The sequence below is a fragment of the Hypomesus nipponensis genome, chromosome 1 (assembly GCF_054491055.1).
Source record: "Hypomesus nipponensis isolate SF chromosome 1, ASM5449105v1, whole genome shotgun sequence".
Taxonomy (NCBI): domain Eukaryota; kingdom Metazoa; phylum Chordata; class Actinopteri; order Osmeriformes; family Osmeridae; genus Hypomesus; species Hypomesus nipponensis.
In genome coordinates, this window is record NC_140361.1 from 9,373,212 (window position 1) to 9,661,569 (window position 288,358).

The following is a 288,358-nucleotide window of genomic DNA, read 5'->3' on the forward strand; positions in this document are numbered from 1 at the left end:
CTTATTTTGAGTCGTCCTATTTTATCTGTCTGATATGTAATAATTTTTCAAATTACGTAAATAACTAATTTACAAAAATGTAACTTTTTCTTATTTGATGTCCTCAAAAATGAGGACATTTACTATGAAGATAATTTAATTCGACCAAAACTTTCCATGTGACGTGAATGATGGGTGGCTGCATGAAAGGGGCAAAGGGGTGAAAAAACATGGGTGGTAACTGCACTTTCAATTTGCGGCAGAGAACCAAGCAGAGTGAAGCGTGGCAGAATGTCGTGGGCGGCGTCTGATCTGGCCACTGTGAAGTCGACGGCTCCGGGTCCTTTGCCGTGGCACCCAGGTCCACTCCCGCTGTGTCCAACAGGCAGATGTCTGCAGTATGGCCGCATGCTGGCTCTCCGCGGGACGTCTCACACACCGCACGTGGGCCACCTGAAGCAGGCCTGGGCTTGCCACACGGTCACCAGGCGCACACGGACACGAACACTCATACACGACCACATGGATAACCAGTCACACACACACGGACATGCTCACTCATACATGGATGCGTGGACACATAACACATACACACACTCGTAGGCAAAATGATCTATGCTCAAGTCGTTCACTCTCCACACACATGCCAAGCTTATACCATATAGGGTGTTTTCACGATTGTATAAGCATAGAGAGGATTTTTTTTTTAAGCACAATGACAGCGAGAAACATTCAATCTGGCCTTTGGTGCTGTGAAAATTGTGTATGCCAGCCAGCTGCTAGAAGGCCTGAACTGAATGAAGAAAGCCCTTGACTGGATTTCAGGACCGAATAGTATTTTGCCACCCTGGGTAGCCTAGCTTTACCTGTTGTGTAGAAGAGAGTAAAGGCAACTCTGTGCCTCTCGGTTTTCTGGTTCCGTGCTCAGAGTGGCAGGCTGTGTGGGATTGTATGCTGTGCTCTTTCAACAGCCGTCGTGTGCTCTCAATCTCTTTACACGATTCCCTGACATCCAGGCTCCACTTTAGCCGGCCTCCTCTAACTGTGTAATCAGCAGATGTCTTTATAGAGCAGCCCAGTGCCGTGCGCTATGCACACCCTGCCTGCTTTGCCAATTTCAGTTTGGTGATTGTATTGCCTCTCCTTTACATGATTATTCTTTGAGGCCCAGCAGCCCATGTCGATTTAGTTCTTAATGTGCCCTGAAGTCACAAAAACTGCTTCCCTCAGCACTACAAATTCACACACCCTAAAATTAGTGTCTATGTGTGTACTTCAGTTATGCCTGTTATTATTATTATTTTTCAAAACCGCCCTTTGACCTTCAATGAATAAAATAAAACGAGAGAAATGTTTACACTGTTTCACGATTGTGGGGCAATGATATCTATCATTTTAATCTGTAATAGCAGTTCAGGTTATCGTTTGTGAATGTTGACACCAACAAGACCGCAAATGACAACGACTAAAATTACAACTCTACTAGTAGTTGGCACACGTTAGTCATGGACATAGTGAACCGCACATCAATCAAATCCAAATATTTTATGATATAATAATAAATAAAACAACCATCATTTTAGGATATGCAAACGTAATATAGTCACACCTAAAAATATTTCATCGTTTTCAACCTTTCAGCAACACCTTATTTAAAAACGAATTCTCATTTAACACATGCATCCAGTTTAAATTACAAGTAAAACTGCTTCTAAAACCTGTCTAACAGAGTGCCACACAATGAAATAACACTGAATTATAGCACTATTTGACCACACAAAACCATACTACGCAAACATGAACACACAATTTTAATACACTAGGTACAGTAACAGTGGGCCTACTTGCCCTGGTTAGGATTCCAGTATTATTATTGCATCCAACACTGTTGCTTTTGCCTCACTTCTGTGCGTAAGAAAAACAACTTTAGCTTGGACTGGTTTACCCCGCTATGCCACAATGAGCCATGCCCACCTGGTAGCCTGTTACCAACCACCTGGGCACCATCAGGGCATCAACATGGCAATGTGTCCTGTCTGTCACCATTATCATGTCAATGATGGCGGCACAATAACAGCTTTGCCAGTGTTGACTACTCATGAAATGAGCTGTCATATGATCAATATTCCTAGTCTGATGGTAGTAAAATGGGTAAGGAGATAGGAAGAACAGGGACGCCCCTAGAGGGATTCAATAATGTCTTTTGTTGTAAATTGTTACTTTATCAGCTTGCAATGGTAAAATATTTTCATTTCATTCTCATTACAGGGTTGAAGTAACCCGACATGTCTATTGAGATACTAATTGCCTTTTACACCAGTGTTGATATTACTGTCACTTACACCTTAATGTCCCACCTAACCTTTATGGCAAAATTGCTTGCGGCAACATTTATGAAATCCCTTCTTATTAATTGTGTGATTGTGCTAATGTAATGACAAAGAGATGGATGTGAGTGTGTGATATTGTGTATTCGTGTACGGGTGTGTATCTGTATTTGTTGCATAAAGTGTTGTTTGAAGTGTTCGAAAAGCAAGAGTTTTTCACCCTGGCTGTGTGGTGACAGATTGGGTTTTAATAACATTATATCTTCACAGTTGTGACTCACAGGCTTGTGTGTTACTAAGTGAGACTGAGATTTAGCACTCCAGATGAGGAGTGATGAGGGAAAACAGGTCTATCTGCTTCGCTTTAACATATCACATCCTCCCAGGGCTAACCTGGGGTTCACTGAAACCAAACAATCTTCAAAACCCTATGTGTTTCTGTCGTCAAACCCCTGGGCGCTGCATATCTGGAGTTTCTAGCACAAATATAGACAGAGAAAAAACTTTGGGATTGGAATGACCTGAAACAGCATGCAACATTATGCTCAGGAGACTCTTAGCACAGATACAATCTTGTGAAAATATCAAACAAACATAAGATACATAAATGCAATCAAATGGATAACAATGGTGGTAGAAAAGAAGCATACACCATTTGAATTGCAAAGAGGATAGGGGATTACAGCGTTTGGAGAGACACAGAGATGTACCCTGTCATTATGTCTCAGTTTTACTACAACCGCAACTACACCTTGATTATCCCATGTTGCTTTGCGGTGTGTCGCACCACCAAAATTACACACACTTCTTTATGGCCATGTTGCTGTGGTTCTGCTGCTAGCCACACCACAACTTCTATCTCCTATGACTTTGAATGGGGAGCTGAGGTCAAAGCAGTCCTCTCTCTCTGTTGTAGAGCCCTCGGGTAGGAAGGGTGCAGGGGGTATCTCTTTAATACCTCTGCTTCAGGCTCACAAAAAAAGCTCATCCAATGTTAATGTAGCATTAACTTGCAGAGCCACTGGAAGGTACTTCCAACCCGGGCCACCCCCCCTCATCAGCCATGTTTGTTTTTGCTCACTTTGCGTTATCAAAAGGCTAACTGCTTTACAGCGCCTCCTGCTGCTCCCCGGGAGGAACATTTCCCGCCTGGAATTAAGGATTCAGCCCTCAGATTAAAAGGTAATCACAACAGTCTGTCTCAGCATGTTTTAAATTTTTATTATTTAGTGTTTTCTTATTTAGCAAAATAGGCTTTGGTATGGTCATCCCAGGATATCGCAGAAATAATTTAACGTTTCGTCATACAGCAAAACTGCTCTTTGAAAATCCAGTTGAGTGGGTTTCAAGTTGATGGGTCACTATGTTGTTTGTTTGCCAAGAAATCTGCTTTTGTATTCAAAACTCTTACTCACAGACAGACAAGTCAATTGACTACGAGGTGTGAGTAGGTGTCCATCCTCCACTTAGCAGTAGCTAAAGGTAAACAGTCATTAATTAAAACTGTAATAGCTAGTTACTATTTAGATATACTGCCTTTATGGTCCGATAGCTGAATATGAGGGACTGGGGCCTAAAGGTAAGAGTGAGGCAGTGGGTAAGCCCTGAGCAGCTTGTCCCACAGACCCCAGGACTGGGCCCGAGGTGGGGCACAAAGAAGGGGTCCAGGATAGAGACTTGGTGTGTGTGCTGGGGGGGAGGGGGGAAGGGGGAGGGGTGCTTCAGTGGCTGTCACCACCGCTGTCGGAGTGCCCATGCTAGCCGTGCCTGAAAACTAATAAAGACGCACCCTGGCAGGACCCTGTCACCCCAGCAACAAGATGTCACCATAAACAAGCTGCAGGACGTTGGCAGTCCACTTCCTGCTTATATAAAGGCAACCTGTTTTTTTCTGAAAGGAACATTACAGGCCTTCCTCAAGGGGACATGGGCAAATTCAAATTGCAGCCAAAAAACGATAAGTTATATAACTGCCTTTTGTTATCCTTGAAGGAAGATCTCCTAAAGATACGACATCCCTGTATTTCCTGCTCCCGTGATCGGTCTGACGTCACTTTTCGTCACTCTAGTCCACGTTTCACACAATTAATGTTGCTGTTAACCTTGTAGTACAGGTGTCAACACTGTTGTTTGCATTGATCCAAACAGTTCTGCGTTGTGAAAACATGTCCCCTTTACCTCAACATTATTGAATAGCCTTGCTTTGTCAGTTGCACCTGCCCTCTCTGGCTCCCCACTCAGAGGTGTTCAGATAAAAAAACCTGCTGAATTGGGCACGCATAAACAGGCCACCAGTCACATGCTTCAGACAACACAAAGTAACATGGAGCAGAAATATAGCATGTAACAGACACCATGGCGATTACTACCTCTTAGGAGGACCTTAGTATGACGCTGGGATGAAATGACTGATCATAGACATAATTTTCAGTTAAAGATTTTTCAGATTCAAAACTTATGGTATAACTGGAGGAAACAAATTTAAGTGCTACCAAAAAATAATACTACAAATGTATTTAGACTCTTCCTGAACTTAATTGTTAACATATGTACAGGATATGGTGTTTTGTGGGGTGTTTGCATGTCATTATGAGAAAAATAGGACCACAGAAATATCCTTCTGTTCGCGCCGCCATTTTTGCTTGCACTCCTTCCTTCGCTAAAACACTAAAGGCCCACAAAAATAGTTCACTTTCAAGAATTATTTGATTAGCTGGAGTTGATGTTTTACCGATTGATGATATCTGTATCTATTATGTTAGTAGAGATTACATTTTATATATATTTTCAATTTATATAGTAAGGACTTGTCCAGAATCGTTGGATTCTGTGTTTATGGTTATACCGTTTGTTATTAAATTGCTTCTGATGGATAAAAACTAATATTGTGTATTTCCATATGGATTAGTGAGTAAAAAAAAATTGACTGATTGTTGACTGAGTAATATTGAAATTATACACATGTTATAATGATTTGGCGATATCTATAGAATTATTATTAAAAATCCTGTTAACTTTTGGTAAAAATTAAACGGGTACACTGCAGTTGTATTGTTCTACATGATTGTATGCACGTTTACGTGTATTTATGTATACCAATACATATATTTTTCAAATATGTGACTGAAACGCATGCATCAATGTTGCTTCTGATCTTTTTCTTTGATACTTTTCTTTCTATTTCCATGTACACCATGTACATTGTTCTCCAAGTACATTTGATTTAAGTTTTATTTAAGCAAATAATATTCTCTTCATCAAATTATAAAAAAAACAGATGCCTTCAAACGTTCAAAATGGTTTTACATGTATGTTTTACCTCAAATAAACAATTCAACTTCTGATTTGACTTCTTACGTTAAAACATTTCAATATGAATATGCATTAAGGGAAAATAATCTTTCAAAAGTCAGTTTGTTTCAAGAGGAGATGGTATACAACGTGCGTAATGGCAATGCACTGAGTTGCGAATATAAAACGTAAATTCAATTAACCACAGAACTGCAATGTTTAAGTTACAAAATCAAGGAAGTGCCAAATTTATGAAAATAAATCACAAGTTGGCGCTACAATTATATAATTAATGTATTTCATTTGATTAATTGTAATCATATCTATGTAAAACAGACCATAATGAAGATGAACTAGGATGATTCTTTTAGTTACAGAATACTCGGTATAAATTGTTACAAATACAAACCAATACAAATATATTCAATTTCAAAATGCAATTGTACATTTATGTTAAGTAAAATACACTTGATTGAAAGGGTAAAAATACACAGTATACTGCTTATCTCCTAACAATATACATTGAGTTCTATTCAGCACTAACAGTGCTTACTGTTTGCTGAATTATATATAATCTAACCTATGAATCTTTGACAATAGCCAAAACAATTCTGAAAGTAGAGAATGAATGTAAACAAGCCCCTCTAATCATGTAGACTCAGGTTTTTAAAAACAACCACTAGCAAACTTAGGATGCACTTAATAATGTCTACATTATTCTGCAATACAGTTTATTAACCTTTAACGCAATATTGTTGTTTAACACTTTTAAATTCTAAATATTAAGAGTAAGGGATTCTGAAGTAGTAAGATGAAAATCATGAAATAATAAGGATCAACAAGCAATGTTTTCAAACTTTGTTAGTTTCCAAATGTTTATTATTCTGACCACATGTATTTTTTTGTTCGACTTTTTCCACTAACACAAACAAACAAACACTGGGCGTTGTTTAAAAACTTTATAGCTTCTGTCAGATCATTTGTCCTCTGAAAAATCTAGCAAACAAACAATGGAAAAGCAATCAAACATACTTCGCATGTGGTTGTTTGTATATTGCCATCTGTTTGTAAGTTTTCTTTCAATTCTTTCGATTACTTTTGTTCGGCAAACTTTATGTATAACATCAAAAGATAAATTCATTAGCCATTTCAAGTTGGGATCTAATTGGCAAGAGTTTCTTTTATTGTCAGTGAGTGTTTGTATTTCTTCAAGGGATATAGTCATGAATAGATGACTCTTGAGTCATAATTTTCATAATATTTCATGATATGAGAGAATCAGCTAAGGCTGAGACTTGATCAAAACTCGTCATCCAAGTCAGATGTTTCTCTCTATGAGACTGGAATGTGAAACATCCCAGAGTTTGAGAAATGAAAGCACACCATCTGTCTTTCATATGCTCATCTGTTGAGGGGACATTAAACTCTGCCATCAATGTCCCTCACACACTCATCAGGACCCTTTACAGAATTCTTTCAAGTAACAATGAGAAATCTTCATTCCTTTATTAAACTTTTGTATAATTCTGTTTGGGTTCTTTCTGCAAAGATCTAGAAGTTCAAGTAGATACTTGGTAACATGATAATGAAGATGAATACTTTTCTTTGGTTCTGTCTATTTTGCAACCTTATTTAAATATCTTATGTAACAATATTCTCGAATACAATATATAAAATCTCAATTAAAACGTACTTTTGCTTGATTAACGAAACAGTATTTTGTTTTATAATGTAAAAGGTAGTTTTGGGACTGGAGCAAAACTCATCATACATTTTTCTTAAATTTTCCTTCTTCATAAGACTGTACAATTACACGTTTAGAATGTAAAATAACTCTCAAACTGTGCGAAAGCTGACTGTAAATGTGTACAGTGAAAATCCCCCCTCTGTAATATTTCTTTCAGAACCTAAAAAAAGAGTTTAAAACGACTGGGGGATAAAGTTAGCAACCTCATCTTTTTCATTCGCAATTACAAAGAAAATCTTCTCTCACATGATTTCCTGAAGTTAACCTAACTCACAGGAAGAGAAAATGGAAAAGGAATTGGGAAGCTTCCCTTGCCTTATGCTATGAAAGCTTTCAACTGCAAGGGCTCAAAGAGAATTTCACATGAAGCAGTCATTTTTTTACAAATAAATAGAGTATAATGAAATAAATTCCTTTTAATATAACGTTACAATGTCCATATTCTTACTGCCCTTTTAAAGATAACAATGACTGCTCTGCCAAACATGTCAGGAAAGTTACATTTATAATAAAATTGCAAAATATGTGTCCATAATAGCCAATTTTGAAGATAATTGGCATAATTCTCCACCTTTGAGTACCTATTTATTTGTAACGAAAATGTAATTTCTACTTCGAAACGCTGTCAGACACATTGTAATGCTGGATATTATTAACGACTAGATATTGAATTTTTGCACAGAAATGGTAAAACTCCAATGTCTGTACACCGCAAGCTATCGTATGTTTCATAGAAACGTATCTTGCACAGCAGTTATGACACAAGCTAATTCCATTTAAGACTGAGGAATACGCTTTCAATACGCACCCATCATGCCACTAACAATGTTCCTACCCCACTTTTAGCTTAGCATCAGGCGGCCATTTTGTGTACATTCAGTTGAATTCAAAAGACTGTTTAATATCATACATACTCCACCCTTGCCAAAGGATGGTCCAACAGGATATTCATAGTATCATAAATGTACATTGCCCTTCATGACTACAGTGATTGAGTCATCCCTCCATATTTATAGTTTAAGAAATGGGTAGACTTTCTGTAGGATGGCGTACATGCCTCCCTTTCCTTTCTTGCTTAGAGTGTTCCAGAGGGTATTTAGTAATAGCCTGCCACATGGCTGTAACACACACACACACGTGCGCACACACACACAAAATGGGATGAGCTGATCCCCTCCACAGAGTCTGAGTCAACCACCCGCTGCCCCCACCTCCACTCTCTGCCTGCTACCGACCAAGCCACAGGATGTATAGCCCAAGCTGTCCAGAGGTGACCTTGGCTTGTTTACTTTAATAGAGATTCACTAAGCTGCGGAAGAGTGGACCGAGACCCTACATAACAGCTGATCAACCAATACGCGTAGAGTATTGCCATACGTTATGAAGGTGACACAAACCCCTTTATTTTGGTAAGTAGGACAGAAGGAAGTAAACTGCTCAAAACCCGTTTATTTTACACCGTAAGATGTCCCAAACTGATTTTTTCAACCACAAATGCATTCAGAGAACACTCTTTCTTATTAAATGTACTCTTGTGTCATTAAAGGCTTGGAATCCTTTGAAAATCAGTAATTTACATATACATGATCAATTAGTTATAGGTCCACCAATTAGGGTAACATCCCCAGAATATTTCACTGGAAATCAATACATTTTTAATACATTTTTTTTACAGTAGCACTTGGATTGAGGTATCAAGAGAGATAAAGAATATACTTTCTAGAAAGCCTGCTTTCTCATTAAAATCCTACATCTTTCAAATGAAAGTGAATACACATTCACAAGGCAGCGTAAACAATGCCAAATGAATGCAAAGAATGTTATGCAATGCACCCACAGCACTGACAAAACTAAGATTGCCTCAGCAGCCAAACCCACCCATCATGTCCCTAACAATCCACCAATGAAGCCATCAGGTTGTTTTCAGTGAGGGATATAGATGTAGGGCCCTTCCCCTGTCAGACCAGTTCTATGACTCTAAGCACCGAGGCAGATCTTTTTATCACAAAGGTTCCTTTGCAGACCCTGACTCTGAACTCCATACACACAAAAACACCCACACACCCAGAGAAAGTCACTTACCTTGGTGCTGCTAACACACACACTGCTACGTGGCCACTGGACCCAGGGCCGTGACTGGAGCCAGGGCCTGTAAAGGTACTGTCCAGCGTGCAATGGAACACAGGGGCGTGAGACTGGCTGAGAGGAGGCCCAACTTGGAGTTCTCTACTCCCCCAGAGATCTCACTGCTACTTCACTGACCCACCAGTAAAAGTACGAGAGCCAAATCCCTTTCAGGTTGAGAGTATGGCACCGGACTGCCACAAAAAATCAGAGCAGGCCTGGCCCAGCACAGGCAGGGCTCGCCATGGGAGTGGCAGGCGGCTCTCTGGTGAGATTCTTGGGGAAGGATTATGGATTGAGACGTACAGCTGGGAGGCTAAAGTTACACTTTTCATTGCCACTTCGAGGGGGTCTTGGCTGCCTGGAAGCCAGTCAGATTTGCAGAGACCTCTCTTTCTTTCCTTCCTAAATGGTTGAAATACCTCATGTACCATCTCTGGTTTCAGAACATAATTGCTTTTGATATGAAAAAAAAACAAAACAATTTGGCAAAATGCGATGAGAAATACCAGTAAAAAAATGGTTTTGTTTGTATTATTTCCTCCAACAGAAGAATGAGAAGAATAAAGAAGAAAGGGAGAGGGCACTGTGAAAAGTCTTCATTCACCAGAAGACCAGAGTAAAGAGAGAGCAGTATGCCCCCTTCTGGCTCTTTTCTTCTCTCTCCTCTTTTCTTCTCCTTTTTTCCCCAGCGTCTGTAGATGTGAGGAATTGTCTTTTGATCAGCTTTGACAGAGCCCAGGCGGAGTGTAGAGTTGCTGGTAGGACTCTGCCAAACCATGCATGGCAAAAATGTCCCTAATAAGAGAGTAATAAGCTAACGAGTGCTGGGTGTCCGTCTGATCAACATTCTGGGGGCTTGTTTGTGCCAGCACACCCAGCGACCCTTAACGTGTGTCTCTCCCTCTCTCCAACACTCTTTGGACTTTCTGCCAGGGTGTTAAGTTTCACCTGGTTTGTGCCATATGCTCACAGCCGTGCTGCAAAAGTCTCAAGTCCGAGCTTTTCAGTTTGAAACAACACAAGTGGAGTAGCTCCTCTGTCCGATTCATTTGATAGCAAAGTGGAACCTGTGGAAGTTCCGATTTTTCATTTCATCTTGGAATTGGCATGGCTGAAAGCTACGGCTGGTTGAACACAGGAAGTGGAGAGTTTGCGCATACAATGTGATTGTGTCCCACCTACAGGCCACACAGCTTCACCAGGGACCAATCCTACGACTGACTGGTCCCATTGTGTGTGGGGGTTTAGAGTGGTCAGATATCAAAGGACCCCCTCTCTGCAGGGTGGATTCAATGGAGCTTAATGGCAGGACGAGGATATAGCTAGCTACCTCGAAGAACCAGTTCCTCACTGAGGCATCTTTGCACCCCAAATAAACATATCACCTCCTTCACAGAGGGAAGAGGACAGCAGCAGCACCAGGGTTTGGCCAGTGCCTCTCTCTCTCTCTCTCTCTCTCTCTCTCTCTCTCTCTCTCTCTCTCTCTCTCTCTCTCTCTCTCTCTCTCTCTCTCTCTCTCTCTCTCTCTCTCTCTCTCTCTCTCTCTCTCTCTCTCTCTCTCTCTCTCTCTCTCTCTCTCTCTCTCTCTCTCTCTCTCTCTCTCTCTCTCTCTCTCTCTCTCTCTCTCTCTCTCTCTCTCTCTCTCTCTCTCTCTCTCTCTCTCTCTCTGTATATGTATATACAAATATATATATATATATATATATTTCTGACTCTAGCCAGGCCCACAATGCCACAGGGAAGCCCAGTTCTGAAGGCGCTGTCCAGGAGGAGCCAGGCTTGGGATTAGGGCCCGGTCCTGCCTGGTCCTGGGATGAGGCCTGAAAGAACGCCTGTGTTGGGGCCTGGTTGTGGCAGGAGGTGCCAAGCTGGGTTAGGGATAGGCAGCCAGGCAGGCCGGGGTGGTGTGGTGCTGAGTCCCAGGCTCAGCGCTGGTAATTATGGTGGGGAGAAGCCGATTAGGTAGCGCTGAGCAGCCCAGCAAGGGGGACGGGCCCACGCCCAGCAGGGAGGGGAGTCCTGCCACGGGAGGGACCAATCAAGTGTGAAGCAGAGCACAGACCCTGGGCCTCGATTCAGTGGGAAAAGGCTTGGCCACTGGTTCAGAGCGCCCCAACTTTCACGGATTAGTAGAGACACTATTCTGGAGACTGAAAGGGGAACACAGCACGGAGGCGGCATCTATGCATACGCGCGCACACATACACACACACACACACACACATACACACACACAAATCATCACAAAAAAACTCCCAACAGCTGGGAGGAGGGCTGCAGCCGTCACGTTGTCTCCATGGCAACGGCATATCTCACATTTGAGCCCAAATGAAGACACTTTGGGCTGGAATTGGGATATTTATTTCCCTGCTTAATGGAACTGTTTTAATAGCTTCTCTGCCTCTCTAGCAAAGTGCTTCCCCCTGACTGGGTAAATGAGCTGCAAATGGAGACGCGGGGAGGATCAGACAAGCATCTTGTCATTTAGTGAATTACTGGATACCTACACTGTGAATTACTTATTTAGTTGGGTGGCAAAGGATCTTCTATGTCTTCAATACCAAACGTAGAAATTTTGGATAAGCCTGATTACATCATTCTTTTGTCATTCACAATTGGACCAAATAGTGTATCTTCTGTAGCTTTTCTTATTGTCCGTAACATAAAAGTGTCCTATTGGCAAAAATATTGAGGCCAAATTTGCTAAGCTTTGTTTGCAGTGTTCATCAAAGTCGACAGGTATTGCAATTTAGCTGAATAGGCTAGCGTGCTGTGCTGTTGTACACTTGCAAAATGGCAATCTGTGTTACTGATTCTTGCAGTTAAATAATTATATTTAGTCTCAATTGTAGTCTGTGATAAAAACACAGAACTGTGTCTTTGTCAGTTTGTCACTATTATCAATTTTGACAGTTGATAATAGTGGAGGGAGTCAGACATTGAGATAACATTTTTATTTTCACATTAGATACTGTAATCATGACTATTTTAGCAGTTTTATTTTTTGTTTGAATAAATATCTTTTCATTTAATTTAAGCTAATTTTTAAACACATAAATTACCTCTTAAAATGACATCCACAATCAAATTGAGGTGTGCTCAAGTTATGTAAACTTTCATGAATTGGATGGAAAATGTCTCTGAAAATTACTTTGCAAAACTAAAAAGAGCATTATATTTCTATTTTATTTTGACATTTCATTCTCCCTTAACAATGGGAAAGGCAGACCATGTGACATAGGTAGTGTAAAATGATTTTCCCAGTCAAATCAGTCATATGATTTCATTAAAAAGATTTACTGGTGAGAAATGCTGTTCAAACACTGTATGAACTTCAGCATGGTCTTATCCTCTGTTAATGTTTCTAATGAACAGTTTTGTTCCCCTTTTAGAAATAAAACAAACAAATAAACCATGATAGTGGTGCCTTTATATGAGGGATGTAGGGGCTCAGGTCCCATTCTATTGGGTTTAATGGCTTCTCTTCCCCAGACAACCAGTGTGTGTGTGATTTAGCATTCTTTGAGATGAGGAGAGTATGCCTGTATCCAGGGGCCTCCCCTCTTCCCCTCTACCCTCTCTCCCCTTGCACGCATCATCTCTCTCTCTCTCTCTCTCTCTCTCTCTCTCTCTCTCTCTCTCTCTCTCTCTCTCTCTCTCTCTCTCTCTCTCTCTCTCTCTCTCTCTCTCTCTCTCTCTCTCTCTCTCTCTCTCTCTCTCTCTCTATCTCTCTCTCTCTCTCTCTCTCTCTCTCTCTCTCTCTCTCTCTCTCTGCAGTGCTCATCACGTCTGGACTTTGAAGTCACACAGCTTTCTCTCTCTCTCTTTTTTGTCTCTCGGCAGCTTTGATGCACTTACGTTCTGTGAATAGTTCCCTTAATGCTTGTATCCCTGTGTCTTACTCTGCATTGGCACTGCCGAAATACTCACTCTCATGCCTGGGAAACGACGTCCATAAATTACAAGTTGTCAAGTGTCATTTTCCTTGTTTACAGCCATTTTGGGCTCCCTCTCCCTCATGTTCCTCTCCTGTGTTTCACATTTAATTGCACCAATAATGTTAGCGGGGCTCACAAGCCCTGCACATGCAGCTCATTGCTGGTAAGGGGGTGCGGAAACTATTAAAATATTTTCCAGGCTTTGCGAGTTTTATGTGTGTAATTTGTGTGGATATGTCCCACTGTGTTACCACCAACTATGAGAACAGAATGAGATTGTGCTGTGGCCTGTGACACAATAGTGCGAAGGAGAGAGAGAGGGGAATGGGTAAGAGAGAAAGGGGAGGATAGAGAGAGGGAGAGGGAGGGAGGTTTTAGAGAGTGAACGGAGTGAGGTCTGTACAGGAAATCAGCCCCAAGAATACCTAAAGAGCCCATGTGTTCCCTTTACTACACAAACAGCGTAATTTATTGCATGTCTGCTGCAGTCAACAGCACTTTAGAACCCCACAATAATTTCCCATATGCTTCATCTATGACCACAGAGGGAACGAGGAGGACAAGGAAGGAAAGATCTTATAGACTCTAATTACACCCTATATCTACGTAAGTTGGAGAGTCATGTTAACAGAAGGCAGACTCCTTCATAATCAGCGTTCCATTTTGAACGCACAGCTGTACAGTATGTGGACTATAGGTAATTCCCAGCTCAGTGGGAGAGTTATTTCACTCAATAGTTCATCATCAATCAAATGTTAAACACTCATTCACACAGATTGTTTACTTTCACCAGGATGAGAGAGTACTTGATAGTAGTACCCCCTCCCCACCTGTTCTTTGCTCTGATTGACTGAGTTTCCTCCAAGGCTCCCCCAGGAGGTGTTTGTTCCCGTCTGGGCCGGGGTGCAGTGTGGGGCCAGCGTGTTGTGGGAGTCGTGGGAGACTGAGGGGGATGTGAGTCCGAGCGCCTCTCCTCAGGGTCTGTTAAGGGCTGACTGAGGGTATGGCGGGCCTCTGTGACCTCTACCTCTGCCCCCCTCAGAATGGCCTGTGTCTGCCTGTTCACCTGTGTTGGTGTTGGAGTTATCTCCACAGTGGGAGTCTGCTTGGCAAGGACGTCACCTTTCGCTAGAGCCAGGGGGATGTGGGGATAGGGAGCCCCCTGTGGCTGGTGAGGGGGAGGAATAGGAGGGGCGGGTGAGTGTGGGTGAGAGGGTGGGGGGAGGGGCTGTGTGTGTGGGGGGGGGAGCTGGGGGCTGGTAGCTTCACAGAGCTGATCGATTCCCCAGCGGCAGGTGGCCGGTCTGGAGAACAACGTTCAGCACTTCTAAACCTGCCTAGACTACTAAACACAGAGCAAAGCACACTCACACACACAACACCACATACCACACACATACTATACCTCACACCGCACACACACACACACACACACACACACACACACACACACACACACAGGGAGGGACAAGCCACTCTAATAATCATCAAATCAGACAGAAATATACTGACTTGAGAAAATAGTTTGAAATATGAGAGTTATTTGACTCAATAGTTTATTATTATCATCTCTCCCATAAGTCGATGACTTCATTTCATGTGACACATGAAGCCAGGCTGGGCGGTAAGTATCCTTCACTGAGAGGTGCAAAATCTAATGAATCAAAATATGTCATTTTTTATACGCATCCACAGCCCTCAGACCACATCTGAAACCCATTTTAGAAATTCATTTAAAAGTTCGACTTGGCACAATATTGCAAATATTGAGAGGTTAAAGTATTCAGGATTAATTTATCTGGTGTGAAAAAGGGGGCTCCATCAATTAGCCTTGCAGACATCTTATAGTGTTGCAGCTTGTTAACATGAGACCTCAGGGTTGCAGCATCTCTTCATTATGTGTGAATTTCCCTCACTGGAGATCCACCGTGTCTGTATGCAGGTCACACTGTCACACCAACATACATGGGAACGGACGTTTGATCAGATACAACACACAAATCTTCGGCTCATGAAACAACATCATTAACACAGTTTTCCCCAAACGCGCGAACGCACAGACCAATGGAGAAATGAGTGAATCATCAACTTATGCATTGCAGCATTGCTCAATTCCCTGTAACTCCTTATTCATAAGGAAATAGGTTAAGCCTTGATGTTTAAATCAGAGGCAGAGAGTAAATCTCCTTAAATCCTTTTATGCTTGTTAGACAAAAGGATCTTGGTTGGGAACATGTCTTTTAGTTTGTCGTGGCAGAAACTAAATTCCAATGTTTTGGTGTGTGTATTTGTGTGTGTATGTGTGTGTTTTTGTGTGTGTGTGTGTGTTTTTTTCTCCCTCTTTTTCTCTTCCCAAACTTGGGCTTCTGCTGTGAGACAGTTGGCAGTTGTATAAACGGTACCAGTTCCCGAAAATGAGAAAAAGGATTCTGTTAGGGCTCAGGGGATTGGAACTGTCTGGACAGGGTGTACACTCAATACCAGATCAATACTACTTGAGTATCAACTACACCCAGCTTGGCTCGCTCCTCCCACTACCTACAACACAAACAACTAGAAATGAAATAGCATTTGATGTTGTTGTTTTTTTCATGGACAAATGATTGAAGCGTGCCTCAGGCTAAAGGATCTTGAAGGAAGGAGGGAACGTTAAATAGGTCACCAGCGCTTAAGATTTTATGGTGATAGACAGCGTGTGGCTCTGTACACTCACAATCATTGCCGGTTTTGCGGAGAACTGGTGGAGAAGTGTTTACTACCAGTGGTACCAATCTTCATTCAGACCTATCGCCGTATGGTCTCTGTGCTGTATATTACTTCCTTATTGGTTCGCTTCAGCTCTGGGCCCTGTGCACTTAGGGCCGGGAGAGTAGACCAGGTCTGGACAGCAGCATGGGGGAATTTTACTGCTTCTCCAAAATGAAACAAACAGGCTTTATTTGCCCTTTCCTACTGAGACACAGGGAAATTATTATCCACAAAGTGCAGCAATAAAAAATTGATTTTTCAGCCATGATGAATCCAGTATGTTACAGCTGAGACTCGGGCCTCAAGCGTGTTTTATGGGCTTAGAAAGGAGCGGAGGAAGGAGAAATTCGATCCTGCAAGAAAAGCCCAGCTACTCAAGGAATAGTTGATGAAAGCTATATCCTCCGAAATTGATATTAAGCGCTTTCAAAGCGGGTATGAAGATTGCAGTAAGATATGTAGACCTACAGTAGCTTGAAATGACTGGCTGCAGCTGCATCTTGTCAGATAAGAGCCTTTATGTGGCTTTTTTTCCATAATGGTTGCATGTAAAGCAGCAAACAAAAGAGACGGTGTAAAATCCGGATGAAGATAAGGAAGTATCAGTGATATGTCAAGGACTATGTGTGCCTCCCACACACTGTAACACAGTCCTGAAAGCCTGGGTGCTAAAAGTGTTCTCGTCAAGAGGGCCTGGCTGCATTTACCCACCGCCCTATCCAAACAAGTTTGTTTCCAAGTACCACATTGTTTCAAAAGACCTTGGGACGCGCACAAAAAAATAAGAAAAAAAAACCTCTCTCAGCCTTTCACGCCCAAGCTAAACGTTTAGCCACCCCGGCTAATTAGCTGCTGTGAAAAGAGAGCACATCAAAGGGAGGCTGAGTTTGGAGTCTCCCTCGCCACCCCTCAGGTCCAGAGGTCAGAGCCTCTCCAAAAGGAGTAAGGACTTCTTAGACCGTTGGACGCTCACCCCCTCACCCCGGGCTGGAGCCAATCACAGAGCCCCCAGCAGAGGGATGCGCAGAACCCCCCCCCCCCAACAAAAACAGGAATACATCAAAGAGCCAGTTGGAAAAAGACAAGAGGGAAGAGAGCAACAAAAAAAAAGCCCAGGCGATATCAAATTCCCTCTTATTCTGTGCATATTCCAGCAGATGAATATAATGAATCTCTCCAAGTTGTCAGGGGTCTAAAGGGCCCTTGCTGTGCGGCAGTCTCCTCCGGCCACTTGAGAAGAATTATGTGATTAAACAGACCTGAGCATTCTGGACACAGGCAGAGAGAAGAAAGCGTCCTTCCCCCTCCATAATGCCCCTAATGAAGTGGCTGGTGGGTCCTTCAGTGCTGGCCGGGCCTTGTGCAGCCTGTTCACAATCTGTCTAATGACAGAGAGAGGGGGCTGGGGATGCCGAGTGCACTAGCGCTTCCCAATGAGCCACAAAGGGAGATCACAGGCCCCATTGTGGCCAGGCACAGGGGCTTAGCACTCATCAGCCCCAATAAACCTGTCCTCTAGTCAGGGCGGGACCCTCCCCTCCGAGAGCTCGCCAGCAGACCCACACACTCCCTCGCTCCCTGAATCCCCTCTCTCCCTCCATCCCCTCTCTCTCTCTCTCTCTCTCTCTCTCTCTCTCTCTCTCTCTCTCTCTCTCTCTCTCTCTCTCCCCTCTCTCTCTCTCTCTCTCTCTCTCTCTCTCTCTCTCACTCACTCACTCACTCATTATGACATCAGGGTGACATGGCCTTATTACCCGCTGCACTAGTCCTCACACTGCCTCTCTACACTGTTTGTATTTACATGTCTGCCTGGAATAACAGGCCTTTTTTCTCCCTTGGCTGCTGTTGGTGTGCACGGCGAAGAGCAGATAATGTAATACACTGGTTGTTTACTCGTCCGGCCTTTCGCCTCCATGTTTAAACGGTGGGCCGCTCCCCCTGGCCTGCACTGACGCCCGGAGTCCCTGCCAAACGTATGGAAATGAGTGCCGCCACAATGGCGCCCACAGCTGCACACAGACGGCCAAAGACAGAGGGCCAGGCGGCAGGGCCTTTCATCTGTAACCCCTGATCCCCTCACAGCGACACGTCATGTTCACCCCAACACTGGCCTCCGAATAGAAAACTTAACCCCGCCCCCCCTCATGCCCCCCAAATCCCCCGCCCCCCCCCACTGCGCTGTCTCTATGCACAGATGAGACTCTGGTCTAGGACCGCCGCAGCCTCATCCATAATGTCCAGTTTCATCCAGCCCTCTTCCCTCATCCCTGGCTGACCCACATACCTTGGCCCTGTCGATGGCCCTTAGCCTCCTTTGGGTCAAAGAGAAACAGGAAATGTGGAGGAAAAGCAAACAACCTCCTTTTTATTCCTTCCATTTCCTCTTCGCCCTTCCTTCTCCTCTGTGACGCCTCTCTACCCCTCTGTGGTGAGGCTAACATGACTGTGCGTAGGACTAAGGTGGTCGGATTGGGACGATGGGTATCCAAAAGAGAGAGAGATAGGGAGAGCTAGAGAGAGAGAGAGAGAAAGAGAGAGAGAGAGAGAGAGAGAGGGGGGGGTAAAGAACCTGATTGCTTTAATCTCAGTGCTGGCGGCGGCGGCGCAGGCCTTTCATAAAGCTCTCTGGCCGTGTGATTCAGACCCGGCCCCCGGCTCTCCGCAACGCGCCATTGTTCTCACATGAAAATCAATTCCCTTGAAGACCCTCCTTAATCCCGTCTTTGGCATCAACAATGGCCACTTGTGCACAGCCCTGATAGACTAAGAGCTGAGATGATGCGGCTGTCTGCTCTGATTCCAGATCCATTCAGGTAATGGCGGCCAGCATCACTTTGTAGTGCCAAGTGCAGGACTCGACAGGAAGACGTTTGCGATCATAATTTCCTGCAGAGCAGAGGCCTGGGCACCCCACGCCCCCGCCAGACTTTTAATTAGGGTCGACAACCACATAGACCCGAGATCAGCCCGCAACAATGACTGCCTCTTTGAACGTGCTCTGGCCTCTGTCCCCACTGAGCCCAGATGGACAGCACCGGGCCATGATCACGCTAATAACAATCACCCCAGCAACAGTCAGCAAACACAGCCTTAACACCAGCGGGCCATGGTCCGGAGCCTGACCTACAGGCTGAGGTTCATAGACAACTACCTTCTACAGGTGTGTTCGAAAACACACTCTTTCTCCGCACGTTGACGCAAAAACAAAACAACAGGGTTCTGATGAAATTACAAAGTTGAGTAGAGCACGTCGATCCACTTTGTAAGGGAGCTTGAGAAATGAAATGCGATCAAAGTGGATATTTGATGTGACAGGGAAGTCTCTGAGATCTCCGTGAGCCGCGGTAGTAGCAGCAGTGCTCGTCATGAGCCCGTGTGTGTTTCAGGTTAGCTTGTCTTCCCAGGGAGGAGAGACTTCTCCAACTGTCAGGTATCGCTTTTCAGCACAGCCTGACGGGTCGCTGATCTTTATATTGGATTCACACATCAAAACATGGGCAGGTTTCCTCAACTGCTGGACTCCAGAAACAAGCTTTGATGCAGCCTTCTACCTAAGTCTCTAAAGACATGGCAGGGGCATCGGAGAGCAACATCACAGCAACAATCCTCCTTAATTACAGTCAGAGCTATATCTAAAAAAGCTGATGAGGAACACAAAGGCCTTATTCTACAGAGGAGATTTCATTACCCGTCCCTCTTCTTACCTTTTCTGTGTTTGGCAAAGAAAAGGAACAAAGGCGGAACCCTACTGATTGAAAACTAGCAGAACAGTGAAACAACAGGACACAACTGATCGCTCATGCATGGCTGGGATTAGGAGAAAAGTAGAAAGAGCATGGAGAAGAAAGAGCACAACAAAAGAAACAGGGGACTGACAAACTTTTTTCTTTTTCTTTTGAGGTGAAAGGAATGGAAGAAAAGGTCTGGTCATATGAAAAGATAGAGAGAGAAAGATTACCAAACAGAGGCAGTTCTTCTTAGCCTCTGTACGCCTCCCCTCTTGCTCCTTTTAACCAACAACATGAAAGAAGAAGCTAAAGTCTCTGGTGACCAATATGAGACAAACACCCCACATAAAAACGAATTGTTTATCATCATATTAGTTTGAATTCATTCATTATTTGTTTTTGAGGCACGTTCACTAGTGCAGGGCCCTCTTCTTTGTTAATGTTTAATAGCAAAAGAATGGAACATTGTGATTTTGGGTTGACCAACTGGCTTGTGAAAGTCTTCAATGACACACCAAGCTAACAAGACAGCAGTCTTATCCTCCCCCGCTTTCACTTCGTGGAAATCATCCAGCAATACTTTGCACGCCTTGCCTGCTTTGGCCTCGGTCCAAATTTCTCTCTATTCCTTTATGCCTCATAAAAAGAAGGAAAAGGTGATTAGAATCTCCATGTCTCTCTCCTCAATTTAAGATTCAAGATCTGAACACAGAGAGGAAAAATGAACACCTCCTCCAGGCCTGGATTTATTCACACGGTACACCAGTCACCCCTTAGTCTGGAGCCGGGGGGAACTGTGTGTCTCTGTGTGTGTGCTTGAGTGTGTCCGAATTTTGGTGCTACACACTGATGGGCTACTGTGCAGGAGTTGTGAAACATTGGTCACACGCATCCATATGGACAAAAGTTGGGCTTTTCTGAACTTTTCCTTCTGTGTTATGGAGTGTTAGAAACCATCCGTGCCCATTTTGAAAATGTCGAGAGTGAGATGCAATCCTACATAAGGACTGCATTGAAAAGATATGCACAGTCCATGCAAATATGCAATAGTGTAAACCAGCGTTATAGTGTAAAGAAAAGGATTGTTCAAAATCATACGGCAAAACGACAACCAAAGGGCCATGAAAAAAACATCAGTCACTTAGCATAGAATACACAAGAGCTATTACCACTGTTCCCAAACACATCATGTGCTTGTTTGGACAATCACTCAGAGTTCATTCACGTCCCTTCTTATCCCCTTAAAAACAAAAACACACAAAACACTTGTTAAGTGCTTTTCTCTAAACAAAAGTGTTGGCTGTGACGCTCTGAAAAAGAATTCCGGTGGGGACTGTTGCCGTGCCACCCCTGATTCTCTCATGGCACGTCCGAGCCCTCTAATCGCCGTGACTGCCTGACCTTTGGGCCGGCCCCCTTCTGGGATTTACAGCTTTTCACTGGCTTGACCCCTGACCCCCCACCGACGCTCTCCACACATGAGCTCCGCTGAGAAGTCTGACTGGGTCTGCCCCGCGCTTACGCAGGGCCCCGGCTCCTTCAACACGTCAAAACCTCTCTAGGTGGCAAAATCCATCCAGCCGCTCATTAACCACTGCCTCTTCCCCTCCTCCGCCTCCTCCACCCCCCACCTCCTTAAAACACAGCTTCCCCTAGGGCCTGGAGCAAGAGGTAGCCCAGGTTGAATCCTAGGCCTAATGAAGTGTGCCAGGGTGTGTGTGTGTGTGCGTGTGTGGGGGGAGGTGGAGCTGGGGGTGGAGGGGGCTGAATACCACCACATGTGGGGATGATTGCAGGAAGTGGCGCAGAGTGGCAGGGGGACCCCAGGAGTTTGGGGAGGGGGCACAGTTGGGGACACTGGCAGTGCATTCCCAGGGGCCATTGTGCGGGGTCGCTCCATGGGGCGCAGGGCCCTGCTCAGCGAAAGCCCCCTTCCAGACCAGGTCATGCACGTTTGTGGCCCAATGAAACACAAGCCACTGGGGGTCACCCTCTCTTAATCTTCAATTAAAGAGCCCCTCTGGTCTTTGTCTCAGCACCACAGACAAAAAGACAGGCTACTAAGCAAACACCAGTTGCTTTAACTGAATGGACTCAGTTGTGTTTTTTTTTTATGTCAATATTGTTTTCTGTCGTTACATCATAGGTCGGTCTGCAAGGCACTGTAACATAACTAGTAACTATGATGTGGATAAGTAAGACTACAGTATGTTGTTTTTGTTTCTGGGGATTTTAGAATCTCCCTCGGTTGGCTCGTAAGGTCTAACCTCTTACCTTGCGATTACTGCCCCCCCGCCACCTCCACCCCCACTCCCCTCCCCACCACCAGCGCCACAGAAACACAGTAGCTAGAGTAATACAGTGCTTCCTCTTTGGGGGGCAGTTAATCACCACTGAGCAAACATGTGTGTGCTGGACCGTGAAGGCACCATTTCTCACACACTTCATAATGAACCGCGTTCTACACAGGGCTCTACCAGCCCACTGCTGCCTTTCTGGACCCAGTCACTCCTCAGATTGCTTTTTTCCCTATGATTGCCTGCAATCGTGGGAGAAAAAAGAGTTTCCAGAGTGAGCAAGAGATGAAACTATGAGAATAACTGGTTTGGTTGTTCGTTCATGCAAACAATTTCTGCAGTCTGAAGGAGCTTTTTTCTGCTCTCCTTTACTTTGCCTGAGTGAGGCCCACTTCTTCTCCAAGCTTACTCTTGGACTTCAAAGGTCAAAAGTTATTATTTATTGACTTGTTTGACCACAGCTAATGAAACCTCTAGAGCTGTCTTAAAGCAGTTTGGTAACCTCCTACCCAATGAAGAGGACTTGTCTCTCTATTTTCTCACAGACAAACAAAAACAAAACAACAAAGAGTGAGGGTTCATAAAGGAGTTTTGGGCAGATGGGTCACATGCTGTCCATTGAGAGTTCAGCCCATCAGGCGCATTCACTGGTCTGTATAAACCCGACAGGCTGCTTAAATACCTGACATTAGAAAAGAGGGAAAACAAAGAGCGAGAGAGAGAGGGAACAACAGATAAAATAAATAAGACCGCCTCTGTGACTGATGTGTATGGATGGTGCTGGAGAGTCAGTGACAATTAAAGAAATGTGGCTCCGGCCACAAAAGGAGGCTGGAAAACAATGAGTGTTGCCTCGAGGCCCAAATTCCCCAGCCTTTCTCCTGGGTCTGGAAGGAGCTGGCTGGGCACATTTTTTTATGCCGTTCCCACTTGGACCCCCTTTAGAGTCTTTGTCTGCTCTCTGGGTCCATGAGAAAAGTCAAACACATACACTTGGCTGTGGCTCACTGGTGCGGCCTCCTGCACTAGCAAATCCTAACGTGGGATTCCTAAAGGCTCTCCGCTGACATTATTACTAATAATTACACAAGCGGATCTCCATTCAAATGAAAGTAAGAGGGAAAGAAATGGAGGATTGTGCTCTCCCCCCATACTCAGAGTAAGATATTGCTCATATGTGGGCCAGAATATGTGGCAACATCAAAAGAGAAGAAGAAAGATAAATACCGGCCAGCGATTAAAATCCATATTTATGCAGCCCAATTTTCCTTGTGAGAAAATTCAGCACATTGGTTCGCTGACTTCATTTGATCTGAACTGAAAAGATGTGTGAACCTTGGGGGCCTGTGATCCCGGCCAATTGCGTTGGCAAAAACAATCAATTATATGGTAAATTGCAGGGAGAGGAGCATTGAAATGTTTGAACAACATCGGGTTTTTACAAATTAAAAAGGCAGTCAAACACCAAAAATGTGCAAATAAACTGGTTGGAACAGAGGCAGTCAGGAAACGTTGGGTCTGTCAACGCAGACATCCAATTAGAGGAAGCTAATCATGTCATCTGAGTTCAGCTCAAGCAGAAGAGGAACTGAACATGACCTGGAGCTAGCACTCCAACCCAACATGGTACACAACACTGGCACAGGCATCCAACAGAATAGAAAGCATCAAGTGTACATCGATGCCACTTCCCCCCCCCCAGCCTCCTCTCCACCCCACCACTCCCTCCTCTGTGGGTTTCAGCCTGTTCCTCTCTCCCCAAAACACTAGCAGCAGAACAGTTAGAGACTGTTGTGCTCTCTGCGTTCTAATGATCCCTGCAGCAGCCATATTCTTTTCTCCCTGGAGCATCCTAGAAGAATCTTCCAGTAACAAAATCTCAGAGGGAGAATTACAGTCTGCACATGAACAGTAGCTGCGAAGTTTGGCTTTACGTGCACAGAACGCATCTTAAAGTTCAAGTAGAAAAATACATGAAACATATCCCCCATGCACCTTTTTCTTAAAGTGTGTGTAATAAGTCAGTGTCAAAGAGCACTGTGGTTCTGTGCAGAGCATTTACACAGAGTTTCTGGCTAAAGTCCTTTTCAACCCATGACTGAAAGACTATCTATTCTGCTCCTGCAGATATCAAGGCTGTAAATCACAAACACTAACTTTCTGTGTCCAGGTCTACCGTGAAGAACGATCCAGGCCTCAGCACGGGCCGTTTGATCTCACTGCCTGGTTTTATGATCCATCAGGAGGACCATGTATCTTTTACAGGCAGCGCTACCATCTTTAACCTGCAGGTTGGACACAGCAAGGCATGATCAATGGATGTGAAGCAAATGCGATCACATTTGAGATGTTCCCGCATCATCACTGAACAGTGGGTACTGTTTCAATAAATAATGTTTGATATTTACTATCAGTATGTGTAGGCCTACCTGTCACAACACACACTGAGCTTTCATTATATCTGAAAATAACTCAATTACAAAATGACTGCAGGTTTTCAGTCATTACTTTGGATTGAAATGATTTCCAGTCATTTAGTAAAGCGTTTGTTCGCAAAAAGTTAATCAGAGTTAATTCTCCGCTTGAAATATCACATACATGAGTAATGATTGGTCCTAATCTGGGAGATGTTTTCTAGCAATGGAATACATTTCGTGTTATTCCATGCAAGAAGAAATGGTCGGCACTCTCTTTGATCTTGTGCACTCACCAAGAAGAAGTAGATTAAAAGGTTCATGAAATCTAAAATAAATCTCAAATTGGTTTTTAGTGGCGACGCTTAAGAAAATTAACTTTATGCAAAGCATCCACAAACGTATGCACACAGTTCTAATTTAAACAGCTGTACACAACCTATATAACTAATGTCCTCATCTCTGACACCTTACATGGTCCTGTGCAGTTCTATGAAGGTTCACATGTAACCTGAATATTTACACTCCTGGGCGATTCTTTTACATGTGCTGCGGGATCACAGCATATGAAATAATAAGCATGTCTTTGGTTGTATCCCTGCGTGGTCAGAAGGAGACTGCAAGCTCCTTTTAGTGAGGCAGGAGTCCGAGAGGCTCTCTATTTGAAGTGAACACAGACAGCCCGGTTTGATTGGATAAATCTAGAGCTTCACAGAGAGACTCCCCTGTTTGGGGGGGATCTGATGGGGGGGTTTCCCCCCTTCTTCTTCTTCTTCTTCTTCTTCTTCTTCTTTTTCCTGTGGCATTTTTCCCCAATGCAAGAAAAAAGATGGCCACTGAAGCTGGGCTGGAACGCGATCATAGGCCAGACCAGTGAGTCCCCCATTAAGGTTTTGGGTTATAAACAGCATCTGTTTCAAATGGGACTAGAAGAGTACTTTTTTCTTTCTCTCTTCCTTAGTATCTCTCTCACTCTCCATATATCTATATATCTATCCCCCTTTCTTCCTGTATCATAGACCTGACTCAAACCATCAAGAGAAGGAAAAATACTCTTTGCTCTCTCTTTTCTTCTGAGTTCTATATTCCTCTCGCTCATTATGGGCCAAAAGAAAGGGATTTATTTAGCGTCAAACATCCCAGCGCGGCACAAGCTTCCATATTGGTCGATTTAGATCTGTGACTTTCATGTGCAACAGTTCCTGTGCTCTGGGTTCTGAGTGACAAGCACACACAAGCACCCCCCACACACAGCTGCACCACTCCACACTGCTGAGATTCAGATGATGATTGCTTCCCATGAAAACATTTTTGTTTTAACATTTTGGAACATATCTACAGCCATAAACACAAGTATATCTTCACTGGATTGTATGAAGTTGGATGATGTTTGACACTGGGCCAACTCCTGGCTGCCATTTGCCAGCTTACTGTATGATCTGTCTGAAGTGTTAGGCTTGGTCTCTGAGCTTGGTACAGGAGGATGTTCAGTTTATGTCTCGCGATCGCTGTCAGCTCACTACAGACCTCCGCTCACTACAGACCTCAGCTCACTCTACAGACCTCAGCTCACTCTACAGACCTCAGCTCATTCTACAGACCTCAGCTCATTCTACAGACCTCAGCTCACTCTACAGACCTCAGCTCACTCTACAGACCTCAGCTCACTCTACAGACTTTAGCTCAGTACAGACCTCAGCTCACTACCGTCATCAGCTCACTACAAACTTAAGCTCACTACAGACCTTAGCTCACTACAGACTTCAGCTCACTACAGATTTCAGCTCACTCTACGGAGCTCAGCCACTTCACTAAGAGTCTGGTGCTGCCCTCTACTGGCTGAAACACAGTCATCAGCCCTTAATCTTAAGTATTCACATACGGGAAATACGCCTTTTGCATGTGGACAATTATGTGTGGAATATGATTATTATTATTATTACAACAATTAGTTTAAATTAGTTTACTAGCTTAAGTTTTACTTCAGTGTACATAAACCAAACAAATTGACTGAGCTTCAGTCTGCAAGAATAACTATTGTTAATAATGGTGATTAAAGTAAGGATACATTACATCTGAAGAACAATAGAGCAGCATTACAATTTCCCAGGTGATGTGCCTCCGGCTTATGGGTCTTTAAGATTGTGTGATGTGCTCAGTATAAAACCTGTGACACGAACAGTGCTCTTTCTGATAGCGTGCACGCTAGGGAAGTAAACAGGAAGTGTGTTATTTTAGCACCAAAAGCCCACTTATCCTCTCATTGGTAGCGGACTGGTGTCACTAAGATTTGGCATATGGGTGTTGAGACCTGCTGGCAACCTGCCTTTTAAGACTAAAATAGCGACAACCAACAGTTACAATAGACTTTCTTTTTGTGCTCCCAGTACAGACATTTTGGTAGTAGTCATTACATTTATGGGCTGTGTGATTTCAGCTTAGCTGTATTGCCTTGTATTTTAAATACAAACATTTAAATCAAATTCACTGCCTCTTTTTCCAGACATTATAATATGGCTGATTTCCAGTTGACATGATGTAGAGAAGGTGGAGGTTGGCCTTTGTTCCCTGCTTCCTGGGTGTGTGCAGAGCTCTCTAAGCTGCACCTATTTGAACACGCAATGTCTTAAAGCTGAGAACAGCATGGGGTCCCAGATTGAAGGAGATGAGAGAAAGAGACGAACGGGGGGGGTAGAGAGAGAAAGAGAAAGAGAGAGGAAGGGGGTTGAGTAAGTTAGGGTAGACCAAGAGAGAGAGAGAGAGAGAGAGAGAGAGAAAATAATAGAAAGAAAGTAAGAGTGAGAGAGAGAGAGAGAGAGAGAGAGAGAGAGAGAGAGAGAGAGAGAGAGAGAGAGAGAGAGAGAGAGGGAAGGAAGGAAAAAGAGAGTCACAGTTTTATTTATTCAAAAATGACATGACACCAAGTTGCTGCCATGTAGCTTTCCTATCACGGTAATGACAGCAGAGATGAGACAGCAGGTTGATGTGGGGGAGTATGTACTACCAGAGAGCCAATCTCACTCTGACATCCACGTCAAAACACCTCGCAGCAAACATATGTTGTCTTTTCCAAGGTGCCTTTTTAAACCAACATGCTTAAAGACACCCGAGTGAAAGATCACGCACCTTACTCGGAATGGAATGATTTGATTGGTGCACAAGGTGCCTAGACTCTTGTCCTTCAGCAGGCTGTATGTTGGATGAGAGAGGGCCTTTGACGACACGCAAGACAAAGGGGGGCTAGGAGGAGGGGCAGGCTGCCAGTGCCATACTGCAGGAGTCTGTCTCCTGGCTGGCTTGGGAACAGATGGCCACCTGGATTAATTGAGTTGATTAATTCATCCCATTATGTAATTACTGTAAGAGTGGAGTCCGGTGCAGTGGACGGGGCAGGGTGGGGCAGAGAGGGGGGGGGGGTTGCCTTCCCTTAGAAGACCTGGATGTGATTTATCTCCAGACAGAGCAGAGTTGACCAGACCAATGACATATCCATTTCTCACACTGTGTTACAGCACTGTGTTACAGCACTGTGTTACAGCACTGTGTTACAGCACTGTGTCCTGCACCGGCCATGTTGTCAACTGGACAGTTTGATTGTCTGACTGTTTCTGTCACAAAAGGAGTTCTACATAGTGTAGATTGAATCAACATTTATTTTGAATAAAACAAAGTATTTATATTTTCCAGACAAATATTTGTTTGCTTTGTATCGGATGCCGACTTGGAATATTGGATGCAAAAATGAAATGTTATGTTGGAATGTCTTTCTGCAGTTTCTCCTTTTCTGTCACCAGATGACGCTCTAACGCAACGTGAGCTTGGTCTGAGGCCCAGAACTGATGCTCACACACAGAAGGGATCTGAGGTGATCCATGTTTCCAGGTCGTGGTTGCTGATGAAACATAAGATTACAGCAGAGACAGTCGGAGATGAAAGGTGTTGTTGTAAGTTTCCTCTCTCCGTCTTCCCTTGGGTGTGTGTCTGTCTGTGTACACTGAACGCATCTGGAGTGAAAGCAACAACTCTGTCAAGGAGGTGGCTTCCTGTGTGAAGTTCCCGGCTTTTCCAAGTGTGTGTGTGCGTGTGTGTGTTTGCATACATGTGTGCTTGACAGATGTCGATGGATGTGTATGTGTTTGGCCACCAGAGGCCTGTAAAGGATTTCTGTCGATGCTAATGGAACAGAGCCTTGGTTTTCATCTTCCTGTTCACGTTTTAATTGGGAGTTTTCTGTGAGGTTACTGAGTTGCTGACTTTTTATCAAGGGCTCAGTTTTGGAGAGAGCAAAAGAACAGGGGGAAGAGAGAGAGACATAGAGAGATAAACAGAAGATTGGTTTGTGAGCATACACTGTCTAGCCACAGACCCCCCATGATCATGGGGCCACGCCCCCTGATACACAGGCATGCCGTAATCTCAGTCACTATTATGAATTAGGCTTGTCTTTCTAAACCTCCAGGTTCGGTTACATTGCTGGGGCTGCCGGCGCACTCCTTTAATTGAATGTATAGCAGGTTCATGGGATGAGATCACAGACAGGACAGCTAAGCTGATCCCTGTAGCCCCTTCCCCTGACGCCTGACAAGCCCTGAGCCCTGCCCAGCCAGTAAAGAGGATACCCAGCTCTGTTTAAGACTTGTCTAGTCTGCACCCACGTTGTTAGACGTCTGAGAACATGAGTCGTCTGATACAACATGCTATATTCCCACCCCAAAATGAATGCCAGTAGTGTTGTTCTTGATTAAGTGTGCCAAAAAATCCAGGATATTGAATGCCAGTCTCGGGGAGTGGGGGAGCTAGAAGAGGATATCCGGGCCATCGGTTTGGTCATAGGAGGGCATCTCCCTGGTCTGCAGCCACCGGATTCCACTGACTGAACACCAGAGAACATCCAGGCTCTCCACGAGAGGAGATCCCAATGCTAGCATGTATTTACATTGTCATTTTGTAACGAGTAACATAACCATATATCATGCAAAGAAGTTATACAACTTATGGGATTATGACAATATGAAACACCAATAAAATCATCATGTCAAAGTCAGGAGCTAGTCCTCAGTTTATCCCACAGGTGGCAGTGTTGTACTCGGAATGTTGTGATAAGTATTACTGGTATCCATAAGGTGTCAGCTGAGCCATAATTACATCTGTCTCTTCTGTGTATTTATATCTAGTGTGATTTTCTGTGTCTGCACCTGAGAGATGGGCTAGCTTCTTCTAAGGACTGCCAAAGAATCCTTTGTGCTAGCATAACAATGATCCAGCTCATGTTTAGACTGGAGCCTCAAGGGACTTGAAGCGTGATCCTCGCTCCCCTTGTCATCCTATTAATATCTCTGAGTAATGGCTGCGAGAAGACAGGCCAAAAACTAAAAAAATAAAGTTTCAAATCACAAAAGGAGGATGGACATTCATAGGCTACATTGAAAACAACTTGTTCTGGTGGTTTAACAGCCCTGTTTCACAAACAAGATCATGACTCAGGACCATGTGAACACGCACAGACGGACAGCAGGATCTGCGTTTTCTAGCTGGAGTTTTGTCTCTTCCTGAGAACCACACAGAACACAACTCGTCACTCCCAAACATGGGTAAATACCAAGAGCAGGCAGGTGATTGAGTTCTTCTGCTTATTTTGGGAGACTTTGAAGGTGAAACAAGTGAATTGCGAGTCCCTCTGATCCTCCCTGGAGACAATCTTCCCAAAGGCTAAAGCAGCTCCTCAAAGCCCTGCTGACATTAGCATAAATCCATCAGCCACAGACACCACAACAGCACTGACTCCAGGGTTGCTCGCTTTTTGACAGGAGAGGAGACAGACTCACTGATGGCAGGTTATCAGTAGCTTTGGTGGAGAAGTTTGTAAAGTATGTTAATTTTGTTATTTCTTTCCTCTCTTTATGAGACCAATGTGTGTCACGTGCATGTTGGTGTGTGGATGGATTTGTTAATGCCTTTGGGTGTATGTGTGTCCGTCCATCTGTCTGTCTGTGTTTGTGTGTGTGCCAGGTGAGTTTATCACAGTGGACAAAGGTTCCAGTATCATCTGCCTGTCACTGGTCTCCATTTTTCCTCCATCATACTTCAGCTAGCCCTGGGCTGAGACCAGGAGGAGATCAACATTAACCTGATTTCTCCTCTCCCACTCCCCAAATAGACCACTCAGAGACAGCTTAGTCTCGCAGCCATTTAAAATAAACCCAATTCCTCACTGAATGCCCGAACTTCTATAGCATTTCTAGTATCATAAAAAAACAAAAAAGTATTTTCTCCTGTTTTCTCTCAGCCACTCATTTGGTTATAAGCTATATAAGTTCCCATTTATATACAGGCGTGTGGAAGAGAAGGTTTGACCACCAGTTTCCTCTCTCGACCACAGAAATACATTCACCCATCCATTTTACTACTCCTTTCTTGTCTCCTGTCAGTGCTCACTTCCTCATTCTCAGCCATTTCTGACAGGCTGCTCTCTTTGCTTTCAATCAAGTGTCACAGTGGTACACCAGCCTGGACATGGCACGGGGGCAAAACTACAACTCCCATAGCTCAACTATTCCACTTTGCTGATTGGCCAATAGAGCCAAAAAGCCAATCCACTAGAGACAGGGGCAGACTGGGGGAAAAAAGTGGCCCGGGAGTTATATTGTCAGACTGGCCCACTCAGTAATCGGCACGCGGCCCACACAATACACGGCGCGTTGCCCACTCAATGCATCGCACGTATCGTCCAGTCATTGGCCTACTTGGAAAAATACCCATACACTCAACATTATTTTGGATAATTATAAAGGAATTACATTATATATGTTACATTTCTTATGTTGAACTTCCATAAGAACACATTTCCGAAGACACTTCAGGACATTTTTGAAAAATAGGCACCATGAGTGTAAATACAGATTGTGAGAAAGAGTATAAAACTCAGTCAGTAATTCTGGCCTACTGAAAGTCTTGGAGCAATTTAGATGTGTTCAAGCTGTGTAGTAAGGAATAGTATGAGATGCTAGTGATGTCAGAGGGAGGGCCGGTTAGTGATGGAAGTGGGCCGGTATTTTGGACCATCCCAACCCCGTCGGCCCACCGGGGATTCCCCCGGTATCCCCGGTGGCCAGTCCGCCCCTGACTGGAGAGGTAGAATCTGAGGAAGATGACCTCATCAGCAGACCTCCGTATATAACAGCCACGGCACATTTGCATAACCACGGTCTGAAAACTGAGATGAGAGGGAGAGAGGAAAATTATTATAAAGAGAGCACCCTTTCTACTCCATGGAATACATGCCTGACAACAGAGTAAATCTGAAAACATACTTCAGAATATGTCCAAAAAAGTTTTTAATCCAACACTTTTGCTTCACTTTTGTATGATGTGAAATAGGGATGTTATGGTCTGCTAGCATCTATTGATATCAGAACGCCTCAAAGGCAGTCTGAAAGCTTTAAAAAACTGAAGCCTGTTATCGATCGACATTTTCTCATTTATTTAGGAAGCGCCAGCGCAATTTTGTTTACTCTCTATTGATTGATGGCAATAACTTTCCTATTCAGCTGAGGAGGCTGTCATCTCGCTGAAGAAAAATATGAGCTTTCCTCAACTTTGATTTCCTGTTTGCTAAAATGCCAAATATGTATTCTTCTACATCAAATGTAAATATAAGCCACTTCGATTCTGCATTAAACCCCCACAGTAAATGCTCTGAGGCAAAGCCCCGAGGGGACAAACTTTCTATCTGCTTGCAGGCTTTACGCAGCAGGGACTTTCCTTGTCTTCATCTTCTCCTGCTGGAGTTGTGTTTACGGGGCGGGCTTGGGTGGAAAACGATGTTGTACGGCCCCAGGGAAAGGTGGGGACGGGGTTAAGTACTGGCAAAGGTCAGGTTAAGGTTAAGGCCACGGGTCACATGACTGGCCTCTGTAAATAAGTGAGAGTAAGCAGTGAAGAGGAGACAGAGAAAGGGATAGAGAAAGGGAGAGGAGCGAGAGAGATAGAAAGGTAGAGTTGTTCAAATAAATTCCTATCTTGCAGTAGGAAGGAAGTTAAGATGTTTCAGAGTAAAACACTGTGACTAAGCGCTTCTCAGAGGAGCTCTCTGGGCCTGAGGGAGGAAGGCTAACAGTTAGCTCTTGTGCTTCTGCCACCACGCAATGCAGGGCCCCTCTGGAATCCCCATGGGCCCACCAACCTTCCCCTCTGGATCTCCCTAAACCTCCCCTTGAACCTCTCCTCTGAAAATCCCCCCTTGAACCTCCCTCTGAACCTCCCCCTGAACCTCCCCCTGAACCTCCCCTTGAACCTCCCCCTGAACCTCCCCCTGAACCTCCCCCTGAACCTCCCCTTGAACCTCCCCCCTGAACCTCCCCCTTGGACCTCCCCCTGGCCCTCCACCCTCGCCCCCAAAGTCAACTCCAGCCACTAATCTCCTTCCCGACACTGACAACATATGTCAAGTCTACGCTCAAGGATCACCATGATGAGACAAGGCCGAAGTCAAGACAGTGCTAACTGGTAATAATTCTCACTCATGAAACCTGTTCATTTCTGTGTTCCAATTCTCAGGGAAGGAGGAAACATAGGAAATGCAAGTACAATATTCACTCCCCCACTGGTTGGGAGGCCCATTGCCAGCTTACCTTTTGAGGAAGTCCTGAGACAAGCTCAGATGGTCTAACAGTTTAGAAAGTCACCAAGGATGATTTTGTAAGACTTTTTCCCTCTGATTTTGTTTGCACTTTGTGTCCATTTAGCTCTCAATGCTCTCTTTATAGATTTTTTTCGCCAAATGTCGGACATTCCACAGTTTGTGAAACAATCTCATTAGCGGTCACTATCTTTAGTGCTCACAGTCCACATCTGGGTGTGTAACCATGTGTTTGTGTGTGTATGTGTAAGATGGGGGAGTAGGGTCTTGCCATCATCCCACCAGTTGACAGGGACGTTAAACGGTCAGAGCACATTACTGGTGATTTCCCCCCCCCCCCCCCCCCCCCTCCCTTCTCTTGTCATCAGCTCTGTGGGTCGGGGAAGTAATATAATGAGAAATGCAGTTGCAGAGGAAAAAAAAACGCTCACACAAATTGTCCCTGGAAGTCAGTCAAATTGATGGTGAAGCACATTCTGTAGTGGAGCAGAAAGAACAGAATGTCTCAGGCCTGTTTCCAATGATGTCATCTCATTACTTAAAACAAGAGTATTTATAATGGTCACAGGATCAGAGGTGGGTTTGTGTCAATGTATCACTCAGTCACTTACAGGAGTGCTGAAACACATACCTTTCCAACCATTCTTTCAGTGTAAAGTTAATCCTCACAGCACTACATGTACTGTCTGGTGTGAGGGACAGTGTGTTTGCATATCTGTCAGTGTATCCGAGTATTTTGTGAAGATCTGAGAATGTAGTCCTCAACTTGACCTCTGATAGCTGTGCCCTATTTTGGTACCTCTGAACCCTTTGCCATTCCATCCCTTCAGTCCTCCATCCCTCCATTTCTCTCATCCTTCCAACCCTCCCTGCTCTGTGATCGTCCCACAGGATTGGCCTCCTTCTCCGTGTCTCCTGTAGAGCTTCCTCAGCTCCAGTGAATGTTACCCTGGTTGACATGAATTAATGATGGGAGAGGCTTCAGAGGCTGACGCTCCGCTCAGCTCTTGCGTAACCGGGTCTGCAGCCCACACCTCACACCCTTTTGCAACTTACTGCTCACCCTCCCTCCCTCATCCTCCTCGCCTTGCATCCTTGTATATCTGACCCTTCTCCCTCCTCTGGAGCTACAGCACAACATATGGCCCACAGAATGGACGGGAGCAGCCATATGGCACATGTCAGAAGGACTTACAGTTTACTTCCTGAAAGAGGAGCGCAGGAGAGAAAGCGAGAGTGTGCGGGGCGAAAATACATTGCTGTGTCAGAAACAGCCAACCTGATTCAATAGAAGGTTTTTTTGGGACTGGACACTGACAACCTACTTAGAGTAGCTGGAGTGAGGATCAAAACAAGTGTTAGTGATGTTAGCAGTGTTAAGACATCAGGGGAAGCATTGCAATGATACCGGCACACGAAAGAGGCCCACTTTGGGACAGTCATCAGAGAAATCACAATGTGTTCATCTTTCTCAGTGGAGAGGGCGTTCTCAGTCATTAGGCAGCACAGGGTTGCCGCTGCTTGGATCATTAACATTCACTCGTCTGGCTGTCAGACAGATTCCTCCTCCCTGTATCCTCCTACCGTCCTTACCTGTACCTGGACCCTCCTCATTCCGCTCGGCGTACCAGGTCATTGGCTGCAGCCCCAGCCTCCACATCCTTGGAGACAGCTGAGAGATTAGGGAGTGTCTTCTCTCTAATATCACATGTCATTACTGCAGCTCTCTCCAGAGTCTCTCCCTGCACGGGCCCAGGATGTTTGTTACACTAATGCCTCCAGAGTAGACACCAGAGAGCCTACGGTCGATGCAGCCATCGAATGTTTGCACAATGAAAGAACCCTTGTTGGCTTCACAGTCACGTTGGCTGCATTGATAGGACTGGTTTGTACCTCCTCGAATTTGAAAACAACGGTACGGTTACAAAAGCACATTAGGTAATGCAGATGTTTTTTTTATCGAGGTGGTTGAACAGTTTTACTTTGTTTTGCTGCAAGTGAAGCATTCTTGGAGTTTTTCTAGTGAGGCAACCCAGACTAGTTCCTCTCATGGATATTCTGCATGACAGGCCTAATGCAATATTGAGTGGATCCTGGCAGAACAACAGGCCTAAATGCAAGGCCTGGCTCACATGGCTGCTCCAGGACCCCAGGCAGACACCACTGGGAATGAGCAGGCACCATGGCCATCAACAGCCTTGCAGTACAGAAGTTTACAGTACACCTCGAACAACCCTGCTTTATCATAAACTCAGCCTCAACAGGACTTCGGGAAGGGACCGAGGTGGAAACACAATTGGGTTCTGTGGATTTCATAATTGCATATTCATGAATTAAAGACCCAAATATTCCATGAACTGAATACAGTACAGACTAAATTCATTGCAATGTCAGCAGTCTATGTGTGTCTGCATCCAGTAACTTCTCCTGCAAGAGGGAAATCAGTGCTGTACCACACAAGGAAGGTGGACCAGAGGAGCAGTAACCCAGCCTCTGCCTCTCTCTCTGGGGCCACAGGCATGCAGCCAGCCTGCCTAGGACCTCAGGAGGAACCAAATGACACGCTCTCCGTTCCTTCGTTTTTCAAAACTAGTTCATGACTTGTTAACTCCCTTATCAGTCGCTTATCAGACCCTGTAAACAGAGGTTTGTGGCATGAGCTCTGTGGTGTCTGTTTCCTGCGAGGTGATCTCACTGCTGCGTCTCTTTCCATCACTGTGTTCATACTCCAATGCTGAAAGGTTCATGGTGGAACTGTGACACCCTTTCATCCCCCAAGTCAGTCATTGCAAACATGACGAGTGGAATATTTTATATTGCGGGTGGGCATCCATCAAGAATACTGTGGAGTGAAATACATACAGTTAAGGCAGAATTTAACTGATGAGTTTGTTTTGCATTTGCTGTTGTGTCTCTGAATGTGGACAGAAACCACATGTATTGATGTGCTAGAAACCTCAGGTTTAAGTTGATGTTAATCATTTCTGACCCCCTCAGACAAAGGCGTTTTGCAGACCCCTCTGAAAAATAAGTGGGCAAAAAAGAAGGGGAGTGAAGCAGCTATAATGGAACTGTCATAAATAGTTCATAGCCGTTTCTGGTGAAGTCAGTCTGCAGTCGCTGGTTCTGAACACTGAGTACTGGGTTATGAGCCAAGTCTGACATTACATAATGCAATGCAAGTGTGACCCATTTACTTCTATATAGGAACTGCAGGGTAGCACTCACTTTACATTACATTCACTCATACACGTTGTGTCTAGGCTGAGGTGACAGGGGGGGCAATGGCTTGGCACCCTGCCCTCTTGTGGCGACTCGTCTCCCTGCCTGGCAGTCTCCACCAGGCTTATGCGATTTATCTTTTGCTGTGTGTGTGGTTGGTTGTGCATGTGTTTGTGTATGTGTGATTAAGACAATCTTGGTAAACTTGCTGAATCGTAGTCCTGACAAAAAACACGTCCCATTGTGTCAGAGTAGGACACTTTCTATCTCAGTGGGGAAAAACTCGCTCCTCAAGCAAGAAGACACAGCCTCAATTAGTGGGCAGTCTGAATAGATGCTGAGCACACAGAACAGGATGAAAAACCAGTCAACTTGAACACCCACACCCCCCGTCCAAATGTTCCCATTAAACCGTATTTCCACATAAATGAGGTCAAGCCTTTGAATGTTTGCCTTCACGCTTCTGTTGGAGTTGCGTCCTAGCTGAGCGTGAAAGAAGATAATTGAAAAGGAGTGTGTGTTGTGAGGAAAGCGACAACATGGCCTCTGTCACGACTCACTGGCCTGACAGGAGCTGGAAGAGAAGACCTTGTGAGGGAGGGAGGGAGAGGGAGGGATACAATCGATTGCATTTTAATCCATTACTGCAGTGACTTTGTGGCTTGGAATCAGCCCTTGTGTTCAAGACATGGATCTCTTTGGCAGACTGAGAGATGTGCCTACTGAGAAGATTCACAAAGTCTCAGTTAGATGATGCGATAATGAAAATAAAGTTTTTTTCATTTTGATGTAGTGAACTGGTTTTATCCCTTGATTTTGTCTGGATATGTGTTAAATCACTCACAGCAACTTCCTACAGCCAAACAGACTCCCCAGAACATTAGCGAAAAGGATCGAGTTTCAGGATGAGGGACAACATGCATTATCCTTCGAAAAATAAAATGAGGATTGCTTATAGATGTGAGTTGGACAAGCGGGACATAATGACACTATCAGGGACACCTCCTATGCCTGAGACTATAGGAATACTCTACTGGGAAATAGAAAAATGTCTTGGCTAGGAAGACTAAACAGTCTTTACTTTTATCTGCATGTTTTCTAAAACTACAGAAAGATACTTTCTAAGAGATTTTGGATTACATGATTCTTGTTGCCAAGGGAAGAATGAAATGCAAACAAATTGTTTTTAGGTGAGGATTGAAAATGTTTTCCTTTTTCTTTGTCCCATTCTCTCTCTCTCTCTTTCTTTCACACAAACACACACAGTCTTCACTACTAGAAGTAATTTGCCTCATGCCAGGCCGGCCTTGTAAACAACTAACCTGCCCAGTTAAGGTTCAGTACAATAACCCTGCCCGCACACACACACACACACACACACACACACACACACAAACACTCCCTAATACAGACACACGCACACAATTTATACGTACACAAACACAAGCAGAGACTCCCATGGGAAGGCAGAGGTGCTGGAGAAGGTTGAGCCTGTTGTATGGATGATGCAGGCACACCAGCCTTCATAAAAGTCAGGGCCACACCCCCTGATCAATGCATCCATACCCAGGTTCAAGGACAAGGCCAAGTCAGCCATCAGTACTCAGCTCGCAAAGCAATTGCTGTACTTTGTCTCAAGTTTCAGAGCCTGGCCATGTCACCATGCAGGGTCACTGAACTGGGCATGCCTAGAGAAGAGAACAAATTGCCTTCGAGAAGAAAAGGTGAGATATTAGAACAAATGAAAAAACAACACAACAACCCGTTTTCATGTCAGCATTTTCTTGTTTAGCGTCTGGGCCCATTGATCTTCACATTAAGCAGACCTGTAAACGAACGCTGTTCCCGTTCAAGACTCCGAGAGGTCCATCGATTGTGGTGGACATGCAGACAATCAGAGGCTGTGAGAACCTGATGACAGTCGGCCCACTTGACACCAGGCCCCCTTAGCTCAGGGCCACAGGGAGGACAGGAGGACTGCAGTCTATAGTTCTGTACGACCCCTCTCCATTCTATCAGGACAACATCCCCATCAAAGTTATCTGTGTGTTTTAACTTCCCAGCTGTAATTGGCCCTCTCCTCAAAAATAATGAACGGTGTGATGGATGGAAAGCGAAAACAAGACAGAGCTAGAGAGATGGCACGCGCTAGAGAGAGAGAGACATCAAAAGAGCTGTAGTTGGCCGCAGTGTCCGTCTCCGTAGGAGGAAAACAAAGAGGTAGGTGGGAGATCAACCCTTCGCCGGGGCTGTGTTTCGAGGACGTGGCCCATCCCATCTGACCTGGGGTGATGGGAACAAAAGAGAGGAGGAACAACCCCCGCCCCCTCCTGAAGCCACTACCCTCTTTACAGACCCCACAGCCCTGCCAGCCCCTGAACCAAACACTGGGCAGCTCCACACTGTTCTGGGGGATTGTCTTGAACTGAGTGGGATCTGATTGTGTGTGTGTGTGTGTGTGGAGTCTGGTGTTGTTCTAAATCTGTTACGGTATTATTTCAAAGTTAAGTAGAACAGTACAAAAGAGGAGGCTTGTTGCTGTTAAAATGACCATACATCCTGGAAAGTTACTAAATCTACTTGAGTCCACACATCGGAGCTGTCAGGTGTTTTGAGGCGCACGTGAATCAACATGGCGCGCACCCCCTTCTCGTCTTCCAGGGCGCGTTTCTTTTCTTCTTGTTCCAGAGGCGAGGAAGCTGGCGCGGCAGCCTTGCTCCGCGTGTCTGAGAGCTCCGGGTGATTGACGGAGGTGCAGAGCATGGCGGCCCCCTGCTGTGGCACTCTAGGAGGGGATGTAAAGGTGAGGCTGGAGGGCCTGCGGGCCCACAATGAAGACCCCCCGGGGGGGTAATCACCATGGGGCCAGCACCAGTCACAGCAGCCCTGGCCTCACTACAAAGACCCCCTGCTCTAAGAGGCACGGCAGAGCCTTTGTGCTCCCTCACACTCTGAGTGGCCCCCACTCCGGGGGGCTGCAGAGACACCGCAGGGAGCCCATTAAACTATTAGGAGCCGGGTACCGGGGGGTCTGACAGGGGTGATATGCACACACACACACACACAGACAGACACACAGAGAGAGCATAAAAACACAGTAGTTCAGCTGGAGTAAGGAATTACTCCCATAGGTTCTTTGACTGTCAGACTCACAGACACATTTATCTCTGAAAAGGGCCCCTTTCACACGCAGATACACAAACAAACACACACACACACACATACATCTACACACAGGCACACCTACACACAGGCACACACACTGACTCACAAACACATATACTCTCTCATTCAACTAAGTCAACTCACTCACTTCATTGTGCTGTTGGCTCTGTCATAGCTATCCTCCCCATGCCTTCGGAGAAAGCTTCAGCGTTCTGGCGGAGTCGGTACAGGAACAAAACAACATGTTGAGATGTAATGAATAAATAACAGCACTCTTGTTGGCTCACAGGGGAGCTGCCATGCAAGGAGCAAGCTGAAACTTATTGTAACAAGCATTACTGTCAGAAAGTGCAGCATGAGTATTATCCAGTCATGCAGTTATGGCATTATTCAAATTGTGTCACTCTTTATTTGTGCTATAAGGGGGAGATGTTTGACAATTCCATCATGCCTTTGTATCGCGAGTAAAGGATTGGAGCAACACAATATGTCATACAATTTTGATGTAGGCATGAGGAATCTGCTCAATTACTACATGAAATGACATGAATGCCATTGGGAATACATGGGAATCACAATTTGGGAAAGGATGTATCAAGACAAAGTAGAGAGAATGTGTATTATTTCAATGCCTTGAAAGTTCTTCAAAATTCCAAAAGACAAAAAATATGTACATTCACTAAAGAAACCGGTTTGTAAACCATCCATAGACAGTGGATGTATTCTTTTGACTGGACTCGGGCAAAGCCATGAGCTCTGTTGGCAAATTGTGTCAGTGTGAAGCATCCTTGCATGGAACCAAACACCCAAGGCCACATCCACATCAAACAGGTCGTAGGAAGTGAAACAACAGGAAGTTGGCCCACTCAGTCCAGAGTAAAAGCCTTCGCCGTCAGCCTTGTGTAAACAGCTAGGAAGGAAGAGAAAAAAGGAAAACATGAGGAGAGATAGAGGAGGAGCACCAAGAGAGAGTATTTAATTAAAAATTAATGCACCTAAAATTCAGTGGCCCTTCCACTGAATTTTTCATCAGCAGGTCTCATTGAAAGCACGGGGCATCTTCTCCAGCAGCTTCATTCACATCTCCGAGCACGCCGCCGCTTCATTACAAGTGGAAACCTCTGGATTTATATATACTTGCCCTCAGACTTCTCCAAAGGCATTGCATTGAAATGCTCGTCGGTGCACACCTGACCAGCCTGTCATGCCAGGATGACCTAGGAGAGGGAGGGCGATGGTGACAGTGGTGGTGACAGTGGGCCTTGAGGCTGGAGAGGAGGGAGGAGGAGGGAGGAGGAGGGAAGAGGAGGGAGGAGGAGGGTGAAGGCTGATCTCAGCAGCAGAGCAGTGAGAGAAACAAAGAAAGAGGCAAAAGTCAGGAAAGTGCCAAGGTGGCTTCCCTTAGGTCATTAATAATGGAGGTTGAGGCAGAGGGTGGTCTGGAAGGGGTTCATGTGTCCAGACAAGTGCTGACAGACACACATGCACGCTCACACACTCACTAACTGGGTGAAAGTGAAAAAGCCTTGGGTAGGAGAGGGAATGTAGGGCAATGGACACTTTAGCATGGTGAAATGGTGAACTAACAGTCAGTGCCCTGGGCTGGTGCTGTGCTCTGGCTGTTCACACACAGGAATATCTGGTACCAACTCTGCAACTGGTGCTGACCTTACACACACATACACACACTCACAAAAGCACACACATGAACAAACATATGTAAACTTTTTGGCCCTGTTGTGACTAACAGCTTTGTAGGGGACAAAGTGAGGACTCCACAGTGTACAGTTATTCCAGAATCCATCTAAGACTCTGGCTAACATACAGACATGCACAGAATACTGTTCTCTGGTCTATCAACAGATATCACTGGCATTAGAGGTCTTTTGCTTTAAAGAGCAAACAACAACATGCTGTTGTTACAATGATACATGGCACACAGTCTTTATGACACTTTCAGAACAAATGTGTAATGCCAGGGTTGGTAACAAATAGCAATGATGCAAAGCCAATGTCATCCTACACCATTAGGATTGTGCTGCATATGAGTACTTCTGATCCAGCAAAATCAGTTGTATCTTGTGGGCAATTAACTTAAGTGATTTATGACTGTGTAGAAATTGCACACTGCTCTATAGAAATGATGAATCGCTAGCCAAAGCTTTACTGTCGGAATCAATGCATTGAGTATATGCACTGGGACCAGAGTTCCATGCACGCGTTCGATAAGTGTATGTGGAAATTAACATTTAGGTCTGTGAGCATGTGTGAGTGAGTGTGGATGTGTGTCTTTGTGCATATGACCATTTGTGTGTACGTGTCAATGAGTGTGTGTGTGTGTGTGCATGTGTGTGTTTGTGTGCATGTATATTTCTTTGTGTGTATGTGTTAGTGTGTGCAGGTGTGTGTGTGCCCAGGTACCGGCCACACACATTCCCAGCAGGTTCAGCACCTTCAGAGGGCTCAGTGTGACTGTGCTCCTCCATCTCTGCCACAACACGCCTCCTTTTCTAAGACCTGACTGCCACATCATTCATAACCCTGATCCTCTCCAACCTCCCGAGAGGAAATGAAGGATTCTAATTGGAATATTTCCATTGTCTGTCTGATCTGCCTTCCTTCCTGTGCAGAAGAAGATGGATGGGGAGGGAGACTTGGTACAACACTGACAAGGGTGTAGATATCAAAGTCTGTTAGGGAGAGCTGTGCTACAGATTCACTCACCCAAGTCCACACAAACACTGCAGGGTATGCATATTCATCAGGGTCAGATTTGTTTATGGTTTATGCACAAACGTGCAGATAGTGAGTGGTTGGGAGGGGGATGGTGGTGTGTGAAGGAGTGAAGTGTGTGTGAGTGCACGTGTCTGTGTCTGACAGAGATGTGATGTGTGGCTGCGTATGAGTCAGTGACAGCCCACTCTCCCTGTGTACATGGTCCTACACAACATCACAACAAGCTGCTTTAGCCAGGGCACAGCATTTTCAGTGGTGAGAACTCTGCAGACAGATTGCATCCAGTACACTGTGCCTAATCTGTAATGATACCACACAATGCTGCAGAGTTTAGAGCCCCGGTGAGAACAAGGTCGGTATTGGTTAACCCAATTACCGTTCCCATAGTAACCCAGCAAAAATCCCATGTATGATACATTGATCTTTTCAGAGCTTTAAGGGAGGAATGTTCAATTAGAGCAATGGATTTGCAGTGGAAATGCTGCATTGCTTATCAATGTTGTACCTGTTGGCAGAATATTCTTTTTGAATTTACTCTTACATCAGCAGAATGACAATTCCCTTATTTGTCCAGATACAGTCTAATCCGATGCTTATGAATATGGTGCGATGGCATCTGGAGTGGAAGGTTAGAGAGAGAGAGCTACCTCTGTATCTCATCGCTCCCAGCTATGTTTAAAGTTATTTTAGGCAGGGTGAGTGCACATGTCAGCCAAGTAAATTCAAGTTCAGTCCGGCAATCCTCCTCTGGTTATTGCTCTGTGCTGACCTCTGCTTCTCCACCTCTCTCGTGTCATCTTTTTCTCTACCTCCCTCCCTCCCTCTCCCCGACTTTCTCAGTTTAGCTCACTTTCTCAACTCTAAACAACATTTCAGACACTCAAAAGAAGGAAAACAGCAGAAACTCTGCTCCTGTTACTGTCAGTGTACTTCAAAGCCCACGCGCACGAGTAACTCTTTGTATAATGTGTGTGTGCGCATGTGAGTGCAACTACTGTATGTGTGTCTGTAAAGTGTGTGTCTGGGGTGTACAGTATGTGTGTATGCTTGTGTTTGCCTTCACGCAAATCCACAAAGATTATTGCCTATTCAAAAATAGCTTCAATTCTCAGTTGTTATGAGGATGCTCAGCTCCAGGAATAAAACTAATGAATTATGGTACAGCATAATTATACTCGAGATGTCTTTTTCTCCAGCAAACAATGTCCAACAAAATCAACAGAATATGTTCTCAATTAGCTGTGTCTGGAGAGTGCATATGGTAACTTCCCTACCCGGTAGACATGGGTGCTGATCCTGACTTAACTCAGCAGTATGGTTCTCTGTTCTAACATGCTATCAGGGGAATGGCCCTGAGAACAAGACTGCTCCCCAGACTGACTCAAGGTATGTGTGTGTTTGTGTGCTTGTGTGTGGGTGAGAGTTTGTGTGCTTGTGTGTGTGTGTGTGTTTGTGTATGTGTGTGTGTGTTTGTGTATATGTGTGTGTTTGTGTGCGTGTGTGTGTGTATATCAACAGGGACATCACGACCAGGGACTCAGCTATGTTTTCCAAGAAAATTAAATCTGCTCCATCTGTCGGTGTGTTAGACAGGCAGCTGTCTCACTCCAGTCGGCCCAGCAACACCATTCCAGTGCTAACACACCAACACCATGGCAACTAGCAACCTCCCCACACTGCCCATGACGACCACCTCCCACTCCTCCAGCCCCTCTTCACTTCATCTTTCAGATCTTCTATTTCTTCCGCAGCGTTCTGGGCCCTTCAGATCACTATTTGCTTTAGAGGCTGGGCTGCCTAATGCAGTAAATAATACAATACAGTTGAGGCAATCAGTGAAGCACAGTCAACACTTGATCATTCTCTTAGAATGTTGTTGACCAACACATGCACGTGGCCTCCCACTCACACAAACTAGAACACACAGTCGCCCCCCCCCCACCCCCCCCCCACCCCCCCATCAGTCTCGCCCACTGATGCCTTGCTAGCGTTTTTACATACGTGCATAAATACACACTGACACCACTGTTTTGTCTTAGCTCTGGCTGATTGTGAAGCCCATTGTAGACATACATATGAACACACTCTCACCTCACTGTCCATTCTCTCCCTTCACAACAGGCTGTAGACAGCCCACCCCCAGCCCCCCTCTCCTAGGGTAGAAAGAATTGATGTTGTGCCCATTAGGCCATGACAGGAGGTAACCTGCCTCTCCACCATCCACCCTCCCTCAATTATCCCCCCACCCCCATAGCTAAACCCTCTCTCCTGGACCGGTGCCTGATCGATGGCTAGCTGACAAACAATGAGGCCCTCCCCCTTCTAATATACCCCACAACCCCTCATCCTAACCTCTCACACCCCCCCCCATCCAAAATAGGTTGGCAGGATGAAGGCACGATCACCTCCAGCTGGCCCCCCTGGTTGGGCCCCCGTGCTGTCAACGGTAGAGGTGCCATTGCCCACCTCCTGAGACTGCTGCTGTGTGTCTGCCTCACTCCTTCTCCACAGCTGCTTCTGCACTGACAGAGCCTGGGAGCCTTCATTAGGTTTTCAGAACACACAGGGGGCAAACAGGACGTTTCTCTAAGTAAGTAGGACGCACAGAACAGAAGGTGTATCCGTAACTGGAAGAAGATAGCAGTTATGACATTCCCTCAGTATAGATGGAAGCTAGGGAGGCATTGGGTTTGTTCGAGTTTGGAGACAGCCTCCCAGTGTAGGCTGGATGCATGTATTTGGAAGTGTGCTTGCCTTTCCTCTATGAAGTCGGTATGTTATGTTATTGTTGGGGTGGATGACGATTTTTAGTGTGTATGTTTGTGTGTGTGTGATACAGTACAGTGGCTGGCTGCTGCTAGCTGCTCACCCAGAGCCTGGCAGACATGTCTCAGTGCCACCGTCTTTAAGCCCACAGTGTAAACACTCTTCATGAATATGCTAATGAAAGATCAGATGATTCGCTGGCTCCTCTGGCTGCACCTCTAGCTTGCTGCCCTCACTGTACATGGCTTATTCAACTCTGTTAGCAGTGTTTACAGGGGATCCTTATTCAGTGAATGTATAAACTCGCTGCAGTCTTGGTCTCTGTAGGTAGGACTGTGTATAATGCGTTCGTCTTGTGAACCACAGCCTTCCTATGTTCCTCCACTTCATCAATAATTCTGACACTTTTGAATCTGAGTCAATATTTTGTCACAACTCTATATTGAAGGGATTCAGGCTGTGAAGGTAATGAAGGGTAAGTAAGAGAAGATAAAGGTCATGGATAAGAGATGCGTCCCAATGGCCTTCTTGGTGATCGGTGTTGGTTGCCCAGCATTATGATGATCATGATCCCAAAGCCAGTGACAGTGACATTGTGTAAGGGGATGCCAACGTCAATGCCAAATATTGTTGCTCTGACAATAGTGGTGACAAGGGATGATGACTGCACTGTCTGTACTCAGTCCATGCTGAAGGTAGACTGTGCACAGTCCATGCTGAAGGTAGACTGTGCACACAGTCCATGCTGAAAGTAGACTGTGCACAGTCCATGCTGAAAGTAGACTGTGCACAGTCCATGCTGAAGGTAGACTTTGCACACAGTCCATGCTGAAAGTAGACTGTGCACAGTCCATGCTGAAGGTAGACTTTGCACACAGTCCATGCTGGAAGTAGACTGTGCACAGTCCATGCTGAAGGTAGACTGCACAGTCCATGCTGAAAGTAGACTGTGCACAGTCCATGCTGAAGGTAGACTGTGCACAGTCCATGCTGAAGGTAGACTGTGCACAGTCCATGCTGAAGGTAGACTGTGCACAGTCCATGCTGAAGGTAGACTGTGCACAGTCCATGCTGAAGGTAGACTGTGCACAGTCCATGCTGAAGGTAGACTGTGCACAGTCCATGCTGAAAGTAGACTGTGCACAGTCCATGCTGAAGGTAGACTGTGCACAGTCCATGCTGAAGGTAGACTGTGCACAGTCCATGCTGAAGGTAGACTGTGCACAGTCCATGCTGAAGGTAGACTGTGCACAGTCCATGCTGAAGGTAGACTGTGCACAGTCCATGCTGAAGGTAGACTGTGCACAGTCCATGCTGAAGGTATGCCGTGCACACAGTCCATGCTGAAGGTAGACTGTGCACAGTCCATGCTGAAGGTATGCCGTGCACACAGTCCATGCTGAAGGTAGACTGTGCACAGTCCATGCTGAAGGTATGCTGTGCATCTGTGAATGTTGACAAGCTGTCTCCAGCTGGCAGATTCTGAGGGGAGCCTGTCTCCCAGGGGAGCCTATGTCTCCACCACTTAGGAAGCCGATAGACAGCTATTGACAGGCAGCTTCATTGCGCCTCTCTATATGCATTATTGGCCCTTAACACCACACTCCTATTGACCGACTGCCTCAACACGGAATGACTGGGTCTGAGGTAAGGGTTGGGAGGAGAGGAAAGGAAAAGAAAGGAGGAGGGGTGGGGGAAAAAGGTTGAAGAAAGGGAGAAGGAGAAGGGGGAGGAAGGGAGAAGAACGCGAAAGGGAGGCGGAGACCAGGGGAGAGGAGAGTATAGGGAAGAGGGGGGGTTGGGGAGGGGAGTGTGGGGGCTGAAGCAATTACTGCTCCAATGAGCTGTCTGTGTGAGCAACCTTGACAACAATCAAAGAGATTCAGACAAGAGATGGAGGATGAAGTAGGATGAGGGAAAGGAGAGACAGAGCCTGAGGGAAGACGGGCGAGAAGAGACACCGAGATAACATAGAGGCAGAATCGAAAAGAAAACTCGAGAGGGAAAGTGATGGGGGAAAAAGATGGACAGAATGATATGGAGAGATAAAGATAGAGGAGAGGGAAATGGAGAGGGGCCAAGGGAGTTCCCTGCACAACGTGAGTTTGAGTGTGTGTCTGTGTGTGTGTGCGTCTGTGTGGTTGTGTGTGGGTGTGAGTGAGGATGGGGGTGAACACATTTGACAAATAGAGGGCTCGGTGTGCTTCATCCCAGAGAGCTAGAGAGCTCCCTCATCCGTCACTAGGAACACGATGCCCCCTCCGGATCCTTATGAAGAGTTCAATTATTGGAAACAGCCTGCGATTGATCAAGTGGAGAAAGTCACGGCCTTTGATTCTGTCCGCCGTTTATCTTCTGTCCTCAATTTTTATTTTCCATGCCTTCCATTTATATAATGCTGTCACTCCATTTTTTGTCCCCTTGTTTTTTTGTCCTGCGCTTCACTCCTCTCCCCACACCCAGTGTTCCTCCCCTCTTCTCTCATCTCGGGTTGTGAGTCAGGTTGTTTTATTTGTGTGTGTGTGTGTGTGTGTGTGTGTGTATTAGTGTGTGTGGAAATACGTTTAGCACACCATAGTTTTATTGTTGAATAGAGAATGGCTCTATACAAATACCAGATCTGTAAATCATGTCAGAGAAGACATCTGATAGGGTAACAATATTGATGCTTGGGGACCTTGGTTGCTGACAGACCATTTCACAGGATATTAAAGCTGCTTTTGTTGCATATTTTGTGGTCTGTTTTGATTACATTGTTTATGAACAAGATCAGTCAAACCCAACATCACAAAACGTTTGACGTGTTTCATGCTACCAACTCAACTGTGAGCTCCATGAACAATGAATGGAGTTGTGAGATAGGAGTACACATGCCTTCCACTCCCCCTCTCCTCCCTTTCCTCCCTCTCTCAATTCCCCGATCCTTTCTTCTCCTCCACTGTATATGTTGTGTGTGTTGGAGGTTGCAGGGGGTGGAATGAGATCTGTTACCAGACCAGCTTTGGAGAGACCGGCTGAAATGCGGCTGTACTGGTCTTCCTACTCTAAACAGGGTGGAAGAATTCATTTTTGATGCTGCAGAGGCCTCATGAATATTCGATAATACTATCCCACCCGTCTCTGTGCCTGGCTGCCTGCCTGGTTGCATGGTTAGAGCCCCCTGTCTGCCTCCCTGTTACATAATCCTTCTCCTAACCCACTGCATTGAGACTAAAGTTGGGATTCCCTCATGCACTGAGAACAGGAGGGAGGGACGGACATAGGGGTGGAGACAGGGACAAAGAAAAAGATGGATGAGCATGGAGACTGAAAAAGAGAGTGAGGGAGGTGGAGAACCATCTTTTTTTTATCATTTTAACTACCACAAATGCAAAACAATGTTCCAACTAAGAATGTGCAGAACACTGTATATTGAGAGCAGCTGTAGAAGTGGATAGATTGAGCGGGTAAAAAAAAAAAATCCTAATCAATGCCAGGCAGGGGAAGAAGGGATAACTGTTCCTTGGTGGATTGCCCAGCTGTTTATGCTAAATAGAAAAATACTATTCATATCACTGGTGACAGACCCTGAGCATGTGCAGTGCAGGTGAGTGTGGAAATGGCAGTGTTCATCAGGTTCTCTCTCCTCCAGGCCAGAAGACTTAGCTTGGCTGTGTTTGAAACAGAAAGATGAACAATATCAGTGTATGCAGTAAAATAGAATGAGCATTTTACATTGCCATAGGCAAGTCTCATCTAATACGAGACCAAAGACAATTTCCCAGCCTGGATGACGATAAGGTGACACTCTAGTCTGCCCTTCTAGAGGCCACTGCACACTTCTTCCCTCATTAAGGCTGGCTGATGGTTTTTCCTCACAGCCTTCCAAGGTTAGATTCCATCGACGTTTTGGCGGAAAAAACACTTATTGGTGATGGATGGATTCAATGTTCTGCCCCTCTCCATTCATTATAATCAATGATGCTGTAAGTACACTACGGTAAATCTGATGATACAGGTTTTTGACGTAGCAATTAAATACTTTCAGTCATTTTGCATTGGTTGTTTTAAAAGAAAATCAGATGTCATACTGAAAGGACGTTCCTATAATGAATCAATTGCACAAGAGAAAACACCCCTAAGTCCAAAATAGTCAACAGCAGCAGATTCATATTCCATTGAATTTGCTAACTGCCATGACACTGAGGCCCACCCCAGGTGTCTCAGATCACCATTTGATGTAGTAGCAAAATCCACAAGTCAAGTAAAATCAACTATCTATTTGTTCGCGACATAGTGAATCCTAAAAGGGTGTGGTTCTGTGTGTAAACAAACAAGCTTTAACAAGGTGAACAGTGAGGGGCCTGAGAGAGGTTGAATAACAGCTGTCAGTGGTGTAGTGCTTCTCAGGCCAGAGGTCACTACTTTTTGAGAGCCCTACTGTGACGAGCACTGGGTGGCATCTATTATACTATCTACATTTACCATCATGCAGGATTTAAAGCCCTTAAATCCATTGTCCCAGATTATTAGCTAGGGTTTATTTATTTACTGAGTGGATTGTATTTCCTGCCTGGATTACATTAATCCCACTTTTTTTGGCAGGAGAATGAGTACATATCATAATTTTCCGGCAGACAGAACCTTTTAGGATTTCCGTGCTGTGTATTACGGAAGCAATCATGTTTTGTGTGTAGTCTAGATGTTGGCGCATGTTACCTGCAAAGGTACATGTTTTCATCTTGTCTTAACTAAAACCAGTGTGAAAATGTCACATTAGTAAATATATGAAATGTTCTCACCAAGCTGTCACTGTGCAGACAGGAGCCCGTGTGCAAAATATGTATTTTCTCTTGACAAGGGAATAATTGTCACCTGATGCAGACAGAAAAAGATTTATAATGGGTATTTATGGAACAGCATAGCTTTCAGAATTCCACCCTATTCAACAGGGATGTACGTTCACTGCCATAATAAAATAAGGTATATATTATTTGATATTCTGAAATGACCATCTAGGGTTTGCATCTATGTGGTTGGACCATAGAATAAACTAAACTGTAAACCTATGAGTATCCAGACCCTTTCTTAACTGATCAAAATTCACACTATCATAATCCCACACTGTGGTGTGAAAGAACCTGTTACAGTATTCTTGGGTCAGGCCATCCACAGTGCAGAATGTGTATAAGGACAATGTTAACCATCAGCACCTTGTATTTCCAATGAGCGTCCTCCCCCTCTGAGGGGTTGACCAGCAGGTGGCTGTCATCATCCTCCACCTCTGTACCAGTAAATAATGGTTACTCCATAACTCGTAGGCTGAAAGTGCTACTCCCCGTGTACTATGTTAACTTGTCCTCCAGTGAACTCACTCGTAGCACTGCACTCTGAATACACAAGCACTTAGCTTGCATAAGCCTCTCTGTGAACACCATGCTACGTACCAATGTCATTTCACTTAAGATTAGGTGGTGAGGGAGCTCATCACACATGTATTAACTCTTAACTCGCAGTGATTGAAAGTGGACCATTGGGAATGCGTACCGCCTCAAAGTAAGCCATGTGTTTGTCCTCAATGCAATACTTTTACCCTCCACTTTGGGTTGAACAGGAAGAAGGAGAGACCGGGCCCCCTCCTTCACCCTTTCATCCAGACCGTCTTGTTCTGCTCTCATGGACTCGGACAGTTTCACCCTCAGGACTGACTCTGCCAGCTGTTGTGTCCCCCTGATGGGAAACGCTGTGGCGTGGTACTATTCGTGGCTGCTGTTATCAGCGGCTGTGTGGGCCTTATCAGGCTCTCTTCTCTTCCTCACTGCAGTCCTGGGAGCTCTGATGTTCCAGGAAGACAGATAAGGGTGGGGACCATGAGTCGCTGATGATGAAACCAGCTTGCTGGTGCATGAGGAGGGGTTTACCAAGCGGGGTGGCAGAGGGGGGGGCACCAGAGGGGCAAGACAGGGTGGTGGATGATGGGGTATAGACCTAGACCCAGATTCCCAGGCTGTACTAGTCCTGTGAAAAGCTTGAAACATCTACAACACCCAAGGCTAACTTTTATTCTTGAGAGTGGGGCATTTCATTGAATTTCATCAGTCCTGTGGAGAGCAGAAGTGCTCCACACTTGATCTGAGGGATCGGGCAAGCTAGGATTCGCAGTAGGACTGTTTTGTCACCATGTTCTATCAACGGCTAGGCACTTTTTTGTTATTGCAGAAAACAGAGATGCCTGCTGGGTTTCACATTCTTTTCTACAGTGATCAAACTGGAATGCCACTCATCTCTTGTTTCTTCTCTCGAGTGGTTTTGAAGAACTGTTTTCTGCTGCATCGTGTGATTCATTGTTTATTCTAATATTACTGTAAGTTTTTGGTTTTGGTTTGTTCCACATTTATTTCTCTCTCCGTCCAGTCTCCAGGGTCTTGGCATCCAAACAGATTGGTTATTTGACATTAGATGGACTTTTTGAACATATCGTTCTTCTTTTTTTTCTGAACATTTTGGGTTCCCAAACAGACAGCGGCGCCAGCAATAAGATTCACAAGATGTCCCCATTCAAACTGTATGAATGGAAACTGTCTGACACTTCTCTCTAGATCAGCCACTGCTCAATCACCACTGGAAGACAAAAACCCAGCGATCACTGAGAACACTGGACCCAGAATTACCATTCACAGGCAGTACTAGGATGTGTGTGTGTACTTTTTGAAGTTTGTACTCATTCAAGGTGCAGTACGCATGTCAGTCAGTTTCATTTGTCCAGCTGAAGCACAAAAACATACCAATACTTCCGGTGACTGCATGGTGTTGAATACACAGAACACCAACGCCCATACAGAGATCAAAGTGGCACCACATGAGAACATTTTGCAATTACAGCAATTTCATGCACTGATTACTTGACTGGCAGCTAGGAAATTGTAATCTTTTAAACATAACTGTTGTGGATAGTGGGAGGGGCTACCTGCAACCAGGCACATCATCTGTAAGCATAGCTAGTTACTTAGATAGGTTATATCACATCTTTGTGAAAAATACAAAAAAAAACTCCACATCACTATTAAATATTAAGTCTCATGAAAAATAGATAAGCGAGGAAATGGAGGGTGAAGACGCCCCTGGCTCAGGCACTGTGTTAATGCTGACTCTACACAACATGGAAAACCCACACACATATGTGCAAACACACCTATTATGGGTTATTATAAGGTCACAATTATGTATTTACTCAGCATGGCACTGGAAAGCAGGTGACTGATGATACATTTCTAGGAGGGGGAGAAAGAGAAAGGGAAGAGAAGCCGTGTAAGGAAGAGAGAAATGGAGGGTGAGAGGAAGGGGGAGTTCATGTGAGGGATGGAGCTGCTGGGCCCTATCTGAGTGTGTTGGCGGAGATAGGAGATGAGCTTTCACAGGTACACAGCCCTCTGTGAATCATGCTTCCTCCCGTCTCTTCCTGATAGCAGACAGATGATCACTGACTGCTAGATAGCCAGCCAGATCTCACAGCCTTTGAAATCTGATATGTGCATCACCTGTGTCTGTTTGAAGGGCATTAAAAGTGCATTGAAATCCAATTAAAATGGAACAGCAGTTTTCTAACAAATCAACTTTTGTGCCAGGGTAGATTGTATGACATGGATTCGAATTATGTTGCACCTTGTGCTTTCTAAGTTCAAATGCTTGTCTTATGAGTGCTTTCACATGCCTTTATGTTTTCTCAAGTGTGAATCTCAGGTGAGTCTGTGTGTGCTTATGTGTGTGCATTCCGTGATATACCCTCAGGGCAGACATCTGTTCTTCAGTCAGATCCCACACAGAGAAATGTCTCATTAGCCTAGCATAGCCCCAAACTTGCAGCGGGGGCTGAAAGAGGGGGAGAGAGAGATAGAACTACAGTATACTATAGCCAAGAGAGAGAGAGAGCTTTGTCTCTTCCTCCCTCTCATGGCTGAACAAGAAAACTCTTCCCCCTGTTAATGAATTGGACTGTCTGGCTAATGAATGTAGCACACGGAGGAAGGAGAGAGAAGAGGATGAGGGAGAGTGAAAGGGATCTGTCAGCCTATATGAAGGGTGAAGTAGCTCATATCTCAGGCTATATTAGCTCAGCCTATTAGAGCTCCTGTCTGTACTGCCCATAGCCACTAATGAGGCTGACATGGTTTAATTGGAGAGTGTGCCTGCTGTATCTCCCTCCACTTTAGATTAAAGATCCCTGAGATGAAGGGATCGGATTCCCTCTACACACACACACACACACACACACAGACAAGACTGCGTGTAGAAACACTATGTCATAGTAGTATGTACTGTACAACCCCCTGGGTGCAACCACGTTGTGTTGTGGCGCTCAGTTCACTAATGATTCTTGTGTGAGAAAGTGTTCATCAGTGTCTAACTGTATTGTATGTCTGCAGATTGAAAGCCACTGGCTACAGCCACCTTGCATTGGTTGGCAAACAGCTTTGCTGTCCTCCAGCACTCTTCATGTACGGTGGGTTTGGATGTGTGTGATGGAGAGGGACTATAAAAGAGTGGCCATGGGGTCCAGGGGAGCAAGTAGGTGGGTTGGGGGTGGGGGGATGTTGGTGGAAGTAAGGGGGCCTGTTCTGTTCCACACAAGTCAATGTCAGAGGAATGTAACAAAGAAGTAGAACCCCTCCTATACAGCATGGGCTGGCCGGGCCACATCCTCTATCTCTTCTGGATATCTACTGTAAGTCCAATATTTGACCAGTAAATCTGCCAACTGCATGCTTGCACTGTCAAGGTGACACAGGATGTGATTTGATCCTAATGGTAATAAGAGAGTAAAACCATACAGGCAGGTGTAATATCATATTAACACATAGTGCTTTGTGTGAGCATACAGTTCCCTTGTCAATCCAGTAATTACAAGTCATTTTACCCATTCACATGCAAGTGACATTTCGCCATCATTCATTCTCATAATTCCCTGCATGCTCGGCAGGTGAAGCCCAATCAGAAAGGGCGATAAGGGACAAGAACCCCTCGTTAGCGCTATGAGTCCTTTCTGAAGTGATGGAGGGGCTGAGGAGCTGTGCCCTTATTAGCACTCAGTGTCATTCACTTTCCCATTCAAATCAGCCTGTACGGGCTCTGGGTTAGCTAACCAATTAGCATTACCGCCTTATTCGCCATCCTGGCCCACAGGGGGGATCGAATTGCGTAACCGGAGTGTTCCGCGAGACATTAGGCCAATCAGAAGGGGGCGTGCAGCCTTTGTAGAGCTAATTACATCAAGTGTCGTGACAGCGTGCTCCACATGCAGGCCACTTCTTTGGGAGGGAACACAGAGGTCCTCTGGTCAGTTGCACTGATACCTTCTCTCTAATCTCAGGTCTTCTCACTCTCCAGAACCTCACAAAGTAGGAAGTCATGCTAAACCAGGCTTTGGTTCACTGTCTCTGGGGGAGCTTGCACCACTGAAGGCCATAAGCCCCTCCTAGATCCTTTAGTCCACAGGCAATTAAAGGCCAATCATGGCTCCCGTGGGTGATTCATAGGAGGCTAGAAACAGGAAGGGTCCAGCCTGGTTCTCTGCTTCCCCAGAGACATGGGTGGCTTCCTCGTCCTGTCTCCAGATCCTACACCACTAACCCCCTCTCTACCATGTCAGCACCATAACCATACCCCCACACATTCACCCATACAAGCACACGCCATCAATAAACAGCACTTTGATTTTTGACTTTTCAGCTTTTGAGGAGACAAGTTTTGCATATGCAAGACATGATGCTACTGTAGATTCATTTGGGTTTGTGGAAGTGAGAATGTGTGTCAGCATTGTCATTACTTTCACTTCTATGAAAACATTCAAATGTAGTTTTATTATGGTAGTGTGGCTGAGAGAAGACAACTATGAATATGAACTTAAAAGAAACAAACAAAAAAGCAGTAAAAGGGCTGAAAAACGTTGATGGTAAGGTCTACCTTAGCCCAGCTACTCATCCTCCCTTATGGTTAGACACCAGCCGTCTACAGTGTGTTCAGTAGGTCTATCTTAATGCTGCACCAACACTATCTCATGTCCTGTTATACAGTTGGAGTGTGTACAGTGGCTGCCAGTGTGACCAACAGAACCCGCTGGATCATTTCCCATGAATGTATTCCTTATCCACCGTATCCCTGATCGCAGATTACGGAGCATAGGTTTGAAAAAAAAAGAGAGTCCAAATGAAGGAAAGATAGGACACCTTTTAAAAGTATATCTTAATATAAACATTTTATTCAGTGCATTTTGTGTATACAACAAATAACAAACAACTGGAAAGTATCAGGCAGAACACTGTCTGCCTGTACGTGTTGTTTTTCAGTTTTATCCTGGTAGATTGGAACACATGATCCAACATGGGTTAATACACATAGCCTACATCATGCAGCTCTAGTCCAGAAGTCCCAGCTGTCTCCATGCAACAGATAGGTTCACCTACAAACCCCCCAAAAGAAACCAACAAACAAAAGCCTCCCAAAAGCATGTACCATATGAAGAAGTTATGCAGCTCAAGGGAAAGAGTACTTCGCCCACAAAAAAAGGGGTCCTCTTTGTACACAACCGTGTTCATACATGCCCTGTGCAAGAAACGGAAGATGTTCACCTTTTTTTTTTTGTACAATTTCTTATATCCACTTTTACAAATATGACATATCCTATAAAATGTTTAAGCCACCTAAAAGTCCACAGTATTCTTTTTTTTTTCTTCTTTATAATTTTTTTTTTAGATAGAAAATTGTCACCACGATAAGTTACTCAAACACGAAACAAGAGTCCTGGGTGGGGACCTTAGCATGTCTGTATGGAGTACAGACTCGGCCAATAAAGGTTGGGGGAGGCGGTGAGGGCAGGGGGGCAAGGCATGACACAAGCACAGGGGGGAGAAACAGATCACAGGGACAAAAGACAGAGACAAAGTGACACAATAGAAACAGAGGGATGGGGACACTGAACAGTCAAATCATACCTCTCTCTCACTTTCTTTCTCTACCTCTCTTTCTGAGAGTGCGCTTTCTAGAACACTGAACTAGTCTACAACTCCCATGGGTTGTGAAAATCGCTTTGTCCATTTCTTTTTCTCTCAAGCCTAAAACACTTTGCCTTGTCAAAAACGTACAAAACCCCAAAAATAGTGTTTCCTAGCATTTCCAGTTGTGCCTCTATATTGGCATGGTTTATACAGCTTAAAGGGACACTCTGTCAGCTCTATCTTTGGTGTTCTGGAACCTTGGAATCAGCAACAAAACACAAGTTCTGAGAGGGGGTGGTGAGGATTGGGGAACGGGGAGCAACACCAACAACAGGGAGATAAAAAAAGAAACAAAGAAAAAACAACATCTAAAGAAAAAGCTCTCAGCGAATTCAGAACATTTGCAAAGGTGCATCCACGACGTCTCTCAAACCAAAAAAGTTTCAGAGCCATGCTTTCCACACCAGGTTTCAGGGCAGCTGAGTGTAGGCTTTGTTTTCCGATGCTAGAAGCTCAGTCTCTGAGCGTGTGCACTAGAACGCAGGAGAGCTACCTTCTGGTTGGCTGACTGCAGCTCCGGCAGGGTTGGCCTGCCCACACCACCAGGGGGATGTAGCTTTGTATTCACAGAAGCATCGGTGATGCAGAAGACAGGGGCGTTTCTCAACCTGGGCAGGCCAAATGTAGTTGCCCTGATCGCGTCACTGACCTAGCCAACAGATGCAAGGGTTGTGGGTTGTCTAAATGAACAGAACCTAGGAAAACTGGTCACTGTCATCTGGTAAGAGAAAAAGAAAACCTTAAAAGATGCTCCGACTGCTTAGTCAGTCGTTACACCCATGGAGTGATATACAGAAAAATAAACATTGTGCAAGTGTCTTCTTTTATATATAAGTCAAGTGGGGTTGATGTGTAACGTGGTTTGCTGTTGATGCTACAATGAGTAGATAAAAGAAAGATTGACCAAATGGAGTGTATTCTAGTGTGGTCTGTGGTGTTGTTTGTGGTGGTGGTTGCCGTGGCAGTAGTCCTGAACTGCCGATGGTTTTGGAGAGAGAAGTCTGCTTGGAGTTACGCTCTTCTGGAGGTAAGACGTCTTCGTCTGGCCCGGGGGGCGGCGTTAAGGTCAGGCCCCGCCAGGCTACGTGGACTCGTGCTGGCTCACGGCCTTGCCCCCGTTCAGCACGGCCGAGGCGCTTCGGCTCTTGGTGGGCGTGCCGCTACCGGAGCGGGAGAACTCCGTCAGGTCGTGGAGAGAGGGCTCCCTGTACATGGCCACTGGAGAGACAGACAGACAGACAGACAGGACAGGGCAGTGAGTCATCGCAGTATGGAGCTGAATGAATGTTCAATACACTGCCACCGTAGGGACAAACAGAACGGACAAAACTACAGAGGAGAACACAGTCATGGACTTGGAAAAATGATATGAAAAACAGTTTTAGGATGAACCTAATGATGGGGTGTGCTTTGGGGGAATAAATATCCAACTTAATACTAACATATTAGGATAGGATACAATGTAATAGAAGTAATTGTCAATGTAAACCGTTCACTTCAATTCCATTGCTTAAAATGTTTACAAGTAAGCAAGGAGCTCTGATGTGGATCACTCAAGACTGTAACACTACACCATGCACACTGCAGCAGGGAGAGCAAAAACCTACAACATTTCTTTGAGGACAGAAAGTGTTCTTATAACTACTGCAAGACATAAGTAATTCAAGATGCTTTTCGTGCTTTTTCCTTGCGTGCACGCTGCATACAGGGTGGACTGGCAATGTACGATGCTCTTGCTAACTTTCCAGGAGAGACTGCCATCATCTGAAGTGGAAATTCTTGGGTTCCAGCATGAAGGCTTTGGGATCATGTCTCCCACAATGCTCTTTGACGCCCTGGTCCTGAGGGAGAGGGGGTGAAGGCTGCAAGCTGACGCTACGAAGACACTTTCCTTTAGCCTTGACTTTCTGGTGACAGCAGCTGTGCACAAAGCATCTTCTGCTTCTACAAGCAAATCAATAGAGGACCACAAAGAAAAGCAGCAGGGATCGATTTGGGACATATTAGCAGTGGCGTTAATGCGACTGCATAGCTGAACACCTGACCCTGGGCTTGCGGTCCACCTCCAACCTCGTCTTTTCTACGATCATCCATCCACTCTTCTATGCTTCGATTCTTCTACTTCTCTCTCTCCGTCATTTTCTTTTCCCGACCCAGTGTTACAAAGAGATCTGGTGATGTGTGTGTGTCATCACAGGAAGTCTGCAAGGATCTGTCAAACCGCCTCTGAATTGACGCAGATCAAACACTCCCTCTCACCCACCACACAAGATCTGGAGCAAGAGAAGGAGAGCGAGTGTGAAAGAGAAATTGAAAAAGAGAGCGAAAGTGTGTGTGTGTGTGTGAGAGAGAGAGAGAGAGAGAGAGAGAGAGAGAGAGAGAGAGAGAGAGAGAGAGAGAGAGAGAGAGAGAGAGAGAGAGAGAAAGAGAGAGAGAGAGAGAGAGACAGAGTCAGAGAGAGATAGAGAGAGAGAGAGAGAGAGAGAGAGAGAGAGAGAGAGAGAGAGAGAGAGAGAGAGAGAGAGAGAGAGAGAGAGAGAGAGAGAGAGAGAGAGAGAGAGAGAGAGAGAGAGAGAGAGAGAAGAAAAAGGGAGGTGAGGATGAGTAGGGAGCGAAGCTATGGGGGCTGGGGCTGGTGATCTGGAACCGGCGGGGGTACAAGGAGCGGCTGGAGGAGAAGGCGCTGCCAGTGCAGAGACGGCTCCTTTAATTGGTCTTCTGTAATGCTGTGACTGGAACGCTGCGGCTGCCTCCCAATGTTTATGAGCTGATGGAACAAATGCCTCTGTCTTTCGCTCACACTCATGTTCTCTCCTTCTCTAAGGCTCTGCAAGCTACATCTGGAATTCTAGATAAGAGATACATTTAGAGAAGGAATGTTTGTTTTTGGTATAATCTGGACTTGTTGGTAAATACTGAATATTTTACATGTGTGGGCATGAAAGTGATTCTCGTAGCCAGCACATTCTATTTTTGATAATTCTGCCTGTCTGCATACAATGACTCTTTGTCTTTTAAATATATAAAAATACTCCAGTTGCGCACTACATCTTTGTATCTTCTCACACATAACTGTTGATGCATGCCCTTTACTTATTATTTTCTACTTGTGTCCCTCCATTTCTCTCTGCTTCTCTCTTTATCTCTATCTGTGAGGACGGCAAGGCAATCGTTCTGTGGGTGGTGCTGTGTGCTGGGCCCCCTGTATGGGTAGTTGAGTGAAAGTGTAAAGCTATCGCAGAGATTTCAGAGGGCAGATGAGGGTTCCTAACGAGGTGCTGGCCAGACGATGAAAGGAGCAGATCCCAAAGGGCACGTCTGGTGAAAACCAGCAGCCGCTCCTCTCCTCCTCGGCCATAGGGAAACGTTTTTCCATTCTCTATGAACTTACGCCCTTATTGTAGGGAAAAGCTAGTCTTAAAGCTTGCGATTTCTTTTTAACGATGCGTCAATACAAACGTCTCTGTCATAATGAATCCAGCACAGTCTGCATTCTCTGTGTACTAGAATCCGAGCGGCACGTAAGCACCAAGCTCTGACAGATCCCAATCATGGCAACAACTTAACAATTGATCAGCCCCTCAAAAGAAATTTCTCTGCGCTCTTTCCTCATCGGGTGAGTAATTTGCATTGCCAGCGATTATTTTTCTCGCAGAGGCTGAATCTCATCTGAAAGCTCCTTTTTTCATCTAGTGCTTTTCTTTCTCCCTCTCCCCTCTCCCTTCTCTCTCTCTCTCTCTCTCTCTTTTTCTTTCTTTCTCACTCTGTTGACAGGTAAGTCTGCGTCTTGTTCTCGATGAAAGGACCCGTGGCCTTTTCACAAGCGCGAGCTGTATCTGCCCCTACCACCCCTCTCCTTCCCTACTCATCTACTACCACTATCCCCACAGGATGTCTGGCCGGAATGGGTGGAGCACCATCTTCACGTGTCTGGAATACAACAGGACCTAGTCATCTCTATTGAAAGTGAGGGAACTTTATTGTTCCAAACAGCTTCCAGCCACAGACACTGCCTCTGCCTTTCGTCTGTGTGGCTTCAGTGGAGTGTGAACAGCAGCTGGATCACCTCAATGGTTCTGTCCACACACCATCACCCCGACACACCATCACCCCGATGCAGGTCGAGTGGGGGGGTGGGGGGACTAGGAGAGGGAGAGGAACCACAAGGATATCAGCAGGTAGAGAGAGAGGCGGAGAAAAGGTTATAGCGAACAAAGGAGGTAAAGACAAAGCATAGGTATGGGGAATTGGAAACATGTAATCAAAGAGAGGCCCACTTTCCTTTCCGGAATGAACCCCACAGAAACAAAAAACCACTGCCAAAGCATTGTGTTCCACGCCACACTGAATAACCAACACACTTGTCCATGACAGAACTCTCCTGACACAGTGCTCTGCAGAACACCACAGATCAAGAGAACATGTGCAACAACAACCACATATGGAAGCCTGGAAGCAAGAGTCTGCATTGGGAGAACAATAACTGACCTTTCAAAGGCTTGGGAAGGAAGTGGGCTGCTGGTTTGTTCTTCTTGACGTGGTTCCCCTTCATGATCTCCCCCTCCTTGTTGAGGCCAAGGTACCAGCCTCGACCCGACTGTTGCTGCCTATAGATCATGGACGAATACGTCACGTAGTAGTTCTCGAACACCGACTCTTTGAACTTACACTCTGGGGTGAAGTGTTCCTGGGAGGAGACAGAGGGGTGGGGAGGGGAAAGAAAGAGCGGGGGGAATCGGGAGAGAGAGAGAGGAGACAGGATGAAACACTGCTGAGGGATGGACAAGGTGGACACTGCTCAGAGCGACATTCAAGGTCTTCAAGGTCCACTTCATTAATGTGAAATGGACATTCGTGTGAAACCTCATTACGACAACTAAGGGCTGAAACAACAAGCATTCCAACATGCACACACACACACACCAAAGCAGAATGTCTTTCTAGAGCCTCTGATTCAAGACTGCCACATCTCAAATTAAAAGCTCTCAAAAGCTATTATGTTCATCATGTTGAATAATTTAGTCCTATATGACAAAGATATAGAGGATCATTAATTAAAGATCTGCTATGATTAAACATTCATCCTTTAAATATTAAATTATGTATGGAGCAATTAATAAGCAGGAGGAGGATGTGGTCATGTTGAGCATTGTTCTGGAATAAGTTGATTTATATCTACAGTATCATTATATCTACACATAATGACTACCTGTCTCTCTCTCTTCTATGAATAAATAAACAAATGAATCTATAAATTCCACCAATAGGTTCAAGCGCTACAGTGTGTATGGGTGTATGTGCTTCAGATGTTGCATAACGTCCAGGCTCCCCTGTCTCTCATTTACTAATGAATTGGCGGTTGCGTGGGGCACTGAGCTAGATCCACTGGAAGCCTCAGGGACTCTTTAGAGATATTTGTCAGATTTTGTCATATCTCTCCCTCTCTTCCACCCTCTCTCTCCAGCTCTCTCCAAATTACCTCATTTTGCTTCCCTACACCAAACTGCAGTTTGTGTGATCCTTTCCCCTCTGCTGTCCACATTTGTCTCAAGTCTCAGTTCCCCAGAACTAGATCATTACTGCCACTCCCCTGGCTTGTAAAACATGATGCTGCTGTTCTTCTCCCAGCACATTATCGACAGGTGTGAGTGTGTGCGCACAAAAGTGGATGTTGGCGTGTCTGTGTATTTGCATATGTGGATATACAGTATTTGTGTGTGTGTGCACACGTGTGCATGCGCAAATGTGTCAGAATGTGACCATCACCTCAAATATTTGGTTACATTTCTGGAATTTTCTTAAATATGTCTATATAGAACATAATTGGACTTATCTGGTCAGACAACACAAGTCACAGCTCAGGACACGGCTGTTTCTCCTGCTTTCTCTTGTCTGCTAATTACTTTCCAACTGCTTTCTGATTCATTAGCTTCCCTGGGACCAATCTGTGCCCCAAGAAAAACGACAAAATGACACTTGAAATGTCAGGGGGGAATATCAAGTATTGTGGGATGTAGCAAGAGCGTAAAGAGAGTTAATTAGAGAACAGAATGGATATGACTTTCATCGTGGGAAAGGTTAAACTGGAAGTGGGGGAGGATGCGTTGGTGGATGTCCGTGATAAGACAGATGACGTGTCCCTCCAGCGAGAGTGTGAATATCTGCCGTGCGATCATGACTAACACTGTCTGTGACACTGTCACACAGCAGCTCGTCAATAAACGGCGTCAGTGGACATGGATTCGCTGGCACAGGAGATCCAAAGGGAGCACTTAGAATGATTAAACGGGTGTCCAAACTTGTATCTACTCTGGGTTATATGGCTATGATACGGTACAATGCACAGTCATCACAATGATCTTAAATTGGATTAACGATGAAACCCTCAGAGAAAAAGAATATCATGCTCGGAATACAAATCTGTATTTACTATGAAGCAAAATTGTCCTATTCTAACCCATCCAGATTGCCCAGTCATCTCTCAGTCCCTACCCCAGTTTACCTCAGTCATGAACACCTTGGCTCTCAGCCTCACACAGAAGGGACCAGTGACCCTCTCCTCTCGCCCCTCGAGGTTGTCACCAGCAGACACATTGCCAGCCCAGACAAGGTGATAAGAACACAGGCATGTTGTCACATGGAACAGATGCCATGACACCACCACAGAGACTTCCTCTGAAGACAGACCTCGGTCTACTCTAGGACCCTGGTTAACCTTGTTCAAATTGGTCTAAATGCTCAAGATACCTAGAATTATAAAGACCTGAGTACTGCAACCAACCAGAACAAGCCGATTGCTACTGACTACTCGGGGGACAGAGTATATTCTTACAGCCAGGGGCATGAAGGGAACGTTTCTGTACAAGTGTTTGTATTTGGCCTTAGCCTACAGACTTCCAAGTCTGTCAAAAAGTCTGAGTCTTAGACCAGTGGGATACCTGTCTGTCTGTGGTTCATGACTGTTCACCAGGTCATCAATAGTCTGCTTTGAGGAGACGCAAAATAAATCAATGTCTGTAAAAAGCAACTTGTCTGCTAGTAGCTCTGCCTCTGATCTCCTCTCAGACAGCCTAAGAGAGACACAGTCCCAAAGCAGGAAACACCCTCCATTTGTCTGAGATCATCCCTGTTTCTCCTGTCCTGCTGGGGTGTTTCTGGGATCATCCCTGCCTGTCCTGTCCTGCTGGGGTGATTCTGGGTTCATCCCTGCCTCTCCTGTCCTTCTGGGGTGATTCTGGGTTCATCCCTGCTTCTCCGGTCCTGCTGGGGTGTTTCTGGGATCATCCCTGCCTCTCCTGTCCTTCTGGGGTGTTTCTGGGTTCATCCCTGCCTCTCCTGTCCTTCTGGGGTGTTTCTGGGATCATCCCTGCCTCTCCTGTCCTTCTGGGGTGTTTCTGGGATCATCCCTGCCTCTCCTGTCCTTCTGGGGTGTTTCTGGGATCATCCCTGCCTCTCCTATCCTTCTGGGGTGTTTCTGGGATCATCCCTGCCTCTCTGGTCCTGCTGGGGTGTTTCTGGGATCATCCCTGCCTCTCCTGTCCTGCTGGGGTGTTTGTATGGCTTGTCTGTGTCTGTCCACATCTGTATGTGTAAGTGTGGGTGTCTGTGCCTGTGCCTGTATCTCCATGTACTGTATGTGCCTCTCACTGGGTCTGTAGTATCTGTGTTTCTGTATATTCCTGATCCTGTAACTACAGCTAAATGTGTCCAGACAGGTAAAGCAGCAGGTTTGTGTCAGGATAGATAAACAACACAATCCCCATGACAACAGCAGGTGCTCCACCCACCTACCGGCATATCCTCTTTACAGTTAAAAAATATTTCCCAAAAGGCTGTGGCACTTACGTAAACGCTCCGCTGGCACCGAGGCGAGCTAATGCCTCCGTTTGAAGGTCAGATTAATTTAAATCAATTGAACCCCTCGTGCCTAAATGCTAATCTACTTTTGGAGAGAGCATTCGGATTAAAGCGAAAAATCTGGTGAAAGGTAATTAATTATAATTATGATAATTGCATAAACAACAACAATGTCTACAGTAAGGCTGAGGCAGGGAGGCTGAATCTGATGTGGTGGAACTCGCCCCAAAACAGAAATAGCTGCCGGAAGGTTCTACACCTTCACACGGATGGCTGTGAAACACTTTCTGAACATAATGGTCGGTAGTGTAAAGAGGCAGTAATAGGGGTGTTTTTCCACTAATGCTCTGTGCTTTGTTTCTTCTGTGGCCCAACAATGCATCACCCAGCCTTCTGGAGCCAGACATGCCGTTTGTCTAGCCTGTGTGGAGACATGGCCACTTGATTAAAGCAACTAAAAATGCACACAATACATCATCAACACTTTCTCACTCCAGCACAGTACACTCTGGCTGGTTCTGTTCCTCTGGTTCTCTGGCACCTCTTGTCCTCTATGACTCTCCTTCTTCTTCCTGTTACACACTATGAGCATCGATGCTAATCTGGCTAGCCAGTATCCGTCACAGAGCTGTGTCGTGCTTGCTGAGTCTTTAGCTATGCTAGCCAGCAGCTCTGTGGGAAAGCGCTCAGCCTTTGAGCCAGGATTCCTGTTTTACCTCCATGAATGAGCTTATGTGGATTTGGCTCGCCGCAGTCACCGTGGAGTGGAGTGAAAGTCGATGGACGACAGACACGTACACAAATGCATACACTCTTTGCACCAAGACGGAGAGGATTGCCAGATTTGGGGGGGATGCCCCACCCCATCAATAAGGGTGCATACTTGATCAGGCATGTGACTGACAGATACATTCAGATGCCTCTCTATAGGCTCCAGTGGTTTTCCTAGAGTCAATGGTAAATGCCTCATATCCCATCTTTTTAATCACCCTTCCGTCCCAGCTAGAAGCAGCACTGCATATTGGAGTGAGGGAACATCATTTTGAAAAAATAGAGATGGAGAGGGAAAAGCTATCTGCATGGAAATGATCTCAGTCGTGCCCTCACCCACGCCAACGGACCCTCGAACACACACACACACACACACACACAACATGCCTGTCTATGGTGAAATAGTGTGCGTAAATGGCCTTTAAATGATCCCATTAGAAAAGATGGGCTTTTTCCCAAGAGCAGCGCATAGAGAGTTGATGATCTGAGTCCTGGCCCTGACGCTACCCAGCTGGAGGCTCTCCCTCCCGCCTCCCATTCAGGTCTCCGTCACCACAGGGTAGTGCTGTAAATACGCGATGAACAACAATGTATTCTACGCTAACATAATTAGCGAGCCAGCTAATTAGGCTAACAAAGAACCAAGGGATAAAAGAGAGAGAGATTCCAGGGGTAGTCTATGATGCAATTGTGGATGGAGCCTGTGTAGAAATATACTGCAGATAAACCATGTGTGTGAAAAGAGCATTCATAAACACACACACACACGTAGGCATGCAATCTGTGCTTGTGTACTGCAGTCACGTTGCTTAGAGCCCTGTGACCTACCATCCTTTCCACGCTGGCACTGCATGGGGAAACCCTGCCAGCCCCCAAAACCACCACCACCACCACCACCACCACCACCACCACCACCCCCCCTCCCCCACTCAAACCAGAAGGCAATTCCTGCCACCTCCCCCTACCAACATAGTCTCCCTACCTTGACACGTGGCTCCCTTGTACGTCAGTATTTTTGCATCTGTACATTTAGACTCCTACACAAAGACAACCAAAGGGTTTGGATGTGTGCGCGGGCGTGAGTGTGTGACAGAAGGGCGAGGGAAGGCGGATGGGGTCTGTGCATTACTGCGAGTGTGTGGGTGTGTTTGTGTATGAGTGTGCACATGTGTGTAAGATGTATGTGACTGAGGCACTGCGCTAGTTCATTGCGGCCTTTCACTTCTTTGAGTTTGTACTTATTTGCTTATTCTCTTTTTTTTCACATCTCTCCCCCTTTTTTAAAAATCTTTACTCTGTCCATCTTCAAAAGCCTTCGTCTTTGTCTCCGGAGCGCCTTATTCTCCACGTCTCTCCATTTCCTTTCTGTTTTTCCTCTCACAGCACCCACACTTTCCTTTCTATCTCTCGCTCCCATTTCAAGACGTTTGGCAGTCATTGACCACTATTCCTCTCTCCTTTAATCTCAGAAATCACTCATTCTCTCTCTCCCTCCCCTCTCTCCACCTCTTTCTCTATATCACTGAAAAGGGGGACGTCAGAGGGGGGCTGACAGATCCTATTGGTTTAGAGAGCGGGCTCCAACGCTCCAGAGCACTTCTCTCTCCGCAGGTGTCTCTCACAATAATGCTCCCTGCGGAGGGTAGACACACACACACACACACTTAGAACTACACTCACTCACAGAACTACACACACACACAGAACTACACACACACAGAGAGGAAAGAGGTACACATATATAGAAAAACATGCACACACAAGACTCTCCGGGCTAGTCGTAGAGCCTCAGATCCATATAATTTAACTACTGGGGGGGTTCAAAGGCTGACGCCAGCACTGAGTGTGACATAGTACAGGATGGTTCCCCTGCACATCTATAACATCCCTCCACACAGACTCACTCTCCCTCTCTCCCTCTCTCCCTCTCTCCCTCTCTCCCTCTCTCCCTCTCTCCCTCTCTCCCTCTCTCTCTCTCTCTCTCTCTCTCTCACCAAACGTGCACACTCACATGAATATTCAACTGATGTAGGAGCTTAGGAAACACAATCCATTACCATTCACTCTGAAGCTGAAATCAAAGGTTGGCACAAGGGGAATTAAAACCCATTAACACTCCCCATTCAAAAGGCAAAATGAGAAATACTACCATCATGGATTTGATTAAAAAAGTTATTGGCTGGATTCTTCTATCGAGGAGCCCAGATCAATAGACGTGGCTATCTCATGCAAATCTGGCTGCAGCCATATTCTACCTCTAATCACACCAATTATGCCAATACAATTAAGGAGGAGCAGTTTGCTAGCTTTTCTTCCACAACACCAGAACCCAGGAGCCTCACAAAACGAATGGCGCCGAGTCTCGGGCAAACTAAATCTGCTCGACACAGCTTAACAGCCTCCCAGCCTGTTCACCGAGTGCCAGCGGGCTGAGAAAGCATGCATCCACGATCCCGAACAATAACACTTTTACTATGTTGGTTTGTTTTAGGATAGAAGTGGGCCCTTTTTAAGCTGCTGGATAAGACCCTTGGCAAATAGAAGTGAGCACACAAACAAACACACACACACACACACCCTGGCTGGTTAATGACGCAGTTCAGTGGAGAGAAACCTGATGAGGGTGAGGCTATTTAGCAAAGGGATTGTGCTTGCTTACTCTATAGTTGTAAAAGCTTGAGTGTCAACGAGAGGACATATTAAACAACGGCTTACCAGCACAGGCACATACATTAACTTAAACACACACGATACTCTCTCACACACACACACGCTCACTCACTAGGCTTCAGTAGAATTAAAAACTGTGTCTATCTTCTCACGTTATGTCGATTTTGTACAAGCCTTTTGCCAAGCATGGTTTAAAACTCCTCCGTGGCCGTGTGAATAGTATAGTGCTTATGCACGTGATGCAAGTATCTCCAGAGCTTCCAAGCCTGTACAGGACGAGTCTGACACTCTGATGCTCCAGGGTCTAATCCCACAGACCCACCAAAGACAACGAATGGCTCCGCATCAAAGGCACCTCCAGAGAAATCCCAGACAGAGTATTGAGTGTTGTCCTCTGCCTCAAACCCACCCAGTCCATCCTCCTCAGCTGCCACTGATCCCAGGGCAATAACTAAAACAGAATACATGACAAAGGTTTTCTAGAGGTGCCCGACTCGATTAGAAAAAAAAAAACATTGAACTGAGAAGGGTTTTGTAAACAAAAAAATCTGTTTAATTAATTGAATTTCTTAGACAGTGTAGCACGTATGGTGTGGCGAAGTCGACTCTTCTATGTCAGAAGAGAGTGCAGAGGACGAGAACATGGAGTGAAAAACGCATGTTTAATTGATTCCCTTTTCTCCCACACACTGTGACACCGCTGAATGAACCCATCTCTGCTGGTCCCTCACCCACACACGTGCACTCCTTCTCTCACTCCTCTCTCCCGTGCTCTGTCTTCCAACATGCAGAACATACAGTACACACACACACACACACAAGAAGCATCTCAGAAGGGGATCAAATACTTCAAGCATAGATATTTGCAAAATAGTAGAATATGAGATGACATTCATGCACATGAAGAAATGTCTACACTGTATATGAGATGAGACAACACACACCATCCAAAAGGGGACTTCTCTGTAGGGAGCTCACAGCAGTGGCTCCCCCTCCCCAGATAACCTGCGTCATCCACTGCGTCGCCACCATTGATTGGGGATCTCCGTGCAAAGCTGGCGTGCCATTGGCTGGATTCAGTGCATGGCTTACAGGCAACTGTTAGTCTACCATAGCAGCACTCACAACCAGCAATCATCCAATAAACATGGCTAGATGCATTATTCCTGCTCCAGGAACAATACCATCTTAGCTCAAATCACCAGCTGTAAAGAGCTTTAGTAAAAATTCTAGACATGATGTGTTACTGTAATTGAGCCAGGTAATCACTGCTTTAACCTCTTCAAAGGAGCGTGATCAAAGGTTAAGGTAACACAACATATGAATACAATTGTTTTTAAGTGTAATATGGAACACGACCTTGAAGTTGATTTAAAACAAACATCCAAATGGAAATGAGTGAGACATAGCTAATGAAACAGCCAGGGGGCTTCAAAGCCTTGAATACATATGGAAAACACCCCTACCCCCACACACACTGACTCTCTCTCTCTCTCTCTAACCTCTCTCTCTCTCTAACCAGAGGATTAACCCGAGGATGTTATGTAGCCTAGTCCGGGAAGTCTTGCCATATCAATTTGTATTCAATTAAAGTAGCGAGTTGGCATATACATAGATTTTAATCACCGACTGCCTAGCTCGTATCATTAAAGCCACTCACCAGGAACGCAGCACTGTTGGACAGGAGTGTTGTTAAATACAGTGTTGGGGGAGGGGGGCGGGGGGGCGTAACGTTTTCTTTAGTATTATTTCTCTGTTTGGCCTCTGAGGCTTGTTGAGCAGCGAGGTTCCTCATAGATGTGTTTGTGAGCCTGGTTGTGTTGATCAGATAATTACACAGGGAACCCTAAAGATTACTGCTGTTAGACCAGGCCTGGGAGGCTAGCAGACAAACTCGTTTTGTGATGGTGAAGTTTCACTTCAGTAAGAAAAGATGTTTATCAGATTGCTAACTGCCACTTGTATATGTGTCTAGTGTAGGTTTGCTGTTTGTAGTGCTCGGGTCGGGCTAGGTGGGAAGGGTTCCACTTGTTGCCGCAGCACGTTTCTATCATCAGGATGCTCTCTCTCTGATTAAACCTTTGGAAATTGACGGCTCATCTGGTATAACTCTGGGGGCTAGGTGTGTGTTTTCCTGCTAGTCACGCCCGCACACACTGTGCAATGGTGACATTTTGCGGGGTAGATAAAAAGGATGAATTTTTTGACTGGCAACTTGAATTATTTATGAATTTTTACACATTTCATCAAAGATGAAGATCCAGCTGCCATTACTGGACATTGTAATTTACTTTTGTTTATTTTTTGGCTCTTTAATGATTTGATCTGAAACCCAGTTTGTCAGTCTGGCTCCAACCTGGGGAGTCTCAGACAGAGAATGAAAGGTTTAGTCTACTCCATCAAAAGGTGAGCAACAGCAGGTATTAAGGACTGAAATGAAATGCATTGGAGATGGCCGCTTCACAAGGAGCCTACTTCCTATTTGAATTGTACTTATCACAGAGATGATATAAGAGAACTGTGTTGACTCTTTCCCCTTTGTCTCCTGCCCATTTCTCTCTCTCTCTGTCTCTCTGCTTCTCTGCCTCTATGCCTCTCTGCCTCTCTGTCTCTCTGCCTCTCTGCCTCTCTGCCTCTCTGCCTCTCTGCCTCTCTGCCTCTCTGCCTCTCTGCCTCTCTGCCTCTCTGTCTCTCTGTCTCTCTGTCTCGCTCTCTCTTTCTCTCTGGTAGGAGTAATGGAGATAGCGTACTAGAGCTTCATTCAGCCCACTTACTGCATCAGCTTCAAGCTGCTCATGTCGCCATAGAAACCCGGACCACTGCCAGAACACCGGCATTTCATCTCCCTACAACTCCCCAAAGGTTAGCCATGGGGCGTGAGGTTGTGTACAAATACACACAAACACACACTAAGATAAAGTTAATTAGATAAATATAAGCTTGGAAGCACGAGCGAACACAGGGATGATCGTGCCAACACACACACACACACACACACAAACGCACACTTGTCAATGCCTCCCACAGCATATCAGGGAGCCAGGCCTTCCACTAACACCCCCTCTGGCCACCTGCAGGAAGGAGGTGTTCTCATACACCACATGGTCAACTACTGGGAGCACCCGTCCCAACGCATGACAGGGGGCGGGGGGGAGCAGCACGGACGGCACTGTGGAACTGGGGGACAGGTCTGTTATGTGAGTATGGACTGCTCTTCTGCATGTGGATTGTTGTGTGCAGCTAAGATGGGAGATGAAGATACGTTTTTCCTAATGTGGCTGTACCATTTAGACTGGACACGTTGGTCCTCAGGAGTAAATGAGTCTGTAGCAGCTCGTAGTGTTGGTCGTGTGTGTGTGTGTGTGTGTGTGAGGAGTGTGTGTGTGTGTGACAAGTGATCAAGTAAAGGGTGACTACTTCTAAGCATAGACAAATGGCTGGTAAGAGTATTACAATTTCTCCTCGGCACACAGAGAATAAACAAGTCCTGAGTGAGACTCTGACTCACGACAAACACACACACACACACACACACACACACACACACACACACACACACACACACACACAGCAAAAAGGGATGAACAATAGACTTACTGATGTGTACAGATAGCCCTCGCTGTTCATAGCTAGGTAGAGCTTGGTCTGAACCCCCTGGATGGCCACCACTCGAAGCCCAACTGGAATGAGGTTGAACACGGCTGAGGAGAGAAGACAGGGAGAGAAGGAGGAAGAGAGAGAGAGGGGGGGGCAGGGAGGGAAAGAGATGAAGAGAAGCGAACAGACAGAAGAAGGGAAAAACGCAATAACAAAGAGGTTAGTCAGAGGTGAAAACTGCATTACACCTCCAGTCTAAAAAGTATTTGATTAGGAATTGTTCCAAGGAGACAGCTTGAGGGAGGAAACATCGTTAAATGAGGTGAGACAATTCAGGGTACCAGAGGTAGGCTCAGGTTCATACACAGCCTGCACTCCTGTCTCCACTGCCAGGCACACTCCCAACGCTCTGAACCCACTGAACCGTGAGCTAGTGCTAGCTAGCGCTTAGCGGCTAAACAAAGATCTTCCTCAGCCCAGAGCTCCTCCTGGACACCTTTTTTCCCTACTGTCACCTTGTGAGCCAGGAAGCTGACAATCTCCCTTCGCCACACCCCAGCTTTTTAGCCAAGGATGAGTGAGAGGGTGTCAACCACAGAGGACTGCAGGAACACAGAGAAGGGAGAGCCAGGGAGATGGAGAGAAAGAGAGAGAATAAGAGAGAGAGACATAGAGAGAGAAAGAGAGAGAGAGAGAGAGAGAGAGAGAGAGACCAAGAGAAAGAGGCAGGAAAGAGAGCAAGCGAATATAGAGCCAGTCACCTTAACTTTTTAGACATTACGTAACAGACACTTTTCTCCTCTCTTACTCTCCATTCCCCGAGAACAGGCAGACAGAGCAAGCCATCTGTGGTCTGAAAACTGCACTTTCAATACACAGCCAAAAGCACTGTGTGACATATTGTAGGCTTTGCTGCCCTGGCTTCCTGGCTGGCTGGTATTGTCTCCCCCACATCTTCTACCACTGGCCTGGGTCAATGACACTATGGGATGAAGAGTCACATCTGGCAGTGTGGAGGGATTAAGGCCTGCTCAAACGCTATACTTCTCACAGCGCACACCCACACACACACACACACACAAACACACAATGTGATAAGAGAGCTGTCTAGTGAAAGGTTGCCTTTGTTGTCCTTTCACATTCTGTCTCTAATGCTATGTCAGTCAACTCGCTCCAGGATAGATCACCTTCCATCTTTGATCTTCCAAACTGGTTGCCTTAAAAGATGCTCTAAGTCTACATTGTTTCTCCAGAGATAAAGACAGACTGCTAGACCTCCCCACCATATATTGTAATGTAGTTACCCTCTCTCTCCTTCTGTCTCACTCTCTCTTTGTGTCCCTCTGTGCTCCATCTCTATCTCTGTTACTGTCACTCTTCCTTAGGCTTTCATCCCAACCAACCGAGCACTATGGGGATGAATATTTCATCCCCACTGGTAAACAGCTGTACCCGCTGCAGGGCTGGGTGACTGTTTCAAGTTGGCTTCAAAACCCCAGAAATACAGAGGGGGCCCTCCTACACCTCTCCAGCCTCTTAAACCAATCCACATCAAGACCCGGCCAACCTTCCTAAAACCGCTGCCCCCCCCCCCCCCATACCCTCCGCCTCCCCTGATTTTCAATCCCCAAGGAGCCCCTTCACTCCCCCCCCCCTCTCCCCCTTCAACCCAACCCATCTGCTGCCTCCTCCACTCAGCGCTGACACGGGAGCAGTTATTTCCAGAAGCCATATCTCTCCAGTCCTTCCTAGATGCACTGGGCAAGGGAGGGCCCAGGCACTTTGTGGGTCACATTCTGTGTGTTTACTCTCGTGTTAAGTGGTGTGGCATCCCACCGCAGTGGTCCTACCACCGCTGCGTTGACCGGTTACACGGCCTCTGGAAGCTCTCCTAATGATGTCCTCTTCGTACGTGTCTGATGCAGCAGCCTTTCCCTACATCAGGGGATCTCAGCATAATATTGCACTTCTTCCTTCTATTTCGCCATGTTACTCCCTCTTTATACACCCTGTCCTTCATGCTTATATCCATACCTGCCACGACACATGCATATCCACACCCACGCACAACGCTGCAGACCACTTCATTTCCAAGGGATTACCAGGTATTGCTGGCAGGGATGATGAAGAGGGGAAGCTCATTTATTTCCTCCGAGACCACCTGGGCACTCAGTGAGGAGGGTGAGACCTCCACCCACTCTGCCACCTCTCTCTCCTGGCGGGAGGGGAAGGGCTGGGGGGTTGCAAGGCTCGGGGGGAGGTCATCACGACCGCTGGCTCTCTCACACTCTCTCCGTCTACCTAATTGTGTGTGTGGATGTGTGTGAGATTATTCAACAGTGGTCTACAGCATACTGACACTGACTGACACGTTCAGACCGACAGTATGACTCATGACAGGGAGATTTAGTGAACTTCTCCTGTCTCCTGTCTCTTCTCCTGTCTCCTGTCTCCTGTCTCTTCTCCTGTCTCCTGTCTCTTCTCATGTCTCCTGTCTGGCCCCCCAGTGGTGGAATCAACTCCCCACCTCCATCAGAGGCACTGACTGTCTCCCCACCTTCAAGAAAAGGATCAAGACCCACTTGTTCCAGGAGTACAATGATACTTCGGAATGGTTTGCTGGTCCCGATGTTAGTTTCCTCAAGGATCACAATGACTCTTGCTTAGAGACTTGTTGCTCTTGTTGGTTAGTGGTCTAAATTGTTGTACTCGCTGTGAATTTTTTTTCTGTTGCTTGCTTTTCTACAGGTACACTTGCACTTATAGCAATTCATAATGTTTAATTGTAACTTGTTTAACAACATGCTCTAATGGTTCTTCCCTTTGGCAATTATTTTGGTTGTTCACAATGTGCTTCATGTTTTGGCTACCCGCAATGTTTTTGGGGCTATCTTGTTGTTATTATCAGTGACCTATTAAAGCTCTCTCTTGGAAGTCTCGTTGGATAAAAGCGTCTGCTAAATGAATAAATGTAACTTAGTGGACATCTTCTCAGTAGAACCGTTCTAAACTGGAGATACCTGGGGAGGGTAGCAGAGATTGGTACTACCTCTGAGCCTGACTGAGGAACCCATCAACATAGATTAGAATCTGGAACATAACAACAGATTAGGTACCAAACCTCCAAAGTGTGTGAAGTATGGCTGAGGAATTGATCCCTGGACTACTGAAGAACAGGGCTCTCAGAGCTTTATGTACAGTTACAAAGATTATGGAACTTTTTTTCTATTACCTACCTTTTATGAAAAGGTGTGAAATACTGAACCTCTCATGTTAGCAAAGCCAGTCTGCCCTGGGGAAATTGTATTAAAATCCCTTTAGTGAGATGAGCTAAAATGAGAAGTTGAGTCAATGCATACCTTTGTATATCTTGTGTTGTGAAACGCTAGAGTGAATGATGTAAGTCTTGTTTTGAGAGACAGAAAACCAGAGCGTGAGAGCGGAATATAGTGTGTGTGAGTTTATGCATACATTTGAGTAGGTCTTCTTCCCACCATCACAAGACACCAGGACCTCCAAGAGGGCTGCGCTGCTGTCACCATGGAGACAGGAGCACCCAGCGCCTAACAACGCTATTTTTGGACCGGTGCAAAGAGCTTCACTTGTTCTGTAGTTCTTATTCTGCAGCTCTTTTAATTTTCTCTTCAAAATGTTTTGGGGCGTGTGTGGGGGTGTGTGTTTGTGTGTGTGTGTGTGTGTGGGGGGGGGGGCGGGGAGACAAGCCAGTAGTTATGTAAGTGATCTCGACAGGACACAGACTTGAGCTGCAGATTCGTGGAGCTTTGAGACAAGGTTGCGAGGAGGAGTGGGTTGGCTGGTTGGTTAATTGGCTGGTTTGCTAGTTGGTTGGCAGCATGTGATGTGCATCCAATCCGTGTCCTCAATCTCATTCCAGTACGTAGGCTGCTTTCTATAGCTTTGCCATCTACATCCCTTTCCCTTTTTTCATCTTAGAGAAACAAACATAATCAAATCAGCAGATTACCAAGTGTCCTATTTCTCATGACTGACAAGAAACATCTGTGTTAATTTCTGAGATACAAGTGTCACATATGTAAAGCGACTAACTGACTAAAGTCACTCTAACTTAGTTGCCGACATGCCATTTCTATGTATTGTCTCGCTAATTGTCTGGGATGGTGTATAAGGTATCATGAATCCAATGTCCCTTAATCACATTGCGTGGTCGAGCCCAGGAGGGCTGTGTGAAGTGGCTTGGTGCTGGCAGACAGGTAAAAGCATGTGACAAAAAAAGTACATACCTATGCAAATCTAAAAGACCCAATCTTGTTACAAATCTCATACGAATACTATGAGACCTAGCCTAGCCTTGTGTATTTAGCATTCACCATAGGCAGTAAAATAACATGAAAATAATTTATTTTTATTGCTTTAATAGCTGTCCAGTTGAAACTCAGCAGGATACTTATGCCAGTCTGGGAGGACTCTGTCTTTTCTGAAATAAGTGTGTAACACCCTCAAAAATGTATTTGTCTCAGTATGTAGGTCCAATCTCTTGTCGGCGTATCTACAAGTTTGTATTTAAATCCATCTGTCTGCCTGTCCAATTGTTGGGTCATCCATCTCTCTGATGTTGTTTGATCCCATTGATCCCTTCTTTAATCAGCCTATTGGAAAGCAAAGTGTTGTGTGTTGAGGGAGTAATGTTAGCCAGAGCGGACTGTCAATATGGGACAGATTACCAGAGGCTGTCCGTTACCACGGCAGCTCTGGGTCAGATTAAAAAAAACAATCAGCTACTGCAGCGAAGCGAACGAGAATGAAAAACAGGAAGTAATGCTGCGTGGTTTTGCTAAAGAGGACGATTTCTCATCCATTTCCAAAAGAACTCTACTATAATGGAGAGTCTAGAGGAGCGGTCTGGGTGTAAAACTGCATCCATACCAGTGGCTGAATACATCTGAACTAAACCAATCTGTGTAAGGAAGTACATAGGGTAAACTGTAAATATACTTCAAAAGACAAGAGAGGGCTGGCACCGACTTCCTCCAGCAAGCAAAGCTTGTCAGATCAAAGCCTTCATGCTCCACCACATCAACCGAAGAGCATGCAGACACCATGCTTACGGTGGTGCTATAGAGTTAGAGGACCTGGTTCAAGTACGAGTGTGGGGAAAGTCAAGGAAGCAAACTCCCCCCCCCTACCCCCCCACCCTTGTTACACTAGCTTAGCATAAACTGGATGGGAAACTTGAGTGGGATGTTAAACTCCCTTACAGGACTACCACTGAGAACTAGCCTTTATTAATTATTACCATAAGACCTAGAGTAATTAGCTATCAAGACATAAGGATAATTGATTAAAAATAAAGTGCTCCAAATGCTGAACGTAGTGAGCATTTGGAGCAGGGCTGGCCAGAAAGGCAGCATGGACACTTACTGTAGCCATTGTCCTCCTCCTTCGTGCCGTCGATGGTTCCATCAGCCTGCAGCTGCAGGTGGAAGCCCTGCCGACTGTACAGCTTCGTCACAATCCCCTTCAACTGGGGCTCTGTGGGCGGAGGGAGGGAGGTGGGGGGGGTGAGACAGGAGAGAGGGGGGAGAGATAGAAAATCAGACTGACGGCACCAAAGCTCTGAGCAGGTTGGTCTCGTTTATCACGGTGTGTCATGACAGGGAGGCACAATGAGATACTATCAATTAAGCAGAGGACGTTGGAGACATCAATCATCTTCTCAAGTGCAGACCACCTTATCGTGGGTTATATTCAAACCTGAAAACCTGGGTCTAGCAGCTTTGGTATACAGACTTTCACTATGGTGGTCCAACTGTCAGACTGCTGTCAGACTATGGGGGTCTGGAGTGTAAACACAGCCCTGCCACAGGCTCCAGAGGCCAGGCCGGAACCTGTGAACATGAAGAAACATGTTCCTTCTGTTAGGCTGTCCGGCATCCAGCTCTGTGGAGGCAATCTGGGTGGACAACACAGGGCCCTGTCGCACTGCCGCTGAGAGCCGTGAATTCAGGAACATGAGCTCATAACCAAGAGCAAATGTTTTTCAAAGATAAAAGATTATCTGATTTTTTTTTTTTTTAATGTCAACTGTCGTTGGTGCACCCAGGAAAAAATCCCCTGTTTTAAGGAACAAGTTTAATACAGCTAGGGATACTTTTGTGTGGTAGATAAACACTCCTTTGCTCTGTTGTTCCTCTAAAGATTCTATAAATACAACCAAATTGTTTTTCTAAAACTCAGTACGATAAAAGGGTAATATACAGAAGTGTTTGTATTAGCAGAGTCATCTGAAGAATGCAAATGTTCCCTTTTCAGCACAATAATGTGCCATTAGCCTTTTTTCTGACACAAAAAGGGTTCCAAATGGAAACTTTTATCCGTAAAATGGTTCTACAGTAAATCATTTCAATTTTTGCTTCAGTTAAAAATTACTCTTTTTTTCAAGCTGTAAAGAGAGTGGGAGCCTTGTTGGTTGCACTGAGAATGCTGGTTGTGTCATAAGTGTCATGTTCGTTTAAGTGCTGTCCTTTCCCCTGTCTTGAGTACAGCTTTACTGTGGCTAACGGAACCTTTCATCTCCTCTCATCTCCCCAATCTTCAGTACTTCCCTTTCTGCCCCTGCAAAACTAGACCTAGCTACAATATGAACTTATTCTTGCTTCAACCATTTGAAGACAGAGGTCCATGGTTCTTCAACACAGACTTAGACACACTTCCAGAACTTCTAAGCAGCTGGCTACACGGGCTTTAGATACATGTTACGTCAGCCTCAAACCAGGAGTGTCCCTTCACTCTGTTTTGGCTTTGGGATTTAGAGCTGGGAGAAGGTGAAGGAACACACCCCGCCCCCCAACCCCCCACCAAGCACAGCCAGTTACACTGTGGAAGCACCGTGACTTTCACCTGCATAATACACTTTACTAAAGCCAACAATCACTTATGTGGAGTGGAATTAAGTCATGCTCAGCAAGCCTCCATGATCTTCATTAACCCACAGCCTGGCTCAAGCAGCTTTGTAAACCTCAATGAGAGAGAGGAAGGGCAGAGCAACACAAGGTGGGAGGCAGACTGATAAAGAACAAGCCAAATAGCTTAAAAGAGAGATGGACAGAGAGAGCAGGGCGGAGCTGGTGGAATTGAGGACAGATCATATTAGGTTATGGTCAGAAGCAATGTGATAGCCCTGGCTCTGACTGGAGGTTGAAGGTTGGAGCCGGGGTACGAGGGGGCAGAGCCTCCCCTTATCCATAACTTCATTAAAGACCCTTTAGAGTAGCTCAGAGAGAGAAAGAGAGAGAGAGAGAGAGAGAGAGAGAGAGAGAGAGCTCTTTATAAACCCCAACCTCCACTGGGACAGGTTGCCTTGGAACTACAAGTTGATAACAATGATATCAAAGATTTGATTAAACAAAACAGTTGTTGTGTTGGGCATTTCATGCTTGCACTTTAATTACGGTACAGTCACAGGCTCTGTGTTTTTTCGAGTTGTGTTTTAAGTCAAATTGTAAAGCCTTTTTACAGTCTTTTCAATTCTGATTACATCATGGTGCTGGGGATCCAATGTGAATGTCATACAATTCTCTGTATTGTTATCGGTTTAACTCCTGGTTTAAGGTTTTCATTTCATAACTATACAAAGACAGTTTACACCTTCTACCGTGAACTTCTTCCAGCTATTCGTCTTTTATTAAACAAGAACCTCCTTAGCCGGCTTTCCTTTGTAGTCCACCTGGGATTTAATAAACAGACTTAGAATGATGATGTTAGTTCTGTAGCAAATGCACTCTGAATCGTTTCCTGTCACCCTTACTGTCGATCAACTACAAGTGTTATCCACGTGGGAAAGGACTCAGTTCACTTGGGTTCAGACAGGCTGTTCATCTTGCATAGCTATCAACCAAAAATACGACAAAGGCTATATTAAACGCACTAAATAATGTTCAATTTCAGATTGTTTAAGCAGAAGAGTAAAAAGTTGGTTAAGTGAGGATGCAACAATTTAATGATAACATTGTGAATAGTATGAAAAAAGCACTCATCAGACCTGGTCGCCTTCTTCGCCTCTTCTTGGAACCAAATAGTTTAACCCGAGAAAAGACGCTCAGTCGGCTGGGCTTCTCGCAAGTCCCCTTGGTTTTATTTGGGCTGCTAACGCAGCGGCAGGCATTGGATTTCTCCCGCTCCCTCGCCTGTCTTTTCTGCCTAATAAGGGAGCTGGCTATTGCTGCAGCCATTGCCAGTTTGACGGTTTTCTTGAGAAAACCTCCAGGTTCTATAAATAACGATCTGCCCCCTTTTCTTTTCTTCTTGCAGTGGATAAAGAGAATGTGACAATAAGTTGAAATGCAAATTGTCCTTATTACCAAAATGCCATCATGCTCTGTTAACCATAAGTAGCCTATGCAATTCAGAAGAAATTCGTATTCAATATGTAATATTGAATATTTATGTAGTACCTATTGCTAGAGCGGCAAAGTGATATACTAGATGATCATTGTCTGGGCGTCGCTCCGCAATGGTGCATTTTTATGTCCTGGAAAAAAGTGGTCTTCCGGAAAAATAATGTGAGACACACGTTCCACTCTTGAAGCACAAAGAGTTTCAGCACGCACGCATCCTCCAACTATGTCTTTTTTCAGCACCATAACTAACACGCACAAACCTGATCCATGAAGCCGTTCAACACGGTTCCACACAGCACGAGTCCATGCATTCACATAAAGAGAAGTGGAGCTTAAGTGAGGGCAGGTGGTCGGGAACAGCGCTCAATGCGCAGCCAGAGGAAGAAAAAAAAACACCTGTTTGCAAACGCAGAGAAAACGAATCCAATGCTGTTTTGGAGGGTTGATCTTCTGGATAAGCTATCTGCAGAGCCACATGGTGGGGCTGAACAAATCTCTTAAGAGATCCCAATCCATGTTAAAGCATGTTAATGCATTCAACTCAATATCAAGCAAGCAAGTAAAGGGCTATATTTCAGATGCAGAAAGAGCTCCGTGGAAGCATCCCACACAAACGCAGAACTAAGGGGGGGGGGGCAGTAGGGGTGGAGTGAGGTGAGGAAGACAGAGTCGGGAATCGTTTACACCCAATTCCTTCAGATATTTGATTCACTCCTTATAGTCACCCTCTAGTCTGAAAACTCATTACATTTATGACGTAAAAACTGTTTGGTTAAATGTGTCATAACTTATAGTAATCACACTAGCCTGCCACCTTACCCGAACATTGTGTTCGGACAGGGCTGTGTACGTGTGGCTGACACCTAAACAAACGTGATCGTGTTTTCAAGTGGGAATCTCTGTAACCATATAGCTCGGAGATGGAGATGATTTGGACTCGGTCTGCGGCTCCGGGTTAAGACAAACTAGCAAACGTCTGAAAAGCAACAACAACAACAGGCAGTTTCGTACAGGAACATGCTAAATTAGATAAACTATCAGCTTGTTCGACAAACAGAGAGATGAGCACGTGGAAACAACAGAGAAGGTTCGCCCACATTTCTAGCCGAGCGTTGTCATGGCACTGAGGGCTCATGCTTTCAATGAAAGCAAATCAAAACTTAGTGACCATTTGTTTTGATTTTAAACTTTAAGTTTTCTTTCTTTAAATGGAGGCTTTAGTTGTATTCCATACAAATTATATTTCAGCGCGCACGCACAATGGATTCAAAAAGAAAAACAAATAGCGCACTGCACTGTCTTGCGTAAAATCACTGAGAGCGCGAGTAACTCACGTTCGTTATTCGTATTCGTTTTTTGTGAATCGCCGTATAACTGCGAGAAAATGCATACAAGATAAACTGACGAGTGGTGATACAGGATCCTTCACCCCACCATGTCTTGCTGTGTTTTCTGTGCAGAGTACATGTTTAACAAGAGGTCCTCCCAATCAATGGTGCCATCTAGAGCCCAAACCTGAAGCTACGGGGAGGGACACGTATATACTGTACATTGTGCTATCTACAAGCTACTTTAGTGTCTACACGGAACTTTATTTCTGTCCTCAATTTATGACACAAGGAACTTGATAATAAGCTTAATAAAAGGCAAGGAAGTCTCTCAAACAATTATCACAGTCAAAATATAACATTTTGAATCATAGCCTAAGCCTACTTGATAAAACGTAGACTGAGAAAAGTGCAAAGTGAATGCAAAAAGTGACCATATCCGTGAGGCCGATGCTACTTCAGAACCAAGGACAGCGCCTTTGTGAGGAAACAGGCAGAATGAAGCGTAAAATATTTCTCCTTACACTTTCAATACCTTCCAAGGGCCTACGGACAAATTCTAAAAACACGAAATCACAGGATTGAAGTCACGGACACCTATATACATATTTTAAAGAAATAGAACAATTTGAATATAAGTAGAAACCTACCTGAAGTTGATTTTCTCAAGGGGAAAGTCATAATTTCTCTACAGAGAAATGTGTCTTTACTACAAGCAGTCCTCTGGTAGGCTATTCCAGTGAAAGCGAGAATATGCAACAAAGTTTTGCAAAATCAAAGACTGTCAAAGGCGTAGACGAGACAGCATCGAGGCGGGGCCAGTATAGGAAGATCATTAACGGACATTTGCCATTGTGACTGCTAAAATGGTCATTAAACATTAATTTGGAGGTCTTGATGTTCCGGCAAATGCGGGTGTATGCTCTAAACTGCAGTGCTCTGGATCAGTCTGGAGAAAAGTAATGGAAAATAAAGCCTGGAATAGTACTTCCTTCTCAAGCAGAGAATAGTTTCCTCTCATATTACAAAAAATTGATGTAAAGCGATACGATAATGCGCCCGGTAAACGGGTTATGCAGGCCTTTCCACTTTCGACTTAATGCATCGACCTACATCAACGGGGATGACAACAAGCATCCGTCGAGCGTTTTTACACACATTCTCTCTCTCTTCTTTTCTTGACATTTTGAGTAGTTAATTTTTATTTTATCTTATTTTTTACAAACTGCACAGTTGCTTTGGTTCTGACCTTAGACAACCGGTGCACGGATAATAACGTTAGTGTAAAGTGCACAGTTAGTTATGACCCTCTGTGATTCTCGTTTACGTCTATAGGAAGATAGACTATAAAGCCATAGCCGTGGATACCCTGTGATACAAATATCCACAAAGTTGTCACATTGGGTACAATTAAGTGAGGTTGTATGTTGCAGAACGTTACATATAACATGACATACACCATGTAATTACTTACAGTACTGTAACAACGCACTAATCTATATTCATTATCAAACCAAAACTAGATGTTGATGCTCTGACAGCAAATAAAATGTTGCCTTTGAGGGTGTCTCAGCAAGGCCAACTAATTGCTATACACAGGAGTGAACACTAGGTGGAGCAAGTGACTAGCTGTAGATAATTGTTAGAACATATACCTAAACTAATCGAAAACGTTATCTTGGCTTAAATGACCCACCACATTGCTTGACCCAAAAAGAAGCTAGCAAATCAATAAAATGCACTAAAAGATGAGATACTTCATTGATGGTTATCGAGAATGGCTCCTCTTTTGGAACCAAAACCATACAACGAGATGGGAAGTGCTTCTGTTTCTTTCAGCAGATAGTCATTTATCATTTAGCATGAGGTGAAGGTCAAAAATATCACATAGGGTCATTTGTTCCAGGGGGGGTTCAATATGTCAGAATATTGATCTACAGCGGATGTGGAGTGAATAAGCCATGTTATTGAAGAAAGCCTTTGGTTTCTTCTCTTCTGTCATGATTGGGTCCGCATCATAATGAGCATGGGCTCTCCAGGGAAAGCAGAGCTCCACAGCTAATGTGAGAGCCTGGAACACAGCCCCCCGAGCCCCACACCCCTGACCCCGACACCCCTTCTCCAGCACTGTCACCTCCCAGCTTCGTTGTATCTCACTCACAGAGAGGCTGGGCATCTGTGAACGAGAACCTTGTGCTTTCTCCCTACAGGACCATTAGGTCCCCTTGTCCCCAGCCCTGCCCTCCACCTCTCAGTCTTGTATATGTGATAAGGCCTCCATTCACAGGCAGGACAGCTAGGTTTCAGGTTTTACTTCAGCAGGCCCCTGCTCTCCACTCCTTTCCAGATAAGCTGAGGCTATCCATCATGGTGACAAGGAAGCTCTGTGGGCTGATGGCTGGCTTTATCACTCACAATGTGGTAGAGGGAGGCGGGAGGAGGAGTGGGGGAGGATGTGGGAGGAAGAGGGCTGCATTAAACAACAGCCGCAGTAATGGATTCACTGAGGAGAGACTGGGGGTGGGGGGTTGCATGCGTGTGTGTGTGTGTGTGTGTGTGTGTGTGTGGAAGCGTTCGATCATGCCTGCTGAGCCTCTGCTCATGTGTTTGGGCAGGTTGGAGATGCGCCTGTGTCTGCTGGAGCTCTGATAGCACTGACGGCTCTGATACGGCTCTGATACGGCTCTGATACTCGGTTGTGTCTTGGAGAGTTAGGACATGGGGAGATAAGGACACAGGAGGCCCAGCTGGGTACAAGGAGCATGGATAGGGGAAAAACAGACTGTGAGAGAGTAATAAAGACCACGTGAACTCGGGTGCGAGATGGAGAGATTGGGACGAGTAGAAAACACTGGAAAGGAAAACACCGAGGCGTGTTTCACGCGTGTATCTGTGTGTGTGTATCTGTGTGTGTGTGTATATGTGTGTGTGTGTGTGTACACGGGCTCCCAGTGTGCTCAGGGCATGTTAATTACAGTAGTGCCCTAGAATATCAGGCTACGGTGGCCTCGTCTGTGTTTCCACTGCGCCACAGGTACTCCAACTCACAAGTAAACAATATTAGAAATATTCAAACCAGCAACACCACCCAGCAATGTAGTGTGGGTTAAAGAGGGCTGTGCCAGGTTCTACCAGGTCCACTGAGTGCCAGCCAGGGTAATATTGTACAGCCTGTTGCCATACAAAGGCACACAGATGGCGTTTACTGATCCCAGGACTGTGTGCTGTTCAAACTGTGAACATGGTCACAGAGCTCCCGCACAACACAGCCTGCCTCCGTCCTGTCCTCCGCTGCCAGCACGAATGACATCACCTCTGATGTAGGCTGAGTGAGGCCAGGCTGCAATTTTGTCCTCTGGACACTAGGGGGCAGCCCCGCTGAGCCACCCAGGCCAGGGGGAATGAGCGCTCCCAAGGTTGAGGACCACTGACCTCTGCATTAGATATAGCCAAACAATTAGTACCATCTTATTGTATTCATTGTTTAAGTCTATCAAGGTAGATCAGAGAGCCAGTATTTTAATGGATTTCTGAGAAAGTGACTTGGAGGACAGACAGAAGGATATCCAAGATAGCTCTGAGTACCTACTATAGCATTACTGAACAGAAGACAAAACCATGAACATTTAGAGGGAAGAGTAATTGTAATAACAAACTGAAAGTCAATTTCAATCAGTCATTCAGTCTTTCAATCATGTCTTGACAAATCAATTAGCTTATAAATGTATTAGGCAGGAATTGAATAAGGTTTTTGCCGTGCAAATTTGGCATTGATTTGGCATTGCAGTCCCACAACATGCTGTACCATGTGTGTGTGTGTGTGTGTGTGTGTGTGTGAGTAAGAGAGAGAAAGAAAGAGATGGTAAACAGCAGCCATACTAGCATCCCTACTGCAGCACTCCAGACCACCAATACCATGGTGATGGCAAGCGTTGCCATGGAGACTGTCCATACGTAAGAGGGTGTGTGAGTGAGAGAGCAGCAGTGTGCAGGGGGTGGGGGAATAACTAGGAAGGCAAGACCCTTCCTCCAGCCTCCAGTAGCAGTGGCCAGGGAGGACTGGAAAGGCCTTAGGCTGAAAGTCCAGACCTAGAACTCTACACTGACCCCCTGGGTCTGGTGGACTAACAAATAAATACAGCCAGGATCACAGGAGGGGAAGTGAGGATGTTGTTATTGTCTCCTCTGGGTTTCCCTCCAACTCAGAGGAGCTCCACCGTGGGGACCATCAGCCACACAAGAGAGCTGCTTCCAGCTCCACCGTGGGACCATCAGCCACCCAAGAGAGCTGCTTCCAGCTCCACCGTGGGACCATCAGCCATATAAGAGAGCTGCTTCCAGCTCCACCGTGGGACCATCAGCCATACAAGAGAGCTGCTTCCAGCTCCACCGTGGGACCATCAGCCATATAAGAGAGCTGCTTCCAGCTCCACCGTGGGGACCATCAGCCGCACAAGAGAGCTGCTTCCAGCTCCACCGTGGGACCATCAGCCATATAAGAGAGCTGCTTCCAGCTCCACCGTGGGGACCATCAGCCACACAAGAGAGCTGCTTCCAGCTCCACCGTTGGGACCATCAGCCACACAAGAGAGCTGCTTCCAGCTCCACCGTTGGGACCATCAGCCACACAAGAGAGCTGCTTCCCGCTCCACTGTGGGGACCATCAGACATGCAGGGAAGCAAATGCATGTCTTAACCCTGTCACACATCCCTGCTTGTCCACTAAATACAGCTATTGGATTAAAGCTGTTCTTTATGGCTCTCCAGTCCTACGTTATGTAGATGTCTTTGGTGACAGTGACACTCTTCTGTTTTGGAAATGAGGTAACTAAGCAGTAAACAGATGGACAATGTTAAAGTCTCTTTCTCACTCTCCACATTATGTTCCTCTCCTGTCAATCCCAACAGGAAGGACCCAGGATACGAAGCAGAGCGGATAACCTGGCTTCTCCCATGGTGACGCCCAGCTTCTATAGAGCCCATCTTCACCGCTGTAAAGGCTTTGTCTCACGACCAGCACTGTGCTGCACATCCTTCCCACAAGAATAATTGCAGGGCTTTTTGTCACAAAGAGAATGGAGACTGTCCATCTATGGCCTTTCATATGTCAATGGAAAGTAATTATAGAGAAAAGTGCTTGGGGTTTCTTGTGCCTGGCTGGATATCTGTGACCGCCGGCTCTTCTGAAGCAGAATGGCTCTTGGTGAGAAACTGTGAATCACTCCAAAGTCACAATTAGATTAATGTCCCAGTGTTTTAGAAGGGATTTCTATAATCACACGGCGAGGTGTGCCATGTCATACTGTAGAGAATGTTTTCATTATGTTATTGTATACAAACACAAGAGCTCTACCACTTTAGATTAGTCCTTTCTCACGTCTCCACCATGCCTTTCTCACACGCCTCTGACAATAAAACCCATACACGGACGATGTCACTGTACACTCACGTGAGCCTAGTCACGTCAATCAGGATCTCACTCACCCGGGTGCAGAGCTGACCCTTCACTGTCGGCGGAGCCTGCCAGTGTGCATGTCTGAGTCACACACACACACACACACACTCAGAGATGGGCGCTTGCCCTTTAACGACATGGAGAAATCTCAATCAGAGCGACAAACGGTGTGTGAAATGGCTGGGCCAGGAGAGTGGCCCTGATGTGAATGAACAATGGCTGGCCGACACAGCTCTCTCATTAGTATGACACACACACAGACGGGTGAACGGCGGGCCTCCGGTTCGCCCCAATTACTCGGCTTCCTCCGACCCACGTCTCCCGGTGGTACAGCCGGGCGCTGGCCAACATGGATAGGAGGGGCCACTCGTCTTAAAAGCTGCACGCCAGAGAACTAGAGGACCCCAGCTAACCTAAGAGCTAGTAAAAGTCTAATTAACCATGTCTGACATGCCCTTTCTGTCTTCTGGCGCACCCGGGAACAGGAGAAAAGAAGAGAAGACCGGTTTATTTGACGTTCGATATTGCTTATGAAACATTTATGAGAGGATGTCAAAGTACTGGACTGACTTTGTCCATGTTCATTGATGTTCATCTAAGGTCATTGCATCGATGTACATTGACAGGGAACATTGTCGTGTGTTTGTATTTGTCTGTTTGTGTGTGTGTGTATGTGTGCAATGACGAGACGACCGTGTCCCTGGCTTCCCCAGGGGTTTGTGGGTAAACCATAATCAAGGTGAACCTGGTTGAGAGGAGGGGGGCGTTTAAAAGCCTCTGTGAACGACAGCTGAGTAGGGGGTCATGGAGAGCATAAATACCAGATTAAAAACCTGTCGACACTTTTGAAGGGCGATACGTCAACATGGACGCCCACCACATGAAACAGAAAGAGGTGGGCCAAACTGCATAAGTCAGTGGTTCTCAAACCTGTCCTCAGGGACCCCCTGTCCTGCATGTTTTAGATGTTTCCCTGCTCCAACACACCTGATTCAAATGAATGGGTCGTTATCGAGCTCTGTTGAAGCCTGGTAACAAACATGCATTTGAATCAGGTGTGTTGGAGCAGGGAAACATCTAAAACAAGCAGGACAGGGGGTCCCTGAGGACAGGGTTGAGAACCACTGGCATAAGTGAACTAAGGCTGGCCTATGTCCTTCGACTTGATCTAGATCTAGATGGCATAGAACAGAGTGATCTAATGACCCTTTCTATAGATATATCCTGCATATTGTGTGCTGCCAAAAGGTCAGGCCAAGAGCAAGTTCCTGAGTCCAGAAGCAGGCCATACAGACAGTACTGGATCAACCCGGCACAGCTGGCTTCTCTTTCTGGGTTAACTACAGTATAAGTTCCTGCTAACACCCTAGTTCTCAATCCCTTAACAGAGAGATGAGAGAATGGGATCACAGCATCACTGGCAAAACACCCATCCAGACGCACGCATAGTAAACACATGCAGACACAGGCAGAACAGAGTGCACTCACACACTTTTCCTTTATCTTTCTTTCTTTTCAAACTTTCACCCTCTCTCTGATTTCTTCCGTTCTCCAAATTGTGGAGACACCAACACACGGGCACCTGGACGCCCTCGCTGACACACTGCCTCAGCCTGCCTTCCAAATCTGATCATGAGTCTCCAAATGACAGTTATCAAGACAGCAAATGGCTTCATCAGAGCCCGCCAACACAAAGGAGGGACAGAAGGCAGAGCCTGCAAACGTTATGCCCACCAACCCAGACCACAGAACAGAACAGTCCCAGTGTTAGGACTCAGTAAGCCCTGTGTGAAATAACATACATCACTGCAGGCCAAGGGTGACACGACTCTCTGGGGATTAAAGAGGTCAGCGACACGTCATGGAAATAACACTTGTGGCTTTTAATTTCCGTCTCAATAATCTTCACCGTCTCATTGGCCCAAAGCCCCTGATATCCTAGGCTGGGGCTCGCACCCTTATGGATAATCTTTACAGTGGGTGACAGGCATATGATGGTAAAGGCAAAAACACACACAGACACACATCGATACACACATAGAAAGCGTTGAGGGAAGTAGTTACTGCAAAAGAAAGAACACAGGTCTCTCTCACTGTCTGATCCAACAGTCTTTATTAATAACATGTCTAATTTTACCCTTTCCAACAGGAACATCTCTGAGACCGGTAGAGTCTTACTTGAAGTGATGCTGGCCTACATTGCTGCCCTGCCTGTGCTGAGACGAGGCTCTGGCTCTGGCTCTGGGGATGAGATGGGGAAGCAAAGGGGATCCATCACAGAGACTAGAGACAGGACTTGTCAAGTCAAGGCTGTGTCTCAATACATGGAGGGTGACACCTCAGCCTCACTGTGCTCCCTCACTTCCCCTCAGAGACCAAACAGGCAGCACCATATGAACCACGGTTGGGGTGGAGTTAACCAGCTGTTGTTCCCACCCCTACCTACCTGTGGGGAAGTGTGAAAAAGTAAAACTCAAATTTGATGCATTATTTGAAAGCTCCACACAAAGCTTTACAAAGATAACATCAGCAATGTCATGATCTGTAAAACACTACCAAAATACCAGCACCTGTTACATACGAAAGAAGCATGAAAAGGACTTTAGTTTATGGTCCAACCCAGCTTGGACACGTCATCCGAGTACCCTGAAGGGATGTCAAGAAGAAGAATGAGGTGCGAGTCAGAGGAGGCAGGATTCTGGGTTCATATGACACCGCCAAGTGCTTGCTCTCTAAATAGTATGCAGCAGCTCCAGTGTTAGCCCCCTACCTTGCTATGCACTAATCTTAGCATCAACCAAAATATCAACCTAGATCGTATCAAATCCTGCTGCCAACATAGCTGTGAAGGTTTTCGTAAGATTGTCGAATTAACAGATGGTAGTCCATCATAAACCAAATATAAAACGGTAGGGGGGCGGGGTTCATGGGGGGTTCAGGGGTGGGGGTTGGGGGGAGGTAAGGATGTGTAGTCTGGTGAACCCACATTCCTAAGATATAACCTCCAGGAAGGTGTCTGATTTCTTTTGACGAGACACTTGGCATGGATGCTTGGCATTCCGGCAGCCCTGGTGCCCCTGCCAACTGATCAAGGGGGTGGGTGTGGAGGACGGGCTGAGGGTGGGTGGCTGGAGGGGGCTGAGTTCTCTGATCCACATACAGTGCAGTATGTGGTGATTGGCTGGATCAACTGGATCTCTGTAGGGTTTAAATGTACGGCTCTGCAGAGGATGATAATAAGATTAGACGTGTTCAGCAACAGATCCCTCTACTGGGGAATGGCGCACTGTGATTAGGTCAATCTGCACGATGCGCTGCGTGTATGTGCAGAGTTTAAACCACCCCCAACCCCCCACCTGAGGTAAAACCATTCATCTCAGATGAAAATGACACAGGAAGGAGGGTGACTCAGATGACAAGAGTGTGCAGGTAAATATTCGCTCCCCCTCTTAAACGTGCCTACATTTGACAGCCATTTTCTGAAATGGTGTCTGTCGCATTATGGAATCAACACAAGATTCCTGTAAACAAACAATGGAGTATTTAAGTTACCTGAGACAAATCCCAGAAATGCTTGGTAGCTTTAATCTAAACATACAAAACAAACAGCTATTTACTATGTTGTGGGCGTATACAGAGCGCAGCGTATACAGAGCACACTGCTTACTACAGATGCATAGGCTCAGTCCCTGTTTGGACTGCTGGATATAAGACCAAGAGAGCTTGCAATGAGTCAGGCTCAAAGTCAAAAGAGGACCAAAGACTTCAGCAGTACTGAAAGCTGTGTGACGTTGTCAACAGGAAAGCAACCTTCTCTAACAAGCAGGAGAACTGCAGTGCACTTTGATTGGGCTCTGAACCACCTCAAGCAGAGCGGGCAACAGACCTTGTTGAAATATTCATGCAACTTTTTATAAACGTTTTAAAAAGGCGGTCCTGCGAGGTGGGTCTAAAACATCCACAGACAAGCCCGCCAGTCTAGCTCTTTAACTTGCAGCACATCCTGTGTGTGTGTGTTTGTGTGTTTGACATACTTGTGGAGATTCGAGGGACTACACAGGGGAAGGAAGGTATATTTGCCTTCATCTCAGCAGTGATTCACCGACAGGCTCACAGCCCCACCTGTTTGCAGACTTGTCAGGAGTTTCAAAATGTGTGTGTGTGTGTGTGTCTGACATTGCTGCAGTAAAAGAGCCCCTCCTCTCCTCCGGTATCTCCCTCATCTCCTCTGTCTTCCACTCTCTCTTCCATCTCCTTCACATTGATCCCACTGTAGCATGAAGCAGGTCCAAAGTCAAAAGAAGATGCCCTCAGAGATGTCTCTCTCCATTCTGGAGACACAGTCGCTTTCACAAACGAAACATCACAAGCAAGCCAATATATGTACGATTTTGTCAAGTTTGGGGGAGTGAAATCATTCCTTCTCTGTCGTGTTTCAGTTTCCCTGTTCTGGCTCCTGTCTCTCATGTGAGAGCTGAGAGCAGAGCTAGTACCCAGTCTGCTGTCCCCGCTCCCTCACAGACATCACCCCACCAGTGACACTGCCCATGATGCTGGCTGTACATCACCCCACCAGTAACACTGCCCGTGATGCTGGCTGTACATCACCCCACCAGTGACACAGCCCGTGATGCTGGCTGTACATCACCCCACCAGTGACACTGCCCATGATGCTGGCTGTACATCACCCCACCAGTGACACAGCCCGTGATGCTGGCTGTACATCACCCCACCAGTAACACTGCCCGTGATGCTGGCTGTACATCACCCCACCAGTGACACTGCCCGTGATGCTGGCTGTACATCACCCCACCAGTGACACTGCCCGTGATGCTGGCTGTACATCACCCCACCAGTAACACTGCCCGTGATGCTGGCTGTACATCACCCCACCAGTAACACTGCCCGTGATGCTGGCTGTACATCACCCCACCAGTAACACTGCCCGTGATGCTGTCTGTACATCACCCCACCAGTGACACTGCCCGTGATGCTGGCTGTACATCACCCCACCAGTGACACTGCCCGTGATGCTGGCTATAAATCACCCCACCAGTAACACTGCCCGTGATGCTGGCTGTACATCACCCCACCAGTGACACTGCCCGTGATGCTGGCTGAACATAACCCCACCAGTGACACTGCCCGTGATGCTGGCTGTACATCACCCCACCAGTAACACTGCCCGTGATGCTGGCTGTACATCACCCCACCAGTAACACTGCCCGTGATGCTGGCTGTACATCACCCCACCAGTGACACTGCCCGTGATGCTGGCTGAACATAACCCCACCAGTGACACTGCCCGTGATGCTGGCTGTACATCACCCCACCAGTAACACTGCCCGTGATGCTGGCTGTACATCACCCCACCAGTGACACAGCCCGTGATGCTGGCTGTACATCACCCCACCAGTGACACTGCCCGTGATGCTGGCTGTACATCACCCCACCAGTGACACTGCCCATGATGCTGGCTGTACATCACCCCACCAGTGACACTGCCTGTGATGCTGGCTGTACATCACCCCACCAGTGACACTGCCCGTGATGCTGGCTGTACAGGAGAGTTCAGCAAATAGAAAATTCCTTGCATTTGTCTTTTCTATGGTTCACTTGTTTTTCTCACTCTGTTTATCTCTAGGTTTGTTGGACATGTGTCTTAACTGCAGAAGAGTATTATTTCAAACATAATGATTGAACAATAGGCTTTCTGAAAGTATCGGCATTTGAACAGTCTAAATGAAAAGACCAAACTGTTCTTCACTATAGAACGTTTCTAGCATGGGAATAGGGGGGGGCTAGAAGGGGATAGGAGGGGCTATTGGGGTTAGGAAGGGTTAAGAGTGACTAAGAGGACTTCTCTTCCCTCATTAGACCACCAGGCCAGCCTTCTCCCAGTGGCATGCCTGTGGTCAGGGGTCATACTCTAATATGAGTGGTTTTTCTTTGAGCCAACCCCCCAGGATGATTGCAGATCAGTTGATGTGATTGGGGGCACGCATTACCACGATTTATCCTCTCTAACCACCATGGCCAGATTGGGTCTCACCAGGGATGGGAAGCAGGCCATTCCATCCCATAAAAACACAGCTGTTTTAACATGTCTCACACAGAGGAGTGAACAGGCCACCGGGGGCAGCAGATGACACTGGGCCACATCCAGAGGGACCAGGTCTGAAGGAGACAGACACCTGGAGGAAGAGAGGAACAGATGAGAGAGGCAGAGAGGGAAGGAGAGAGGAAGGGTGGAAGCCAATGAAAGAGGAAGGGAGGGAGGAAGGATACAGAAGGGAGGAATATATGCAGTGGGAAGGAAGGAGGGAGTGAAGGAGGAAGGAAGGGAGGGAGGGAAAGAGGGAGGGAGGGGATAAGTGAGGGAGGCTGTGACAGAGAGAGAGAGAGAGCGATGTTGATTGGATGACCGGACCACCAGTAATCTGCAGCCTGGTTGGGCGGATGGTAGGTCAGAGCATGCACAAGAGGTAAACAGTGCTCTGACGCTAGGTCAGATAGACGCGGCCAACACTGGTCTGCTCTGATTGGCGTATGATCAATACTTCTTGCCTGTTTGCTGGTCTGCCTGCCTGCCTGCCTGATTGCCTGATTGCCTGATTGCTGTTCATTACATCATCTGGAACATATAAGCGAGGCCTCCCTCCTTCACACGCCTACAGAGCAGAGGCAAGAACACCCGCCCGGGGTCTGACAGACCGCTGCTTCACCACGCTGTGCTAACAGCCCAGTCAGCACTGCCGGGGGAAACACACAAGCAGGCTTTTTACAAAAACCTGCTTGTGTGTTAAAGTCAACTTGTTTGAATACCGGGGTTGTGTGTGCTGTGTTCATGGGTGTGCCTGTTTTTTGCACGTGCTGTGCAATATGCATATGCAAGCTGTGTAATGTAAGTAATACACAGTAAGTGCCTCTTTCCGTTTGCTTGAGTGTCTGTACTTCATGTCTGCTAGTGTGTGTGTGTGTGTGTGTGTGTGTGTGTGAATTGGAGTGTGTGTGAATTGGAGTGTGTGTGTGTGCACATGATGTGCTGTGTTTAAACGCATGTGTGTGTATCATGTGAAGCTGCCAGTACTGGTGCCACAGTTCTAATGGATATACATTAAAGTGTGTACAATTATCTGAACAGCTGCTAGATTAAGGTGCTCATACAAATGCCCATGATGTACAATGCACAAGCACACAGGCTGGCCAGGCCTGGAGGTTTGGGGCCAACTGGCCCTGGATGGTATGTGAGTACGCATCCCTACATATGTGTGTGTGTTTGTTTGTACTCTGCTCTGTCCCTCACTGGCAGCTGGCAGCTGTGCTACAGCTCAAAACCACGCGAGTTACACCCCCGCGTTGCTTATTCATCCTTCCCCCTTGTTCATTCGCAAGCCGCAAAATTAGATTTGGGTCTCCGGTGATGACTGGAGGCCTTCCTGTGGCCTGCATACTGATGTGGGATGCCCGGGCAGGGATGACGGGTGTCGGATAGGAACCGGGCGCTACTAGTGAGGTGGTACACAGTCTTCCACAGGCCACAGGCTGTTGAGTAAGAAGGACACGGCATGGGGGAAAAATGAGTTACTAAATCACCGCTTTGATAAACACCCACATAGGGTAATGGAGTGGCATGTTGTATCGAGGAACACAGCAGAGCATGCTGGGAGGAGAGGAGAGGAGGGAGAGAAGAAGAGAAAGAGGAGAGCAGAGAGACGAGGTGAGAGAGGAGATGAGATAGGAGAGGAGAGGAAGAGAGAAAACAGAGGGGTGGAGAGGAGGAGAGAAGAAAGAAGAGAAGAGCAAGGAGAGGACAAGGGAAGAAGAGGAAAGAAAAGGAGGAGACCAAAATCAACTTTATATCAGACTGATTTTCTTCTATAAAGCTGGTCCTGACATTGTGACAACCTTGAGAATAAACATTTCTTTTGTTTACCAAGGACTGAGTGCACTTGTAAATTCTTGTACAAAACTTTCACTGTTGAAAAATAACAGTTAATGTCAGGAACGAGAGCTTCTTGGATCAGTTCTGTTGTTCCAGCCAGGCAGACACACACACGCACTCACACAGTCAGACACACACACAAACGACAATGCCATCTTGATCAAATATGCACACTGGTGACGATGGGGCCAGGCCTAACCAAACACATCGGAAATGGCCGTGACAGCCGTCTACAGTAGGAGCAGACCAGCACCCTGTTAACACACACACAGTATGTGAGAGAAAACTCCCACATCCGTTCCATAATTCCGCAGTCCAGAATGACCTTGGGTTATATTGTGCACAAGCAAAAAGAAGACTTTGACTCCTTGGCAAATACGTGTTCCCCAAACTATAACACATGATGTGTCTGTCTTTAACACATGTTTACATTGAACCAACCTAGAAATTGGAAATGTACTGTAAGGTGTTGTGTGCCTAGCTGATTTTGGAGCGAGTTGTTGGCTGATGCAATAACGTTGTCGACTTAAAGCAGCTTTAAAAATCCCTGGACCCAGTCCAGACAACTAACAGTTGAGAAGCAAGTAAACAAATGAGCCTTTTTTTTTTCTCTGAAGTAGAGCGGGGGAAAAGAATAACATAGATGTCTGGCGCACTGTGTTACAGACTGAGTCTAGGCTTCCACTGCCTTCACATCTAACAGCTGTGCGTTCAACTTCACTGCAGTCAGTTAGTTACTGGATCAACATCTCTTCCATACCAGACTACATTACTACTGTACTTGATGTGTATTTGTTTATGTGTGTGTGTGTTTGTTTGTGTGTGTCTGTTCAATGTAGAATGGAGTTAAGGAGGACTCCCAGTGGCATCCAGAGTGCCTCGTCACACCCCTCACTTAGACTCCTTTCCTCTCTTCCTCTCCCCTCCTTCCCCCAGCCTCTTCTCCCCTCCCCTCTTCTCTTCACCCACGCCCTTGTCTCCTCTCCTCTCTGCCGTGCTTCTTAGCCCAGTAGCTGGCAAGAGACATGATGGGAGAAATTGGGTGTCTAAGTGAATCCTAGTGGAGTGGAGGCCCAGACTGGCATGCTGGCAGGCTGCCAGGTGAGCCCCTTGGGACGAGACACGCCAGGGCCTTACATAACCCTCCCCGGCACCCAGTGTGACCCTCCTGTCTGTGTGTGTCAGAGCAACTGTCTCTCTCCCTCTCTCTTTCTCTCGCGCTCTCTTTCCCTCTCTCTCGGTCTCTGTTTCTGTCTCTCTCTCAAGCTCTCTCTCTCTTTCTTGGTCTCTGTTTCTCTCACTCTGTGTTTTTTCTGTCTCTGTCTGTCTCTGTCTGTCTCTCTTCCTTGGTCTCTCTCTTTTGCATTTTCTTTCTCTCTCAGGGTAGAGACTTCAGGAGCTCCCAGGACGAGGCGGGGCATTGAGGTGGTGGGAGTCACACTATCATAACAACCATTGTTCAACCCTTACCTGCACAGTAAGTGCCAAAAAGTTCTAGAAGGACTCTTTACCGCTCTTTAAGGTCTTTAACGCTCTCTAGTATATATTTCGCTATGGCAAAAGGCTGAGATTGAGGCTCATAAAGAGAAGTTGATTTGTCTCAGTCCCGCTGCCGCACTTTCGGAAACATCTGACAGGAAATGAGAGCGTTGCTGGGTGAAAGTGAGAGGGGGAAAAGTGACAGAGTCGAGACAAAAGCACAAATGACTTTGAAATGGATCTGTGGAGAGGAAGGGTATTGATCGTGGCTGAAATGGCTTTTCCACACAGTGGAGTAGGACATGATCGTCAGATAAAGGGCTGCAACTGCTCTAGACAGCAAGGCTCTTTAAGAGATGACACTTGCGATGAGGCAGTCGATGTGTGCTTTCGTTTTTTTGTGTTAGTTTTTTTTTGGGGGGGGGGGTGTAAGGGGAGCGGGGGGTGTTCTCACACTTGGGTACACACACAGATTGAACCTGGGTCCGCGGGGATTCAAACAGGACCGGACACGTCTCGACAGCCGACCCAGGTGAGCACCTAGGATTCAGCCAGACGCAACCAGCTAACGGATGACCTGGCATTCTATGGCATTAGACCTAACACAATCCTGTCATATCCTGGCCTGCAGGGGCTTGGCTGTATTTCCCTTGAGCAGTGCGTTTCCTATAGAAACACTAGAGGATGTTGTCGGGTGTGCACCATGACTTTATGGCCTTAGAAGTCTGATGTGTAACTTTCTCTGCTGTATTACACTGGTACCTTGCGCCAGTCTGAATGTTTGTGCTGGTGTGAATACCTTGGGGGAAGCACACTCCAGTGTGTGTTTGATATGTGTGTGTGTGGTCTGTCTCTATCCCCGCCAGCTGTCAGAGAACACTCCGGTAGCCCCTTTAACAACTGGCTGACTCGACACCATGCCTCATTGCACTGCTTACGAAGCTTAAGCCTTGTTTACACGAGGGGAGTCCTACACGCACCTCCCCTGACGCTACTACACAACCACCCTTGAGTTGTGAAAGGGTAAGGCCCACCCCTGCCCTTGAAGGAAGTGTCTCAGCCAAAACGTCGTTGCTCCAGGGAAAAGAAGCCAGGCAGCGGGGGAGGGGCGGTGAGGGAGTCGGATCTGAATTTGAGTCAGACGGAGAGGATCATGGGAGCTGGTTCTGCATCAGTGGACAGGGTGGGCACAATAGGCGCCAAAGGGAATTCTGAGGTCTGAGAGCAGGAGATGTCATGGCTGATACTGCAGACTGTGTAACTACATCTAACTACTGTAGTCTTCCCTGGGCCGGTCATCCTCTCAGTGACGAGAGACCGTCTAGTGTTCCCACACCAGATGAACTGCTGATAACCATGCATCCCTGGGGGACAGACAGCACAAGGTGAGGCAACACAACTCTAAGACAACAGAGGACAGCAAAGAGAGTTCCTGAGTCCTCAGAGAACCCCATCTGTCTGTCCACAGATAAGGGAGGTAAAGACGCTCATTGTCGACAACCATCTCCATCTCGCTGTCTGTTTACTTCTCTGTTTCACGGTCGTTTCAGCCCAACTCCCTGTGGAGACACAGTCACTCTGAGATATCATCTACCCTCTGCCTCCAGCCTGTCTCTCTCTCTGTCTGAGACTGCCTGTCTCTCTGCCTTTCTATACTGTACCCAGTCTCTGTCTCGCTTTCACTCTGTGTGTGTCTCTCTCTTTAAACACATTATCTGTCTGTCTGTCTCTCTGTTTGTTGGTCTGTCTCGCCACTTTATCTCACTCTGTCTAGCTGTGTGTTGCTCCCTCCATTTCTCACCAGCAGACTGCCCTGACAGAGACTGCAATGAGGAGAGGAGAGAGAGAGAAAGAGAACGAGAGGAGAGAGAGGGGATGGGGAGTGAAGTGCTAATTAAATAGACCATGATGGAGCCTAATGGACTTGGCAACTTGACTCTACTTCACTTACTCCAATGCCCCAACAGTGCCTCTCTCTCTCCATTTCCCTCTCTCCCTCACCCACTCCCCCTCTCTCTCTCTGTTGATGCTGTCATGCACAATTTCTGCCACTTGTTTATCCTTGGAGACCAAGGCCCAGAGGAAGTAAATATGAACTTTGCATCAACGCTTTCCCCAAGCGTGAAAAAATCTGCATGCGTGTGTGTGTATGCCTGTGTGTGTGTGTGTGTGTGTGTGTTTGAGAGTGGAGTAAGTGTTGGGAAGCTAGCATGCAGTACCGTACACGCATGACTGGTGTTGGGAGTTATACGTGAGGATGATGATTAGATCACAAGGATCACCTCACACACGCACACACACACACACACACACCTCGGCCCGGTGCGGTGTGTCTGTCGGATGCACAACCCCTGTAGAGCGCTCATCCTACCTCTTCCTAAGACAACGTTGCTGTGACATTGAAGCAATGTTAACTCCCCCCCACACCAACCACCCCTCCTCCAGGGCTCAAACTATTTACCATAAACATGATTTATTCATGCATTGTCTAATTTATGTATACACTTACATAAATAGGTGCAGTAGCTTTCACAGGGGGGGGTGAGAAATGGAGGTAGGCAATGTGTTTTGTTTGAGTGTGTATGTACTTGTGAGGCTGCTTGTCAACAGGGCTTTGGGGTGATGGAGGCGGCGGTGGTGTGGGAGAGAGGAGGGAGCGTCGAGGCGTTAGCAGGAGAGACACGGACCCCCTGAAATGTAATTACAGAGCCTCCTCTCGTCTGTACGGCAAACGAGTGTAATGCATTCTACGCCAGTGGTGTGCGAGGCGGAAGCGAGGAAGGGGGGGAGGGGAGGGGGGGGCAGGAAATAGATGAGTCTGCTCACTCCCGTCATGTCTATGCTGTCACCTGCTCGCCTCGCCGGGCAGCAGACGGGTTCGTTTGTCAGCGGGACCGTCACGCCAACTGACAGGATGGAATACGTTTGAATAGCAAGCAGCACAGGTGTTCACTCTCCCTGAGAAGGGGCGGGGCGCCCGTGAGGAGAGAGAGGCTGGATCGGACGGCTACTGTACATACAGTAGGAGACCGCCTCCTGGGGTGGGGGCAGAGCCAGAGCCAGCGGTGATTTGTGACAGGGAGGATGGTTGTGGTAGTGACAAGGGCAATAGGACGTTGTGGCTGAGTTTATGACACACACACGTTTACAGGCCTGTTTAAGAACCCAGCTGAGAGCTCCATAAATTGCGAGGCCGGTACACTGGTAAATAACAGGAGCGGAGTTGGGACTGGTTTGGGGACTTTGAGTGTGTATCTGACCTGACAGAGTGTGTGTGTACACAAAGCCCTAAACTGATTCTGGATATAATATGTACACGGATCAGCCTTTTGGCCACCACATTTAATCTCAACAGTGAATGAGAAAGGGAGAGAGAGGGAGACAGAGAGAGAGAGAGAGAGAGAGAGAGAGAGAGAGAGAGAGAGAGATAGAGAGATAGAGAGATAGAGAGAGGGAGATTGGGAGAAGGGGGTACAGATGATTGGGAAGGGGAGATGAGATTAAAACTTGAGACAGAGAGAAAAGCAGCGAAATGAGAAAAGTTTGACAGAGAGAGAAACACTTAGAAGTGAGAGAGTGTGTGTGAGAGAGAGAGAGAGAGAGAGAGAGAGAGAGAGAGAGAGAGAGAGAGAGAGAGCTGGATGGATTAAATAGAAGGGAGGAACCCAGGAGCAGACAGATGAGATAGACAGATAGACCAGAGTGTGTGGTTAGATACTGTAGATGACAGCAAAGGGCTGGCCTCCCTGGGGCTCAGGATCAAACAGGAGGTACAGTGCAGCTGACTGTGTGTGTGTGTGTGTGTGTGTGTGTGTTTTTGTGATACACCCATAGATACACCCAGCTCTGCGGGGCATGTCTACAGCCACCCCAGTGCTACGGCGCCTGGCTAGTCCTATCGGGACACCCAGAGCGTGGAGGGTGGAGATGGAGGGTGTGTGTGTGTGGGGGGGGGGGCACAAACATGGAGCACATCACACCAGTCCCTCATACGACCTGATGAACCAGTTGCCAGTGTCTCCTCCTTCTCCATCTTTCCACCTCTCTCTGTTTCTCTCTCTTACCCTTTTCCTCTCTCCCTCTTTTGGAAATGCAGTCACGTTCATGTGGAGCCGCAGCCAAACTGAATAATAGATCTGTAGTTCTCCATCCCTTTTTCTTTCTCCACCCCTCTCTCTCACACTCAATGTCTCTCCATCTATATTTTCCTGTACCGCTCAATCTGTTGCGCTCTGCCTATCCTCCTCTCCATCAGCCAAGGTGAACAACATGGCTCTGCGTTTCGAGAGCAGCGTCAATCAACAACACTCAGTTGCCCGTTGACCAGGCGGAACGCACAACTGTGTTCTGTGTATTGGGGGTTCTGCAGTCAGGGGGAATTAACGTGTACTGTGCTCTTACCAAGCGGCCTGGGAGTCTGGAAAAGGAAAGCATTTTCACGTGGTTGCAATCTCAAATCTTAGTACTCTACTGGCAGGGTAACAGATAGATGGAGTAAGGCATGACAGATACCCCCCCCCCCACACACACACTCCTGTAGTGTAGCTACAGTCCTGGAACATCGGGCAGAGTGACAGCATGCAGGCGCTCAGGGGCACAACCTAACACCCACAGTACATATTGATGTTGGGGGAGGGGGGGGGGGGGGTAAGACAGGCAGCAACCCTCATGCACATGGAGACATGTGGGAACCAGGAGGAGGGGGGGGGGAGTACAGTAAAGACTGACAGAAGTCAAGGGGGGAAAGGAAAGTAAGTGAGAGACTGAAAGTGGGTGAGGAGAGAGGGAGAGGAGGGGGAGAGATAAAGGCAAGGGGAGGGCTGCTGGGCTGGGTGGGGAATGGAGGCGCAGGTGAGGCCAAGGGACCAGACTGGTGAAGGCAGAAGCAGGGGGAACATGAGGTGACAAGAGGTGTCTCTTCCAGGGGGTTAGGGGGTATGTTTCAACTAAGTGACCGTTATCTTTAACATCGAAAAAACTGGTTAACAGAAACTTCCTGTGTGCGCAGAGGCCGTGGCTGTCCTGTGGTACGAATGAAACGTTCCCCCAGTGAAGGCTCAGTCAAAGGTGAGAGCTTTGCTGAGGGTTTTCAGTTCCCAAACTCCTGGTGGCATTATCAGCATCATTCTCTGACCCCACCCAGGGTTTTTTCAGAGACTTGTCAGTTTGTTTTGGCGGGAGGATGTGCCAAAGGGTGACGATGACCCAATGGTCAGACGGGGGGGGGGGGGGGGGGGGGATGCTGTGCTCTGTAAGCAGACATAAGGTACAAGCACACACACACAAACACACACAGCAGGGAAGATGAAAGCCAGAAGAGTTCTCAGGCCTGGGGCATCATCCACAGTCTCACACACACACACTCACTCACACACACACACACACACTCACACACACACACACACACACACACACACACACACACTTACACTCACACTCACACTCACACTCACACTCACACTCACACTCACACACACACACACACACACTCACACACACACACACACACACACACACACACACACACTACAGGGGGGACGCAAGCAGGGCAGATGCTTCCAAAGATGGAACGGAAATGAAAAAAACTTAGTTTAGGGGGTGCGAACACAGGGTGGGAAGACAGGGTTGGGTGGGAGGTGCAAGCATCAGTCCAGACAGAATATGAGGATGGGGGGGGGAGCATCAGCAAAAAAACAAGGACGGGATTAGAACAAACCTTCGGGCTCTGAGCTTTCTTTGTGGATGGCTTGCTTCAGCGGGCAGCAGAAGATTTCATGACACTTAGCGCGAAAGGGGGACCCTTTACTCCTTATATCCGCTGAATGGATGGAGTCCTGCCGCAACATAATGTACTCCTGGGTACCTGGGGCCGCATCATCCTGGACTGCGGTGATGCCACAACAAAATGAACTGGGGTTAGAGAGCTCACCACAAACACAAACCACAACAACAACAACTACAGGAACAGAAGGCAGAAATACAGGCAAATCAAAGACATTCAAAATGAGGCTTGGGTTAGCATTATCACAATCAAGTGTTTTAGAATAGAGAGACGTGGAAAGAGAATCAGAGGGAAAGACAGTACGAAGCAAGAGAGAGCAAGAGAGAGCAAGAGAGAGAGAGAGAGAGAACATCAAGCTCACTGAGCAACTTAAACCAAACACAATCAAAGTAACCACAGTGGGAGCTTCAAAGGACTTCTGCAAAGAAAAGGGTGAGCAAGAGGAGGGGAGGGATGGACAGAAACACAAAGCAGAGGGTGGCACAGGGAGCAGTGTCACACACAGCTACTGAACACCAGGTGCTAAATATGAGCATGCTAGCTAGCTCGTCCCACGGCTGAGAGAGTGAGATACCGGGGCAGAGAAGGGCGGCCATGCAGGTCTGGCCATCCGCCAGCAGATCCACAGCATGAGGTCAGACCGAGGTGTGACAGACCCCGACCTGTGACCCCTCAATACCTGCTCCCCATCCCAAATCCACCCCCTCTGCAAGCAGAAAAGCAGATGCATGCACAGGCCACAGAGCCACCAGGTGGTCTGGAATGAGGTAGCAGCCCGGATGTAAACATGCATGATGGTCGTGTGGAGTACAGTTTCTCATCGTGTTCTGAGAGAGTTCAGAACAGGGTTCCAACAAACACACAAACACAAACAACTTTCTGACAGGAACGCTCGGTTCCGTTTATCTGTTTCCTTCTGAGCGATTAAGGCTATCGGCTTTGATTACATTCTGAAAATATCTGACCTAATTCACACAGCGAGACGCTAAACATTTCATATTTTGAACAATTGTTTCTTGTTTGCTCGAATTATAATTTGTTATGTGTGGGCCTTTCTGGAAAAACAGCACAGGCAACGTCTAATCTGTTCAAATACGGACAAATGACAAAACAAAAGGTTTTCTGGGTGACTGATGACAGCTGCTGGCACGCCGAGCCCTTCTGTGAGTCCAGACGCCCAGCAGCTTCCTGGCTCCAGGGTGCCTCTGAGCTGGAGAAGCAGTCTGATCCACTTACCAAACACCACCAACCTCACAACCTACTTTCTCTCCGACAGATTCGGTCTCTCAGACAGATTCGGACTATTTCCCCATCCCAATCCGTTTTCTATCAATGGTCTGATTCTAGCTTGACTCCACGTCCGAGGGAATACAATAGGTCCAATAGGTTAAATCAAAAGTCTCTCTCTCTCTCTTCCTCTAGCTCTCCTTTGTTCTGAAAGTTAAATATGAATGCAGTATTATTAGCACTGTCAACTTGTTCCATGTTCTGTTGCACACACACTCCTTGCACTCATTCACCCACTGCTGAGCACGGCAGTCCATCCAGTGACACTCACACACACACACTCACCCCTCTGTACACACACACACACACACACACACTCACCCCTCTGTACACACACACACACACACTCACCCCTCTGTACACACACACACACACTCACCTCTCTGTACACACACACACACACACACACTCACCCCTCTGTACACACACACACACACACACACTCACCCCTCTGTACACACACACACTCACCCCTCTGTACACACACACACTCACCCCTCTGTACACACACACACACACACACACTCACCCCTCTGTACACACACACACACACACTCAGCCCTCTGTACACACACACACTCACCCCTCTGTACACACACACACACACACACACACACTCACCCCTCTGTACACACACACACACACACACACACACTCACCCCTCTGTACACACACACACACTCAGCCCTCTGTACACACACACACACACACTCACCCCTCTGTACACACACACACACACACACACTCACCCCTCTGTACACACACACACACACACACACACACACACTCACCCCTCTGTACACACACACACTCTCAGCCCTCTACTGTACACACACACACTCAGCCCTCTACTGTACACACACAGGCATACAGACAGGAATACACATGGAGACATGAATAGGCCCAATCCTACGAGACCAATTAATTTCAGTGTGGAACAGAGGGACAGCTTCACTCCATTCCTTTAAAAGAACAGAGCGATATAATTAGAAGCTAGTGTCCATAATGTATACAAAGCCTCTTTTCCAGCACAGATATAGCAACAGGGTTACAAATGTGTTTCAACATTGGGCAATAATTGGACTTAACTTGTGTGCTGACCTTGGCTAGGAACAAAGATGCACACTTGCCAGGAAAAACAACATGAGAACTGAATAATGTCCATGGCACCAAATAATGGGAGTCTAACATTTGCATATTTTGTTACTGCTGTCAAAATGAATTCAAAATGATTCCCCATTAGCACGGATGGGAACGTGGAATAGGCTCATTTGCTGATTCAAATAACACTCTCTCACACACACACATTAAACAGCTACTAAGAAAACACAATCATGAAAGACAAAAAAGACTATTTTACTGCAGGAAGTAAAACCCCAGTTTTAGATGATCCCACTGAGCCAACCTCCTCTCCTGACACCACTCACCAACACTGCAGAAAGGCCTAAAAAGTGAAACGTGTTTTGGGCACACTTTGACAAACTCAGTTCGTTCTACGTGGAACCTGAGCCCTATTTAATCCCTCTGCGTCTCTCATGGGGCAGAGTGAGTGGAAACATTTGAATAAAGACTGTCCTCCTACAGTACCTGGTTCAATTGACTAACAACATCAACACGACTTCTATTCCTTCACAGTCATCCGTTTCCGTGCTTTGTGGGACGTGGACTGACTGTAGGAAATCGAAATTGACGGTATATTTTGACTTTGGAGTATCGGATTGAGATATGAAAAAAGTTTGTATTCATGAGAACAGTAGTGTCTACCTTCAGAGTTGTTTGCTAGGGCCAGTAGTCAGCCAGCTCTCCTCTCCAGTGGGGGCTGTGAGGACCGCAGGCAGCGTGGAGAGAGCCTCCTGCTGGCCACTCATCTGGGCCGCACTGAGACTAGGAGACACTCACTTCAGACAGGGGTCAAGCTTCAAACTGCTCACTGCTACGTGGGCTCATTCACTCCAGGTTTCCTCTTTCTCTCGTCCTCTCATCTCTCACCTCTCGTGGTCTGCCTGGCTCCCCTTCTCACATTGCATCACTGATTTGAAGACTAGATCTGAAGGAGGCAGCAAGAGTGGATGGTAGGAAGGGAGAGAGAGGGATGGAGCGGAACAAGAGAAAGAAATGAATGGGGGACTATCCCATCCCCTATAGGAGGGGGTGACAGAAAAAGAGAGCGGTGGGAGAGAGAGAGAGAGAGAGAGAGAGAGAGAGCGAGAGCATATATGGAGTGCCGAGATAGACTCCAGAAAAGGTTCCCAAATGCCTTATTCCAGCATGTGGTTATTAATGACCCTGCTAACTGCCACCTCATCAGAGGCAATAAAAATGAGAGACGGGGGGTAGGGGGATTTTTCACCCTCCTCCTCTCTACCTCTCGAACATGTGCTGGGGGGAGCTTGATGGATGCCCCCTCCCTGTCCCATCCCACCCCTCTCTAGGCGTGCTTCCTACTGCGCCCCCCCCACACCCCCCACACCTCGCCACACCCCGTACACCCCCTCCATAGCCACCAAGAATGAGCTGTCACCCTGCGGCATGATGGGATGTGATCTACAGGCTGCCAGGCCCACCCGGCAGCCCACAATGGATGTCCTTGCCGCTGTAGTGACAGCCAATCGCAGGCCTGGGGGTGGGGGAGAGCGCAAAAGAGCGGGGAGACGTTCTGATGATGGACACAGGGAAGTACCTCACCTCTGATGCCTGCTTATCTTCTCAAGAAGCCCCCACCCCTGTCCTCCCCTGAATCCTCGCCACCTCCGCCCCCCACCACCACCACCACCCTCACACCACATGCCCTAGCTCTCAGGCTGCAAGCTGGGACAACTCCGCTGCATATGTTAACCAGTCCTGGATAGCACTGCCTCTCTCTCTCTCTCTGACAGTGTAGCACCATCAGCGCTGTCCCACGTCCACACATGCCCGCTGTCATTTAGTGACTCCCACATGGTGACAGGTTCAAGGACGTGTGACATGTGTCGAGATATCAACAAGGGCAGTGTCCCTGTCAGACCCCTGAGTAACGACCACTCCCGGCTTGACACACACACATACACACACTCTGCCTGAGGGCAGATTGGGGTCACAGAGTTGAACAGGATTTCATACAATTTACTGAAGTCAGGAGTATCCATCAAGATTGAGTCACTTTGTTCTCAATCCAAATCAGATTCAGGATTAAGACAGATCTGCAGCCTAAGGTGTGCCTTCCTGAAATAGCCTGTCCTCCTTATGGTGTTACCAGTGGTTGAATCTAGCACATTGTCTGCTGAGATCCAGTTCTTTTGAGCATAGCTCTGTCTCCAGATATTCATACAGTTTTATTTTTGGTCGCCTTGCGAGTCACCTTGCCGACGCCAGCGACAGTGAGAGGAGGTGAACTGAACAGAATGAGTTTGCAGATTTCTTTCTCTTCTCTTTCATCCTCTCTCTGTTGTTTTTCGTTCCCTCCACAGCTTGTCTCCTCTGAGTCACGTGATCGTCCCCAAACCTATTCTTAAATTCTCGTCCAACCACCCGTTCCATAACTGGATAAATGTCAAAATGATTAAAATAGGGGCTTAGAAGCTCCAAATAAAGATGGCTCATCCGTGGTGTTGGCCACGTTGTCAGTACTTATTTTTTCCCATGTGCTAGATAGAATTAGCAAACAAGCTAACTCACAGTCTCTCATAAACATTGACATCACTGTAGAAGTCATCCTTTGGCGGTTTTGAATAATTTTTGGAGTAACAACAACTTGCATTGCCATCTTACCCTCTACGGTGGACACTCTGAAACTTCCTGTCCAGACTCATTCCATGTAGGTAGTGTAAAATGGAGGGCAGAAACAGGTCAGACCATTCCAGCTAATGCTGGTGATTACTTGAATGGTCATGGCTGAAGTCAGGCACTTCCAACCGGAAACAAATTAATTTAATCTGTATAAATGGGTACTAAATCTGTTGAGACTATGTTGGCAAACAAGGGTCAGCCATCTTGTTTTATTTAGTTGTCTAGAGAGTGAGGCTGAATGGCTTGTTCTCATCCCTGCCATGGTTCCCTCTTCCCTCTCCTGTTGCTACCCCAACCCCCTCACACACACACAGCTTCACATCTCTGACTCACCCTACATCAATGTTTACAACCCCATCTGCCTCTGTCTGGGCGGGGTTCCTGGAACAACCACCATCTGATAGTCACCCCCCCACACACACACACACACACACACAGTGGGTGTCCAGAACACAGCTGTGCAGGCCATATTCATCACAGAATATGTACTGCAGGCCTGGTAGCTAGTTTCTAGTCTCTTACTCCAGGCTCCTAGCAGGTCCTATCAGACGGTCCAACAGGAGCTCCCAGCAGGCTGCTTGAGAACCTGAGGGAGGGGCACCGGAGCTGGAGCACCCAGGCAGAGTGAGTGGAGTCATCTCTGAGCTGATAGACTGTCACACAGGAGAGCTCCATCATCACTCTGAGGCCCTGTGACAGCTACACATGAGCGGGGAGAGTAATGCTGCTGCCATTACTGTGTGTCTGAGGAGATGGAACTGTTGACGGAGACACAAACACGCGCACACACACAGTCCTGATCACATAAGCCTGTAATGATCAAGAGTCAAAGCTTGACCTTGCAATATGCCCACGCTGATTCATTTTGTCAGCTACAGTACCTTGGCCTCAGGGTTACTACAGCACACACACACACACACACACACACTCCCACCTGATGAGTCACATGTGTGAGTATGAGCGCTTCAGTGTGTCTGTGTGTGTGAGGTTGTGTATGCTATGTCAAGGTATCATTAGAGGTTACTGCATCAAAGGTTGAAAGACAGATACAACACATAATATGCAGAGCAAACTAGGATTTAGTGTGTGTCACCGTACTGATGTAAAAGCAACACTTGCACATTGAAACGTCCCTGTTTTGTAAACATTCTGTGTCCACAGAAATCTAGCAGTCAGCTGTGAAATCATGACATAACTGGATAGGGTTCCAGTTTAATCTCTGTGGTTCTCAGAAAGCCACGCAATACAACCAACGTCTGAGTGGCGCTTCTCCAAAACCCTCTCGTACTGTCCTGTATCTCTCACCAACACAAACAACAACATTAGAAAGACTAAGGCATCAAATATGGTTGGAATTCAGAGGAAAGTCGTGAAAATACTTTTCATAATTGAAATTCTCTTGACAAAAAAAGAATCTTTTAAAAACGACTTCACCCTACTTCCGCTCACAGCGGACTGTTTGCTAAGAGTTTCCTAATGGAGGTGTAAATCATTGTAACGTATAAGCAGGGTTGACAATATGCCAGACCAGAGAGGAAAATCAATGTGGGGAGTCCATTTGGGAGTCCAAAAGAAATGTGTTCCTGAATCCACATCTTGGTGCTGAGCAGGATGGATGGGGCACACACACACACACACACACACACACACACACACACACTCTGTACACACTCCCTCTCTACATCTGCTTATGGCGGTGGGCTGTCTTCATGGTAGATGGAGAACCTAATGTTTTGGGTGAGACAGTTCCGCTCATATGCATGCTGTATGTATGTAGGCTACAGTATGTAAATGTAGTTGTACATACACACCCACACCCACACACATGAGTGACACACACACTCACAGATGAGTGACACACAAACTCACACACACATGCAGCCATTCAGGGTAGTGTAGAGAATGGAATAACTAAACAAAAACTCACTCACATCCATGATACTACATAATGAAACCACACAGTGGAGGTGACCATTTAAAAACCAAAAGTTGCTGGACCAACCTGATAATGAAAAGACTCCAAAGGCGTTGAATGATGATGAGAGGTGTGGGAGGAGAAGAGCAGCTACAGCAGATATGAAAAGGTCTCCTCCTTCACATCTAACACTGCTCACCCACCACTACAGTCATCTCTGTACAAACACTACAACTGCACTCTACACCAAACACCCCAATCACGACAAAGCCAATTCAGGGTGGTGAGCAGAGATCTTTTCCTAGCTGGACACTTCTATGGAGTCCTTCTGTGTCAATGCACGCAGACGCAAACACATGCACACGCCACACAATGCACACTGTAAAACCTCAATTGGAGGCTGGCACAACAGGAGTACGGCAGGGCAACGTTCCAGCATCACTACAGGAGAACCATCACAAAATTAAATGAGGTGTGAGGGACTGTGGATCGTGTTTGCTCTCGCTCTCTCTCTCTCCCTCAGGATAAACCTCTCTTTCTTTCTCTCTTTTTGCCAGGTTAACAGTGCGCTTTGATGGAACCTGGTTTGACACACACTCACACACACAACGACACATTAACCCCACCACCCACACACCCAACTGCCCACACGTACACACAACCACCACCACCCTCCCCCAACACACACAACCACCCACCCACACACCCACACACACTGGTCTCCATACTGAGGCAGCTCCTGGCCCGTCAGGTGTGACAGGTGTGCAGCTCAAAGGCATCCTCCCATTGGCCCTGATGAGCTGACGATGCAGAGTGCTTCCCGGAGGGTGTGTGGGCCGTGAGGCTAGCAGGGCTAGCCAGCAGACAGGAATCAAAAAAGGCTCTGGCGCTAAGGCGGATTAATGCTAAGGATCACATTCGCCGCAATTAACAGCTGACAGCAGCAAATAGGATTGTGGAGCGCGCTAGTCCATCGGAGCGTTGCTTAACCTCCCATTAGCTCAGTAACAGAGAGACACAGAGAAACAGTCAAGGATGCACCGCGTAATGGGATCAATATATGACTAAGTGCAGCAAGTGACGAGGAGGGAAGGGTTTACGTTTAAATCTCATAAAGTCGAACTTAACTGGGTAAGTGGGCTCTGTACACATGGAGGAATCTCACTGCCACACTGATCAAGTCCAGCTCCATCCGTGCTTACGAGAGTGAAGCCATGTTCAAACACTTCATCTGTATGTGACAGGGATGGGTCATATCTAACTGCTGCTAGAGTATTCCAGTTAAGTCGACTGTATTCATATTCAAGGCCCACCTCCTGCTCTGTGTGCCAAACACGCGCACACACACAGACACACACACACACAGACACACACACACACACACACACACACACACACACGCACACACACACTGTTGCTCTGAGCCCACCCGTTCCCTCCTCCACCTACAAGTGGCTTTCTCTCTGCGCAAATGCTCAAAGGTCCTGCAGGAATGAGCACACACACACACACACACACTCAGAGACCATCATACTGTACACGTCCATGTCCTTAGCCCTCACACACACACACACACACACACAGACCAAACTGTCTATTCTGAGCAGGAGATACGTAGAGGGCAAGCGTATGCTTCCTGCTGGAGCGACTACAGCACATCTTTAATCAAGCTCTTCAATTACCCAGAGAACAAGCCGGCTGTCTGGATGAACCAATCAGCACAGAGCTGACAAACTGCTCCTCAGCTCCTTAAGCTCCAGCACTGCTGTATTCTTGCCATGTATCTCACAGGCCCGAGGAATGTGCATACAGACACTATATGCAGCAGGCACCACGTGCACACACACACACACACACACACACACACACACACTTCAGATTAGTAATGTGTATGTGTCACATGTACTGTCAGCACCCCCCAACACCCCAACTCCAACATGCATTCACTCACACACACACCTGCATATCTGACCCCTGCACAGACTGGGAGCAACTACAAGCACCGACATCACAACCAATGAATACACACCCTGATACACATCTCTCAGAGCACCTGTGCACACTAAGCAGGCTTGTATGCAGTTGAGCAGCTTACATAACAGGGTTTGGCCCCTTTGCCCCGTGTGTGTGGTGGCAACGCGTCCGGGAGAAAGGGTTCAGATTACAGAGAAAGCTGGGTCATTAGGACTCACTGCCTGCCACAGCTAAACGCTAAACGCTGGCAAACTAACACACACACAAACATGTTTCAAACAAGTAAACAAACAAATCATTAATCTTCAGTGAGCAGCTGGAGAACACAAATTGCTGCTGATGAGTTCTCATCAATACCGTTGGCGTTTTACAAATAATGTTACTAATACTGGCTTACAAGAGAACTAATGAGAAAAACATATTTTCCCTTGCTGTTGTACAGGATCAATCACTTGTGGTTTGAATCCTCACAACAAGGCCTTTAGTCTTGTCCCCTTGTACACTCTGTCCCTTTACTCTATCTTCTACCCTGCTCACTCTCTCCTCCTTTGTCCTTCCTTCTCTCTTCATCCCTCCTGTCCTCCTTTCCCCCGTCTCCCCTGTCCCATTTCTCTTCCCCCCTCCTCTTCTTCCCCTCCATTTCCTCTCTCCTCCCCTTCTCTGCCTCTCTCCTCCTCTACCCTGTGTCTCTCTCTCCCTCTGTCCTCTGCCCCGGTCCCCTTGTCCTTGAAGGGGCTTGTTTACGGTGGCCGGCCCCCTGTACCTGTCACCGGCCTCGGTGCACTTACTGGTCGCCCCAGCTCGCCGATGGCTAAGTGCAGCGGGCCCATTTCCCCCCGTCATCCATCTCTATAAGTTAATGTGGAGCTGTCAGGGCCCGGCCCGCCTGCGCTCTCCACCGCTTCACCCCCCTTGTCACACTCAGCTGAGCTTTTATCATCCGGAAGCTCCTCACAGTCTTTAACAGCCTCCCTGGGAAGGCCGCTCCCTCCTCCCCTTCAACACCATGACAGGTCCGAGTGATATGACAAATGCCTATCCTGAGCTTGAGTCAGTCAGCCTAGGGAAGGAGACGAGGAAAATAAGCCAATTAAGACAACGGGAGGGCCGCTGGAGCTGGGCCGCTGGTCATCTTCAATCCAAATGATGGTATCAAGATGGTTGGCCAACCATTGGTCAGCCCATGACAGACTAACACTCGACCCCTCCTTTGCACTGCCACTGTGTCTCCTATTGGACAAGCAATTCTTCCATCGACAGTCTCTCCTGCTGCCTCGGTAGCCCACTCAGCAGAGAGACAGAGTGGTTTTGGCAGAGCCCTGATGGGGGCCAATGTCCACCTCTGCCCTCAACCAACCAGAGAGCTCGCTCAGACAGGCAGGACAGCCGCACCCCCCCTGGCTCTTTGATAAAGCACCTACTGTACACCGGAGCACAGCTGGCTCATTACGAATGGCCAGGAGGATAGAGAGAAAGAGAGTGCAAAGGTTTCATGGAAAATGAGGGGGATGAGGGGAAGCAGCTGGCAGAGGAGTAAAGACAAATAGGGGTCTTCTGAACTTGGGGGGGGGGGGGATGTCAGAGTCTGGAAAGTATTATAGACAGGTGGAGACTGACTTTGAAACGCCCTGAGTTTGGCTGGTGGCATGTCAAAGGGTTCTGTGGTGAAAAGACAGACAATGACAACGAGACAGAAAAACAGGAAAGAAACAAAGAAACAAAGAAAGAAGAAGAAAAGGCTATCAAAAGAAAGACTAATCTAGTACTAAAGTTAAACCCTGCTACTTTATCAGGCACACGGTCAAAGAGACAAATCCATGACCAGAGGTCCATCTGTTTCGTGCTAACTGTCCCAAGTGTCCCAACAAGGCAGTCTAGATCCCCTTACATAAAAAGCCCGGGTTGATACAAAGAGGAGATTTAGAAAGCTGTAAACAGGTCACAAAATACCCACATTATCTAATAACTCATCAAGTATATAAAATCACTGCGTGTGTGGTGGCTTTCAAACCTGGTAGGCCTTTCTGTGGAGCACGTCAGAGGGACACACAAAACCATGAGGTGCCATTTGATTCTAGGATTATATAATTATATATATATATATATATATATATATATATATATATATATATATATATATATATATATATATATAATTTTTATTTTTCTGTCAACGTTGGTCAAATGTGTCCAGTGTGTCCAGAAACCCAAAAGGTCTGGTCTCTCCTGATCTTTGCCAGTCACTCAGAGTGAACTGATAGAGCAGAATGTGTCTGTTACACAACAACGATCATCCCTGACAAGATGCTCTGTCCAAATGAATCAGTTGACGAAAGCACTGAGTTATGGTGGGTACACACTAAAATATTTTTTTAATTCTTATACGATTTTCAAAATGTGAGAGACCACAAACATGAGGACAAAAAAATCCTTGACTTAACCGTTTTCCTCCCCCCACACATCAGGATTTCTGATCGAAAAATATTCAACATGTTGAATATTTACGATTCGCGATCGGGGCGGCTCCAACGTTCTTCCAAGCAGGTTCGGTCACTCTAAACACACCTCACACCAAGGGAAAATCTGATGAAATAATCTGTAGAACCATCAAGATAATCGGGACATTACCTAAGATTGTCGGGAGGGGGGAAATCGGACCGATTTAACTGTGGTGTGTACCCAGCATTATTCAACTCTTCTTTGGTAACTACAGCTGTAGTACATGATATCAGAATCATTTACATGTTTCTGAGCATATTTGAGACTAATTGAGGCTGCCAATGATATAAATGGTAAATGTAAATGGACTGCATTTATATAGAGCATTTAATGGCCCCTCACGGTACACCCAAAGCACTTTACAGTTGCCTCTCACACACACACACAACCACTCACACACACTGACGACAACGGGACGATAGATAGAGCAATAAGTCAAGCAAATGGCATTTTTGTTTATGTGTGGATTTTGTGAGGTGAATGAAATATTCAAAGCTCAAGAAAAATTTGATTTCCCACACACGGGAAATATATAATGTTATAACGTTCATCACACGTTATGAATATGTTTACAGTGGAGACATTACCTGTCTGGTTTCTGGAAGGTTGCCGTCTACCAAAGCAACACTGTGTGGGGCAGCCAGTGCCCAGGATTCTATACAATGAACAGAATAAAGGTCACAGGGAGGTCGGTCTGCTTATAGGCCTTTGCAGTACAAACAAAAGCAGGGTTAGCTTCCCGCTGACAGCTCATGTGACTGAAGAGCTGAATGTTTATTCTTCCTGAACACATTCTGCCCAGCGGGAGCCGAACCTTCCTACCCTTCCTGCCCATGAACACTGCATGACGGAGCTCAACTTCTGCTTTGGCAGCTTTTTTTGCAGAAAACCCCCCCCACACACTGTACGTCACTGATGGAGCACCTTTTAAATAATACAAAGCTTGAAATGATGGTTCATTTGGTGCTTTATGTGCGACAAAGCCATAAGTAGAGGAATTGAAAATAGCCACATTGGCCTAGAAACATAAGTGGCCCCATGCAGAGTGCGGTTTCAAGAAGTATGGTTAAAACCTCAGAGTGCAGCTAGGCAGCCATGGTTATCAGGAGTGTCGGATTATCTCTCTCCCAGGAATCCATAGAATCATTTTTCCTAATTCCTGAGAGGTGAGCTGGGGTCATGGTGTACTGTGAGAGGTCACTGATGTGGCACAGAGAACACTGTTTTGCCCAATGCATTGCTCACCCAATAAACTCAATATTAAGCTTAGGGTTAATGCCATTCCAATGGGTGTGAATTGAAATCCCAATAACTATTTCTTTTCAGAGTTCAGTCGATAGAAATTGAATTGATCCATGCTGCCTCTCAGGCCAGGAGGCTGTTCCCTCGACTCACCTCCCATCAGTCACCCCCCTCTGTTAACCTGCCACATGTTCTCACACACACACACACACACACACACATACACACATACACACACACACACACACACACAGAGACACGTACACACACTCACACTCGTACTGATACACGGACAAACACACACACACCTCTTCCCAATCTCCGGGAGGTCGTGGAAGAGGACACATGGGGGCTGTACAGTACTGGCAAACAGCCAACGAGCATCGTTACCACTGATGACTCTGTCAGAGCTGTTCTGTCCAGATTACCCACATGGCCCCATGGGAGTTGGAGTTCTGAGTGATGATCTAGGTGGAGAGCATCAGTAGAGTGAAGAAAGAGTGGCAGCCAGTCAGCAGGCTGCTGTTCCCTGCCACCAGGGACGCTTCATTGTTCTGACTGGTCACTCAACTCAAGGTCCAGGGCCGAGTGGAGAGAGGGCTGGCAACACTTCACAGGATAGCTGATGAATGTGTGTGTTTGTGTGTGTGTGTGTGCACTGGTGTGTACAGTATGTGTCTGTGTGTATGTGTACGTGCGTGAAAGAGACAGTTGTTGGAAAGGCTTGGCACTAAATGCAGCCCTTGAGGCCAGTACATGGAACCAATCAATGTCCCAGTGAACCAGTCCAGTACTGCATGTGGGGCAGGCTAAACAGCAAAGAGCAGTGAGGGGAAAATGGGCACATCAGACTGAAAAAGCCTTGATGTTTACGTCTCTGTTGAAACTATGTGTGTTAGGTATGATTTTCCACTAGCTCCCCCCACCACCGAACACCCTCGAGAGATGATTGTCAGAATATGTGTGGTGTAGGTGTGGAAGTTTGTACTCATCTTCTAAAAAGACTGTGGGAGAATGAGTTTAGGACCACCTACCTAGAGACTCTCCTGAGAGGATGTCACATCCTCTTGTCATTCCATCAAAATCACGAGTTTCACTCTTACAAACTTTTACAAGTACACACACAGACACACAGCAGCCAGCCCTGCACACGCACAAACCTCTGGGTCATATGAGGTTGGAAGTGGAGAGAGATGGACATGAGGGGGAAAAGACAGACAAAGGTGCAATAGAGAGCTGAACGTTGGGTTCTATCAAGATGGGAACAAACACAAGCTCTCCTTCATAACGACTGAGGCAGACTGAGGCCCAGCTTCCCTGATAGAGCCCCGTTGTCTCTGTTTCTTGTGACTCGCATACACATACACGTGCCGCCCTGTGTTTCATGTGCTTACATAACACAGAGCAGCAAACAGGCTGCAGTGTGCGCAGGCGGACGAGGCTGGGGTGTCCATCTGGCCATGGGGCCCTTAGGGCATTGTGTGTGTGTGTGTGTGTGTGCGTGTGTGTGTGCGTGTGTGTGCGTGAGTAGACAGAACTGTCCGCATGTCAGTCTGTATTTGCATGTGAGCTTCGGAGTGTGTGTGTGTCTTTGTTGGTGTCAGTGCGTGATGCATATGAGTGTACATACTGTATTTTCATGTGAGGTTATGAGACAGAGAGAGACAGAGAGAGACAGAGAGAGAGAAAGAGAGAGAGAGACATAGGGAGGGAGAGAGATAGGGAGGGAGAGAGAGTAATAGAGAAAGAGAGAGAGAGAGAGAGAGATAAAGAGAGAGAGATAAAGAGAGAGAGATAAAGAGAGAGAGATAAAGAGAGAGAGATAAAGAGAGAGAGATAAAGAGAGAGAGAGACAGAGAGAGAGAGAGAGCGCTTCTCCTAGCTAGCTCTCCCCGGCAGTGCTCAGGGGCACTCTAATGTGTTCTTTGTGCAGGGGCTTTGATAGGGAAAGCCTATGTTAAGAGGTGATGGCTCAGTATATGAGCTGGCCTCAGGACTAAAGCAGACCTCATAGCTCCCCATTCAAGAAGGCTCCTTTTCAGGCATCATGATAGCGTCTGGATCATGAGCAAACACAGCTAATGCTATTGCACTGCTGTCGGCTCAGAGAGGAGGAGGAGGGGCTCGGTTTGATTCTCCGCTAATCTGTCCCTTCACCGTGGGCTGAGCTAGCTCTACCTGTGGAGAGCAGAAACGGACCCAGATCACCGCTCTTCTATAAAGCACACAGTGCAACAGTGTCCTCTCTTCCCTTAACCCCTGCCCGGCCCTCTCCTGTGTGATGTCAACAAGGATGAGTCCTGTGCATGTTTGGGCATGTGGACTGGACATATCAGACCAGTCCAGCCAATTCCATAATTCCCAACTCCTCTGGTATCAGCTCCAGCTGATAGAGCCAAGCACACCACGTCCACACCTCCACATCCCCTCCAGCCTTCGTCCCCTTGCCTGGGTTTGGATAGTGGACTACTAGGCGTCTATTGATTACCTTTCTGACAGGAATTACTCTGGACGCGGAGCAACATAAGAGCTCATGTTGAACAGAACCGGGCCTTGTAGCCTGTCGAGATGACTTTCCGCCCGATGAACACCACCATTGAGTACAGTAGAGCAAGACTGTCTACAACCCAGATGGAAACTGTCACCAAGCCAGCCCTGTAGCCTTCCATCTTGAGAGGTAAACTAGCCGAGACAAAACCCAGGGAGTCTCCATGCACAGCACCCAGACAGGAGGAAATTAGTGCCATTTGTCAAGTCATTTGCAAGGGCCAGAATGAGGAAAAGCCTGCAACAAGTCTACCAAACAAACAAACCCCATTCTGTCAGGAGGTCGATGAGTGTAATGGGGAGCCGGGGGGGTCCGGGGGGTAAGACCTCAACTGGACCGTGGAGGACCGAGCGCTGCAAACAAACAATAGCCATTAGTGCAGGCTTTCATCAGGCCACCTCACCAAAATGAACCATTAGGCTTCCTGTCAGGAGAGAAGGAAGAGAGACAAAGTGTCTCTGGCACCAAATATGCACGGAGTCGCAGACGATCGTTTATTTTCGTTACCAGCTCACTCAGGTGCTGTGTCTGACTGGAAAAATAGGGTAAACTGTTTGTAGAACTGCTGTTGGGCGGAGGTGCGACAAAATAAGTTCAAATAGAGTTTCTACTTTGCATTGAACCCAGGTGAAGACTGCAACTGGTGGAGGAACAGGATATCCCTCTGATGAATAAGACATGGGTACAAAGCATCAGGGTACAAAGCATCAGATAAAGTGCAACCTGGGTTTAAAGACCTGTGTGTGTGAGGGGGCATGGTGGGGATATATTCAGTAACTTCTTTTCTGGAACCCAAAGCTCACGGCTACACAGAGCCCATTACACAGCTTGAGAGCCCAACAGGAGGGACTAGAGCGCGCGAGAGAGAGAGAGAGAGAGAGAGAGAGAGAGAGAGAGAGAGAGAGAGAGAGAGAGAGAGAGAGAGAGAGAGAGAGAGAGAGAGAGAGAGAGAGAGAGAGAGAGAGAGAGAGAGAGAGAGAGAGAGAGAGAGAGAGAGAGAGAGAGAGACGGCGTGAGAGGATTTAGCTCTCCTCCATTGCATGAATTATTCAGCCAGGCCATCCATACATGTAACTGTGTATCTTTCATGAATACCTTACACAGTGCAGCTAAGCTAACACTGCTGCCTCTCAGTAACAGTTGAGGAGGAGGGAGCCGGAGAAGGAGAGAGAGTGGAGGTAGAAAGTGAAACACTGGGGCCTCCAGTAACACACATGATAATAACTAACATCTCTGAGCAGAAAAGGGAGGGAAACGACGAGTGCACAGTAGCTGTCTCCTCTGACACTCTTGAAGGTTTAATTAAGGATCAAACTCAAACTGTCACTATCAAAAATAAAGCGGAAAAGGCTGACAATATTTCTATTTTGGGATATATAAGTCAAATCAGGACAGAGGCCAACTGCTGTTTTTTGGGGGTTGAGAGTAAGGGTCAGCCTTCCGGGAGTACCCCAGTGACCAGTCAAGAACCACTAGAGCTAAAAATAGAATGCCTCATTTCCCCAGGGTGGTGACCTGTTATTTAAGGGAGGTGCTTTTAAAGGACAACTCACATACTGTACAGCAGCCAGGAGAGTTGTGTGTGTGTTGAGTGTTTTCTTACCCTGGTCATGTGTGTGCGTATGTGTGAGGGTGGGTGTGAATGTGTGTGTGTGTGTGTTTGTGTAGGTATATTAGTGTGTGTGTGTTTGTATTTGTTTGTGGTTGATGTCCGACACACAGCGTCCCCCAGGCTGGGTTCACTAGCTGGTGTTTACAGAGCATGATCAGAAGGATTATTGCTTGAGACAGCTGCTCTGCACTCTGTTATTACAGACATACAACAAGTGGCAAACTGGAACGGAGAACGACAGCACAAAAAAGGTGAAAATAAAGAGTTGTCATGCCCTTCCTAATCACACAAACAATAAATCCCAACAACAATAACTGTAACCAGGCCAGAGGACTGGAAGGTAAGGAAAACAAGGTTCTTTCCTTAAACTCACTATAAGAAAAGTGAGTGGTCGTTAAGGTCTGTTTCACCGGGCTTCTAAATATACTTCGATATCATCTAAATAAAGGTTGGTTACCATGAGCAAGGACATTTACTCTGGTCAGAATTCAGGAAGCCTTCGTTCCCTGTCTGAAGACACTGTGATGTCAGAGAGCCAGACAGACAGCCTGAAAGGCCATTAGCTGGAGTTGATGTTTGCCCCGTGAGCATGTTTACAGAGAGAGAGAAAGAGGGGAAGAGGGAGAGAGAGAGAGAGAGAGAGAGAGAGAGAGAGAGAGAGAGAGAGAGAGAGAGAGAGAGAGAGAGAGAGAGAGAGAGAGAGAGAGAGAGAGAGAGAGAGAGAGAGAGAGAGAGAGAGAGAGAGAGAGAGAGAGACAGAAAGGCATAGAAAAGACAGAGACAGGGAAAGAGAGACATGGAAAACATAGACACTGGTAAATAATAGCCACAGTGTGTACCTGCCACCCTCTAAGGACTGCTCCAGAACAGCCTGAGTGTGGGGGAGGGGGAGGGAGGAGGATCTGGGGGGAGGATTGGGGGGGAGGATGAGGGATGAGGTGAGAAGCAAGGGAATAACTGGAGAGAGACCACAGGGAGTAGGGTTTTGTGGAGCACTTAGCAGGCATATAACAAACATGTTAGCGAAAAAGGGATTTTTACAGCTCCAGCATCATTGATCCATTTATTGATTCATTTATTGAATTTCTTGATTGATTATGCAAGTGTTCATCAGACCGGAAGTGGGCAGGTGTCCACACACCCTGAAGAAAGACGCTCGGTTACTGCTGCTAACTGCTAATAGACATATGTATCCATTATCCGTGTACGAAACCAAGTTTCTATGGCAGCAAATCATTTACAATGCTATTTGGCCAGAGAGACAACCAGTCAGTCAACCAGCCAGCCAATTATCCATCCAACCAGTCAGTGTATACATTAGAATAAGTCAGGCACGTGGAAGAGCAGGCGATTCTATTTCAAAGCATCAAGCAGCTGAGAAATGTTACTGATAATCTCCATGACAACAGTTGGGGGATGGGGGGTTGATGGGGGAGCGGATTCAGAGGTTGCTGCATGGAACGACAATTTCACAACGTTGAGTAAGCTGGCTTGTCCCCAGGGTCCTGAACTGTCTGAGCCAGTCGATATCTATTTAATGGGGAACAATCCCATCAATTAGGAATTAATTGCTACATCATAGGTACCTTACAGAGTGCCTCTTTGTTGATTAGGTAAGGGAAGTCGATCTGTGTTCAAAATGCCAACGAATACTGACAGGTTAAGTGCTAAAACATGGACGTCTCTCAATACTGTACATCTGCTCTCCTAAACCAAGATTTGGAGTGCATGTCAAACAAAACATGAACACTATCACTGGAAAATGATCAGGGGTCTCATTTTTAAAGCTTGCGTACGCACAAAACGGGGCTGAAAATGTGCGTACGCCACTTTCCACTAAAGGTTGTGATTTATAAAAAACAAACTTGACGGGAGAATGTGCGGTCCTCCACGCAAACTCTGACCCTCCCGTAGGCCTACGCACATTTTGGAAACAGTTGGAATTGGCGACGCAGATGACCGTACTGTAGTCAGATTTCAAATTAAGTCAAAATCCGACTTGACTCCCAAACATCCTGCTGAAAACACTTTGTTTTTGTAATGTTCCTCTGAAGTAGAATTCTTGTCAGTTGGGATTTGTATATGTCATGTTGCATATTTGATGTGCATGAACATGCACAAAACTGCTATTTGTCAGTCGAATTGACAAGCACACTTTCATGTTTATCTTTCACTACGAAACTTAAAATATATTTGGGTAAGGATTGAAATTAATGTTTGTGTATGCTGAACCTAAAGTAAAGACCAAAAAAAGCCTTTCAAAGTTTGACATTCTGAGTCAAGGCGGCCATTTTGTGTCACTAATGAGCTATCCGGCTCATCATTCATCTGTGCAACAACATCACTGGTCATTTGTTTTTTACGCTTAATCGTAAAGTGCATGGGACACAAATGTTACACTGCCTTACAAACCTGATGCAAATGTCGCAGAGATGTCGAAAGAGAGAGAGATAAAGAGAGAGAGATAATAGAGATACTGTATATCGACAGGACGTCCATTTCTCCAGTTATTGTGTCTGTAGTACCATGGGAGCAGATGTCCTATTCAGTAGATGAAATTACACTGAGAATAAACCCAAACTGGTCTGAGATTCATATACATCACAAAAGCTCTCCCCCGGATGCATGCTGAAGGCCTCACTGCTTACATAGAGCCTTCTATGACCACCAACACTTCACGGCTCTGTTAATTACTTGATTATTGCTGCGCGGAGGCATAGCCATCATTAGGACAGGAAGAGATTCTGGAGTTAGAGAGTAAGCTTAGCACAGCAACAACACCCACCCAGTCTTCAGCACCGGCTGTCTGCTCCATGTTCTGGGGGTTTGTTCTAGAGGGTTCTAAAAGGTCCTTCTGGTGTACTTCCTCCAGAAGAGGGGATTGGAGTGTAAAGCAGAGGGGGAGTGAGGGGAAAAAAAGTGTTCCACTTCCATTTCACGGGTGCCCGCTGGCGATCCGGGGGCATGGAGGCATTAAATTGTTTTGGGAGGATGTTGTTGTTTTTCTGCTTGTTCCCTACAGATGTTCATGGAAGTCTTATATCAAGAACCTTATTAATGTCAGGGCAGAGCTCTCCAGTCCCCTGTGAAAGCAGGCTGGAGAACAGGGACATATGCGGGCCAGGCAGAGTATGGATTACTGGTTAAGTTTACATTGCACTTTCACTCACACACACACACACACACATAGAAACCTGTTAACACCACTAGGCCTTTAGAACAGACTAGGGGGTAGCTGTTATGCATGACTAGCTGTCTCCGTCCTTCATTTGACCTAACATACACACAAACACACACAGAGAGACACATCAACACATCAGGGTTGTTGCCATAAACCCCAAAGGCTGTATTTTCAAGCATAAAGCAACTCTATGTCACTGAAATTCCCTGAATCTAACTTCAGCACGGCATCACTTATTGCCGGCATAAAATATAAAAAAAGGTTTGGGGCCAAGCAGAACTTTACTGAAACACTGAGCATTGTGCCATGTGTTCCCCACAGCTCCATCATAAGGTCTACTGTACACTGTATTTAAACTGTATTTCACGAAAAGAAGGCCTGGGTTGACAGGTAGTAAAATGCAAACCAACCGACTAACGGACAAAGAGAGGAGCAGTGGTTCGCCATGACCGTAAACGATACTCACTGAGGAGAAAAGGAGAGAGAGGAAGAGAGGACGAGAGAGAGGAAGAGAGAGAGAAAGAGAGGAAGAGAGGGAGGAAGAGAGAGAGAGGAAAAGAAAGAGAGGAAGAGAGAGAAGAGAGAGAGAGAGAGAGAGAGAGAGAGAGAGAGAGAGAGAGAGAGAGAGAGAGAGAGAGAGAGAGAGAGAGAGAGAGAGAGAGAGAGAGAGAGAGGAAGGGGAAGAGAGAGAAGCGGCAGCCACCTCTATGTAAACAACAACAACAACAGCATCATAAAAGCAATGTTTATGTTGTGACTTTGCTTTAATCGACCTCAATATCATTATCTGTGCTGTAATAAAGACAAACAGGACTGTCGATAGCAGCCCACCAGGGCCTACACCATCATTCTGAATCTAAAAAAGAATTTTGTGTGCTGAGGGACAAGAAAGGAAAAGGTTCTAAATCAATATTTCCAACTGAAAGAGCAGCAAGGTAAAATGCCATGTGAAGCCCTTCTGTGCTTGCCTGCTGCCCCCTCTCCCTTTATCCCTCAACATTTCACACACCTGCTCCTTGGGTGGGCCCTACACACGCTCTAAACACCCCTCAGAGCCCCAAACCACACAGCCACCTTAGCAACAATAGGCACTCTTTTGAAATATGACACTCTCCACGGCATAGACCAAAGCCCCGTCCCCCATCACCTGTGCCTCCCCCTCTCATTGCTCCTCTGCCCCTCTCCCTTGACCCTCAACCCTGGGCCATAAAACGGCACACCCTCAGAGGTGGAGGAAGTCTTTGCCAAGGCTGGGCCATGATGACAGCTTAGCGACCAATCAGTGAACGTTGTGTCTTAGGTGATGCTCAGCGTCAGTCAGGGGCCCGCTGACCGGCCCCAACCTCATGCCCTTGAGTCTGACAACCATAATAGTGACGCACCGGGCTTATGACTGAAGCAACTACGCCTTTGAGGCTGGCTGGTGAGGGCGTCGGAGGGTACACAAGGCCAGTAGTCATGCATACTACAGGCCAGAGAGCTGGAGAGCTGAAGAGAGCACAGCCAATCAACATGGTCGACCTTGAGGGGGGGGGGGAGGGTGGCGGGTAGTGTTTTGTAGCTGGTTGGTCGGCGCGTGTTAGAGCCTGCACCAGAGCTGCTGAGGAGAAGGAGAAGACGGAGGAGGAGGAGTCATGAAGATGAAGGCCATGACTCAGAGAGCAATCACAGCAGATGACTCTGTGCCGTAACAGTTGTCAGGCGCTATCAGTCTGGCCCAGCTTTGATATACGGGGAGGAATTCTGCATGAATAACTTCCTCTCATCTTCCCAGAGCACCACCACTGCATAATCATGCTTCCCCAGGGAGGGAGGGAGGGAGGGAGGGAGGGAGGGAGGGAGGGAGGGAGGGAGGGAGGGAGGGAGGGAGGGAGGGAGGGAGGGAGGGAGGGAGGGAGGGAGGGAGGGAGGGAGGGAGGGAGGGAGGGAGGGAGGGAGGGAGGGAGGGAGGGAGGGAGGGAGGGAGGGAGGGAGGGAGGGAGGGAGGGAGGGAGGGAGGGAGGGAGGGAGGGAGGGAGGGAGGCGGAGGGAGAGAGAGAGAGAGAGAGAGAAAGGAAATAACAAGAACATAGAAAGTTATACACCCACCCTCGTTTGTTTCAGCGATTACACATGAAGAACACATAACTCACAGAAAGTGCAGTATCTGTGTGTGTTATATCTGAGAGCTGAGCTTTCCTTTCAAAAATAAACTATTCAATAACAATTAACAGCTGCATACTTTAAAGAGCTATGAGCTTTCAACTGAAGAGTTCACTATCTATTGTCTGTCCCCCAACCAATGGCAGTGTCTATAATAGGCAGAAGTGTGACATCACACATCCACGGGCAGCTCCACTTTGATGTTTTTTTTTACCCTCATGTAGATTAGACACACCAGAAATAGCTATTTTGTCAGCTCCTTTCTATTTAGATTTGATGAATAATTCAGCTGAAAAAAAATGACAGGTGATATTTTAACATGAGCTCATCGCATCTGGACAGATTTCAGAGCTGTGTACTGAAAACACAACCACAGTACCCCCCCTCCCCAAACAACCAGCAACCAAATGCACACACAAACAGCGACCACACACAGTGTACAGGCTAGGCTACATTCTGACCTACATGGGAGATATATGAAGTGTGTGTGTGTGTGTGGGGGGGGGGGGGGGGGGATTGTGAGGAGACTTTTAAGCACCTCTCTGTGTCTGCGGTCTCAGAGGAGGTGGCGAGCCCTTCTTCTCTGACACAATTAACCGAGCCCACTTAGCCAGGCCCATTCAGAGAGCTGGTGTGTGACAGCGGTAATCCGGCCTCCCCAGCCGACGCCCAGCCCAGCCCAGCAGCCACTCAGGGCTCAGCTGATGGCACGCTCACTAACTTCATTTACCCGGTTCACGTGCCGGTGAGCCGACTAAGAGCATGGCCTGATGGGTGATCCCCTCTCTTCGTTAGGAAGATGACAAGCTGAGCTAGGATGTTAGCATAATAGCATGGACTGGAGCCCAGGCTGTCCTGGGCGAGGGCTAGTGTGTCTACAGACTGGGCTAGGACTAGCGTGTCTACAGGCTGGGCTAGGACTTGCTGGACGTAGTCTAACCGGGTTTGAATTAAATAGGTACAGTGGTGGTTGTAGTGTTCTGTATGGCTATACTATTTCATGCTGGAGAAGGCTGTAACTAGGCTTTGGTTTACGTTGTACAACTATATGGATCTAGACCAGGCTGTACTATGCCTGGCTGTGCTATGCCTGGCTGTGCAATGCAGGGCTGTGCAATGCAGGGCTGTGCTAGGCCACAGTCTGGTCAGGAGTGGGCCAAGCTAGACTCCCCATCGTAGCTTATCCAGCCGCACCCAGAGGGCCTGTTATTTTGGGAGCATGAGCTTGTTGAGGGGGGGTGCCATGACAACATCAGTGCTGCTTAAGCGGCTTACATTTCCTCAAGCACTCCTAGTGCACCATGGAATCTCTGCCCTCGCCCTTGCCCCCGACCCCCATGGATCCTCTATCCCTGCTCCAAAATCACACCCCCTGCGTGATGTCACGGAGAAGCATGTGACCCTGGTGCATACATGTCAAAGGGTCACCAGCAGTTCATCTTGCTGAAAGGGAAAGCCAATCAGGCCTGCAGAGGAGAGGGGCTCGGAAGAGGAGGGATAGAGGGATGAGAGAGAGAGAGAGAGAGAGAGAGAGAGAGAGAGAGAGAGAGAGAGAGAGAGAGAGAGAGAGAGAGAGAGAGAGAGAGAGAGAGAGAGAGAGAGAGAGAGAGAGAGAGAGAGAGAGAGAGAGAGAGGAAGGGGGGTTGACAGGTAATAGACACTTGGGTCCCAGATGAGTGAAAGCCCCCTTTATCTCTCTCTCAGAGCTCCGCTCTGCTACACACCGACAGAGGCACTTAGGGGCCGACAGAGCCAGCGTGTGCTCACACAGAAGTGTGTGTGTGTGTGTGTGAGAGAGAGAGTCTGTACAAGTGTGTGTGTTTGTGTGTTTTAGAGAGCAGAGAGTGTACATTGCATTCAGGTGAGATTTTGTGATGTGCACTCTCGTTCTCTCCTGGTGTCTCTCACTTGGAGCTAGGACACCCGATGTGGAGTGTGTTGTGGAGTGTAGGGCAGGAGAGGGTTAACAGGAAGCCTCAGGTGAACAATCAGCCCTAAAGTGACATGATACCTTAACAGCAGGTTGTAATGTCCCCCTGCTCAGCTGCCTGAAGCCATGGCCCTCCCTGGTTTTAACCGCCGGCCCCTCTATTCCCTAACCCCCTCCCTCACCCCCCACCTTCACCCCTGCAGGCCAGCATGTATACACCAGAGAGAACGCCATAAACTCCCTGCTGACATACAGCATTACTACCTCGTTGGCTAAAAGAGCGCCATTAAAATTGACACCGAACACGGAGGGAGGGGGAGTTAAAGAGCACTTTCACGTAAAATCGCACATTATGGCTGACAGTCTTTGAGAGGGATCAGTGTCTCCACAAGTGGAGCCCTCCAATCCCAGTTCCAGAGGCATATCCATGCGCTGAACAATTCTCTGGCAATGCCAACAAGCACTAGTTAACAATCCCCTATCTCTCTCTCTATAGCGCTGCATGACCGTGAGAAACGCATGACTCGCTCCCTCCTTCCCTCCCTCCGCTCCCTCCCTCCCTCCCTCCCTCCATCTCACACAGCCTGACACCTTCGGAGGGGTTCTCTGAGAAGTCCACCAGGCTGTCTGTGAACAAGCCTGCGCAGAAGACTTGACGGACCTCATGGTGCTGTCCTCCTGATGCCTGTTAACAAAGTGACGGTCAGCATACTCCCGTGGACGGGCGACGACTGCTCCCGTCCCCAGGCCGGGCAGGGAGAGCGGAACACGTCATTCGTGGTGCGGCAGCAGGCGGAGATCACTTTGCGAAGACAAACAAGATCATTAGCAGCAGTAGCAGCCCTTAATACGCTCCGCTCAGAATAGTTTAGAAAAGCGGCTTGGAAGCATCAACAATCCTGTGATTATGCTTAGCATAGATTCTGATTCAATTTTTTTATGAGGGCTCTGAGGGGGAGGGGAGGAGTGGGGGGCAATTATCAGAGCTTAAGTTCACCAAGGAAGGAGAGAGCGGAAACCCAGTTGTACGCTACACTGTTCGACTCCGAGGAAGCTAACAAGAGATAGAACCCGGAGCTAGCAGTAACACACTGCTAAATGGTGCTTTACCCACCCTAGTTATACGTTACGTTAACATTCTAGAACACGCACACACATTCAGCAGAAGCTCAGTGGTGATGCAGTGATAATCAGCACTGTCAGTATCCAGGAGGCAGATTTGTCTACACAAACACACACACGCACGCACGCGCACACGCACACAGTTTAAAACAGGAGCAAACAGTGAAAAGCGCCCCTGCTCCCCGTAAACCTGTTCTCACACTCCCAACGTTTGATCTGCCTCCAAGTATACTAAAAAAGAGAGCTAACGGAAAGAGAGGGAGAGAGAGACAGAGAGACAGAGAGAGGGAGAGGGAGAGAGGGAGAGAGGGAGAGAGGGAGAGAGGGAGAGAGAGACAGAGAGAGGGAGAGAGAGACAGAGAGACAGAGAGAGAGAGAGACAGAGAGAAGAGAGAGAGAGAGAGAGAGAGAGAGAGAGAGAGAGAGAGAGAGAGAGAGAGAGAGAGAGAGAGAGAGAGAGAGAGAGAGAGAGAGAGAGAGAGAGAGAGGAGACAAAAGGATGGGTGCTGCATTCCGTCACACATATTCACCTTTTTATCACTCAAACACACACACACACTCCAGTAGGGCCCGAGGTTTAATTCACTGTGGTGTGCACAGTACTGGGGCAGCAGTCATCAATCCCACCACAGGCTTGGAATATAACCTTTTCTCCTCATTCCTCTCCGCCTCAATAAATCATGAGTCTCCAGTCTCTGCATAAGTGATTCCTTATTGCCTATACATTTACATGTCACACAAACGCTAGTGTTCATGATGCAGTCCTCTCTCTCTCTCTCTCTCTCTCTCTCTCTCTCTCTCTCTCTCTCTCTCTCTCTCTCTGTCTCTCTGTCTCTCTCTCTCTCTCTCTGCCTCTCTCTCTGCCTCTCTCTCTCGTTCATAAACAAAGACACAGGGTGGAGTGTTGAGGGGTTGGTGATGGTTTCCCATATTGAGAGCTGTGGGAGAGGTAGAGGTTTTCCAGAGAAACTGCTGGGCCAGTGGCCTGTCTTAGCGATTAGCATGTTCCTCAGGATTCTAATGCAGGTCAGGTCACTCCCAGCAGCAGGGTTTGCATTAACGCAGAGTAGGTAGCAAGCTAGCCTACAGGGCTAAACAAACCCATATTCTGTAACCGTGTGTGTGTGTTTTTTTTTCCCAAAGCCGAGGCAGGTTGGAGAGGCAGAGCCACTGGGAGGAGAACACACAGGAGCTGAGCGGCCATCTGTCCCTCTGAGCTCTGCAGTATGACACACACACACACACACACACAGGCACGCACGCGCGCACACACACACACAGGCACGCACACACACCCACAGGCACGCACGCACACACACACACACACACACGTTTCATGCCCAAATCTGCACCATTCAAACAAACACTTCCTTGCTTCCGTTGCACTCCCACTGGTCTTTGTCCTCCACCGGCCTGAGATCCCATCCTGCACCAGGACCACAGAGCAGCGGCCATGTTTGGAGCTCCACTGTAAAACCCTGACAGTCGATAACCATGAACGGCTCTAAAGCTTTACAGCAAAGGGGGGTCACTTTCCTTTGTGTGAGGCATGGAAGCCATTTTGTGGCAGAATGAGCGCTGCACGACGCTTTGATGGCAAGTGGCAGGTGAGATGTGTGTGTGTGACAAAGCTGGAGGTGCGCTCCATGGGTGGTCTTGATTGTCAACCACACTTGGGGGGCGGCTCACAGTCATTATCTAGCACACACAGTACACTCACACACATACACACACACACTCACACGTTATCAGCGCCCCCAGACCCCTATTAACTGAACAGATGAAAGCACAGCTACCTCCTAATGGTCCTTATTTGCTGTTTCTCCCCTAAACGGGGTTGGCTTTTCGCTGGGTTGAAAAGACAAAAAAGCATTTCAACACCAGTTCAAAGGCACAATGGCAGGTGAAAGAGCAAACCAGTACACACACACACATCCCACCCACACACACACAAACACACTTGTTTGTTTCTGAGGGTTTTCTCTCAGAAGTCTGGCACAGCGCAAGCTTTAGGTGCAATGGCTGACTGGGCTATACGGAGCAGGTGTGAAAGCAGAGTTATATTTTGGAACTCATGGCGCTAAAGATGCTGTCTCTTCATCACAAGAACAATGCTCACCTCGGGCTGAGTCTCTCACAGCCTCATCACCGGCGTACTCATCTCCAGCCATGACGCATACGACAGTCACACAACGGGAGCGACCTGAATGAATCATGATGACGTCACGTAAGGACATGGCGTACTGATAAACGGGCTGGCATTCAAAATGGCATCAAACAGCCTTTGGAGGAGGACAAGATGGAGGGCCGTGCTGACGTGAAGGTAGGGAGAGCTCCGGGGGTGGAGAGAAGAGGCAAGGTGAGGGTTTGAATGTCTCCACTGCCCTTGAGGACCCTGTGAGACCTGTGTGCCTACCCAAGCACGGTCTGTCAGGGTCTCACTGCCCTGAGATTCCTACAGGCCCACAGCAAACCCTCCTGCAGGCTGCAAGGCTGCTCTTGTTTACAGACAAATACTATACACTAATACTACACAAATACTATAAACATTGACAGTACGAAACTACCTACAGAGAGATCAGTCCTCCTCTTCTCTCTTAGGTCAATGTACTCTGATGCGGGTCATATACAGGAAGAAAATATATTATTGCATATTGGAACCCTGCTGTAATCCCCTGCACCAAACTTGGGACTGTTAGTGTCACACCAGATGCCTGGTCCACAGTGAGACACAGTGAGACACAGACTGCCATGCTAATCCTGCTAGAATACTGGCACGCAGGAGAGCACACACACACACCTCTGAGTGAAGATGAGAATCATGAAAGATGTGGAAGGCAGCATGGTTGGAGGTCACTGTACCCTCCAGTGCACGCAGTGAAGGAATGGAGATCGCTGAGATAGGTGTTTCTTCCTCTGAATAATACAACACACTGTGAACACACACACACACACACACGTGCAGTCTGCAGTGTGCGTTAGGAGTTATGGGGCCCCTCCTGAGGAGAGGGAACAATGGGGCAGGTTGGAGGATTGGGTCAGCGGAGGACCAGTAGCTTTCACCATCAGTTCATCCAACCACCCCCCCCACACCTCCCCCCCACGTCAAGACTCCACCCACCTCGGTTGCAACACCACCTTATCATAAAAGATTTGCCAAGATATCAATCTGAATGGTGATACAGTGAAATAGTGTTTAGTCAGAGGGACTTAGGGTACGAGGGGAACGGGGGGGATGGACGGAAGAGAGCTGTCCTAATTGAACACGGTAACCTTTGAAGCAGTGCTGGGGTGTTTTGTCCTTATTGCATGTAACCTTTTCAGCTCGCCCACAGCCCTGCTCATCTCTTTTATGACAGTCAGTTCTACTGACAGGGATTACTGTTACATCACGACTGATCTCTTCTGCGAGCTAGGTTTCTCTCTCGCTCCCTTTACGGCTCACTCTTTCTGGGTCTGTAGGGCTGTCGGACTCTCTTTTTCTCTCTCGGCCTCTGTCTCTCTTTCTCGCTTCCTTCATTGGCTTATCCGCCACGTTTAGAGTGATCTTTCACCGTGGTAAAACCTCCAATGACATGACTAAATAGGAGGGGGATGTGTGGACAAAAGCACAAGAACGAATCCTGAAACAGACAGACACGGTCACCTCCCTATGTCTCCCCCTCTAATTCTCTCACTCCTGTGTTATCTCCCCTTCCCACTTCCTCATTCTCTCACTTCTGTCTTCCAAGACGTATTTCATACTATATTTTAGTCTCTCACCCCTACCTGCACACACCAGACAAGCTGTAGTCTAATTAAATTCCTTCTCACACAACCATTTCACACAGCCCAGCCTCAGATCCTGTTGGTCTCAGACCCACCATCCCCCCTCACACAATCCAATCCTGCTGGAACACACTCCACACACCAACCCCCACACACGCGTCCTCTCGGGCACATGCACACACTTCAAACATCTCTCTAACAAACACACACACACACACACACAATCTCCCTCACAAACACAGATATACACACACACACACTCCAACCCCCCTTTACACACCAATCTACTACCCCCTAGGAGCAAGGGGACTGCTCAACAGCTGCTTTCTTCCGATCCTGAGACTCTACCTCTTCTACAGCCCTCAGTGTAATCACTAATCAAATCCCCCTCTCTCAATAGGGGCCCATCTCTGGGGGGGGGGGGGGAGGGGGGCACAGTGTGCGTGTGTGTAGTGTTTTGAGTGCATGTCGGCCTGTTTGTTTGTGTAATAGTTCAGAGTGTATGTGTGTGTGTAAGGGTGTGGTATGTGTGTCTGCATGTGCATTAGGTGTGTGTGTCTAACCCACGGCCCCCGCAGTGTGAGGATCTGTGAGGAGGGAACCTCGGAGGCCCTCGCTGACTGAGGTCTCCTGCGCTCATTGGGGCTTTGTTGCCGTGGCTGCGTCTCATTATGTAAATGATGTCTCCCTCCTGAGAGAGCGCGAGTGAGCGAGGCAGGCACAGCCGTAATGCTTGCCACTCCAGACTGTGTAAAATCGGCTTCAGGGACCAGCGAAGGATCGCTGCTATATTTAGAAATCATCCTCACAATGTCTTGTTTTTTTTTGCTTTACCAAAACAGAAGGGCTTTGTGCCGTGTAATACTCTGCTGTGTGCTGCACATTCACACCACCATGCACACATAAAGTCTTAATCGAGCAGCTGATAACCATCAGTTAAGCTGAGTAATATGGCCTGTATCACTTCATTTAACCCATTAAGCATCTATGTAAATGTTTCACTTTGTATGCAGTCCTCGTCCTTGCTCTTCACCCCAGCTAACTGAATAGTTCCTTATGAGTAATGGAACTTATGACAGACTGAATCATGTTTCATACTCAAGCCCCAGTTGGGTCAATACTTGGCAAAGAAATGCTTTAAATATTGAACTGTCACTCTGAGTAACCTATCAAGAGACGGCCCACAGTAATCTGACCTGGCTTTTATCATCATTCTTCTTAAGAGGTGTCTGTGGAATAGAACAATTATCCCCTCCTCTGTAGATCACTCTATCGCTTCCTCTCACAGACACACTCAGCCGCTCATACTCACACACAGAAAAAGTATTTGTTTCATGTAGCCATGTTTAATGACTAACATAGTGATCAGCTGGTCTGTAACAACTATGGTCAGCTGGTCACTACCGCCCCCCCCGACTCCACACCCATCCCGTTCTCCGCCAACCGTCCTTCCACACACGAACGCCATGATCCCTGACCCCCCACCCCACCCGACTGTCAGTCACCTGTGAGCTGCAGTAGGACTCGGCTCAGCAGTGCCACGCCTCAAGGGAGTGGCCATTTCTGAATTAATGAAACTGCTATTTGGAGAGAGTGACCCACAGATCAATGAGGTCAATAGCATTAACCTCAGAAAGGTTTGTGGTGCAGGTGGGGCGTGATGGGGTGGGTGGTGGGACACTGTAATTAATGGCCTTGCTAAAACTGCTTACTCCCATCCCTGGTCCCCTCCACCAGCATGACCTGAGAGGATTGCTAGCCAAGGTATGGTTCGGTCTCTCTCTCTCCCTGCCTCTCTCTCTGCTTCTCTCTGCCTCTCTCTCTCTGCGTATCTCTCTGCCTCTCTCTCTGCCTCTCTCTCTCTCTGCCTCTCTCTCCCCCTGCCTCTCTCTCTTTCTCCATCCCAACCACCAATCAAGCTAAGCTACACGGTCAGCTGTCATGGAAAGGCTAATTTGCCTTGTCTATAGAAGGTGTTTGAAGCCATGCCAAGTGCTAATGGTATATATCTTGGTTGTCTTTTACTCGATGCGAGTGCTGGCACGATGCATTGGCTGATGGGAGCTGATTTGAAGTGCCGCTTTTAATGCGCTGGTTAAATGAGGCTGGAGAAGGAAGGGAGGACCATAATCCTGTTAAAACATCAGCAGCCTCCGTACACGCCAAGGAGATGGCTGCCTCACACTCTAGCGCACAGTTGAGTGATCAGGAGCCCTGGGCTGCTACTGGAGCACGTTGCAAATGCTAACATTAAGGCTAATCTCTGCTTCAGTCTCAGGCTGCGGGCAAGCAGGCTGGTGCCAAAACTCAGGCTAACACTCAAGCCAACACTGATCTCAGGTGTCAGAACGCAGGCTCACCAGGCTCACCTTCAGGACTAACCAGGTCCTCCGCGTGACAGCCCCTCGCATCCCACTGTGCTGCAGCCTCTCCGTTCATTACCACTGGTCCGGCCTTATCGCCTCCCTTTCTTACCTCCCCTTAATCCCCTTTATAATTTTCACCAACTTTAATTAGTTTGTGTCTGGACAAACTATTAATCCCTGACACAGTTTAAAATAGAGCCTTTTTACAGTATGTGACTTCTGGACCTTGACATGACGGGGGGACATGTACCATCACTGATGACATTTTGACAAGATTAAAATATGTCTTCTCCCATCTCTACGCTGCGTAGTCAGAATGTTATTTTATGCTCCACAGGCTTGAGTACCCAGTTGTTTTCTATTATAACCTGAGGCTGATGGGCAATCTCTGACCTTGTCATTTCTGCTTCTGTGACCTCACCCTAAACAGCTGATCTCTACCCATTCTGGGCTGTGCTCCACTCCCTAATTCAACAGAACATGTCAGAACACCAAACATTACAAACGCACAACGGGTAGTATGGATCAGAAGTCACAGCAGCCTACAGTAAATCCTCCTGGGTACATATGAGCATGACGCTCTCCTATCTCCCCACCAAGGCATGGAGGGCACGCTCAATGTTACGAGCATGCTCTGGTTCTGATCCAGCAGGAGCATCCTCCCCCCCCCTTCTGTGTGTCAATATCTCTGATGACATCACCAGAGACACCACCATCATCCGCGGGACACCCACACGTCACATTGTCTCAGGGGGCTGCACTTCACAGACCCTGCGATGACGTCCGGGATGGACGGCGTGCTATTGTTAGGGGTTACCACCGAAATGAGTTTGACCGGGTTCCGCCAAAGGCAGTGTTGGACAGCTGAGCTCCTGCAGGCCTCCTGGCTGCAGCTCGGAGAGCCTGATCCTTCATGTTCCCCTGGACTATTAGCATTGAGATTAGGGGGATTGAGGCACACCTGGCGGAAGCATTACTGAGGGAACAGTTCATTCTGCCATTTCCATCAGCCTCGCCTTTTGTGGAGAGCACAAGTATCCTCGTGCGACGACATCTCATCACAGCCCTTCTCTCACAGCGGCACTGTAAGCACACTTCTCTGCTAAAGTGGTCTCTGTCCGTCTTTACAGATGATAGGCCTGTTGGAAACAGTGTCATGGCCTCCAGACCCGCCCCCTATGAAGGTGTTAAGAAGTCTTAAAGGGATTGGCCACCCTCACGCCCTCTTGCAGAAAGGACTGGAAATCGTGTTAGAAAGCCCATAGCTGTTGTAACCATCAGGTTCAGTATATTGTACTGACACCAGCCAAAGGCACTGGCGCAGAGAAGTACCTACTCAGAAATATTCAGTCTGTGTATAAAGAGGTCGTTGTCAGCAGGGCTGTTTGATACACATAACCACAATTATATGAGGATTATGTTTGGAGATGGGAATAAACTAGCGTGGAGCGCATTTCTGAAAGTAAAACAATTCCATCCCTGCTGTAATCCAAAATCCTGAATTATTGTTTAATCCCACACCTCCATGTGAGAGGCTCTATGATGAAAGCCATTACTGAGATGAGAAAACTCCGGTGGACTGATAACTTAGATCATTAACTTGGACTCCTGGAGTCCACAGAAACAGACCAGCAAACCTCACAGATGCAATCCGAACTGACCATCACTGAGGTACTTCCTCAAGCTGCCTCTGGTGCAAAATCAGCCGGTATAAGAAGTTAAATTTTTAATCCATACTGTATATTGTTTTGTCACTCTTGGTAAAATTATTTAATGAGGATTACATCTGTCCAGTTCCAGTGAATGAGAAGAGAGGAGATGAGACGAGATGGATAAGAAATAGAGTAGACACACTGTAAGACAGTGCAACACAGAAAATGCCAGTACCACACAGTCGAGTCTAGAGGCTTACGTGACCTTGTGCGATTATTTCTGTAGTCCAGCAAATGACAGGCAGAATCCAGTGGGCTCCCATAGGACGGTCTTACAAAGCCAGTCACCTCTGGGAGCTGGGGCGGATTACCAGCAGCCTGACTGACTAGCATCCCAACACCCAGGTGTTTAGAGATTTGACGGCCAGAGGTATGAGTGAGCTGCACCAGAACATTCCGCAGCTCTCTGGGGTCAGAGTGGATGTGAGGACACGGAGGCCTTGCGAGAAACAAACTCTCTTCAATAAACAAAAGATACATTTGATTAAACAAACCAACATTAAGAAAACATCCAAATTATAAAAGACTCTCATATTGTACAGTCCATAATATGATATTTATAATTCCCTTTCCATGGCTTCTGAAAGAAAACATTACATTTGACTAATATCATGTGAAACCACAAACGAGTCCACAGCTCACCCTGAGGGGGCCGTTTGGGTGATGTCACACTGCTGAGTAGAGCTCTCCACAGAGTGGAAGAGGACAGGGCAGGACACAGAAAAAGGGAGGGAGGGGGGGAGTAGAAAAAATGGGGGAGAGAGGCAGAGATTGAGCGAGAGAGAAAGAGACAGACAGACAGACGGAGGGGTGAGGCAGGGAGAGAATGAGAGAAAGGGGAAAAAAGGTGGGATGAAATGAGAGAGCGAGAAAGAGGAAGAGAGGGTGGAAGAAAGGAGGGAGGGTGGGTGGAAGGGAAAGAGTGTGAGAGAGAAAGAAAGGGAGAGCCTGATAAAAAAGGGGGCGGAAGGACAAATCGACCCCATCATTAAGAACGCACCAATCACATCTCGACCCGTCCGTCACCAAAACGGGGCTGAGAGCGGAGCGGAGGAGACAGCCTCCCCAACGTTACTCAACATTTCGTCAGATCAGCGGCCGCATGGCGATGCGTAGTGGCAGGTCTCTGATGAGCGGCCTCGGCGAGGACGAGCCAGGCGCCTCCAGGCAGAGTAGCTTGATATGCGTCAGCAGCACCAAAGAAAACTGACAGGACACGGCACCACCGGCCTTAACACGCCATCGCACACGCGTGCTTAACTAGTTAGGAGGCACCTGAGTGGGAGACTCATTTTGGCCTCAAAGGGTGATAATGGAAGATTAGGTCTGTGCGTCCTGTGGCTCAGAAAAGAAAGCACTTTTACCTTGAACACCTCTCGCTAATGGTCCGCAATTTACCCATTAGACTTTCCTTCCCAATAGCAGGGCCGTCGAGGATAGAAGTACAGAATATAAGACCAAGTCTAAGCCATTCCCACAGAACAGCATATGCTTTGTTACAGGGTGATTTCTAACTACTGGGTGACAAGCTAGCCTTGCTCCATCACTCTGCCTCCAGCAGTGGTGTGAATAACAAACCTGGCAGGCCGGCGAGAGGAGAAGACTGTGGGAACACTTAAACAGTGTTTTAATATCCCTATTGTGTTTGCTGCTACCAGCCCCCGTCCTATTAGAGGGAGCCAGACACTACATCAAAAGACTCTAATGATACTGTTGGAGCCTCCGCCTCTTCTGACTCGCTGCTGCTTGTGAGAATAGAGCAGGTGTCTGATCAGTGAGGAGAGGATTGTCGTCTTTGTGATTAATGAAGGGACTCCAGACTCCTCTTTGGAAATCTATTGATTCTGCTGTGGCTGGCCTCTGGCTCAATCAATCCCACTGCAAATATGTACGACTTGTGTCCCTGCTCTGCTCTGGTCGGGGCTCTGTATATTAGTCCACTGAAACAGTCCTGAATGAAGAGAGAGGGGGTCTGCTCTTCATAGTCGAGTCCCCGGGGAGAAGACAATACTTTGTCTCTTATTTCATTGTACCGTTAAAGTAAATAAAGCAAGAATGAGTGACCACAGGACTGGGGTTATTAAGAAGTCGCTATACACCCTCTGTCAAATCTGAGCTTCATTGTCACATGACAAGATGGATATGCAGACTAGATTCTGCCTTCATGTAACCACGTTTTCGTCCCCTGTTTGAGGTGTGTGCAAAGAAGGGGGAGGGGGCAGGCTGTGTCACGGGGGCTTGACGCGACACTCTGTCCGGAGGACTCTGCTTCACAGCAACACCAGGAAGCGAACACAAACTGAGGAACTTGAGTTGATATTGGAGGTTTTCTCTTTCTCACTCTGTATTCTCCTACTAGCACAGGATGTTATCCTATCATATGAAGCAGTGAAGCATGGCCTTTCACTGAGTGAGCCAGAGGATCGGGGATAGATAGGTTTGCTTCTTATCCCTCTATTCTATTAAAGTCATGTTCCTCACCGACTCACCAGGAGACTCTACTTCTCGCTCTGGAGAGAAGGACCATCACACCATGCGTTGGTCCAAACACAACACAAGATGAGGGAGACATGTTTTGTCCGATTCGGAAAGAAATTCTATAACAGTTCCATAGTCTGCACTATTCTTAATCTCCACTTGCACAATCCAATTTCCTTCTTAAAAAGACATGTTGAGCTGAACTGGGGGAAGAGATTACAAAGATGTAGAGATTGACACATCACTGAAAACAAAATAAAGAGGATGCCGAATAACGGACTCACTCCCCTGTTGTCCCTTGAGACACACTGTGTATGTACATTTCAACATTCACCAATGACAACCAAACATGAATGATACCGACATATGTCAATAACTGAATGAAAGCATGCACTTCTGTCACTGAAAATCAGGTGGATCAAGTAGAAAACATACAGAAGGCACTTGTTCATCTAACCGACCACAGAGATTAGCCTACTTTAGGAAATTGCAGGGCACAAAAATGGTCCAAAAATGAAAGTGTTGGTGCCTGCTGTAGCCTACATCCATGTTCATCTAAGAATACGAAAAAAAGTTACAATCAAAACCATCACAATGAACCTTTCCTACCAAGTGCTTTGGGTGACAGCAAGTGTACCCATTAGAGTCTTTCCCTTATGAAATAAGAAACATTTAAATCTATTCAGGTTTAACTTACATTTTGACAATTTGCCAGTCTAGTATAATATCATATGTGTAGTCTACATCCTTCACGGTCATACTGTGACCAACTTTGCACGTCTAACATATCAACTCTTAAGTGCTGGGAAGTTACCCTTTTCAAAAGGGACATGGATAGGAACTAATCAGCCTTAAGTCAATTGGCTGATGGCCTATGCGTTAATAAGTTCAGATGGTGACTTGAAATCAAATAGGCATAATCAATCACCGGTCAGAAGTTACTTCATTACTGAAATTAGGTACGGGAATTAATATCTAATTGGCATTTTTGCTGTCGAGTTCTGCATCCTGTCTTGATGGTTTTATTTGCAAGTGATTACATTGACGTAATGCAATCATCAAAAATATCTTACCAAACCAGTAGCCTATGTATACAATACGTCAGCGCACAAACTGTCGTGCACAACCTCGGTGAAGAGACCACATCGATTAAATCTCGCTGATGTTTCTCTAGCAATTCTATCTACCCTTTGTCTCCATGGCAATGGACAGCCAGTTTCCATCCCGAAACAAAGCGCGGGTTGTTGAGACGTGCTGTGACATCGTGTCTGGCAATTAGCGCAAGAGATAGCGAGATACATTGTGGACACGCGTCATACCCATGCGTACAATACTGTAATTGTATCAAAACGTGCTTTTGAGAGTCGGGCAAATGTGGGCAAGGTGCAAGCATGAAACACGGAGGGATATTTCAACAGGATGCCAGTGACATTGTTGTTCCACTGTCATCTTGTTAAAGCGACAGTGCGACCATTCTCTAATTCCATTGAGGATATTTGCTTTAGAATAGTCTAATTAAATTCACTGTTATCTGGACACAGTGTCTGATGCGATAGCCTACCCTACTGTCTGACCAAGACAGATCGTCAAAACAGAAAATATAACAATGATATGCAGCATGCACATCATAACCTTTGCCCACCATGCTGTTTGACTCTCAACGAGACCAGCAACCCTGTTCTGGGAGAATGACGCGCCATGCAGTGGGCAAGCTACTATTGTTTCCAGAAATCTCAAAGCGTGAGCAAAGGCTGTGCTGGAGATGAATGGACGCACGGTCGCTTTACACCAGCTATTTAGGAATAGAATATGTGCGTTAAGGACTTTGTTCTTACCCTTGGAAGCATCCTTATCTTCTTTAGGCTTCGCCACTTTTCCGCTCATAGATCCCAGTTTGGATGTGTAATTCCCGATTTAGACAAGAATCGAAATCCCTGTAATAGCTTACAGCCCGTTTCTTCAATGAAATCTTTAACAAATGTAGCAGATGCTGAGATAAGGGTTCTGTAAAAAATAAAGAAAAATGCAATTAGTCTTGTAATTAATATGATTAAAAGGTTAAACACGTTGTACAAAAAAAGAAAGAAGGAAAACACTGGAAGCAATAATGTCGAACTTGTATTCGATTGCAAAAGCTGTCAATGGATGTATCCAGTTATTGATACATTCTACTCACACACGCAACACGACCGCTGAGTTCACAAACGCGCAAATGGGTTTCAAGTCTGGAAAAACACAAATAAATGCTTCCCGAGCATGTATCCGTCAATATTTTATATCTGTCTGTAATTGACCTTACCTTATCTCCTCCACGTTTTCTGCTACATCAATGCACATTGATAAAGAAATGCCCTTCCACCATGAATTCCGCTATGTTGCATACAAATACACGACCCTCTCAGCTGTGACAAAGGAATGGAGCAAAAAGCAAAGAAAATTAGCGCAGGGCTTCCAGCGGGTGTCAGTCGACGTCAGAGAAATGGAAAGGGGATCAAATTAAGATCACCTCAAAGAAACTAAACTCTACACACACGGGATATACCCCGAAATACCATCCACGAGCCTACAACCTACGCGACGAGGTTTTATTGTGAAGCTGTATCTATTCCATTCTAGCATCAAATGTAGGCTACCGCGAAATAAAGGCGAATCAACAGGATCTACAAAGTGAACACGGTCCTGGAGAATATATGACAAATGTAGGTATGCAAACTAAACTGGATTTATCTCAAAGTTAATAACAGTAATGCATTTACGAAACGTATTTCATTATTTTGCCGACATGTCTGCTTTCATCCACCATTGTAAAACGTAGCCTAAATGTTGGACTGGGAGCGCTATGACAGATAAATCAAAGAATCATGGACAGCGCCGTGAAGCAGATTGTGCGGTAGCTTAATGACCAGAAAAATGACTTAAATTAATAAATGTCATCATTTTTTCTTCTTCTTTTGCTGGGTTAAATTGTGTTACTTTGAGTAGCTTGTCTGTTTCTCTTCATATATGTATGTAAGGTGTAACAAACATCTTCTGCCAGTAGCAGCAAAGTTAATGGTGATGAAAAAGCAAACATTGGAATTAATCTGTATAGACCAATGTGCTTTACAAAAGTATCACCATATGGTGTGGGAAGTGTACACGTCGGCACATACCTAGGCTATTCACGACAATTTAGCTCAGGGACAGACGAAACACTTTATAGTCATAAAAAAGTAAGACGATGGCTTTTACGCATCCTTTTAGCTATATTTCCAACACATATTTGTCAGATGTCGTTCGTAATTGTGAAGAAGTTAAGCAACCAGATAAGGTAAAATGAAAAAAGCAAATAAGCAATCATGCACGTTTAGGAATTGGGCAGCACAAAATCGAACCAATCCTGGAAGCGCGCTCACCTGGGTGCGAGACTGAAGGCAAAAGACAGCTGATTCGAAACGTGTAGTATCCTACACTTGCACTGCAGCCGACAAATTAATTAATCCGAAGTTTCAAATGTTCATCGCATGCAATTATTCAAAAGTGAGATGTTCGTGCACGGTTCCATGGGGAAAGCTAGGCTATGTTAAGTCTGTCTCTGGTGTTGTTTCAATCCCCCAAAGTCTTGAATGACAGATGCGCAGTGGAAGGCATACTGTGCCACTTTCAATGGGTCGATACAAGTTGATATAACACCGTGAAGGACACTACAAGCATGATTCGAAGAGGACATTCATGCACCACATTTAAAATCAACAGTTCACTTTGTAGTGCGTTGAATATTTAAACAGCCTTTAACAGTTGTCATATAAGCAACACATTAACTAAGTATAGATAATACTGTGTATTATAATAATGTGTCTCTCTACAGTGCATTTAATTGATCTGTAGCTGCAGACTTCAAGGTCTGATCTTTAGCCATACTATCGTCCAGTTGGACAATTCACATCGCTATCCCTACCAAATCACTGTACCTCATCAGAATGGACACAAATGTTTTAGTTGGAAGACGTTGTAGTAAAGAAATATTAGATTTATGTCTTGTCAATGTGCTAAATGTGTTATAAAATAACATCAATCTTACCATGTGTTGATAGTGAATGATGGCCTTGGCGAGGGAAGACGAGAAAATGAAAATAGAAACGGTAAAGGTCAGTGTCTATCCCTCATTTAACACATGCAAAATATGCATAACTTCATGACGGCAGGATCAATTTAGAAGGTAATTAACACCGCTGTAGGGGCAAAATCACACATAGTTTGGTAAGCTATACTGTTCAATATATCTTCTCCTGTCTTCCTCTGAATTTGTGTCACGAAATTAAACAACTCCAACAGTCCTATCTCACCCCTGCCAGCCATGTGTCTCATCACCTGGTTCTTGCAGGTCTGTTCTTCCGAGGCTGGAGAAAAAGTGGTAGAGTGTTACAAGATCTATTTGGTTACTATTTTAGGAGAAACAGGACTCCCGTCAAAACTTTGGTTGCATGTTCACGTCGTATACCCGTGGGACAGTTCAGGAAACACTGCCAGTACTGATTCCTCAACCAATGTCGTCAGCCGTCCCCTTTAGGAGACCTCCTTAATTGACATTTGACAACAGATTTGTTCAGTTCTTCATAATCTGTGTAATGACTAAAGGGATGAATTACAATCTGGTGAAGACAAAATACATTTAAATATAAATCCATCAAAAGGCAAACCATCAAATCAGATACATGTGTTAAATTAAACTTACAGTAGACAAAACAGACACATTTCACTTTTAAATCTATCTGAACTAAAATAAGTCAGAATTCGATTTTTCATTTGGCAAGGTGAACATGACTTTTGACCCCTGGAAGGCCATAAATGCTGGTGGAACCCCCTGTGATAGATGTCCTTCAATATTGTGATAGTTCATTTTTAGGCCACCTTTTTTTCTAAAAATTGCCAATATGGGAAAGGAAGCTGGAAAATGGACCAATGATTGAGAATAGAGACAGAAGTATGGGGTTCTTTGATAAAATTGTTAAAAGTTAGTTACACTGTGATGCTGTTGCTGTCACCCATTAAAAAAAATATATATCTCTGTGGTAAGCAAAGAGAGAGCTGACTTCAAATTTGTGTTTCTGGAAAATAGATTTATCTGCCAGTCAGCCAAGTTATCAGGACCAGGGCAGGCCTTCAGAGATCTAGATGGAGTCGGGGATCAATCAAGAGCTGACCATAGTCACTAGCTGAATAGCTGCAGAATACCGTTGTGTATAATACGTCGACATGTCATGAGTACAACATCAATCTTTTTTGCAGGTCCAATCTTGCCAGACATTGGAACAACAGGATCTCAAATACAAATTTGCAGGTATCACAAGAAGTAATGAAGTAATGAACTGCTGAGTGTTGCTTTTGGTGTCAAGCAAAATAAAAGTTAGTCGAGGTGAAGCTTGAAGATTGTCTCAGGCTAGTAACTCTGGATCTAAGAAATACCCCAATACAAAACACACAAGCAAGTTAAAAGACTAATAAAGAACCAGCTGTCAGGAATCGTCACATTCTAAGCAAGGATCTGTGAATCCCTCCAGTCGGTTGAGAGTTGTTCTGGTGTGAATTCTCCATTTCTTTTTCAAGTCCAAACAGAAGTCTTCACACCATTTCCACTCCAAGGACCGTCAGAATCTGGAAGGCGGGGCCCAAGCATGGAGGGGGCACCAGGCTGTGCCTGGATGAAGAGCTGACATGTTCAGCATCCACAGAGGGACTGGCGAGGTGTGGAGGATGGTGATGATGATGAGGGTGATGATGAGGATGATGTGAAATGCAGACAAGCACTCAGTTCATATTGGCCCATTAAGGTGCCTCAAATAGAGGAGGAAAAAGTGAGTATTAGTTAAAATAAACTGTACAGTAATGATACTGTATATGTAATGAGAGTTATGTTTCTTATCAACTGTACAATGTAATTCACTTTTAAATTGTTATGGTCAGACACCATGACTTTGAAAGTATGATGACTTCTTGATGACGCACAGTTCTAACATTCCCAAACTGCTGCCTTTACGTCCAGTCAGTGTGCGGAGGTGACATGGTCTGCTGACTCATAATGTTGTGTGTGTGTGTTTGTGTAAATGTCACTGGGTGGTGTTCCCACTGTGTGCACAGCCTGCTTTGCTAGCTGCAAGCCCTCCTGACCTTTCCAGCGAAGACACGCCCCTTCTGCCTGCACCCAGCCCCCTGCCCCATCAACTCATTATTACACTCTGTTCTCACTGATGTCATAGCACAGGCCTCTGTCCAGCAGAGACATAGAATGGTCCTCCAATTGAACCACACTCAAATATGACATGATACTTTCCATTGAGTTGGCCAGGTTGAAACATCAAGGGGAACCAAGCCATGTCAATCCTGTTCCAAATGTCCAACGCCTGACTCAAGATTGCAAACATAAACAGCCACACGCACACACACGACACATTGTGTATATCATGTCCGACACAAGGACCTTATGTTTACAGCAGATTTAGCGGGCAGGATGAGCCCAGATAACATGGCATTATTAGATTGGTCAGTCTTTTTGAAGGGCGCGTGTGTTTGCGCGCATGTGTCCTTGGAAGACCGTCCTTGCTGCGAGGATAGACAGATGGTGTACCAGGAAGTGACAATTACCCAAGCAGCTTCAGCCTGACCCAGAACCACATGGCCTCCAATCCTCTGATGATGATCATCACATCCCACCACCACACGCCAGCTCTAGAAATCCACTCATAGAAGCTCTGTTCTGGATAGGCAGGGTTTTCACCTGTTATTGGTTCCTCGTCTGAGAACCTTCCCCCAGTCTATGGAGCAGCATGCTGGTCCTACAGGCTCTGCTCAATCAGTGCCCACTTCACCACAATGATTCATTCCAAATCAATTTCCCAACTAACACAACAAACCTCATCTGCACAAGAAGCAGAGTTATAAATCAACTGGACAGAACCACACTGAGCACGGGCCCTGGGGTTGGGGCGTGGTTTGCAACTCTGGGGATTGCAAAATCACGCAGGTGATGTGTGGTGAAGACAGTGTTGAAACGACTAGGGATCAGCCTCAAGATGATTTTCTGCGACAGGGATGGAGGGATGAAAGGAGAAATGGAGAGAGAAAGAAGGAAGGGATGGAGTGAACAGATATTTATGCTGTGTGTTGCACTGTATGGGGCTTTAGTCACATGCCTTTGTTTGCAGATGTTTGCTTGAGCTGTGTTCTGGAAGATGCTGATAAGGGAATCCCTCTGGTTCCATTGCGGCAGATATTCTGGGGTAAGGTAGGCCACACTAACTGCTGCAACTATTGTAAAGGTTAAAGACATTTCTCCATCTCCAGGTCCTGGTAAAAATGGTTGACAACCATTTATTCTCTTTACAAGAGAATAAAAATGAAACAATGTTTTTCTAACCTGGCTGTCTCCCTCCACCTGCATGTTTGTCTCTGACCTCAGGGTCAATGTAGCTTCACATGGGGTGAAGCTACATTGACCCTGAGGTCATGGCCCTGACCCATGTCAATCAGCCGTTCACACCTACAGAGGCAAAGGTTATAGGTCATGACTTCACTTTGTATTTCGGTTGCATCATCATATCACACCCAAAATCATTGACTCAACAAATCTCCAGATTGCTTCTTCATGTCCACTCAGTCACTGACTTACTGTTTGGCATCAGGATTTGTGATTTATCGTTGTTTGTTGTGCCGAAAATCACAGTGGTTGACAGATTCCCATTTACCCCTGGTGATGAAGACTTGGCCTGGCCATCCCCTGGTTGTAGTTAAGGGAGTCCCAGTAATGCTTTAAAAGGCCTGCAGACTTATTCTGACCTCTGTTCTTCTCCCAGTCAGACCCATCCAATCAATGTGACCTTAGATACAATCAAACACAGAGCAGAGGGGTGGATGAATTTGGTTTATCAGGGTATGTCAGTTCTGCACAACATTGATCTTTATCTTTCGTAATCTCTTTTTAAAGTTGTATCATTTAGACTCAAGTGTTGATTGTTAGTTCTGTGTTACATGATGAATCTCTTAGTTGGACTATCCCCAAACCTTTCTCTCTCCTTTTTCTTCTTTTCCTTCTCTGTCTCTTTCTATTACTCCACCTCTTCTCTCGTCTATGCCTTCTGCAGCTTTCAGCTGAATCATGTTTGACATTCAGTCGGCAAACAGTGAGCTTTGCAGGCAGTGCTGTCCAGGAGCGATAGAAGCTCCAGTTTTAGTTAACGGTGACTGAACATCCCTGGCCCCGGAGCTCCTGTCATGCTGCCTGCATCCCAGCTCCCAGCGCCAGGGACAGGAGGGAGGGAGGGGGGGCCAGCAGGGTGGAATATCTTACTTTACCCAAATGATGTGCAAGATGGATTTGTTATGAATACATTGTCTGGTTGTCAGGTCTACTTCAAATTCAAACCACAGCTTAAATGGCCTGACTTTTGGCCTGTACCATTCCCACTTTCTCCCAATGAAAACTGAAATTAATTGCTTCTAAATGTCTCATAAGCCAAGGCTAACTGCTGGCTGAACTTCACCTGATTGGGCTCCGCAGAGTCCATCCCAGTGCAATGGATGGCATTGCTATGATGTGAACCAGAGCTCTATTTTTTCATCACTGGCAAAATATCAAGCAGATTGTTCAAATGTCAGCGTGTTTGGTTTGGTGTAGATGCAGGCGGAGCGAGAGAGAAAGAGAGAGAGACGCAGGCGGAGCGAAAGAGACGGGGTTGAAACATTAGCCTTTCAGACTCAAGAACGACTGCGCTAATTAACAGTGGTAGACTCTCTCAAATATCACATTAATGTCAATGGCTATATCTAGGGGGTTGGAAGGCAGGGAGGGGGGCAGCTTTGAGGCCTGTGGGGCCTTTTCATGGAGCTCACTTCAGAGGAGATCCCTGTGGATGGTACAGGCCTCCGTGTTGCACTGTAAAGGGGGCCTTTGGCAATAGGAACATCTGCAGTCCTTAACAGTGTACACTGTTGTACACACTTCCAACTCCAGGTTTCAGTTGTTCTAGTTCAACATAGTATTGTATTGCAGTGGACAGAGCAATGAAGTCAGTCATGTAGGTTTACATGATACACTGTGGATTCATTTGATAAATTAACAGTAATGCATTGGTGGGGATAGCAAGGGAGGAGGGGGGTTTGGTTGAATGAAAGTATAATTTCTATTTCATACCAGACTACACCACTGAATGACGCCCACTGTCAGTATCTGAAAAGTCTGCTTTCTCAAGGCCTTAGACCTGAGGAAGAGTGGACCAAAAAGTTACCTCAAGGTTATTCTCAGACTCCTTGCTATTCTCAGTTAGCAACGTACACCTCTATTTCCCCTCTCTCTCTTCACTTGTTTCCCAAAATATTCACTTTCAACCATGAGTGAACATAATTACAGCATCTCCCACCCGCTCGACTGTAATCCTCGTTTCATCCAGTTTTTGTGAGAGGCGTGCGGCAGTCTTCCAATGGCTGACCTCGCGCTGCCACATCTCTTGAGAGCAATTAATTTACCTACCTGAAGAGTGGGAAGACACTCCTCACACGCCCGACACAGCCATGACAATAAACACACAGATTTACTCTCTCTGTCTCTCTCTGTCTCTCTCTGTCTCTCTCTGTCTCTCTCTGTCTCTCTCTGTCTCTCTCTGTCTCTCTCTGTCTCTCTCTGTCTCTCTCTGTCTCTCTCTGTCTCTCTCTGTCTCTCTCTGTCTCTCTCTGTCTTTCTCTCTCTCTCTCTCCCCTTGGAGTCGAGTCGTAATAAACTCTGTCAGACTCTCATCAGCATCATGGTTCCTCTGGGATGATTACAGTACTGAAGGATGAAGGTGATCGTCATCATTTCAACGTCCTTCCAGAGACATTGTGCTCGTGAGTGCCTTTCTGGAGGTGGACAGACCCAGAGAGAGCAGACAGGAGGTCCAGCACAGCCATCATCCAAATGATCATGCAGCCGTGGTGGGTCATTTACTGTCAATGATATTTTGCCAGTTGCACTACCCAGTCTAATTCCGGAACAGAATGCAAATCAAAGACACTAGTTTACTATGGCGTAAAAGCCATAGGTTTTTTCGAGCCCTTCAATCATAGGGCTCCTCAGACTCTTCTTCAGTTTTGTGATGAAGATGTAAGGTGACTGCAAGCCTTTGCAGGCTTACAGAGATGTGAGGCTTCACCCAGACTGACGACTAAGCGAGAGATTAGGCAAAGCTTTACTTCTAAAGCTTTTCGCTGAGTTTGGAGTCTGGAGGGTGAGGAGTCAGGAAGCTTGGCTCCGCTGTTGTCAATACAGAGAGGGCCGCACAGTCTGGGTTTCTACTGGGACAGACAGGCCCTATTTGGTTTCCACAGAGGGTGTTAGGGGACTGACTTCAGTTCCACCCCTAGGTTGGCACCCCTTTCCTGGGTAATACAGTTCGATCAAAGGGGAGTCAGGCGGCTTCCTTCCTCTGTGCCACATGGTTGTTAATATTGCCTCCTAGTGGCCTTATTCACTCATTAATTCAAGTTTGCATCTGTGAAGGCAAAAGTCTTCAACTCCTCTCTATATATATAGAGAGATGGATATATATATATAGATATAGATCAGATGGATTTCACCATAAGAATTTAGGGGACATCTGCCCCAATTGTATCAAATCCTTTCATTGAATGATGGGCAGATAAGGCTCCAGTCCTTGGAAAGCATTCTCACTGTTATGGTCAGCAGAAACACTACTGTAGTGAACATGGTGGACAGGAAGAAGCTCCTCCCAGTGCTGGGAGGAGGGTCCATCTGGTCATGTTTTACTAGCAAAAAAATAACCTCACCACAAATGACACCTGCTCCCCAAAGAGAGACCTTCAACAGGCCATGAAATTGCAACAACAACAACATGTGCTGGTTGAAATCTATAAAAGAAAGAGCCCAGAGTTTCCCAGAGTTTCTCCACAGCTCCCTCCCTCCATGAGCTACCATAGGATCGATAGCACTAAGAACACATCAGAGGGTTATTATATGCCTGAGCCTAGCCTGATCCCAGATTGTAGCTCCTAATCAAGTTGAAGCCGGCGGAGACTCCCAGCTCTGGACTCCTGGTAGCCAGGGAGAGAGGGATAGAGAGAGAGAGAGAGAGAGAGAGAGAGAGAGAGAGAGAGAGAGAGGGAGAGAGAGAGAGAGAATACGTCAACTAAATCAATACGCCCCAGGTCTATACATCATTCTGCTCTCCTCCAGCCTTCCTGTCCATCAACCTAAGGCTTGTTTGGTTTGTTGGATGGTGACAGCCAGAGTCAAAGGTAAGACACACAGTGAGTTGTCTGGGCTCTGTCCTCGTTTGTTAGTTTACAGCAAGGTGCTGTTGATAGAAATAGAGAATTTGAGTTCTGTTGGAATATAGCCATAATAACTTGTGTTATATATAACTATATCTCTTTCAAGTTAGCTAACCCTTTGTTGGTTTCTTAGCCCCTAGGTCCTAGGTCTTAGGTCCTAGGTCCTAGGTCCTAGGTCTTAGGTCCTAGGACATTAAAAGGTTTGAATTCATATGATTTACTTCCAATATAAAATGATTGACTGTCTTACAGCAGAGCTTGACTGCATATTGAGGGGTCAGTGTTAATGACATAAGTATGAATTATTTAGCTTTTTAATGACTCAATGAAATATAGATGGCCTCAGTCGATACTCCCCTGTATCTAAGCAGCTAAGGGACCCCCTCTGGTAGACCACAGAGAGACACTGGGGTTGAATTTCCAACACGGCTCCTGGTGGGCTTGCTGCTTCAGCACTCTCCAATACATCCCTGGAGAACCACCTCAGTCTGCCTATTGACTGATCTGAGTGCACAGTGTCAACTTGATATAGTTTGAGGATTTAGTTTCAAGTACTTGCCTGCCATCTAGTGGTGAAGATTGTGAAGCAAACATCCAAGTTGAATTTTTGAGGGATCTGTTTCGTGGATGAAACATTTTATATTATATTTTTAATTGTTTGTGTTTTTTACATCAATCAGTATTATTATTACTGTGAAGTGCTTTATGTGCTAAAGACAAAAAAAAATGTTTTAACAGCGAGCAAATTTTGTGATGAAATGTAAACACCCAGCTGCTGCACTTTGGAATGAAAGCGAAGAGCATGTGTGATTGTGGTTTTGTATGTACCTTCTAGAAGCATATGTTTAATCAACAGGGATGGTGGCAGTCCATCTATCTTTGCTGTGGTGCCTGCTGGTGCTGGACTGTTTGCTAGGCTATGGTGCTCCAGGTCCAGGCCCAGGCCCAGGCCCAGGCCCAGGCCCAGGCCCAGGCCCAGGCCCAGGCCCAGGCCCAGGCCCAGGCCCAGGCCCAGACCCAGGCCCAGGCGAGGTGTTCCTGTCAGGCCAGGCAGCCGGCACAGTGCTGGGGAGACAGAGGCGCTCCAACACTGGCCTGTTTGAAGAACTTCTTAAAGGCAATCTGGAGAGGGAGTGTCTGGAGGAGCGCTGTGACCTGGAGGAAGCCAGAGAAGTCTTTGAGAACGACGAGAAGACGGTGTGTGTGCATGTGTGTGTGGATTCTGCCATTACCTGCTGAGGTCCTGAAGTTTGAAAACATATTGTTCTAACCGAAGGTTTCTATTTTCAGATGGAGTTTTGGGCCGGCTACGCAGGTAGAACTCAGCTTAATGATTGACTGTCATGTTGACATAAACGGAACTGTGTGATTCACCAGCTACCTCTAAACGTGTGTGTGCTCATGACAGAGATATCTCAGGAGAGTGGAAGTGGGTGTATGTGTGTGCGTGCCCGTGTGTATGAGTAATAGGGTTTAGACTTGTTGTCAGTGTTTAGCTGTGCCAGATGGTTCAGCACTCAGAGTGTTGTCACGCGCTGTGTGTCGTCAGATGGGGACCAGTGTAGGTCTCAGCCCTGTCAGCACCAGGGACTCTGTACAGACCGACTGGCCTCCTACGTCTGCTCATGTCAGCCAGGCTTCACCGGCAAGAACTGTGAGATAGGTCAGTGATCTCCCTCTCTCTACTGCTTTCTCTGTCTCTCTCTTATTTCTTTCTTTCCAGCCCCCAGCCCCCTCCTCCCACCCCCATCTTTCTCTCCCTCTCTCTCTTTGGGGTCTATCAATGATGGATGACAGAGCAATGATACTGGACTCCCCTGGTTTCCACAGTGACGGCCAGACAGTGCGAGATGAACAACGGAGGCTGCCGCCACTTTTGCCAGTCTGTGGGCACGGCCGGGGCCCAGTGCAGCTGTGCAGATGGGTACAAGCTGGCAGAGGACAGGCAAACCTGTCTACCTGAAGGTACACCACGCATTTACAAACTACCTACCCCACAGGACTATCTAACAAATGCAGCCATTGGAACAGCAGTGGATTAGCATAATTAGCCTAATGTGTGCGTGTGGGTGTGTGTGTTGCCACCTCACCAGTGGAGTTCCCATGTGGCAGAGATGGACGGATGGTGTCTACCAGATCTCTACTAACCAAGGGGAGCTCAGGCCTGGTGAACATCACCACAGTGGGCCAATTCCCTCCAGCTCCCTCCCCCACCTCAGACAGCACCACAGCCCGGCCTCCTACCACCACCGCCGCAACGATAAGCCGCTCCCGGAGCAGACTGCCAAACTGGGTGTACGGCCCTGCCAAGCCCCCCCCCACAGAGCCTCACCTCACCAAGCCCCGCCCCACCAAGACGGCCCACACCAAGCCCCGCCCCACTGACATCCTTCCCACTGAAACACTGTTTAATAAGACTCGTATCGTTGGGGGCTACGCAGCCAGCCCTGGGGACATCCCCTGGCAGGTAAGAGAGGTTGGGTGGATGGAGAGGTCTGCAATGGACTATTAATGGGGATTACCATTTGTAAATGAAAGGGGGGGTTCAAGGATTGAAAGAGACTGCGATATAAGTGTGTCCTGTTGACCGCACTTCCTGGTCACTGCCCGCAAGGTGGCGTTGGTGGTACGGTCCAGTGGTCAGGTGTTCTGTGGAGGCTCCATCCTTAGTGAACTGTGGGTCATCACTGCCGCCCACTGTCTGGTCGAGGCCCAACACGGCTCTTACTTCGTCAGAGTGGGTAAGAATCTCTCTCTCACACACACTCCTGTATCCGGATTTGTATTGTTGAATCTTACATTATGCAGTATCCGTCCTTGAACATCATGTAAGTTCCTGTGCATCCTGCCCTCCCACAGGCGAGCACAACGTGAACAGGAAGGAAGGGAGCGAGCAGGACCGGGACGTGGCCCAACACGTGCTCCACCCCCTCTACGACTCCACACAGAGCCTGTACAACCACGACATCGCCCTGCTCCGCCTCCAGACCCCCATCACCTTCTCCACGAACGTACAGCCCGTCTGCCTGGGCCCCAAGGACTTCACAGAGAACCTGATCATTGAGGCTTCCCCAGCGACCGTGAGCGGCTGGGGGAGGACGCGCTCCCTGGGGGCCACGGCCAGCGTGCTGCAGTGGGTGGAGGTTCCCTTCACGGAGAGGACAGAGTGTAAGCAGAGCAGCAGCGCCCGCATCACCCGCTACATGTTCTGCGCCGGTTACCGAGACGTGGGGAAGGACGCCTGCCAGGGCGACAGCGGGGGGCCTCACACAAACCGTTTCCATGACACCTGGTTCCTCACGGGCATTGTGAGCTGGGGGGAGGAGTGTGCCAAGGAGGGGAAGTATGGAGTGTACACCAGGGTGGCCCACTACTACCGTTGGATACGCCATGTCATGGGGGTGACCAGGGGCAGCCTGTTGACATCTGTTGACCATTAACTAGGGGTAGTATTTGGTTTTCAAAAATACATCACTCCTATCTACGAGAAAAGCTTTACATGTGATGTTATTACAGTACCCAAGCCTGAAACACACATTCCTGGTCAAACATAAGAAAACAGTGTTCAATAAATACTTTTATTTATCTATGTACAATATTGAAGCTGTACAAAAGAACAAATTGGTAATAATGACTTTTGAAACAATAAAAATAATAAATCTGCTCAGTTTGTTCAGTATTCAGGTACCATGCGTTTTGCCTCCAAAAATAAATATTCAGTGACAAGCCAACAGCGCTTGTCAAGACACAGCATTTTCCAGCCATTTTTCGTTAAAATTGTTGAACATCAGAGTTCAGTGCAAAATGTGCAGCATTTGGGATAGGGGTTGCAATCAAGGCACCAAAAAAGACTTCTAACAGCGAATCTATCCTTTTAAGAGGGAAAAAAAGTTGGTGATGAGCAGCCATGCAGTCGAGCATTGCTCCTTTTAACGTTATATAGACATGATTTCACGGGGCTGCATAGCTAGCTCATGCTGCGAGGGAACAACTTGATAGCAAATAAATAAATTAATAACATAGGAAATGTGTAGTGTGGAGCGACTCCTGCTGCTTTCCAGGCTCATTTCCACATCAAAACGCGGCATATCAAAGGCAGCCCACCAACTGAGGCCTTGATTTGATGTGGTAAATTCATATAAGTCCGCAATCAATATTTAATTAAGCGTTCGACACAGTTGGTATACTTCATGTTTGCTGTATGATCCCCCTTAATGGGAAGCCCAAGATAAACTGCCTCGCGGTGGCAGCGAGGCAGAGGATTGCCTCTGCTATGTAGAGGCACAGAGAGAGGGAGAGGCAGAGAGAGAACATTCTTCTCGTGCTCTGCCTCTCTCTGTTGTGCTGTCATAGAGAAACAAGTCCCTATGTGGAGGAGAGCGACAGCAGTGTGAGGCTCCATGCTGCTAGCAGAGCCTCCAAGCCCTCTAAAGCACAGCTCAAGGCTGATGAATACACTCCTATCCATCATCATCATCCCCTCGGATGTCTGAATTTACACTCCGTGACAGGTGAACCACCGTTGATATGCAGGCCTGCATCCCTACTGACACACAGTCAGTCTGGATGTGAAATGGAGGTATGTGAGTGACAGTCTTCTGCATAAACCGGGAAATGCCTTTCTTTTTTACAATATTGACCTTCCGCCTTAAATAAAGTGCAAGTTAGCATAGTTCTGAGCACAGCAGAAGCAAAACAGCATTAGATATTGCTTAGCAACACCAAGCTTCTCAGAGAGAATACTGAGATGAAAATACGAAGGAATAAAAAGGCATTATGGCACGGCACGTTTTGGCATTCAGACTCTTATAAGAGTGTAAGAGTAGGGTGCCCTAGAAATGAGTGGTGGGTACATATGATGGGTGTATAAGAGTAAATTTATATCAACCAACAACACGTATAAACCTTCAGGTAAAAGAATATGCAATGAAAATGAGAGATGTACCATATGTACAAAAATCTTATTTTTAAGAAACCATTCAGGTGAAACCTGCATAGACAAAACACACACACACACACACACGTACACACACACAACAACCACAGTATGACTGATTAGCCATGTTGGTTATGAACCTCTTCAATAAGTCAGGAGGTAGAGTTCATAGATGTCCAATAGTTTCCCATTTCTGCTACACTAACCAATCAGAAAAGGCCATTGGTTGTTTCCAAGAGGAAGTGGAAGATAAAAGCGTTGGCCCAGAAGAGGGCAGTTGATTGTCCAACAGGACCCACACCACCTGTGTCTTTGTGCTGGTACAGCCCTCTATTGTCTAAAGTGTGTCCATCCTGAGAGAACACAAGAGGTCCATAAGTAATGATCCATAAGAAAGTACCAGCCAACCTGCCATCTGTATTGATCAGCTAACATCAGTTTTGCTGTTGATCATCAGACTCCATCGTTCTTCTCTTAGAGACCAGAGCTATGAGCCGATGACAGCAGACAGGGAAGATGTGCGGGTCGGTTTGAGGATACTCCTTTTTCAGTGTGTCTGTCCATAGAGCCCTCACTCACACTGGGATCCAGCTTTGTCTCCACTAGGGAGAGCTGAGCTTTCTGCCTTTCAAATTCCCTGGATCTTCAGGAATGAGAGAGCGAGAGGAAGAGAGACAGAGAGAAGCGCTTCCTTTAAATTCAGGTACATGACTGGGACGGTGCAACTTGTCATTACTATTAGCAACATAAGCTGACTAGAACCAATTATGTGCAAAGCACCCACTGGTTTGATTGTGGCACTAAAGGTATAATGTACCCATGACTTGATGTGGGGTGCAGAAGGTACAGTGTAATGTACCCATGACTTGATGTGGGGTGCAGAAGGTACAGTATAATGTACCCATGACTTGATGTGGGGTGCAGAAGGTACAGTGTTATGTACCCATGACTTGATGTGGGGTGCAGAAGGTACAGTATAATGTACCCATGACTTGATGTGGGGTGCAGAAGGTACAGTGTAATGTACCCATGACTTGATGTGGGGTGCAGAAGGTACAGTGTAATGTACCCATGACTTGATGTGGGGTGCAGAAGGTACAGTATAATGTACCAATGACTTGATGTGGGGTGCAGAAGGTACAGTATAATGTAGTGTGTGTTCCCTTCTTACCCCCCAGTCTGAAGGAGTGTCCTCTGTTGCTCTCTCCCAGGATCAGCAGCAGGCTGGCGGGGGGGATGAGGCCCTGCTGTCTGCGACTCAGGTTCTTCACCAGCCTGAAGGAGGGAGGAGGGAAGGGGGGGTGGGGAGGAGGTAAGGAAAGATCTAGTCATCCTATAGACCTTATCCTTACCCCAAGCTTTAATACATCCTAATTCACATCCAGCCAGCCAGGCTATCACACACATCCAGCCAGGCTCTCATACGTATCCAGCCGTCCAGATGATGGTAGCCTCAGGACAGGACGCTCACCATTGGCCAGTGGCGTCTTCGTTCTGCAGCTGGATGACATCACCGCACTTGACAGTGAGGTTGTCGAGCTCGTGTGGGGGAAGGTCAGCGCAGGCCCTGTACCTGCCTGGTGACTGGGGAACACAACACACTGAGTGGAGCAATACAACTGGGTCCAAATGCACTGATCTGAGCCAATGTGGAAAAGTACTTAGAGTAGGTTGCACTGCAGTTGAGGTCAAATACAGACCTTGGCTGTAACCAACTCATTGGCTCTACTACAGAGTTCTTCAACCCTGGTCCTCAGGGACCCCCTGTCCTGCACTTTTTAGATGTTTCCGTGCTCCAACACACCTGATTCAAACAAATGGGTCGGTATCTAGTTGTGCAGAAGCCTGTTAACGACCATTCCCTTGAATCAGGTGTGTTGGAGCAGGGAAACACCTAAAACGAGCAGGACAGGTTCTGCTCTAGTATAGAAGTAGTGTGTAGGAAGTGTGCAGGTATGTGATTAGTAGGTAGTGTGGGTGGTGTGTAGGTCCGTCTCACCAGCTGGTGAAGGTCGTCCTCCTCGGTGTCAGACCGCTGGGAGGGGTCCAGACCTCCTCCCCAGTCCTCCAGACCCTCACAGACGTCTACTGAGTGAGGCGCGCCAGGCCAGCCTGGATCACACAGGGACATTTTGTACATGTTACATTTTAGTATTTCTCGAAGAAAAACTAAGACGCTCTTCAAATAGTTACCAGGTATAGACATGGTATTGGCATGGGTGTGTGTGTGTGTGTGTGTGTGTACTCACTCCTGCGGTTGCGCTGGTGTTGTGGGGAGTGGGGCTGGGGGTCTGGACTGCTCCGGCCTGACTCTGTCTCCTCAGAGCTCACTGACGCCCTCTGCTGTTTGCTGTGGGAGTAGCAGAACAACACAACATTAGACATGGAATTGCCTGACCTCAACCCACACACTCTGGATAGACTTAACCCCCACCACAGATCCAGGACCAGCTTGCCTGCCCCGAAATGTATTCAAACCACAAACGGAAGGCAATACAATAGGCAATGTGATACTGATCTTAGATCAGAGGCTTGGAGCCATTCTATCGTGTTCCGTAACCCAAAGCTACCGGCCACCAGTCAGCAGCCAGACAGGAGCAGAGCAGCAGAGCGTGAGACGGAGAGCAGCCAGACAGGAGCAAGCTTCTCTGGAGAGGCGGCACACAGGCACTCTGCAGGGGCTCAACCCCGAACAGCACACACACGGGTCAGCCCTGGGAAAGATCTGGTCTCGATTTGTCCAAATCCTGAACGGAAGTGTGATCAACGTGTTACTTGGACTGTTTTATGGAGAGGGAAACAGCCAGAATGGGTCATCGTTTCATTGGAGTTGGATCAGATCTCAAAATACGAGACCCATCTTCAAAGCAGGTCTCAAGTTGACATGAAGAAATCAAAAAAAAAAAAAACAATGGATTCAAACCCAAACATTCCGATGTAACCCAATGTCCTTGTTCTTTTCTTTATTTTGGTTCTTTTGCATGTCATGCAAAACTGCAATTCCAACGCAAACATGGGTGCAGTTGTTTGGGGTACCATGTCTGGGGTGGCTCCAGTATGAAGACCTGAAGGAGATCGGGGACTGGCGGAGAGGGAGGGGTCAGTTATGAGCCGGCACGTAGGCTACATAGGTGCAGATGACGGTCAGTATGAAAACACAGCAGCCCTGGGTTGAGCTGGGCCCCATGCCGGGCCATGCTGAGCTGGGGCTGAGTTTACCACTGAGCGTCAGGGAGGGTCAGTGGCGCTGGGGGTGGTGGTGGGGGCGTGGCCGGGGGCGTTGCCGGGGGCTTCGGGGGCGGGGACTCCGGGCACGCAGACACAGAAAGACATCGGCGGAGAGCGAGACAAGGTCCAGCCCCGGCAGACAGCCCTTAGGGACCCCTCTGGATGGACGCACGCCCCTGCAGGAGGGGCACAGGCAACCACACACACTAGGACAGAGTGGGTGTCCGGGCCCTTCACATACACACACAACCTGTGTCCTGCAGAAGCTCTACCCATCACACTACTTCACGCAAGCAGTGAGAGTCAGTAGCTGGCAGGGAGATGGGAGAGAGAGCATGTGCAGAGCCCCCAGGGTTGAGTGTGTGTGTGTGTATGCGAGTGTGTGTGGTGTGTGTGGTGTGTGTGTCTGTGAGTAGGCTATGGTACCCATCACGCAACAAGACTAACCTCTCAGACCGGGGAGGAGACAGCTGGATGTGGTCGACTGTTTGGCCGGGTTGACACGACTCGTCTGAAAATGTAGCGGGAAAGTCAGGGGAGGGGGGGGGGGGGGGGTGAGGGGAGAGAGAGTGACAGAGAGTGAAAGAAACCAACTTAGTTAGCAGTGAATGCAATCCGACGGCAACACGCTCTAACGATGCCGCGCACAGTGTCGTCCCGACCTTTGAGGAGTTTCTGTTGGCTGGTGAGGATCCTGCGAAGCTCATTAAGCCAGGCCATCTTCACCTCCACTGTGGGAGCCTAAGAGACAGCAACACAAAGACGGGAAGCTGCTATCCTTTCAACTCTTTCATCATCCACACGACTTCATGCATATTATATAGGGTTGGCTGGGTGCCCCGTGTGAGACCCACTAAATATGTCAACTGAGGGGGGAACCGTTGGTGCGTGCCTCCGCTGTGGCAGACGACATGTGGAAGGGGGCCCTCACCTGCACCACGTAGACCTCCTCTCTGCCACTGTACCAGATCTCAAACTTCTTCACGTCCCCCTTGACGTTCTCCGTGATCCCCACCGCGCTCATCTACCCAGAGACACACTTCCTGTTAATGAACCCACGCAGACGCACGCGCACCAACACGCCCACACACAACCTGGGGCCTGAAAGCAACATGCCGTGCATCAAGTGTCAGACGCGCGTCGTCTTCATGCTACACAGCTGCTCCTTTCGACAGAGCTGTCTGCAGCGTGTGGCAGCTTCCTCCCCTTACCCTCAATAATACATTGGAACAGCTGGTGGTGTGACATCTTCCGTCATGCCGTGGGCACGTAGACACGCGCGTGCGCGCGCACGCACACCTCAAAACAAACATCCCATTTGGGAGTCTCTCTGACGGAAAGCATGTGTCGTGCATGTCATGTGTGAGACAGCGACTGCGGTACAGGAGTACACCCCCCCCCCTCCCCACACACACACACACACACACACACCTTGAGACAGTGCTTGAAGCTGTAGGAGGGGGTCTTGTCGCAGCCCTCTCCGTGCTCCTCCCTGCGCTTGCAGAGGAGCAGGGCCCTCTCGTACAGGAACAGGTGACGCTGCATGGGCTTGAAGCGAGCCAGCTCCTTCATCCTGGTGGGCCCCTTCTTGTGGCTGATCCACACACTGAAGGAGCCCTGCATCAACACTCGGCCCAGGTCGCTCAACTCACCCTGGGCACACACAAGTCAGAGCGGGGGGGGTCGAGGGACGATAGACTTGCTATCACACACACGCATTTATAGGTAGTGCTGTAACGGTGTTGAAGATTTTACCTCATAGCCTGTGATGGCGATCTGATGCATGGAGTCGTTAACTGACTTGAGCAGCTCCAGCATGGCTGCTAGCGCCCCCTGCAGCTCGGAGGTCCTCTCACTGCCTGGGCTGTACTTCAGCAGCTCCTGGGAGACACACAAACACACACACACACACAGGTTGACAAACACACAGGTGATGGTTTCTTTCAATACATACACAGTGATGCTATACAGGACAAATGCTAACCTAATATCTAGATGGTATCTCATCCCTCATTGAATATATTCATTGGTTCATGTTTTCTTGTTTTGTTTTGGACCATGCAGACTTGTGGTGGCACTTTTGTGTTTGTTTCCAACCTTTAGTAGTAGCTGGTACTTGGTCAGGCGCTGGACTGGCTTCAGAAGGTAAGAATCCAGGCCCAGTTTGTGCTCTAGTTTCTTCTGACACTCCTGTCGGGTCAGACGGATGGAGCACAATGAAATAAGGGAGCAACTCTAACACATCCAAGCCACAGCCCCATGCCTGCAGAGTAGAATGGATCAACAACAGCCCTACCTGGAAAAACGCACAGTCCGAAAACTGCCTCCACAGAGTCTCCGAGCGAGGTTTGTTCTGACAGTAGCATTCATACACCTGGAAGCTCTCCTTCTGGAACACAGAAACACCTGCTGTGAGTGCACATCCCCCAGGAAGGACCCATCACACACACACACACACACATGAATGACAGTGTCAGTCAAAACGTCCTTTGACATGCAGTAAATATATTCTTGTCTCACCCGTTCCAGGAAACAGGCCCCTACCCGCTCGGGGGCTTCCAGACAGCTCTCCAGATCCTGGAGGAACACCCTGTGGAGCCAGGTCAAAACACAGCAGGTGACACACCAACCACAGGACACAATACCACACTATAATCCCGACAATTCACCGGCTCAAAAAAAGGTAGTGTCTCCAGCCTCCCTGGCCTGCTGACTGACTATCAGATATGAGGTCATGATGTCATTGTGCACCCCCCCCCCCTCCCACCGCCCTCCTCCAACCACCCACCCGTCTGCCTCGAAACCCTGTTTCCTCAGCTTCATTACTGCAACTGCCACTTAGCAGCAGTTAGTTAGCTCTAATTCGCTAACAGGCCTCACGCAGTCATCCAATGTTGCCAGTCAGCACAGCAGGGAGGCAGGGCCAGTAGGCAGGGAAGAGGAGGGTACAGAACCACTAATAAATATTTGTACAGGAAAAAAATATCTCACAGGAAATGCTGCTGGTGAAATACTGTCATGTAGAAAACACTGTGTGAGGAGATTCTAAATGTGATTTTAATCGTATAGGATGCAATTGTTTATGCACATATTCAAGAGAAAAAAAAACAGCTTTTGAGAACAATAGGTCAATCTGTTTATTTATACAATAAATGACCTCTACAAAAAATACTGTCATTAGATGTGTGTGTTTTCTTTGTCCTTGCCTGCTGTGGAAGTTGTAGATCTCAGGCATGTTGCCAAACAAGATGTCTCTCTTGCTATGCAGGAATGGGGGCAGCAGTCCTGATAGGGCTGGGTTGTCCATCTCAGCCCTGTAGCCCTGTAATCACCCACATACTCAGCACCACCTCTGCTTCTGCCAACACCAACTGTATAACAATTGGGACTAAAAGTACAAAATAATACATCGAAGCTGCGTGTGTCTTTGTGTGTGTCTTTGTGTGTGTCTTTGTGTGTGTATCCATTTTATGCTCACCAGTAACACAGAGAGAAGCTCCTCCACATACACTCTCTCTGTCTCGATCAGCTCCCTCATCACCCGGCTGTGGAGACACGCACACGCGCGCACACACACACACACACACACACACACACACACACACACACAGAGACAGGGGGCCACTAAACAAAGGGAACAGGAGTCTTAAGGAGGATCATGGCCGTTGATTCGTCCTGCTCCCTACCGTTTCTGCAGGTCAGGGCTGTCGTCCCCCTCCTGGGTGTAGGACAGACAGACCCTGTTCTCCTGGTAGTCGTGCATCACCTCAATCTGACAGAACACACAGTACAATTCCCTTCCACAGTGAGAAGAGAGTAGAGCACAGAGGTGAAGAGTAGAGTACCATTTCAGCGAAAGAACTGTCCTTTGCGTGTCACAATTGTGTGTCTAGGGACAAAACGTTTTCCTTTTCCACTGGCCACCTTCATCTCACCTTCCTGGAGTTGGGGCTCTTCCGTGACGTCCTCTTCCCAGGTAGAGAGAGATCAAAGGTGAACTTCAGACCATCCACGCCTGCAAAGAAGAGCAGCCATCATGTTTTAGATCCATCGAGTCCACGTCACGACCCGAACTTCATCATGACAAGTTCAAACAGCACGGTGTCTCTGCAGGATTTGTCATGAAGTCGTGACGAGGTGCTCTCTCTTCTATCGAGATGTCTTATTCATGACCATGAGTCCTGTTAAGACGAGCTCTGGGCCTTTGGTTGTATATGAGCTTTATAGGTCTCCTGGGTAGGTATGTCCTGCCCCTGACCCCTGGTTTACAGCAGGCTGGTAGATATATACTCCAGGGACTAACCCTGATGGACAGTTTACCTAATCAAGGGTAATAGACTGGCTGTAGAGGAGCCTAGCAACCACTTCAGCGCACCCAGTTCACTGGCTGGACGCGTTTGATCTTGTTCTATCGTATGCTCTTTACCCATGATGAGAAACCAGCCTCTGATTTGACATACAGTATGCATGTGTGTGTGTGTGTGTGTGTGTATGCATGTGTGTACGGTGTTATCACACAGTAGCACATGAATCACATCTAACATGCTTCCCTTCATCTCTTAAAGGAGTTTCCTCCTGTGTTCCAGAGATGGAGCTGAGCTTCATCATAGCTCTCATTATGGCCTGGCTTACATCACAGGATCAGCAAAAGCAACTCGCTGATCAACATTAATGCTGGATAGGCAAAGGCCTATCCCCTCCCCTTACCATACATACTACACACACACACACATATTCACACACACACACATATTCACACACACACACACACACACACACACATAAAGCTGCATGGCAGCCTTTGTTCTGCCAGTCCCAGAAGGCTAGTGGGAGATGAAAGGCTCTTTAATGTATATGAACTACGCATGGCTCCTTGCTACTGTGGCTGGCATCCTGCTGGCTGACTGTACACCCCTAAGGACTGATTAAAGTACTATGCTAATGCTATGCTGGGAAGGTGGGCCTTTTGCTCAGGTTTAAGCCATAAACACTGTGTTATCCTCCTCATTAAAACAGGATTTGTTGGCAGCTTTGATTGCTTCACTATGGAGCCATGCTGGACCAGGGAGTGAGTGATGGGATGGAAGCCCTGGTTGAGAGGGTCTACGGTGGGCTGTGAGGTCTCCCATGGCGCCCAGGGGAGAGAGACCACGGTCTGGGCCAAGGCTGGAGGGCAGAATGAAGGGTCTGGATGATGAAAGACGCGGTGAGCTGTGAGCCTCCCAGGAGAAGAGCAGCGTAGTTCAAACCTAACACACCTTTATCTCCTTTTGTATATTTCTCGAGTTGTCATGTAATTGTTTCAGGCATGGGCTTTGAGATGACCCAGGCATACATACATGCTTTAGTGTGTGTGTGTGTGCTTGTGTCAACGGCAGGCTGTGCCAGATCCCAGTACCATGTTTGGGGGAGAAGAGGGGGGACTTGGAGCGTGGGGGGTTCTCTGGGCGAGGAGCCACCAGCTGGACTGGGCGGACATGCTTGTCAGCTAGTTTCCTCAGGCAGGCCTGTCTGTTGTGGACCATCTCCTGTACCGCTGTGTGCTTCTCAAACGTCCTCTCAATCTGAGCCTGGAGCGGCGAGAGAGAGAGAGAGAGAGAGAGAGAGAGACAGAGAGAGAGAGAGAGAGAGAGAGAGAGAGAGAGAGAGAGAGAGAGAGAGAGAGAGACACACAGAGAGAGAGAGAGAGAGAGAGAGAGAGAGAGAGAGAGAGAGAGAGAGAGACAGAGAGAGAGAGAGAGAGAGAGAGAGAGAGAGAGAGAGAGAGAGAGAGAGAGAGAGAGAGAGAGAGAGAGAGAGAAAGGAGAGAGATGTGAAGGATAGAGATGAGAGAGCGGGGCAGATGGTGTGGGAGGGGGGAGAAAGGAAGCGGAAGATGAAACCGTCTGTCTCATGTGTCTACTGTCCTCCTTCAGAACACTGTCAGAATGTAAGCTATCGACAGCTTCTGGGATTATGGTCACCTGGAGTTCCGTGGTGATGACAGCCTCGAACTCCATGGAGAGGAGATCAGGCCTGGAGCTCAACAGGGACGGTGCCCCCTCCAGGAACTTCTCAATGTCCTTCAGCGCAGCCTGGGCACCCTCCTTCGACTGGAACTTATCGACCAGCTGATTGGCTAACAGGTAGGCCCCCGCATCACACCAGGTCAGAGCCTATTGAGGGAAAACAGGCACATCAAACATCAAACATCCCACGCACTTCCTTCCCTCTAGGGATATGTGATTGTCATGCCCCAAAGTGGGTGTGTCTGTATTCACGGGTGTGCCTCTACCTGGTCGAGGCGTAGGAGCAGCTGGTGTGTGTGTGTGAGGTGTGTGTGTTTGGTCCGGAGCGAGGCGGTCAGCGTGTCACAGTGGTGGCGCAGCTCGTTACAGCGCTGGACGATCAGGGCCATGGCGTAGTGGTGGCTGGCGGCCAGCTGGTGACCGTGGAGGATGAGGATCTGAGCGCGGCCCATCTCCTCCTGACCCCAACAACAGCAACCACAACAACAATATAAACCAACAATACCGACAGCAATAACAACCTTGATAACAATATCAACATCCACAATAATAACATAAACAACATTGTGGAACAGCAAACTCAAAGACAGTCAGATAGACCAATCAACAGGGCAAAGGAAACAAGGTATAGAGTTCTGCACTAGGTTTGCAACAACTGTAAAGTAAACCTCAACATACACAGCATAACTGAGTGTAATCCTCTGTGCTCGCTGGAGCAGTGAGCCACTGACCTGGGCCTGGTTCTGAAGGCTGTCCAGTTCTTTCAGAGTTTGTTCTGTCTGAACCAGAGAGTCTCCGCTCAGCACCAGCGCCCTCTCCTGGACCGACAGACGCTCCAGACACAGATCCATCTAATGCAGTAAAAATACAGTTTTACTACACACCCTGAGTCTCACACACACACACACACACAGATACAGACACACACACACACACACACACACTAACTGTCCCACACAGATTTAGCTGTACCTGCTGAAAGCTACTCTCGTAGCGGAGCAGCTGCAGATACTGCTGCAGTTTCAGGTGGTGCTTCTCAAAGAAGCCATCGAAGGCAGACTCCATGTCTCTAAGCTGAGCCAGCAGCCTGCAGAAGAGGAAGAGAGAGGGAGAGAGATGGAGGGGGGGAGGGAGGGTAATGACGAGAGAGAAAACATAGCTGGTGGAACCTACTTAATGATCTGAAGTCACAAGTTGACATCTTAGTAAGAACAGGATAGGAGGTTGAAAGACCCTGAGGTTTTACCTCTGGACAGTCTCCCAGTCCAGCCTCACATCCCAGTGGCAGTCCACCTCCTTTCCAGAAGCTTCCAGGCTGGACAGTAGGTGGCGCCCTTCCTTTGACACAGACCTTATCGCCTCCTGTGGTGAGACAGCAAAGGGGAAAAGCGCTTATGGAAAACCGACATCATATCAACCATGATATAAATATTTTGTACATTTCAAAACGATGACATTAATGGTGTCTAATGAGACGTTTTTTCAAAGGTTGCTAAAGCGCTGTGCCACAGGGGGACGTGCTCTACCTTGAGCTTCCTGTACTTCTCTGTGTGTGAGCGGAGGAGGTGCTCTATAGCGCTGCCCTCGTCTGGCAGATCGGTCTCCGCCAGCTCTGTGCCGAAGGCCTGCAGCATCTGGGCGATGTCCTTCACTGTCACTGCAAAACTCTCGATGGCCTGTAGGAGGAGCCAGAGACCCCACAGCGGTGATGTCACTCCAGAAGCAACATCTACAGAGCAAAGCTGAAGAGTCTACGAAGATTGAAATGACGTGACGGACATGCGTGTTCCCTATGTGACATCACACCGCTGTGGGCGTGGCACGTGTAGGGCAGCATGTACCGTAGGTTGCCGGGTGCTGTTGTGTCATTTGAAAGGTCAGGTGAGTCACACACAAGCGCGACTGCCATCACCCTACCGTCCGTAAGACGATCCAGTCGCTGTGACAGTAGTCTAGAGTGCCCCCGAACTCCGAGGTCAGCTGGTTCTCATCGATGTAGTGCAGCAGGTCTGTGACGGAGCTCAGCATCACCACCTGCAGGACCAAACACCCTGAGACGGGGCTGCTCCTCACCCACGACACGACACACATGGCCACTGCTCACAGCCAGCCGTGGAGTCGACGTGATATGCAGGCATACGTTGTATGCCCACCAAAACATTTCCTGCACGTCGCTATGAAAAGAGCAGTGATACATGGCTGGGAGACAGCACTGGACAGTGTGCCTGCTACTTCACACAGGACTACACTACTGGGGAGAGCTAGGACTGGTGTACAGGCACGCAGACTTCAGTTGTTCAACATTTCACAGATAGATCACAGTACAATAGATATGTTGTCCATTGTGGCAGATGATTTAGCATTGTGTGTCCCCTGAAAAGACCTGTATTTATCTAAGAGGATATGGCAGGCGTTATTCTAGGGAGTAAGGATAAGGTATACCTTGTGGTGAGTTGAAACATGTTTGGTAACTGAGGAGGAGGAGGAGGGGCTGCCTTACGGGCATCTTGAGCATGAAGTCCTCCTGGCTGAAACGGAAGCCGATGTCTGTGACGGTGCGCTGGAAGAAGCTGGTGGGGCGCAGCACCAGAACCAGGTGGAGGTTCCCAGGGAAGGAGGCCTGGGGGTGGGGAAAGGACATTCGTGAGACCCCTCTCTGGAGGTGGGATGTTGGGGAGAGAGGGATGTTAGACCCCAGTCTACGGATGGAAGAAAATACTCCCCAATCCATCTAGAAACTCTGATAATAAAATGCAAGGCTATTTGAACTGATAGCACTGTACCTGTAAGTGGAAAGCAGCATGACTAACCCTGGTGGAATAGTCACAATCAACCACTCTGACAAGGGAATCAACTAGCTGTCTCTACACAGAATGAAAGACACTCTGTCTCACCGACACGGTCAATCAGATTACCGGCGAGTCTAGCCTGAGAACATGGGGTCTACAGGGACCCCTTGCACATGTTAAACAATCCTCTATTAGTTTTGTTCTGCTTGTATAAGATGAACATGAATTGCACTTGTTATTAATGTGCCTGTGATTTTTTTGATGTGGGGATATACAGGTATATTTGTGAACTGACAGGTGTACTGAATTTGCAGTGTAACAAAATGTCTTCACAAATTAGGAACAGAGACAGGGTTGGTCGAGGATAGAGAGCCACTATCTTGAAAATATTTAGGGATCATGTTTCAGATGGATTCTGACATTGCTTCGTTTGATACCATGATCTGATGAAGTTGGAGGATAAATCTTTCACATAGTGCATTGACCCCCATGTGCAATGATGAGGGGTAGGTCTGTCCCATGCAGCGGTAGGCTACTGGTTAACGTCTACATGCATGATACCGTTCCAACTTGATATGATACAGCATGATGCCTGACAAAGGTCAGAAAATGATACCATTGCAACATAATTATTCTTGCGTATGCGTACGATCTACGTTTGACATTCATTTGTCCTCGCTCCCAAATGTAGGAGGTATTCACAAACGTGAAATCTTACCAGGTAAAAACGCTGAACGAAAAGTATTGATAAAAACACTAATACAAATGATAGCCCATAGTGGATCTCACTGCATCAATCGCGTGACTAAGCTATATTCCGTTTGCACCGCAGTGCTACACTGACCAGCTGCAGCCAAGGAACGGAGCTCTGCCGCATTCCTAGCCCACCAAAACTTGAGCATAACTCTTCAGTGACTTATTGAAACTAGTCAAAAGCGCGTTACCGGTGTTCTCCGCATTCTGGGCATCCCTCGGCGCTGGAAACTCTCCGCCATCATGGTGTTAGAAGCCATTGTAACGGGGAGCCTCGCCCGTCCAGTTACTAGATCGGTGCCAAGGTAGCCTATATGCTGCTAGTTCTCGGCGGCGGGAGTACAGCCGCAGCATTGATGCTGCTGCCACAAAGAGGGTGGCAGCGCTGTCTGTAAATCTTTCCCTCCCTCCCTTCTCCCTCCCTCCCTTCCTCCCTTCCAACGAAAAAGCGTCATCAGCAGATTTTGCTGGCTCATGCATTCGTGTCCTCACGGCTCAGGTTACAGTGAGTAAGCCAGCACAGAACATACCCTTTAAAAACTTCGGATACACATGAAAAAATAGTAACTTAAAACTATCCCATATTTAACTAGAACAAAGGTGTGTGCAAAAACGGAAGCAATCAAGACTTGATTCAAAATTCGTGGTCGAACAGAAAATTCAGTACCATGGACAGCTACTTGAGCGAATCTATCTAATGGAACGATTGAGGAAGAATAGATTCACACAAAAAAGGTGGTTCATGTACTAAGAATGCTGAGTGTGACACACAATCACAGATGCATAGGCCTACTCATACTCACACTTTTAATTATGATATCAAGTTTTATAAGAACGTGTCTTCTAAGAGGCTGTAAAATGCTCACCGCAATTCTGGCAAGTGCAGTTTTGATAGAGCTCCAAGTATCCAACCTTCGGTCTAAAATGATGATAAATTTGACGCCTGGCTGCCGAGCTCTGGGAACACAAGCAATGAAACTCTTTGAACATGTATTTAAATCCACCGCAAAATGCACAGTGTAGCCTACTTTCGACAAGAAAAGTTATAGTTATGCAGGAAAACTAATGGAATCATGTACAACTGAAAAAGAACGCAGTCAGCACTAATGAAACCTAATATACGCAATGTCGTTGAAAGGGATATCATTTTATTTAGTCTGACAGTTTTTTGGAGCACTGCCCTTAGGCAGTGTCCTATGAAATGTTCCTATTTCTCTTTGGGATTTACCTGTGTTTTACCACAGAGGACATGACTAGAATTCCTGAATAGGAGGTGTAGCTACAGAGGGCACCAGAAGCCATCTGTGTCTGTGCTCAGAATACTAACTCTAATAGCAGAGGGGAGGGCACACTGCATTGCAGAAAGAGAGAGAGATGGAGGGAAAGAGAGAGAGAGCTAGAGAGAGAAAGAGAGCTAGAGAGAGGGAGAGAGAGAGAGAGCTAGAGAGAGGGAGAGGGAGAGAGAGAGCTAGAGAGAGGGAGAGAGAGAGAGAGAGAGAGAGAGAGAGAGAGAGAGAGAGAGAGAGAGAGAGAGAGAGAGAGAGAGAGAGAGAGAGAGATCACTCACCGAGGTATCAGTGTGAGGTATGTCAAGACTTTGGCTAAAGATTCCTCTGGAATATCACTGAAAGCAGAGCATTCTGGGAGGGTAATGATGACGCTGGAATCCTCGCCGCGGCCACCTAGGAACAAACAATGACGTGAACAACCATTGTCAATGAGGGTAGCCATGTTTGGTCACCCTCCAAAGCTCGTGTAAACATGGTATGAGAGGCTGGGGAGGGCCCCAGATGAATATGAAGTCCAACAGCCTACCTGAGATGTAGGCCACCTGCTTCTCTATATAACCTCCCACCTCCTTCATACACACAGGTACTGACACCTCTGAGGGGAGAGAGAGATAGACAGAGAGAGAGAGAGAGAGAGAGAGAGAGGGAGACATTTACATTTATTATCCATGGAATTTGAGGATAATGAGAAGATAGTTGTGAGCAGGTGGTAAGATTGTGCTGAGTGATCTGATGGTGGAGGAAAGGGATGTCAACAATTCTTGCATAGGCCTGGTTCAGGTGTCACGGCAAAATGTAGAAGTTAGAAATACTGCCACCGTGTGGTCAATGTAAGTACAGCCACACTGCACTGCCGACGTAAATCAACGGAAGCAGACTCACTTTGGTGTCAGTGTCTTAGTTCCCCTTATTGCCCTCCAGGAGACTACACATAACCTCCGTGTGACCTTTTGGCCCTGGGTGGGAGGTGGGGGGGCAGCACGGATTCACACGTCCAGCTGCGGCTCCATGCTGACCTGTTCACCTCATGCTGACGTTTATACACAACCTTCACATACCTACTTCTCCTGTTGTATTGTGCATTGGTACAATCATTATGTACAATCATCAACATATTGCAACATCTTCTGGGTGACGCAAAATGTTCATAAAAACACAGCATGATTGGAACTGTTTCCGCATCTTTCACAAAAAGACAAAGTGAAGATATCTCTTTCCTGACAATTACATTATGCAGCAGATCAACAGGGCAGCTGATTCAAACACACACACACCAATCTTCCTCATGAATAATAGACTGGAGGTCATTAACTATGAATAGGAGCGCAAATAGCGGCAACGAGAGGAAGGAAGAGAGGAAGGTGGAGAAAGAGAGGGGAAGTGAGAGAGAAAGGCGGAGAGAGACAGAGAGAGAGTGAGGAGGAAGGGAGAGAGAGAGGAGGAAGGGACAGAGAGAGAGAGAGAGAGAGAGAGAGAGAGAGAGAGAGAGTGGAGGAAGGGAGAGAGAGAGAGAGGAAAGGAGAGAGGAAAGGAGGGAGAGAGAGAGAGAGAGAGAGAGAGAGAGAGAGAGAGAGAGAGAGAGAGAGAGAGAGAGAGAGAGAGAGAGAGAGAGAGAGAGAGAGAGAGAGAGAGAGAGAGAGAGGTGTCCCTTGTGCAGCAGTGTCCTCTTCCACGTCGCCCCCGGTAACAGTGTCTGCCGGAATGTCAGCGAGACAATAATGAGCTCCACTGGTCGCTGCTGAATATTTCATGAGTGTGTCTGACAGTGACATGAGAATGACAGGGCTGAACTGTGCTGAGCTGGGCCAGGCCAGGCCAGGACAAGGTAGTAGAGAACGGGTTAAGAATACACAGCTAAGGTGTAGAATTACTGCCTCAGTGTCAAGTTCAAGAAACATCAAATGGTTGTGTCAATCTGTCTCTTCTGGCAGAATACTTCAAGTTAACCAGATCTCCTGCAGTATCAGCAGTTCAGAAGGTTAACCAGACCTCCTGCATTACCAGCAGTTCAGAAAGGGTTCAGTGGGACAAAGGCATGGCTACAGAGCAACAAGACATTCACGCTGCAAAGCTTCTCTCCTATTTCATCAAAACGCAAAGAGAGCATGATCCCTATTGTATCCAAAACAGCATTTATCACTGAAAAATACATCTAAACATCATGTCTGCCAGATATGAACACTCAAAGAACACTGTTCAGAAAAATGATAACAATCTGTCTGGTGACGTCTACGCAGCTCCGCTCCGCTCCCCCCTCTGCAGTCCTTCCCCTCCAGCACCACCCCATCCAGACACGCTGGGGAGAAGGCTGCTTCGCTGCTCCAGCAGCCTGGGCTGTTTATCATGTGGACTGGTTGCTGGTTTCATCCTCCTCCCGATTCAAATGTGCAACCACGCTCATCACGTGACCCTCTCCCTTCTCCCTGCCTGCTAAACTAAGATGTCTGCCTCCAGGCCCTCACAGAGAGGCTGCTATCTGGCTGTCGTGCAGACGGCCTCTCCCTTGTCAAAGCCCCGGGCCAGTCAGGTGATAGGAGTGTCCACTGTTTGTCTGGGACACACAAATAGCCCCTGTTTGTTCTGCCTGTGGCACAGAGACTGATGTTACCCAACCAGAGTGTCTAGGGAACGAGACTTCCAGTCAGCCAGACAGATCAGGCCTGGCTGATGTCACCCCTCAGCTACAGTGAGATAGTGTCTGTTAACTGCACAGTGAGATAGGACTATTGTTTCGGATGAGTCGGCGTCAAAACTGTTTACTGTATCTACACAGCCAAACAGATACCTCTTTTAGGGATCGGAGGGTAAATGACCCGTTTACCGAGATAAGTATGCAATAGATGATGTGTCCATCACACCTGATCAGCCATAAGGTGCAAAACAGTGAATGTAGGATATAGAGGGGGACATAGGTTTGTCCTGAACACAACAATCATGGCTGGTTTCTTATAGAGGCCACATTGTGGAGAGAGAAGGAGAGGGAAAGAGAGGGAGATGGAGAGAAATATAAAGCGAGAGAGAGAGAAAGAGCGAGAGCAGCACATGGACACAAGCATGTGTGAGCGACAGCCAGCTACATTATTACAGCAGGGACAGAGAGAAACAGTCACAAGCATGAAATCCCACACAGAGCATGCAATCCCCCCCGTCTTACACACAAATGTGCATAGTACACAAAGGCACCAGCTTACGCTTACTTGAGGTCAGCAGATATTTTTACCAAACAGGACTTTGAGTGATAATGGGATTAAAATACAGCGGGTGAAGTTTGTGGAGGGAGAGTTTGAGGAAATTCCACGCTTCCCTCAGGGCTGCAAACTTTTCAAAAAACCTTGGCGAGAGATATTTGGTAACTCCCCCCCCCCCCCCCCCCTCCCGAGGCGAGGTTTTCTGAGCTTGGTTAACTCCGTTAACCTGCGCGTCGTCCGTTACTGTTTACAACGTTAGCTTGGCTACTTGTTTGGCCTTGCCTTTTCAGCGTGAGATACACAAGGTGTGGCGTGAGAGCGTGAGAAATGGTTGAAATGCGTGTGTCACACGGCAAATCCGTGAGAGTTGGTAGCTCTGTTCCCCATCTAGGCTTCAAGGAACCCTGATTTAACATTTGCAAGGATGCAAGCAGCTTTTTTAGACCTCTGTGTATAATGTGCACACTATACACAGAGGGAATATAAATGGGATTTAAAATGCCAGTGGATTAGCTCTCAATAAAGTTGTGCTAATGATGCATGATGTAGAAGCATCTGGAAGTGTGGGTGTGTGGTTATATAGTAATGAGCCTACAAAACATCAAGCAGGAGACCATGTAAAGAACACACACTGTACACAACACATAAAACGCTTCCCAGTTTACCTCAGTCACACAGCCCACAGGTCAAAGTTCAATGTAGGGATTATCTACTTAAAACATTCAGCCTCCTTTTAGCCTCTCCCATGCTTCGGACATGGCTGGGAAAAGCAGTTTGTTTTGCAGGAAGCTAATGACAAAGCGCACGGTGGGAGAGGCACACGTGTTTGACCACCTCTGGACATATTCATAACTCAACTTGTTTACCAAAGTCACTGCTAGCTCTCTCCTCTCCCACTGTGTGCTAGGTCATGTATAAACACATATTGACCTCAGCTACTCTTTCCCTCCCTCTCCCTCCCTCCCCATCCCTCAACTCCCCCCTGCCTCTTTCTCTGCCCCTCTTCCCTCAGTCTTGGCAGGTCCATCTGAACGTGTGGAGCGTGGCTCAGGTTACATTCACATCGTTAGGCTGAACAAACTAGACCTGGTAAAAATAGGACCTGAGGGTAACCGGTTTCCTGATGTCCCTGTTAACTTCCAGGCTCAGAGGAAAAAAACTCTACCATCATTTCTCTGAGGGCCCTCAATCTCACTTCCTGGCAGAGATGCTCCGATTGAGGCAGCACTAATGAGGTAATAACAGTGCTCGCAGGCCTCAGCAGTGTGTGTCTCCATTTCAGAGGAAATACAAGGACGGGAGAGGGGGCCATGTAGATAACAGGATCACATGGTTATCTATCACCTATCACCCTTGTGCCCTCTGGTCAGGTCTGGGGTCTATTTCCATCTATTTTGATTCATTCTCATGTCCACCAGAATGCTTGCAGTGTCCTCTGAGGTTTATGCAACATCCTCATAATGCTATATGTCTAAACCGATCAAGATTCAGCTTTAAAGGGTCATCTCTGAAACGTCCCCTGATAATTTTCCTGAAAGAAAATGTGGATCAATTGGGCTTTATCTGTTCAAGTCACATCCATAATGTGCTCAACTGTCAAATCTGTGGCCTGGCCTTGAGCCATTGCCAAGCCCACCCAGATGTGGTTGCAACCTACTTACAAACAAACATCCATCTATGCTACAGATGATTGCTGTGGATGAAAAAAAAACACACTAGTTCCAGTTTAAAAATAGCCCACATAATCCCTGCAAGGCAACGTCACGACCCAGCCTCAGGCAGAGCAACAACATCAGTAACATATGGAGAGTCCACGACCTGTGTGTGTATGTGTAGGAGAGGGGACTTCAATACCCTACCTGAACAGGGGTACATAAATAATATTGTGTGCCCTCAAGTATGCGTTTGAGGCCGTCTGCCTGGTGAGAGCACGGTGATGGAAGGGCAAAGCAGAACAAGGGTACTCACGTTGCAGAGTGCTCTCCAGCTCGGAGCCAGCCTGCAGCAGGCTGCGATAGCTCTCCATCTCTCCCTCACTCTCCTCCTGGTCCTGCTCGCTCTCATCCTGCTCCGAGGCCGGGCCCATCTCCTCCCCCTCTCCCTCTCTCCTCCCCCCTGGGTTAGCCACTTCCACGTCCGTGGCTGTCAGTGCAGTGGAGGGTGCTGGACGCCGTCAAGGCCTCATATCCTCCTGAACCCTTCCGACGGGCCTGCTGTCACTCCTCCACATGCAGGGGAAGGGCGTGGAAATGGAAGCCCACCTGCCTCTGCCCGTCCTGGGCTGCAGTTGGGGCGATCCCTGGTGCCGTCTCAGGATCCTGTGTCACCTTGAGCTGCATGGAGCACATCCACGGAGAGCAGCACTGCACTGACAGGGAGGAGGAAGAAGGGCTGTCCTCACAGACACCAAGAATCAATGGTAGGCTGTTCCTGCCAATGTAGTCAAGAGTCCTTCTGTTGCAATGAAGCACTTTCTCCTCACACACACACACACAACCAGACAGCCACACACACAAACAAACAGTAGTTCCGCCTAGAAAGTGTCTTTGAGTTACAAACTGCAGTGCCTTAATGAAGACTCCTTCTACACAAACACTACCCTCTCCGTCTGGACATCTCTCTCCGTCTCCCTCGGCTCGACGCTCACCCCCCTCTCTGTTTCGCTCTCCTTCTCTCCGTCCAGGCTGCGGTGCGTCAGCTCTGCGCTGTGTGAGGCACAGGCTGCTGAAACACTGCCAACTCCCTCCCAACTTTTCCTCCTCTCTCACTTCAGACTCCTCCTCCTTTGGGCTCCGTCTGTTCTTAGTGGTCACTCTATTCCTGGGGCAGGATGTGGGCAGAGGCTGCAGAGCTGGCTGACATACAGCTTACAGCAGTGCTGGGTTATCTGACACTGCTGTTAAACTCTTCCGCAGACTCACACTACACAAACACACAAATACAGTGGATCTATTGTAGAATTGTATTCTCTTCTCCACGAAGCCAACACATTGTTCTGCCCATGCAAACTGCACACACAAACACACACAGAGAGAGCAGAGAAAATGAACGGGTGTCATTGTGTATATAATGATAGAGAGGCTCACTCATCTCCTCCACCCCCAGAAGTCAACCTGCTTCTGTTCTGGACAGAACACACACACACACAAACACACAGGAGAGGAAGAGGACACAGCAGACATTATGAATCAAGATCAGACACACAGTAAGTCACTTACAGGGACACACATACACAGTATGTCACTTGGTTACTTGCATACACCCATTTCCAGTAAGACCCACAGGCACACACACACACAGTAAGTTAGAGTTGCTCGCACACACACACAGTCAATCCCAGAGGCTGCCGTGTGTGTGTGGAGCCACTGTGTGGCGTCTTGAATGGCGCAGCAGCAGGAAGTGGGAGGGCTGAACTCATGGGGACCCAGTCACGCAGTTCATCCTGTTAAGCTTCTCATCCACCTCATTACTGCACAGCCTCTGCTCAGCACGGCCAAGCCTACGCAACACACACACACACACGCGGCCTGAGAGTTGAAGACGTAACACTAACATGGATGCCACAACAGCACAACACACAGTAGAATATAAGATCAAAGCAAAACGCACAAACTTTTTTTTTTTTTCTTCAAAACATTATTCAGTTTTATTCCAGAAAATTGTCAGCCTTGAACATACTGGTCTTAAAGAGGTACATTCAGATCTGAGGTTTCAGAGTTCTGAGGCTGGAGACTGTGGGTAGGGGGCTGGAGGTGAGGTGCCTGCTTGTGCCAGCCTCCACTTCCAGGCAGCACCCGCACCCCAGCGTTGAGCCCCATCATCCAGCCAGTCTCCACAATCATAGAGCCTCTTGCGCTTTTTATGGATGTTTCAATTTTTCTTACAAAATAGGTGGCTGGAAAAAGGTTGCATTAAAAATACAATCATTTTTTTTTCATTTTTAGTCAGGCAAAACATGATAATCCAATATTTTTTTTGATATAAGCTTTGAAAATAGCATCTCTGATGTTTTAAAGGTTTGTTTATGTTCATTTTTTAACAATGCAGGAAGCCCCTCCCCCCCACACACCTCACCTGCTCCCTGACCTAGGACACACCCCCTGACCTAGGACACGCCCCTGACCTAGGACACACCCCCTGACATAGGACACACCCCCTGGCACGAGCTGCCACCCACCTGTCACTCACACCCAATCAGGTATCTGTCCTGCCTTCTGGGTTTGGAAAAGAAAATCACACAGCTGGTGTTTACTCGTCCCTGTCAAAGTAATCTGGACCTCATGAGTGAAGAAAAATAGAGTATTTTCTCTCCTAACGAAGGTAGATGGTGAGTTCGAGAAATACGTTAAATCTCGATAACATTTGGCTTAGGGGCGTTGTTAGTTTGGCCACCATGCGAGAGGGTGAGGTGGAGGGGAGCAGGGATGGGTGTGTGTCTGGGAGACAACTGTCAAATGAGTTGGCACGGGCACACATCTGTCTGATACACAACACAGGCAAAAGGAACTGGCAAAAGCTGATCCATTCTCGGCGATAAAAAAGATTTATGTAATAAAAAATAGAACATTTGTGAGTAAAATTACACATAACAATAAATATGTCAAATAGATTTTACACGTTGCAAAGAAGAAAAAAATAAAATTAAAAAAAAGAATCGTTGTGGATAGTTTCTAAAAGTGATGCAAACCGTGGTATGTAAAATGGAATGTATTAAGCAATAACGCTAAGGACAGGACAGAGGAGGCTAAGCCAAGCCCCAGCCAGCCAGCAGGAGGCCAGGGAGAGGGGGAGCCTCACAGTGGTAACTATGGTGATCGGAAACAAAGATGGTTCTGCAGTGTGGACCTTTGCTCTCACACTGCAGCCCATCTTGGACAAGCAATGTGGCTAACTAACCTGTAATGGGACAAATATACCTCATTTAGGCTTTTAGTGCATGTGTGCATTTGTGAGTACAACTGTGCTGCTAGGCACACGAACGACAAACTCAGAAACTTAAAACACAAACACACCTTGTTCGTCACCTGTAGTTCAGATGCTTCAAGTTGGACGTAACATTTTGTAACATCTCCCCATTCCTTGGCTTTTGGCTTTAAGGAAAGTTATTTAAACTTCAGACAGAACATATACATATATACTAATTTTCTAACTCCAATAGGGGTCTCTTAAATGATCACTGAGATTAAACAATTTCAGGTCAGGTTTACCGGACCACATGAGAAGGTAGAAAGGTCGTCTGGATCACTGGCTCATTGCCCGCATTTCTTTCAACTCTGTCACACATCTGTCACAGGCATAGGATACTCATAGTCACACGCAAACAAACATACCGTTTTTGGAGAGATGAGGGGGTGAGTGGTCTCCACACTGGCCCACCTCAGTATTGAACACACTTGTGTTACATTGCAAATATAGCCTGAACTCGTTCTGTCAGTAACCTCAGCGTGCTAGCTAACACAATCTCTTTGCTGAACTGGGTTGGAATCACATAACATGTAACGAGGAACATGTTTCAATTTGGACCTCGGGACAGCGGAATCATAGATCAAAATACAATTAAAAAATCATCATGTTGTCGCCACTTGTATTTTTTTTTTTTAAACAAACCTTGCAGAAAGATGAACGTATAATGACGACGACAGCAACATCAGTGGCATGTGGCCTTGGTGGAGCCTTGGTTCATGCAGATGAATCATTCTTGGGGACAGTGGAGGTGCGACTGACTGCCTGCTGGGACCCACGCAGCCCGAAGCCCCTCACAAGGCAGCCGTGGATGCATTCATTTCAATCTGTAAGATCGTATATCAAACAACAGAAGAGGGCCCAGAAGGAGGAGGGAAGTCAAAGAAGGAACAGGAGAAACTCAAGCCCCTAATCTGAAGAGTCCATGTAAGGAACGGGATCAAAAAGAAGACCCAAAAAAAAAGGAAGAGAGAGGTGGGGGTTCTGCGTGGGCCAGTGGTGCAGTGTTCTGCACTGCAGGCATGCAAGGGAGAGGGGGGGGGGACGTATTAGGGAGTAGGAGGAGAGCAGGGGGACGGAACCAGCAGCTTCAAATCAGCGCTGTATTCAGCCCAGAGTCCCTCTCTAGGTTCCTTTGAACTTATTTTCTTTTTAGATCCTTTTCTGCTTGTTTTTTTTTTTGTGGCCTCATTCCTTCTGATCAGGCAGGACGGCAGGCAGCAAAGATCCACTGGCTTCAAGTCCTGAAACAGGAAGGATGCGGGTTGGTCTTCTTTGCTGCCCATTTACTCCCCCTCCTTTAAGTGCTTGTAGGACAGCGGTGTGACAGCAGCGATCTGGGGAGGAGACACACAAACACACACACACACACACACACACACAGGGTCAGCCCCTCCACGTTTCTTACCTTGAGACTACCCCTCGGCCCTGTGCCAATCACTTGGACATGATCAGAGCGGTGGCCACTAAGACATCGAGGAACACACCCGGAATCAAAGCAGGATTGGCCACAGACCCAAACAGGCAGAACCGATTAGACCCATCTTCCCTGCTTAGAGATCATCAGAAATCAGCCCCAGGTGTCCTGCAAACTACAGCTCTAATTTGCCACCCAGGTGTCTAAGACTGGTGATCTGGAGAAGGGGGAAGAGGAGGCGGCGGGCGGCGCTGAGAGACAGGTGAGCTTTACCTGGAGGTCTTTATGAAGGAGTCCTCTGACAGCTAGGGGGGATAAAAAATGAGGTTAAACATGTGGTGCAATGCAGAGTCAAAGGTGTAAACCTGGATCTGGTGTTACACAAACAGCCCCTCGGTCCCGCAGAACAGCAGGCATTAGGACCCAGTGGAGAGCCAGCAGCATTCCACGTCAGGTTAGGGCTGGGCGCAACATGCTGTGAGCTAAGCTTGACGTGTACCGAGCATTACCGACAAATTACAACAACACCAAAAAAACACCCAACAGGACGACAGCTGACGCAGGTTCAAACGTGCACCCAGGTAACACGGAAAAACACAATCATGACCACAAGCACCACACGCCACGGGGAGGAGGATTAATGGCATATAGTCAGTTGAGCAGTCCAGATAAGCACCCCAAATACACCGATACACACACACACACACACACACACACAAACCCACTGCACCTGATGATGAATCCACAACGCAACTGGGAAGTACCATTGTCAAACGATTGAAAGTTGTCAAACGTCAACAACAGTACAGAGCTCATGCGAGGGGCCGATTAAGAGGGCATCCAATGGCAGGCTGAGAAGAGCCTTCATCTTTCTCTGGCTTGACCCTTGGAGCACACAAGCATAATCCTTAGCGCTCAGTCTGTGCTCCACCAAAATCATTGTCATGGAGAGATTGGTAGATGATAACAAAAAGTGAAATCCTTTCTTGGGATTGTGTAATATAAATGGTCTTACCTGAAGACAAGCTAGACAAACTTTGTATTGCGATCACTCTGTCTCCTTGCTGGCAAGCATTAAACTATTGTACTATTGTACTTCGTCTATTGTACAGACGAATCTGTGCATTACTTGATAAGATATTTTCTTTAACAAATATGTTTTTTGTAAAAAAAAAAATTGGTCATAAAAGCGCTAAACCAAGAGGCTGTGATGACAAAGACCCTTTTCAGCCAACCAATTAGAGCTCCGTACACTGCAGGAAAGTGCGCCTCCAACAGGAAATCAGGGATTACGCAGGTAGCTGAAGGGCTAAACCGGGTTCCTGGACTAAAGAGCAACACACTGTCTCTGGAGGAGGCTAGGGAGCAGGATTTGGGGCGTCTTGTTAGATTGTTGTTAAAGTTAGGTGGAGCAGTGGGTCGCTGACCCTGAAAATATAGGCTGCTGGATTAAAGGGAGCAGGTCTTTGATTGGCTTATGTGGTCTCTGGGGCAGGGAGAAGGTGAGTCGGGTACCTGTTCATAGCACAGTATTGGACTCATCTGAAAAGGTTCTCATGAGCAGGGGCCTGGCTGAAGATGGGGGAACCTGGGGGTCCCCTGCACTCGATTCTACCGGCTTCTTCTGGAAGGGTGAGGCAAGAGACACTAATGACACCTCCATGCTAGTACACACACACACATACGTACACACACTCACATTCCAGCGTACACACAAACTCACAGTGGACAAAGCATTTTGGATAAGACACCAGAGCTAATTTCATCAATGAAAATGTGGATAGAAAATATTAGCTTACAACCTGCGCAAGTTACAGAGAAAGGTTGTGGAAAAATGTGACTAATACTTCTCGTCACAATTTTCACTGATGAAATCCACACTGACACACACGCACACACGCACACACACACACGTCTGCCGCGGAGCCGTTGCAGCTGCGGTGGGTCCTGAGGCAGGGCTGCTGGCAGGAGTCTGAGCACGCATGCAGGTCAAACCCTCACGTGTTTGTGCACTGCATTCACCTGAATGGGCATCATGCAGAGACAGCAGGCACAACAGCACAGGCAGCTGGAGGACAATGATAGTGGCTAGCTGACTAGCTTTCTGGGGCTAGCTACCTGACTAGTTATCTGGGGATGGCTACCGTACAAGCTGACTGGGGCTAGCTATCTGGGGTGAACGACCAAACACATTTTGACAGGGGAAAGAACCGATTCTAGAGTCACTATGACCCTTGTAAGTACTGTATGGAACACCCATGGCAACAGGAAACAAGCCTAACCTTCGCAATACCCAGGGAGGCACCACATAGTCACGACAAGGGGGATGTGGAGGGGAACGGAAGGGGAAGGTGACACAAGGTAGGGGGGATGAGCAAGACACGGAGGAGAAAAAAACATGGCAACTCAAGGCCAGGAGAAGTAAGAGAGCAAGGAGGAGAGACCTCAGTCACTCCAGGAGAAGCTGTGAGTGCTGGCGGTCTGCGACAGCATGAAGATAGTAGACGTCCCCGAGGAAGGAAGGCGATGCTTCATCTGAGGGGCCAAGCAGGAGGAGAAAAAGAGAGAGACCAGAGAGATACAACCGCAGGGTGAGACAGAGGGGAGAGTGAGAGCAGTAGGGGTAACAGTCGTGATAAAATTCAGAACAGGAGGTAAGCAGAAAGACTGCAGGTTAGCAAGTAAAGAAAAGCAGGGAGGGTCTTTAATTGAGGTTATTTTGGATTGACAGCTCCCTGGTGCAGGTAGGCCGGTGCTACAGTAAACAACCAGTCACGTTTTCAAGACAAAATTCATCGTTCCACAAAAAGACTGGGACTATCCTCCCTGAGAATTCTAGTGATGAGATGAACACCCCTAGTGTTTGGTATCGGACAAAATCGAATAATTCTTCAGATTTTCTCCAGATCAGCAACAAACAACAGCTGGCTCTGGTGATCTTTGTTAGATGAGTGTGCTCTGTAAACCACAACCAAACCATCAGCAGGACAGAAACATCACCTGTCATGGACAAGAGCCAACTCCATCCAGTGGAAACTAGGATACACATTTTAAATGGAAATGCTGGAATCTGTGTGTCTCCATAACGACATGACCCACAAAAAAAAGATCCTGCAAGTGAACATCATAACTGGAAAACGTCAACTTAAAAACAAACATGAAATATTTGGATGATGTCTGGGTCTGACAGAGTAACGTGCGTGACAATGCTAAGGTGTATGCGTGACAGTGTGTGCATTCACACATGTATGTGTGTATGTGTGTGTGTGTACCTGTCGTGAGTGGGGTCCGCGGGGCTTGCGCAGCACAACCAGCAGGATGTCCGGCAGCAGGCTGAGCAGGATGAGCAGGATGATGACCAGCCAAGCCGACACCGAGCTCAGCATGTTGGCAAACACAAAGTACAGGCGCTGCTGCTGCAGGAAGGGCCTGGGGGAGAGGAGAGGACAGACGGGGGGAAAACTAACCACCAGGAATTCGGCTCTCAGTCAAGAGCATTGAGCTGGACACCTAAATCATTCCTGAACTAAAAGAACTCAACCGTCCACATTAGAATCCCGAGGCAGAACAGGGAGAGGTGTGTCCAGTGAGGACGCTCTGTTCCTCACCATATGATGCCTCCCCAGAAGAAGCTGAAGAACACATAGAAGGCCAGGGAGCCCCAGATGACAAAGTGGTTGATCCATGTCCAGTGTCTGGTGTCCAGAGCCAGCTGGGGGAACACAGGACAGGGGATGATTTTTTTCTCCTAATTTAATGATAACAAATATAAATCAAAATGTGAAGTGAAATGAAAACAAAGAGGCGCACCTTGAGTGTGACGGTGAACACGAGGACAGTGAACACTATCGTCCCGTATGACCAATTCCCAAACACCTGGAGGTAAACGAGACAAACGAGGGGCTATTTATAGCACCGCATTTGCTGACGCCTGCAGTATGCCTGGGTGAACCCGTGGTGGTGGAGGGGATCCTCTGGATATCAGGAGGACTAACCTGGCCGTTATCCTGAAGGGCAGGGTTACTGAACAGATAGCGGACCCCGAAGAAGAACAGAAGGCCCTGAAAGACCCCCAGCAAGGTCCAGTACAGGAAGGGGCACCAACGCAAATTGGCATTCTTCGCTATCTCCCTTTGGAGGAGGAGGAAGGTGAGGACAGGAGGGGAGAGACGAGTCAAGCAAGCACAAACGCAGTGGATTTCAGAGCACAGGAACCGTAGTTCCCTGGTCCTACCTGTAGAGGGTGGCATTGTCCAGCAGGACCTCCATGCAGATGTGCTGCTCCAACAGGCTGTAGGCCAGGATGGGCATAGAGGTGAAGCAGATGTTGTACATCGTCAGATAGGCTGCGTCGTACAGGGGCTGGGGGGAGGAGGAGGAAGGAGGGGGGGGGGGGGGAGGAAGGAAGGAAGGAAAGGGGGGGGGAGGAGAGGGAGGAGGCAGGTAAGGAGTGGCACCAAGGGATTAATATAATGGAGAGGATGATGTTCTTACACATGCGCCCATACACACACTGACTCACTCAGAGACTTGAGGCACAGCAGTACAACTCTGTGTCAGTGTGTGCCACTGTTTCTCTCTGGCTCCATGCACAGACAGACATATCCTTGATTTGCATCAAGGATACACACACACACACACAAACTGTGTGTATATATATATATATATATATATATATACACACACACACGCACAGACAGGCCTGTATGAGCTGGGACTGAGAATGAGAGGCTACTTTTAGACTTCAGGCTACTTTTAGACCAGAGTGCATCATCATATAGTGCTAATGTGCAATGAGTCGAAGCCCTGTGGGAGATGGCAAACCACTGAATAAACCATCAGGAGACAGACTCTGTATGGAGAAAGGTGGAGATGCTGCGCTGTGTGAGTCTGTGCTCTTCATGCATGTATCTGTGCTCTTCATGTTTAGGAGGTTTCCTCTGTGGAAGCTCATATGTATATCACATGTCAGCCACTCCAGGCTAGGGTGGTTGGGTGGCGGAGGGGGTGGGGTTGGGGGGGGGGGTGAGAAGGGAGGAGCTGGTGGAGGAGGTCTCCACGGTTCAGCAGGATCCTCTGGACCCTTCATGTTCAGAGCATCTTTGAACCGGAGAAAGGGCAGGGTGACGGGGGGGGGGGGGGGGAGTACTCACTTGCTGGGAATATCCACAGAAGAACTGGTACAAGAACTGAGGTAAGATGAAGCAGAGGTTCTACACGGCAAAACAGGAGAAGGAGAGAGGGGATATGGGACACAGAAATAGGGATGACAGAGAGAGAGAGAGAGAGAGAGAGAGAGAGAGAGAGAGAGAGAGAGAGAGAGAGAGAGAGAGGGACCGACACAGATGGTGGTTAGTATCCTCTTGAAAGGCTTTGGTGTCTCAGATCACATGAACTTGGGCATAGAGGTTCACAGAACAAGAACACTGAATATCTGACTTTAGGATGACTAGCCTTCCCCATTTAAACCAACACTATAGTGGCTTTAAAAAGACAACACCACAGATATGGAGACTGGCGCCTACCTTGTAGAAGAAGTATTGCACCAGGTGGGCGATGCGGACGTAGTACAGGTGCCCGTGAGCCAGCAGGAGCTTCTTCAGGTGCTTGAGTTTGGGGATGGCGTAGTCGCTGTTCCTGACGGCCTGGCGGCCCTCTTTACCCTTTATACCTGGGGGGGGGGGGCACATGACTCAGTGACAACATGCTACATGTGTGCCTGGAACCTGGTTAGCGGCTAGCAGATAGCGGCTAGCAGATAGCGGCTAGCGCCGCGTGTCCTACCGATGCCGACGTGTGCTTCCAGGATCATGCTGACGTCGTTAGCCCCGTCCCCTATGGACAGGGTGATGGGGTTGCCTTTGGAGTTCTTCACCAATTTCACTATCTGGAGAGGAGAGAGGGAGGAGGAGTGGAATGAGCAACTCTTGTCGACCTGACAGGAAAGAGCACGCGAGAGACCTTTCCCTGGGGGCGGGGCTACCTGGGCCTTCTGCAGGGGCGCCATGCGGCAGCAGAGCACTGCCGTGCAATTCTGGCAGATCTGCAGGAACAGGCTCTTGTAGCTGCTGGAGACGGAGTCTGGAGAGGCGTTGAACACCAGGGAGAGGGTGGCCCCGTCGATGATGAAGCCGTAGTCCTGAGAGGCCGACGACCAGCTCCTGGGTTCACACACACGCACCCACGCTTGCTTACAGTTCATAGCACGCCTAAACACACCCTGAAAGAAACGCTAGTTATAATCCATGTGTGTCCGTCACCCAGTGCTGACCTGGTGACCCCGGCCTTGACCGGAGGGGCGTCCTTCACCGCCCTCTTGTGGTAGTCCATCAGCAGCTCGTGGAGGCGCTCCCCGCGCTTCCTCCCCCCGTCCTCCAGGGTGCGCACCGTCAGCTCCAGCAGCTCCGTGCCCCGCTGGAACAGGCGGCACGCGTAGCACGTGGACTTGGCCGTCTCCATCTTGTCCCCCGTCAGTACCCACACCTTCATGCCCGCCCCCTGCAGCGCCTCCATGGTCTCTGCTGCCTCCTCCTGCAGCCTGGGGGGCGGGGGCCGGGGGAGAGGAGGGGGTGTTAGGGAGAGGCAGGTGTAGAACAGCCAATCAGCGTAATGGGGGGTGGAGGGGGAGAAAAGAGTCTGAATGGGAGGTGAGAGGCTCACACACACACACACACACACACACCTGTCCTCCACGGCGGTGGCTCCTATGAGACTCATGCCTGTCTCCACCTGGTTGTAGATGGCCATGAGCTTCTCCTCTCGGTCCTGCAGGGCCAGCCTGGCTTCCCTGAGCCCTGCGTCTGCCTGGGCGTACTCCTCCACCCCCAGCTTCTTGTAGGCCACACACAGGGTCCTGTAGCCCTCCTGAGAGAGCACACACACACACACACACACAGGCACCCCGACATAAGACGACAATAGGATTGACTCTGACTGAAGACTGAGTGTGCGTGAGTGGGGCCCACCGTGGCGTTGCGCTCCACATGCATGCGGATCCTCTCCACCTCCTCCTGCTTCACCCGGGGGAAGATGGAGGAATCGGCGCCCTTACAGAAGAGCAACGTGTCACCTAAACACACACACACACACACACACACACAGGTCAGGGCTGGGGCATCACCAGTAAACACGGGTCAAGGCAGTGGAACAAAAGTGATTCCAGGCGCACCTGATTTCGACCGAACGATCACACTCATCCGCCTTCTCACGGGGTCAAAGTTCAACACGTGAAGCAGCTCGTACCTTCAGAGGGAAACCAGACGACCACGTCAGCACAAATAAACGACTCCCTCAGGGGGAAGGGGGGGGGGGGAATACAACATCAACAAACGTGTCTCGTGTTAGAAAACTGCCGACTCACACTTCAACGTCGTTGTTCCTGTTGAGTATCTTCATGTTCTTGCTCTCCAGACCCAGGAAGGTGAAGCCGTACCTGCAGAGGGAGACAGAAACACACGGCACACTCAGCACAGATGTCCTTTCACATCTATTCCCCTGGTAGATTTCATGACGGGGGTGAGGGGGTGAGAGATTCAGTCATTTCTTAGGTCTCTTACTTCATGGCTCCCTTGACCAGCGCCACCTCGTCTGGTGAGGAAGCGATGAAACCTCTCGGCTCCTCCTCCTCTGATTGGCCCACCTCTCCATCCAGCCCCGACACCAAGCCCAGCCCCAGGCCGTCCACATGGCCCATCACCCGGTCCAGCTGGCTCTGGCCCCCTCTCTGGGCGGTCGGCTCCTTCACCTGCACCGTGTGACACAGGCACAGCGCCCGCAGGAACAGCTCCTCCTTCTCCTGAAAAGACGCCACACGGTACGCCAAGGGTTACTGACGCCACCTTAGCGCTTCGATCCCAAGCTGAGAGGGAATTTTGTCCGGCTTGTAAAACCCCCTTTGCTGTGGGGCAGAGAGGGCAGACGGGCGCGGCTCAGCCGAGCGGGAGCGCCATGCGGTCGCTGGTGCTGGGAGGACAGCCTGAGGGGCGCATGCTGAGAGCTGTCAGGTGAGAGGGCACGCGTGTTAACGTGATGGGGGTGAACAGGCGTGCCCTCCCCTGATGGCCCCGGGGGCCCTGGGGACGCCCAGGCATGTGTGGGCCATATGATGGATGGATGGAGGGAGAGGGGGGGGGGGAGGGAGAGAGAGAGAGAGAGAGAGAGAGAAAGGAGAGAGAGAGAGAGAGAGAGAGAGAGAGAGAGAGAGAGAGAGAGAGAGAGAGAGAGAGAGAGAGAGAGAGAGAGAGAGAGAGAGAGAGAGAGAGAGAGAGAGAGAGAGAGAGAGAGAGAGAGAGAGGGAGAGAGAGAGAGAGAGAGGGAGAGGGAGAGGGAGGGAGAGAGAGACAGAAGGACCCACCCTGCCAGCCTTCTGCTGCAGCTTGTTCACAGGTCCATCTGTGACACAGAAGCCGTCCAGCTCGGTGTCTGCGTCGCGGTACTTGTACTGGAAGCCGTCGATGCAGCACTCGATGAACTCCATGTTGTTCTGGGTGAGCGTACCCGTCTTGTCTGTGAACACGTACTCCACCTGAAGGGTGGCAGGAGAAACGGCGTCAGACTTCGCAGAAAAACGCTATAAAAAAAGACCTCTGCCAATTAACAGGCGCAAACAATAAGAATGGGCAATTAATCCCTGACAGAATTACACTCCAGTTTAACGAAGCATCAACTTTAATTTAAGTAATCATCTGGCAGCCCAAGCGTGTCAGATGGACCGTCGCTCTGTTTGAATTGTAGGTGCAGTAAAAACAGAAGGAGTCGGGGAGACACAGCCAATGAAGTCCAATTAAGACCACTTCAGACTTTAGAACTGGGACCAGATGACTGATTTCTCACTTGGATTGAGGGACTTCAACTACTGAGAAATAAGCAGGGCGCCGCCAAACACACATGCGGAAGTGTGAGGTCGCACCTGATCAGAAACTGTCGGACAGGGGTAAGCAAGGGGCTCAAACACTCCTTATACCCATACAGTCAAGCCAGATCAGTGATTTTGCAGAAAAAAGGACCCTCATCTTGGCTCAAACAACCCCCCCTCCCCCCGCCCCCTCACCTGTCCCAGCTCCTCGTTGAGGTCAGAGGTGTTGACCAGCGCCCCCTCCTGGATCTCGGGGTCATAGAAGTCTTTGTCCCAGGAGATGAAGAAGGAACCCAGGAACTTCTGCATCTCCACGGTAACGTACATGGACACGGGAATGATGAAGTTGAACAGCACCATGAAGGACAGGAAGTCCGTGAACATCTTAAGGTACTGAAAGAGAGGAGCGACACAAAGATACCTTCAAAAAAAGCACATACACAGGCGCCAGACTTGACTCGTGTGTGTGTGTGATGTCACCAGTGATGTCATCACCGGTCACAGAGCTAATCCCACAGGGTGTGGAGTCAGCGTCTGTGCTCGTGCCCCAGCGCCCTCACCAGGTTGGTGTCCTTCTCCCTCTGGGTCTTGTGGTTGTACCAGGGCTCGTCCTGACCCGGCTTGCTCTGCCACACGTACTTCAGTGTGGTGCACACCAGGGCCTTGCTCACCAGGATGGTCAGGTACACCAGCAGGAAGGCGTTGATAGACCTGGAGGGTGGACATGGGGGTAGGACCATGTGAGGGTGGGACCGTGAGGGTGGGACCATGTGAGGCTTGCTGAGGCAGGCTGGCCTCTACTAGTAGGTAGAACAAGCACGGCTAACTGCTCAAAAGGCTTGTCGTATTACAGATCGGATTTGCCTTTGCCACAGATCTTTTGCTTTATCCTATTGAGGTTATGCAAATGGGATCTCTTGCAAATGCGAGTTTGAAACTCTCTTTGACCCTTCCCCCGCCCCCCTGCTTACTTCTCCACTGCAGAGCGCTTCTGGGACTTGCCCTGGTAGTTGAGCGCCATCTTGGTCTCCATGCCTGTGTACACTGCCACGCCTGCAGCAGGGGGAGGGGGGCGTGGTTAGCAAGACGGCCTCTCTCATGTTGACCCCCACAGTAAAGCCTCAACACACTACAGGTCCAAGAGAGACTAATTAGTTCAGTCCCACTCACCATAGATCTTCAAAGTGTTCTTCAGGGTAGCGCCTTTCAAAAGGAGGTTTTCTGGGCCGAGAGACCTGCAATACACACACACACACACACGTATATAAACCAAATTAGCTTCCTACACCATCTCTGTGCCCCTCCCTGCCCCCACTGGAAAGCTGGCACAGGCTCGGGCCTGGCAGAGGGTCTGAAAGGGCCACCAGCGATAGATGGCTGGAGCCGGGGATTTGACTCTGCCCCCAATGTTCTTGAGAAGGACACGGGCGCATCGTTTTCTAAGACCATTACAGAGCGGTCAGTGACAAACGCTCTTGGAGTGCGCTTTCAAAGGGCTGCCTGAGACTGTGCCAGCCTGCCTTTACTTTAACACAGCTCCAGAGTTATGGATCAATGAAATAATGATTTGATGCTAATGCTCAGGGAAAATACCTGAGTACTTAAACCACCGACTGATTTTCTTTCTTTTTTTGGAAGGGTTAAGGTGTGTGTGTGTTTGTGTGTGTGGCTGTGTGTGAGTGAGAACACAATACAAGGACATTATCATGGGGATGTTTACCTAACAGCAGGTTCCTGGTCGTTCCGGTAGATGTGCATACGCCCAACAAACCTATACAAACACACAGTTATGAGTTATAGGAGCACATGAACCCACCCAATAGCATTTGCATGCTCTGTATATACCAGGACAACCTTGACGTGTTGAGCTTTATTTCATATACTATCTTCCAGTGGAACAGTCTGCTTGTGAAGACACAGTGACGCAGCAGTAATGGCCGTATCAGTATTCAGTAGTGAACGGGTGTCAAACGGAAAGCGATCGCATCCCCATCTGCTCATCACCAGGACCTTACGGAGTGGACCGCACCAATTACGAGCGGGGATAATCACTGGTGGTTAGCCAGCGGCACGCCAAGCTGGCAAACCACCCTGCTTTATTGACTCTGAGAAGACAGCATCTGGCTCCTGTCTTCCTCAGCACGTCTCCGGCTCCACGGTGACACGTGGGCCAGGTGTAATGACAGCTCCTTGGCCATAGGGGGTGCCCGAGTCTAGCACTGCTGAGTGAGGCTGCAGGAGGAACGTCAGGCCTCCCTCGACTGCTCTGGTCACCCCCCCCCCCCCCACCCACCGCCTGAACGAACTTTCCCTTCATTTCCTGGAGAGTCTCACCACCCAAACTGCCTTTACAAACACCAGTCACGATATGTCGGCGTTGCGCTAAGGCGGCCATGTTAACGCCCCTGCCGATGGTTTCACGCTGTATAATCACACCGTCAGCAACAGAGGCTGACTCGACATTTCAAGTGTGTCAGTTTGTTCATGCTAACACTTGACACATCCCCGCCTGCACAGGCTCTGTGAGGGGGGTTCCTGGGCGGAGGTGAGGAGAAGGGCCTACTTGTAGAGGTCAGGCTGGGGCTGCTCGCACTCGATGGTGGCGCTGAGCAGGTCCAGCTCCTTCTCTGTGTCGGGCACCGTGTAGTGTGTCTGAGAGGGGAGACAGATATAAAAGAAAGTGCTGACTGATGTGGGTCAGGTAGTCATCGAGGCGGCTCACGCAAATCTCACACACACACACACACACTCAGAAACGGGCACACACACGGAAAAAAAAGAACGACATTAGCATGCACACTGTAAAAACACCCACAGAATGAAACGTCCACACAGCAAAACACACGCACGCCATTCACACAGCAGACACACGAGCTGTTGCAGCGCAGGAGTAGAGGAAGTGCTTGTTAGGGAAGGAGGGAGGGAGGGAGGGAGGGAGGGAGGGAGGGAGGGAGGGAGGGAGGGAGGGAGGGAGGGAGGGAGGGAGGGAGGGAGGGAGGGAGGGAGGGAGGGAGGGAGGGAGGGAGGGAGGGAGGGAGGGAGGGAGGGAGGGAGGGAGGGAGGGAGGGAGGGAGGGAGGGAGGGAGGGAGGGAGGGAGGGAGGGAGGGAGGGAGGGAGGGAGGGAGGGAGGGAGGGAGGGAGGGAGGGAGGGAGGGAGGGAGGGAGGGACCCAGTGGGGTATCCCCAGTGCTGGATGACTTCAGCATCTGCTCTGTGTCTACCTTGTGGTTGGACTCCCCGTCCAGGCTGGCGGTGGTGACGAAGCACGTGTCGTCATCCCTGCTGGACTGGAGCAGGATGAGGTCACAGGGGAAGGTCTCGTCCTCCTCCACCTCCACCACGTCTCCCACCTGGGGGGGCGAGGACAAGGACATGGGATTAACGCTCGTCTAAACTGGATCGCACAGGAAGGAAGGGGCGCCAGGAAGTTAAACACGCACACAAAACACAAAACACAATTCATTTGGGATAATCTACTAAGGCAGGGTTACAATACTCTGCACCCACATCTCTCACACAAGCGCACGCAAACACACAAGCTACACAGACACACACACACGTTCCCAGCGTCAGTGTGTGTCATGGCAGACGGCTGGAGGAGGGGGCTGAGGTGCACCTTGATCTTCTCGCTCTCCTTGCGGGTTCTGAGGCCATCCTCCAGCACAGTCACCAGGTACTTGTTCACCTCGTTGTCTGCCTTGTGCCGCAGCCAGTCCTCGTAGCCCTGAGAGAGGGAGGGGGGGGGGAGAGGGGGAGGGTCAACGACAGCGGACAGCAAACCCAAAGCCGGAGCCAACAGGAATTTGAGAGCCAAAGAGTGGACGGGAAGGACAAGGGAAGTTAGGGGCGAGCAGGGGAGGAGAAGGAGGGTGAGTGGATGGATGGAGAGAGAGAGAGATGAGTGCCATTTCAGGGCTGGAATAAGAGGTGGAGCAAAGAGGGGAGGTGCAGCACACCTCCCTCCCTACCTACCTCCCTCCCTCCCTACCTCCCCCCCTCCCTCTCCCTCTCCCTCTCCCTCCCTCCCTCCCTCCCTCCCTCCCCCTCCCTCCCTCCCTCCCTCCCTCCCTCCCTCCCTCCCTCCCTCCCTCCCTCCCTCCCTCCCTCCCTCCCTCCCTCCCTCCCTCCCTCCCTCCCTCCCTCCCTCCCTCCCTCCCTCCCTCCCTCGTGTCCCACTTCAAAGTCTGGCTGAAGGCAGCAGCAGTGGCAGCAGCACCGGCCCGGCCTGCTCTCCCTGTGTCCCATATAAATCTGGAAGGAAGTCCACCCTCCATTGTGCTCATTCAAAAGCCCGAGCAGCAGGCCGCCGCTGAGAAGCCAATCCTAAAACAATGCATCAGAGGCTGGGACAGAGGCTGCTGAGGAGAGGGGAGGAGCAGGGAGACGCCTCTCATCCCCCTGCTTCCACACCCACAGACCATTTGGTCCCTTTCCCTGACTACTCTGCTGCCCTCCCTCGCTCTCTCTCTCTCTCTCTCTGATCCAACCACGGCACTTTAGAACTGAACCTTGGCAAAGGAGGAAACATCCATAATGCATTGGTAATATTTCATACGAAAGCATTCGGTTATTTATTTATTTGCTGTTTTACCACAGGGACTTGTGGTTAATGTTTGAAGAAGTGAGGACACAATGGGAGGAAGTGAGCGAATGGGTCAGCGTGCAAGGTGAAGCACAACCTCACCTGTTTGATGGCGGTTACTGTGATCACGAAAAACAAGGGTAGGCCACTGGTGACTGGGCTGGTGGGGGTGTCCACTATCACCTGGGGGGAGAGCAGAGGAAGGTGAACTGGGTCTCCGTGTCACCTTCAACACATTTTCCAATTGACAACCTTCCCATGCGTGCAACACCTCAATGCTTTAGGGCACAGTCAAGAAAGGGCGTTTGTTGACGCCATTTCGGAGACCAGAATAACTTGACATGGGAAACTGAGTCTAACGACATTTGTCAAGTTACAACACAGTCATCCAGGGAGGGAGGGAGGGAGGGAGGGAGGGAGGGAGGGAGGGAGGGAGGGAGGGAGGGAACAACAGCTCAGAAGGCGGAGCTGTCTGCCCTAACCAGAAGGCGTATGCGTGCATGGCATCGTCCCAAAACTCCATGTTGATGCCATGAACAGGGGGGCATGTTTGCAGCCTTGACCAGGAAGGGACCACAGGCTACCTGAACATGAGCCCAGCAGGCTGACTGCTTAATCTGCTGGCGGGGGGTTCAGGGTGGTGGTGGAGGAGGAGGTGGAGGAGGGCCTCTGGTACAGCTCCCCAGAGAGAGAAAGAGAGAGACAGAGAGACAGAGAGACAGAGAGACAGAGAGACAGAGAGACAGAGAGAGAGAGAGAGAGAGAGAGAGAGAGAGAGAGAGAGAGAGAGAGAGAGAGAGAGAGAGAGAGAGAGAGAGAGAGAGAGAGAGAGAGAGAGAGAGAGAGAGAGAGAGAGAGAGAGAGAGAGAGAGAGAGAGAGAGAGAGAGAGAGAGAGAGAGAGAGAGAGAGAGAGAGAGAGAGAGAGAGAGAGAGAGAGAGAGAGAGAGAGAGAGAGAGAGAGAGAGAGAGAGAGAGAACACAAGGGCAAGATAATCCTTCACCAGCTCAGGAACACCACTGGACCAGCACTCAGAGCCAAAAGTCCTGCACAAACATACCTCATCAACCATCATGTGTGTGTGTGTGTGCGTGCCAGTGTAACCTCTAAAGCCCTCACAAGGCAGATTGAGCTGCCCAACTCCTGATCCCCGTGGCACGCAGAGACTCAACCACCAAGTTCCCGCTGAGAGCAAACAATGACAGCAAGTAATGACACGCCCTCCGCTGTGCGCGCACGCAGGCCGGCTGGTTGGCATTCCAGCCGGGAGCAGGACAAGCTGTCAGATAGACATCAGAGGAGGGGGGAGCAGGAGCGAACCCTCCCTGGTGCTTTCCTCACCTGTGCTCTGACTGGGAATGAGACGAGCACACAGACCCTGCATGCACAAACCAGGGCTCTCTCTCTCTCACACACGTACACACAAGCACATTCTAGCGCACACACTTTTTCAGGGAACGCACCACGAAGCATCTGAGCTTTGGTGTGATTACTATTAACTGGGAGATAAATCAATTAGAAGTCGGAGACGGCCTGGTGCACATCCGACCTTCAGGAGGAATGCAAAATAAGAGAGACGGACAGAGAGAAACCGAGAGAGACCGAGAGAGGAGAAAGGAGAGAGGGAGAGGGAGAGGGAGAGGGAGAGGGAGAGGGAGAGGGAGAGGGAGAGGGAGAGGGAGAGGGAGAGGGAGAGGGAGAGGGAGAGGGAGAGGGAGAGGGAGAGGGAGAGGGAGAGGGAGAGGGAGAGGGAGGGAGGGAGGGACAGACAGACAGACAGACAGACAGACAGACAGACAGACAGACAGACAGACAGACAGACAGACAGACAGACAGACAGACAGAAAAGTGTTTCTCTAGGATTAGATACCTTACCAACCCTTATGAGCAGCAGAGCTGGAGGTGAGGGGAGCAGAGAGTCTGAGGCTAGAGCCCAGGTGGACAGACTGTCTGTGTTCCAGTCTGTGTACTCAGCCCTGTTCCCTCAGCCTCAGGATCCAGCCACAACCAGAACCTGCTACTGACTAGTGCATCTCCATATCCCCACTCCAGTGTTTCCTCTAGGATTCACCAAAAAATCCACATAGTGGAAACACTGCACCCAGCCCAGCCCAGCCCAGCCCAGGCCAGGCCAGGCCAGGCCAGGCCAGGCCGCCCTGCAGGGGAGCTGGTCCACACAGCAGCAGGGTAGCGGTGCTGAGCAGGCTGGGCCAGGAAGTGATGGATGCTGGGCGGACAGTGGAGGAGAGCACATCATCATTTGTCTATTTAATAAATGGATCCAATCCCATATGGAAGGTAGTGGGGCTGGGCCGGCCCAGAAAGATGAAAGATATAAAGAGAGAGTGGCTGAGGACAGTATGTCTCTGTGCCAGAGCCTTGGACCATACACACTGACCACTACCACCCCCATTAGACAGTGGACACTCAGCCATCGCCTGCTGCAAAATCAAGCACACACATCTATGTACATGAACACACACACACGCGCTGCAGGGCAGATGCGTGCCCAGGCCCGCCCAAGCCCACATCAGAGCAGAGAAGTGTGTCAGGCTGAGCCCCAGACGGTGACAGGGTCCCTCATGACGCTCAGAGCAGCGCATGGGGGCCCCTCCCTCCCTCCCTCCCTCTCTCCATCCCCCTCTCTCCTTCACCCTCTCTCCCTCCCCCCCTCTCTCTCTAACCTCATCCCATTTCTCTTTCTCACTCTCCTTCCCTCAACATTCCTCTCATCCTCGGCCCTCTCCTCTCTGCACCTCCCTCTCTCCCCCTCAACCTCTCTCATCCTCATCCCCCTCCCCCCGGTGATCATGATCATCATTATCGTCACTCTTTCTCTCACTTCCACCCACCCACCCACCCCCTTCCCTCCCTTCCCTTCCCTCCCTTCCCTCCCTTCCCTCCCTCCCTCCTCTCCATCTAGTTTCTGAATCGCTCCCATTCGATCAGAACCAGGCAAAGGCACGCAGGGCTATTTATAGGCGCCTGGTGCTTTTTTATCAGCCCAGTGTCTATTTGTGGATCCCAGAAGAACAGAGGGCTTCCTGCTTGCTGACGTCAGCAGTGCAGAGCTGCAGAGAGGTAGAGAGAGGAGGGGAGGGAGAGAGAATGAAGGGGACGGGGCAGGGGGTTGCGGGAGTTTGGGTTCTGATGGTGCCTTTGCTTGAAGCCCCTGGGGAATCTGAAAAGGGTTTATTTCTGGCCGTGTGATATGTGTGTTTGTGTGGGGTGTGGGTGTGGGTGTGTTCCCCAGCTCTCCGTGTGATATAATAGTGACTGCGTGGGGGAGAAGTGGAGGGCTGGGAAGAGGAGCCCCTCTAGAGAGGATGGATTAGTGGAACGAAGCCAGCCACATGCCTGGCTGGGGTAAACATGGTGAGACACACACACACTCAAATTCACAAATCAGGCGCATTTGCAATCGCACTCACTGTTGAATACACACACGCACCTGAACGTTTTGCATGCTCTGTCATTGTATGCTAATAGCGTCGCTCCGCAGTCCCACACAGGAGAACTGCACGAAGCATACGACAACAAACAGGTGGAGAGTCAACAGTAAACAAAAAGAGGCTGCGGACAAACAAACCAACAAGGGATCGTGGCCAGGTGGAGAGAGGAGAGGAGGAGGAGGAGAGGAGGAGGAGAGGAGGACGAGAGGAGGACGAGAGGAGGACGAGAGGAGGACGAGAGGAGGACGAGAGGAGGACGAGAGGAGGACGAGAGGAGGACGAGAGGAGGACGAGAGGAGGACGAGAGGAGGAGGAGAGGAGGACGAGAGGAGGACGAGAGGAGGACGAGAGGAGGACGAGAGGAGGACGAGAGGAGGAGGAGAGGAGGACTAGAGGAGGACGAGAGGAGGACGAGAGGAGGAGGAGAGGAGGACGAGAGGAGGACGAGAGGAGGACGAGAGGAGGACGAGAGGAGGAGGAGAGGAGGAGGAGAGGAGGACGAGAGGAGGACGAGAGGAGGACGAGAGGAGGACGAGAGGAGGACGAGAGGAGGACGAGAGGAGGAGGAGAGGAGGACGAGAGGAGGAGGAGAGGAGGAGGAGGGCCGCTCCGGTGTCACCTCAGAGGGGACCGCTCTGTCAACTGCTGCCCCACTGTGAGCTCATCCTCTCTGAATGCCATCTCAATCTCCATCCCCCCCCACCACCCCCATCTCCCTGAGTACACCACTCCTGTTTACACAGCACAGCCTGCGTGTGTGGGCCGGGAGTTTAGGTTACGGCTGGAGAGCCCTCTGTTTCCATCTCCTCCGAAGGAGAGAGAGCGAGAGAGCGAGCAAGAGAGCGAGCGAGTGAGAGATCGAGAGCAAGAGAGAGAGAGAGAGCAGACAGACAAGGCGTCCCTCTCCAGCTCCCTGCTCCATCATTGCCAGAGCAGATGGGGGGAGCTGATAGAGGAGACAAGACGCTGGGCCGAGCGTTGAGCTGAGGGATAAACATGTCACCCAGCATGTAAGCCAGCCCTCCCTTCCTGAGCCCACGCACTGTTTCCACTGATGGGTAGGAAAGACACACACACACGGCAGGGAAACACACGCACACACAGTTTTACACCTGCCTTAAATAGGCACAGACACATTTGAATCCCACACACAAGCCACAAATATGTAGCCTATCTGCTCTCACCTGCACCAGGAAGATGATAAGGAAGTAGAAGTTAGCTATTCTTCTGAACTGCTCAAACAGATTCTTTGGCAGAAAGTTCCACACGGTGTACTGGAAAACAAAGAGGGAGAGAGAGGGACAATTAGACTACATCACAATGGAAGAAAAACATTTGAGTAAATAAATATACAACAATCCGATAATTGTTTTATTCTGTACTGTGACATTTGGTTTCACTTCAGCTTCTTACAGGAAGAAAGGCAAAGCAAGGGTAAGGATTAGACATTCAATATGAATCAGTTCCACTGTGTGTGTGTGTATATGTGTGTGTGTGTGTGTTTGTGTGTGTGTATGTGTGTGTGCGCGCAACTTCTCCCTCTCCAATCTAGCCATGATCCAGGGAGGGAAGGTAGTCTCCAAGGCCAGCAGGTATTCCATTGATTCAGGTAAGCGACTTATCCCCTGAATTCCCATGGCCCAGCTTGACAATTACCTTATCAAGCTGGCAGCCTGCCCTTGGTTTCTGTTCTAAGTGGCCATGGCTGCTGATAAGTTTGTAGGTGCTGCAACACTGTTATCTGTCCAATCCCCATGAGACAGACAGACAATACCCAAGTGGTAGCTGCCAACCCCCGAGAGACAACAGACTAAAGATATATTATGTTCACACGCGCGTGCAAGAGCAAGTGTTGCAAGACCTAACTGGAAGTCCTGAAGTATATGGAATTCTATTACAAATCCCCCCCCTAAAAAATTAAGAAGGCTCGCTAGCTTACACAATGTTATGGACACAAACATAAGTGGTAAAACACTCAAATTAGACTGCAGCTGAGATGTACTTTTACGTTAAAAACCACAACATGTGACCTGATTTGTTTGGCTTTTTATTTTACACGCGACAACATTTTCAAAGTATCCCAATTTGCTGAGAAAACCGCAAACCTGGCAGCCCTGAGTGTGGAGGGAGGGAGAGGCAGAGAAGTATCTTGCATGGGCAGGGGGATGAAATGCAGAGGTTGCAGAATAGCCCGTTTAATTTGGTCAGGGAGAAAAAGAAAGCGTGAGTGAGAGTAGTAAGAGAAAGGAAGGAAGAGGCTGCGTGTGGGTGTGTGTGTAGAGAGAGAGAGACAGGGAGAGAGAGAGACAGGGAGAGAGAGATAGAGAGAGAGACAGAGAGAGCTGGTGCAGTGAGTGAGGTGAGCGAGGTGGTAGCAGCAGAGGAGGCAGCAGCAGGAAGATGGAAGGCAGAGGCACGGAGGAGGAAACACTACAGCCCAGGGTCATTAAAGGCTGTTTACACGGCAACGCAGAAGACTAATTGATTGGTCCATACTCAGTTGGACCCTCTGCCGCACTATAAATCCCTCCCACCCCCAAGAATACATCTATAACCCAGCCAGCCGACCCCCACCCCGGGTCTACACCCAGACAGTGACACAGGAATGGAAGGAAAGGGGAGATTTAAGGGGGGTCCATCAGAGGCGCGGGACAGATTGGATCGCCCACCCTGCTGGTACAGTAACAGCAACCATGCATCCACTCCCCACAGACAGCACTCTCCTGACAGACACATCATGGCCTGCCATTGGCTGTGAAGGGGAGTGTGTGGAGAGCTAGTGGGAGGTGGGATTCATAAAGAACGAAATGAAAGACAGCCTTGACTGTGTGTGCAAAGGTAGAAAATCAAACCCTGCCGTGATCCCAGCCTCCTGCATCCTGGAACCTGAACAGGGGAACGGCTGTGCAGAGTTCAAGGCCTCGCTCTTGTTTCATTTATACGCAATGTTAGGTTTATGTGGAATGTTATGTTTATATGAAACGCAAGGCCTGGTCTGAGATGGATCCCTCTCCGTTGTGTGTGTGTATGTGTGTGTGGGGGGGGGGGGGAGGGAGGGAGGAGCCAGTCTTACCTTGGAAGATACAATTCTATTGTCGCAGAACTTGGGGGGGATGAAAGCCTCTGCAGAGGGGCACGGTCGGTGGCCCACGTAGACAGTCCGGCTGTCTACCCTGCCCTCCTCTCCTCCAAACTAGAGAGACAGGGAGGGGGAGGAGTCATGAGGAGAGATGGAAAGAGGGGGGGGGGAAGAAGGAGCGATGGGAGGAGAGAGAGAGAGAGAGAGAAAGGGGAGAAGGATATCAGACAGTGTTCCACACAGGGGGAGACCCTCACGCAGGGTGGGAGACCAAGCCAATGGAAGCAGCACCTGTAGAGAGGCCATGTGGTGGAATCTCATGAACCAGCAGAAAAAATGATAAAGAGGCGCTGGGTAAAAAATAAAAACTGCATCCTGGGCAGAAAAAAGAATAAATGCATAAGTTGACTCTAAATGAACATTTAACCCCCTTTCTGAGGCACAGAGGGCTAGATAAATCAATCAATGAAAGTGATACTGCTTTCATGTCGACATTGCAGTCCATAGCCGGTACCCTATTAAAGCACACTAGGCCTTTCCTAATAGTTCATGTGTAGAGACAGAGGCTCTAGAGATTCAACTTTCAGGATTTGATGAAGGGCTCAGCTGAGCTCCATTCTAATCACACCACCCTAAATCTGAGACCACATACCGGGGGAGCCACCAATATGGCTAGGTGTGGAACAAAGACACCTGTGACATGGGTCAACAGGACCAAATGGAGCCACATAATGAGTTTCATTTCTTCTCTCCAAAGTGGACAGTCAACGATGATTAGCCAGTTCTACAACACAGCTACCTGCTGAACAGCCTGGGAAAGGGGGAGCAGGCAGGCAGGCAGGGGTCCAGTTATCCTGTGCCCAGGCTGGAGGTGGGATGGAGAGAGAGCACCTAAGACCCAGAGCAGGGCTTCTAACAGCAGCACACTGAGACAGGCCCTTGTGGATCGCTCCTGCTTCACAGCCTAGTGACAGGGGTCAGAAGGCAGACAGACAGCCTGTCCTGACCTGTACTTTCAGCATACCTGACAGGAATAATTGTCTCTTTCTCAAATGGCAGAGCCCGGGAAGCGAGCTAGAGAGAGAGAGAGAGAGAGAGCGAGAGAGCGAGAGAGAGCGAGAGAGTAGATGAACTCTCTTCCCTCTCCTCCACAGGTCAGTCTGAGCTCAGGCCGTCTCACTGCCGGGCTCCATATCCCCCTCATTGGTCTTCCTGCTTCCTTCCTGGCTGGGACCAACAACACCATTGTCTGAAAGGGAGGGGGGGGGGGGGCTATCTCCTGATATTCCCCCGTCTCTCAACGCCCCTTCCTCCCACACATCAAGGAAGTAACACAACATGTTCTCACCTCCTCCAGTGCTCTCAGACCCACTCAAATGATACCTTAGCTCCCCAAGCCCCCCTGGCCCCCCTAGCCCCCGCCCCTAACTGACATCCAGTGTTCTTGGGTACAGAGCAGAGGAGCTCTTACTGAGGCTGTGAATTATTAAGGGGCGCCAGAGAGGGGAGAGCAGGAGTTGTAATACCTGGGCTGGACGGGGGGGACCAGGGAGGGAACCGAGGGAGACGCCATGGGCAGCTGATCCTGGACCAGCGCCAGCGTCTGTGTGAGCAAAGGCCACCTGTCCATGGAGCGGGCTGGGGTGTGTTTCTGGGAACAGGTTTGATCCAAGCCCCAGCCTGAGAGACTGGGACTCTCGCTCTGCATGCAGACATACACACACTTACGCAATCGTTTGCTTCTCATTAAGAGTTGGGGGAGGGGGGAAAAAAAACAAGCATATTTTTGAGTGAAAAGAGAAATGAGTGGGAGGTGTGTCCCTTCCCAGTACCCCTCCTTCCTGGCGGAGAGGAGCCAGACGCAGCTTAGCTTATATAATACTCTGTCACGCATGGCTTCTTGTGTTCACACCTCAAGTGTGGCTGTCAAACCTGCAGCCCACTCGCTAGCCCACTCTGACTCCCTCCAACAGCACAGAAGGGATGGATCAAGCTGCTAGAGAGGAGGTGAGAGGAGGAGGGGAGAGGAGGAGGGGAGAGGAGGAGGGGAGAGGAGGAGGGGAGAGGAGGAGGGGAGAGGAGGAGGTGAGAGGAGGAGGGGAGAGGAAGCACAACCGGTCCAACGACAAGACAACAGTCTCTGCTTTACAGCGACAAACAAGTAGTCATATGGTGTTGCAGCCTCAACCCCCGGCCAATAGGAGCCAGCAGCTCATCTTCAAACCACATCTCCCTCTATCTAGATAGCAGCTCTTCCACCAGTAGAGAGCTCCCCAGAATGTCTTTCCTGCCACCCCCCTAACACCAGTGGAGACAGCACCGTCAAGACTGTCGACAAGAACACTTGTGCTGCAGTAAAAAACAAATGGGGGGAAGAAAACAAACGCAGGTGTGCAGACAACGCACATTTTTGCACTGCAAACAAAGAACCATTTACAAAACAAATTAGCCTTGAAGCCAGAAAATGTGCTACCAGGGTCTTAGGCTGGGGGAGTGGAGAGAGTAGCCAACAGGATCATGAGTACCCTGCCCGGTCCATGCCTTATCTGCTCCAGCCTCTCTCTCTTTCTTGCTCTCTCTCTGTCTTTCTCTGTCTTTGGGAGTCATTAACCGCCGGAGCAGCAACACTGCCTCAAGGTTACAGGCCTAGTAGGTAAACACAGCGGGCTTTTAAATCAAGAGTTACTCAACAGCACACACTGTACTGCCTTTACCTACATGGAGCACAGACACTAAGACGCATGTAAATCTTGCTGTTGATGAAATTGCATATTAAAAGAGGAAGCTGTCCATTGTGGAGGCCCAAGGGTGATATAGATAAGAGCAGCACTATTGAATGGTCATTGATTAAAGAGCACATTCTGTGTTAAATATAATGAGGGTCAAACTTTAGGGTCTTGATTCATTTTAGACTCGATACGTGTGTGTGCCCACTGCCGTGCAACAGAAATGCTACGGTAAGGAAAAAAAAAAAAAGAAAAAGAGAGAATTAAATGTATGGAATTATCTCTACCTCGTTGTCAAAGGTCAAAGCAGGCAGTTCAAAGCCACTAAAGCAGCACAATGGCAGCAGCAGAACAGAGTGCCAGCTCCATGCTCGACAGCAGATCCGCAGCTTGATGAAAATGCATTAGCCAGAACAAGGGGACGGCTGGGATCAATACAGCAAACATAGAACGCTCAATTGAGCCGAGATGCAATTGCTCGGAAATAAACAGTGCATTAGAAAATTGACTTGAGCTCCCAAATTTTTGTGTGGGGGGGGGGGGCATTATTAGATTACGCTTTAAAGCAAATTATGCACACATTGTTAAAGCGGACAGGCTGGCACGGGGGCGTGAATGCGCGCCATTGAGAGGAGCACTTGGGCAACACAAAACTGCATTCAGCCTCCGCCAAGCAGAAGATGATGACTTCACACTGATGACACTGTCACGACATCTCACCAGGGGCGGCCAACGTGGCTCCAACACAATGCCCACTCACAAGGCCGACAAACAGACCTTCAGAGAGGACTCACTGGGGCTCGCCGCTAACTCTTTGGCTCGGCCCGCGTTCATTGTTTCGCTCAAAAATCCCACAATGGAAGCAGCCTTCGGGAGGGAGGATTTGACGGGCAGCCCTCCTCTGCCCAGCCCTCCATCTCTCTGGCTCACAGTTGGCTATCAGGTACAGCGCTTGGCTTCCTGGAAGCCCATCGAGGTCTGGCTGCCGGCCATGCCCTTGCAAAACACTCTGGACTAGTGGAGACGAGGTACACAACAGCACGTTGCTGATCCCAGCCGTGCTGCTCAGAGCAACCAGACGGCTCTGCTCAACACAGGCCAGCCCTCTGCTCAGAGCCCCCCACTGTGGCTGGTAAACATACATGACCCTGGGAAGGAAAACACCACACACACACAAACACCAACCCTAAGAAAACATCAGAAGTTTTTCTTCGCTCAAACAGAAAAGGCCCAAAGAAAGAGCTTGGGGTGGACTGGTCTGGGCCTTTGAATAATGCAGGCACTGCCCTGATCTCTGAGGAGGGAAGCCACCACTGTCTGACTGCATCTCCATGTCACCCTGACACACGCGAGGGACTGAGGGGAGGTCAGAGGAGGCACAGAAACAGCAATGATCTACCGTGCACATCTCCGAGCAGATGTTGGCGCTTGTCACTTGGTGTCACTGACCAGTGACTGAACATGACAAGTCCGTTTTTGTGAGCCGAGCACAGGGAGTTGGCCTCTGGTCGGATGAAAACAGGCCGACAGGTCTGGCTGAAGGTGCCTGCGAAGGCTACAACGTGTAGACTTCCATGGACTGCATTTGTTTGCATGATATTTGCGAATGAATTTTGGGGTTAGGCAGTCAAATGCTTATTGGTAGAAATAGGTGCAGCCTCCAGTGTAAAAGAGGAACTGAGATGCATCAAGCCACAGATCGAGTTGAAAAACTGTAGAACAGGATTAGTTCAACAACAGATGACTGCAGCTAAAAGAATAGAAGGAAGCTTGTCTGCGTTGTGTAAACCGAATTTAAGAGGCACGACCGCAAACAAGAGAAATCTCTGTTGTGAAATTCAGGCCTAAGCTTGTTGCCTGACGCAGACTCCTTAAGCTTCATAAGGAATGTCAAAATCTCCTTAGGCTGCTTTAATGAGGTGTGAAGTAGCCGCATGCTGGGAGCCAACAGTGGAGACCTCCAGCACCTCTCAGGATCCCATGCGTGTCCCCCACGCCACCTGCTCCCCACAGCAGAAGCACTGCGCTCGCTCTACCTGAGCATCTGCTTTTGAACGGGTCTCGCTTTGTACAAGGTAGAGATAGTGAAAGAAGAAGAGGTCTCGTGTTCAGCGCAGGGACAATGAGGATGTTCGATAACAAGCACAGTGGCTATGTTACACAGGATGTGAGGTGTGGAAAGAGAACATCTACTTTGTGTGCGTCTGTGTACTTTTGCGCGTGTGTACTTGAACACAGCCTCCAGTAATGAATACCATGATGTTTATTGGTCTAACAACCCCTTATCTAGTGATGAAGGAGATTATTCTCTGAGACAGAGTCAATAAAGGGCAGTCTTCTTTCCCTAACCGGTCTTGTAGCCTACCCAGTACACACACCGCCTCATGCAGCCCTACAGAGCCTCACACAGGGATATCCGGGTTGACGAAATTCCCTCGTCGATGAAGTGCAGTGTATGTGCTCACTGTAGTGAGTGATGTGATAACAAGGACATCCCCAGGGATCAGGGGGACAACATTATGGGGGCGGGGCAAATCCCAGTGTTCCCACTGAAACAAATATCTCCATTGTATGACATTATGGGGGAGGCATGCACAAAGTACATGCAACAAAAAGACTCGTTGTCCAGAGCCTGGACCTGATTCTGTGTTTAATGTTTAAGCCCAGGCCTTGCACAAGGCCCCAGTGCTGCTCTTCGATGCGTTACTAGTCATCCAGGAAGCCTTCTCTCTCATTCGCTCTTCTCTCCCTCATCAAATCAAAAGAATCTAAATGTATTTGTATACATTTGTGCATTTGTTTACAAGCTATGTCACAGAGGGCTTAACATACGCCCATAGGACTGCCCCTCAATCAACCTAAACCCTCAAGGAAGACAAGGGAAAACTTCCAGAAAAACTCACTAGAAAACAAATGGAAGAAACCTTCAGTGAGAGATCCCCTCCAGAGACAGTTGGTTGTCATTCAGTTTCAATCACACATTCTACTCTTTATGGTTAAACGACTCAGGACAACAGTGTCCTCCAGACTCAGAACATGACTCAACATCCCCCAGGCTGCAGCATTTACACTTAGCCCTGCAGACCCTTGCTTCTTGTTCTGTGTCCAGTGGGACAGTGGGCCGATATATCACACCATAATGAAACCACCGGTGTCATCTCCATCACAAGCTCCCCCACAAAGGCCCTTTCTAGTCCCCAGTCCTCATGGCTCTGTCTTCCTGTCTTCAGCAGACTTGTCTTGGCAGACAGTGGCTCCATGGTGTATTAATAGTGCAACTTGAACAGAGAGCCGGTGCTGAGGAGCTGCTGTTGAATGGAAACGGCCCATTGTTCTAGAAGCATCCACACAGCTGCAGTAGGCAGGCAGGCAGGGAGACAGACACTCAGTGTACTGTACTCTAAACTGGCCTACATTACACCAAGTCCCTGGACACCAGAGGAGAAAGAAAACTCATCTAGACCTCAGTCAGAGATCTGGCTGCTGCTGCTAGGGAAGAAAGCTGTAGTAGTGGTCTTTCTAAAGGAGCTGCTCACTAGCAGTCTTGGAGGCTGGGCAACACTATTTAAGGAGTGTTTTTTTTCTCTGACTGGGGACGTCTGTGAAAAGGTAACAGGTGGCCATAAGCATTAGGCAGGCAAAGCTCGCCTTGAAAAGGAAGATTGATTCACTTGTCATCTGTGCCCATGTAGGGTGAGGATGGAGAATGAGGCTGACTGCTCCCGTAGTATTTTGTGTGTATCTGAGGCAATGTGCATGACATTCTTAGGTGTAGACCACAACACATGATGAAAATAAATAGGAGTAGTTGAAAATGTTTACTGTTGGGGAAAAAAGGCCAATATAAGACAAACAGGAAACGTGCAAGCACTTTACAGAATGCTCACATGTTTGTGAACAGCAATAATGTTCAACATCGTTCCTCAAAATGCAGACTGTGTGTTAAAGGGTAACCACATTCCTTCACAACCTGCTTTAAAGGGATGGTCAGTATTTGGTCATATCCAACTTCAAACAAAAGCCTGACTCAATCTGCCTATTAATGTAGCAATTCACATTTTCAACTTCAGACCCAGTGATTCAGTTACTCGCGTATGATTCTACAAGCCTTACAGGAGGCAGCTCTGGTTGTAGAAGTCATGTGACTCAACCTCCCTCCAGCCTGATCCTCACATCACAGCCCCCCAGCCCGGATAGCCTGACAGGAGGGATTTATTCTCAAGGGGGTCTTATGGGAAAAAATCTCAACACTTCATATTCAAAGAGATGGGAAAACCAAGTGCGTTTCTAGAAGCACCACAGCCAATCTTTAATCTATAATTAAAGAGTGAATTTAAAGAACCACGGCCATTACTGGAGTCTGGTTTCCCCAGCCAAGTGTTCCAATCCGACCTAGGCGGGAGGCTGGGATGGAGGGGTGAACGAGAGCGATGGTAAAGAGAGGAGGCCAGGCATTTGGTGCCTGTGATGCTGTAGTGTGATGCGTCTTCTCGTTTCCATGCGCTGAGACTAAAACCAATCTACTGAAAGAAGCTGGGTGGCTTTCATCCCTTCCCCACACGTGGCCATCTGGGAGGGAAGACATCTTCATGCTGACGAGCCCTAAAACATCTAAATCTACATATCGGCAGCAGCACTTCTGATCTCATCATCTTTTAGAATGCACCAAGCTATTCTGACTGTAATTGCTATTCAATTAATTATCTTAAGTTGTGGGAGGGAGGGAAGGAGGGAGGGAGGGGGTGTGTGGCCAGGCTTCATCAAGCAGGCCCCTGCAACTAAAATCAATGAGGATTCTTCCCGCTTCTTCTTCTTAACCGAGTGTCCCCCCCCCTTCCCCCAGTCCTTTGTAACCACAGCTAAGACATACCACAGCTCATTTTTCTCCCCCGGTGACTGATGCCGGCTGCCTAACCATTCCTTTGCTGTGGTAATCATTGTGGGTTGTTGTTCAACCGAAGCTGCTGCTGTTTGAGAGTGTGTATGTGTGTGTGTGTGTGTGTCACCTGACACTCGTTAAACCTTTGCACAGCGGCTGCGGTTCTTCTCTCCTGTGTCAGCATATTGTTTCAGGTAGCAAAGAGAGTGATAATGAAAACTGAAATGACGAAACATTGAATGTGCTGCCTCCCTCTCCTCTCCAGCCCTCCTTCTCCCACTTGTCTCTCTCCTGACTCAGACAGAGACACGCCCATAGACCAGAAGATATCCCCGGAACACATCTCAGCATTCTCTACACATCTCACTGCGAACGCTCTCTGGAGCAAGAGCACCACACAGGGAAGCTCTGGGTGAGCCTTTATAAATATATGGATGACAGGAACGCATGCAGGAAAGTGCTGGGACCACGGCAGGGCTGGTGATGGGGCAGGAGAGGAGGGACGTCGCGAGGAGAATCTAAAATAAATGAAGCCTTCTGAATGATTTAGAAGTACAAACTGAGAATTCAACCTCACTTTTAGATGGAGACGGGGAAATTGCCACAGAAAGCAACTGAGCACCCAAATCTGCCTCTCCGACGCCCACGTTCCACCACTTCCGCCCCACCAGGGGTTACCCCTCCCGCTCCTCAAATGAAAGGCCATTACATGCAGGAAAAGAGACACTTTGAGTGTGAGAGGACACGACAGGTAAACCTATTGCCTCTCCATTTCCCTGGGTTAGGTCACGCACCGGCCCAGTGCTCCATCAGCCTGTCCCATCAGCCAGCTACAGTTTATCCCCCTTTTAGACTCCCTCGCCTGGCCTCCCCTTGTATCACCCCCCCCCCACACACACACACACACACACTCCTCCTACCTATTCTATGTATTTATTATCCTGCTGTGTGGTGCAGATGAGCTCCACTGGCTGGCCTTTCATCACCGGGCGAGCGAGGGAGAGAACCGGGAGCGAGCGAGCGAGAGGGAGAGAAGTCAGAGTAAGCACTTCTGTCCGCCGGCCAGTTCGGAGCGGAAGACTAATGGCGGCAAAACGGAGCCCAGCACTAATCAATACGCAGCTCTCTTGATGAAAACAGGCCTGATAAATCAAGCTCCGGCACAAGCCTTGTGTGGACTGTGGCCTCTTCGTGCACTCTTACCCCCCGGCTCTCACCCGGAACTCCAGCTAGAGACAGACCCACAGTTTGACACCCCCCCATCACTGTCATCACCTAACCACCCCCTCCACAACAGGTGGTTTGGCCCATATATAGTGATGCTGTCAAGCGACGAGTTCACAAATGGCCGACTAAAAGCAAGGAGGGGGGGAGGGTCACATACGGTATGAAATGTGGGCTTAATGAGCTCAAACCTGAGCATCTGACGTCATACAGACACAGGCTCTTCAGGATTGTGGACACAACACATCCATGCTGTGTTTAGAGGTGGCATGCAATGCTTTTTACTGGTTGTTTGAAAGGCGCCACTGCTTCAGCAGCCCTATAGACACACAGGGCGGGACGAATACATAGAGAATGTGCGCCACTACAGATGAAATGATAGCTCAACAGAACCATTACTGAAAAGGTCTTTCAAAACCCAAGAGACTTGAGAGCAGGGCACGACGGTGGGGGGGCTTGCACCCAGGAAGGAGCTGTGTTATGGTAACATCCCTCTGTGTGCAAGCCTGTGCGTGTGCTGCTGGCTGTGCACGCAGCGGTTCGACCTGAGGCAGGTTGACAGCACCTGGGGGCTCTCGCACACTGTGTGACATGCAAGCCTGCATAGGCCTGATACCACACAACATCCCCTGCCAGGGGAAGGCCTGCTTATTAACACTTAGGTCACCACAGAGTGGAGGTGGCAGGCAGGGCTGAGCATGGCCAGGCCCCAACATAGGGTGTCAACCTGCAACCGGATGGGGGGGGGGAGGAGAGAGAGAGAGAGAGAGAGAGAGAGCGAGAGAGAGCGAGCGAGAGAGAGCGAGCGAGAGAGAGCGAGAGAGAGAGAGAGCGAGAGACAGCATGAGATAGTGAGAGAAGGAAGCAGGGTGGTTGTGCATCCTGAGTGGATATTAATGCACTCAGAAGAGTAGTAACAATCCTCCTGAAAAGACCAGTGAAACTGCACCAACTGGTCACATTCAAAGAATTTCAAAAAACATTGTGCATATGTAGGGGGTGTGGGTGTGAGGAAAGGAGGTGTTGGGACAAACTCTCACAATGCCCTTTTAATCACGGTGTACTTTACAATCTTGTTTGGTTTCACAGTCATGTGGTTAACCCCACCAGTTCATTCTTTAGATCTCATCAGGAGTGAACTTCAAAAGACTGCATTAGCCTGATGCTCTCAGGGAAAGCATCAGAGCCTCCGCTACAGTTGCTCCCATTATCCATTTGGACAAACCAAATGGGCTAGCCTCTAAAACTCGGAGGGGAAGGGGAAAAAAAGATACAAATGAAATCACCGTTTTTGTGCAATCTGAGCATGTGAACAGCTTTAAAAATAAACACACACTTCAACACAATAATTATAACATATATATATATATATATATATATATATATTCCGTAATTATAATTATAATAATTGAATAATAACTTAATAATTATAATGCATGTTTCATTTCAAAACGTGAATCAGCATGCATTGGCAACTTGAAAGCATAATCATGGCAAAACACTAGGCTTGGACCAGAAAATAATCATTATCTGAAAAAAGCTTACACCCAAAATCCCAAGTGTTATCTGATGTCAATGCACTTATTAAGCCAGGTAAAATGAATGCCCTCACATGGAAACCAAACTAATGGCACAGTAAATAAAAGACAATAAGAGCCACACAGTAGCATCACTGGCTTTAGCTACCCAGCAGGAGAGCACCAGTCACTGTGGAGAAGGATAGGTTGTGGAGAACAGCCTGGGCGATGGAATGTGTCTATGCTGCTCCCCCACCGCCAAGGCAGGGGCTTCCACAACGAATACTATCACATTTCCGCCAGGCTCCACCTCTCACAGATCACACACTGCTGCTGCTGCTGCTGCCTTCAAGGGCTTGAGGGGGACATCAAAGGCTACTGTGTGATTCTGCATTCCTGTCAGAGTATTTACAACCTCTGGAGCTTCCCCCTAATGCAAAAACAAGCACTGCTCGCTCCCAAACAGCCAAGCACTGCTCGCTCACAACCAGCCATCTTTAATGACTTTCCAAAGACACTCAGGGTTTAACCAACACATGGAGTCACAACGATTCAAGTGAGGTTTGCGTACACTCTTCAAACTGCGTTCAGACTGAGCGAGAAAGACTATCTCCCTCATAATGCTACCCCCCCCCCCCCCCCAGAGCTAAGTCAGGGAGGCGTGAATCAGGAGGCAGAGTCTGAGATAGCACAATGTGCATCAGTGACAGTATGGCTCGCCGCTCCACACACAGTGTTATTTACAGCTCACACCAAAAAGAAATGACAGGAGCAAACAGCTCCAGAGCCAAAAAATACGCTGACCTGGCATCACTTAGAGAGCTGCCGGGAAGAGGGTCAGGCTGCATCATTACTATATTGGTTCCCCTCATTTACCGTTGGTATCTATACTGCTCACATTGACTCTGTGGGATTAAATCTAACACTGACAACAGGTTATTGGAGGTCAGGACTGTAAAAAGTGGTCAAAATGGTTCAGCATTCATTAACCAGCATTTGTCCCCATCACTGGTCACTGCCACTTGACAATTCGCTACCAATGATTTAATGTCTACAAAACCTGTGAAGAGTGCATTTACATGTTTGGTTGGATTTCACAGAAAATTATGAAATGCTGCAAATGACAACTTTTATACACTAGTAATTTCTCCTAATGACAAGTTTACTCTCTCCCCTCCTGAAGCAGTGCTTCAGGGAAGGGATTACACATTTTCTGCAACCGAGACGACCATGAAAGCTCGCACGTGACTTAAAATTAGGAACATGACTATCAGATATTAGCAAATGTCAGTTTACACATCAGATAACAAACCGAGTATCCGGCAGTGCCCTATTTTGAATTGCAATGCAGCCTCAAAGTGTGACTCATACAAAAATGCTGGCTGAGGGCTGACGAAAACGTTAGTCAGGAACTGAGCTAGCTAGCAATCTGTCTAACAGCAGCCAGGAAACATGCCCTGTTCAGGGCTTTGGCTGAAATACTACTAGTCAGAATGACAAGTGTATACCTAATATGAATCACTTCAAATTACATGTTTGTATGGGATAGTCTACGTTTAAAAGTAAATAGGCTGGTTGTATGACACCCTTGCCTCAAAACATTTTACTAAATTGGATGGAATATGTGCGTCAAAAGCTAACTTTAGTAGCACTAACCGCAGTCTCTTGACTTAAAGCATCAAGATTGATGGATAACTATTCATAAAAACCTGAGTTACAAATAACAAGTAGTGTATCTTGTAATTTTGCTAGTGTTAACGTTATGAGTCAATGTAGCATCTTTGATTTGCTTACTTGGTGAACAACCTTGAGAATGGTTAAAGACAAGAGCAAGATGTGGATGACATGCCGCATAAAGTGGTCAGTGAGTGTTCTCCAGCTGTTATCCGTGTAGACCGGTGCAAGTGGGTAGCCATGTGTGTTGCCATAGAAATCCGAATGAGTGTCGCTGCCATACATACCAAACGATTAAGTCTTCTCCGCAGCATATTGCAGTTTTTCTCGTCTCTTTCGCCTTGGTAGGAGAAGACACCGGCGAACTCTGTTTCAACAACCAACTACAGGCTCTGTTTGAGCTTTTCTGTTGAGTAACTTTGCATGTATATTAGTTCACAAGCTAGCACTAGCTATCTATTTCCTACCCTAGTCCTAGCTATATGAAAAGCCGCAGCGATGCTACATTGTTTCCATTTTGTTTGAATTCGTTCTCTTCTAACCATTCGCATTCTCTCGGTTTCGAATATTTTCCGCGTTGCGGTGTACTAGGCTACTTGTGCTTTCTCAACCACAAGGCTGGAGCAGTCCACGACATCCTATGCCCTGTTGCTGTGAATCCCAGGTTGATTCGTCTACAAGTCAGCTTGCGTTCACAGCGGTCACATAAAAACCGATAACTTCAATTATTAAGATCCATCCACTAGTCGTATCTCCCACCACCGCCCCCTTTGCTATCCCCCCCTCTCTCGCTGTCAAACAATTTTCACTCTACCCTGCTCTAGCTAGCTACCTACCTACAAACGTTGGATCTAATAAACTCGTTCTTGTTACCAGTGCTCGCCGTTTCTACGGAAGAGACTGAAAAGTTAAAACAAGTACCGCAGTAAGCGTGGGAACAACATTTAATTTAACCTCAACGAGATATCTAGATGGTGAAAAATGTTGGCTATCAGCACATTTGTCAAGTTTTAAAACTATAACGGCATGACAACCGGTATTACTAAGTGGACCTGATTTGGTGTTGAGAGAAATCGGAAATTAAATCCCGCCCACCTGTAATGCAACCGGCTCTTCTCGGTTCCCAAATCGTGCAGTCACATTCCCACGTTCAGAACTCGTTCTCGGTGCGGTGACTCGTGGTTTTATGGGAGTTGTAGTCCATTTGGCTTTAATGAACTACATAATTGTCACTTCGGTACTTCTTCACTTGGCTTGACGTATTCACTTCTTAATTAAACCATGGCGCAGCATGAGAAGGAATGTCATAAACTGGGTGTTAACATTTTGAAAGCCCTATCGGCCTATATCCTTTTCTCTGGACATAGAATGAATGGACTGAAAACAACTTCACACATTTGAGAAGTTGCAAGATGCAGTGTAATGATTATTACAAAGAATAATGCAAATATATGTAGCAAATTATCACAGTGGAAATCAGTGAAAGAGTTTCTTGGTCTCAGTGGGTTTCTTAAGTCAGGTGCTAATCTAATTGGTCTTATCTGAGTCCCTAATTGGTTATAAAAATTGGATAATGACAAGCGTATCTTTATATGGCATATAGTTTTTTGCGTATTGATAACGTATACAAACAGTAATAATCAATCCCTGTACTGGTAGAAAAAATGTCCCCCTGCTCTCAGGTTATGTTAAACTAGGCTACATTGCCACCGTGTGGCAGTTATGTTGGACTGTAGCCCAAATTATCTTGCCCCAACACTAAATGTCTACATGTGAAATAAGATCATAAAATGTTTTTTTTCGGGGGATTTGGTTAATATGCTTGAAGGATTGTATTAATGATTGCGCCATTTTCAAGAAGCAGCCTAGAAGTCACTTTATTACAACAACTCAGTTCATACGTGGACATATTAGAGTGGAATGTTTACATTTTTATATTGTATATTTAAGGACTGCGCACACATTTTTTAGATTCTCATATGTTTATTGTATGTTTTTCTGTATGCACCTGGCCACCAAAGTAAATTCATTTGTGTACACTTACTTGGCGATAAAACTTAATTTTGATTCAGATTTAGGATCACATAGTTCAGTTGCTGTCATTTGAGATATGTCCACACGAGGGCAGTCCAAGGCCGGCAATGCAGTAGGACAACTTGTTGCTTGTTCCTGAACAGACGACCAAAAGGGTTGATTTGGACCAGCGAACTGATTGTCACTGACGTTGACTACTGTGTACTTAAGTCTTCCCAAGGAACTGTCAACAAGACGTGTATAATATCAACTGAGAAAACACCTCAGTATGGTGACAACAAATATATTTTGTCAAATATAAACTGAAAGAAAGAGTACTTGGCTGTCCACCTTTGTGAGCTTATTTTGAGTTGTTTCTTTAAATGCTAACACCAGTGCAGTGTGTATGTTTTATGTAGAAAAATATAAGTTTTATGTATGATCCTCTTCAACCCTATGAGATGTAATAAATATGTAAAATATGCTTCACTAATTTGATAAAACTTTTAATTTAACTGTCAATATGCACATTAAATAATTCACAAGTAGCCCTTTAAAGAACGGCCTCTTTTCAACCTTTCTATACTTCATAAACATGTACAAAACTGTACAGACAGACCTGTATGAATTACAACAGAAAGTTTTGTTGATTGTTTCAATGGTGGCTCTGTGGTTACATTCAAGTGCACTGTTTTATCCTAGTCTAATATTCAGTGTACAGTACTGAAACTCTCACTTGTACAGTTTTGAGGGCATTCCTTCACTGGCTCTTCCTCTGACTGTTTTAGCCCCACTTCTGAATCCAAACTGACAGTCCCCATGGAGGAGCCTTGGTCGAGTTTGGAAACTTCCCCAGCCATCTGTCCTAGAGCAGCCCCCCTGCCTCCCTACACGCATCCCCCATTCCCACACTGGGCCTTTGTCAGCAGTTCCTGTCCCTGGACTAGGCGTGGCGCGCGCGGAGGCTGGGGCGACCGTGGGTGCTTTCAGAGGCACCTGCAGATGGGACAAAGGGCCAAGGGTGCTGGGGCTGAAGACAGATTGATGCTTTGTGCGTTGAGGCAAGAGGAGTTGGTGTGTGTATATGTGTGTGTGGTGCATGTGTGTTTGTGTGTGTTTGTGTCCATGGATAGGTTGGGGGTGGGGGGTGGTTGTAGTTAGCTGAGAAGTTTGGGGGAGAGGATTTTGGGGGAGCGGGGGGTTGGCTAGGGGGGGTCTGTCACTCTAGTCTGTGTGAGTCCAAGCTTTGGAAGAACCAGAGAGATTGACAGCTTTTGTGGGCTGCCTCCCAACACAATGGTAGTGCTTTAATGGGCGGTAAAGCTAGAGTAGAGCTTTGGGGAAGGATTGCGGAGAGGAGGTGGTTGGTTGTGGTGATTTTGGGGGGCGGGGGGTGGGGGGTATTTTACTGCTTTGCTTAGTGGGGACCAATTCATAGGCATTCAGTCCAAGGCTCGTTATTCACTGAATGCATCCAGTGCAGGAATGTAGCAGCATCAATTAGAATGTGTTAGCAGATAGCAAGGCATAAAAGGAAAAGCTTTCTCTCCCTTTTGCTGGCAGGACAACACAGTCTTACTATAGGAGGTGTCAGAGCCACAAAGCCTTTTTTGTGGGTCTCTCTCCATTACATTACTAGTGCAATATGTAAGGTGGGGACTCTTTTGATTTAAATTAAGTGGAAAAAACACTAAATCCTATTTTTATTCAGCAGGGATAATGGTGTTATACTCTATAAAGGTCTTTAACTACTTATCTGTGGCTTAAAATCTCCCTGGCTCCCCTTTTCTTTCCACCTCAGTGTCTTACTCTCATTCGAGGCATTATATTTATTCAATGGTGGAGGGTCAAAGACAGACTGTTAAATAGTGTTGCTTGTAGCCTTAACTGCCGCATCACTTGTGATTGTGTACCAGTGGGTCAACGGTTTGTCGTGTTGTCCCCCTGGAAGAAAAGAGGAAGGGATATGAATTAAAACAGTATCTTGTAAGCCATTGTTTGTACTGGGCACAGGTCGCCACTTCAGACAGCAAGGGCCTGTTGGGTAATGAGTTCTTCTAGAACTTTCACTGGGAGCCCAGAAAAGAACGGAAGAAGTGGAAAACACTTTGATCATGATCAAATGTCAGGGCAACACACCACTCTGTTTTGTTTTTTGAAAGGACCGAACTAACATTTAAACGAATTTGCCAGTGTCGAACTAAAGATTTTTTTAAGGTACAACCTTAAGCTCAGTCCAAATACATTTGAATTTAGATTTGTATCATTGGTCGTATTTAATTTTTACACGCACAATTTCTGCCTTACCGTATGATTAGACGACAGAGAGTGCGGCTTCCGATAAGTTATTTTATCCTACTCTGACTTCACCATGCAGAGAGCATCTGGAGATGTTCAGAGTGTCTGCGTTCAGCATCCATTTCCTTGCTCTTAACAGTAAATGATACAGCTGGCACGTTTGCTCAACTGGAATTGGGCATTTTTGTTCTCCAGAGGCGTAATGTGAACGTGCTGGCAGGAACCTCTCGTAGAAAGGTGTACGTTTCAATATGAGCAATTATGCTTCATTTGGAGCCAAATGAGGCAAATTTGCATCCAGTGAAAAGGGAAGGAGAGTTAAAATGTGTGAAAAGTGCAGTAAATTGAGGCAAACATCGTAACATGCAGAACTGCATCTCCGCTGTAATTGTGTAATTGTAGAATAGCTTTAAATGCAGCACCCAATTAAATGTGCTTCTTCTGCAAGGCAAAGAATTGGCAGAGAATTATGCGAAGTAAGTCTAGGCCCATTTTTATAAGCTGCCTCCTTCAGGGGTTGTGGTAGGGTGAGAGGGGGGATGTTTTGCAGCAAAATTGAATATCTGATCAAATATGGACAGATGTCTTCATAGATGTTCTGTGCCAGTGAATGGATGTGAAGGGGGGGTGGGGGGGTGGCCTCCTCTGAGAGAGATAGTGCTTCCTGCCCTGAGTGGCAAAGGGGCACGGGAAGCAGAGGGTGAGAGAGAGAGGGGGATGAGGACAGGCTCTCAGTGGGGGGAGACATTTCCCTGAAACACCAGTTGATGGGTTTCTCCCAAACTGGGTGGAGTGGTGCGGTCTGCAGTGCTGCAGAACAGGCTGGTCTCTGTCTGGATTAGACCCTGCTACACACAAAGGAGAGCTCAAGTAAACGGTTCATGAATGCTGATTAATTGATGCCATTTTTCTGCAGTGTGCCATGGAGATTTAGAAGGACATGGGGAGGGTGGGTGTCTGAGAAGGGAGAACTCTGGCATTGGCTCAAAGTGTATGGGTGTGTGTATGTGTGTGTGTGTGTGTGTGTTTATGTCTGTTATTGTTGTACATCTTGGATGCTGAGGGTCTCAGGAGGACTGGTCAGGGGTTGTTCAGAACTGACAAGAGTTATTCATCTGGAAAGATCTTGTAGTGAGAAGCAATCAACCAAAATACCAGTACCTCCAACATCATTCTGTGATACTATTCCCATCACTCTGGTTTATGTGGATAAACTTAGCACAAATAGTTTGGCCCATGGTCAGTGTCCTCTGAGAATCCCCAGCTCAGGTGGTGGAGCCTGGGAAGAAGGTTCCCACGATGGGGCTGAGGGGTACAGGTGTCTTGGGAGAATGAGGGTGGCCTGGGGCTCGAAGGGGCGAATCACTGGCCCATAGCCCGCCTCAATGGAGGGATCTCAGGGGCCAACTCAATAGGCCGGGTTCCACTTGATGGAGAGAGAAAGGGCTGTTTCAGCCACTGCCCAGCAGGAAAGATCTGGTTGTGGAAGACTTCTTTCAGGACTCTCTGTTTGTCTGAAGGCTGTCACAGCAGATGAGTACTCAGCAAACAGCGTGAACAAGGATTTGAACCAGAAAACCAACAGAGCCTTGACAATATTGTGATTGGGCCTTGTCTCCTTAGAGGGGGTTGAAAGGCGAATTGAGAGCAGGAACAAGTGCACATTCAAAGCAGGACGTGAACGCCTTGGGTTGGGTTTTATGGATTTGGGGGATAAATCGAGTCCTGTGCTCGCTGGATAAAGCTAAATCATGTTAATCTACCAGTTCTCTCATTTAAGGGCTGGGTAGGTCTAAACATGTTGTATCTGAATGTCCCTTAAACCAAAGCCATGCAAAAGGCTTGACTAATTGTCATTTTTCAATTAAAAAACATTTTGTGTTTGAAGAGCAATTCGGTTCCCTTGTAATAAATAACAACAATGAAAATTCAATTTGCTCCAGCAGAAAGTATTGATTTGTTCATCAGCTGATTGTGATGCTGAATGCAAGCCATAATTAGATGGCCATCACACAGTGAGTCCTTTTCAGATCACTTGTCTGGCTAAGCTACTCTCCTCAGAGCTGCAGTCAATGCCGCAGGGCGACATGTAACCTGGAACTGCTCAAAGGAACCTCTGACACCTGAGTGTGTTTTAACCACGGTCCACTCTGAGCCATTATCCTGTTTTTAACACAACCATATTGTCAGGGATTGTCTGGGGGCTGGGATTCTCCTAATTATCTCCTCAATCTAATAGCTCTGCATGTGATTGGCCTGCTCTCTCTCTCTCTCTCTCTCTCTCTCTCTCTCTCTCTCTCTCTCTCTCTCTCTCTCTCTCTCTCTCTCTCTCTCTCTCTCTCTCTCTCTCTCTCTCTCTCTCTCTCTCTCTCTCTCTCTCTCTCTCTCTCTCTCTCTGTTTCTCTTTCTTTTTTGTTTTATTTTTTCCCTCGCTCTACCCTCTCTCACACACATGCAAACACATACAATCTTTGCTCACATTCAACACTTAAGTTTGTGCACACACACCTTGTCACGACACGTGCGCAGCCCACACACACCTGTGTGCACTGTCACCTGGCCTGCCACTGAGTCCAGGGATTAGCTGTAAAGCCCAAGATCATTCCACTGCAGAACAAGAGCCCGGAGTGGAACAGGTCTGGAATCTGCGCACCTCCCACACACTCAGCCTACTTCACAACAAGAACGATCAGTAACATCCTTTCTCTACAGCCCCACACATTCACTGGTTAGTTCAAAAGGAAAGCATGATACATTCAGAAATCGTTGACACTGCTGCCTTGTTTCAAAACCAGGTTTTTGTACAGGAGAGGGGAAATTTAGCCAAATGGATTTTTCACACTAACACGTTTAGAATAGCACTCCTCACTATCTTTCAGCTGTTGACAACAAACAGAATGAGGAGTCTGAATCGGTGAAAGCAGATTACACACAAAAACAAACCGATTATCTGCTTCCATTTTGTTTCCTTTTCTGACTTTGTATACATTTATCGACCTATTTATCCATTTGATGGTGAAGGAAAGAGGCTAACAAAGGGCCATGTTGTCTGTTGGAGGAGTTGCGCTAACTTTAAAGGTTTGTGAAGAGAGAGGGCTTGTGATGGAATGGACCGGGAAGGACTGTGACTTGTCCATTGAGAGTGGAGGGGCACGCTGGATTAGCTTGATTTGCCTCTGAATGGACGCCTTCCATTATTCTTGTTAGGGAGCTGTCACATCGAATAGAGCAAGAGAAAACCTTCTTTTATCAACCTTTTCCCAGTGAAACTGAACAGGCAATCAATAACTGAATTCAGGCTCTGGGGAAAGTCAAGCAGAATGATATGGGGGTGTAATAAAGGAGGTATTTGTCAAATTGCTAATGGGAGAAAAAGCGGATAACTGATGTAATTTGGGCTGGAGTTTGCCAGTGAGAGTAGCAGCAAATTAAAAAATAAAGCAATGAAGTCATTCCAGCAAAATATGTTTATCAGCCTCTGATAAGAAAATTACTAAATATTTAAGAAATATGCTAAATACAAAATATAGAAATGGCCAGGTATGCCACAAAAAATAAAATCTATAATTTAGCCACCACTTAAGGGTTTTTATTAACTACATTTCAAGTATTTCAATTGGATGTTTGTGTATTTGGAAAAAAAAGGTGCATTTGTGCAACGGAAATTCGATGAAGTCTAATTCAAGATTTGCCATCCACAAACACACCATTATGTGAAACTCTTAAAATGTCGGTGTAGTTTATTCATTATTTTTACTACAATTGCATTCTGGCTGTTCAAATCTACGATTGCAAAATAAAAAGGATGTATTATTGTTAAAGTTCAACTTTACATACACGTTATTTAAAAAGTGCAATAAGGTACTTACAGTATACTGGCATCTAACTAGGGACGCAAAACTGGATGGTTATCAAACGGATCATTTTGCACAGACTCACAGTCTCAGTAATAAGCCGGAACAATCAGAATTGTCTCATTTTTTTATTATAGGAATGACACCATATTGTTTTGGAGTTTCATTATATGGACCTTATTGTGCCATTGTTCCTTGTCTGACACCAGGATAATGCCTGAATACAGACAGAATTATGCTGTGTATAAAGAGATCCCATAGACCGGGGCCATTTCAATTATCCCTCTACACACTGAAAACATGGAGAGAATAACACTGAAGCTACAGCCCAAGCTGCGTTCAAGACCGTCTCCCAACTTTGTTTCCACTATTGTTAAAGAGCTGAGCAACATAATTAACATGAACGTGGGTACCACTGTATGAAAAAAAAATCACGCTTTTTAGCTGTATTTAAATTTAACTGCACTTTCATTTAGCTGCACATGATTACATTAATTTCTTGATTTTTATAATAATTAATTATATTCTTTATAATAATAAAATTATTATATTGTGAAAGAATAAACACAAAATCTATTATATCTATTATAAAAACAAAATAATAGACAGACTTTAAATGAGAAGGGCGGTAGCAACTAAGACTTTACAGAGAATCCAGGTGTGTGTTTACAACAAGTCAGTTGGATACTGATCGTTGGGTTAGAAAAATGAAAAGAGAGCCGGTGTACATGGTTGGCCACTGGGCAACGAGGATTTCACCTTAAATCATTCATCAACTCATTTCCTCATATTTGTGCTGCCAGTTTTTCCAGTGGATGGAGAAAATGAATCGGATCATTAGGCCTCATCAATCAATTTAGTAATTGATGACTTAATTGATGGCGCTGTTACACAGTTAATTGAGCACCTCCATTGCAGCATGTCATTGTTCAGATTGCTTGGATACACTGCCCGGTGACCAGCCTTAAGTAGTGAGAGAATTTGAACAAAATATACTTTTTTTTTTGTTGGTAACTGTGCTTTTGAAAACACAATAAAAACAAGCATACTGCCGAGCACATTCATAGGTACAATTAAAGTAAAAATACATTTCAATAAGACATTTAAAACATTGTAAATATTATGTAAAAGAAGGAAGATAGTAATCTGTTGAGTTCATGAAATTCTTGATAGTTTCACACTCCAATACAGTTTACTTAACAAATATTCCTGGAGTTCTTGCCTTCCCAGTGAGTGCATATGAGGTTTTGGTCGTTGTAATTGTCAGCCATCCATCTTCAGTGCAGAGAGAGGCGATAAGAGCAAGTGAATAATGATTCCTGCCTCAAATGAGAGTCTCAGTTCAGTGGGGGCCAGGTTCAAAGCCCTTCACAGAGAAACCACTTTCTTTATACCTTTCCTCTATCCCTTTTCCACCTTATACCCTTTACATTCTCTAAACTCTACCTGTTTCTCCCACCTCTTTGTCAGTTACCAGTCCACTTTGGTTAATTTAGACTCTGTGCCCTGGGCTAAAAGAAAGTGGCTTCATGAGCGTTATAGGAGGTTAAGTTGCTGGTTCTCCCCAGATCAGGTCTCCTATTTCTGGGGTGAGGTAGTAGTGTGGCATTGGGGGGGGGGGGGGGGGCTGTAGGGCAGCACCCTTAATTGGGTTACAGAATACTTTAATTATGGCGGTTTCCCACATTCCTGCCCTGATCTGAGGACGCCTCCAACACAATACATGGTGCAGAAAAAACCCAGCGAGACCCGGCCTCGGAGTGCAGCTGCGAAGCAATTATCATCAAGCACCACCGCATCTGTGTACAAACAATCCCACAGCTGCCGGCATTGATACTGTAGATGGGGAGCAGCCGAGAGAAAGCCCAGGTCGACCCCAGGGCCCCGGTATCTTTTCGGAGGTGGCAGCCATGCCTCCATTCATCTGGATGGGGATCTGCGACACCTCAGAACACTAAACCTGTTTACAATTTTAAATGAACTTTCACACATCACGGAACACAAAACACAGACACACACACACACACACACAGAGGTACAGAGGCAGAGTGTGCTCGCTGTTGATGCAGGTCGTTAGATAAACATTTGTTTCATTCGGCAGTTTTGGTGACTTTGCTGGCTGCTGGGTGTCAAGGATAGCACCCCTCATGGCTAGCTAGGAACTCACTTACACCTGACCCAAATATGCTGTAGACGTGAGTAACTTGACACTTCCGTAAAAGATGGCCTTGGAGCAGAATCAAGTAGCAACAATAGTGTTGGTAATCTGAGGCTTTCTGACACCATAACTAGGAAACGTAGTTTACATACCATGTGTACTTTCTCCTCTTATAAGGACAGGACATTTACATTACATTTACATTTATTCATTTAGCAGACGACATTTGTTCATTTCCTAATCTTTATTGCCAAAGTGTGAGTTGCCTGCGTGTGCATGCATGTGTGTACATCAAGATGGCGTGAGTGAGAGTGTGTGTGTATGTGTGTGTGTGTGTGTTTGTGTTTGTGAGGAGGCTTTGACAGATAGGACCTGTGTGGTAGACTGGATGTGAGGAGCTTTACGACAGGCAGGTGTACGGGCAGGGCTGTGTTGGTCTGGGGGTGGGAGAGGGGCTGGGGTTGGGGTGGGAGAGGGGCTGGGGCTGGGGTGGGAGAGGGGCTGGGGTTGGGGTGGGAGAGGGGCTGGGGTTGGGGAGGGAGAGGGGCTACCCTGGGCTGTCAGCTCTGAGGGCTGCTGGAAGACTCAGCGGGAGCCCCTCATGGCCCCGGGATGCCCCGTTACCATGGCGAGGAACTGGAATGTTCTGCCACACAATGGGCTCCCAGGGCTAGAAGGGCACACGATGTGATAACCACATTAAAGTCCCTCCAACATCTGTTGGGGTGCCGCAGAAAGGACTATCTGCAGGCATTAACCCCCCGAAACTGGAATCATTAACCCCCAGTCCTGGGAGAGAAGGGGGACAACAGGCCTCTATTTGTCAGCCGTCCCATGGAGGGACTGTGGGGGCTAATATTTTACCACAAACAGCGTGAGAAGAGGAGAAAACCTGGGCTCCATGGGGTCGAATGATGGAGAGAGGTTTACCACGGTCTACTCACACACACCCAGGAGGTAAACTGTCGTGTGTATCATCGTTCTTGGGACACACATTGATACATACAAACACGGATACACACACGTACATACGCACACAAACACACAAGCAGAGTCTCGGAGTCATCTGGAAGTTTCACACTGCCGCAAAATAAATTATATTTGTATATTTCTTATTCCAATTATTATAACAATTTTGAAAGAAAAACACGTTATTCTGTCCTATCGTTAGCTTTGTTATTAAATGGTGTACTGAATCTTATAATATTTCAGCGCTACAAAATATACCTGAATGGTCTATACATAGGATGCATGTATTACATCTTGATGTTCACATTAATATCAACATTCGTAGTTACCTTTATAGTGAGCACAAAACAGTGGCTCCTATGAACCCATGTTGGTTCATTCTGAAGTGATGACCTATTGATGAGGACACTTTGGGAGGCGAGCAGCAGAAATAACAGGTGTCCCATCACAAAGACATCTCCCAGGCTCTAGGATGCCAGGGTGCATCGTGGGTCAGCGCCAAGCCTCATCCGCCTCCACAGGTTCCAGAGCAAAGGCGACCTCTCTCTCCCCGATGAATAATTAGGAGACAAAGGCTCCAGGGAGGGCTTGGAGAGGCCTAATGCAAGAAAGCCAGATGCAGAGAGTGGGGAGATGAGTTTTAGCCCCAGCCGTCCCCCACAGACAGCATCCTCCATGTGATTCTCTGTAGATGAGGGGCTGCAGGAGGTGCCCCCTAATGCGTTGGGTCCTCAAGTGCCTCCACACAAGTAATCCCATTCACTGCAGCTCATTACATGGGCAATTAAGTGCTGGGGTGGGGATGGGGGGGTGGGGGTGGGGGGGGTGGAGAGGTTGGGTAGGGATGGATACGGTAGAGGCAGGGTGGGGTTTGGTGGTGTCGTGGGTGCCCACAGCCGGTCCAAAAAGTACACACACACACACCCACCCACCCTCCCCCCTGCTCTCCTTCACCTGGGCCGGGCTGTATGGACACCTGCCTCTCCTAATGAAGATCCATGGCTTCATTTCCATTTCTGGAGTCATATCAGAGACGGAGGCGCACAAAACGGCCCTGTATCCCCCCCCCCCCACACACACACACACACACACTCCTCCACCCCTCCTCCCTCTACCCCTCCCCGGGTTTGAAGGGCCGGATAGAATGACGCGGCTAAGTGCTCTGGCAGAGCGGGGCAGCTGCGGAGCCTGAAAATGGGATTTGGTTCGGGGACCTGAAGTGGGGGGCTTGGATGGAGTGGGCCCTGTGTTTGGATTGGCCACAATAGCAGCCGTGTGCTAGCTCTGCAGTACCCCGGCCCTAATGAGGCTTTCTGCAGGGCAGGAGGAGGAGAGAGGAGGAGTGGAGGAGAGTGGAGGAGAGTGGAGGAGAATGGAGGAGTGGATGAGGAAGGGAGGAGGGGGAGGGCACTACACACCTACCTCACACCTCGCTCTCACCTCTTCAGCAGATAACAGCTAAGCTGCTCGTCAAGACTCACTCACACATTCATGCACGTGCACACATACAATCTTTGGGCTATGAGTTCATCTCGTTCCTCTAATCATGCATCCTCTTGGGTATACTGTGCGTCCGGAAAGTATTAACAGGGCTTTACTTTTCCCACGTGATGTTATGTTACAACCTTATTCCAAAATGGAATCAATCATTATTTATATTTTTTTCCAATATCCTATAATGATAGCGTGAAATGTTTGCAAATCTGTTTAAAAAAAATTACAAACTTTTTTTTACTTTGTCATTATGGGATATTGTGTGTAGAATGTTGAGGGGAAAAAATCTTTGAATCCATTTTAGAGTAAGACTGTAACATAACAAAATGTGGAAAAATTTGAATACTTTCCGGATGCACTGTATTTGTTACAAAAGCCCCATTATGGACCTTTCTCAGCAACATATGACCAAACATTCAACAATCCATCTGATAAGTTATTTTATTAGAAGCTGGTGCTTATCATTCATTCAGAATCACGACCCAGGTTTCTTGTGCGTGTGAGCGTTTGTGAGTGAGTATGTCTGTCAGTACAGTGTTCTGTGTTAGCCTTGTTAACATGTTCTAGCTCATTGACTCCTCTCAGAGCCTCAATACTGTGTGTGTGTGTGTGGGGGGGGGGGGGGGCGTGGGGGGCTCTGCGACCAGGTGAGGAGCAGGAGGGGGTTGGGGAGAGAAGGAGACAAACCTAAATAAACAGAGGGAAACTCTGCCCATACCACAGCTGCCTATTCCTATGACACATCTGCTGCATCATGTGATAGATTTGGTGATATTCGTTTTGGGTTCAAGTTAAACAATGTATATCATGCTGCTGGTTATGATGGTAATATTGTTATAATTGTTACAGTGAACATGTGTGAATTTTGAAGTGTGTCTGTGTGTGCGTGAGTTTGTGTGTGTGTGTATGTGGCCTGGGGGAGTGGAGGTAGGTTGTGTTGGTGTCGTTTTGCAGGCCCCTCTGCAGTCACCTGGAACAGGGCACTTCCCCTCTCTGGGTCTTATCAGCTCTCAGAGGAAATACCTGCCACAGGTAAACACGACCCCTTAGCCCCTCTGCCATCCTTCAGGACCCGGACCCAGACCTGGACCTGGACCTGGACCTGGACCTGGACCTGGACCTGGACCTGGACCTGGACCTGGACCTGGACCTGGACCTGGACCCAGACCCAGACTTAGAACCAGACCCAGACTTAGACCCAGACCCAGACCCAGACTTAGACCCATACCCAGACCTGTATTCACATTTAGACTCAGACCCAGACCCAGACTTAGACCCAGACTTAGAACCAGACCCAGACCCAGACCCAGACCCAGACTTAGAACCAGACCCAGACCCAGACCCAGACCCAGACCCAGACCCAGACCCAGACCCAGACCCAGACCCAGACCCAGATCCAGACTTAGACCCCGACCCAGACCTGTATTCACATTTAGACCCAGACCCAGACCAAGACCCAGACCCAGACCCAGACCCAGACCCAGACCCAGACCCAGACCCAGACCCAGACCCAGACCTGTATTCACATTTAGAGCCAGACCCAGACCCAGATCAGGACCTATACAAAGAACTTCCCTACCCTCAGACCTACCCTCAATCCAGCCCTTGATTCCTGGGCCCTGGCCTCTGGCCCCCAGCGCCTGGCCCCAGCCCATGGCCTCCAGCCCCTGGCCCCAAGCTCTGACTCACCTTGTCTGGATGTTGTTCTTTCTGCTCCACTGGGGAGCATCACCCCCACCTTCTCAACCCCTCATCCCTCTGTCTCAAATGTAATCTTATCTACATATCAGCAGGTGTAACCCTATATCCTTCTTATCAACTTTGGTATCCTCTGCTCTGTTTTGCATTGTCATTCTATTGATTTATGGTGAGAAGATTCCTTAGAAATAATACATCTTATGTGGCCTCAAAACTTTGTGCGTAATGGTGAATCGTAAGTGCTCAGAAATGTGTAATGAATTAAAATGGGATATAAAAGAATAATGGTTATAATTAAAATGCTAATCTGTTCGATTTTTAATGGTTTCAGAGTCTAATTAATTCCTCTATCTATACTGAACTGTGTTATAAATGTGTGGGCGGTGATTCATATGTTTGAAATATTTCCCAGGGCAGGGTGAGAGAGGAGTTCCTCTATGAAATGAGACACAGTCAGTGATCACAGCACAACATCACACAGTCAGCTCACCTTACCATCCTCACACACACACACACACAAACACAAGCACACACACATTAACTATGCAGTTTGAAAGTACTCTTGTCTGGTCAAAGAGCGCAGTGAGTATCCTTGTCTGTTGTCTGTGAAGGCAGATTCACACCGACACCATAGTGCAATTTCCTCTGGGATGGTGGTGTGTGTGTGTGTGTGTGTGTGCGTGTGTGTTTAAGAGTTTTATATCATCAGATTTTGTTTTTCTTTCATTCCTTCAAGGTGACCACTTTACTGACAGGAAGCATTTCCAAAACGGTAACCCAATAGTCATCACAGACGAGAAAAGACGTAGAATGAAAGATTGTGGCTTCATCAGAGCCCTGTGCTGGGAACAGTCAATGGTGTGTGTGATTGAACTGGTTGTTCCAGTCCTGAGTGTGGTGGAGGAGCAAAGGAGGAGGAATGGAGGAGGGGGGAGGGAGGGAGGCTGAGACTCCCGGAAGGGGGACTGCTCCCCAGGGACAGCTGTCCCTTTTAGGGAGGGAACATTCCCACAGTCCTGGCTCTGCCTCCAGGACAGAGGGCCAGGCCATGGCGCCCTGGCTGGCTCACCTCTCCGCTGCCCCCTCCCCCCCCCCCTTTGGACCCGCCACCCCCCAACACACAAACCTCCTCCTTCCTGCACTACACCCCCCCCCATCTTCTCCTTCCACCACAGGGTCAGGGCTACTCTCTCACCCCTGCCCCCCCCACCTTCCCACCCTCCCTTCTCCTACCACCCCTCCCCCTCTGTCACCTGAGCCGCACAGGTAGATGCCGAACTTTATTTGATGGATGTGGTTTCCCACGGCGACAGTGATGTACGTATGTGGCGGGGGAGTGTAGGAGCGGGGGGGTACTTCTCTTCCATCCCACCATCCTGGAGTGATTCTGGGCCTGATAACCCCCCTGGTATACCTCTCCTGACGAGTGAAACGAGAGAAGACGAGACATCCTGTGTCACACACCTGAGTGTACGCCTCATCAACCTGAGACAAAGGGGGCCTCCGTCCCACTCCCTCCAATTAAGACCCCCGACACACAGTGCTTGTTAAATGTGCTCGTCCTACACCGGGGAGGACCATGTGGCACTCTCCGTGTGTTTTGTTTAATTTTGACCAATTTTTTGCTGTCATTACTGGGATGTTTGCCAGCTCATGTTTTCAGTGTGTAAAGCAGCAGAACATCCAACGACTGACTGACTCAGCACAATCCCCGCTTTGCTGCCTGGTGACCCGTACCACTGTGTCGACTACTGGCTGTTGCTGTGCGGGGGGGGGGGGGGGGGAGTGTCTGTTTGAGACAGAGAGAGAGAGATGCAGGGAGAGAGAGAGCCTGTGTGTTTGGACCAATCAAGCAAAGTAACCCCAAACCTCTTCCTAAATTCACCAAAAGTGCTGTGTTTAGTCATTATGGAGATCATCCCTTCTCCCCCTCCTCCTCTTCTCCTCCCTCCATCCCAGCAGCTGATAGGGAAGGAGTGGAGATAAGTAGAACAATGGCCAGGGTGAAGACCTGGATCCCAGTTGTTTCCTATCTGTCGCCTCATCTGCAGGGCCCGGTGCCTCAGTCAGAGGATGTTGTTAAACCAACTCAAACACTCAAACATCCTGTGCCATCACCCTGCGTACTGGCCCTCCCCCACCCCCCACCCTCCCCTCCTCCAACACACACAAGCCCCCCTACCCACCCATCCCCACACGCACACACGCACAAGCACACACACATTCACTTCTCTTTGCGGGGCCTTCACAGAGGATGAGGGCCAGGCTGCTGTGGATGGTTCCCGAGCCCCTGGGCTGTTAGCTGAGATGAGGGCTCTGGAGCCTGCCCAGGGCTGGTGGTCCGAGCTGGGCCAAGAGGGCAGTGGGTGGAGTTAACACAAAGGGGTTCACGCACCTACACACGCATGTACGCACACACACAAACCCATGTGTACATACACAAACTGACGCGTAAGCATACCCAAACACACATAGCAAGAGTTGAACCAACTCTTGGTTGAACCAAGCCAGACTGGGAAGGTGCATCTGGACTGGACTGGATGAGAGCGAGGCAGGGCAGGGCAGGGCAGGGCAGGGCAGGGCAGGGCAGGGCAGGGCAGGGCAGGGCAGGGCAGGGCAGGGCAGGGCAGGGCAGGGCAGGGCAGGCCAGGCCAGGCCAGGCCAGGCCAGGCCAGGCCAGGCCAGGGCAGGGCAGGGCAGGGCAGGGCAGGGCAGGGCAGGCAGCATGTCAACAGGCCCCTGGTAAGATCCCGACGGAAGATCCTTGTCAAACAGAGAAGAACTGTCCTAATATCACGTTTGAGTGAGACAACAAGGCTATAACTATTTCATTTAAACAATAGGGTTAAAACATTCATTTTTACTGTGCTTTCTCTCTGAATTGGACATGGGCTTAGTACAACTCTCAACATTTTCTAAATGTTCTTCTGACATAGCGGTTTGTGAACATTTCCAAGGCTTAAACTGATGACAGTAGGTTCAGTAGATCCAGTTGAATGTCAGTCCATATTATGTACACATAAAAACAAACACACATAAGCACACACACACACAAACACACACACCTACACACACACACACACACCTACACGCACACACACACACCCACAAACAACCCCCCTCACACACGTGTCTCCTTGAGAAGGAGGAAGCCCCAGAGAAGGCAGGTTAATATCAGGAGCACTTGACAACAATGGTATGTTATGAAAAGCTGCAGCAGTAATAAGGTCTTTTTGTTGGGACTTTAGAGCAGAGCCACATCACATCATTACTCATCCCGCCAGCCAATTTGCCTGTCGGCATGGCAACCGGCCTCGGCTGAAGCCAGAAGCAAGACCGGAATCTCAATGGCTAGATTGAAAAACACACACACAAAGAATGTTCTAGATGAGAAAAAGTTTACAAGTGGCACAGCGACCCTTAGTCAAGGTCTCCAAGATGGAAAAAGTAAGTTCTGTAACGTCTGAGCTTTATCAATTCTCGCAATCTCTACGATACAAACAATTCTATACAGCTTAGCTCTGCCGAACTCTTGAGGAAAACATTCATTTCTGTTTGGATGGGGTTCACTGCTTGTTGCCTGGCGTGTATGTGAGTGCATGTGTGTAAGGTGGCAGTCCAGTAGAGGTATGTGGTGGTGGTGTGTGTAGAGTTGTCCTCCAGGTCGTCGGGGTGTGTGTTGGGTCAGTATGAAGCGGTCAGCAGCTGCTGTCTGGCCCAAGTCCTGTGTTTCCCAGGCTGGGGGGGATTGACAGGCCAGTAATAAAACTAGGCGCCCTGGTTGGGCTGTGTGCAGGGACCATTGTTCCCTGGTCGGGGCCCACGGCTGCTGTTCACTTTCTCCCATATGCATTATTCAACGGCACAGGAGCTCCCGGAGAAAAGGGGCCCCATTCAGGGATCCTCTTGCCCTTGTTTTGTTTTGCTAATTTTCAATTAAAATAAACCATCTCTGGCCAGAGCAGGGGCGAGCGAGAATGAGCCAAACAGGGGTAATCTCTCTCTCTCCCATACTTTCACACTCTCTCTTTCTTTCTATTTCTCATCTCTCTGTTTTCCCCTCAGTCACTCTCTCTCCCTTTACTGTCAAGGGAGATTAGATAAAACAAATGAATGAGGATAAACTGCTACTTATTATCCATTCTGTGGACGATATGTTTTTTACAGTGGGATTTAGGGAAAACAAAGACACTGTATGTGGTTTCAGTTGAGAGCATACGTTGGCTTCTGATTAACATTTGCTGTAGTCAACATGTCCAAACCATGACCTTATTACTACTAACCTGCTACAAATATCCAGATCCATTCAGATCAAATATTTTCTTTTCTTTTTTTGTGCTTTGTTTTCCGTTGACCTCAAATAAAGTGCGCTCCAATGATTTTCACACTTGAGGTCTGGCCAGGATTCCCATATGGTGTTAGAGTGGACAAAATAATCACAAAGACAATGACTCTCTAATGATGACTCTCACAGGTCATTAAATGAAGCTAGCTAGGACAGACTGGACTAATCAATAAGTCCACTGATAGGTCCCTTTTGTTGTCCTCTTTCACACAGGGGGGGGGGGGGCTGAGCCAACCTCTGGGAGGGGGTCTGGGTAGGGAGGACAGATGCAGTGACAGTGGGGAGTGAGGAAAGTTAAAGATTCACCACACATCTGTCACTCCAACTGGGGAATCCACCATGAGTCTGCTCCCTCTGACAGCCTGCCTGCCTGCCTGCCTGCCTGCCTGCCTGCATGTCTGCCTGCCTGCATGTCTGCCTCTCCCCATGCCTGCCTGCTTACCTGTCTCTGGCTCTGTCGCTCAGCTTGCCCATCTGCCTCTCTCCCAACCACCCTGTCTGCGTCTGTCCCTCTCTCTGTCTGTCCTTCTGCCTTCCCGTCTCCATGCCTGCCTGTCTCAGTCTCTGTCCTAGCCTGCCCATCTGCCTCTCTAATCTGTTTCCCATCCCAACTAAGCTAGCATTCGTACCCTTCATAGTGTACTTAAGAGAAGACCCCTAATGGCTGTACTTGTGGGTTTCCACATGATCGCAGCACTCTCCTTCTCTCTACATTCATAATTACAGTGTTGAAACAGCAACCTGTTGTGGCCTGCTGAACTCTGTACTCTGCTGCACTGTCAGCAATAACCTCCCTCAACCTGTCCACCATTATAGACTTGTGTAACCAGAGAGAAAGGGGGAGAGATCCAGAGAGGGGGCTCCCCTGTGTGACAAGTGTCCCAGCTCTGTGTTAACACTCCTGGGGGTGACTGAGATGTCGAGGGCCTCTCAGCTTGGCTGGGCAGAGCCGGTTCCCTGCTGGGCGCAGGTGAGCTCTCAATGCGGCCTCCCCTCAGCACCTGCCTTCTTTGTTGAGAGCTGATGGCTTTATGGTGCGGGGGGATCTGTCTGTCTCTTGTAAAGGCAGCGGCGCGGGGCCCAGTCCAACCCACACTGCTGCCTGGGTATTGTGTTGGGCCCCCACAGCTCCCAGAGTGACCCAGTCAGCCAGACAGAGCGCCCCTGCCTGTGCCCACCCCGCACACATGCACACACTCACGCATGCGCACACACACAGACAAAACAGATGTACGCACGCACAAACGTTACAAATTTTCCCCCTTCTCTCTCTACCCCCCCCCCCCCACACACACACACACACACACACACACACATATACACACATAGACTCAAATCATGAACCAAAGCAGTCCAGTCTATCTGCTATGTCTCTTACTTTAAGTGTTAATGACAATCTTGTTTTGAGTCCTGCTCCTTCCACACAGCTCCAGTCACCTGCAAAACAACTGTTTCAGTTCAACTCATCATGCACAGATGTACTTAAAACGCATTTGACCCTTTATGATTAGGGGTATAGCACGCAGCCACAAGAAAGGGTATCATAGTTTGTCAGTGGAACCCTATGTCTCGCTTGGCTTTTGAGAGAGAGCTGTATATATAGTATGGGTAATATGGGTCAAAGACACTGTTGAAAGGCCAGAGAAGGTCCTTGATGGCATCGAAATAAACCCAGCATTAATGTTCAATTTATATGATTTTCCTGGATATTAAATTTTACCGATACGCTCAACCAAATTAAGTGGCTGAAAGGAGGGCAATAAGACGCTGGGTATTTGAGAGGGCATCTTAGAAACCAATTACCTGACAAGAAATAGATCATTATTTTTTCTCAGAGGATTGGGTTGTTGAGGAGGTGGGGGGCAAAGGTGGTTGCTAAAAGGAAGGGAAGTTTTTTTTTTTATGATCCAGGGGAAAGGGGGGGCACAATAAAGACATAATCATCTCCTCTCAACTTTTTCCTATCCAACTTTCAGATTTTAATTTGCCGTCTGTGAAGTGGTACCTAATTTACTTTCTCCTCGTCCCTTCAATGCACCATTGTTGCTGCTGCCGAGATTCTGAGCTTCCTCTCTTAGCTCACCTCGGCGTGAAATTGGTTTAATGAAGCTGAAAGGTATGGCTCTCTCACAACACTGTGGACTCCAGCGACACTGCTTCATCCTCATGCACGTACGCAAGCATGCGCACATGCACGTACACACACTGAAACCATCCCCACACACTCACATTACCACGACAATTTATAACGCACCACACAAAAGATCCTTATCTTCCACATTACATCAGGGGATATTACTGGGGGCTTTGAGAGAGCCTAATTCTTTGGCAAACAGTTGATGGGGATGTGGGGGGGTGGGGGGGAATTGGCCAGGAGATTTTCTTTAGGACATGCATGAGATGCTTCAAATTAACAGCAAGTACAAATATTCAAATGGATCATGGAGAGATCGAAAGTGAGACAGAGAAAGATAGAGAAAGCAAGATAGAGAGAGACAGTGAAAAAGAGGGAGAGAGTGAGAGAGGCAGGATAGCCATGAGGAGGTGAAACGTACCTGTGGGCAGCAGCACCTTGCTGTGTTTCCCACCTCCTCCTGTCTGACCCTGTGAAAGGTGCTCTCCGGTTACCTCTCGCCCTGGGTGTGGTTTCTGATGGGAAAGGGAAGGAAGTCCTGTGGGATTATTGTGTGTGTGTGTTACATTAATATGATCCCCCCCCAAGTCATATCGCTTACTTCTTCTTGTCCTCTTGTAGGACAATCGAATGGAAACGCATCCGTAACCAAATATTCTGGGCCGCACCGCTTGTTTCAGGTTGAGGTCCATATTTGAGCTGATACACGTTTGAGAAAAAGGAGGAAGAGAAAGTTGGCTGGTGGAGCGGAGGGAAGTGGCTGAAGAGAGAAGAGGTTGGCTTCAACATTGTGCTCTGGCTTCCCAGCAGAGGTGACAGAGAGCCTGGTGGGCAGCTGTTTGGTTTACAAGTGTGTGTGTGTGTGTGTGTCTGTGAGAGAGAGGGAGATGGGGGGAACGAGAGAGAGAGGAGAAAGGGATGAGAGGGAGGGTGTCCCAGAGATAGCTCCTGAACTGAGAAGAGACTAAAGAAGCCATGCAACTTACAATGGTGTCTTTACTTTGTAATGACACGGGCAATATGTAAAACTACTTTCTCCTCCTCAATGGCGGCTGTTACACTAAAGAGAATGACCACTTTCTCTCTGTCTGTGTAACTATGGCAAAGAGCACGCACTGCTGTTTGTCTTTCAAATACCATCACGGGTGAGGCTGCTATGTATACGTAAGAAGTGCGCCCTACAACTTTTCTTTCAGTGCCAGATTGTGAAACTCACAAAAGAATGTCAAATTGTCGTCCTCCGATTTTGTTTTATTGTAAAGCCCACAATCTCCTTTACAGAGTGGAGGAAAATTAGTTCTAAACACCTTTTCTTGTTTCCTGCTATTTCAGTGTCTCTGAGGCTGGTTTGGTGAAAAAAACTTTAAGATAGCTATGCATTTTAGAAACCACAAACACACACACACACACACACTCACATTGCACATACAAATCAGACCACACCACACACACACACACGTTTAGAGAAACACTGCTTCTAAACAGTGGTGTTTAGCCTCTTGCTGTGCTAAAACCTGATCTGCTGTAGAACCAGGCAGGTTAGATTACAACTGAGGGGAAAAGAGGGAGTGCTATCTTTTACAGGTAATCACTCCATTATAAGTAAACACTGTGGTAGAAGACACAATACCTTCGGATAAATCACACATTCCACTCAGGGTCTCAAATCAACAATAGTGTTTCATAGCGTACAGAATAACCATTAAGAAAATCTTCTCTTGTGTTGCAGGTGAAGTATGTCCTTCATATTGACTTGGTTGAATTTATATTTTTTAACTAATTGAGAGTGAGACATGTAAATATTTTAAGCACGACGTATACACCAACACTGTTTCAAAAAACTTAAAGTCTTATCAGATTTCAAGGACTGAAAGGCAACATCTCCTCACATCACCAGACTAAACTGTCCTCTTTTTAAAAACCATCTGAATGACAGAAAATACTAAAGACTTCTCCATAAATTGTTTCTGGAAAGTTCCAATCAATGGCTCTGTCAGAACTCCATGCATGTAGTAGTCCTGCCATCCACCAGCAGGTGCTAGTGAGCAAATGCCTAGTTGCCAGGTTTGCATGAGGCGCAGAGAGATCTTGTTTGAACAGTGTCAGGAACCCACAGTGATTTTATTGGTTTGTTTAAAGACAGAGGTTAAGACCCAGACGATCAGGTAGTCCAACACACCAGATTGAGGCTGGGTTTTAAGTTTCACTGATAAAGACTAAAAGGATGTGTGAACCAAGACTCGCAGACAAATGCACTAATATCAAATAAGCAATCGCCAGAGCACACAAGTGTGTCTCCACTTACCCCTCCTTTTCTCCCTCTAAACAATGGAGCAGCATCATTAATGTGGATAAGATCTCAGTTACATCATTACAGCAGCCTATGACAGGACTGACAATGGAGGTTGGGTACATTGGTGTTGTTTTTGTCAAAGTGAGGTTTTCCCTATATAGTTCAGTGAGAGGATAGCACAGTGACCCTTCATAAGCCTTCCCAATGAGTGGGAAGAGAAACCACAAACACACACACACACACAACCACACACACTAACACAGCAGTGTGTCACCTGTGTGACCCGTCCATGGTCACACACCTGGCCCGCGGCTATCCCCCACAGGGATCCCCTGCGGTTCGACACGTTCACCGCATGAGTTGACACGTACACACTCTGTAGGGCACACTCACACACACCCGCACAGGGGGGGCCGCAGCCTGGAGGCCCGTTAGAGGCCCCTGAGAGAGCCCACGCTGAGGTCATGAGGAATTAGAGTGGGGGGGAAGGACTTATACCCTGCGTTACTGTCACACAGGACGAGCCACAGGCCGTAGACCAACAACAACAACCGCAGTGGAAACAACAAACAGCCAACTCACAACTGCATGACAACCACCCCACAAACTCTGCTGACGCCATCCTCTTAGCTGCAACCACAGGCCACACTCCCAGAGCCTGGTTCATCCATCATCCACATCACCACAGCTTCACCACTCACCAAACAGGCTGGGGCATTCGGAGATGTGAAGCACGCATCTCTTTGATTGATCACTCTTCAAAAAGGCTTCCTTTATTCACGGCATGTTTGGAGCCTGACTGGGGCAAACCGTCACATGTAGAAATCCATTACGACATGAGGATGAGGATGACGGGACAGATCATGGGAATCTCCATCCTTGGACTCCTGCCTTCCCCTCATCCTCTCCTGTTCAACGTCTCCTCTCCTCTCCTCTTCCTCTCCTGTTCATCTTCCTCTCCTGTTAATCTTCCTCTCCTTTTCATCATCCTTTTCCTCGCCTGTTTATCTTCCTCCCCTCTTGTCATTGCCTCTCCCCATCCTCACCCCTCTTTCAGTTACAACACAGCTCCTGAACACAGGCAGGGGCCCCAGGTTCTGAAGATGGGCTTCCACCCAGGACTGGTATGTACTGTGCAATCCAGGTTCTGAAGATGGGCTTCCACCCAGGACTGGTATGTACTGTGCAATTACCCCAGTGGCTCAGAGTACACACTAATCATTAGACTCCATGCTATTAAGTGTGGAGGCGTTGGCACAAACAACTTTAAAGAGAGACCACTAGTGTCAGGTGTCAAATAGAAAGATTTACTACTCAAGGCCAATTTTCTCGGTTTATTTTCTTGTCTCACTCTACTCTGTGTGGGGTGTTTAGTCAGACCAGGCCAGGAGTGTGAGAATGCACCCAGGTTAGCAGTCTGTTTGGGGCCAGAGTAGGTGTGTCACAGCATGGGAGAATGTGTGTGGGTGTGCTGCTGTTTAAAAATAGGGTTAAGGAGTGATCGACTGATGTCTCTCTCGTGTTTACGTTTGTGTGCGAGGCAGACCGTGTGAATGAGAGGACAACATATCTGCAATTGAGAGGTGGCATTTAAGTAATGGTGTGTGTATGTGTGTGTATATTTGCAGGTCTGTGTGTGTATTTATGTAAATGAAGAGGTCTGTTCCAGTTCCTTTGGGAACTACATGTACCTGTCTGTCTGTGTTCTGTATTTGATGGTACATGTGTATATGCTTCATGCGTGTGTTTGTTTAGCCATGTCTGCAGGGCGAGGTGGTGGCTGATGTTTGGCAGCAGGTCTGGCACGTCTTTCAGGCCCCAACCTGTAGAGAAAGAGGAGAGAGGGAAAGAGAGTGGGAGTGAGAGAAAGTGAAAGAGAGAGAGAAACTGAGGGACAGAAAGAGAGTGGTGATTTTTGCCTCTCCTGTGTTTTTGACGTGCTTCACTTCCAGGTCACCGTGAGACCAAGGAGGCCCCTACAGGCCTCTCTCTGTCACCACCGCACTGCATAAGGAATGTGACTGGAATCATGTGTGTGTGTGTGTGTGTGCATGTGTGTTTACGCCTGTCTGTGTCAGTGCATACTCACATCCTAAAAGTGTTTACTACCAGTGTAAACTAATTTATTTGAGGCTCGGACAGCAAAATACCAAAATGTGGATCGCTCATCGGTTGTTATGGTGCAACCATGTGTAGAGAGAGTATCCACTCTTCTACCTCAACTGGAAACTGTACTGAATACCTGAAGAGACATTACATTACGTCATTTAGCAGACGCTCTTATCCAGAGCGACTTACAATACGTACAGGGATATTCCCCTGAGGCAAGTAGGGTGAAGTGCCTTGCCCAAGGACACAATGTCATTTGTCAGGGCTTGGAATCGAACCAGCACTAGCCCAATTTCCTAACCGCTCAGCCACCTGACTCCCTGAGACAGCCTGATGCCTCTATGCGGATGTCAGTCAACCATAGAAAAACTGAGAGGATTCAAAGAAAACAGAGGAGAGAGAGAGAGAGAGAGAGAGAGAGAGAGAGAGAGAGAGAGAGAGAGAGAGAGAGAGAGAGAGAGAGAGAGAGAGAGAGCAGGTGAGCTGCAGTGGTTAGGGTGGTTTGCTCAGCTGTGTGGCATTCAGGGCCCCACCCTGTAACCAAAGGTCAGGACAACGCTTTATTTCTGTTTTTCCTTCTCTTTTTGTCCTTCGCCTCTCTCTGTCTCTCTCTCCTGTTTGTTCAGGTGATTGGACACCAACGCCATGGGTGTGTGGGTGACTTGAAAATCAGGTTGTCTTGGTGTGCAGAGTGGAGGCAGAAATGATCGGGGAGATCAGCTATGGCCTAGAGATAGATGGGGGGATGGATGGATAAAAAGATGGACAGACAAGTGGATGGATAGATGTTGTGGGCGAGAGGCAGGAATGGCCAGGCCTTGTACAGACAGACAGACATCTGAGGAGAACGGCAAAGGCAGGGAGCACCAGATCAGAGCACAGCTTCACAACAACATGGAAACTGACCTGGATGACGAAGAGAGGGAGATGGAGCAAGGGCACGGGCGAGCGGAGAGGGGGGGGCAGGGACGAGGGCGGGGGGGGGGGGGGGCAGGGTGCTGGAGGGGGTGGATATAGAGCGAGATGTAGACACACAGGCAAATAGGGAGAGAGAGAAAAAAAAGACGTGTGTAGGAAAAAGTGAGTTTGAAAAATGATAGGTGAAGATATAGGCTTCTGTGATGACAGGGAAGAGGGAAGGAGAACTATTTAATAGAGGAATATAAGTAGAGGAAAGTATGAAAGTATGCAGTCAATGAGAGAGGGAGAGATGATGGGTAGGGCGGGGGGGAGGGGGGAGGGGGAGAGGCAGGTGAAGGCTGATGGGAGGGATCAGGGTGGGGAGGCAGGTGAAGGCTGATGGGAGGGATCGGGGTGGGGAGGCTGTGCTCCTAGGGCCAATAGTTCAGCATGGATGCAGAGCGAGTGAGAGAGCGAGGGGGAGGGAGAGAGAGTGTGAGTGAGGGAGCAGGTAGGTAACCCTAGCCAGCATGTGGCATGGCCTCACGTGTTCCTCTCATTGTGTCAGGAGAAGCAGGCTCAGGTTACGACGCAGCACTTCCTGGGAGCTGACAACCCACCAACCCCGGCCCTCCATTCACACACACACTCAAACACACCAAAACACACACGTCCACACACCAAAACACACACATTGAAATACATACGTTGACATGCTTTTAAGCAAACACAATAAAACACCTATATCATGTGGTTTGACTCTCACATTCCCTGGCTCTCACATTCTCGCCCTCCCTCTCTCTCTCGCACACACACGCACACAAAATCTTCCAAAATTGGCACATATACTTACCCATAATCACAGTGCTCATTTCTTATGCTTTGCGTTTGACCCTCTCATCCTCTCCCATCTCCAGATACGAGCCTGTGGCATGTAACGCTGCAGAGATAAGCAGTAAATCTTCCTTAACCATAATTACCATAGCAGGACTGAGTTTTAACAAGTGATGGGAGATAACACCGAGACACATAACGACAGACTATCAGACAGGAGGTTATATGTACACCAGGGGCAGATTCCTCTCTCCCCATCTCTACCTTTCTTGCTATCATCCTGAATCCCTGGAGAGGATTTGGGTCCATGTGAAATCTATCTCGGGTACAGAAATGATATTCTCTGAACATCTCTACTATGTATCTGGGGCCAGGTAGCTCAGTGTGCAGCTTCCCACCTGGTTTCCTGTTATCAATGTGAAATATATGTGAAAGAAAACATGATATCTTATTAACTTTCACATTTGTTTATATTCTTTACTGTTCCATTAGTTTATATCTTTTTGCTGTCTGTTTTTCACAGAGAATAAACATAGTCCGGCTTGTCTCTGGTGAAATACTACAGCAAAACAGGCAGGCTTGTGACTGTTAAAGACGGGTAGTAGCAGTGAGCACAGGCCTGTTTCTGCCTGCAGGCAGTATTTGGTGTTTTGTAGGTTTCAGCTTGATGTTTGTACATTGTAAGTTGGTTTTGCTGATTAGGAGGACCCAAACGCCCCCTCCCTCTCCCATGCCACCCCTCCCCCACTCTCTCTTTCTCTTTCAACCCATCTCTCTTTTTCTCTCTCTCCACCCCTGTCGCTCATTCACTCCCCTTTTTATTCCCTCTTTTCACCCTCTCACCCTCTCTCTCTCTCCCTCTCTCTCTCTCCCCCTCCCTCTCTTTCACAACCCACTCTCTCTCTCTCTCTCTCTCTCTCTCTCTCTCTCTCCCCTCTCTCCCCCCTAGCCCCCTCTGTGGGGCCAGACAGGAGGCCTGAGCTGAGTGGTCACTAAACACAGCAGAACCGGGGTACCTGTGATGTCATCGGGATTCCACGAGGCCTAGACAATGGCTGTCTCCGGGCATAACTCAAAATGAAGAGTGGGGGGAGTTGTGTGTGTGTGTCGTTGGTTGGCTGCTAATCACAAGCCAAACACACTCACTCGACCACTCACTCACATTCCAGTTCCCTCTCTGACTCTCCTGTGTCTCACTCTCCAGAAATGGGTATCCACTCAAGACCTCACTGTTGATGTTGAACAAAACTACGGTAACTGTGAAATTATCAAAATCATCCCATAAAAATCAAGGGGAGGCTTTAGATTGGCCCAAATCAAGCTCACCCAACCCCTGTACACCACAGAAAAGACTAAATAAAGATGACCAGGTTGACCAGGAGGTCTGGGTGATCATCAGTTCAGCCAGAAGCAGATCTGATTCCGGCCTGATTAATCCATGTCCGATATAGCTCTGTAGATACTGAGTGTTCCTCAGTAGGAAACAGAGAGACTCAACAGCCATGGGGTCACTCTCTGATTGTGACTCCCCACTGTTAATGGGGAAGACTCCAGACTGAGAGATAAAGAGAGAGATAGAGAGAGAGAGAGAGAGAGAGAGAGAGAGAGAGAGTGAGAGAGAGAGAGTACTCATGTACTCATGATGGGCCCTAGAAAATGAGACCCCCCCACATGCGTTCTCCTTGCAGTGTCATCATCATCACATCTCAGATGTACTGTGATGGAGGCACCAGGGGTCTGTCCCAGAGAAGTGGAGGTATCACACAGTGTGTCCACTCAGCTCCTGCGTACAGGCTGTGGCTTTGGGGAGCCTGGCTCTCTCCTGGGTGTCTCTCTGCCTTTCATGGGATTGATCACAAAATATATTTGAAAAAATGTATATGTTGGGGTTTTGCTCCATCTGCCTTATCATGGATAGAAAGCTATCTATCTATCTATCTATCTATCTATCTATCTATCTATCTATCTATCTATCTATCTATCTATCTATTGGAGGCTTATCAGATACAAGACATGAATAATGAGGAATTCCACAAGGAAGTTTGCTTGGCCCTCCCTTTTTTCTGTATTTACTGATGCATACATGATAAATGTGTCAAGTTTTATAACTTTTCTGTATATGCACCAAGTAAAGGAAACCCAGAAAAAGAGTTTCATACAGTACAAGAATGAGTTACTAGCAAAGAATCACTCATTGAGCTCTAGACCTCAGCTGAATCTAATGCTGAACAACATAGCTGTTGAGTGAGTAAAACAAATAAAACTGCTTGTGTACAAGGCACATTGATTCTCTAGTCCTAAAGATGGGAAGGGACCTATTGCATCTGTAGTGCCCTGCTTTTCTAACAACACACTTGACCAAACAAGTCCTGCAGACTATTTCTATCACACCTAGACTATTTTCCAATGACATGGTCAGGTGCTGCAAAAAGGGATCTTGGAAAACTGCAGCTAAGAAAAAAATGACTTGTCTTGCCCTTAAAAAACATGGTTGACGATCCCTCCTGTTTGAAAGCTGCGGAAAGGCTGATAACATCACTTTTTATACCTTGTTGTTTGTTTAGTCACATTCAGCTCAAACATACATACATACATACATACATACATACATACATACATACATACATACATACATACATACATACATACATACATACATACATACATACATACATACATACATACACCAGAGGTCTCTACACACTTCCTAAATCTAGAATAAAATCAAAGCAATGCAGAGTATTATATTGAGCCATGGCTGCATAAAACTCACACTTTGAGCTCAGGTCACTTATGCACACAATAAACCAAGCTTTAATCCATTTGTTATCTGTATAGGAATGTCAAAATGTATATTGTCCATATTTTGTAAGATTTTGTTCTGTGTGAAATTAGGTGCTTATATATTTACTATCGTAAGTATGTATGTTGTAAGTATGTATTACATACAATAATACAAATATGTATGGTAATATGTTTGCAAGAAAGCTTATTGTTAGTTACACTGTTCTTTTCATGTGTTCTTTATCATTTAAACATGTCGTTGTTTTGTCTGTAAGTGTCTCATGTGTTTTAAAATTTGTGTGGACCCAAGGAAGAGTATCTGATGTCCAGCTACTGGGGATTTTAGTCTAATCCTAATCTACATCCTGGATCCTGCAATGTGCACCTCATCATCCAGCCCAGGTACAGGTTAGGCCCTCAGAGAAGTGGAAGCCCCAAATTGTCTCCTTTAGTCCAACCAACTGTTGAAGGAAGAGAACCCTCAAACCAGTCCCCATGTCTAAGGAGCGCTGGCTCAGATAGTATACCTTTCGCTACACTCTAAGACCCAGTCATATATTGAGAGAGAAGGAGAGAGCGAGGGAGAGGGAGAGAAGAAGAGAGAGAGAGGGAGAAAGAGAGAGAAAGAGGGAGCCAGGGTGCCACGCGCAGGTGTGAATGCTAACGCAGCTCAATCTGGGAGCCATAGAGAAAACAATCCATGCTAATGCCTCCACAGACAGGAGTCCAGTTAGGCCAATCAGAGCTGAATCATCTGGAGAGGTGAGGGGCTCCTGGCCATGTCCCCTGGGCCTGATTGCAGGGTGATTTACCCCGGGGAGGGTAATGGCTGCCTGGGATGGGGCCCACTGCCTGATGGAAGGGCTGAGGCTGCAAAACTGGGAGAGGGGGGCACCTCGCCTCCGACTACCTGCCCTGCTCCAACCTGAGGTCACACACGGACACACTCACATAACATATGTGCATGTATACATATCACACAGAGAAAACACAGTCACTCCTTGTGGTAGGGGAGGGCATGTCTTTGTGTGTGTGTGCGTGTGTGTGTGTGTGTGTTTGTTAGGGAGGACTGCAAGCCAGGTTTACTCTGTGACCCAGCCATGGCCTGGAGTGCTGGGATCTGACCCTCCGCTTCCCATCACAAAAGATAAATCACAACAACTCAGCAAGCGACTTCCTAGCCCAGCACTAACAAACAGAGAGAATGGGAAACTAGCCTGGCGCTACAGTGGGGTTTGTAAATATACGGAAAAGGGTGAGGTGCGCATGAATGCAGGGGTTTTTCAAATGGTAAGTGTGTCAGTAAGGAGAGTGGGAGGGAAATAGGTGGAGGTAAGAAGGGGAGGTCAACATGAAGACGGGTTTTTATTTAGCTTTTTTCTTTTTTCTTTGATGTACCGGCAGCCCAACTTGCATCCGGTGGGGGGTGGAGGATGGTGGGGGTGGTGGGCAGGGGGGGGGGGGCTTCGAAGTGGCCCTGTGACCTGCAGAGACGGTGACCATCGGCAGAGTGAGGGACGTCCATGACTGCAGGTGGTGTCTGGGTGGGTCTCCATGGTCACACAAAGACACAAGGCTCATTTGAATCACACCTACACTACATGCCCTTATCTGTAGCAGATCATTCATTCATTATCCGTTTGCTTTATCTATATATGAATTTAGGTCTATTTATCTAGATATCTATACTCCATGTCTAATGCAGACAGCTTGCGAGGAGGAGGGCTTAGACATGAACCAGAGTGAGAGAACTGCATAGACATGAGCCAGAGAGAGAGAGAGAGAGAGAGAGAGAGAGAGAGAGAGAGAGAGAGAGAGAGAGAGAGAGAGAGAGAGAGAGAGAGCAGCATAGACATGAGCCAGAGAGAGAGAGCAGCAGCATCTAACAGAGCACCACAGCTAGACCTGGATGTGCTCCTACTTGCACCTGGTGAGAAGGAGGGAGGGTATTAGGCCAGGGTGAGTCTAGGGTTTGTGTTCAAGTGGTCCCTAGCCTCAGGTGCAGTGTGAGGGAGTTGAGTGACTGTCTCATTAGAAGAGTGATACTCCACAGATTGCTCTTTGCCACTAGTGCGGGTTGGTTGACACAGCCAGGCTTCACCGTCATCCATCCACATGACTGACATAGGGGAAGTTGTGAAGTAAAAAGAGGATACACAAAGAATGAAAAGCGGACACACTAACTGTTAGAGTGTCACATATCACATTGAATAAATATTCTTATCCCAAAGTCAGTGGAGCCTGCTGATTTATTGACTTGGCAACAAGCCTTATTTATTGTGGAAACAGCTGACAGAATTTGACTGGTTTCTTTAAATGATCTGTTTAGGGACAGTGACTGCGATAGGTGACAATTATCGAGTATTTTTACAATGAAACTGTTAAAACGATGAACTCCTGGAAGTACAAATAAGCTTGTGTGAGTCCTCGTCACTTTCTCCAGTGGGCTGAACCCACCAGGCCACACACCCCAAAGACAACAGAGAGGGGCAGCCAGGGCCAGAAGTTGAGGTTTTAGGGGTGCATGGAGTTTTTGGGGGCCGAGTGGGCCTATTCAGCCCCCAGCAGACCCCCACACACACACACCACCACCCTTCTACCCTCCTCCCCACTCTCCCCTCCCCCTGCTCCTCTACCTCCCCTCTCCTCCCCCTAGCTTTGTGTGCCCTGAGCCCACTCCTCCCCCTTTTGTCACCCAGGCATTCCGCTTTGGTTAGCACACACAATGGCTGCTCAGTGCTCAGCCTCCTGACACTGCATTCTGCCTGTGCACTGGGGAGGGAGCACGCACGGGAGGGGAGCGGGAGGGGGAAGTGGAGGGGGACAGGAGGGGGGTGGGACAGGGAGGAGGGGGGGGGGAAGAGGAGAGGAGAGGAACAGGGGGGTGGGACAGGGAGGAGGGGAGCGGGAGGGGAACAGGAGGGGGGTGGGACAGGGAGGAGGGGGGGGGGGTCCGGGTGCTGAAGGATGACAGCAGCACACCCCATGTGACCAAATATGCCATCATCCAGTACCACCCCCCTCCCTCCCAACACCACCACCCAATCACCATCTAACTTCAGCCATGCCCCCCATCCACCATCCATACACAGATGGGCTGTAAAACTAGTGCCAGTAAGCCTGGCATTATGCAAAGAAAAAATCCTCAACTCAGCTGGACAAACAAACAAACAGGTGTCTGCCATGGATGTGTGTGTGTGTGTGTGTGTGTGCGTGTGTGCTCAACTACATGTCTGTTCCTTTCATCTTTTCACTACTGTGCATATGTCCCAAATGGGATTTTAAGACCTGGATTGAAGAATATTTTTGACTGAAATATAATCCTTCTCCAATAAACGGTTAAAAAGTATTAAATGTTTTGTACATTTAAAATGTGATTACTTCTGGTTTCCAGTAGCTTGAACCGAGGTGAACCCTGGTGATGGGAGGATGAAAATTACATATTTTATTGAGTAAATGTCACCAGACAATTTCTCATACTTTTCAGTACGCATGTGTCAGGTGACATATTTTCTGAAATGGTGTCCGATTTCATCTCTCTCTACAGTCCAGACACTGGGTTGTTAAGTCTTTAAAGTTAAGGAAGAAAAGGAGGGGGTCTAGTGTGTGTGTGTGTGGCAGTAGTAGTGGTAGTAGTATTGTGGAGGGGGTCAGTTTGAGTTTCAAAGCCCCTGGTTGTTCGCCCATATTTCACACCACAGTGACATCTTAAAGCCCAGACGGGCCTGGTTGCTTTGCCCTCTCTTTCACTTTCTGAGAAAAAAGTGAATTGGGAGGTGAGGTGGGGGCGGTGATGTTGGGAGGGATGAAATATATGCAAATGATCCCCCAGAGGGGATAGGAATTTTATGGGTTTAGAATTTAGTTCAGCCAACCTGAATAATCAAATGTGGGAACAAAAAAACAACCCCCCCCTTCACACACACACACACACACCACCCTCACAAATACACACACACCACCTTCACACACACATACACACATCACCTCCACACACATATACCACCTCCACCTCCTTACTTCCAGCCCCCACCCCAGGCCCCATCTCTCCTCCCTCCTGCCAAGTCTTCCACATAAGAGGAGCTCAGTATGCCCTAACTCTCATTAGGATCTCCTTACGTGGCAGGGGAAGGGAACGGGAGGCGAGGGAGGGAGGGAGGGAGGGAGGGAGGGAGGGAGGGAGGGAGGGAGGGAGGGAGGGAGGGAGGGAGGGAGGGAGGGAGGGAGGGAGGGAGGGAGGGAGGGAGGGAGGGAGGGAGGGAGGGAGGGAGGGAGGGAGGGAGGGAGGGAGGGAGGGAGGGAGGGAGGGCTGGTGTACCTGATCAGGCAGAACTGCCGGCTCCTGATTACGACACCATTTTCTCAGCATGTCTCCCCGTCTCATCCTGGGCTGGTGAATACGGAGCGGGAGCCCAGCCAATCGCCACAGAGCTCCCTCTCGCCTAATGGCAGAATTAAGGCCGTTTAGAGTGATTTCGTCAGCCTGCATGGTTGTTCTCTGAAAGAGCTGAATCTTTCCTTCCAAATAGAGGACTGGGACGAATTACAGTGTGGGGGGTCTGGTCCGCATGGTGAGAGAAAAGTTCTACATGACTGAACATTACATTACAACAGGTGGGTAGTTGGAGACTGAGGTCTGGTATGACACTAACAAAAATGTTTTGACTGGACTTTCTTTAGATTGTGACAAGTTGTGTTAACTCTTGCATAGTGAAATGTAACTAAACAAGAAACCAAATGCACAATTGGTAAGGTAACATCTTTGATAAAGAGTAATATATACAGACAAGTTACTTTCACATACAATACATATTAAAGTCACTAATACCAGCATCTAGAGTAATACTTTTAGCTATTGACACAGAGTAATTTGTGTCTGTAGTGAAATACAGTATACACTTTTAATAACAGGTTTGCACATGGTGAGAAATAATTGGCAATTATCAGGCAGTCGCTATACATAGATTAGTACTGACACCAACCCAAACAGGTTAAAAGTCTGGTCCAGCTTTAAGGACCACAGGGACACAAATCCCCTCAACCCTTTCCCTCCCTGTCAAACTGTATTACATCTACCACACGCACTGTGATATTACCCAGCACCAAATCAAACCACAACAGTCAGATCTTGGTGCTTTTGTGTTGTCCCCGCGGCAACAGTTCAACCCTCTCCTCCTACGACCCTCAGCAGACCCCAATCCTTCAGCTCTAATGCCCAGACTCAAGGGTTGCAGGTGCGCCAGCTACAAAGGGATAGAGAGAAAAGGGGGGGGGGGGGGTGGTAAGGAGAGGGGGACGGGAGGATGGGGAGGGGGCGCGGGGTGGGAAAGAGAATGGTCAGTCAGGAGATAAGAGGAATAACCTTCCCGCCCTCACTCTACCCCAGTGCACAAACACACGCTCGCTTACCCACACACATATGCTTGTGTGTGCACAAACACACACTCGCCATCCACTTTCCTCCCAGCCTCACTGCTCACTAAATGTGAGAACAGTGGGAACAGTGCATGGTGCTGCCTGGTACCACTAAGACTTCCAAGGTGGGGAAACAGAAGGCAGGAGCTGGGAAGGGGAAACAAGATGGGGTGTGAGATGGGGGCAGGGGGAAGGACCTAAGAGCTAGGACCAGGGCTTGGAGATGGGGTGGGTGGTGGGGGCCAGAGGGAAGGCCTGGACATGGGCAGTACTGAGGGGTAGTCATGCAGCAAGTGCTCTTTTCTTTCCAGCCAGCAGAGGAGCAGTAATGACAGAGAGGTGCAGCTGTGCCCACTGAGGCCTGCACTAGACCTTCCATACCACCCCACTCTCCCCAACACACTACCCCAGCCAAGACCCCAGCTCCTGGCTCACACCACTCCATGCTCCAGACCAGGATCATGATAGTGTGGCCGGATCAGAATATGATGTGAGTTCCCCTGGACTCTCTGTGTATGACCCTATTGGTGTTTGATTGGAGCTGGCTCTAGACTCAGACAACAGACAGCAGACTACGAGCCTCAGTACTGTTTAAAGGACGGACTGGGATCGATCTGTCTTTTCAGGCATTAGAGAGTATTCTCCAGTGTTGTCGCTGCTCTGACATCATTATTTTAGGTCACAGTTTTACCATTTGGTTTAAGATTAAATCACCACATGTAAACTAATACCATTTTAAGTTAAGATCATGTGAAATCAGGTGGGGATACCAGGTTTGTTGGGAGTGGAAAATCACACACACTCATAGATCATAGACAGCAATGAGATTCCAGCTCTGGCCTCTGTCATCAAAGCACTACCTGCCAGGTATTTCACATGATATCTGATGTTGTGGTTACGGTGTGGTGACTCATTTGCAGCTAAACACTATGTAGCGATGTGCTAGTATCACTAGGGAGAGTGGAAAACAACAGAACCAGAGGAATGGAAGGCAGAAAGGGGGAGGAGAAGAGGGTAAAGGGCACCTCTCAAACTTTGCCCTGAGAGAAAGGAGAATATCAGTAATGGGTCGCACACATGCACCTGTCTTGCGTCACCGGAGCAGTTCCTGCAGAGAACACGCCCTGAGGGACAGGCAGAACAGGCCGCTCCAGAGCCGAGGACACACGAGACGCAGTGGCGCCATGCCATGATGGCTTCCCCCGGGAGCCTCGATGTCTCCCGAGCTCCCACAACACCCTCCCCATCAGCTACTGTTTACAACCACCACGAGTCAAGAGGGAACACAGCAAGCCGACTCTCTCCTCGGAAGGTAATAGTTTGGTGCAAAACACAGACTGGCCTTCCTGCACGCGAAGAGGTACGCTTGTACTTAAGAGAGACTTCAATTTACATGACAACTCAGGAAAAATGCTTTTTTATTACTCATTCAGCCTCTAAATCACTTGGCTCCCCTCTCTCTTTCCTTTGCCTGGGCTATTAAATCAGCATCTTGACCCAATGACCCCGGGGCCGTAGCCATAAAGAGACCCCCGCAGCTCGGAGGCCTGATTGTAGCATTTGAATAAGAAATGGCCTCCGTCAGGCATGGAAACAGGCCGTGGCACAGAGACACAGGCTGACCCCCAGGAGAGAGAGGGGCCCGCTGATCAGCAGCCCTGGCACAGGGACACTCTCCCCCTTCTTCTCTGTCTCTCTACCTCTTCGTTTTCTCCCCCTCTCTCTCTCTCTCTCTCTCTCTCTACCTCTTCGTTTTCTCCCCCTCTCTCTCTCTCTCTCTCTCTCTCTCTCTCTCTCTCTCTCTCTCTCTCTCTCTCTCTCTCTCTCTCTCTCTCTCACACACACGCACTCCTTTTCTCACTGTCTCCCTCTTTCTCTCCTTTGCCATTTCCCTCATTTTCCCCCTTTCTGTTCCAATCTCCCTTTCTTTCCCGTACCCTCTCTCTCTCTCTCTGCCCCTCTATCCCTCTCACTCCTCTCCTTTCTCAAAGCGGATTTACTTGGCCTTGAGAGAGAGGGAAAGAGGGATGAAGACAGGGAGGTTGAAGGGTTAGTGGGGTTGGGGAGGGTGTTGAGTGAGAGCGATGGAGAGGGTTTACAACGGGGAAGGGGGGTGGGGGGTCATTTGAATAAGACAAGAGGAGATTGGTGTTAGCATGACAAAGGAGCCCGCCATCTCCCCTGATAGGTGTCACAGCTCAGCAGTAAAGCCATGCAGCCCCCTGGGTGGGGTGATGTGAGGAGCACAGGCATGTTTATGCATCCGAGGTGTGATATCGGGGAGGAGTAGTAGAGGGCTGGGGGGGTGGAGGGGTGGGGGTGCTGTCATCAAGTTTCGGGGTGGGTTTGAGTGTGCACTTTCTCAAAAAGGACTTTTGGAAGCTTTAGGGTGGGAAAACTGGAAATACAGATTACTTCAAAGTTGAGTTTGTGCGAGGACGAAAACATTTTAAAACAAAATGTCAGAGTGCTTGTAGAAACAAGAGAGCATGCTTGTCCTGCAGTGACAGAAGGTGCCTCGAGGCCAGCCTGCATTAACACAAGAGACAGACGAGGGGGAGAGGAAGACAGAGCCCTCCCTTCACTGTCTCATCACCTGTTCCCTCTCTCTGTCTCTGTCTGTCTCTGTCTGTCTGTCTGTCTCTCTCTCTCTCTCTCTCTCTCTCTCTCTCTCTCTCTCTCTCTTTCACTCTCTCTCTCTCTCGCCCAGGTCTCCTGTCCCACCCTACCTGTGGGCCCAAGTTTGCTGGACACTCCACCCCTCCCTCCATTCCTTCCTTCACAAGAGCCCTGAGAAGCATGCTAATATTCTATGCTAATGTTCTATGCTAATGCTACATGCTAATGGGCCCTAAGGTGTGAAAGGCTACACAGGCTCCTGCTGGGCTCTAAGTGGAGTTGTCAGCTAACTAGCAGCTACTGCAGGTGGAACTCTGGCACCACGGGCTGCCACACCAGGAGGCTTCTCTCCAGTGCTCCAACCTCCTCCACGAACGACCATGACAATGCAAACCACAGCAATGGCGGGAATTAAATCATATAAGAAAGACAGCCATGAGTAGAGGGGCATTTCACAGCTCAGTAGCTGTGGACAATCTATTAACAATCCCTATTATGACATGCCCCGTGGGACTGGGGAATATGCATAAATATGGATGTATTTCCATAGAGATGGGGTGGCCACTGCAGATGAACTGTGTCAGGGCTTGGACCTGGAGAACCCCTCACCCTGTGACTGAGTCCTTGGAATCTGTCAGAGGTGTAAGAAGGAAAACAAAAAAAAGGAAAAATGAGGATGAAGAGTGAGTGAGTGAGTGAGTGAGTGAGTGAGTGGGTGAGTGAGAGAGGTCACACATACACACACAGCCCCCAGCCTGCCCCAGACAAAGCCTCTGCAGGCTCATCTGGGCAGCGCTGACCCTTCAGGACACACCTCCGGGAGAGTTTGCTGACTAACTCACCATGGCAACTAATCAATAAGTGACAGAGTCAGTCAGGACTGAGCCATGGCTGAGTGTGTCCCACCTCCCCCCACGTTCCCAGGGTTACGCTCCCCTCTGGAGCAGGAGGGGACCCCTATAAACCCCTCACAGACCTGGGCCAGGGAGGGCCATCCCAGGACCCCGAGCCAGAGTGTGTGCAGCGCTTTGTTTACTTATGCCAATGCACTGTGTGTATGGTGTATATTTTTGGGAGAGGGTAGCAGTCTGTGTGAGATTGGAGGGTTGGGGGGGGTGTCTGGTGGGGGGTGGGGTGTGTGGGGGGGGGGGGGGGCAAACCGGTTATATTTCGTTGCTTAGGAAACACAAATCCTGACAATACGAATATGATCAGGAGCCTATGATGGGGCCAAAGTGACGAGCCCGCCATTGTGTGTCTGTCAATCTGTGTTCCTTCTCAGTCTCCCCCAACCATCACTAATCAATATCTGTGGCCTAGATGAGAGGCCTAATCTGCCCCCTGTGTCGCCTCCCCCCGAGGATCCGCCACCGAACCCCCCCCCACCCAGCTCTGCATTGTCTCCTCACAATCCCATACTCAGACCACTGTCCCTGGGCATATGTACAGCGTATGGAAAGCTTACATACGTGGCCCCATTTCTACACTTCCAAGATGGGGACAGACAAACTGTACGGTGGTAAATTACCAAGTGCCATGTTACATGCTCCAATGTTTACAGACAAAGTACTATGGGGTAGAAAACTCCACCATCTGTGTCGTGGACACTTTCACACAAGGGAGACTCCTGTAGAATCTGTGTTTACACACAAGAACCAACCATTCCTATGTAATCCCCCATACAGGTTAGTCTGGAGTAAGCTCTTAAATCTTGTTTCCCCCTCGGCAATGTGTGTGTGTGTGTTTGTGTGTGTATGTCTGTGTGTGTGTGTTTCGTCGCCCTCCAAAACAAGTTCAAGTGAACCGCAACCGAGATTTTGCAAACAAAAAGAGACAAAATCCCCATTGGAAGACTTAACCTCACTGACAACAACATTGAATATTACCTTTTCATCTGCACATGTGATCTGTGTTTGTTTGCTGTGGGGACAAAAGGCAAGGACAAAAGCCTGTCTGATATTTGACAAGTTTCATATTCACACGCACCTGCCAGGCTAAAACAAACAGGGCAGGAGATTCAGACAACCTAATGGATGGCCGTGCTCTCAGTCTGGGAGAACCAGAGCCCTGGGCTCGAGTGATGACGTGTCTTGGGCTCAGGGACGGGGATAGGCAAGGTGTGGGTGTTGTCGAGGAGAGGTAACCCTGGCGTGGCACCTAAGTTCGGGTCCCCGCCTCACCCCCCTAGGCTGGTGAGTCATACGTGTGGCATGTGTACACAGGAAGCTGGCAGGCCTGGTAACACAGAGCCAGCCAGGTAACACTGGCCTGGCTCAGACCAGTGCCAGCTTTGCTATCCTCTCTCTTTAGGCATGATAATTGCCCTGTCCAACCTGAAAAGCAGGACAATTCAAGTTATTAAAAAAATCGGAATAATTTGTTATTTTAGTCTAATATTTATGATGTGTCCTTCAAGGATAGGTACAGTATTGGCATGGCGTTCATTGTGCTGACCAGTAGCATGTTATCAATCACATAGCCTACTTCTGTCTGTCATTCAAGGAAACAGACTAGTAGACAACCAACCCGTTCAATATAAGCTGCCAAGATAAAATTCTACATTACACGATCCTGATAGGTAAAAACGTCTAGGTTGTGAATCGGTATCACTAGAAGTATCATCCGTCAACAAGTTTTCTCAGATTCATGAAAAATGTCACTTTCATCTCCAACACCAGCGAGTCCACTCCCCTGACATACATGCCCTGACATCGAACAACCTTTAATTGTAATCGTTTAGCTTCCTCTGACATCAATTGAAGTAGCTTGCTCCTGGGCCTTTTCTGGCGCTGTGGAGAGTCGGCACCCTCACCTTTGAACAGACACCCACTCTACATTCTTTGTGGTCGTGTCAGGCACAGTGATAGAACCACAGTTATAATTAACAAGAGACATACATCTGCATTAGGACATTACTGATTTGGCTCTCACAAGCTCACAGCCAAGACTCTGATGTGAGTACAGAATAAATAATATAAACAAATATCATCAGATTTATTATTGTAAGGGAGGGAAGCAGGAAGGAGATGGAGAACAAAAAGAGGTAATTTACCAGTCTTGAGATTGTGTGTGTGTGTGTGTGCGTGCAGTTTTATGTGTGCGTGTGTGTGTGTGTGTGTAAGAGAGAGAGTGGGGCTGAGAGGGAAGGCTCTCAGTGGGTCAGCCCAGAAGCCCTGACCCCAGGAGGATTTGGTGCCATTTTCCCACGCAGGGAGCCGACCTGAGAGGAGCTCGTTAACAACATCTGCCCCAGTTCAGGGAGATTAACCCCCACCCTCCACCCCCAACCCCCGCACCTCCTCATACACAACACACAACAAACACACATACGCACACACCTCTGCTGTCAGTCTTAGAGTCACCCAGGAGTCTCACCACTCCGGACAGGCCAGGCAGCCTCAGGCTGGACATGCTGCTCGGGGCTAGCAGAGCAGGACGGGCTTCCTGCAGTTCCCAGACACAGAAGATCAATAAAGCCAGCTTATGGTATGTCCACACCACTACCTACACACAGATCTGTGTTGTCTGTGTGTGTGCCACATACACTAGACTCATGACCTATACTATTCTATATAGGAGGATTTTACACCCTGACTTTTTGAACCCCTATTGAGAGGAATAGCTTGAGTCCATCGTTATGTAGAAGTGTGTGTATTTTTAGCGAGAGGTGTGTCCCTGTGTATAGTTGTCAAGCAGGTTCAACGGAGGAGCTGTGATGTCATCAATGTAGACCCGTCTCAGTGATATGAATGGGTTTCTACACATCACTGTGACGTACAAGGCACCCACACACACACCTACACACATACTAACATGCATGTTGACACATGTTCCACGTCTTGACAAAAAGGGGGTGGGGGAATATTGAATGACAGAAATAACTGATAAGGAGAATGATACAATTCTGACATAAACCCGTATGGAACACACACAAACACATATCTTTATCATACAACCACACAGCCAACCGCAGGGAGGCCGAATCCTCTGGGAATCCGCTGAATCCGTGTTCTACAGGGGTATAATTAGGTTAGTTTTTGGAGAGGGGGTTAAACAAACAGGCCCAGTGAGGTCATAGGCAGATGGAAGTGGGGATATGCCTGCACTTGCTGAGTGGGCACAGCTCTCCACATGAGAGAGAGAGAGAGAGAGAGAGAGAGAGAGAGAGAGAGAGAGAGAGAGAGAGAGAGAGAGAGAGAGAGAGAGAGATACAGAGAGAGAGAGAGAGAGAGACAGATATAGATATAGAGAGAGAGAGAGAGAGAGAGAGAGAGAGAGAGAGAGAGAGAGAGAGAGAGAGAGAGAGAGAGAGAGAGAGAGAGAGAGAGAGAGAGAGAGAGAGAGGGAGAGAGGGAGAGAGAGCAGGATGGATGGAGGTTGAGTGGGGGGTGGACCATGACTGGCTTCACTGCCACAACATTCAAAATCAGACACTCACCAAGGTATGTAATATGTGCACTGTTACCTAAGCACTCATTCTTTTTACTCTTAAACTACCAGAACCATTGAGCACACAACTCTATATGAGCAATACTACCCATGTAGTCCTGTGTACAGTCCTCTATGTAGATCATTTTTCTGCTAAACTGTTGTGAGGCAGAAATCAAGACTTTGATGATAGAACTTATTTCATGGGGGAGCCTTGTTTTCTGGAAACGGAAAAATACCACAGAATCCGTTCAGGTTATCAAACTAGCAGCAATGCCGGAGGCCACTTTGAGATTGCATACCAACTGACTGATGGACCACATTTTGACAGATGGCACAAAACTACCGCTTTCCCTGGCCCATTGCAGACACTTTGGACCTGCAGCACCAGGAAGGGAAAAGCTGCTTAATTACAAAAAAATGACTTGGAGAGGGTGATTAGCTGATGAACGGCCGCTGACTCGCTAGAGTGACTTAAGACCCTGTCAGTGAATGCAGGGAGGTCTGGATAATCTTTCCCTCCACAAAGGTGCGTGGGGCTAATCCTGGCCGCTGTGCTGAGCCGTAGATCAAATCCTACAGGGAGTGTGGGAAGGCCAGCGGGACCGCCAACGCTCCGGCCCTGGTGGCCGAGGACATGTATCCCAGAGTGCTTTGCAGTCGTTAAGGCCTGCCCTGTTTTCCTGGTCCAACTGCAAGAGTCTGGTGGAGGGAGTGACCGTTTAGCTCCTGTCTTCCCCTGACTGCAATATTTCTGTATTTATATGTTTGACTTTCTCAAAGCCTATGATGAACTAGATTTAGGTGACAGGGATTTTATTGCCAGATTAGAATGAGCATTGCTGTGAAGAGCTGTCAAATCTGTTCTAGTTTAGCCCAGAAGTGCAAAATGTATGTGTGTGTGCACTCGTCTGAGATGTGAATACAATTACCTGAGTTCACTTTTCCTCTACAACTGACTTAAATATAGTTTACACACCAAAAACATGTAATTGTTTATTATTGTTTAGGAATGAACTTTTCCTAAAGAACAAACATATGAATTGGACTGTATTGAGCTTTATTCTGTGTTTGGGAACTCATTAGAAGAGTTCCAGCTCAGACTTCCAGCTCAGAGAAACATGCACAGTGATGAACATTTATATTTGTAATGGTCCTTCACCTTGATAAGAATTTCTATTCTGTGTAGAAGGTTTCTTGGTGGTGTTTTGTATTTCAGTCATTTCATATCGGTTTATTCTGTATTTATTGTGTAATTCGGTCCAAACTTCAAACATGGTTTTACATTACAATACATAGAAAGCAGTGCAATAAAATGTACACAATAGTTATGCATTTATTTACAAAGCACTGTTGAAGAAAACATAGTACGCAATTTGTTTTGCAATCTTACTATTTTTTACCTTGATCATACATGCTGCCACTGAAATGTGTAAGAGAAGACTTTTAGAGTCATGTCACCTATATCAACTATATGGGTTGGGTGTAATGATGTAATCTAGGTTTGTGTTTATCTAAAGTCAATATTGAACAAACTTCCGAATGACTTTGCTGAACTCAATGGTGTGAATAGGAGGGGTATATTAAGCTCAAGTGTGTAAAATAGATTAAAAAAACAAACAAGGCTTGTATGGCAAACTATGACTTGTATTACAAATTGAGTGACCACATTAAAGAGAAACGACCTATGGAGCCTAAATTAACAATTAAAAAAGGAAATCTAATATAGGGGATATTCCAGAGAAATAACTATTTTTTCCAATTACCCTGACACTCCAAATTGCAAGGCACAATGAAGATAAGAATTTAAAATGATTTGCAATGTATTTGTCAATTTAGGACTTGTTTTAACATGTCAACAAGATAATCCAAGTTTACCCTCAACAGTCATGTCAGAACTTAGTCCTGCTCTTGCTTGCATTCTAAACTAAAGGTAGTTTTCATCTTAAATATTCAAGCCTATCAAATATATGCTTGTTTTAAACTCAAGCGATTTAATTTAACTTAAAAATATATGGTCATATTGTTTATAATTCTATGATAGTTTTGTTTTAATTATCACACCAGGAAAATTAGCCCATGGCCTAAATATTTGCACACAGTGTTCATCGAATGCTCTTAGATTTGTCACACTTTGTTTGACACATCACCAAGATAAAAACGTTGCCTTTACATTTTACGCCAAATTCATTCCGGAGTCTATGATAGGCCTACCTGACAGTATTAAGTATGGTTGGTATAACCTAACAGAAATTAAGTTCCTTGTAACCCAACAGAATAACGAATGTGTCTGGAGTCAGAAATCATGTTTCATACAAATTTATTCATCGTTTAAGAATAGAGGATGGTCTTAAAATAAGTAGAAACGTCAGTTTAAATAAACAATTTTGTCCTTGATATGAGTAAACCTGACACTGTCAAAATATCACAGAAAAGAAATTTCACAAAATAGAATTGAACATCCTAACATGACGAACAGAGGGTTCACAAGCTATGAAAACAAAACAACTTGCTATAAATAAACTTGCGCTTGCGACCCGCACAGTCTTACATTTCATTAAAACCTATAGGTCATGAGGGGAAAAGACTACAAAGATTTTGGACACAGCCGACACAAACTGACATTCTACAAATTAAGTGTAAACATTTATGAACCAACTCTCCATCCAGCTTTTCTGAAATACAACAGCCTCTTCACGAGGCCACATGCCTTTTTCAGAGAGAAAATATGATGGCATCATTAAAACATAGAAGTCCAATTCTTCTACAGACGTTGATTGCTTATACTCATGATAAAACCCTCTTTGCAATGCAATTTACTCTGATGGGCTCGACATTCAGTTTCAGTCCAAGATATGTCGTTTTAAAATGCTTTAAAATTGACAACTTATTGAGAAACAAAAAATAAAATTTCATTTTTTAAACAATACTACTGAACGTCGATTCTTTTAGCAACCAAAATGTTCAAGTATCCGAAGTACTTAAGTTTGAAGTCTTTTTTTAGATGTGGGTTAGGGGTAGCGTTCCATTGACGCCAGTCCCCGCGGTCTGATAGTGCGGATGTACACTGTGTAACCGACTTGTCTGCAAGGAGGTATGGTCTGCGCTGTCTCCTCCAGGAGGCAGGTACATGCTTATCATATCCCTCAGGTCACCCAAACACGCTCTCTGTGAGTGGGAGGTAATGGCCGGGGGTGGGGAGCTCGGCTCGGTCTTGCACACTGAGGCCATGGAGCCCAAGCCCATGGCGCTCGAGGTCTGCTGTGTGTAAGCTGGAGACATGCTGTACGTGGACGCCGCGTTCATGTAGGTCTGCGCTGAGGACATCATAGGGTACTGGAGCCCTGCCATCTCATACCGGTGCATCTGCTGGATCTGGGGGCTGTTCATGCTGTGGTGCTGAGGGTAGGCCAACTGGTCCTGCATGAGAGAGTAAGCACTATTTGTCCACCCATTCATGTGTGCGTAACTGTCCATCCGCTGCCCCACCGAGACGGCGTTGTTGACAGCATTGGCACCTGGCGCCAAGAGTCCCCCAGGCAAAGAATATTTGTCTTTCTTCAGTAGGGTCTTGGTCTTCCTACGGGGACGGTATTTATAATCCGGGTGCTCCTTCATGTGCATGGCGCGCAGACGCTTGGCCTCGTCTATGAAAGGTCTCTTCTCCGCGTCTGTCAGAAGTTTCCAGTCTGCCCCCAGCCGCTTGCTGATCTCTGAGTTGTGCATTTTGGGATTCTCTTGTGCCATCTTTCTCCGCTGTCCACGGGACCAGACCATGAAGGCGTTCATTGGTCGCTTAACCCGGTCCTGGTCGTTGGCACTGTTGTTCTTGGCGCCCGCCGCAGAGCCCGAATTGGACTGCGGGAGCGGGCTCTTTATTTCGGTCTCCATCATATTATACATTCAAGCGATTTTAAAATGTTCACTCTCAGGCGCGGAAAAAGTTGAACAGAATTCCCTCAATCTAAAACAGAGGTAGAAATATTACTGACCAGTCTCATAGGAGGGAAAAGTTCTGTAAAAAAGCAGAGGTGTTGTTTGCCGGGTTTGTCTTTTCTCTCAGTTCAGCTTGCTCTGCTCCCTACTGCTCTGAAACAGAACTCTGCAAAACTTGTCGGCCAACCTCAGCTGTTAATAGTGCCCGGGCCCCATGTGATTTGGATTGACAGCATAGGCTAACAATGAGTTGCCTCCCGGCCAATCACAGCACAGCTTCCCATCAGCCGTCTAACGAATTGAATTGGACAGCGTTCTGTTTAGGGAGAGAGTTTAGGAGAGAACATTTAAGTTTAAAGAACACATTTTCAACGTCACAAATGTTCCCCTATAATTTCAAACTGACACAAGATACAACAATAAATCGAACTACGAGGCAAAAACTGTCCACATTAGATAAAATGAATGATATTAAAATTATGAAACTTGAGCAAAAGTGTCAAGGCTGTGTATGAAATGTGTATCCCTTTCATTGGTACAACGAATAGCAACTATAACTAACGGAATACAATGTGTAATTTACCAAAAAGTTTACCAATTTGTAGTAAAACAATTCTTTTTTTTTAAATGCGCCAACGTATATAACACCAAGCATCCAAAATGTTAAATCGTGCGTAAAGGTATTAGCTCTAATTCTGTCAAATCATAAACCCATCACTGCATGGGCATTATGCACAGAAACGACGTTAGCAGAAGCGTTGGAAAATAATCCTCAGAATTCTATATAATCCCTTTCTAAAGTGAGCATGGAGGCGGGTCCAAACAGGCCTGCAGACAATCCCGAAAGAGTGCAAGGCAAACATTGAGACAGAAAAGTGCTATTAGCCTATTCGAGTCTCAATTCATCAAACAACTGATGTTCCAACCACATGTGTTGTGTTGTCCTAGAGTATGACATATTAGTTTAAATGCATTGATAACGTTTGAATGAAACTAAATTCGAAATTGATGTAATGTCATGTCTTTTAAATCGATTTTTTAGAACTAAAGGCCATTTCTTCTTTAATAAAATATAGGCTACATCTTCGCGATGTATAAAAGCCTGGAAATGTTGCTCATCATTCACATCAACAAGATCATGGAGAACTTCCCTGAATGAGAACAATCAGACCTGACTGGCAAGGATGGACGCCAAAAAATTATCCTTTTACGACCTCTTGTGGAGAGGATTGTCTACAGCTCCGAATTTACCCCTAAAAGTTGAGTTTTGACCGTAGTACCGTACTTGGAAAATGAATGTTGCTGTTTATGACCTACCTTGTCGCGAAACTAGGCAGTTTCCCCTTTCGATGCTAATTCTCATTATAATGCTAAAATGGAGCCTTGATTAACACTGTTTCTTACAAATTACTCGAAATGCAACGCTCCGGTTTTGAAGCTGAAACTGAAGTGGGATTCTGAGGCAAACATCAGGCAAACTTCATCAGGCAAACTTCACACCTGAAAATGATTACGAGGACCTCGAGTATCGAAAACCATGTTAATTAACACATTGGCCATTCGGTATAAGCAACGCAGAATGGGAGCAATTCAAAAGAGATCTCAATGAATTTACAATTTATCTAAACGTCCCAATTACTCACAAAACTACATTGTTTTATAGGCTAAAAAAGTGTGTTCATGTATCGGCTAGACTTTTTTGTTGTAGGACAGCATTGCCTTATGTTAAAATATGTCTGAAACGCAAAAAGAAACAGTAGCCTATTTATTAACATCCACCGTCCAACTAAAATATTATGAATTTCAAATGAATTATAGAAATTAATTATAGCCTACCTAAAGATTAAAAGGATTTGGCTAAATTTATAGGTAGGCTATATAATGTATAGGTTGTAGTAATTGCAATTTGTTATACTCATACTCATATAAAAATAGGATATTCATTCGCAATGGTTTTGAATTAATGTTGACCTAAAATGCAAATCAATAGATTTGATAAAGAATGGAGACCAACATTCTGACATAAAAATGTCGACCTAAAAGACATAGATTTAGCATAGGCCTATATATGTAAAAAAAAAAAAAAGAATACTTTGATTTCGAATAAATGCAAACATTTAGCTGGGCGCTTATCAAAAGAGAAGGATATCCTATACGCTAACCTCCAATTAGTGTCTGTGTTAGCCCACCAGTTATTTGTTTATCCGGGTAGATCTAAAAACGGATCCGCTTGTAATCTTCTTATGGAAATTGACCAGACAGCGGGAAAGGGAAAACTAGAAGTTACCCGGGGCTTGGTAATGAGGGCTTCTGTGCACCTAATTTCCTAATTAACGAACGCGGTGGGCGCAGAAGACCACCAGCAAAGCCTGCCACTGTTCGACCTCAGCGAGCTCCACGCCCCACGGCCCTACTGGATCAGCACGTCACGGCTGCAAAACCGCACTGTTGCAAACAAGTGTAGGCCTATGGGACATCAGTGGATTTTCAACAAGTAGGGTATTGTTTAACTAGATTTACTAAAGATGGACCGTTTAAATTAGTTAGACTAATGGGCCTGCTGCCCCCGTAACCCACGTGTTTATAACCTATGGACTGCCAATTTACGTGTATCAGTCTATTTAGGGTATTCTTTTACCGGAAAATATGGTAGCTAAATCAAAGAGGTTCTATTAATTTCAGAATGCTAGCCTTGTGATTAGCCTACTTTCTAAAAAACAACAGGATTGGCATTGGCTGGGATATCACTTTCACAGAAAATAGGTCTCGTGAACTCAGGGTTGCATTTGCAGGGGTTAATTTTAGATTATTACGTAGAACAGCCAGGCCTAATGAATTATTATCAACAACATATAACCTCTTGTCTTCCTATTCGTAGACTATTGGCTACACATTCAGTGAAAATACCCTGTTACGTAAAGGCCATATTCTACTAGCAAAAAAAGAATACAACCATATCTTATAATTACAATGAATAATTTGCTTTGCCTATTTGCAAGGGATTTTAAGGGAGTTAAAATTAATTCTATGTGACACAAAACAATGTATTCCTTCTTGAAAGGAAATGCATCTGCATGATGTCCGTCTACAACCGCCCACAACTCTGTGTGAATAAATCTTTTGGTGAGACAAATTCAATTGACGACTAACAATGTGCTGACGTTGTACTGCAAAAAGCAAAGGGAACTTCATGTTCCTGCCTAAAATACTTTACCAGACAAAATTGTCGTTCCTGTTTCTAGTTTCTTATTGCTGAATAATGAAAATTATAAATTAATGCATTAGCCGAATAGAATAGGCTATACAACATTACACAAGAATAACAACAAATATGTAGATGGTTATTTAACATGGTGTTTTTTTTTTTTTTGATATAGCTTCATATTTTGGGGGGGTTATCCTACACACCAGAGAAACAATTACAAAACGTGTAGTACCTTAAAGAGACAAGGACCTACAAAATCTTACTTTAGATGTCCATTTAAACTCCAGCCTTTGGAATCAATAACTTTTTTGTTTCAGCTCGGTGACTGCGGACAAGGCATTTGAGAAACAGTAATTAACAATGAATGAATTTTCAATTACAGACACAATAGAGACAGCCTCATTAAGATTTGCATGATTTTTGGACTTGGAATGCAAATGAAGATGCAATTTAGGCACGGTCTGCTGTTCCCATTGTGTGAACGTGAATAGTTGCGTCCTCCTCGGTTTCAACACAGGTAAAATAATATTCACGGGTTACTTAAAGGAATGGCAGAACATTCCTGCATAGTATAAGTCATGACATTGGTGCCAAATCGTGCTTCAATGCAATTACGGATATAAAAAGTAATGCGCATTTAATGCTATGTTAATGTGTAGCCTACATATGCCAAATTAAGATATTGCTTGGTAATTTACTGCTAGTAGAATCACTATATGACCATATGAACCAATCACATTTGACCAGAAATTACAAGCAAAATTACATGACAATGTGCTCATAGCTGTCAGTTATCCAAACAGTATTTAAAACGAGTCAATTGAAACAAAGAGGTTAACGGGATGTGCCAGACCTAGAAAGGTCACAGATGAACGGGCCATGTACCGAGTTACATTTTCTTTATAGCTGAACATTTTATGAAGATGTCTATAGAGGTACATCTATAACATCGTTGATTACAAACGTCTCTTGGAGAACGGTACAATCTCACCGTTTCATAAATGCCTATAAATCACGAAAGTGCTGTACCTAAAGATGTTTTGTAAAAAGAACAATAGTCTAAATTACTAAATATCCAGTAGATTGATAGAATTTAACAGTCTATTAACCATTTTAACAAGCCTTTAACATTTGTTGGCATGCCTTTTTTGGCCTATAGCCCAATATTAAGACTGCTGTTCCGTACATTCCTTCAAAAATCAAGGTAAACTGACAGCACACATGCAATATAAAGCTTTTCTGCAAGTGAGCACACCACTGTGACTGCAATGAGACCTTGTGCTTCATTCTGCAAGACTTGTTTGTATAATAAGCCATCTAATTCAGTTTACCACATAACTACATGACAAGGTGTATGCACCCAATTATAAAATATATCTAGTGAGAGGAAACAAACATAAAATCAAGGTTAAGTCAATATGTCATAAAATGCAATTCAGCAATACAAAACACTGGGAAACTCCAGGTCATCAAGCTAACTTGATGACCACTCAGCGTGGCCCCTCATTGCTTTCCTTAACAGACGTTAAAGTGGGAGTAAAGGATGGTTGAGAGACAACAATAGTTTTTCTGGATCAGCGGATGGAGGAAGGAAGCAATAACAGACTGAGTGGATTAATGTTGTTTACCAGAAACACAGTTTTTTTCCACAATAACGTTACATCTACCACAAAGATCCTTCTCTCATTGCACGCAGCCATGGCCTAAGTGAAATTGAAGGTTAGAATGACTAAGGGTGAGACTATAATGTCTGGATGGGAATGTCCTTTATTACATCTATGTTGTTGATCTCATTCATAAGTAGCAGGAACTGTCCGTTATCTTCAACAGAACCAAAACAAACAGAGAACAGAACAGAACTTGAAACTATACAAGATTCAAAATAGTGTTAGTGCCATTACATGTCTGTCAGAAGGTCTTGAGCTAAGCTTACGTAGAGTTCTTTATTTACATTGTTCCCATAGTACAGTCGTGGTGCATGTGTCCTTCCCTTCTCACCACACAACCGAGCACCTTGCTCAGCCTGGTGGAAAATAACCAAGTCAATTCATCTGTGAGACTAAAGACAACATGCAACATGCTATTGGCCTCCTGTAGCTGTCTCTCAGGAATGCCTAGAGTTACAGCCTCTATTTTTCCCAGCAGCCCAAGCATGTCCTTCCTCATTATGTGGCAGTGTTAGCAGGGCCAAGCCCAGGCTGCTGACACACACTGTGGTGTAATCTCTTTAACCCACCACTGTCACCCGCAGACAAGGCGTGACCACCCAACGCTGTCTATGCTTGGTCTCACTCGGTCAAGGGGGCCGGGTCTGGAGGTTGTTCTCGTTTGCTTGTTTTCCTACCTGCCCTCTACTTGACGCTGCATTATCAATCAGGACTGACTGCCTCTTTGGAATGAAATGCTTAATTTCAAATGCAGTGAAACACCTTGCACTCTTTCCACTACAACGATACCTGTGAGATGACAAACTGCACGAAAATAATCAATCGATAAAAATCAGCTTCGCAACTTGTTCACTTAAGACATTCTAGGCGAACATACTTAAGTCTAATAATGATAATGCTTTTTTCTGTTTAACGCTTCAATGCCGGCTGAAGGGAGGGATGCATTTTTCATGCATTATTAAGCAATGAAGTTGAAAGCTAATGAACATATGTCACGCCAAAAGAAAACTGGAAGCGAGGCACTTGAAATGAATACACAATTATTTTAAGCTTCCCTTGGCAAATTTCCTTACTTCTATTACAGAAGATTAAAAAAACATTCATATCAACACATTTGGTACATGATGCGTTAAATAGAGGAAAAAATATGTAAATTACCCTAAATTATAAGATTATAGCCATAGAAAGCTAATTTCAATTCAGTTTTAATTAAGCAGACAATTTTAAAAAATTGTTTTACTTCTCAGTCACTGGCTAGGGGCTGGAGGTTACCTTCCATTGTCTCTGAATGAGGATGTAACATGATCTGCAGTGTTTTTTCCTCTAAAACCCATTCTGCTGGGAAGAACTTCCTCCTCCAACAGGGCCCACAAACTCCAATCTGTAACCTCTGCTATCTTCCCGAAGCCCACAGGCCTGGTCACATCCATCTGCACATCACTTCACCTGAGGTCTGAGCCTTGCACAGTGTCCTCCTTGATTTACTGTGTGAGTATATTAAACACAGTGCTTCACCTGCAGACAGTGTAGTGTGTAGATACGAATGGGGAAATTATTAAATGCAATGCTTTTCTTTCTTCCCATGACACATGGGTTAAAACGCAATATCCAATCTACAAGCTGATGCCATTCTGTTTAGTGATGTCACCTGTAAATCATATTTCATGAAACACCTCTTCCACTCAGTATGATCATTCTAAAGACTGTTATTGCCTGGCAGGCTAATTACAGCCCTCATTATTCCCCATGTATCTTTTGAATCATTGCCATGTTCTACAGTTTCCCAAAAACAATGGAAACTTTCTTCTTTTTTTGTTTGGGAAAAAGTGCTGAATCGTCATTTTTTGCATTGCACCGTTCCCATGCAAGTGCCTGTCTTTTGTTTTAGCCATAATTGAGATCCCACTAATCTAGACCCTTTTAAAAAATGAAACAGTCTTTTTGTCAAACCTTCATTAGTTAAAGATAATATTGTTAGAATGCGCAATTAATTTGCAGGGTATCTTTAATTAATTAAATACACCCAATTTTGTAATATGATTAATACGACCAAGTTGTTATCTGTATTTTTCCCCCAAAAACGAATATGTAATAGGAATACTTTATGCTTTAATTGCAGGAATTGGGTCTTTTACAGTAGCCAGAACTGGAGGAGGTAATTACAAAACGTAATTTATTAAATCTTTAAAGAAGAAACAAACAAGTATAAATTGATACATTAATCATGAACGTCATTACGCCTAATCTACGAGTGATTTGGGTGAAAATGACAAATCTCTGTTGCGCTCAGAGCACTTGATAATGGAGATAATGGTCATAAATTTAGTTTCAGTCAAGGTCTCATTAAAATAGGCATAATTTAATTAAGAGTTAGCCATCGCCCTCCAAATATATTAATTACCTTGAGCGTGACGAGATGATTGGTGCGATTACTGATGATTTCATTACAGCCAGTGTTCTGGGTGCAGAGCAAACTAAGGTTGGAACCTGGCTGTGTTGACAGGATAATGGATTGGCTGGCCCAGGACCATGGTGGTCACCTTGCCTGAGGTAGTAGGGCTGAGCTCACTTGAAGAGGTGACACAGAGGAGCCAGGATCCAGACATGCTAAGACATATACCCACTCTTTACTAGTTGCCTTACTTTGCACACAAACAAACAGTTCAGGCAGTTTAGACATATTTTAGGATTATAACTTTCTTTGAGCCATGCATAATAATAATGTAATAAAAATATAAAGTCAATACGGCATTTGGATCAGATCATATATACCTACACTATATAGATATATATATATTATCATATTTGTGTATATCGTTTATACAAAGCCTCATGGTATTTGTAGGAGCTGTAAGTATATTCAATTAATTTGCATCAAATAATATTAATAGAAACAACAACAGAAAGAACACTAAATCATACACCATGAATACACGTGTCTGTTCTTGTCCTGAATGTTAAACCTTTTGATTTATAATAGTGTGTTCAAAACAGTGTCTTTCACTAATGCAGGGGATTTGTCAAGGAGGGTCTGAGACTGACACCTACTTTGTACATATGGAGCAGTGGACTTGAATGGTGATGCACTCGTAAACACACATACACAGACACCCACACACACCAGAGATGAGTGCAGCAGAGTGGACATCTCAATGCCACCCCCAGACTGATGTGTCAAAGAGAGACGCAAGCTGCTCTATCTGCGGCATGGGACAGACGTCTCACAGACCCACTGCACTCCTCACTGACAGCCGCACAAAGACACTAAGCCACCTCGAACCGGAGCGAGCTCTCACTCTCTCTCTTTTATCTCTTTCTTTCAGTCCTTCATTCACTTATGTAGACCCATACGCACGTATGTGCCTGTACAAACACAAGATCCCCAACATCAACTCACTGAAGCATCCAAGTAGATATAACACAGGCAGTAGTATTATGTCATATAGTAAATAGGTTAGACAAACAACACTGTGAATTGTATTTCCTCACTGAAGGCAATATATTTTCATCAATACACTATTCAAAAGCATCTACAGTAGTGTATATTGTGGTAAGGTTTGCTTTTAAGTGCATTTTAAAACATTTGCTCAGAAACTACTGTGTAAAACTATTTCTAAAATGACCAACAGGTGATGGCTGTGCTGGACAGACAGTATGTTTCCTCTAACAAACCCTACAAAGCAAAACCACACGAAACCCAACAGTACAACTGCATGTCTATTTTCATTTTCTATATTTCAACATAGAACAAACAAGCAGTCCTCAGAACTCCTGAGACCCCACACCACATCACTGTAAACAACCCTCTCTCCTATCTCCCTACCACCTCTCTCTCTCTCTCTCTCTCTCTCTCTCTCTCTCTCTCTCTCTCTCTCTCTCTCTCTCTCTCTCTCTCTCTCTCTCTCTCTCTCTCTCTCTTTCTCTCACAGACTCACCCAGTTCTGCCTGGCCAAAGGCTGCAGCTCCCCGATCCCTCTCAATGTCACACACACCTTCAGCGGCTGCCAGGCACCAGAGGACAGGGGACAGGGGGAGGGAGGGAGGGAGGGAGGGAGGCAGAGGACAGGCACACAGCAAGGGAGAGCATGTCTCTCCCTGCCCAGACTCCTGGCCGCAGCCACGGTAACGGAGAACGGAAGAACGGCCGCTTCCTCCACCACAGTGGTAGAGAGAGACATTGAGAGAGTGTGAGAGAGAGAAAGAAAGAGTGAGAAAGGGAGAGAGTGAGAAAGGGAGAGAGTGGTAAAGGGAGAGAGCTGGGTGGCGGCGTGGCAGTGCACACCACTGTGGAGCCCTCCCTGCTCTGGGACCCATCTCATTCAGCCAAGATTGCTTCATACAAAAGTTGACAATGCACCAGTGAAAGCCATTGTTGATATTCAACATTTTTTAAATAGCTGAGCAGAATAGACAACATGGCAGGCCGTAAAACTTGGCAGGGAAAACTGACCTGGAGCTTCCTAGCTGAAAGGGCCGGTGAGCAGGGGAAAAGTAGAGTCTGTGTGCTGGTGCAAAATAGTACAAAAACAAAAACGTCTCCCATCCCAGAAGAGTGGACAACAATGCCCTCTGTGTTCCCTTGAGAGGACAATAAACCTTGGAGGGAAACTGCAGATCTGTATCACAAACTACCAAACATGAATAATACAGCTAAATATCAATGCCATCAGCCTATTGTAGTATGGGATATTGTATCCTCAAGGCCAAACTCATCCTTGCCAATCTTATAACAGCAGTTAGGTGAGTTAAGGGTAAACTTTCACAGTAAATGCTATTATTATTTTAGTTTTGGTAGTTATTATTGTTACCATGGGAATTGTGTTTGCAGTGTAATTTCATAACAGGAATTTGTCATTTTTGAAGAAGGCAATCAAATGTGTATTCAGATAGTGTCGTGTGACGCCATCTTTATCTCGGATGTTAGTCTGGTTAGACTTGCTGGTGTGTCCCGACAGCTAATGGTATTATGTTTCCGTCATTGTCACTGTGACAACTGTGCAGATTGATATAGACATTTAAGAAGCCTTTAGCCTCTCATCCGTCACAGCATAGGAGCATCTCTCACAGGCATGGAGGAGTCTGTGAAGGAGGCTCTTACTACCTCATGGTGAGTGTGCCTGTGCATGTGACCCTGAGGCCAGTCATAGTGTAGTGTTACCTCCATCCCTGGGTCTCGAAGGCGGGACAGGGGGTGGAATCTTTCCGAGGTTCTCTCCTTGTGATTAATGTAGATTCTGAAGACCCTAAAGAAACCTGCTCTGCTATCTGAAACCCACCCATGTTCCACCAACCCAGGACACTGAGTTACCATGGGTTACCAGAACCAGCAATCGTATCCTCATAAATCTCAAATGATGTTTGCCACTTTAATGCTTAATTCAATGAATATTCTATCATTTCTTCTACCTTGTACCATTTATGTGCCATTTTTACTGAAATCCTTAGCAAACATTCATGCAATGGCAATTTATGAATGTAATACTTACTGTACGTGTAACCACACAAGGTGTCATAACTGACGTTGTACAGAACGTTAATGTCAGTGAGGCGTGTCCTGTCTGCCTGAACAAGAGGGTACATGGTGGGTCTTGTTCATGTGCTGAGCTCCTATTCTAGCAGGCTGATCGCTGTGACAAGGGGCTTCATCAGCTCCGGGGAACACAACCAGTCTGGCCCATTGACACGGGCAGGCAGAAGTGGAGATGTATAATTATATTGATCAGAGAGAAATTACACCTTAGAGAGATGACGCTGGTCCCGTATAATCTTACAGGTGTGTTAACGCCAAGCCTGGGGACAGAGGGAGACAGGCGAGGAAAGAGGAGAGGGAAAAAAAGGGGAGGGAGAAAATGAGGTAGAGAGAGAGAAGACGAGAAGTAGAGAGAGAGAGAGATGAAGAAAAGAAAGAGAGAGAAGCAGGAGTACAGAGAACATGCAGTGTCTTTACTGGAAGCCCACGTCAGTCCCACCCATCCCATACTATTAGCTGCCATCAAAGTGCTAATTTTACTCTAGCATTACGCCCCCTCCACGCCGCCCCCATCCCTCCCCCACTGGGCTGGATGGCGTAGCCTGGTGGGAAAACGACATTCAATCCCCCGGCCGGCCCATTCAGGCCAAATTGGCAAATGACAGCTCTCCACCTCTCGGATTTCGGGAAGTAAAAGGTACCAGCGCTACTGTTCCACTGAGCACTGGTGAACCAGGGGTGGGGGGACGATGGAGGAGGAGGCGGGTAGCGGGGCGGGCTAGTGTGGCCGAGGGGGAGAAAGGAAGGCTGGGGTTAAGCTGCTCTGTCCCTCTCCCCTGGCCTGTCCTCTGGGTCACGGTCCTCACAGGTAGCATAAAGAGGGAGGAACAGTGCCTGTCTCAGCAGATCAAAGGAGCTTCTCTGGGACCAGTGTTAAAGAGCTTACTGCAGCTTCACCCTGAGGCACTGTCTGCTGATAGCACAGCTCCACACTCACCGGCTATAGCAGGGAATGGCCAGAGGAAGCTACCACTCCAATATAAACATAAACCTGCTCAAATGGGCCCGGACACACACACTCCTGATCTGATGCCTTCAAGGCCAGCTTTTAGAGGTACTGTCTCCCTCCAGACAGGATGTGATTTCTTGGGATTAAATCCAACATCTTATCCCTCAGCTCAGCTCACATAAACCATAAACCAGGAAGACGAGAAGCTCCTCATTCATTCCCGGCAGCGAGCAGTAGCATATCAGATGAACATTGGATGGTGAACACAATACAATGAGCACAAAACAGGCTTGGCAAGCATATGTAGAGAAGCACGCGTATACACACATGCTCACAAACACACGCGCACGTTACACCCAACAAAAGGGGCCCTTTCCTCAGCATTAGTCGTGACACACACAGGGAGAAGACACGGAACATATTGTGTTGGACACTAACTGGCCCCTGACTGAATGGTACTTTTACTGCTGCTAATTAAGTGCTAATGGCAGTTCCCCCTGCAGAGAATACTAATTAATCTTCTATTCTTCTGCTAGCAGAGCTTGTACTCCAGCTCGGCCTAATGAGGGGAAGCAGGTAAGTCTTCTCCTTTGCGCTGGGTTAATAAGACACCATGGAAGGCTCTGGAAGCATTGGGCTATACACAGGGGTGTTTCCTGTCCCTCTGCACCCCCTCTCCCACAACTCACACACAAAGGGGAGCAAGGGCAGCAATGGGGCCAGCCCTTGGGGTAAGCCAGTAGGCCAGCTCAAGGCATTAATGTGGAGACCACCAAGCTTGTTTTGAAATATGTTAATTATTTTGATTTGAAATCTTACCAAATGGAAAAAAGAAGAGTAGAATACTGTTAAACCGCTATACCTGGCATAGTGTATACTGTCTGTCTTTTACCAAGGACATACAGGGGACATGCAAATAAAACAGTTCACGTTTTTATAGCTTACTTTTATAGTACACCTACTGTCATTTAAATAGAAAATTGTCTTGATATTGAGTACTATATATATGTTTACTGAGCGGGGCTGTCCACAACCAATAGAATTACTACTTGCAAACTGCTGATGTCTCAAGGAAAAAGACCTCCAGTTGGATACAGTTTCTACTTTGCTAAGCATATGCACATTTGAAAAATGAACACATCCGTAGCGTGTTTGGAGGCAGACTGCCAGGGGAATCAGATTCAAAGTGCAGAAGAATGAGTGTGTGAGTGCGTGTGCACAAGTAAACACAGATTGGGGATGGTATTCGAATTACCTTCGTGAGATAATGGCAGTGCATTAGATTAACTTTCATTCCTTAAATGCAACACATTTAGGTAATCTTGTCCCCCAAAAACATGTCAATGCCTGAAAGGCCTCCCTCTCGCTATCAGGAGGTTCTGGGCCCCCACTCTGATGCAGCTGGGAAGGCGCTCCCGTCGACTGTCAAAACGCAGCGCCAGATCTAGTTATAAAATAATTGAATTTTCATATCAGAGGGGACCAGAGTCCCGGCAGACAATAGGAGTGCTGAGTCCTCTCTGATATTGGCTCAGGCCCTTTGCCACGCGCATGAAATCAGTATGTTAATGTTGCAGGGTTTTCTTTTTTTAAGGACACTTGTGCTCTCGCAATGTACTACCGATGCGGTTTCAAAAAATTGCAACTATTGATAAGTAGGAAGCCAGCAACCCCCTGGACCCCCTTCTCTCTTGCCAAACACACACACACATACACACACCCTCCCCCATCTCCCTCTTCCAACCAACCAAGACTCAAAACGTCTCACCCCCTCCCCATCTCGCACCATTATTAAAATAGTAATTTATTTTTCTAAATCAGAATGACAGCTTGCTTTCTTTTCTCTGCAGCAGGCGGTGAATCACCCAGCTTTAATTACTTTCGTAACTTCGCTGACCCTGTGAGCGTGAGGCTCGGCAGGAGAAAATGGGGCCTCCAACAAAGGCCTTCCACAGCCACAGCCACCGCCACCGCTGTTCACCCCACATGCTAGAATTTATCACTAACTCTGGATTTTATAAGATTTTGTTAACATTTCACCTCCTATCTTTTTACACTCTTCTCCAACTCCCCCGTTGCTACTGCATGCACCCCCCCAATCTTCTGACCCAGCCACAAGGACGAAATTGGTTGTACAAGCGTATAACTAAAAAGCCTAATTTGAGTTGTGTGCGTGTGTGTGTGAGTCCGTACATATGCGTCTGTGTGTGTCTGTGTGTGCACGTGTGTCTTTGTGAAAATGCTTTTTCAGGCGGGTGTTAATGTGCACATCAGTGTCCTGAGACAACAAGGTCCCTCTAGCAGACCAGAGCTGGCCAAAGGTCCTTCTCGTCTCCGTATCCCCCTCATATCCAGGCCATGCCCTCCACAGCAGGCAGACACAGGGACCAGGGGCCGGGCCCACAAAACACAGATCAACATGGATGAATGCTGCACTTGATCAGCACACAGACCTTTGACCTACAGGGATCAGGGTCAAGCTGCAGGATAGGAAATCGATTCAGAGACAGAGCTATCAGGTCCAATGTCTGACCACAGGTCAAGCAAGGACTAATTCACTTTAAGGTTCAAAAGCTGGGTGCAAGACTATCTACAATGATCAAATGAAAGACAGCCAATGACCTAACCCTGATCACACACTGAGGTAGGAGAGAATGATCCAATAATGAATTTAAAGAACCACAAAAAAAGAAAACTCAACATCCTTCTTTACGCTTTGATACGTGGTTCAGTCATGTTTCGTGTTTAGCCTGCAGAGTCCTCCAGTTTCCCATCATGCCTCCTGCCTGTCTTATTAAAGTGTCTAATATGGTGTAATCCCTGCTATCGCTCTCACCTTCTCACGGGCGCAGCACGGGTTTGGCTCCAGCGCTGGTGTGAACCAGGGCCGGCGAGTCAGGGTTGGTCTTTCGCTGACTGTCTGATAATTGAATGAGTGATTATCCCACCCATTAATAGACAATGATACAGAAAACGCTGCCATATGTCCAGAATATTAATGAGAGGCTGCAGCGGCCTAGATAAGAGAAGCACCATACCGTCTCTGTAATAGGGGTTAAAACAATTTGCCAGTAGGACCAGAACCCCCCCCCCCCGCTCCACCCTGCCCCCATTCCCCCCTCACCCACCGCCCTACCCACATGCCTCCTCCCCAGGCTCCTCCCCAGCTCCACCTACGGGTCCTCCCTGCCTATTCCTCTGCATGTCGCTATGCAAATCCAGGGTCCTCTCCAACTAGGCTGCCCCCACTCCCAGGGCCACCCTTGTGCTTGGCCCCGACCTCACTGCTCCAGGGTCAGGGGCGCCATTGTGTGGGAGAGTGCATTGAGGGCCACTCAGAGGCAGAATAATATGCTAATGACACGAAGCACAAAGTTGGGTATTTATGCTTTTTAATGCTTTATTTATTTGGATGGAAAGGGGTTTCACCTGTTTATGATTCATGCTGAACTCCCCAGTTAAATAAGCTTTGAATTGATGCTAAATCAACATCCAACTAACCCCTTGGAAAATGTTGTGTTGTCCACTGCCTTCCTTTTCAGTGGCATGTTGGTCTGTGTCAGGGATTTGTCTACTTTGTGTACTTAATCACCTATTGACATCAAATAAAGACAGTCTGAACAGTGCTGAATACTGTCACTCATAACTCTTGTGGAAAAAGCATTTCAAACATAACTTTTAGGGCATGTGAAAATGGACTTTTCCTTAACAAGCAGAACAGAACGATGCAAGTAAAACGCCCAGGGCAGGGCTCCTCCTGAATCGCCATGCCAATCAATATCCAGCATCTACTATTAGTATTGAAAAGCAATATTTTCACTTTTCACTTTCCAATAACTGTGCTCAATACTGTGAAGAACCTTATCATAGGTCTGAAGGTGAAAGAAAGGCTGGTAACCATGGTGACCATGAAAGCCATCGGTTTCCTTTTCAGCGGGATAATGAACTTCTCCCCTCCTTATGTCACTCCTCCTCTCCGCTCACAGCCTCTCAGATTAAATTGTAGTCCATGCGTCCTTGAAATCCTTCATCTCAGTCTATAATTTGCCAAACAAGAGAAGAACACAGAAAAATGCAAGAAGCTCAACAAACATTACAACACTGACAATTCGTGCCTGGATGAGTTGGGCCTAAATAGTTTTCTGCTTATTATGAAGCCAATGTCACAATACTTAACACACATTGACTGAGAATAAGTTAGGATACATTTTCTGCATTGATAGTTTTTGTGGATTGTGATGTAGTCTGTAAATTTTAAACCTACTAGTTTAGGAAATATACCAGGCCCAAATGGCAGCTTTAATGTAAAATATCAAGAAAATTCGTTTCCATCATTTTGAGACATCCTTCTTATTCAAGACAGATTCCGTTGCATCTTATTGGTACCCTGGATATATCACGGGCAGTCAAACCTACTTATATACATAATTTTAATCCTCCAATTTTTGGTTCGTTGGAATTCGACGATGTAGGACATTTAGTGCATTCAACCTTGATATCCCACTCACCTGCGTTGCGTCTTCTGTCCTTGAGAGCAGAGACGCCTTTCATGTCAGCTCGCGGTGGAAAACAAGGATTCCATCGAGAAAGCAAAGGGAGTTCGAATCAATGCATTAGGGAGGTTTATTAATTAATAATGACAAATAATGACTCTTGGCAAACATGTAAATCAAGTTGATTTAAGGAAATGGGGGCAAGTAGACATGTCAGACGAATTTAAGTTGTTCGCATTAAATCAACCTTCATTTTAAACAAATCGGTCAAATCTGCGTTGAAACCAATTACTTTGACAGTAGCCTATTTTAAGCATGCGTTTGACAGGGTTTTAATCATGCGCCCCTTAGTTATTTAAAAGTGCATTTGTTTCAAACAGGATATGCCTTTCAGTGACCATCTGTAGGCCCGCAGACATGAAACCTACAGTAATGTGAAATGTCAGACTATGGGCCAACTTCTCGGATCCGCTTTTTATTTAGACCTATAGGTATGTCGTTTTACTCATCAGAGACGATAGTTGACCAATTAACGTTGTCAAAGTGGTTTTAGAATGTTATTACAAAAAACAGTAGCGACACCTGCTGACCAAATGAAAAACAACGAATTTAGACCCAATATGTGCAACAACATACATACATACATAGTACATGGACTATATATATATATATATATATATATATATATATATATATATATATATATAGTGTTAAATTGGGTGACTGCTATGAACGCCTCGTAACACGCTGTCTCCACGGCTATTAATGAGGCTACTTGCATGTGTAGTCGGAGTCAGGCCACAGCAAGGCGCTATTACGCTAATATTCATCTAGTAGTTTATATTATGGTTATTATGGTTATTATTATGGTTACAGGTTGAGTCGACTGATGAATTTTCTTGAACTAGAATCCTGAACATGAATTAATAAACACTTGCTATGTTCTAGATAGAATATGTCTCCATCAAATGCTATAGAATAGATCCTTCTTCACATCAGAGCGAACAATAGTTTGGATACACACAGCTGGATACACATCTGAACATTCTCATTTGGTATTTTCCATGGGGAGACAGGTTTGTATTTTTGGCACGCAGGGTGGGAAAGACTCAAAGAGTTGTGAGCGGAGCGCCCAGTGCAAGGGCATGGACCAGCTCCCTTCCGGGCTCTGTTACTCACCCCTTTCCTCTGACTTCCTCAGGTCTCCCCATCTGATGGATGGAGGACCTACGCCTATGGCACCGCATTTTTGATACACGTCATCAAGTTTCCCATAGACTCCCTTTATCACTCCTCGAAGCTGCATTGAAACTGGATGGGATTCAATGTTTATGCAATGATGCAATAAAGATATCACAGATGAATGTAAAATGGCTAAATCAATTATAGTTATTGACACACAAATACATTTCCAAAGAAACACAACCATGGATTGTATATTTAATGACATTGTAAAATTTTTACAAGCAGATTTGTGTAATCCCGGTATAGATTGAACCTACTGTAGTATAAGGATCTTTGCTAACATGTCAACCATAAACATATTTGATAAAATAACTGAATTTGACCACATTTACACTCCACGGTTATAACAATAGTCAGAGCAAATCTAACAATCAGGTCTCACAAAAAAACAAAAGGACTAGTCAGCCAGTCACATGTGGAATTACTTTTTGGAAACCACCCCCAAAGTGACGAGGAAACAGGCTATCGCTCAATCGCTAAGGGAGCAGAAGGGAAACCCCCCACTTTTTCTGTCCCCTGTTAAGGCGTGGGCTTCGAGGATGGAGACGCCATCCAGCCTGTACACAACCCCAGCCAGCCAGACAGCCGGACAGCCAGCCAGCCAGCCAGCCAGCCACTGATGTGCTCTGCTTCTCTCCTTGCAGAGAGAAACAGCTGTTGAGCTTCTCAGCACATCTCAGTAACAGAAACAGCTGGAGCGGTCACTCTGACAGGCTTAACCTGCAACAGCTTCTGGGTCTCTGTGCTCAGAAAACACAGTGCCTCAGTGTTTGAGTCACTGGCTAAACTCGTTGATTATTAATTCAGGCCAAACCTTTCCACAGTAGTATTTTAAAACATTAGCCATAAATTATTTTTGTCATAAGTCTTGTAATTTTAGTGCACCTCTCACAGAGTGGCAATTCAATAGAAGCTGATATAGGCTAGGGTGACCAGACGTCCTCTTTTACCCTAAAAAATGCATCCGGCAGGGATTCCAAAATTGTCCGGGATTTTGCCACTTCGGATATTTGTGTTTCTCTATTATGCCCTTACAAGTTTTGGCAAGGGTATCTCCCTTACGTTCCACCTTCTTGCGGGAGTTTTGACTGTAGAGAAAACTTTGATCAGATAGTGCGGCATTCAATACACAAACTTTGTTTAATCTGGTCACCCTATATAGGCTATATTTCTGTCCTTCCTACTGAGCCGTGTACTGGACCACATAATAGGCTTTGTACCGACATTCCTCTGTGGTAATACTGGGAGGTGTATTCTGTCTCTGAGGGGGAGAAAATACTGTTTTGTTTCCTGTATAAAAAAATCTGAACTTGGTCCTACTAACACTGCGACCGCAACAAGAAGGAGTAAGAAGAAAAACTGAAGTAACTCTGTCTAAGAGCTACAGGTCCTTGGCTTGGTGACAGAACAGAAGAGCGTGTACATGGGGTCATTATGTATATTCACTGTCTACTGCAGTGACGATAGAGAGGGCCTCTACAGTGGGGTTTTATACAGACAGGAATAGACGCACAAACCCTTCATATCATTTATATCTATCAGTTCAAGATATCAGGATGATGTCCCATAGGAGTCTACGTGAGATCCCGCATACTTCTATGTCTCCGGTTCACACCTGTCAACATCTGGGTTTTTGAAAGCCAGGGCAATGTCAGGATTGCCTTGGGGCCGGGTTTGCATGTATGCGGCCGAACGACTGACTGTGGCCTGACTTCTCTTCGTTAGAGCTTTCATTAGCTTTGATCGATAATGATCCCCAGCTAGGAAATACAGAATGGGGTCGATACAGCTGTTCACACTGGCCAGCGGCCGGGTGATCTTATAGGCAAAGTTGATGATGTTGAGGCTTTGGCACTTCACATCCAGCAGGCGAGAGGTGTAGTACAGGGTGCGTGTGATGTGAAACGGTACAAAGCACACAGCGAACACCACCAGAACCACGATGATCAACTTGATAGATTTCTGCCGCGAGGCCCCCTGCTGGCTGGGGGACAAGCCTCGTCTGGGCCGACAGAGAGCCCGAGCCATCTGGCAGTAACATACCATAATAACCAGGAAGGGAATGGCAAACAGCAGCACCATGACAATGGAACTGTAGTAAACGTACTCTTCGAAGGCCTCCGGGTGAGTGGTGTCATGGCACAGTGTGTCGTTGTCCCGGGTAGTGGTAGTAACGAAGATCAGGTTGGGTACCAGGCACACAGTCACTGCTGCCCAGACAAGGCCGCACACCAGGTGGGCATGGTGTGACTTCACCAGGGTGAGAGCCTTAATGGGGTGGCAGATACCCAGGTAGCGGTGGATGCTGATGCAGGTGAGGAAGAGGATGCTGCAGTAGAGGTTGGCGTAGAACAGGAAGCGGACTATCTTGCAGGCGGCCACACCAAAGGGCCAGTGACTGCGGTTTCCATAGTAATAGATGAGTGTGGGCAGCGTCAATACGTACAGGAAGTCGGACAGCGCCAGGTGGAACATGAAGACTGTGCTGGTGTTCCACGGACGCATCTTGGTGATAAACATCCACAGAGCTACAGAGTTGAGCACTAATCCCAGGACACATACCAGGCCATAGGACAAAGGCAGCAGGATGTATTTAAACTCCTCATTGAAACGACAGCTGTCATTGGAATACCCAGAGGAGAAAACGGAGTGGTTCTGTGGCAGGTTGCTGTAGATGATAGAGATCATCTTCTCTGTCCGGTACCAAGTCTTTGGCTACATGCGATATATGTAGAATTGTTACAAAATCTCGGTCTGGGACGTCTCTGTCGGGACACCCCCCCCCCACCACCACCACCACCCCAAAAACGGAAGGTTAATAAAAACAATCGTAATTTCACTACAAAAGTGTTTTCTACTAATTTTCGTTACTTTTTATGATTGAGAAAAAGATAGTCTGAAGTGTGGATATGTCCTGGAGAAAGGTATGGTAAACTGTAAATATATCGAGAGATGTAGGCTAGTGCTCAGTCATGGAATAAGATCATGCTTTGCCCACTCTATTTGTACAACATTTTTGTGTAACCAGTTCATTCTTACGTAACTAGCTGTGCACGTGTTTTGAATGGAATGTGTTATTTGAAGTATATAAAGCGAACTTACCCAATACGGCCAATTCATGAAAGTTTGGGGAGAATTCGTCAAGTGACCGCTCCTCCAGCGAAATGTTGAAAGTGTGCGCAAAAGATGAGATTGACTTCAACTTTCGGTCCGCCCCCCTTATAGCTAAACACGACAACTTTACGGTATCATGTGTCCGAACTACTCGTCAGTGCCAATGACATTCAATCACGTATCCATTTTTGGGGGCTTTTCAGATTGTGGTAGATAAAAGAACATGCTGGGAAAATAATTTACTCCAAGTCCTTATCCCAATTTAGTTCCACTCCTTTAGTTTCACATGATTATGTATCGGTTAATTTCCAGTAATGGGAAGTGGAAATTGATGAATTGACAGTGTTTCTTGCTGTACATGCTAGACCTACAAGAATGAGCTACTGAGAAAACACAACTATGGTGACAACAGATTCTGAGTTCTTAGTAGACTTCTTGTCTGCTTTGCTGTTTCTTCCCTGTAGGCTACTATAGATGTTACTCTCTGTATTCCAAACGTCCTCCCTTCAAATCAGTTACTAAGACACACCCTTAAACTGTTTCCTATAAAGTTAATAATTAGACACTACTGTAAAAGAATAAAATTATCAACATTTTACATTTATACTCAGGTTAAAAAGTCCACTCTGAGTATTGTCTATGTATTTTCCACATCATCTACCAGAGTGACACTTCCAATGCCAGTAATAACATTATAAAACAAGATCATAAAGACATAAATGTGGGAAGGATGAGCTACTCAACAGTGTTACACCACATAGTTGCACATGCCAGATGGTTCCATGCAGCTAATAAAAAATAAGACATAGACAGCATAGGACCAAATGTATTATGTCATACTGGACACTAATAAGAGTTTCACTGTTGTTGATCTTTCAACACCATACATACCACCAACCATGTCCTCTGCATTACTTTAAAATCCTGTACGCAGCCCTAAACCTCTTTATAACACATCTACCATAAAGGCATTTCCTCTGTATTTGAAAAAGAGGTAAATGCGTGTTTTTGAAAAGGTTGGTCAACAGAGTTGATCAATTTTTGCTATATTGTGTGTTTTGGGCGTGATAACACTGACGGGCATACTGATGTACTTACAGAGGAAATGCCTTATGTAGCCCTGTGTATTTAGTCTGTATAGAACAGCTAAGATTCCTGCCAGTTTGCTGACTCATGTCCTGCAGTTAAGAAAATGCCTATCAATCACCAATCATCCAACGTTGCAAATCTTCAAAAGAAGAATAACAAAATATATTATAAGATAATCTTTTCACTTACACACATAGCAGCCTGTAGTCTAGACTGTGAATACATGATGCTGAAGTGATGTGTTGTTTATATCATATCTCAAATGTCAGATTTGCTGTGTTGAGGGCCTACTCTGTAATTACTTTTCTGCATTCCTTCATCAGAAACGTGGAGCAGGTTCATGCAGGGGGATGCGAGACCTAGCGCGTCACAGCAATTGTTATCACGCGTCAAGGCACACCCTCCTACTAGGGCGGGGTATGAAGCAGGCATCCCAGCTCATGCATTGCTAATGCGACACAGACACTCTCGGTCTTCTGCGGCCTCCACCTCCCCGGCCTCCTCCCTTTGTCTGGTTCTTCTTTTCTTTTCTCAGGGGGAATGCGTCGCTGCTCTCTGCCCGGATGTAGAGATGGTGTGTCAGGGGACGGTGTCTCAGTTGGGTGCGGCAGTGAGCCACTGCGAGCACAACCACACGCCAAATCAAATATTACAATAATGTATTGTAACGTGTGAAATAAAGTATCAAGTAAGATAACATTACTGAGTCCTCCTGCCTGAACCTGTGGCAAGGCAGCCAATTGGAGGTCAGAAGAGGATTGAAGAGAGGTCAGTGATGCCCCTCCTTACACCTCTCCCCTCCCTATGGAAACTGGCCCCTGACCCTGAGACAATTCAAAGCTTCCGTGTGTGTGTCTGTGTCTGTGTGTGCAGTCTGGTCAGACAATGGCTCAAAAACAGACATTAGCTAGTAAGCAACAGGACTGAGTTTTTATAGTAGCAATCATGTTATATGAGGCCTCTGAATGGTATGCTCTGTGTCAGTTAAACCTGTCCTTGTATGAAACTGCTTCTTAGCATTTGCTGTTGTTATTGACAGCGTGTTTACACATGGTCCCAAGTATCCCAGAATCTTAAGAGTTGAAAAAAACATATTGAATTAACACAGATCTTGTGGGGACTTATTCGGGCCCCGCAACTATATCTACAGGGTTTTAGGGAGTTAGGCTTATGGTTACAATAAGTGTTAGGGTTTGAATTACATTAAGGGCTAAGGCTAGTGGTTAGGGACCACACCATTTTGAATGGCAGTGAACGATCAGTTTCCACTTGGATAGTCAAGCAAACCTGTGTGTGTTTTCGTGTGTGTGTACTTGGTAGAGTCCATGAGTTTTGGCCCGTCCACAAGGCTGCTGCTTCTTCGGTCACAGACACATACCTGCCTGCCAGTCAGCATAGAGGGATGTGTTAGCTCTTGTTATAATAAGTAACTGAGGGTTACACACACACACACACACACACAAACACACACATGCAGGTTTTTTCTGGATTTACCATGGGAATGGTGAATCCCTGTACCTGGTAAAGAGATTGGTCTCTGTCTCTATCTGTCTCTACCTGTACCAAGCTTTGCTTCTGTGGACTTTTGCCAGTGTTCAGAGTCCCTATACACATACACAATTGCATGACCTGTTTTACAGAAAAAGTTTTTTTTCTTGAAAATATCCTTTTAGGTCTGTGATGTAAGACATTTTCATTAGAAAAAAGTGAGAGTGGTTAGACGGTTGGTTCATGTGATATTTCAACTAGGAAGTGATGACTAATTGGTGTCTTGAATAAAGGAAACTAAATTAGGTGTGAAGAAAATTGAGTGTAAACTGATGACAATTGACCTAAAGCATACAGAACATAGAAATAGCTGTGAATATGGCCACTGAACAGTTATTTATCACAGCCATGTTCCATAGACAATTCATCTTTATAAGAGATAGAGATCTTTTAACGTTTAAAATGTTGCCTGTGTCCTCAAAAGATGATCAGAATGGTTCTTTTTTCAAGTGTTATTCAGTCAACCATGTTTGTCCTCATATACTTTGAAGTAAAAAGGTATTAAGACCTATTGATTTAAAATATTATTTTGTTTTATATGGAGAAGATGATGCAGTCTGAGATACCCTAATCCTAACCCTATCCTATTCGATGTCATATCGGGATAACTTTTTCAGAACTCAAGTCATCAACCAAAAGTCATATACATAGGGAGTGACTGTGTTAGAAGCCACACAGACAGCACCACCGCGGTGTCGAGCTGGGCAGGTGTCAGGCAGGAGTTGAACATACTTCACTGTTGCATGGCTGCATAAACAGACACTCTGGATCTCTCAGTCAACGGTTGATTTTATGGATTTGATGTCATTTCATTTTAGAAGGCAGTAAAACAGGGCAGAGTCACTGATTAAGTGATGAGATAATAACAGTTTCCAACAGTAAATATGTACAGCTATACATTTCATGCTCTGTGGGGTTTTAGAAGGGTTTTATAGATTGCGAGCAGACCTCTATAGGAGGAGAGAAGATGAAATGGTACAGGGGGATATGAGGCATGGAAATGGAAAGTAAACACTAACCCCTGGTGAGTGCGGAGAATGGTGGGGGCGGTTTAACACCACAGGCCAGGGTAGTCATGAGCTGAATTGTGTATTTAACAGGCATTTCTCTGTCAAAGCTAGACTAGTGAACTTATAAGATCGGTATCTGTATTGGGATATGTGCCCTGTCTGTTGTCTATCTGCATACAGACAAATATGTTTTAACAGTACTGATTTAGTAAGTGAGGTGTAGACAAGGGCTAGAGGTTACTTGGAGTTCACTGATGCTGTCATCTGACAACAATACAGTCTATCTTTTCTGTGGGTTGAAGTCAGTGGCAGCAGGTTCCCTCTGATGGACCTGGGAGTGTGGGGTGTCTTCTCACTGCCAGGTCAGTCCCATATTCTAGGCAGGTTCTCCAGGATCCTCCGTCGGTGCGAAGGGTTGATCACCCCAGCAGCATGCAGATCCTCCTCAGTGATTCCACTAAAGAGAGAGGTCAGAGGTCAATTCCGTCTAGACTACTGATATGAACTGAGCTAATACTCATTTAGGCTCCACTGATACATGATATATGATATGAACCTGAAGTAGTGGATATCGTCCCAGCCATTGAGACTGAGCCCCAGGGTGTATCTCTGGAGGCCCAGCATGCTGAGCAGCTCTTGTACTGTCTCTGGAGCCCCATGGTGGATGCACATCTACAAACATCAACAATATCAATGAAACAAAATGCATTATGATTAAGATAGTTTGTCCTTACAATGGGGGAGCCACTAGACTGGTCCACTGGCACATCCAGCACTTACCTCATTCTCCCAGCTGCAACCCCTGTCTGTAACCCTGGCTGGGCCATTCCTCGGGGCTGACCTCTGGCCGGGCGTGGCGGACCCTACGTGGTACGAGGGGAAGAAGTCCACTTCACTGAGAGATTTGGCGATCTGCAGGGCGGTGAGGGAGCTGTCACCTGGAGTCCCAGCCGGAGGCTCCACCACCCAGGGAGACGGGGCCGGACAGAGGGCCACGCGGGTGGATACGTAGGGGTACAGAGAGGGGGTCTCACCGCCCTGGACCAGGTTGGTCCGCTCATATCTCATGGGCTGGTTCCTCCTGGTTGTCTCTCTGTAGATAGTTGAGTGGTTCATGTACACGTTCCTCTGGTTCTTGACCGGGAGGATTGCGTCCTGGACAGCATTGTTTTTACCAGCCCTGGGTGGTGAGGGCTGTTCCTGGTACAGGGAAGTAGTGCTGCTTGGGGGTGAGGGCATGGGAGGTGGGTCTTTAGATGGGAAGAGCTGATAGGAGGAGTTTGTCTGAGTTGAGGGAAGTTCATTGGCGGAGGAGTAGTGCGGCAGGATGGCCGGGATCTCGATCTCTGTGAAGTCAGACCTGCGAGTCGAATTCCTGTTGGCGCTCCACCGCCCTGAGAGTTTGGGGAGCTGCAGAACCTCGTTACCTGACCAGACCACTTGAGGGTCCCTGCGATGGGGCGGGGCCTCCTCCACTTTGCTGAGCACTGGAACGCCCTCAAAGATGAAGTAGGCGGGGTTAGTGTAGCTGCTGGCAGTGGTCTTAGGAGGAATGGCCGATGATCTGAAAGAAGTGTACAGAAATGTTAATCACCATTTCACATCTTTCCTTCCCATGATCGGATATGGTTTCACAATGGGAGTTGTTACCGGCTGAATGGAGCTCGAGTCGACTGGGGAGACAAGCGACCCTTCACCACATCTTTCTCATCTTTCTCAAAGCAGAACCATTCTGAAAGAAGAGGAAGAACATGCTCACTGGTTCACCAACTGTGTTAACGGGGTGGAGGGGGAGGCAAGCTTGCCTTGAAATGTGTGTATTTGTGTGTGTGTGTGTGTGTGTGTGTGTGTGTGTGTGTGCCACATGTCCTGACCTGGGGGGGGCACGCCCTCTCTTTCCAGTGAGGGGCTCAGGATGCATCTGGTCAGCCAAAGTGGAGCCAAAAGAGGAAACAGTAGCAGAAACCAGCAAAGGCACGAACCAAGACATTGGCCATTGAGGAACCAAATAGAGGAAGCAATGAATGATACATAGAGGGACCAGGGAGCACTGGGGCGCCTGCCACAGAAGCCCAGTAGAAAGTGATGAGCAAGCAGAGGTGGAGCAGGAGAGGAGGCCCTACAGCAAAGGCGGTGGTGGGAGCAAGCTGGGGGGGGGGGGGGCTGACCAACCATAGATCTTCTCCCGCGTTCCTCTCCTGTCCTTGGGCACGTGGATCCGGACCCTCCCCCTGATGGAGCCCATCTCCTCACCCCGGTGGCTCAGAAATGTCTCAAACGGCTCAGACGCGCCGACGAGGGAGCGCAGCGCCACACAGCACTCACCTGTAGAGGGGGAGCAAGGTAGAAGGTCAAAGGTCCCTGAGGGACAGACGGACCTCTCCTCGTTGTTGGGGCGTTATGAAGGAGGGAGAGTAAGGGAGGGGCCAGTGACGAACCATATGACTCAAAGCCATCACATGACTTGATGGACAACAGCAGGTGTTGATCCTGAAGATACTCCATGTCAGAGATGATCGGAAGAAGCTACGAACACAGACACACTCTTTCATTTGTCAATGGAATGAGACTTGATTCAGATTTCTGCTATTGGGTAAGTTAATTGGTTACTTTGGGCAGCTGTTTAGTGGACCAGGCCAGTTTCAGGAAGCCAGGCACATCACAGCTTTGTGAGTCATTCTCACTAGAGCGCCGGATCTCTGCACACACAGATAAGAAACTCACTGAGTAACAACATGACCCACCCTAATTGAATCAATGAATTGACTCCAAAGTGAAAACATGATGATGGAATGACTTAAGACCTTCTAAGCAGGACGAATGGAGCTCAATGAAGAATTTGGCTTTGCTAGCTGTCTTCACAATGGCCTCAACCACCTCCAGCTCAATCCAGGCTCGCTCCATGCTCAAGTTTGGGTCTGAAATGACGGATGCATACATATCACAGAACTAGATTTAGCAAAGGCACTGAATACCATTTAGAATAATGCGGGTGCCATTGTGTTTGTCTCCCAACAGACTTACCTATTTTTGAGACGTACTGTGATGTCACACCAACTTGGAAGGTGGCAAACACTGGGGAGTGGTCGCTGGTGAAGATGTCATCAGTACAACCTGAGAAGATGAAAATGTTGGCTGATTTTTGGAGGGGGTCCTTCACAGAGTCCACGAGTGAGAGCCACAAGAAGGAAATGAGTCAGTGTGTATGCGACCCGCAGACCAAAGCACTAGGAGTTGACCCTCGAGTGAACCTTCACATTGTTGTTTTACACAAAAGAAGTGATGAAAGAATATTTCAAAAATGTCCAATTTGGGAAGGCCACAGAAACAAACATTGTATCCCATATTTGAACTTTCAATCACCACAATGTTAGTGTTCCTTGGCATTGAGAGACCTTCCAAACGTACCGTAGGAGGTACAAGTGATGTGTGTGTCTGGGTAGCTCTTCCACAAAACACGGTCACACCACGAAGGCACATTGACACGCACCTGCAAACAAGCAGTTGGGATTTGTCTGTCAGAAAAATGTGTGTTTCGTGTGGGTGTACATCTACCAGGAATATGCATGACAAGATGATTTCAGAATTATGCTTTAGACCCAGCCTGCTTGCCCAGCTGTACCAAACATACCTCTGCAAACCTAATAATAGCGGTCCTGACAGCTGCCATCAAAGCTACGGCCCCAAAGTGACCCCCCATAGAGATGGTAGGGTTACACTTGAAAATATGTGTGACAGTGAGTTATGGGGCTTTATTTAGAATGTGTACAATGTGTGGTTCCTAAGGCCAAAAGTCCCAACTTAACATTAAGGTAACATCCAATGTGCTTTACTTGGATCAAAAGGATAATGGAGATTACATTTTCTGGCTTTCTAAAATGTTATTGAGATACCATGGATCTACACAGTGACTCGGGTGCCCTTCACAGGGTGGACTGAAGGTTGCAACAGTGACTAACCCCGGACGTCTTGTATTTCTGCCATAGGTAGCAGTCCCTGGACCCCCGCTCATATCTGTAGGTGGGTGGGAACTCAATCTTCTCCTCCTCTTAAACAGGACAAGGAGAAGGACAAAGAGAGAAGACACAAGATGAAGGGGGATTGTATTCAGTCAAGAGGAGGATTAAATAATTGATTGAGATATCGTAAACATAGCATCGGGCCTCCTCGTCAACTCTTACAATCTCAGCAGTTGAACACAACTCACTGAAGTTAAGAAAGGCTTTTCTCTTGTGCCTCTCTCTGGTCAGCTGGTCGGCACACATCAACGCCTCAAACCTTCGCTTTGACACATGCTTCAGTATGTCCTGCACCTCCAGGTCCAGGCGGTAGTTGAGGTCTCCGCACCAGAAGAGGTGTGTGAAGCGCAGGCTGATATCAAACGAACTGAGCTGCTTGTCCCCTAGAGACAGCAGACGTAGGATGTCCGCACAGTTCTGGTTCCTCCTGACAGAAACACACACAACACTTTCATTCAGGGGCTGAAGAAACATCACAGCAGCTGTATCTGCTCAAAGGAAAACGTCAGAGGAGACACAACCTGTCCCAGTCTTATTTTAGTTCATATCTGTGTTTTTCAACTCGCATGTAATCTATGAAGGCGCAAGTATGTAGGCCAGTAAATGGTGTTAGGGTGTCTACCTAAGTACTTTCTCACTCCCAGAGGTCAGATGGCAGTTAACAAAGCCAAAGGAGGTTCCGCTGAAGAGGAAGGAGATCCCGACAGCACCCTTGTTTCCTGGAACACACAAAACAACCATAGAATTTAAGACAGAACTATTAATCACACCCTGATGTTTTTGGCTGGTAGCCATATACTAGTGTAGTGTGTGTGTGTGTGCGTGCGTGTGTGTGTGTGTGTGTGGGTGTGTGTGGGTGTGTGTGGGTGTGTGTGGGTGTGTGTGGGTGGGTGCGTGCGTGCGTGTGTGTGTGTACTATAATTGATCAGGAAGGAGATTATGGGAGTGTTAATGTCCTCTTTGGATCCCTGTACCCAGTGTGTTCCCCAGGCCCGTCTTCACACTGGCTGTGCTGACATGGCTGATGTGGCTCTCGTGCTCTGGCTTCACAAACACAGCCAGCTTCATGTTCCACAGGGACTGCACTGCCACCTTCAGGACAGAGAGAAACACTACCGTTACATGGCCCACCACAACACCACAGCTTCAGTGACGGTCAAAAGGAAGACACCTTGAAATGGCATCGCAGACTGACAATAAAGACAAAGAAGACAACGGATGACATTATAAACGTTGCGTCAAAGAGGGAGGAGCAGATCTACCCACCTGTTTGTAGTGGAAGTGCGTGTGACTGTGCAGTGTGGCCTTGACATGCTCCGTCCACTCCCTCTCACCCTGCGGGTTCTCCTGGGTTCCCAGAGCGTAGACGTCGTGAGGGAGCAGGGCGGTGGAATCATCTAGCGTTTGGCCCAAACCACGGCAGGTCACCCAGGACTGCAGGCTGCGAGGGGGCGGGGAGCCACCTGGATGCAGCACACACACGTTCACATACACCACACCATACACACACACACACACACACTGATTTCTTACCATGACTCATTGAACTACTTTAATATGAATATTTGATGTTTCACCCCTTTCATCCTTCAATTTAAAATGGAATCCATCAATTAGTCTGATGATTGAAATTGATAATGATTGGCATGACTGTCTTGCCAGTGCGGGAAAGAGTGTGTGGCAAGGAGTGTGTGATGGGTGTGTTACCCATGTTCCAGGTTCCCACGAACACAGAGATGACATCAGGCTCAGTCAGCTGGGAGTGTCTGGTCTTCATCACCTGCAGCAGCTGACAGAAGGCTTCTCGCTTCTGATTGGACAAAGGTGGAACGCACTCTGACGTTGTTCATTCAAGAAAAAGAACATTGTGCGGAACATGTAGGAATGAGAAGTAAAGAAAAGGCTTGGCTGAGGAGGACAGGTGGTTATGTGTTGGCTCTGTCTTACTCGGGCACTCTCAAACATCAGCTCTCGTGGTGGGTTGTGATGACTGTCCACCACCATGCGGAGCTTGGCCGAGCTGCTCTGGAACTTGACGAGCTGCAGAACTAACACACACACACGTGCACACACACACAATCGACTATCAAAGTCACCTTTCCACATTTTAGTCAGAATTTGGAAGTTGTTGTTAGATCTATTGGGCTCTCACTGCGCTCATGTGAGACCGTCTCCACCCGGAACGAGCCAGTTTTCCTGTCGAACAGCAGTACTCCTGTGTCTACATCCACTGACACCGTCTGTCTGCCATACCGCACCATCTTCACCTGGACACACACACATACACACACAGTAGCAAAACACAGCTACGGGTTTAGTTTTGTACAACAAATCCCCTGTCCCACCCACAGAACATCCCAAACTAAATGTTTTGACCACATGTATAACATGCAACAGCCCAACCCTTTCCTTCCTAACTGTACCTGAAAGGAGTGAACAGGTGTGGGCCTGGCATGGCTCTTGGCCACAGGAGCAGGGGATGGCTCAGGGGGAGGGGCAGGCTGCACAGCCAGATTGTGATTGGTCACGGCATCTTGCAGAGCATTCAACACCTGCATGTGAAGAGCACAAAGTACTCTGGATCATCAGTCGGTTGACTCACAAGGTTCAAAGTTATCAGAGAGACTGTAGCGGGCGTCTGTGGCATAGACACTGTGTGAGCAGTACGCACCCTCTTCTCCAGGGATGAGAGGAGACTGACTAAGGCTGAGATCTTAAACAGGAGGTTGTCCATCTCCACCTCCGGAACCAACCCCAAGTTCTGCAGTGTAACAAGTGTGGGTAAACAGCACAGCAGAGGGTTACATAAAATAAATATAAACATTTACAGCATGTCATTGTGTCATAGTTCAGCCATACTAGTGCTAGTACGAGTGTTGGAGTACATTTTCATTTACATTTAGTCATTTAGCAGACGCTCTCATCCAGAGCGACTCACAGTAAGTACAGGGACATTCCCCCCGATGCAAGTAGGATGAAGTGCCTTGCCCAAGGACACAACGTCATTTGGCACGGCCAGGAATCGAACTGGCAACCTTCAGATTACTAGCCCGATTCCCTAACCTCTCAGCCACTTGACTCCCATTTTCAGTACTCAAAGTGAAGTTTCTTCATTAGTTCACTAGGGGGGGTAGTAAATCAGGTTTGTTTGACACAAATCCCCACAGATATGAATCCCTCCAGAGCTAGCCTGGCATACTGAACCGGTGCAGCACCTGTGAGCTGGTCAGGGGGCAGGTGGGATGATCAAACACTTTGGCCAGGGTCTCCAGACTGGACAGGGTCAGGTCGATCTCACTGTGGATCAATGAGTTCCAAACATCAGTACCTCCTGGACCATAGCATTCTTACAATGATGCAAGCATTGATGTTTTTTTCAAAGTATACAGGGGCATGTAGACAGGTGCTGATGTACCTGTGGAGGCCCTGGCAGGCTGTGCCCAGGGTACGGTGAAGGTGGCGCAGCCGCGGTGCCCCCCTGCGGACTCCCTCCATGTCCAGGGGCAGATCACTGCGTAGGTACTCACTGAGCGTGCTCACCACCTCGCTTGCCAGGCTGCAGCACCAGGGGAGGAGATCGCCAACACATGGTTCAAAATAATGAACCATAATCTCTCCAAAACCTAAAAGCTATCTATTACTACCAGGTACACAACTACCTATCTACATAACAAACAACTTTTTGACTCTGGATTCGTTTTTAGCAGCAAATGTTATCCAAGCGTTGAACAGGGATCTATTCACAGCGATCTATTCAATTGATCTATTCAAAATGGATCTATGCATAGTGGATCTGTTCATAGTGGATCTGTTCCTGGAACATCCTTTGCTGTGTTGTGCTAGACTGTGGTAAACAGCGGTGTTGTGCTAGACTGTGGTAAATAGAGGTGTTGTGCTAGACTGTGGTAAACAGCGGTGTTGTGTAATGGGGTTCCGTACCTGGGAGTGCAGAGTTCCTGTAGTCTGTGGAGGAAGAGGGTGTGGGGTGGAGGGGTGGCGGCAGGCCCGGTAGGAGGGGCTGGGTTGGCTGAAGAAGGAGAAGAACCGCTTCCCGGCTTCTCTTCATCGCCATCTGTATCATATTAAAACTATGAGGATTTCTCTGACATCGCACATTCTCAAACTATATACAGACTTCCATTCCCAAAGTACTCTGTATGTGTGCTGAAGGTTTGCTGATCTGAGATATGTGTGTGTTGTGAGGGAAAGGGAAGGAGACCTACCTGAGCTTTCATCCCCAGCTTCAGAGTCTCGTCCAACAGGGTACCGCAGGGGTGAGACCAACCCCTTATGGGGGTTCTGGTACCCCAAAACCAGATCCCCCAGTGTACGGAAACAGTTCACCTGAACCCCTTGAGTTGTCTAAAGGTAAAACACACACCCATGCATGCACACACACACAACAGACTATGTGTACATTACATGTACACCTGTGAATACTGCAGGCATACCAAACAAACACTGTCCTGAAAGGTTCGACCAAAAACACGCCATGACTAAACACTCAAATATTACGTTTCACTTATGTCAGGTAGCTGACAGAATACAGAACAGAGCCATGAATGGAGGAATGCAACTTTTTCTCTGAAGCGAACAGCTAACAGAACCATCAGATAACAGACAGTTTAAATAACCTGCATTCTATTACTCAGCTGGTACGATGCAAAAACAAAGTAATTAACACATAAAACACTCAGAGACTGCAGGTAGGTCTGTTCTGATATCTGAAATTGATTTAGCGAGATGTTGCTGTTGTTGCTAAATTTAGTAAATTAAAGGGGGGTGGAGCTTCAGCTCCTTCAGGCGACACACCGCCCAGTATCAAGCAGAGAAGATTGCTGATTTTCTCACAATTTCAAAATCGAATTTAACATTCTTGTCTGTGTTTATTTTCATTCGAATTTGGATAGGTAGTTAACAACACATTCTTCTGTGGTGTGATGAATTTCAAACTAATTTTCAGTTCTGTTTTAAGGTATCTTTAAGTGTTTAAAGTGTCTATGTGTGTCACTATGCTGTATTCAAGTCTCTATGTCTTGGTAAGGACCACTAGTCAATCTGTTTCTCAATGAGGGAAAAAAAGTTTCCTGCCTCAGTTTGCATGACAGAATCTGATCCAGATTAGGGTCCTGTGGGTTTCAGAAAGCCCACTTTTTATCCTCAGGACGTGGGCCTCATTCTGGCAACTAGCAAGCGTGGCTACTATAAAGTGTATTAAACCACTTCACTGCCAGTTCCCTATTTACTGTGGTGTACACCCTTACTATAAACAGACAGCACCACAAACAAACACACGCTCCGTCAACCTACAAACACAAGTGTTTAATGGCCTATAAAATGACAATATTCACACATCCACAGACACACACACACAGACGCCAGTGTCAGAAAATATCT

General features: G+C 47.2%; 7 protein-coding genes and 2 long non-coding RNA genes across 25 annotated transcripts in view; 1 reads left to right on the forward strand and 8 right to left on the reverse strand.

The window, feature by feature from the left end:
* Nucleotides 1–55,326: 55,326 nt before the first annotated feature.
* fgf13a (fibroblast growth factor 13a) lies at nt 55,327–145,576 on the reverse strand. Of its 7 annotated transcripts, none has more exons than XM_084684624.1 (11): nt 144,602–145,576; nt 143,711–144,013; nt 141,437–142,770; nt 141,307–141,335; nt 141,017–141,040; nt 138,792–138,960; nt 101,350–101,517; nt 76,449–76,559; nt 71,049–71,152; nt 60,642–60,840; nt 55,327–57,371 (listed from the first exon to the last, which is right to left on the reverse strand). In XM_084684624.1, exons 6-11 carry the CDS (start codon nt 138,838–138,840, stop codon nt 57,235–57,237), a joined length of 768 nt encoding a protein of 255 aa, XP_084540750.1. In that variant the 5' UTR covers nt 138,841–138,960; nt 141,017–141,040; nt 141,307–141,335; nt 141,437–142,770; nt 143,711–144,013; nt 144,602–145,576; the 3' UTR covers nt 55,327–57,234. The 7 variants fall into 7 exon arrangements, with proteins under 7 accessions (XP_084540750.1, XP_084540758.1, XP_084540741.1 ...); XM_084684632.1 differs by adding an exon at nt 139,256–139,358 and having other exon boundaries at nt 141,282–141,335; nt 141,437–144,013; XM_084684615.1 differs by having other exon boundaries at nt 141,282–141,335; nt 141,437–144,013.
* Nucleotides 145,577–146,898: 1,322 nt separating this feature from the next.
* LOC146302439 (uncharacterized) lies at nt 146,899–149,661 on the reverse strand. Its single transcript, XR_014735668.1, has 3 exons — nt 149,083–149,661; nt 148,814–148,870; nt 146,899–148,014 (listed from the first exon to the last, which is right to left on the reverse strand). It is a non-coding gene; the product is annotated as an uncharacterized LOC146302439 (long non-coding RNA).
* f9a (coagulation factor IXa) lies at nt 149,098–151,917 on the forward strand. 3 transcript variants are annotated; one of them, XM_084684593.1, is made up of 8 exons: nt 149,098–149,185; nt 149,216–149,451; nt 149,545–149,569; nt 149,804–149,917; nt 150,085–150,219; nt 150,348–150,721; nt 150,869–150,995; nt 151,114–151,917. In XM_084684593.1, exons 1-8 carry the CDS (start codon nt 149,113–149,115, stop codon nt 151,692–151,694), a joined length of 1,665 nt encoding a protein of 554 aa, XP_084540719.1. In that variant the 5' UTR covers nt 149,098–149,112; the 3' UTR covers nt 151,695–151,917. The 3 variants fall into 3 exon arrangements, with proteins under 3 accessions (XP_084540719.1, XP_084540728.1, XP_084540712.1); XM_084684602.1 differs by having other exon boundaries at nt 149,222–149,451; XM_084684586.1 differs by having other exon boundaries at nt 149,098–149,451.
* mcf2a (MCF.2 cell line derived transforming sequence a) lies at nt 151,819–173,183 on the reverse strand. Of its 4 annotated transcripts, none has more exons than XM_084684549.1 (30): nt 172,414–173,180; nt 167,784–167,852; nt 167,536–167,650; nt 166,835–166,925; nt 164,927–165,046; nt 164,344–164,460; nt 163,953–164,102; nt 163,673–163,788; nt 163,399–163,513; nt 163,158–163,277; nt 162,693–162,884; nt 162,382–162,573; nt 161,817–161,988; nt 160,354–160,433; nt 160,105–160,190; nt 159,897–159,963; nt 159,625–159,740; nt 158,939–159,008; nt 158,715–158,807; nt 158,516–158,608; nt 158,174–158,299; nt 157,850–158,071; nt 157,350–157,442; nt 157,081–157,159; nt 156,866–156,929; nt 155,440–155,540; nt 155,190–155,302; nt 154,662–154,774; nt 154,362–154,465; nt 151,819–153,833 (listed from the first exon to the last, which is right to left on the reverse strand). In XM_084684549.1, exons 1-30 carry the CDS (start codon nt 172,529–172,531, stop codon nt 153,793–153,795), a joined length of 3,348 nt encoding a protein of 1,115 aa, XP_084540675.1. In that variant the 5' UTR covers nt 172,532–173,180; the 3' UTR covers nt 151,819–153,792. The 4 variants fall into 4 exon arrangements, 3 of the variants coding, with proteins under 3 accessions (XP_084540675.1, XP_084540688.1, XP_084540698.1); XR_014735211.1 differs by having other exon boundaries at nt 153,805–153,833; nt 154,662–154,767; nt 172,414–173,183; XM_084684562.1 differs by lacking the exons at nt 166,835–166,925; nt 167,784–167,852; nt 172,414–173,180 and having other exon boundaries at nt 167,536–167,623.
* Nucleotides 173,184–175,694: 2,511 nt separating this feature from the next.
* Nucleotides 175,695–211,058, reverse strand: atp11c (ATPase phospholipid transporting 11C (ATP11C blood group)). Of its 6 annotated transcripts, none has more exons than XR_014735869.1 (31): nt 208,932–209,041; nt 196,786–196,905; nt 194,897–194,986; nt 190,364–190,444; nt 189,296–189,403; nt 188,901–189,029; nt 188,242–188,330; nt 187,399–187,449; nt 186,849–186,913; nt 186,650–186,731; nt 186,239–186,389; nt 185,874–186,071; nt 185,178–185,348; nt 184,381–184,619; nt 184,185–184,256; nt 183,993–184,066; nt 183,790–183,893; nt 183,507–183,688; nt 183,096–183,362; nt 182,808–182,985; nt 182,609–182,711; nt 182,350–182,495; nt 181,978–182,037; nt 181,059–181,186; nt 180,820–180,955; nt 180,635–180,700; nt 180,433–180,536; nt 180,097–180,253; nt 178,340–178,448; nt 176,053–176,744; nt 175,695–175,729 (listed from the first exon to the last, which is right to left on the reverse strand). XR_014735869.1 is itself a non-coding variant. In XM_084684698.1 (31 exons), exons 1-29 carry the CDS (start codon nt 208,989–208,991, stop codon nt 178,344–178,346), a joined length of 3,516 nt encoding a protein of 1,171 aa, XP_084540824.1. In that variant the 5' UTR covers nt 208,992–209,041; the 3' UTR covers nt 176,687–176,744; nt 177,098–177,129; nt 178,340–178,343. The 6 variants fall into 6 exon arrangements, 5 of the variants coding, with proteins under 5 accessions (XP_084540831.1, XP_084540836.1, XP_084540811.1 ...); XM_084684698.1 differs by lacking the exon at nt 175,695–175,729 and adding an exon at nt 177,098–177,129 and having other exon boundaries at nt 176,687–176,744; XM_084684705.1 differs by lacking the exon at nt 208,932–209,041 and adding an exon at nt 209,099–211,058 and having other exon boundaries at nt 175,695–176,744.
* A 42,401-nt stretch (nt 211,059–253,459) lies between these two features.
* sox3 (SRY-box transcription factor 3) lies at nt 253,460–256,544 on the reverse strand. Its single transcript, XM_084684713.1, has 2 exons — nt 256,410–256,544; nt 253,460–255,408 (listed from the first exon to the last, which is right to left on the reverse strand). The coding sequence occupies exon 2, from the start codon at nt 255,057–255,059 to the stop codon at nt 254,157–254,159; it is 903 nt and encodes a 300-aa protein (XP_084540839.1). The 5' UTR covers nt 255,060–255,408; nt 256,410–256,544; the 3' UTR covers nt 253,460–254,156.
* Nucleotides 256,545–269,818: 13,274 nt separating this feature from the next.
* Nucleotides 269,819–271,566, reverse strand: LOC146302444 (uncharacterized). The gene is made up of 2 exons (XR_014736732.1): nt 270,952–271,566; nt 269,819–270,480 (listed from the first exon to the last, which is right to left on the reverse strand). It is a non-coding gene; the product is annotated as an uncharacterized LOC146302444 (long non-coding RNA).
* A 793-nt stretch (nt 271,567–272,359) lies between these two features.
* On the reverse strand, nt 272,360–275,456 carry LOC146302445 (P2Y purinoceptor 4). Its single transcript, XM_084684714.1, has 2 exons — nt 275,284–275,456; nt 272,360–274,946 (listed from the first exon to the last, which is right to left on the reverse strand). Exon 2 carries the CDS (start codon nt 274,867–274,869, stop codon nt 273,778–273,780), a length of 1,092 nt encoding a protein of 363 aa, XP_084540840.1. The 5' UTR covers nt 274,870–274,946; nt 275,284–275,456; the 3' UTR covers nt 272,360–273,777.
* Nucleotides 275,457–278,703: 3,247 nt separating this feature from the next.
* inppl1b (inositol polyphosphate phosphatase-like 1b) overlaps nt 278,704–288,358 on the reverse strand; it is a 13,851-nt gene continuing 4,196 nt past the window's right edge. The window contains exons 3-26 of the mRNA XM_084684715.1: nt 287,185–287,323; nt 286,901–287,033; nt 286,377–286,517; nt 286,177–286,258; nt 285,633–285,722; nt 285,385–285,513; nt 285,114–285,228; nt 284,909–285,009; nt 284,669–284,771; nt 284,228–284,424; nt 283,936–284,053; nt 283,584–283,680; nt 283,150–283,388; nt 282,902–282,990; nt 282,351–282,432; nt 281,967–282,056; nt 281,747–281,860; nt 281,553–281,641; nt 281,381–281,468; nt 281,115–281,267; nt 280,593–280,674; nt 279,723–280,506; nt 279,499–279,614; nt 278,704–279,399 (exon numbers count right to left, since the gene is read on the reverse strand). Of these exons, the coding sequence (XP_084540841.1) occupies nt 279,306–279,399; nt 279,499–279,614; nt 279,723–280,506; nt 280,593–280,674; nt 281,115–281,267; nt 281,381–281,468; nt 281,553–281,641; nt 281,747–281,860; nt 281,967–282,056; nt 282,351–282,432; nt 282,902–282,990; nt 283,150–283,388; nt 283,584–283,680; nt 283,936–284,053; nt 284,228–284,424; nt 284,669–284,771; nt 284,909–285,009; nt 285,114–285,228; nt 285,385–285,513; nt 285,633–285,722; nt 286,177–286,258; nt 286,377–286,517; nt 286,901–287,033; nt 287,185–287,323 (3,465 nt within the window). The 3' untranslated portion in view covers nt 278,704–279,305. The remainder of the gene's footprint in view (nt 279,400–279,498; nt 279,615–279,722; nt 280,507–280,592; nt 280,675–281,114; nt 281,268–281,380; nt 281,469–281,552; nt 281,642–281,746; nt 281,861–281,966; nt 282,057–282,350; nt 282,433–282,901; nt 282,991–283,149; nt 283,389–283,583; nt 283,681–283,935; nt 284,054–284,227; nt 284,425–284,668; nt 284,772–284,908; nt 285,010–285,113; nt 285,229–285,384; nt 285,514–285,632; nt 285,723–286,176; nt 286,259–286,376; nt 286,518–286,900; nt 287,034–287,184; nt 287,324–288,358) is intronic.

What these genes read in the sequence shown, in the direction of transcription:
- atp11c (XM_084684685.1), bottom strand. Translation starts at nt 208,991, where the DNA reads ATGCGGCATGTCATCCACATCTTGCTCTTGTCTTTAACCATTCTCAAG. An exon ending in TGCAGCAGAAGGCTGGCAGG is followed by an intron (nt 184,620 to 185,177) that starts GTGGGTCCTTCT and finishes GCGTCTTTTCAG; the next exon opens with GAGAAGGAGGAGCTGTTCCT. An exon ending in TGCAATACTTCTTCTACAAG is followed by an intron (nt 182,038 to 182,349) that starts GTAGGCGCCAGT and finishes TTTGCCGTGTAG; the next exon opens with AACCTCTGCTTCATCTTACC.
- LOC146302445 (XM_084684714.1), bottom strand. Translation starts at nt 274,869, where the DNA reads ATGATCTCTATCATCTACAGCAACCTGCCACAGAACCACTCCGTTTTC.
- f9a (XM_084684586.1), top strand. Translation starts at nt 149,113, where the DNA reads ATGGTGGCAGTCCATCTATCTTTGCTGTGGTGCCTGCTGGTGCTGGAC. An exon ending in GTTTTGGGCCGGCTACGCAG is followed by an intron (nt 149,570 to 149,803) that starts GTAGAACTCAGC and finishes GTGTGTCGTCAG; the next exon opens with ATGGGGACCAGTGTAGGTCT. An exon ending in GCAAACCTGTCTACCTGAAG is followed by an intron (nt 150,220 to 150,347) that starts GTACACCACGCA and finishes CCACCTCACCAG; the next exon opens with TGGAGTTCCCATGTGGCAGA.
- sox3 (XM_084684713.1), bottom strand. Translation starts at nt 255,059, where the DNA reads ATGTATAATATGATGGAGACCGAAATAAAGAGCCCGCTCCCGCAGTCC.
- fgf13a (XM_084684624.1), bottom strand. Translation starts at nt 138,840, where the DNA reads ATGAGCGGAAAAGTGGCGAAGCCTAAAGAAGATAAGGATGCTTCCAAG. An exon ending in AGGGCTATCTGTACACATCA is followed by an intron (nt 60,841 to 71,048) that starts GTAAGTCTATTG and finishes GTCTCCTCCCAG; the next exon opens with GAACACTTCACCCCAGAGTG. An exon ending in CCTTCCCAAGCCTTTGAAAG is followed by an intron (nt 57,372 to 60,641) that starts GTCAGTTATTGT and finishes CTGTCTCTCCAG; the next exon opens with TGGCCATGTACAGGGAGCCC.
- mcf2a (XM_084684549.1), bottom strand. Translation starts at nt 172,531, where the DNA reads ATGGGCCCGGCCTCGGAGCAGGATGAGAGCGAGCAGGACCAGGAGGAG. An exon ending in ACTGGATCGTCTTACGGACG is followed by an intron (nt 164,103 to 164,343) that starts GTAGGGTGATGG and finishes CTCCTCCTACAG; the next exon opens with GCCATCGAGAGTTTTGCAGT. An exon ending in AGCTTCTCTCTGTGTTACTG is followed by an intron (nt 159,741 to 159,896) that starts GTGAGCATAAAA and finishes GGGTGATTACAG; the next exon opens with GGCTACAGGGCTGAGATGGA.